The sequence below is a fragment of the Catharus ustulatus genome, chromosome 4, assembly GCF_009819885.2.
Source record: "Catharus ustulatus isolate bCatUst1 chromosome 4, bCatUst1.pri.v2, whole genome shotgun sequence".
Lineage (NCBI taxonomy): Eukaryota > Metazoa > Chordata > Aves > Passeriformes > Turdidae > Catharus > Catharus ustulatus.
In genome coordinates, this window is record NC_046224.1 from 57128685 (window position 1) to 57417042 (window position 288358).

The 288358-nt window shown below is 40.6% G+C and overlaps 2 protein-coding genes across 9 annotated transcripts; both read left to right on the forward strand.

Annotated features, from left to right (window-relative positions):
* The first annotated feature begins 21572 nt into the window (after positions 1-21572).
* On the forward strand, positions 21573-47278 carry RESF1 (retroelement silencing factor 1). Of its 3 annotated transcripts, XM_033057854.2 has the most exons (7): positions 21573-21659; positions 24266-24344; positions 28714-28887; positions 38230-38314; positions 38706-43983; positions 44736-44810; positions 45959-47278. In XM_033057854.2, the coding sequence occupies exons 5-7, from the start codon at positions 38745-38747 to the stop codon at positions 46099-46101; spliced, it is 5457 nt and encodes a 1818-aa protein (XP_032913745.1). In that variant the 5' UTR covers positions 21573-21659; positions 24266-24344; positions 28714-28887; positions 38230-38314; positions 38706-38744; the 3' UTR covers positions 46102-47278. The 3 variants fall into 3 exon arrangements, with proteins under 3 accessions (XP_032913745.1, XP_032913742.1, XP_032913744.1); XM_033057851.2 differs by lacking the exon at positions 28714-28887; XM_033057853.2 differs by lacking the exons at positions 21573-21659; positions 28714-28887 and adding an exon at positions 21931-22044.
* Positions 47279-70689: 23411 nt separating this feature from the next.
* Positions 70690-238087, forward strand: BICD1 (BICD cargo adaptor 1). 6 transcript variants are annotated; one of them, XM_033057361.1, is made up of 10 exons: positions 70690-70954; positions 152313-152525; positions 186035-186187; positions 189290-189727; positions 196818-197912; positions 203491-203642; positions 210231-210548; positions 211508-211698; positions 225058-225133; positions 232369-238087. In XM_033057361.1, the coding sequence occupies exons 1-10, from the start codon at positions 70742-70744 to the stop codon at positions 232454-232456; spliced, it is 2937 nt and encodes a 978-aa protein (XP_032913252.1). In that variant the 5' UTR covers positions 70690-70741; the 3' UTR covers positions 232457-238087. The 6 variants fall into 6 exon arrangements, with proteins under 6 accessions (XP_032913252.1, XP_032913253.1, XP_032913254.1 ...); XM_033057362.2 differs by having other exon boundaries at positions 225048-225133; positions 232369-232456; XM_033057363.1 differs by lacking the exon at positions 211508-211698 and having other exon boundaries at positions 210231-210438; positions 225048-225133.
* The last annotated feature ends 50271 nt before the right edge of the window (positions 238088-288358 follow it).

Sequence of the window (288358 nt, forward strand, 5' to 3'; positions counted from 1 at the left end):
GAGCAGCAAATGGCAGGCAAATCCAAATGTTCCTTCTCCTTTCCTGCCTTCTGAACATACTTACCTGCTCTTTACTTTTTAAGCTCATCAAGCAAAACTGTTAAAGCCAAGGAAAATTAAATCAGAGAATTAAATAGTCTAAAAAACCTGTTTGTCTGGACAGCCTTCCAAACCTACTCCACCCTGGTCATCCAGCCTTTTCTCTCCAAAATAATAAACAAGAATCAGCTTTGGTGATGAAAATTCTACAAACTTGTGTTGAAAAGTTTGGTTTTTCCTAACAAAAATCTGTGCATTGTTGCCTGCTGATGCATTTCTGTGGTGCACTGAAGCAACATACATTGCTTGTACTCAAAGCAGAGGAAAAGGAATGGGTGGCCTGAGGGAATGAGAAATGAGGGAAAAGGAATGGGAGCAGAAGTTTGATGGGAAGACTGATCAATGGCAGCTCCAGAGGTGAGTCAGCCCACACAATTTTTTTCAGTCAGTAACTTGAAAATAATTGAATGGGAACAATGGCATGATGTAGGCTCATATCATCCTACAGAAACAGGCTGACCATGTAATGGGAAAAGCCAGGCATAAGCCCGGGCAGAGGTGATTACTGAAGTTTATGAAGTGGTTTTTGGGTGAGTGATCACAGCTTTCCAGAGAATGCTTGTTTACCTGTTCGCCATGGGGGAAGGCTCCTCAGACTTTAGGCAGCAAAAACAGACTCAGCCCTTTTTATAGACAAGTCCCTTGACAACTGTAAGGATCTGAGGGACAGAAGTGTACTGGTGCTGTGTCCATTTGCTCCATTCCTGTACAGTGAATGCATCTGTCCTTGAAGGAGGGGTCTCCAAGGATCTTCATCCCACACACTTTGATCACTTTCTGGAAGGGACAATAATCCCCAGGAAGGCACATGATGCTGAGATAATGATTGTCTGTGAGGCTCTGCTACTACAGCTGTACCTCAGTGCAGAAGCTGGTGTCCCACTTGTCCCAAAACAGCTGCCAGGATCTGCTGCTTTCCTGTCCACACAGAGTGAAGCATTTGTAGTAGATTGTGCTAATGCAGCCCTCAGAATAACCTTTTTTATATTCCCAATCTAAGATGCAATAAGAAGCTGCACTTTTAGGGGATTTCCAGCAAGCCCTTTCTGAGCTGAGTCTTCTTACCAGAGAGTGGAGAGAACCCAGATTGGGGCCACAGTGGATAACAGGCTGGATGAGCCTGGCATGTGCCTTCCTGAGGATTATTGTCCCTTCAAGAAAGTGATCAAAGTGTGTGGGGGATGAAGATCCTTGCGTCTGTCATTTATGTAATCCAAGTGGAAGATCTTTAGGAACTATCAGAAAGTCAAACATCTAATAGAATTGAATGGCACTTTTCCTCCCTTTGAAATTATATATAAATAACTAGACTTGCTGGTACTAATTCTCTTAAGGCATGAACCTGTACAAATTCATGAAACATATCACAGATTTCCATGTTTTGAAAGTTCAGCCTTGAGAAAGGAAGTTCTGTTAATCTCCTTTTTATTCAGTACTTTTGTCAACGTGAGAACATACAATGCATTTTTGGGAAAGATTCTTCATTTGGCATAGAGAACATGACTGTACACTGCCAGTAATTTTGTTTATGAGTTAAATGAGGGAGCAAAGGACTGAGAATACTGGCTCTATACATATTTTCGTTGGGCTAGTCAATCTTTAAAGGTCTCTTCCAACCCACTCTGTGGTTCTGTGATTTTAGCATATGTGCCATGCATTCTGGCAATGTATGACATTTGATTTAACATGGTTAAAAAGCAAAAACTATCAGTACATGGATAGAGGAGAAAACACAGTTTACCATGGAATAATTAGCTACTTAATCTGTGTTTAAATTCTTGAGCTGCTTATCCTTTATACCTGATATGACTAAATGCTCTTAGCAGGACAAAAATGTTCTGCTACTGATCTGTATTATTTTGATAGAAGTGCCTCCCTAAATACATTCAGTGATAATATGTATCCAGGAAAACAATGGGATTTTGTCAGTTGACATCCATGAGATGCAAGTAAATCAGAGCTTCTCTGTGTGACCTTGCCTCCCCACCTTGTTTTTCATTTATCAAGGCAGAAGGGCTTACACTGTGCTTTGAGATAGCATTTAAGTATGAATTAGCTTAGTTGTCCTTTAATAAGCTGGTTATATCCTGGCAAAAGAACAGCTTTTCACTCATGAGAGATCACAGCCAGGACCACCACTGTCTTTAGCACTACAGAAAACATGAGCTCACAGTGGTCTCAGCAAATCCTCTAAAGTCCTGTCTTTCCCAGCAGATGATCTTGGACTGAGAGCCATGAGTACATTCAGAGAGTGAAAAAATAAATGTGGTTTGAGAAAATTTATTCAAATGGTACCTACATGCTTGGGATCTCCACAGTCATGGGTAGCAAGCTTGCAGATTTAATGTCCAAATTCCCAATGAGACACACAAACCATGATGGTCAAACTCAGTCTTAGTCAACAGAGTCAAATACAGGAACATGAATGTACAAGCATACACATTTTGCTGCATACATATTGCTGGTTGTCTGGGTTAAGAGTTGCTGCTCGGTGTACATGGAAAATTGCTGGGTTATGCCAGAAGGTCAAGATGACCTAAAAAATCAGTGAAGGATTCAAAAGCATACCTAGGAACAATTGCTTTGAAGGCCAGCCTATAGATCTTGACTTCAAGGCACATCATAAATCAAGAATGTGAACTACAATTATGTAGTCCTTTGACTCAAAACCAGTATCCTAAAAGGAGAAGTAATTCCAGCAGTGGGAGATGGCGATCACTGACTCACAGCACACCAACCCTGGCTCAAAAGGTGAGCAGTAATTATGTTGCCTGCAGGACTAGGTAGCAAACAGTGAACAGGTATTAGAATGGGAGAAAGAGGTAGATCCAAAGTGTATAATTATGCATATATTGTTCAGATGGTGTGCTAGATTTGTGGAATCACCTCCTAGCACCCAACTGTGTCTTCAGTCATGTAGCTGACTCTCCTGTTCCTGTTTGATAGGAACTGTTTTCAGCCACACAGCTGAGACCCCTGGGTCCCCCCTGATAAGGGTTTGATAAGCAAGCCGGTGCACTCAGGATGCTGATGTGGTTAACCTCACTTTCAGTTCCTCACTTCATAGCACTGGAGTCAAGGTCCATTGTGTGGGATTGGACAGACCTGCTCTGCTGCCTTCTGCTATTTATATTGATTCTTATGGTGCCTTTTTAGGTTTGCTTGCTTTAACAGAAAGGGTCTTACATTTGGAAGTAGTGTTTGGGGCAGCACCAGCAGAGAACACAGGTCCTGGGCTGAGTCAGGAATAGTAGATGGCTGCTTGTCCTGGGGAAAAAGGGAGAATCATTCCTTTGAAAGGCCGCTCAGGGCAGAGACATCAGCAGCTAACAGCTCTTTCAGCAAGCTAAAAGCTTTTTCTAGCTCCAGGCACTTGTGGTACCATGACTGGAAGAGGAGCTGCAGTGTCTGGAAAATTAGAATAATGATGATGTTCAAGGGAGAGTGAGCTCAGAATTTATGCCGCTGCTTAAAAAGTAATAGATTTGTGAGAATGGGAGTATTTTCTTGGAAGTGGTGGATTTGCTTTTGATTCATGAACAGGAGCGTTAAGATCCACCAGAATGATGTTAACATATTAATGATGTTAAGATCCCACTTCTGGAATAATGTTGGGTCTGATAATTAAAAGATGTCTCTGTCTGAATTAAGGTGCAAACAAGATCATATGCCAATGGTACAAATTTTACTGAACAATAAATGTGAGGCAGAGAGAGAGAGATAGAAATAGGAAGAGAAGCAGAGGAGAAAGAGAGAGGGACCAGAGAAAGATTATAGTCACCATCACATGGGTTCTCCCATGCAAACTTCTTTCATGGCAAGATATATAAAATTCCATGCCCTCACACAAACCTTCACTTGCTCATCTACTCAGAATTTTGTGCCTAAATCTGTTCACGTTATGAGGTTAAAACAGGTACAGTAATTTCATGATTATAAGCCGCACCATTTTGACTAAAATTTTGGTCCAAACCTGAAGTGCGGCTTATAATCAGGTGCGGCTTATATATGGACAAAGAACAAAAAGTTGTTGTTTTAGTTTGGAGGACAGGTGTCTGCTGAGAAAGGCAGGAGCTTCTCTTTGAAATGGAGAATGTAAACTCCCTCCCTCCAAATTATTATAATTTTGAAATCAAGGGGCTTTCAGGCAAAGATATGGGAATTAGGAATAACAGTTCTTTTCTAGGGAAATTAAAATAGAAATACAGTACTACAAAGAAACAAATTCCAAACCCTGACAAAGTCAGAGTACAACCTGACACCCTATCAGGCAGGGTGTTGGTAGCAGTCCCATTAAATGGTGGCTGCATCCTCCTGCAGTGACAGATGTGATTCAGTTGGAGCAGTGCTCCTGTACAAGGTGCAGTTTCCCTCTGGAGGTCCAGTGGTGATGTGGAGAAATCCGGTTTTCCTCTGGAGTCCAGTGGAGAAAGGGGCTACCTTAGTGTCCCAAAACCTCTGTTTTTATCTTGGTAAGAAATGTTGGGCTCTTCCCCCTGGCTGGAGCAACTTCCAATGGGATGCAGTAATTTTATCAGTCCCACAGTGGGACTCAATGGCCATTAGCAGAAAATGACTCGCTGGAGGAAGGATGGATTGTGAAAAGATAAAGAACAATGCCCTGCCTGGTTTCAATGGATGGCCCATTAGCAGAATATCTCCCATTGAGATAAGGATCACTGCCCCCACCCTCAACAGATGGTGACAGAACAGATACCTTTTATCACACTCTGTATTGTAATGTATGGACAAAGAACGAAAAGTTGCTGGCACTCGGAAGTGCGTCTTATAATCAGGTGCAGCTTATAATCGTGAAATTACTGTACTTTGTGGTTAAAGTTACCTGTGTCAAACACCATAAGATTAGTCAATATATATGAAAGACCTCATCATAAACGTTCTGTATGATGTGATATATGTACACATGGTTCTAAAACCCCACAGAAGTGCTGGAAATTTACAGAAGCAGAAAGCTGGTTGTACTGGTCATAGCAGATAGTTGTTAATCCAACAGTTCTGAAAATCCTCCAAACAAGCACTAAATACCTACAGTCAGGGGAAAATAGCCCAAAATAAACCAGTACTAAATACCTATGCTAAAGGAAAAAGAAAACAACAAACACAAAAACCTCCAATGCCCTAAGGCTTAATTAATCAGAAAAGCCACATTTTAATGAGCCAAAGGAGAAAAAAATTCAGTACCACAAAACCCAGGGTCTTCACCATGACTTTTGCATCACTCTTGACAGGGTTCCTGCAAACTACAGCAAGGAGAAATAACTATTTGCTTTCTTTGTTGATATCATTAACCAACTAGATTGAAAACTCTCCTAGAAAAGCAGAGCATGGCGGTTTATGCCCTTCCATACCTGACAGAATATATGGTTTCCAGAGGAGGCCTTTTCATAAAATCCACTCATACTTCAGGGAATTACTTAAACTGATTAGAAAAGAGGTTATAAAACACACTTTCATGGCACTAGAAAATCATCAAATTAATGGAGATGCAGAGAAATCAAACCATTAGAAAAACCTAAAAGGAAACAGTAACTGCAACATTTAAATTACCACAGATCCCAGAGGCTGATCCTGCACAAAAGCTTCAGCCAAACTTAGCCTGCCTCAATCAATGGCTAAATGGCAAAGGTATGCCTTCAGAGCTGGAGTACTCTAGGCAACCTAAGACTCTTCTCTCAAGAGATCAATTTGCAGGTAAATAGGGCTGCAAACTGACCCTTGAAAGGCAGCATTCTGTTTAGTATTTGGGTAGAAAAGGAAGTGTGTTTAAAGAGGGTTTGTAGACAGCAAAGGGACAAATCTTGGAATTACCTCTGAACCTAGCCTTGAACAGGCAAGGCATTACCAGTCCAGCTTTGGGATGAAATATTTCCATCAGACTATATCATCACTGGGACTCTTGTGAAAATCACAGAAACTCAGAAGAGGAGCTGAACAAATGGTGGCTGGTGTTGTAATAAACCCTATCTCTGCAAGATAACCATCAGAACCCAAAAATCAAGGCCCCACTGCAGAGAAGTGAGAACAAGATGACACCATAAATCTGCCAAACCAGGAGATAATACTGGAACAAACTGTTGATAAGGCAAAATAAAAATTTTGGTTGAACTTTAGCGCTAATGTTTAGTTATTTGCACAGTAAAATACACATCCATAAGTTGCAGTACCCCCTTACTCAAATAAGCCCCCTCCCCACAAATTATGCGTGGTAAAATAAATGGTGCTGTTGAAATACAGAAAATGAGAATTAAGAATCAAATATTAAGAAAGATTTTGATTGAAAAGGGGACTGACAAAACTACATTGTCAGCTATAATTTATGGTGCTTGCAAAACAGGAAGAGAAGCCAAGCTGCAGGATGAAGTTGGTGGATTAAAATGGAAGAACAAAGACGCCACAGGATGAGGGGGTCCCTGGGGTGGGGAAAACTGATACCAAAGTCCGGAAAATTACCACAGGACTAAAAAGAGAGCATGCGCAAGAACGCAAGGTGAAAAGTTCAAACTGAGAGGAAGACTACTGACTTCATCTGAAGATCCCCAGATGACCACCAGAGCAACCCAAAAAGGAATAATGCGCAGTTGAAAAGAGGTGTGAAACTAATTTCCACATGAAGCGGGGATAGGCAATGAATATGTATTAGGTGAATTGTATATTCCTAGTTTGTAGAGAATAAAAGGCCAAGCGCAGGTCACCAAAGTGTGCATGTTTTTGGAGGAGTTATCCCCCATGTACCCAGCGCTGAATAAATACCTACCTACTCTTATAACGTATTTCTGTGAGTTATAAAGTGCTTTTTCCGCACATCACTGTGCTTTTGTACGAAGGGAGGAAGATATACAGTAATTTCACGATTATAAGCCGCACTGAGTATAAGCCACACTTCCGGGTGCCAGCAACTTTTCATTCTTTGTCCATACATAAGCCGCACCTGATTATAAGCCGCAGGTTACAATATAGAGTGTGATAAAAGGTATCTGTTCTATCACCACCTGTTGAGGGTGGGGGCAGTGATCCTTATCTTAACGGCAGATATTCTGCTAATGGGCCATCCATTGAAACCAGGCAGGGCATTGTTCTTTATCTTTTCACAACCCATCCTTCCTCCAGCCAGTCATTTTCTGCTAATGGCCCTTGAGTCCCACTGTGAGAGTGATAAAATTACTGCATCCCATTGGGAGTTGCTCCAGCCAGGGGGAAGAGCCCAACATTTCTTACCAAGATAAAAACAGAGGTTTTGGGACACTAAGGGAGCCCCTTTCTCCACTGGACTCCAGAGGAAAACCGGATTTCTCCACATCACCACTGGACCTCCGGAGGGAAACTGCACCTTGTACAGGAGCACTGCTTCAACTGAATCACACCTGTCACTGCAGGAGGATGCAGCCACCATTTAATGGGACTGCTACCAACACCCTGCCTGACGGGGTGTCAGGTTGTACTCTGACTTTGTCAGGGTTTGGAGTTTGTTTCTTTGTAGTACTGTATTTCTATTTTGATTTCCCTAGTAAAGAACTGTTATTCCTAATTCCCATATTTTTGCCTGAGAGCCCCTTGATTTCAAAATTATAATAATTTGGAGGGAGGGAGTTTACATTCTCCATTTCAAAGAGAAGTTCCTGCCTTTCTCAGCAGACAGCTGTCCTCCAAACTAAAACAGCAACTTTTCGTTCTTTGTCCGCATATAAGCCGCACCTGATTATAAGCCGCACTTTGGGTTCAGACCAACATTTTAGTCAAAAAGGTTTGGCTTATAATCATGAAATTACTGTACTTTTAGGGCATTTGATAATCTTCTGTTCTTAAGACACTACACAATGCTGGATTGCTAGGTCCACAAATACCGAATATGCCTTAGCAACTTTTAAAACAGTCTATTAACCTACACTGGAAGCATCTTTACTAAAAAGATCAGAAGAACTGGAAAACATAATAGCCAATACATCTCAGAAGCAAAAAGCTTTCCTATGGTGAGTCCAGCTAGAACTCATTTGACAAGAGAATAGAAAAATACAACTAGTAATTTAACTTACATACATGATGTTAGTGATTGATGGCATTCAAATAGAAAGCAACTTGGAATCCTAATCTGCAAATGAACTCCAAACTTCATATGCAGACATTTGCATCATGGAAACTCAGGTTATTCTTGAAGTGAGAGTGAAAATGTGCTTGGGCAAGTGGAAACATGAGAAGAAACAGGAGAACAGGAACTAAAATAATGGCATATATTGTTATCTAAGGTCAGAAGTTCACCTGGATCACAGTGTAACCTGTGAATGGTTTCATTCAATGAGGAGAGAACAAGAAAATGAAACCATAAGATAAGATGACAGGAGGATAAAGGCACTGAGCAGGAGCCAGAATGGAACTAGGAAAGGAAAACAAAAGCAAAACAATGACCCAAAAGTATTGTCGGAGACTCACGTGCAGTGAAACTAAATACCAAGATCACAGTAACTGTTGACTGACCCTACCAGGAACTGCTGCTGCCTGGCCAAGGTGGGAGAGGAGAGTGGGAATAATCTGTCAACCCCTGACAGCCTGGAAACATCCCTTATCTGAACTGTAGCCTGAGTGGAGCAGTACTATCCTTGCTGGAATTTTGAAAATTTCGGTAATTGCCAGTCCTGGATTGTAGACAGAGAATTTGCTGGTGAGTGAAGCCAACCATCTCATGACCCTATAAACAGCATTCCTGAGTAAGATCCTTTGAGTTCTTCTGACCTGCAGTGGGCTGCACCAGCATCTCCCTCTGAGTAGGACCTCTCAGAGAGTGTGAACTCCCAAATTTGTGAAACTTGGAGGACCTTTGGCTGGTAATGGGACCTGGGCTAATATCCCAGCTACTCGAGGCTCAACCCCTGCCATGAGAAACACAAGAGACATTACATGTGAGTATTTCACTCATTCTTGAGGGAAATTTTTAATAGATGTGTCTTTGTACATATACACATCTTTGTGTGTGTATGTGTGTATTGACTTGAACATTCTATAGCAAGTATAGTATATGTGTTATTATCTTGAATCCATTGCTGTCATAATTGTAATTGTTTATTGGTTAACATTTAAGGGCTGCTAAATCCTTTAGATGTAAACCATTGACCAAGCCCAAGCCTAAGTTTGTATCTAGCTGCACCCAGGCTCCTCTCTGAGAAGGAGTTCAGAGATGGTCACCCTCACCCTTTTCTGCCTTACCCCATTACATCCTTGCCCTCCATATAAATAACTCTAAATTCTATTCTGCTTTTTGTTGGTATGTATTATGCATGTAATAAGTAGTAGGGTGGACCTTGCCATCAAACTTTGTTGTGCTTTTGCAAATTCATATTGAAATCTGTTTCCACCAAAACCTTTGATGGTGATTCCTTAACCAAGCAAAGCCACTCATTTTGTGACAGATCCAAGGCAGGAAGAGGCTGTAAGACAATTGAAATTGGCAACTTTTCAAGCTGCAAGGCTAAAAATGCCAGGTTCAACACATCCTTCTTATCCATCAGGCCAATCTCATTGCCAAAGGCTATAGTCTTGACACAAAAAGAAACATCAGAAAGGCAAACTGGTCCCAGCCAGAACCCCCAGAAAACCAACCAGCTGCAAATCAGGTGATACAGTTCATGTTTGGAAATGTTTAGATGAAACAAATATTCTGGGTATATACGAGCAGAGATCCTGAAATCCCCTTTAAGGCGTAGCTTATCAAACTGATTGGGAGGAAAAAGTTTCTTAAATTTGTATTGCCTGAACAAGCAAATACACCTGAAAATTCATCTCTTGGCCCAAATAGTTGCATTCATATTACAACAGGCTTCAAGGGGAAGTAATGAGAGACAAAACAAACCTCAGAGGTTTATTTGCCCTTGCTAAGGTAAAACTGAAATAGACAGCAAGATTATACAATGGTAGTGACTGATCTGCACACCTGATTCTGAAACAATGGTGCCTGTGCCATCTGTATTCATTATTATATGGGAGTTATAATTGTTACTCTGCTTGTGGTATGTGGGCTTTGTGGTTGCTGCAGCCTTAGGCATACATCTAAAAATGGTTCCTTTTCTGATACCAGTCAAACATATCCTCAAGAGATCCCACACGTGGTCATGCTACAGGTCCCCCGTGCAATGTTTGAATTACAGGGTTTTGGTTTTCTTTGACAATGGGCTGCACCATGTACCATTTTTGTGGACTAAAGTAGTATGTTCTACTAGTACAATTTATTGTTTGCATAACTAATGTCTTAACAGGAAAGCATTGATGTCAGTCTGGTGATAATGGTAGCAACATTAAGAGTTTAAATAATATAATTTCTACAGAAAAAGCCACATTAATTCACGGTTAAAACAGCTGTATGGAAACTTCCTAGTAGCTGTCCCTGTTCTCTGGTGTTAGAATCACCCTCCCAGAACCACTCTGGCCCCAAAGGTTGACCATGAAATAGGAGGTTTGTTGACGTACCTTGTTCTTCGATGGGAGAAATTTGATGCTGGAAACTTCCTCACTCTAGTGTCTGTGCTTGGATTTATTTATTTTGTAACACGCACCACATCTTCCTCTTTATTGCATCACAATTTCTTATTATAGAAAAATTCACTGTCTGTGTTTTGTTTATATTATGACACTTGCTCTTTGTTCTCTCTTTTTTTTTTCCTTCCCTGAAAACTGGTTTTATCTGGCTCCCAAGGCTACATTCCTTTAGTGACTGAGTACCGGTAATGTGTTTATGACCTTGGGGTCTCTGGTATCATCATGTGCCTGGCCTTTCAAGGCCTCTGCTATCATCCTTCACTCCTACTCTTCTAGGCAATTCTAGGTCACAGACACAGAATAATGACTTATTTGCAATAACCATAGTTGCATAAAAAAATTCTGTAAGAGTATAGTGTACAATTGCACAAAGTTAACTAATGTCAAAACCAGTTAGATAATACTATATGCAATCTGATTGTTAGGCAGCTGCTGGTACAGCTAAACAAACAAATGCAGAGTCCCTTTCAGGCCAAAACAAGTTCAGACAAAGCAACTGTAGGCAAAAATCAGTAAGTCCAAGTAAATTGGTGTTGTTTTTGCTGGTAGGAGGCTGCAGTTTAGTTCCGTAATGTTTCAAGGCTACACCATCAAAATACAATGTCCTGACTGCATTTCCATTTGTGACTCCATGGGTTTTACATCTATTGAGATACAATGTCCTGGCAGCATGGCTCATGTCATCTCTAATGTCACTGGGTGTACTTGAATATATTGTATCTTGATAGTTTTATCTGGCTGTAGAGTTCTAATAGTCTTAGCAAACTCAACCTTCAAAATTCACTTAATTTATTAATGGTAATACAATAAATGCATCCAACACCTTTTTTTTCAACTGTTTTTCCTTAATATCTGTCTCATTATGGCATATTGCTGGTATGAGTTTAAATTTGATTCTGTTCAGGTTATGATTTCATGTCCTCCCCTTTTTGGAAGGACCAAAACAAGACTGCACAACCATTGTAAAATAATATCATGTGGGTAGAAGGCTTTGGAGCATGAATTTATAATTTCAGCACAAGCAAAATGTGGCTGACTGTTGGAAGTTCAGTGTTAAGTGCATTGGATGTGCAGCTGTGAACATCCATGGGAATGAACTCCAAGGCAGACAATCCCAGAATGCAGGCCTGACAGTGATTTTAGAGGTCATGAGATGATAAAAGCATGAGTGGTTTGAGATTCAGATTACTGAGTGCAGGGATTATGATTCTGGATATTTTCTTGAACTAAAGTGCAGTTGAGAGATGGGAAATGGGAAGATTATTTCAATAAGGATCCCTGTAAAGAGATTGATAAATGGATGAATCAGTCTAGGAACCATTTGTGGATCAGACATGAAAGCTCATCAGAGAAACAGGATTAGGAAACTGATTGAACAAATAGTGAATACATCTGTTAGGGAGACTGCCAGCCTGAGGTGTGTGATTCAGTCAGTAAAACCAAACATCAGTGCCCAACAGAAACACGAGGATTAAGAAAACAGGAAACTGGAAACTGGAAATACACCCCATACGTGCGACTCTACAAGTTACTGACTCAGCTGGAGGCCTTTGATTCAAGGGTTTAGTGACCATGACCAGCCTCCAAGGTCTGAGGATGAAGCAACAGTTGCAAGCGTTGACCTTCAGCCATCCTGACTGCGTAAGTGGTAGATGAAAACTATTATAGAGCTGGTACAAAGACAGTAGACGAGTGAGAAGAGCTGAGATTACAGGTTATCCCAGATCCTGACAGTTTTAGGAAATTCAGGTTGATTGGCATTGGGGATTTAGTTCTTGGAGACCCTTTTGTGCAATGTAGCTGCTGCTCATAACACATTTAACTTCACTAGAAACCCTTTCAGAGTGAGATATTTTAACCAGGATAACTGAGTTGCATCAGGAATGGTCAGAGAGCCAAAATAAAATAGAAAAATGCAAGAGAAGAAATTATGGAAGCGTATGGGAATACACTGGGGAGCAGGATTGAAAGTACTGCTCAGCTCATTGCCTATGTGGACATATTAACCACGGCAGGCCATAAGCCTTGGCAGAAAGCAGAACCCTGAAGGAAGAATGTAAAAGATAATGGTGTGCCTGCATGCCTTATTTGAGAGAAATCACGCAACACCATAGGTGCCTGTGTGAGTCTGTGCAATGCTATGATTAAGCAATGTTACTTACTTACATAAATATTGTAATTCTTGCTATTTTTAACTACAGCTGGAAAGGTATATATACTGATGTATGGAATCAAAAAACTGGCTTCATGCATGCAAACCACAGAGACCCTGTCTCTTCAATCACTGACAAAAGTGAAGGTGCCCTTTTGAATATGCATATATGCAGCTTTGTGTTTGAAGTTTTTGACAGAACAATTTTCAGGATAAAGGTGAAGGTCCTGCTGTGACTATGAATAGGATGGGTCATCTGTAATACAAAATCAGTGAAATGCCATAATGAAAAATGAGCACTTGCACCACAGTTAAAACGGGCATACTACTAAAAATATTCTGCTGGTTTATATCCCTTTGATGGCCATGTTATTCACTGCAAGGGGAGAACTTGGAAATATTGGCGAGGAGTCAAGGACAGGGCTTGGTGTTCATGATCCAGTCTCAGTTCATAAAAGCAAACATCCTGTGCCTGCTGACAACCATCAGTTCACAGTGACCCCAGCTTCTAATTAATGCAACATTGAATTTTTTGACATGCAACTGTGTGGGTGTGATAATCTACTGTCAAAAAGCAAGGAGTGTTGTAACTGGGGGTGGGGACAACACTGAGTTGAACCTGAACTGGATGCCTTCCCAAGTGTCTGCTTTTGCCATGGCCAGTGGGGCAGGGCTGGCAGCTGGGTTGGACACAGCCTCAGGGTGTCTCAGCAAGGGCCAGGGGATGGACCCAGGCAGGGTGGAGATGTGGATCTAGGTAATAAAAAATGGATCCTGTTTGACAGCATCTCTGTAACAAGTGAAACACTGTTTCTTTCAGTGAAAACAGGTTTTCCACCTATTATTAGTGAAGATCACGGAAATAACAAGCGTGGGAGTATGTCTGGGAGCTTCATTATTCTGAGAATTCATGTGTGCCTTCATTATTCTGAGAATTATGGAAAGTCACTGCAATGGATCAGTAATGTTTTTTTGTGTTTCAAGATGCAGGGAACAATACTGTTACTGATGGTGGGTTTTGATTGGAATAAAATTAACTTTGTGTGGACTACAAATCATAGTGACCCGAGCAGTTTATTCAGACTGAATCTTGCCGAACATCAATGTAATGTGGAGCAATTACAAATGGAATCTAAGCAGGTAGATGAGCTGAAACACACGAACAAGACACGCCATGGACTGCATGTGAACCCAAGACAGAATGGATATTGAAACCAGAACATGTTTACGCCATAGTACCTCCATTTAAAAATGCCACCATTGATAATCACTCCCAGTTCTAGTGCCAAAAACCCTTTCTAGGTTTTTACCTCATATCTAATTATCCATTTGCTCTTTTCACTGTCCCTGCACACACCTGCTTGTCTCTGACCAGATTCCTCCCAAAAAACCCAACACTCCCCATAATAATTTTTTCTAATTTGCCTTAATTTTGCTAGTCCTGATGTTCCTTCTCAACCTGGTGTTTCCAACACAGTTACCTTGGCAATTTAGCCCAATGCAGTGTAATGCATATAATTGCTGGACTGCATCAACCTTCAAGTAGAGCATCCTGACACCACCTTCCAATAATTAATTAATGGTGGTTATGTGTCATGGACTCCCTTACTTTTTCAGAGTGCTCTCCTGTTCACAGTTCAGCCACATCAAGGCTCAGTACACCTGATTCCTGCAGAGTACAAGGTGTAGGTTTCAACAAATCAAGCACATGGAGGGACAAAACATTCTCTCTTTTACAAAGTAAAATTCACATGAACCCATCTAATGAATAGCCTCTGTCTAAGTAGTGCATACTAGGGGATGCGATCTTACACAACGCTTGAGTGATTTGAACTGATCTTATCAGTTAAAAAACCCCCACTTCTTCATCAAGCAACTTCTATTGTAAAAGTTATCTGACAACATCAGTTATGTTTACAAAAGGTGAGAAAATTCAGCCTGGAGGGCAAGGTGCTGGTCACACCTCATAGTAGGCAATTCCTGTTTGCACAGGGTATTATGCAAGTACACATACTTTACCAAGGGGAGGAAGGCACAGGGATGCCACATCAGAGGCACTAGGCTGGGAGACATGCTCTGACAGCTTGGAATCTGGAGAATTCAAAGGTCAGGGATGCCCAAAAGATTAGGCATTTGCTGGCAAGTAAACCATAAAACCTTGGGCAACAAGTAAACCAGTACACAATGGGGATCCCAAGTGCATCTGCTGCACAGACTCCTGCTGTGATGGGAAGTAGTAACGTGCCTGTGAGGGTGTGGAAGAGTAATTAGAAATGTAGCATGATATTGAATTTGTTTTAATTCAGAAACAAGTTTGAATTTCTCATTTGCACGGGCTCTTGAAACCCATTTGGCATGTTGAGGATATTCAACTCTGTAGCAACTGATTTTCAGATCACAGAATCATAGTATATCTCAAGTTAGAAGGAACTCATAAGGATCATCAAGTCCAACTCTGCTCAACACAGGACTTTCTAAAACCAAACCGTATGACAAAGAGTGTTGTTCAGATGCTCCTTGAATTCAGACAGACTTGTAGCCACAAGCAATTCCTTGGGAAGATTCTTCTTGACTGGCCATCCTCTCAGAGAAGAACCTTTTCCAAATGTCCAGTCTGGACTTGCCGTCACACAGCTTCATTCCATTTCCTATTACTGATCACCAGAGAGAGGAGATCAGCACCCCCTCCTCCACTGCTCCCTGTGGCACTGCATTCCTTCCCTCCTCAGGCTCTTCTGCAATCTCAGGAATTCTCTTCAGGACTAAGCCTTGAGGAATGACTTAGGTAATGAAGCTTCCCTCAGTCTTATCAGAAACTCATACATGACTAACGTGGGAAGGCACGGTCCTTAGCAGAAGCTTCTGTTGCCTAACAAAAGACAAGAAACAATCCGCCCTGCCCTGACAACCTCGGAACTTTACTTGCCTGAATCATCCTGGAGACTGACAGATGACTGAAGCCAAGCATTTTGCAATTAAGCAGCAGTCCTAAGTGAGACCCTCAGAGCTCTCCTGGAAGTCAGCAGGCTGTGTGTCCCAGCCTTGCACTCCTGCTGGGACACCTCTCAGAGCCTGCCAACTCTCACACTCTGATACTTGGAGGAGCATCACTGAAAGCTGTCAAGGGGGCCTGGGCTGATACACCACTCTTCAAGGCTCAGCCTGCTGAGAGACGCAAAGGCATTCCACATGAGTATTTCACTGACCTCGGTGTGGGGGGAATTTTTAATAGGTACCTTCGTAGATGTTGTCTTCTGTCTGTGTATATGAGTGTCTGAATGGCTATAGATACCCCAGTACAGTATGAATATTGCCAACTTAGATTATAAATTCAGTTCTTTCGTTTATAGTAAACTCTATTGAATCATTTTGTAAGTGTTCAATAATGATAAAATGCTTCTAAATCCTTTAGACGTAAAACCCTTGAGCAAGCCTGAGGCTAAGTTTGTCAAGGGAATCCATTCTGAATATTGTGACCCAACGGGAATGTCTCCCCTACCCTTTAGTACTCTCATTCTTTTGTAACCCAGAGTCTGTGAAAATTATTTTAGATATAATCTGATCCAGTTTTTCTTTATATGCTTTATTCTATGTGGTAGTAGAGTAAACTTTGCCACTGAACTCTGTTAGGCCACACTTTCACAAATATATATTAAAGCCTTCTTTACTAATGACTTTGATGATGATTCTTTAAGCAGCCAAAATACAAAATGACATCCGCCTCAAGGAAGTTGTGGGCTGCAATGGGGACACCCCTCAGTCTTCTCTTCTCCAAACTGAAGAAATCAAGTAGCCTCTGCCACTCTTTATAAAGGTTACAATTGAGGCCATTCACCATCTTGGTCACTCTCCAGCGATTTGATATCTTTATTGATATTGAGGTGCCTGAAACTCACACACGGCTCTCACCACAGAGGCAAGGTAGCAGCAGTACAGAGTAGAGCAGGACAGTCACCTCCCTCAAGCCAGCTCAAAGTGCTGTGATTGATATCCACCCCAGGCTGTGGTTGGCCCTCTTTGCTGCCCAGGAACGCTGTTGACTCATACCCAACTTGCCATCAATCCAAAGCCCCAGATCTCTCTTCATGGGCCTGTTCTTCAGCCTTGCATCCCTGTTACTAGTGAGAGGTGCCTCTGCCTGACTTAAGGTGCAAATGAGACCACATGCTGGAGTGAACTATACGGATTTTATTCAAAAACAAACATGAGGTAGAGAGATAGAAAAAGAACTAGAAAACAGAGAAGAGCGGGGGGAAAGAGAGACATATCGAGCAGATGCACCATCCATGGATCCAGGGGTGTCCCATTGGTCCTTCCTCACCCCAGGCTTCTCAGTAGTGGGGTGATACTCATTCTTTTGGTGGCACCAACTTTATACAGTCCTCGTTCTGAGTATTGATGGAGGCACGTTCCTAATTTACATGTGAACCGAGGTTGGGTGTGCCTTCACGGCATGCAAAAGTGAAGGTACACAAGGTCCTCTTTCTGACAACGCTTCCTCCAAAGATTTGAGGGGCTTTTGTTGGTTGCAGGTACTGTCTGTCCATAATACGGAGTGATCTATGTTTGACCAGTGATACGTGTATGAGCACTTGCTTCCTTTCACACAGCTTGCCACAGCAGAAATTTTTGTCTGGATCCATTAACCAGGATGTGCTAACCAGATAAAGCCTCCACCAGGCCTGGAATGAGAGCCTCCCTGTTGCAAATTCCTTCTTTCTGTGTTTATCCTATTGCAAATCCTTCTCTAGCCTTAACAGTATTTCAGATAGGCAACTGTGCTTTTTAACTCCTTACAGTCCCAAATTTGCACATATAACCATGATTACCCTATCCCAGGTGATGAATCCAGCACCTGCTCTTGATATATTCATACAGTTGAATGATTGACAAAATTCCCCAGTCAATCTAGATCTCTCTGCAGGACCTCTCTAGAGGTACTCCAACCCACTCTCTAGAAGTGGGTTGTGGGATTTTGGGGGTCTTTGGTGGTTTCAATCTTTTGGTCAACAGTTCATGCCTGTGTCTCAACCTCATCTCGGCGCTTGCACTATCTTCGTGTGTGTAGTCTCCATGGAGCAAAGCAGGGAAGTGGGCCCCAGAAGGGTGCTGCTCTTCCTGGATACAGACCCCCTCTCCTGCTTCAAACATCCTGTTCTAATTTGCCCACTTGCTCTATAGGGGCTACTGCTGTTTGAGACACAGCAGAACACTAACTCCTTGCTGCCCCAGCTTCCACACAGGCCTAGCCAGTATCAGGACATAACAGTGCCTTACCAGCCCAAAGAAAGGAACAGTGTATTTCAAAGAAGCAGGTAACAGAATATAAAAGTAGACACATAAGATGCTAAATGTAGCTGGAACCCATGGATAAACAGATAATGAGGAATATAGTGGCTTTTTTGGCCAAGCCATGTAACAAGAAGCAACAGCGCATGCCCTAAGAGAAGTTCAAGACATGGATATCCGTAACACTGTGGGCACTTGGTGGGTAGGACCACCAGAAACCCCTTTAGATAATTCTCTACAACCATAAGAGGACTTCCAGTAACAGGCAGATGCATGGAAATTAGTTCTAGGAAAAGTGATGTTTATCTGTTTGCCAGGAAGTACACTGTAATCCATATTGATGAGGATGGTGGAATAAATGCTTTGTTGTAAAGTGTCATGACACATCCAGTTAGAGGAAATACTCTTTCCAGGTGACCAGCGATGCAATAAAGAATGCCTGCTTTCTAATGCTTCAAAATAGTGATAAAAATTTATAAATAAAAAAAAAATTGGGACCATTATTAGAAAGTTATTGACTGCCAGTCATATGTTTCTAGGCCAGCTAGAAACATATGGGTGTCAGCCCACCTACTTTAGCTATCTTATCTGTAGTATTGAACCATAGTATTCTGTTAAAGCCTAGAGAATTAGATGTTTGGGAAACAAGTCATGGGATGTCTTACAGAGCTTAGAAGCTAGAGGTCAGGAACGTAACCAGTACAGGTAGATAGTTTAGTAGAAGGATTAGAAGTTGACAAAGATTGATTGTTTACATATGATAACATTCAGAGCCAGCTAACATACGGCCAATACACATATGGAAGCATTTATGCAAAATTGATATACATTAGAAAATACTCAGAGCCAGCCAGGCAAGACTTATACATCATAAATTTTGACACTGAAACTAATAAAGACCAGAATGGAGGGACTAACAGGTTAGGTAGTCATAGTAACAGGACAGAGGTAAAAAGTTTAGAGCTATGTAGATGGTCCTTACTTCCTCCCCTGATGCTCTCCAACTCATTTAAAAAAGCACTGACCCAATAAAGAGGGAGGACTACGCAACAGCAACAAGTACGCAACTAATTTCAATACTGAGCAGGGTGGGAATGGGTGGTGACAGGTAATAAATATGTACATGTGTCTTAGAATATGCATGACTTTTGTGAATAAATAGAGGGCTAAAAGCTGTGGAAGGGCATACACGCCTTTGGGAGTGATCCCATGCGCTAAAATAAACATAAAGTTTTGACTAAACTGGTTGATTTCGTCCTTGCCTTTCGTGCATCAGTATCACTTGTTGGTTGCTTTATAAGGAAATTTGTCTGCTGCATCCTCACCTGTGCCAGTTTCTAAGTCAGAAAACATTGTTCTTCATATCCTCAGGATGTTTGACTTCAGCACTGCTGAGTTGTCACCAAAAGGCAGGATTAAAATTCCTTAGCACCAATGTAGTTCTAAGAAACAGGCATTACTTTATGATGATGCAGGATGCATGGGGATAACTCCTGTGAATTTTTATTATTCTTCAGTTGTATGACCAAATGGCATGAAAGAAACTTATCCAACATCAATTTTGGATAATCAATTTTGATAGGAAAAACATATGCTAATATCTTCACAAATAACTTGATGGGTGGGGGGTCTTCACTAATGATAGGAGAAATAGGGTGTTACTGTCTTCAGGAATGACTGAAAGAACCAGTCAGGTTCTGGAAGAATGGCTGTAGGTATTTAGAGGAAATGGGTCTTCATGTCTCTACAAACATCAAGCAGAGAAAGCTACAGAACCCAGAGCTGGACCCAGACAGTTTGATTTTCTCAGCTTTAGAGTAGTAGGAGAAAGGGTCCACACAAAGTCTATTGCAGAGCTCAGAAAGCCTCAACTTGTGAACTTTAGGGAAAACGACCATGCATGTTCAAAAGGGAATATGTACTAGGCAGCTCAGGAAGTCTGTGCTTTCCTATTACCTCATCCAATGGGGAAAGGAACAAGGCAACATGAGGTCAGGGGTTCAGGATGAAAGTAGGCTGCACCCTCCAAAACCTTGAGAGACAATCCACAGGGGTATAGCCCAGTGCACTCTCTCCCTTTATTGGAATAAATTTGCAGGACTGCTCTGTCTCCTTCACAGACATTGGTTTTACGCAGTGTAGCTTGTAATGAATGGGTTAAAAACTTTGTTTATTAAATCGAATGTGGGCACAGGAACCACAAATATCAAAGGTGGGCACAGAAAGCTAAATGTGGGCATAGGGAGCTTAGGCTATAACCGCAAGTATCCAGTAAAATAAACCATTGCAGGATGTGTGCAAGACACATAGAGGTGGCACATGGACAGAAGATAGGGTCACAATGAGGACACTGGAGGAAGACATCGTGCCTTCATCTTCTTCACCGAGAGGCAGATTACGATCCCCTAGAAACAGGACGCGCAGACGCAGAAACCATGCAGAGTACACCGGAAAACCACAAATACAGGAAATAAGAACTGCATAAATAAAGGGTCGAAAAGTTGCCTAAGGTGCGACCCATTGGCGGAGTGCTGACTCCCCTGGTCGCCCAGTACTTTTTGTTCAGCTTTTGCTTGCTAATAAATTTTCTATGTTTGCTCTACACTGGCTCCTCCGATTTGTCACGAGTATCTTTAACATAGCTTTTCTTCAAAACGTGAATAAGCAGAGACTTCTTTATTTCAGTGCCAGGAACACAGGGAATTACTCCTCCAAGAACGTTCTGCTTAGTAAACAAAATCCATCAATTTGATACACTTTTTCTGCTGAGTCATCGTTACATAAGCTCTTTCACATTTTATGCATGATGTGCCTGCTCTTTAAATTTAACCTTAACCCGAACTGTTCTTGCTAGTTGAACAACTTCATCAATATTCCTACCCTAAGACAATTGGGCATCTCTACCGAGCTCTACTGATTGGAATCCTTGGTATTCTAATCAAGGTGGGAAGGGTAGGGATTTCCAAGCAGCGTAACTGGTCTGCATTATGGTCTGCAGAGTTTCTTGAACAAAATGTAAGATATCCAGTAGCTTCTTGGCGAGGTTTCTGCTGCATATTTTGAACACAGCACTCCTGACATTCCTCTACCTTATACATCACAATTTGCTCCTTGTAATCAAAACCACATCCTTTATATTTTTTAATCGATTACTTTATCAGAATATTTATAACATTCCTTCTAACTGAAGTCTCAATCGGTCCTCAGCTCGTGGGGGAATATGACACGAGCACTCTATTTTTCTTAAAAAACGTGACGCGCTTGAAGCAGGGAGCTGTGGGAGCTCTCTGGAGCGCGGAGAAGGCAGGAAGGGAGGCAGGGAAAGGGGCAGGGAGGCAGGGAAAGGGGCAGGAGGAGGGGCTCACCCTGAGGGATCCGCGGAGCGGGAGGCTCAGTCCATGGCCGCTGTGCGCGGCTGAGCCCGGGGCACCGCGCTGCCTCCCGCACAGCCCGCGCCGGGCCCGCCTCCGCCTCCGCCCCGCCCCGGAGCTCCCGCCCTCGGCCCGCAGCCGGGGTCTCCTTCCGTCTCCCGCTGCGGCCGACAGACGGAGATAGGACAAGTCGCCGGCCGGGTTCGGTGAGGACGGGAGAAGGAAGGAGGGAAGGGAGGGAGCGGGGCGGGAGGCGGCAGGCGCTGTCCTGCCCTGTGCTTGTTTCCCTTCTGCCTGCGGGGCCGGCAGGAGCCGCTCCCCCGGAGCTGCCGGCCCCTGCGGAGGGCTGGGCGGGCGGGCGGGGCCCTTTCGGTGGCCGGGCTGCGGAGCGGGGAGGCCGCAGGGCCGCGGGTCGCGGTGAGGCGGCCGGAGCGGGGCCGGGCGGAGCGCGGGGCCCTGCAGCCAGCCCGCTGCTCGTCTGGCAGAACAATTAACATCAATTAGTAAGTGTTCTGCGAGAGCCTGAACAAGGACAATGCGATACGCGGGCTCCGGAAACATCCCCGCCCCGATCGCCTAAAGGACGCAGAGGTTTGTTTGCTGTTTTTTCTCCGTAGGGTATGACAGTGCAGGGAGATGCGGTTGAAGCGTAATAAAAAAAAAAAAAAAAAAAAAAATCGAACAAAACAACAAACGAGGAAATCCCCGCCCTCCCCTTCTCCCAATACAAAACTGACAAGAGAAAGCAATCACTGTCAGGGTTGAAGACCGGGTATTTTGGGTGTCCTGTGTTTAAATTCTGCAATGAAAGTCCAGCGTTAGTGGTTTTTATTTTGCTTCAGCCTCTCAGATAGGCATTACAAGCTGTGCGGTAAGGAGCCGGCCCTCTGCTTTGTGTGAGAGGGACACCTGCAGTCCTATATTGTGGTTGAGCTGATGAAACTGTTTACTATTAAAGAAAAAAAAAAAACCCAACCCGATTTAAAGGGCTATAGGCTCACTATTTCTGCTTTGGGTTGTTTGAGTAGTGTAGCTGATAGAATTAACTCGCTTATTGCATCTGCAGAGGAGAGGCAGATGGAAATGCGAGAGAAAAGTGCAAATATCCCATCAATCGTAGCAACTTTCTTCCTGTGCTCTGGGAGATGTGCTTTGTATGTCTCTGGCATCAAAGAAAATCGGAGGTATCAGGTAGAACATGAGTAGGTTTTCTGCCGGAGCACTGGATGTATTTCAGAAGCCCATAGGAATGCTGGTGGTTGTTTTCCTAGAAGTTGTTGGGAGGCTGCCTCAACTCTTTCGATGAGCTCCGTGGCAACTTTGGGTATTTCCCTGCTCTTAACTAGCCTCCTGGGAGGACTTAAAAATAGAATGAAACAAACCCAGCTCGTCGTGACTCCTGGTAAATATTTTCTCCTGAGAAAATATTCATCTGAGAACGATGGGAGTAAAAATTGTTACAAACATAAAAAACTCCTAACTGGACTCTTATCACCCTGTTCTGTTGAACTAGCCAACTGATGTTCCAAAACATTCAGATAGACATTCCTGACAGAGAAAACAGACTTGTGATAATGATTACTTTTATATTACTGTCTGCAAAATTAAATGCTTTACTCTTGATTCCTGTGCCTGTGTAAAAGTTCCCCTGAGTCTCAAGGTGTAAAGTCTTGGAAAACTTGCTGTGGTAGTTCCCAAGATGTTTACCAGGAGCCATTAGTTCAGTGTTTGTCTGGCTCACTGCAGTGAGTTCAAGAATCCAGCCTTCTTTGTAGTTTAAGCTTAAACAATATTTCCCCCCCACAGGAAATAATATATTGTCTGACGTTTTGGCAGAAGAAAAAAAACCATTACAGAATGCTTTGTATCGAGTCTGTTACAGGGTGTTTTGGTTTCCTTCTACATAAAAGCTCAAGCTTTCTCCAGTTCATTGGTTCATTTTTGTTAGTTTTATTTTTGTTATTATGGTTCTGATTTCTGCTTAAAACACAGATGCTTTTTTGCTCTTCCCTTTCCTACCAGTCTTCAAAAAAAATAGTTGTAAATTAGTAAAATATTCCGATTTGCAGGAGGCTATCTCTCAAACATGGGCTCTTTAGAAGCCAACAATTGCTGACTTGGATTGTTTTCTGCAGACTGAGGTTTTTTTGTAGGAGAATATTTTATGTTTCTAAAATTTACACAAATCAGCCTTTCCCAACTTTTATTTACTTTTTTTTTTTTGTTTAGTTTAATTTGCTGCAGCCATGTCAGTGGATTGGAGATCTGGAGACTGTCATAGCATTTGTGGTTTTACTTGTAATAATTAACCTGTTAGTTTGATGTTGAGCCTTTCTTCTTTGTGTTGAAGACTTATAGTTGTCAGAGGGAGAGCACTACTCTCCACCCCATAATTTAAAAGGCATAGATGAAGACAGCAACAGGAATAAAAGAGGGAGCAGAAAGCCGAGAAGGTGCAATTCAATTCTCTTAATTCCTAGAGGAGCTCCTGCTTTGCTAAGCATAGCTGTGTGAAAAACAGTCTGCTGGTGACTCAAAAGGAAAGAAAAAAGAAAAGCAAGGAAAAATTATGAAAACACCCATTACAGTTTTTAGCATGAGGTAATGCTAATTTTTGCTTTTTTAAACTGTTAATGGGCACTAATGAAAGGAGACTGGTGCTTCACAGGAAATTGAAATTCAAACTCTACCAGGGGATCTTTTGATCTATTACTGGTATCAGGACATAGGAGACTCTGGTGGTTGTTGGTACAGGTCATTGCTCCTTTGGTTAAAGCAGCACTTCAAACTTATTGGCTGTTGTGCCTTCTAGGAGCCAGGACCAGTGAGGAGCTCCTGTTCCTCTGGTGAGTGCTCCACATCTGTCTGAAGAGACACACAAGATTGCTGAAGTAAGTGATCTTTTGTTTTTCTTTCTAAAGTGAAATTGTGGGTGCCATTTTATTGTCTAGTTTGGTTCATCCTGAAGAACCACAAGTGACAGCATCCATGCAACTGAAGAGGTAGAAATAGGAAAGAAAATAGGATTGGAGGTAACATAAACTTACCAGCCTGTCTTTGTTACTCAAAGCATTTCTAAGCTATATTAAATACTGTTGCATGCAGTTTTTCAAAGAACTGTGGTACATTCCCATTGCTGACAGGGAATCAATTTTTATTTTTGATTGCTAGCATGTTTCTGACTGTCGTTTCTCTTTCTGATAAATATAAGCCATTCAACTTCTCAGGATTTTCAAAGCTGCATAGCGCAGTGGAAATGTAGGACAAAAATGCTGTAGGAATCTATACTTGGAGGAATTTCATGGAAGCTAATTTAATGGAAGGATTGATATTGTAACTTATAGCAGGCAGGAAACTTCACCAATCAGAAGATTTTTAAAAGCATTTTTTAAAAACATTCCAATGATCTTTCAGGTAGTGCTATGCCTTCATGCTGGATATAAATGGTTTCCCTAAAATGCAGATATCCGTAAGAGTTCTAGTATGTGTTTGTAAAAGGTTCCTGTGACCAAAATTCAATTAACTTTTTAATTTGCACTTCAGTCAGTATCCTGTACATAGATTGCAAACTTGTCTCCAATGGGTGGTCATTAGGCGTTGGATGATTAGGGAACAATACTTCTAAAAGATGTCTACAATTACTGGGGATGTAAGACAGTTCTTTAAATGTGCGTTGAAACTTGAAAGGAATTTGGAAATTCCTCAGAGATTGAAGCATGTGTATGGTTTCTTTGCATTTCACTTGTTTCTGTGAAGCGTGTGAAATACTGAGGCCTGGACAATAAGTACTGAGGCCTGAACAGTAGGCACTGAGCCAAAGTTGACTCTAAATGAACCTTCCAACCAAACGTTGTATAATATTTGTATTGTACAACGTTTATTTATATTATTAGTGAAAGTTGCAGGATCATTAGTGAAGTATGTAGTTGTGGTAAGAGTGTATTTCTTCCTGTGTTTAAAGGCCAGTCAGGGCCATGAAATCAGGTACCTGTCCTTGTTTGGAGGTACATTGTCAAAGCCAAATCCCTTGGTTCCTCCTTGAGCCCTCGCCAGGCTTTGGGTGGAGCCTAGGAGGAGAATGAAACCAAATGTTCCTGCAGTATAAGGTATGGAAACTTGTTTATTCACCAACATAAAAGCTGGACCCTCTCACAACGAAGATGGAGACCTCACCTGCGGGTGGATGTACCTGAAGAATTTCCCAGTTACCAGGAGTGGCTCTCCAGTCCTTCGCTGTGTCTGGAGCTCCCCAGCTGAAGTGCAAATCTGGATGATAATAAAATATTAGGTGGTGTACCCTTCTTAGTTACTATAGGCAATCTTCTGTAGTAGTGACTAGGCACATTGCTTAGCTTATCCTTATATCATTCTTTGCTGTTTTAAACCTTAGTAAATTACACTTATTCCTTAAAGTTGGTGTTTGTGTCATTTGTGCTAACCATGTCCACTGGCAGAACAGTGTGATGGTAAATAGCAAGTTGCAGTTGAAGTGTATGGGTGTAGGTATTTTTCTAAAAAATGTCATTCCATCCAAAAAAAGAGCAGTTTTGGACTCCACTTCATCCTTAGCTGATCTTCTTCCATCGTAGTAATATTCACAACTAGAAAAACATGAGCTATAGTTACAGCTATGTGTTTCAGTTATATACCTCAACTTTTCTGCAGAGGCAAGGATATTCCTGTATAAAGGAGTCTGATGCTACCGTTAGAAAAGCTTTAATCTGTAGGATTCTGTGGAATATTTAGTGGTGTCAATTTGTCTGATGAATCCAGTCCCTGCTATTAATACCTTTTCCCTGCAAATCTTTTCTGTTCAAAATTACTTTCTCAGGCTTACAACTATTACTCAAAAGTGAACATTTCTTTTCCTCTGAGGAGTGTAAGCAATAAATGCTTGGTTGATACAATCAAACAGTCAAATGCAATCTTGAAGATTTAATTTTGTTCTGAACAATGACATCGCTTTTGCTAGTATTGGTGTGTTTCTTGGTACCATGGAGAACTAGAATATAAAAATTCCTTGTGAAACATGCCTGCTCCAAATGCTTGGTGTCCATAGTGCTTGCAGAAGAGTCACTTTTATCTTTCAGAATAACCTTTTGGAACTCAGTTGAGCTGCTGCTTATGATGACAAATTCAGATTTTTCTGTATCTAGTGCTTCTGGTTATTGGTGTGTTGGAATGGTGTTAATCTGCATTAGCTCATTCATGGGGAGAAGAATGACTTCTTTATTCTTGACCCGTTGACTGTGACCACAGTTCCCATGACACTTATGACAGTGTTGCTGGGTGCAAACCCAATATCTTATTGGCAATTATTAAGCTAGTTTTAAAAATACCAATTTAATAAACAGTGCACTATAATAGCAGCTATAGCCTTTTGTAGTGAGGAAAGTCATGGAGCAAATAATCTTGAATGACATCACGTGGCACCTGTAGGACAACCAGAGAATCAGGCTCAGCCAGCATGAGCTTATGAAAGGCAGGTCCTGCTTGACCATCCTTGGTTTAAGACAGTTTAAGGGGAACACTCTAAAATAAGTTATTTCCCCTTAGTTTAACTGATCCCTTTCCACCAATAAGGAGAAACAAGTAGTGGAGATATAAGTGGAAAAAATAACAGTTTATTAAAAAAATCCTGAAATAGCAACAGGCAAAAAATAAGAGTGCCAGTTTTTTTAGAAAGTTGCTGCAGTCTCCTGGACTCCCAGGGAACAAAGAGAAACTCAAAATGGTGGAGTGAGCGCTTCCCCAAGATGGTGCCTGCCACAGGAAAGACAAGGGGAAAATGGTGGCAGTGCCCCTCCCACCCCTGTATCTGTCCCGTGGCTGGTACTCAGTCAAGGGCTGGAACTTGTGGAGGGGCTTTGCCTTCCTGGCAGGAGACAGCAAGGCAAAGCCTCTGGGCTACTGTGTTTCAGTGCCTTCTTGCCTCAGCCAGTTGCTGCTGCGGTAACCCCACTTTTACCAAGAGAGGGGAGTTAAACCAGCCCCTGCCTCTGCCCAGGCCTTTTGCAGGAGACAGTAACTTAACTGCGATGGCCAACACCCCAAAACTCACTCTCATTCTGCAGATTCTTAAAAATGGCCAATTAGATCTATTTCAAAATGAGTGATTTATTGAATAGACAAAGGAAAGCAGACATAAGGCTTAAACCAGACTTCTTACCACACAGGGTAAACAAAGAGACACTACTAGTAGATAGACAGTACAGTGTGATTGAGGTACCTATATTACAACTAGTGAAGAAATACATTGAATCCTAATTTATATTATCCTCCAGTTGCTGATGGGGCATACATCAAATCTTTTCTCTCAATTTCCAGGAAATTTTCTACAAAGATGCGTCCAAGCTTTGCAAGAGAAGCAACCCTACACCTTTCTGGGGAGTGTGTAGGAGGCTTCTAGTATCTCCTAATAGATAATAATTTGTGTGCCTTTTTAGTTGTAAAGAGCAATGTCTTTTGGTCAATGATGCTTACTTTTTAAAATCTCTTCCCACACCTGCTCTCCAGACCAAGGTGTTGAGTCTTAGTTGGGGGTCTCAGCCCTTCTGGCACCAGAGGTGACCTTCAGTGGGTTCTCTTCCATGTCCACCAGCCATCTGTGGTAGAGAGGGACATCCTGCTCCACACATGCAACTGCTGTGCTTCTCTGAGCACCACACACTGGCTGCAGACAGGTGTTGCAAAATTCATTCTAAAATTGTTTTTGATTGGGAAATGCAGTAGAAATGCAGCTTCTTGAGTTGCTGCTGTTGCCAGTAGAGCCAAAAGGCATCCCAAAGACAAGAAAACTCTGCCTGAGTGCCTTTTAAAGACTTTGAGAATGAAGCATGTTCGCTTAATCTCCAAACAAAATACCCCACTAATAAACTAAGAAATACTGTTTATTCAGCATTGGATAACACAATAAAATTGAATTAAGGGTCCTGTTGTTTGGAGGAGACAATGCTAAAAAACAGAAAGGAAGGCTGGGAAGGAGAGGCTGATGCCGCATGAAGGATACAGGAGTAAAAGATAACCATCCTATGAACATTTTGCTGAAAAATTCATGTACTGACTTTCCTAGATCAACTAGGTGGGTTACCCTGTTGTAGAAGGAAATCAGATGTGACAGGCTGACTTTCCCCTCATGAAGCTGTGCTGGCTGTGGCTGATGACTGTTGTCCTCCCAGCAGTTTTCAGTACCTTCCAGAAAAATGTTACACGTTATTTTACCAGATGCTAAATTGACACTGACAGGCCTCTACTTTCCAGAGTCCTCCTTCTTGCCCTTCTTGAAAACTGGGGCAACATTTGCCAGCTTCCAGTCTGCTGGGACTTCTCTGGATTCCCAAGATCACTCAAAAACCATGAAGAGAGACTTCGCATTGTCAGCAGCAGATTATTAGAGATTATTGGATGAATCCTATTAGGATTTGTCAGAAACTGGTAGGTAAAAGGGCGAAATACACTCTTGGAAATGGTGGAATGGGAATCTGCAGAGAAGTGACTACTAGACTTCGTATGCTTAAGTTTACTGTAAATATTCTGTGTTTGATTTGCAATCCGAGATTAAGGGAATTTCTAACAAATTATCTCCTATTAACTGCTAAGAATTTTGAGGCAAAAAAACTCCTGTGTGCTGGTGGTCTTGTGACATCTAAAATACAGTTATAAAGAGAGGAAAATGAGAATTATGGATGTTTATGTACTCTTTTCATTGGGTACATTTAGTTGATTTAGACTGTTTTTCTATAACCATGTAAATCAGACGTGCTGAGTTAGGTTTAAATAATTTAGGTTAAATGAGATATATTGCTAGAAGTCCAAAAGCAGAAATAGGAGAGCAAAGTTTTTCTGGCCTGCAGCTGAACTTTTGTCCTTTCAATTCTTAGAATCTTCTGTTTGCTGAACTACATTCTGCAGAGGTACAAAATAGCTGTGATCATAGTGGCTGGCATTTAAATGTGTATGTTTATAGAGTTTGACTCTATTAAAGGGAGCTTTTGGCAATTAATAAGAATATTTTAGAGCTATTGTGACTTACAATAACAGTAATAATTCAAAAGTATTAATACATTATCTTAATGCCCTATCATACAAAGTTATGCATGATATCAATGACCAAAGATTTGCTGTTGGTAAATGGTCTTTCAGCCACAAGGAGTAGCTTAGAGGTGACCCAGATCAAGGAGAGGTTACAACCATGCAGCTGGGAGAGATCAAAAAAAGGCTCATCTGGGCTTTCATGTTTGTGGAATAAAGTGGTTGGCTCGTAGTCAAATGCCATAGAAAAGGTAGGCATTTGTTCCTTACTAATTAGTCCTGGAGGAACTACCTGCTATGAATGTCTTATTTGCTTGACTGGTGTTCCCAGCTCTTATGCATCAAAGCTCTTTGTGTCACCCTGTTCCTATGTGGGTTTTCAAAGAATAGGTTGAAACTAGAAAAGTCTTTGACCTGGTTATGGCCTAGGTCTTTACTTCCTTTTGATCCTGAGCCAAACTGTCAATAATTTGGTCAAGGCGTTGAACTCATCCCTATGACTACAATCAATCCACATTTTTGACTCCAAGAGTGGTAGTACAGTTAACTCTTCCTCTGTCGTCAATATGTGTTGTGTTGCATGTAAGTGGTGAGGGTACAGTTATTTGATGAGTTGCTTAGCTTAGTAATTATAATTAATGCTTATTATATGCCATTGCACAAATAGATACTGATATCATTGAATACTTTCAGGAGAAGGGTTGAAGTGTTTGTGGCTCCTATTTCAGTGCCAGGTGCAATGTGTGCACAGCAAGGAATAGAGAGAGTAGCCCAGATGACTAAAATCTGGGCTTTCCATGACAAAAGTTTGGAACCTAGGAGACTCAATATTTGCATTTGGAGGGGGGAGTAGATTGGATAAAGAAAACAGACTGCAAGACACTTTTAGAAATACCTTTGATACTGGCATGCAAAAAGATTCCTTTAAAAATAACCCCAACACTTTACATTCTGGGCAGGACCCTGGCATTTACCAGGAAGATAAAAAGTTACAGGTGTTGTTTGAGGGCTGAAATTCCCATCTATATGTGCTAGGAAATTCGGCAAGATACCGGTGATGAGAGATAACAGGAGTGGGAGATATTTCAGCTGATATTGCTCAAGCTACTTTAGCATCAATGGCAGGACTAAAGCCATAGCCTGGAGGAAAATGAGTGAAGGTATAATTAATGCCATTCCAAGTACAAGCAAAGTGAGCTTGGTAGGCCTAGTGGGTGAGACACTGGAGGAATGTCTTTAATGTCCAAACTGACTGTGCATAGATAAGAGAAAAGGTGAATGACATTGATTGTTTTGGCAGCTTTTGGAACTGCAGTATGAGGCAGAGAGTGGGCAAAATTTATGCCTAGGTAGCTGTCACAGGCAGAATGGATGCTTCACACAAGGTTTATCACGTGTACCCTCCTGTTGAGTCTCAGGGTGCAGAAAGGATCCAGTTGGTTTCTAAACTCATCTTCAGAGAGGAGTCTCGGTGTGGCTGGATCCAGTTCTAGCTCCAGACTTAGTCAAAGGTTTATGTGTAAAGAATTCAACAGATGTAGTTGAATCTTTATACAACTTCATCCCACAGAATAAAGGAAGGCAGACCAATATGAAAAAAATATTTATTTTTATGGTGTTAATACTGATGATAATATTGATTATAATACTAGTTAGACTAAAGGACCTTAATTAGAATTAATTACAACACTGTATAGATAGTTAACTATAATTACAGTGACTATAAAGCTGGCAAAATAGTCAAGTAGAAATTGATGTTGCTCACTCATACCAATGTGAGCATATCTCTTTAACTGAGCCTCAGGAAATCATTCTGGAGGTGTCCCCACTCAAAAGGAGGAATCTCCACACACACTTCTAGAAGGGGATACGTTAAGAGTGTTGGAAGCATAAAACAGTGACGAAAATAGCAAATGTCAATATGAGATGGGGCCCACACTTCAGAGCATCAGTGATCAGAGCAGACCTGATGGAGGTTTTTGTTGCCATGGCACCGGATAGGAATGTAAAGTGGGAAGGGAACAGAACAGGCTCAATACCAGGCAATGTTTTGTACAACTGCCACCAGGTATATTTCCTACCAAGAAATACTGCGTACGACAACCACTAAGGGCAGAAAATTTCACCACCCACAGCACTTAGCACAATAGTGGCTAATCAGGACCCTGATGTTGCATTTAGCTGGGGGATGAGAATTTGACATGAAAATTGTAGGGACACATTTTCCTCACCCTCTCCAGAGGGGGCATGTTTCTTTTGTCCTTGGCTATGCTGAGTGCTTTGACATGAGAAATTGGGCTTGTGTTTGCCATTGTGTTGTTAGGGCTGTATTTAGCTGCTCTGCAGTTTATGCAGGTACTGCTAGCACTCCAAAAGAGCTGTGTATGTTGCATTTGATAAACCAGAGTATTTGTGAACCCGGCTGGTTCTTTTAAATGCAGCTGGTTTTTTTTTTTTTTTAATAGTCTATTAACTAGTAGTCTATTGGAGCACCCAGTGCCAGGCCTTTAGTTATATATTTGTAACAAGTCCCTGCTGTTAAAAATTGGGACTGCGTTTTTACAGTGATCGACTGTCAGTCAGGTGTTTCTGGGCCAACTGTTTCAGCTCAGTAGCCTTTAGCTCAGCAGTGTCCGGTAAATTATCAGTACTGTTACTTGGCTGCTTTATCAGGAGCTTTGTTATGTCCTCACCTGTGCCAGTTTCTGCTAGGAAGCGTCGTTCCTCACATCCTCAGAATGTTCCAACTTTGGGATTATTGAATCAGGCTGGTCTCAGCATTGTTCTACACCAAGTGCAGCATAATCCCCCTTCTCCACCTATCACTGATAACTTTCACAATCAAGGTATTGTTCAAGCTGCTTTAGTCCCACGGAGACATTGTCCTGCTCCAGTAGCCCTGGTCAGATGCCAGGACCCAGTGGACCTGTGAGCTAACTGACTGTTAAAAGGGAAAGTGGGTGCAAGTGAACACCCACTTCAGTTCTCTGAGAAGAGACATAATGAATTTTGGGGCTTGCAGGATCATAGGGTGTTAACAGTATGGGTCACTGGAGGTAGGGGAGGTGCTTCTCAGGGTCCCCAAAGTAGGGGGAGTTTGATTCAGAAGTACAAGGAAATTGTACCTCCCCTGGAGCATCATGGAAGGTCTATTCTTGTAGCAAGAGGGCACTTTGGAGTCAAAGACGAAGCCTCTTAGAGGTATGGTCAGTGCTCAGTTTATTGGGCATCTGAGGGGTACATTTATAGTGCAAAGCAAGGGTTCATGCGCTTTGTGCTTACCTATGATTGGCTTGTGGCTATTGTCCATGCGTCTGTGCTAGCAGCAATTGGTTTGTGTTTACTGGTCATGCGAATACATGATAGCATAAGCTGGCGTGGGACTCTGGCCTATAGTCAAAGCCACTTCCCAGAGCCCTGGATGTTGATGTCCAAGCTGCCTATACTCCCTTCTTTTGATCTGTCTTCTTATCAATGGTCCAAGGACACTACCTCCCAGCTGGTTTCCTTAATCACAGCTACAATTACAGCTACATTCATCAGTGGCTGTGTCTCCGGTCACATATCCCATGTCCATGTCTTCATAGTCCGTTCCCACAACAGTGTTAGGCAGCCAGGTCCTGTATAGTATCTCGTGGCCTGTCCTTTCATATAATCCACCAAAGCCCCCACCATATCCCCCAGTATGTTCTGTTGGAATCAGTGATTCAGGGGTGTCTCTGAGAGAGAGATTTCTTTTCAGGGAGAAATCAGAGTGCAGGGATTGAATTAAAGCCTTGGGATGGATTGAAGTATATTAAGCCACTCACACATAAAGTAGAGGTGTAAGTTTAAGTTTTAGGATAACTAAGTTTTAGTATGAGATCTAGTGGTTTTAGTAAGTGAAAGGTTCAAATGGCAGAGTGTGTGTGAGTTCTAGTGAAGGTTGAAAAACATACTAGTGTTTTCAGTGGAGGCTCCAGGAACATAGTTTTAGACATCAAAGAGCTATAGTAAGAATATTGCTGACATTTTCCAGTTTATATGTAACCTGGTGAGTTAAGAAACTAGAATTCTATTAGGTTAAGGAGTGGTGGTCTGAGTTTGCGTCTTAGTCTGTTGAGAAAATTCTATATAAGAACATGCATTGGGGAGAGCTGGTGATTTTTGCCATTGCTTTGCTTTGCTTTGCTCATTGCCATCATCAACACCCAAGAAGAAGATTGGAGCTGCTGCAGCAACATGAGCTTCCTGGGACTTTGAAGGAGCAGCCTCTACTTCCGTCTGGGACTCTATACCAAAACTTAGCATGGATTTAATGTCTGTGACTTTGCTTTCAAAACTGATGTGCCTCTGTAATAAACAACTTTATAGCAACTATTAGCTGCTTGCTCATTTAAGAAAACAGCCCGACAAAGTTGGTGCCTATAGAGCACCGGAGGTCTCACCTCACATTGGTCTATGAATGATTCTGTCTGTGGTAGTAGAAAAGCTAATGCCTTGTAGGCCTTTTTAGGCCTTTCTGGTAGAAATATATGCAGCATTGTCTAATGGCCTCACTGAGTGGCAAAATTATTGGAAAGAAATACTTGTAAAAGGATGTACTTTCTGGAGCTTATCTGAAGTAATCTGTATGTTGCCGTTCTTTCTGGTAGTTTACTGCATCTTGCTTATCTGACATGTACCTGTAGCCCTGTGAAAAACAAGGCATGTAACACAGAGGTATATAAATATGAACTCTGTCTCTGTCCCGGCTGGGCAAGGTTCAACTCAGCAGAGGCTGTTACTTAGCTGCTCTTTGTGATGGATAGCTCTGCAGCTGCATGCAGTGATAAACTGCTGCTGTGCAGACCTGACTAGAATTGTGTAGGAGTTACTCCACAGTGGAGGCTAGAACCTCTCAAAAACAGATCCTCAGGCTGGCTGGCTCTTAGGGAAGTCCCACTTGACTGACCTTGGGAAGGGCTGAAGGGGCTCCTGGAACCTGTGGGCTATTGCAGAGGATGAAAGAAATGGTCCCCTCCATTGTTATCAAGTGAAGGCAGAATTTTGACTGTCCATAGAGACACACAGGTGATGATGGCATTGATGGTGATGTCTACCTCCAAATGGGAGGTCTCTGTAAGGTGCTGCCTCATGGCACCTGGGAGTGATCATCAGGTTCTGTGATGGGTGCTAACAGTATGTTCGATAAGTCTGGGTAACCAAGCCCTGCTGGGAAAAGATGCAGCATAGAGGCTTGTTGGCAAAAGCCGGTAAAACAAGTGTTGGGGCTCTTGTTGGGGCTCTGTGGGCTGCCTTGTTGGAATACCTGGGGCTAAACGGGCTTTCAAGATTCCTTGAGTCAGGACCCTTTAGCACAGGCTCAGGAGGATTTTTAACTACCTCAGCACAAGGGGATTGGTGGTAGCTGTGGCTGCATCCTGACAGAGGAGGCAGGATGACACAAGCATAGCAGAAAATAGTTGGTGTTGCATATAGATAAAACCTTATAGAAGAAAAGCCTTGTCAAACATGGATTTGGCCTTGCTATTCTGGCTAAGCTGGCCTGTTGAGTTCCTGTGAGAAAAGAGTCATAAGAATGTGAATCAGTTTGCATAACAATATATTTTTGTGAGAAAAGAGTTTGCACCTGCAAAAATAAGAAGTCTATCCCGTGAGAGTCCGTGAAGAAAAAATGTAAACATACCTAGAAAGAAACAAGTTTGATGGACATGTACAGTAGCCATTACCAGCCAATGGACTGAGTTTCAATGATTTGCTGATCCATTAGATTCAACCATGGTGCCTTGTGGTACCACATAAGAAGGAGCTGTGTACAATGAAGATTCGGCTATTATGCTCTAAGAAACAAGTGTCTCGTCTGTCTCATTCCTGTCTCTAACGCGAGGTCATAGTGACAAGTTGGGACTGTGTGGTGCTGGGCACTGTGCCCTGCTGATGTTAGTGGGCTCTGAGTGGGCCAGCACTCCTTGACTAGTGGGTGCTGCTGGGCCTCAGATGGAAGACAAAGTCATAGGACTTTTATCTGGCACATAATCCCAAATTAGTGGGACTGCCCCAGGAAATAGGCAGGGGACCTTGATCATCTCAAGTCCTTTATCTTTGAACATGTGTTAGTGATACCAGAAATATAATTGTGTTTTCCAATGGACTTTGTAGTTGGATTCCAGACCCTACAGAAGGGCCCAGGCTTCTGATTCTGAAATTCAGGGGGTATCCATTTGTCATGTAACGTATTTGCAATTCAGGTTAAATAGCACACAGTAACAGATTTGTGAGAGTGCTCACTTGATTTGGCTAGGGTTTTTGTCTATGGAAAAGCACTCAGGGACACAGTTATGATGCCTCCATTGACATCTTACTCAGTTTAATACGATAGTTGGTCTGATTCGTAGGCCCAGCCGGGCTTCAAGGAGGTAGGAATTTGACATGTGATTGTCTAGAATCAAATTGGGCCAAGTGTTTCTGTCCTGGTTGTCTTCTTTCAGAAACTCATTTTCAGGCAGCTTCCAGCTACCTGTCAAGCTTTTCCTGGTCAGATAGAGTTATCACAGAGACTCTGCAGCCCTCTGCTTTCTCCACTGTCACCTCAAGGCTTCTAACACACACAGCGGCAAGAGTCATAGAGTTGTGTCTATTCCAGCCTAAGTGTCCTGCTGGACTTCAGATAAGTCTTGTTTGTAGGGAAATAACTTGGAAATAACTCAGCTGCATTTAGATAGTGCTCAGCATTTCTAAGACCATGAGATAACACAAATAGGCAGGGTAGCTTTCCCTTCATGCTTTTATCTTTCTGACTTACTTATGATTTACTTATGATTACTTATGATTTACTAAAATATGAGTATTGGTCTAGTACCGATACTCAACTGTGACGGACAAAAGACTCTCTAACAATTTAAAGTTAGAAAGGGTATGTTTATTCAGCGCTGGGCAGCAGCGTGGGGTAGTCCCCTAATACGCACTGCGAAATTACAGGTGGTCACAGAGTCTATTTATTGACAAAAGGTTTAAATAAATACATATTCATAATACCAGCCCCTCCCATCCCCTGCTTCCTATGGTAATTAGCTTGAATGGCTATTAAGCATGCGTGGTTGGCTTCTTGAATTAAGTCTGGGGTCGTTTTTGTGGGGAGGGGTCCTAAAAGGAGGAAGTAAGGCGAGTCTTCCTCGCCCTGAACTTTCGACCCTTTTCTATTAATGACAATACAAATGATTTCTGGGGATATTCCAATTTTTCAAAGAATGGGTTTCTGGTTGCGATTGTTCGTGCTTCTTCAGGCCTGCTTACCAGTTTCGTCTTTTCCCATTGTAAGCACAGCTGAGCAAACATGAGATGACAGACGATCAATCAATTATTTAAGTTTAACTAAAATCTTAATTTTTCTAAGATTAGTGTTTCATTCCCCACTTCTCCTTTGAAATGAGTAAATTCTTTTACTCAATATGGGGATTCCTCTTCATCTATCCAAGGCGCATGGCGACGATCTCTTAAGACCAAGCCATATGCCTTCGATAGCGATGCCAAATTTGCCACTTGCTGTAGTATCTTCCAATTCTAAACAAGCATTGCAATAGACAAAATCAAACTTATGCTAACTAAAATCAGCAACACTGTGATAGGATGAATTAAGGTATTAAGCAGACTGGTTGCAGTTAATGATGAGTCAAGTGTTTTTCTACGATTTAGTCGTCTATGATTATGATGGGACACACTGTTCTGAGACAGACACAGCCTTGTCTTATATACACAAGTGAAGTTGTTTGGTTGGTTAGATGCATTTCAAAGTGGCAAATGCTTTGTTTTGTGTTCTGGCAAATATTTTGTCATATTCTAAAGTTCTTTCACATATATATCTTAATTGTTTCTTCATAGACCAGGCTTCTAGGTTAATAGTTTGCTATTTTCCCTTAATTTTTCATGCCTTGAACATTCTATGTTCAAAAGCGTACAATACAGTCCCTTCATGATTTACTCTTAAAACAGGGCTCTATTGGATGTATTAAGTTCACAGATGCATTGTGTATAGTTAAATTGAAGGCTGCTATCATATTTGTTACAAGGTCATAAGTAAAATTGACGGGAATAGAAGGGAACAGATAGTTCCCTCTGTGAGAACGTCTGGCACCCAGAGGTAAGGCAAGGCACCAAAACAGTCAGTTCAGGCACTTGCTGCAAGGCTCAGGCTAGTCATGATGCCATGTACTGCATCCCTCTGTTGACACTGGAGTGGAGGAACTAGGTACAGGGAGGTGAGTTAGATTTGGAATATAGTAACAAACACTAGACCAACAGCTTTAGGGATGAACAGTTTATCTCAAAACAACAGGTGATTCTTGGGGATAGTCCTGTGTGTTCCTTTTATAGTAATTTCTGTAACACATAACTCAATGGCTTACAAGAATTTCTAGGTATATCCATTACAACCTCCACCCCCGATCCTTTTGGACCAGGTTATATGGTTTAACATTACAATGAACCTCCTCCCCTTGTCTCCAGCCTGGCTTCAACAAGGGGTTCCTAATTTTTTTTTTGGTCTTGATGGTGACAATAATTGGATTTTACTCTTTTAGTGAAGTTGTGTTCTGCCTGTAGTCAAAGTTCCTCCTCTAGCAAGGATTTTACAGTTACTAGTGGTTGGCATCTTAGTTTTGTTTGCCTCTCTCACAGTTATGTTCCCAGAAAATGTAAATGTCTTAAGTTATCTCAGCATTTGTCTAATTCAAGGATGTAATTATTTTATCCCAAATCATTTTTCAGGAAATACCCAGTGTAACGTTAGCAGCCTGAAAGCTTTACCTTGGATGCATAAGCCTGTTTTCTCCACAAAGATTCTTGCATCAATGTAAGTATTGTCTGCACACTGAATGTTTTGACAAATTTCATATGCTACTTTGTTTTCCTGTCTTTTTTTTGTTATTGTTGTCTTACGAGAGCAGAGAAAGTTAAAGAGTGAAGAAAGATTGAACTGTCTTTGAATATTTTTTTTGTTAGTCATTAGATAGTCAATAGAGTTGTTAGCTGCTTCTCTTTTTATACTTTAACTGTGTTTTGGGAAACAATTTATGCAACTTGACATTAGCAGTGCTGATGTCCATGGGTTGTGTAATGGGGTTGCTCTCCTACCAAACAATTTAGGTTCAACAGTTCTGTTAATGATGCATTCTAAATCACTTCTTAGTAAGTGAAATAGGTCTTGATCAAAAGGTTGTAATTTTTGTAAATTTTTTTTTTAGCATTTTGGGTTTTCCTGAAGAAAAAGAATACAAGAAAAGATGGACTGGAATGTAAGGCCAGTCCAGAATGCTGATGCAAATACAAATCTGCAAAGTAAAGGAGCATGTTTCACTCAGTTACTTCCTAATGGGCACACCTTTCCTCAGACAAATGCCAACTCCTCTAAAAATGCATGCACTTATGCTGAAAATAACCAAATGATGTATGTGCCAGCTATCAATGTTACCTTCCCTGCTGAAGGATTCAAAACTTCAGATCAAACCTCTCCAGGAGCATCTGTAACTGGTAATAATTTTTTTATGTCAAAATACTCAGTTAAACGACATGAACAGATGTATGTACCAGCTCTAAAACCTCCCATTCAGAATTCACCTGTGAGGCCAGAGATGAGTCCGACTTCTTGGCCAGTCTCTAATCCCTACAGTTATCCCTGCAGAAATTTACCTCCCCAGCCCTCTCAAATGAACATGGGGAATAACGTAAGGAACGTGCTCGGGGAGCCTCAGTACGCCAATACCAACGCTTACACCGTGCAGCCAGAAATGCTGCAGCATAATTCTCTGAGACTTGCAACACTACAACAAGGTGGCATTCATCCCCAGAATAATTCTTTTCCTCTTAGTACTCCTGGGCAACATGTCCAACCCCAAATATTTAATTCCAGTGCTCAACAGGGTAAAGTTTCGTATTCGATAAATCAAAATACTGGGACAAATGTACAGCTACCACAATTTCAGCAGAGTCAGATGGCATCAGAAGCTTCTAGAGGATGTTCTGCACCATCTCTGTTGCCTACCAACTGTGTTCCAAGACCTGCAGCCCAATCTTCAATGGGTGTACCACAAGAAGTGCAAAATATACCTAATGGATATAACATTAGCCAGCAGAGGTGCCCACTGGATCAAAAAAATGCTCCGGGGTTTAACAGTATTCAGCAACACTGCCAGAAGCAGCAATCCGGAGAAGTCAGTCAATCAGTCAGGAATATCTGTAATCCAAGTGGCAGTGTAACAGCAAATCCGTCTTTTAATGAAAACTCTGTGCCATCCCCTGGCATTCCCAAAGCACTGCTTGATGTTGTGAAGGAAATAGAAGCTCTTTCTTCAAAGCCACTGAGTGATCCTGCTTCAGTTCCAGAGAGCCAGACTAATAGTTTGATGAATGGGCCTGTTGGTGCTCAGATTTCTTCAGCGACAGCAACACATGGAATGGGAATTACAAAGGAGAGACTAGCTTGGGAAGCTGAGAAGCTGAACTGTCTTAAAAAAAAGGTTGTCCTGCTTGAAACGGTTCATAATTATAAAAAAAAAATCTATCATCACAAAAGTACTCTCCCTCCTCCTCCTAGTTATCCATGTTCCCCTGCTAATTGTCTTCCGTGCATGCCCAAACAAAATGTGCCACCTTCCCCATCTGAAGCAGTGAGGACAGAGAGGCCCATGCTCAAGGTTTCACATGAAGAGAGAAAGGACAAAAATCTAGCCAGCGCTGATAACCGAAGATTGGAGGTGACTCAAAGTAACCCTCAGGTAGAACAGGGAAGCCTTTCTTCAAGCTTCACTTCTATTCCCCCTCAGAGCAAAGTCCCAGCTCAATTTAATAATCCTGAGAGCTCATTGGATCAAAGGGATGTGCATGCCTTGACCTCTTCTCAAGGAACTGTGACTTCTTCGAACAATGCTTCATGTTTTACTCAAGCAGGGAGCTCTGTCAAGATTGCATCAAAGAGTTTGCAAATTGGCCCCGAGAACTCATCATTTCTTCAGTTTGTATTGAGCAGCACAAATGCGCTGAAAGAGAAGACAGCTGGTGCTACTGCTGATAAAATACTGACGACTCTCTTGTGTAATGACAAACCACTGCTTGATACATCTGTCTTGGGTGGAAGCTTGCTAAAAGACACTGGTGAGAAGAATGTGAAAAGTCTGAAAGGTGAGCAGGCATCTGTCGCTCACACAAACTCTGCTGCATCAGAAACAACTGCATCTGGTGATGCTAAATTCCAGACTGAGGTAGCTCAGAAAAAAACGCCATTTACTGAGAGTGCATCCTGTAACCAGAGCAATTGCAGTTACTCTGTGGAAGAGCTGGCTGCATGCCTGCGCTTGTGGGAGAATTATCCATCAGAATCTGTAAGTGTGCAAAATAAACAGTCAAATGAAAGCACCACGGCAAATCAGGTTTCACCTTCCAACCAAAACACAACGAAGAGGGAGAACAAAAATGTTTTAGCTAGCCTGGATGAGGCCGTTTTGCCTGTAACAGCTACCTCTGTGGGACAAAAACTTGATACATTGACTTCCAGTTTGATAAAAAATTTTGAACCTCAAGTTGCAGTTGTCTCTCCTTTAGTACTTTGTGAACAAAAAACACTAAGTGAGCAGGGAGGCAATATCTTAACACCTGAAGGTAAAACCTGTCCAGCGATCAACTTGGGGAGCACATGTAGCTTGCAAGAAGAAGGGAAAAGTTGTGTAAGTGTGGTAAATACTGCCAAAGGAACAATAGAAAATGCTTGGTCATCACCCAGTGATTGTATTCTGGAACAAAAAGTGGACTCAGATTTGCAACAGATCAAATTAGGTGATGAAAACCAAAGGAAAGTTAGTCAATCTGCACAAGATGCAAGAGAAAATCTGGAGCTTGGATTACAAAACAAGGCTACTATTCCTGAATCAGGCACAAATTTTTGTAGTCAAACCTCTCAAGAAGGTATAAGAGACCATGAAGACAAGCAAACTGTGTTAGAGGCAGGAGATACATCCACAACTGTGCAGGAAAATGACATGTTTTGTATTTCTAGTGTATGCTCTCTTGTTGAAGGTGATAAATTTTACAATCCGCAAATAGCAGGCATGTTCAAGTCAGTCTATGAGACACACGTATCGGAAGGAAATGCATCTAGTGCAAACCAAAAGGAACAACAACCAGACGTGCAGAAAACTGAGCTGAGCAATAACACTTCCCAAAGAGAGAGCTTGCTGCTGAAGATGTTGGAAGAATCATCAACTCATTTGGAGAAGGAAAGCAGTGGCAATCCTCCTAAAGCACTTTCTACCTCTGAACAAAACGCATCATTCAAGGCACCTTTCAAGCATTCTGAAAATTACTTAGAAAGTCTTGCTAATATGACTCAGAAGTTAGGTCAAAATGCAATATATTCCTCTGTCAGCAGAACTGCTAAAGCAAATGCACCCGCTGTTCCAGAAGACCACAGTAAACAAAATTCCATGCCCAGTAAAAACAGCACAGAAAAGGAGGTGAAATATTTTGGAACAGAACCTAGTAGATACCTAAAAGACCAGCTGCTTGCTCTAGTGAAAGAGTTTCCATATGGCATCGAACGTGCTGATATGCTAACAAAAGAAGCAGCACAAAATCATTCTGTGGCTGAACGGACAGAGAATCAGTCTCAAAAAGAGATTAAAATTTGTGACAAGAATTCTCATTTGAAGGACCCAGTAAATCAGACTAAAATTGCAGTGTTAAGCTCTGATCAGGTTCAAGAATTGTCTCCTGGACTCAACCAGTGTCCCTCTAGTGACAGCAAGAGAGAAATGAGTCAACAGTCAGAAAAGACTTCAGCTGACAAGGAGAACCTTGAAGGCAGTGTCCAGCCTAGTCAGAATCTATGTGAGCAGGAAAAAGCCCCACAAGAAACATCTAAACCCAGTGAAAAAATTGAAGATTGCTCTTTAACAGGTGGTGTATCTGTAACTTGTAAAACACTGCATTGTCCCTCTCATTTAGAAGCATCTGGTTCAGAGAAAAATGTTTGTCAACTTTCTAAAACTGAAAACAATGATTCTGCAGAGACAGAAAAAAACTACAGTCAGTCTGATGCCTTGAAAAACTGTGCAATGGGAGACCTAACAATTTCTGGAAAAAACCCAGACAGTGTAAGTAAAAATAAAGATATTTCCAAATACACTTCTACAATGAACAAAAAACCTAGGCTGAAGGTAGATAATGAATACAAACTGCCTACAACACAGCAGGAAAAAATTGGACCAGTTGATTCCTTTGAAAACCAGGATGCTGATAAATACAAAAGCAGCAGTAGGAAGGAACATCTGCAAATTGACAAAGGAACACAAGTGTCAAGTAAAGAGCTTCATTATCATGAAAAAGAGCACCAGACAGCCTCCCAAGAGTTATCAGAGAAAACTGATCATACACATGCAGACGGCATGGCAAAGTTGTCCATAAAGAAGGAGAGAGTTTTCAAAACTGAGTCCCTTTCAAAAGATATAACCAAACCAGGTTTGACCATGAAATCCAAAACGGACATTCACCAATCTGTGAAGTCAGAAACTGTTGAAATTAAGCACTCTGAAGTCAGTCAAGGACAAAAAATTCAAACTTGTGAAGAGAACTCAGCTGAAGAACAAAATTGTAGGAAAGAAAAGGAGTTGCTTAGGCAAGATGTAGGAATTAGTGTCAAAGAGCAAGCAAAATCACCAGCAGAAATAAAACATAAAAAATCGATTAGTTGCCAAGCTGATGCTGTAAAATTCTCAGATAGTAGCATTGTAGACTTCAAATCAAGACACACAAAATATTCTCAGCATAAATCTGTGAAAGTTCACCCTTTTCAGGAGCAGCCATACAAACGGAAGATGAAGGAAAATATCGTTGGGAAGAGAGAATTTAAGAAAACAAAGCTAGAAGAGGAAGGACTGAAACAATCTGAAGCAAAGAGTTCTAAGCAGCTTGCACACAATTGCTTGCTAAATGCTGACAAAGCTAAAAAACTGAATGGAGAAAATGGTTGGAAACCAAGGAGTTCCTTAGATTGCTCTGTGCTTAAACTGCAGAGAAAAAGGGCTCGATCTTCTAGCATGTCTAAAAACTACTTTTCTAGCAAAGAAAGACATCTTGATGGTCAAAACAAAGACAAGTGCTCTGAGAAAGTGTTTCCTGATAAAAATCTTCTGTACCTAAACAGAAGAAATAGCAGACTAAAACTGCATCTTCAAAAGGAACCCAAAAAACACTACCTGAACAGAGTGGCATTTAAACGTACAGCGCAGGAGCGCATCTATCTGACAAAATTAGAGACATCACCTGTCAGACCCGTCTGGCATAAAACCACCAAAGTGTCTCAAAGCAGCAACTCAAAAAGAGACGTGTCTGTCTCGACAGTTGAGAAATCATGCAAACAGGAAGTCCTTGGGTTCAAGCTGTGTCCAGACATACTGTTAAGAAATCCAGCCCCTGGTGAAGAAAGCTTACCTGCAAAGAATTCTCCAGAAAGAGATAAAGTTGTTGTAGAAGGTATGATGCTCACTTGGTTATTCATTTGTAAGTAAAATCTATGTATTCCTGTTTAAATTCATGTTACACAAAGCTACAGACAGTGAAAACATGAGGCTGTAGAGGTTGAAGACCAAGATATGCCAACTTGCTCTCTACAGACCCCAGCTGTGTCTTTTGCTGTGTCCTGCAAAAGGACATGAGAGTTTTCCTTCAATTTTCTGTAAGTCTTAGATAGTGAAATTAGAATACTTTGGAACATGGCTGTTTCAAGTAACTTTGGGAGAAGGCTTTCTAAAGTACTTGAAGTTAGTATGGCTTGGTTGTAGAAAGTAGATTCCCTTGGTGTAGTTACCAAAGGTGATCTGTATTCACTGTTCACCTGGCTGTGCATCAGTCTAGCTGGACGAGGAAGGAGAGATCTTTTGTGACATTGAGGAATAGAGCAGGCATAGGCCAGACATATCCTGCCCATAGTCCCCATAACTTTGCCATCTTTGCTTTAAGCATCCCTTTTTCCTTCTCTTCTTCCTTACCCCATTTTTCACCATTTTACATGGTGTATTCTGAAGCATATTTATGTCAAATGTGGTATTTGATTTTTAAATGAACCCAAATCTTAAAGGTGTATGTATCAGCCCTTGGAGTAATTTTCATACCCAAAGGAAATTTCCTTTTGCATGTGCTAGTATGTGTTAAAATTTAATACTGAATAGAGGCCAAAACTTGTGATATAGGAACCTCAGAAACATTTTTTGAAAATTTCTTTTTAGGTGTTAAAAGTAAAAAAGAAGATTGGTTAAAATGTGAACCAGTGAAGCAAAAGAAACTGGAAGAGATCTCTACAGGTGAAGTGACTTCTGAATGTTCCATTTGAAATACAAGTTAAATCCTCTTTGCTTAGTTTTAAATGTTCCTTTACAAAAGTAAACCTTAATAAAGCATTTTAAATTATTATTTACTCATTCTGTTGATTAAAAAGATACCATAGAATAGACTTAAAAGTCTCAAAGATTTGTGTAGTGTTTTATTGCTTTGTGAATATGTTACTGGAAATGTTGAAATTTTCCTGTGCTGTTAATTTGGATATAGCACTGGTAACAGCATTTAAATACAATTTAAAATTGTTTATAAAGACTCTTTCACGCTTTAAAATATGGGAAGAGATGTAGTGGAATCTAGTGCAAAAACAGAAAGTTATTTTTAAAATAAATCTGGCTTTCACAGTACACTGCTACTGTCCACACATAACACCTGTGCTCGCAAGTTCCAGGACCTGTGTGTCCCAGTAGTCTGGACAAAATAATCTATATGACACCCAGAGGAAAAGTCAGGCTATTATTAACATCTTCCTCATTTCTCTTGAATGGCAAATTGCTTTTAGGATGGTCTTTTATACCCTCTAGGAGTCAACTGTCACAGCAGTGGCAATTTTCATCTCAGGATCTTGTTTCTTCCATCCTTTGCAAATCTTGGGTGAGGTTGCTTCCAGCTGTCCTTGTTTCTTTGCTTTAGGTACCTCTCTAGCTCTAGCCTTGTTTTCCTAGTGGTCTGACAGGAAACAATGCATTCTGTAACCTCGTTGTTATCTGTTTCTTTGCTTTAGAGCAGAGGGCTTGCATGCTGATACTTGCATTGTGGTGTTGCAAGTGATGTAGTTTGCAACTTTTGCATCTTTTATTGCTGTTGCCTGTGTCCTTGGGCTTTGGTGTCTGCCATCTTTTAGCCTTTCCTCTTGCTTCTTCTCTTCCTTTCACAAATGCACGTTTTCTGTCACACCTTTCTTAGGACTCTCCAGAAATCTCTCCTGTGAAGACACCCAAATAGCCATTTTGTGCTTAAAGATGCACTGGAGATTGTTTTAAATCTGAGGTGCCTGGTGCTTTAGGAAGAAAGTTTGTGGCATCGTTTTTGACACTGAAGGTCATAGGTACCACATGCATAAAGAGAAGAGTCCTTTGAGACTCTTGCTTTAACATGCTTGTCTGTCTTGCAGCTGAGGACAGTATTCCCCTTGATACAGCTATACAGCTTCTGGATGGAAATGGAGAGACTCTTCAGATTCCTGTCAAAGACTCAAAAGAGATGTTTCAGACCTACAGGAAAATGTATCTGGAAAAAAAGATGCAAAAGTCTTGATAGTACTTCTATATCAAAGGTCTTACTATCACTGAGAAAAAAATGCCAACACTAAGAATATTTTTTCTTGTTTACTTAATATTGCTGAATAATTGTAAATCCCCACAGTTTTCTGGTGGGTGTTGAAAGTTTCCTTCCCTATTTTCCTCGTATTTGTGAATAATCACCATCTTATTTTGTATTTATTGTCCAAATATGCTTTGGTGCTGTAAATGCTGTTTTAAATGTATTGTTTCTTTTGGCGTATTTGATTCTCTTTTTTAAGATAGAGTAGCTCATTGAATCTTGACCAAAAAAAAAAACAAACTCATTTAAACTGTCATAGCCTGTTTTCTTGCCTGATTCTCAAAAACTTCTACTTGTTATACTTTCCATTGCTGACAGTAGAAAAATATTTCAGCTGCAAAGGGATCGCAGTGGATTCCCAAGCATTACACTTCTCTTTCCCACTTACGTTAGTCTGATAGTTTTGCTTCTAAAAAGGCTTTCTGTTTTTGTAGAAAATTTTTTTTTCTAAACTGGGAATAGAAATATAAACCCCTCAATTAAAGCACACAGATCAGGGGCATTTATGAAGTATTTATGCTGCTACCGAGTTTTGTTACATTTCTTTTTGTGAAGCTGTTATGGATTGAACTCGGAGTTCTTAGTTTGAAGTCTTCCGTTTACTGAAGACTTCTCTTGCTTTTCGTTCTTTCTTTGCACTTGAAAGAAAAGTGCAGTTGTTGAAGCGCGGGGAGTTCGAATTCACTCTTGTCTGGATTAAATTGCTGAGTTCAGCTAGACTGTAATTAATGTCTTTGTTTATAAAGTGTTAGATTATGTTTGCTTACACGTTCACTGACGTAACAGTTGTGGTTGTCATTGGCTATCTTATGTTTAAGTGCCTTTTCACTGTTACTCAAAAGTTAAAATCAAATCGTATTTTTACAGAGATTTGGTACTTGATTCTTTCTATCTTATTAAACCTTTATGCTGAACGAAAAACCTGTAGATACTTTACTGAACAATTTTTATACTTGAAATAAACTTTTGAGGATTACACCTTGTCTTTTTGTTCTAAAAGTATGAAGCTGTGCTTTTTGCAGTCAGTTAAATAGGCATTGAAGATATTCCTGTAGATGAAATGCAGCTTTAAAATAAGTGATGGTTTTTCCTTGTTAAAAGAAAACAGTTGTAAGTTTGTTAGTTTGCTTTTCTCTCTGGGTGCAAAACTATTGGTCTGTGGGGAATGTTGCCACTGGAGGATTTTGTAATAATGTTGTCAACTCTGAGAAGGTTTTTCATTTTCTTGAGAGTTTAGTTACCTGTATTATACTGCCCACATGAAGGAAGATTTATTGCAGTCTTAAGTGTACCCAGTACAAAGAGTTCCTGTCAGGAATTTAGTCTGGGTTTTGTTCTGCACAATGATACATGAAGCCGACATACATGCTTGAGTCAATTCTTTTCAATAGGAAATTGTTCAATCCATTGACCCATGATGTTTATGTTCTAAATATTTGGAGAAATCTTCTCACTGACCTTGTGCATCCAATAAGCAAGAACGACAGTTTTGAGTCCCGATGAATACAACTGTGTCTTCTTCCTCCCTTACACCAAGAAGTGAATCTTGGCTCTGTGGTAATGTTTACATGGTGTCTTGTGCTTACACTGATTTGGTATGGCTGGGATCTTTGGGATAGACTGGCCATGTACCTTCTGCTTGGTTCTTGTGTTGGTTGGTTGTTGTACAGTCAAGAAAGTAATGGATGAAGTATTTTAACATAATGTGGGTTCAATGGGCTCATTGGGTTCAATGGTACCATTTTTCAGCTGGCTGCTGTTATTTTGAACTGCCCTGTGCAGTTACAGTCTCCAGTGTAGTCATATCATAGCAATTTTTGCTGATACTGGAATCTCTCTGGTAATTTGCTGTGGCTCGTAAGTTGGCCACTATCCATTCAAACAGCTGCTGGAAGGAAAATATCTGTAAGGAACAGTGTTAGGGCTGCAAGGAGTACCTACAGGGAAAAGCCTGTGACCATCTGCTCGACAGAATGAGCACTGTGGATATGTGCATCAATGTCACATGTAAACACCAAACATTATTGTGGTCATGCTGGCTTGACAGACAGATACAGAGCAGATGCAACTGTCTCTAGCACTGCCTGCGTCACCTGTGGGCATCTCCAGCAACTGCAAGATAAATGGGCAGTTACAGGAGCCAACAAGAAAAACTTTTATAGGGAAGCCTGATGCTGCTTCTCAGCATTTCTGCTCTGCATTTCATGCAGCTAACTGGTTGAATCTGTTCTGATGTGCAAGTACATCCAAAGCAAATTTCTCCCCTGATAAGACCTTAAACAGCTACAGACAAGACTTAAACATGCATGAGTCCCAAAACCTTACATTTTAAAACATTTTATGACAAAAAGATATTTTTAATAGAAAGAGTATGGGAAAGAGAGCAAAGGACAAAACTTACACGTTTAGTGTTTGGAGGCGACTATTCAATACAAACAGTAAGTTCTTGGGACTTAATGGCTCTGTAAACTTAACTGATTTTGTGGACTTGTACTCATTTAGTACTGTGATGATCAGTTTCCATACACAGTGTAAAGAAAGGCTCTCAGGAATTAGAAAGTGCAGTAAGATGAGAAGCCCCACTGCTGCCTAGGAGAGAGGCACTCTTCTGGGTTAGTGCAAGGGGCTTTCAGCTGTTCTGTACTCCTGGGAGGCTTTGTGGCAAAGGAGATAAACTGCAGAGAGTTGTGTTCTGCAGTGTTTTGATGAGAACCTCACTCACTCCATTGTTCTGTGCATTGGGAACGGGAGAAGGGCCAAATGCGTAGTTAATGAGAACTAGGCATGGCTGCTGTAGCTTCAAGTGCTGTTTTCTATATGGAGCTGGTCAGGGGTCTTCTTGAGATTCCAGCAGAAGAAATCCCTATTGTCTTTTTGTAGCCCTGCTTTGCCCATTGCCTTAATGAAAGAAGTGAGTGTATTGCAGCCTGCAGTGATTGCAGGAGGGGAAGGAGAGGTGCCTAGTGTGATGGAGTGAAACTGGGCCTGGAATGGGGGAGGAAAAGGGTTACCTGTGCAAAAATATTTGTTTCTTTTTTTTTTTTAAAGAAAAATCCAAATCACTATTCAAATGTTTTTATTAATTGGAGGTTAATTACCTTAAATTCCCTGAGGCAAGTCTCATCGGATAGCAGGATGCTCTGCCTGGAGTGAGGGTAAAGCAACTCAAACCTATTTGGAGAGCTCTGAGTGGTGAATGCAGAACAGGGTGTCATGCTGCTTCCCTCCAAGAACAACCTTAAGCACAAGTACCAAAGTAAGTATGTCTTCTTGCCTTACTTGGGAGGCTTGTGTATTTGTGATAAGATACAGAACGAGAATTCAATTCTGAAGTAACTGTTCTCCCATCCTGACTTCTGTTCCTCCAATGGCCCTTTCAACAGGGACAGGTTTCTGTTAAAAGCTTGGTGACAGGGTGCATCTCCAGGAGAGTGGCCACCTGTTAGCTGGGTCTAACACAGACTTGATAATGCAGCAGTTGTTGTTAGCTCCTAATTCTTTGTTCTTTTTGTGTCACATCCTTGTTCATTTGCTTATCATTATTTGAGTTGATCTAAAATCTTGAAAATTAATTGCTGAAGAAACCAACCCAGCTTTCTCTAGAGGAGGTTGACTGATTCCTGCAGTCCCAGCTTTTATTTAGGAGTCAACCATTAATGTGGCAATGGGTTTCTTTCCCTGATAGATTAATACTGTGGCCTGTGGAAGATACCTCTTTTTTGTTTTTTCCCCAATGGCTCATTAAAATTATTATTAAACTGAAATTTTTTATTAAAAATAACTTCTGTACTCATCCAAGAGGTTTTTGATAGAGCCTCTGGTATGAATGCAGAAGCACAGATGCAGAGAAGAAAAGCTGGTCTGGAGTGTGTTTTGTAATCTGTTAGACTAAATGTTTGAAGTTGTATTTCTGCTTTCTGCTGCATGTCAATGGCCTCATATCCTTTGTTTACAGCTTCTGACAAATCCTTTTCCCTTCTCAGTTTTTGTAAGAAACTGTGTGCAGTGGAGAGTCACAAGAAGGGGACTGTTGAGCTGGGCCAATGACAAAATTGCCAAAGCAGCACAAACATATTTAGCATTTCTTCTGATAGGACAGAGACTGGCCAAATCACAGACTTACTATAGCTGCAAAATAGTGAGAGAATTGCTGACCTGTAAGTAATATATTTAGCAAATTGCTGATTTAACATCTTGTAAGACCATAGGGTTGATATTGCAAAATCCCAGTGCTTGAACCAGCTGCAGAGCGAGAGAGAAGGGATCACTTGTCTCTGGGTTAGCCTGGGGAGCTGACTCCTCAGGAAGGCAGCTGTGGAATGCGGATGGAGTGATGGGCTGCCTCTGGGACAGACTCAGAGCTGACTCCCCAGGAATGAGGAGCAATCTGGCTCCATAAATGAGCAAGTACAGAAGGTCACAGGTTACTACAACTGAGAGGATGAAAGGGAAAACGGAAAATCTAATTCCAAGAGGTAGACTTAGCAAAACAGGATCAGCATTGAAAATCCCACTGTCTGGAAATCCACAGCTACACAAACACCTCCACTCCACCTTGACACATGAGGTGGGACACCCCTCATGAGCATGGGCCCAACAGCTGCATCTTACAGACCCTCTTGAACTGGAAGAACTCAGTATTTTGGGGTGCTTGTCATGCTCCACCTTACTAATATTTATCATACCTGCACACTGTTAGGTTTATTGTAGTTCCATACTTGTTAGGTTTAGGCAAACATAACTGGCATAACTGTTTTCCATGTGTTTATAGTGCTTGAATTTATCTGGCAATTTCTCAGAGCAGGAGCCTGCAAACTGTGGGGAGGGAGCCTGGAGAGGGAGAGGCACTGTGTAGCTGCAGACATCTGGCATGTTCAGCATGCAGAGCTGTCTTTGAAGCCTGGAGGGGCATCAGAGGGCACCTACATCACTCATAATAGATCTCATAGGGCACTTATTCTGCTCTGCACACACAAGAAACTTATTTATACCCTAATTTAAGGAAAAGATAGAGTCTTCTAAAAGGAAAATACATTCTGCAGTCACTGGCTAGTGGGGATTTGTAATTTGTAATTCTCAGCCTGCCTAGGAATTACAGTAACCCAAAGAAAAGGCATTGCTGTATTAAAGGTTTAAAATGAAGATAATAAAATTACTGTAAAAGAAGGATTCAGAAAGGAGAAATCCCAGGAGAACTGGGTGAGAAAAGGCAGAAAGTGTACAGAAAAAAAAATTAAGATGGAGTTATGTTCGGTTAAATTACAGTGTAGTATTAAACTGAGCTCTGGCTATCACCACTGAATCCACTAGATGACAGTGTGGAGACTGCATTTAGTGCTACAGCAACATCTGTCTGCTTCTAAGGGGCTGTTGCCATTGTCTCACTGCTAGAAACCCAAAGTTCACAATGTGCCTCTGCTCCTACCCAGAGGATTCACCCCTGTCAGTGGATAGAAGGTTGTCTTGGTCAGTACTAGCAATAAGGTAACACTGGCATGAAAGAATTGATCATCATTTCTCTGGCACTGGCTGTTTTTTCCAAAGCCTACAGGTCTGGTGATTTGGGGAGTGGTAATGGAAAGTGATCTGAAGGATGGGGGGACTCTGCTGTGCCTTGCAGCCAGGCATGTAGGGGGGCAGACTTTTTAGCACAGCCTATTGTGATAGGACAAGGGGCAATGGTTTTGAAATAGAGAGGGTAGATTCAGACAAGATAAAAGGAGAAGGGTGGTGAGACACCTGCATAGCTTGCCCAAAGAGGTGGTGAATGCCCCAGCCTTGGAAACAATTCAGGGTCAGGGTGGATGGGGCTCTGAGTCTCCTGGTCTTTGTGTGGTGGCCTACCCAGGACAGGAGTGTTTTGGGGGGCACACACTGGTCAGAGGGCACTAAACCATCCCATTGCTGGCAATGAGGCTTAGCTGATTTGCCCTTCCCTTCAGCTGGGTCTCTCCCCTATTAAAAAAGATACCTTAGTTTGACAGACATGAAATATTAATCTGTTGTGCCATGTATTCTAGTGCAGCTTACTATGCACTGGAATCCCAAAGTGCCCTGAATTTTGTCTTAACCTTTTACACATGCCTTGAAACTGGCATTTGGCAGTTGTCCTGGTGGTTTTGTAACACCCAGGGTTTTAGGATTTTTGATGCATATGTGCTGGATAAACTTGCCCTTATATGGGATAACATGAAATTCCACGGGTGAGAACAGATGGATTTCCTTTTGCTGTGCTTTTTCTTTCCAGCTAGGGGAAGATCTGTCAGTCTAATTTTCCTTACTGCCTTTTCTGTGGCTAGAAAGAGGAAAAGAAATGCCGTGAGTGATCTCACTAAATAACAACCAGTCTTTCATAGCCTTTGTATCAGGCAGCTCTGTGGAAAAGGATTTAAAAATCAGCATGTCTGGGAATCTTTCTTTTCTTCTAAATTAACCATATATTGCAATTTCATAAACAATTATTTCAGTCTCTTTACTTCTCAAACACAGTATTATTTATCATTAAAAGCTGCTTTGAACATAAAACTATTAGGATGCCCCTTATTAGAGTGGCTTACTGCAGCTCCCTTTCTAATGAATTTTTTGCTTTATGACTTGCTGGCTGAGTCTGGGCTCTTACTTTAAATCACACAATTGATTCAGTGTTCAAAGTCAGTTTATCAGACCGTATCTTCATGAAATTGCCTGCCAGCAGAGCAGCCGAGGCAATGAAAAATTAGGATGGAAAACAAAGTAACCTTGTTTTTATAAATTGTCAAACGTTTAGGCTTTGCTTCTGCAACCCTTAAACTCAGAAGGGCAGGGGCTTCTGACGCCAGCCCAACAAAGCCAAAACAATCCTCTGGAGTGGCACTGCTTCCTTCTGGAAGGGGCAATGGACAGCCTGGGACTGTGGTAGCTTCTCTAATGGGTTTTCACATGGCTGGCTCCCATTTCCTAATTTTCCAGCGAGATGTCTGCAAAAGTCTATGCTGTAAATTCAGTGGAGTGCACAGGGAAGTTGTCAGGCCCCAGGAAAGCCATTGCTGATGGCTAACAATTGATGCATGTGAGTCTCCTTGCCTGTCACATAAAACTGTGTAGTAGCAAAAGACTTTTTACTTTTACTGAAAAGACACTTTATGAGATATTGTAGTTGAAGCAGTGATGCAAGATATCATTGTAGAGGACGAGGTTATGGTGGATACTTCAGGAAAAATATTTCTCTTCTCTCAGCTAGCCTGGTCTTATCTTGGTGAAGCAGAAATCAAGGAACACTGTGAGGGAGACATTTAAAGTACACAGAGCTGGGAGTGGTTTGTACATGGGAGATCTGAAGTCACAGAATCATGGTATCATTTAGGTTGGAAAAGACCTTCAAGACAATGGACTCCAACCATTAACACAGCACTGCCAGTCCACCACAAAACCACGTCCCCAGGTGTCACATCTACACATCTTTTAAATATCTCCAGGGGTTGTGACCCAGCTGCTTTCTTGGGTAGCCTGTTCCTAGAGTCAAGGGCAAAAGCTCACGTGCCCAGGGATCAGACAAACATCTCATCACCTTGATAATCAGATTTATCTGCTTTTATTTTTCAGTGCATCAGTCACAGCAACTCAGCTGGGCCAAGCTTGGTATCACACATACCTCAGTGGTTTGTAGGCAGGAACAGAATCTGACCCTTTAATGGAAGAAAATGCCATGGTGTAAAATCTCTTGGTACTTATGGATTAAGAATTACCATGGTAAGTACTTCCTGAATGTGCAAGTCCTTAATTTGGGTACTTGGACAAAAAAAAAGCCTTGCACTGTGATGCAGTATAAACTTACAAATACTTGACTGCACGATGCTGCCAAAACCATTCGTAATTGGCCAGCAGAACAAAGAGTTAAATAAGTAACCAGGAAAAATCCAGATTTTGAAAGAAATATCTAATTTTTGCATCTTCTTATCAGACAAAATGATTCATATTAAATATACATCAGATCTTTATACAAGTTTTAGTCACTTTTTAAAATACAAATATGAAGTGCTTTCAAGGTTTTTTTTCTGAAAGCGCTAAAATTTTGTGTCAAAACAAAGCAGTTTGGCATTGAGCAAGGGAAACAGTTTGCTCTAACTTCTCATGAAACTACAGTAACACAGATGAAATTTTGATTTTAAATAAGGTAGTGCAACCCCACTTGGAGTCAATTTGTTGTGAGTGCTAACAGGACTTGATTCTATAACCAATGAACATTGCTGCACTTTACAATAATCACACAAACAACTTCATAGGACCAAGTCATATTATCTGAAAAATAGTTCTTAATTTCAAAAATACTTTAGAGTGATTTGTCACATGCAGTTTTTCCAACATGGTCCACGGCATCTTGGATGCTGCTTTTGAATAACCTGATGCTCACTATAAAGCAGAATTCTCTGGTCAGGTGCATTTTCCATAACGCTATGAAAGTCCTGTGGCTCCCACAATTAAACATTCATGTTTTTTAAATAAAGAATGCACTGAATTGTGTCAGGGAAACCAAGAATTAAGAAAAAAAGGAGATTGACACACTAATTTGTATCACACAAGGCAGTGTGACCAGCAGTTGCCGTTAATTGTAGAAGTGCTCAGCATGAAACATTTTGGGTAACTTGGAAGAATCTTGAACTTCAGTTTCAGTATATTCTGCATTGATACCATGATGATAATATTTCAGTTATTCTAATTGTAAACAGAAAGTTTTCTTAGCAGAAAATTTCGATTCTGCAAAAGCTGTTTTTATATTAGGAAAGGAGCCAACTGTTTAATGCCAAAAAGATTTTTAATCAACTGTTCAGTACAGGGTCCATATGGCAGAAAATAAGACCTGGAGTCTTTGATCTTATTTAGGTTTCATCAGAAAGAGGGAAACACATGATCAAGAGTACTCTGAACTGTAATTAAATGTTGTCCTCCTGTTGACCCAGTTATCAGAAGCTACTTCTTCATGTGACCTGGAAAAATTGAAGTACAGTTAGTATGACGAACTGAAGCATCTGGGTTTGGAAACCAGCATGTAGTAACTGTGCTTCTCCAATGGGCCAAAAAATAGTCAGAAGTGCATTAATTGCCACTTTGATGGTGCTTGATGAAAAATACATACCTGCAAAAGCAGAAAGGGTCGCAATGACTCACTTTTAACTGGAATCTTAGATCTTCGGGTGTTGCTTTGGTGTTTTCTGTGGAGCAAATAAACAAAGATATAGTTAAAGTAATCTGAATAACTTTGTTTCCTATCTGAGGAGCAGGTAACAAGCCTTGCCTTGCCTGGCAGGGCAGGGAAGTCCTTGAGGAAAGCATCTGATAGAAGAAGGCAGGGTTTTTTGATGACCAATTTCTGAACAGAATAGGAAGGTGGAGATCTGGCCTGGAACTGGGTGGAACAAAGCTGAAGCTGCCTGCTCAGAAGTTGAGGACTGGGAGGGATGGCATATTGCTGAGGAAAGGAATTGTTTGGAGGCCTTGCTGTTAGCAAGCCTTAGCTTTTTGTAATTTCCTGATCAGTTTTTAGAGTAAATCTGGTGTTTACATACTCATCTAAAGGCTCTGTGAGGAACTTTCTCCATCACATCCCCCATGAACAAGAAAACCAGACCCAGCCTGTGTTCACAGTCTGGGGCACCCTTGGGCTGTGCAGAAGCTGCAGGTAAGGTATGGATGAGCCAGGACTTGCTTTCTGGGTCAGGCAAATGAAATACATCAAATTGGTGGCTACAGAGCATTTATTTGGCTTAGGAACTGAGAGCCCTGCATCTGAAGGACACAGCACTCATGAACAGCCACCCCTATTAGCGCAACACACAAGAAAAGGGAAGTCTGGGCTCAGCCCTCTAACTTTTGCACACAAAGCTTACCCAGGGCTTTACCAATTGGATTAAAGTTTATTAATTCTGGTAAGAAATAGTGGGTTAGATGATAAATGGAGGAAGAGACAGGAGATGGCAAAGAACTATTAAAATCTGCAAATCATTATATGAGTGCCTGTTCTGGATTTAAATGTGTTAATATAAATTAATTATGAAATTGAAATCAAAGGGAAAAGTGGAGTATTTATGGATGGGGTACAAAGTAGCATAATCTAAAAATAAAGTAGTTTGGGCTGAATAAGAGAAAAAATGGGGCCAAAAAACTTCCAGTCATCTATCTCCAGCTTCCATGTGTCGATGATAATTTGTCTGAGTTTGTTCTTCAGTGCTACAGAATATTATGAGATCAAAAAGGCTGACCCATATGGAAATTTCTGTTGAAAAATAAAAGCTATTTCTGCTGCTCTTCTGACACAAGTGAGGTCTGATAACAATGCAAATCACAGGAGTATAGAAAAATACAGCTGAAAAAAATTATTTTAGAAGAACTTCTTCCTTTTCCAACGAGTCTTCCAAATGTACATAAACCCTTCAGGCTGGGCACCTTCCATCTGGTCTTTAGGGGGAAGAAAATCCCAGGAAAAACTACTGATGGAATTTATTAGGATTCCCTCTTAAAAGGAAAGGTATACATGACCCATCCCCCCAAGAAAAAAATCAGAAACATTCCAGTATAAATATGCTGCAAAAAACCCAAATAAAATATCTACCCCTATGCCTAATTTTTAGACTCTGAGAAGATTTAAAGATACACAGACATTAAGTGGAAGCAAAACTGTCCTTTGTATTGGGGCCAATTAACTAGATGTTGCACTGTATTGAGGCACTACTTGGATTTTCATAGCTGGTAATGTGATTTAAATTTCAGTAAGATGTATAATACCAAAAATTACAAATAATCACCACCTTTAAACAACAACATTCTTAAGTTGCAAGACTCAGTGGGGATATAAAAAATCTCTAGTATGTACCTGAATAATCTGCAATAATTTTTAGGTTGAAATAATTAATGTAGTTGTCCTGTGAATGGAGATGAACATTATCATCTTTCCTGGGCATGTGTAATTTGAAGAGTCTTTTCTGAAAATCTGTTAAAGTGGCACTGAGGTAACCAGTGCCTCTATGGCCAATAAAACCAGTTCATTATTGTAGCTGAAGAAACAAATTTCTCTTCCAGCAATACTAATTTCTTACAGTACCTATCTATCAAGATAGTTCTAGTAATTATAATCCCGTATCAAAATGGAAATCAGGTCTCTTGTTGATCAAATTCCTAATATATCTTTGGCACTGGCTGGGATGTGAGCTGGAAGGAAATTAAATGCTGATGCTTAAGGCAATGCTTTGATTTAAGCCTGTATTAAATTTCTTGGCATTACCTTTAGAAACAATGTGAAGAAAATGACTGGTTATACATGAGTGCTCCGTTCTTTATTCCTCTTCTTAGTTCTTCCTTAGTTTATATTATTTGACTACCAAATTCTGAGTTCAATCAGCTTTTGGAAAAAAAAAGTCTAATTTTTCCTCCTACCCCTGATGAAGGAGAAAAATGACAGATATTAAAATGTCATCATTTCGCCCTTTAGACTCCTTGTGAAATTTAATCCTGCACATGAAAACAATGCTGCAAACAATGGAAAAGCTCACAATTTCACTGGAGAGCAGATACCAACCTCACAGGAGGTCTAATTCATTGTGTTCTCTATTTCGCCCTCATTTGTATGAATTTCATTTGTTCTCATATCTCCACTCCTCCAACTTTAAAAGTTTGAACTTCTTTTATGGTTCAAGATACATAGATTTTCTTTAAGGGAAAAGTAGCATAATTTTTGCACGTTTGATGTTCTCATGGAAACAATTAGTATGAGTTACTCTTACATGATTTCCCATTTCTGAGTATCTAGTTTTTGTAAATAGTCATTCTGATGAAATGCAAGACAAACAGCTGCACTATATACACATACCCCATGTGATGTGTTGTCTTTCTACTACAGCCACTGGTAATAAAGAAGAAGTCATAACCAAATCTTGGGTTAATATTTTTCCAAGATACTTCTCCAATTTCCAGCAATTTTTAGTTTAGAAGCTTTCTCATCTAGAAATTGTATCTATGTAATGTTGTCTAACTGTCCTCGACAGACTTTTCCTCTAGGAGCCCATCTAGTAGCTTTCAGAATTTATACTTTGGGCATCCAAACAAATCAGGATGTTATAAAATAACAGGATGTTATGACCTGCAATGCAATTAGGTGCTACATGTGCAAGTGCTTTTTTTTTTTCATTTATCTATGACCTGCTGCTTGATGATTTCACTGAGTGCCCAGTAGTTCTAGTCTCATGAAAAATATGACTAATCATTCCCTCGCTACCTGCTCCATGTCAGTTATGTTTCTCTAGACCTCTATCATGTCCTCAGTTAATCTCTTTTTTTCAAAATGAGGAAACCAAATCTTTTTGCTTTCTTCTACAGCAGAGATGGGTCAGAAATAATCTAACAAATACAATCTGACAAAAACAAACTGACTCTCCTTATCAGTATCCTTTCTGTTGTAAAATCTGGTTTTTGCGGTGGCCTGAGCCTCTCAGAAGACTGGGTAAACCATAGCCTTAGGGAGTACCAAAATATAGTTTAAATTCCCTTCCTGGTCTTCTTGCTGGTCAGGGCTTAGAAAGCTTCATCTTGCAAAGTGCTGTTTGTAATTACGTAGGAGAATGCCTGGTGACAAAAGCTGACATGAGAACTCGTTGTTTGGAACAGAGAATTAAGGTCACTTCACCGTGTGCACTGCTCTGCATTCATCTGTGCTGCTTTTCTCTTGCTGCTTAGTTAGCTGGGCAGTCCTGGCAGATCTTTCTGTAACTCCTGGCTAGCAAGTTCAATGCTGTATCTCTGAAACACTAGTCCTTCTGGATAAAAAAAACCCAAACCCAGAAGTGATAGAGGTTTACATGCCACATCTCTTTGAAGGTTTTTCTTCCTCTCTTTCTGCTTGCTTCCAGTTGTTCAGCACCCTAGAGTGAAAGAAACAAAAATAAACATAAGAATTCTTTTTTTTTTTCCAACTTTGCCTTCCAAATTTTCAGGCAATTTCCTTCAGTTATAAATGGAAGGCTGAGACTGCAATCTGGTTCCCTGACCTACCTGGGGAGCCTCCAAGAGCAAAATTTTCAAGACCAGGCTATAAAGACAGCTGCAAGGAATGGCAGAGTAACTGCTGAGAGTGAGATCTGTCTGGGAACTCCTCTGATGCTGCAGCTAGAACAGCCTGAGACACAGGATCGATTTGTTCACAAGAACTGCTTGCTGGCCTTGGCACATTTCATTATACAGAGTGAACAATAATTGGTCTCATTGGTATATAGCTCTTTTATATGTGTTTTTAAGGATGGACATACATCACATGTGTATTTTATGAGTGCTCTGTTAGTACATGGCAGCTGAACCCAGCAGCAATGACAGTATTATTTAGATTAGAGTTTATATAAAGATATGCTGTGAATTTTCACTTTATTAATGGTTTTGTAGGACTTCTTGTCTTCTATGCAGTATAAATATGAAATTAAATCATGTAAAAAAGTGTAGCTTTTGTTCTACAATTTCATAGTATCACTGGTAGGGGGACAGGAGAAACATGAGGAAAGTAGAGAATATAAAGGGGAATGGAGAGAGGACAAAAAGAAGAGGAATGTGCAGAACAGAGTGCTACATGGTGTTAAAGGGGGATTTAAGAAAAGCAAAGCTACTCAAAGACCAAAAAAGATTTTTTTGACTCTCAGGGAACCAATTGAAGCTTCTTGGGAACTACTGACATTGAAACCTGTGAGGAAGAACAGAGAGCAGAAATGTAAAGCATCCATGTCTATGGCAAATAATTCTTGCAGTAGTCATGAGCTGGCCCTGCCTACTGCTCCCTGCTGTTCAGATATGTCTGCAAGTGATGCAGTGAGAAGTGCAGGAACACATCTGGAATGTACCACAGAAACCTGCCCTGGCCAATTTGAGAGACCAAACACCCTGGGCACTGCACAGCTCTGCTGTCCCTGCATGTCAGCATGGAGCTGTGTAAGTGGCGAAGATGATGAAATTGTCTGTGGAGCAGGTAAATGTGATTTTCAATGTCTGCAACATTCAGATCTTATTCTCAGCTGTGGAATAAACACCATTAATTCAGAGCCATTCACTGAAAATATCAGATCTGCGTGGTGTGCAGAAAATGAAACAAAAGACCTGCAGAGACCTGTATCTTTAAAGGCTTTTTAAAACTCGCACTGACAGCCACTACCTCACGCTCCAAAGATTGAAGCATTTATTCATGTAGAGGTTAGCTGCAGTCGGAGGAACCAGTTTAGGCATGCTCAAACTAATCCAGAATTAGGACAGGCTGTCAGTTTAGGTGGGAGGGTGTCTGAGGAGCTATGCCTTGGGCATTGCCTGATCCCAGCATCCCAGCATCTTCCTGGCTCCCTGAGCTAGCCTGGCAGCTCATGATGCTGTGCATTGAACAGGGACAGGGACATAATCCACCAGCAAATTTTGGGCACCTGTAATACATTTTGGTTTTCTCTTTAAGCAGATCACTGATTAGAAGGAAAATCAGGAGTCTCAGAGCAGCTAATGTAACCTCTACCCACATTTATTGTATCCAATCATTACAACCAGAGCTTATTAATAGCAATAATTGAAAAGAAACTTTGCTTAATAGTGAGGTTTCTTTTCCCCTTAGGCTGCCAACAGCTTTCCCGTATATAATCTCATTTTTCAACATCATTTCACCTATCAGGCTGGCTCTAATAAGTCTTTTACTTCATTTTTTAGTGCTTAGTCACCCAAGTAAGTTTTCTCCTGATATTTTTGTTCAAGCTTCTCTATCGAGACAGCAGAATCTGGAGCACACAGAGACCCAGACTGAAGAGAAAGCTGCGCAGGGGAGCAGGCAGCTGGCTTGTCATCCCTAGCAGCTCCTTTCCTGACACCCATTTCCCATGAGTATGGCAGCAGAAAGGGACTGTTGGCCATGTTTTCTGAAGGGACAGGAAGGGAGGACCTGTTTCGCTCTGCAGTCATATCCCCAAACATTAGTGACAAGGATCAGATGGCAGATTGCCATCTCTGAGCACAATTGCCTTACCCTCGGTTCTGTCTCTGATCTACCCTCAATTCTCAGCCAGCCACTGAAGTCTCCCACACTTCCCATACACATTCTGATTTTTGACATCCTTCCCTCCCTCTTCCTCTTTCCCCCCACTATTTTTCTAGTTCCCATCTATCACAGATGGGAGAAACACCAATGCGATACTGTCAAGCTCAACTTACTTTAGTTCCCCAAGACTGCATGGGGAAAAGCTGCACACACAGGGCTCACACATGAGAATTTACCTTGATCTTCACCATGCACAGTGAGCTGGCACAGCCAGTCCTGGAAGAACGTGAAATTGCTCTGCCCAATCTGTCTCTGTGTTGGGTGATGGGCAGCACCTCAGTGCCAGCATGTGATGGCTCCACCTGAAGAAATCTTCTTCCGTGAGGTGTTGGATGTTTCCAGAGCAATGCCTCCCCACAATCTCTGTTATTCTGTACTACTAAGGGACTTCTGGCTGGATGTCAACATAGGCCACCAGCAAATCTCTCTATGATACCACCTTCCCAGCAGTTTCGGATACTGTTCTCCAGTGGCATTTTGATCCACAGCCCATTCCAAGGCTCACCCCACTATATTTGTATTACCATATCAACCACAACTCATGATGCTCAGTAACTCAGCCTCCTATCAAGGCAATGTCATGATTCTCCTGTAATGTAATTTATAAACAAGTGTATAAATAAATGTATGTGGCTGTTTAAGCCTTGTTTTATATTTCCTTAACACCACATCTCAACTGCTTTTTGTAAAAGAGAATGAAAAAAATATTCTGCTTGCCCTTTCTTTGGAAAACCTTGCAGTGTATGTGTGTGCATGTCTGTTCCAGCCTTCCATGGATTGGTGTCCGAGGATGCCAGCAAGGGCCACAGAAGTCATTCAAGAGACTTGACTGCCCTGACCATTCCCGTGTTCAAAACAATTCCCTCATCCTGCTAATTCACTTTCAAAACATGTTTCTACTCTGACATGACTCTCTCTCTTGCAGAGAGAATCTGTGACAAGTTTGCAAATCAAGCTTCCCCTCTGCATCTCTCAGTAAATTGTCAAATCCCTTAAAACGTAACAGCTACCATTCTCTCACAATATTAAGGAGAGGGATTGCTCTTAAAGAAAAGTAAGGAGGAGAGGAGGATTAGTATTTGATTTTTTTCTTTTAGCCAGGCACCTGTGTTGTCCTCTCCGTAGTGGTAAGTCTTTTATGGAAGGTGTTTCCTATTTCTTCAGTTGCCTGTCAGTGACAGCTTTGAGTGATCTGCAGCTGACAGCACAGCAGCTGTCAGTCAGGAAGAAGCAGGAAGGCAATCAGGTGCCAGTGACACCTTTGAGTGATCTGCAGCTGACAGCACAGCAGCTGTCAGTCAGGAAGAAGCAGGAAGGCAATCAGGTGCCCACATTTATTTTTCTGTGGTTGTACTGCATACTATAGACTACCATCTTTCTTTCAGGGAAGTTGATGTCCCCAGTGTTTGCAGACATTGTTCCATTCATATCCCAAAGATAAATGTGGTGATAGCAGCTGCCTGTGTTCTCAGACAGCCTGAAAAGCAGAGAGATTCATGAACTTATTAATTTTAAAAAGAATAATAAATGGTAGTCGTCAGGGATCAATGTTACATAACACCAAGATATATTACCTCTGCTCATCAAAGCAGGCAAGAGTGAGAGGTGATCAGAGATGGTGTCAGTAGCAGAAGTGAGCTGTTCTGCAGGACTGTGCAGCCTGGTACCACAGCTATAGTATGAGCTTCGTGTGGACTTTCCTTGCAGCCAGTTTTACACCAGCTATTCTCACTTGTGTATGCAATGTGGGGCATCAGGGAGCAGCTGCCTTGCATGTTGTCCTACATAACTGAGTTGCTTTAACTTTTCACAAGTTTATTTTGGGACTTGCCAAGAGCTGAGCAGAAGGACAGCTCTGTTCTTGTAATGTCCTCTTCCACAAGCAGAGCTACTCTCTCTTCCATCTTCTCACGTGTGACCCACACTCACATTTGCCTCTCACAGCCTGGTTCTGAAGCTTTTCCACACATCATCTCCAGCAACTCATAAGGGGAGCAGTAGCAGATGGGTTCCTTGCATCAAAGGAATTGCCATCTGTTATTTCTCTTCCCAATTCCATGCACTGCTGGCAGGAATTTGACTGTTTCTCTGGTTCTCCCTTGATGTTCTGCTGCCCAGTTGGGCAAACAAAGGTAGGCAAATAGCAGCATCCGTCTTGCCTTTTCCCCTGCTTGTACCAGGAACTGCTGTGAGCAAGAGCAGCACTCAGCACCCAAAGGTGGCTCTATCCCCACTTCATATACTCCCTATACCAAGCTCCATCTGTTGTGCCTTCAGAAACTCCTGATCATTGAGAAGGAATAAAAAGAGCCTAGCAAGAAAACCTCACAGAAACTCTCAATTAGCTTTACCCCCATCTAAACCAATAGCACATATCAGGAAAGGGTCAGGCACTATAGGATTTGTTTGCTCTCATCTTACACTGCATTAATGTTTCCCATCTAGATACATTCAGATTCATGTTCCCCTCCAGGAGACCTCTAGGAATTCAGAATTCAGTCATGTTTTGGGGACTGTAAGGTCAGGATTGGAAACTGCTCCATGCTCATGATATTTTTCTAATTTGTAGGTTTAGTTAGAGTCCATCTCTCCTGGAGCTCAAAAGTTCATTCAATAATCTGTTGGAGGTTTCGTGATTTTATTTTTTTTTTTGGTCAGACTAAAGCTTTTGATTATAAAGAAATCTAGAGCCAAATATCAGCCAGTTTTGATGTGGCTCAGAAAGCATAAGGCAAATGAAAATAGCCCAAAATATTACAGTGAAACAAATCACAAAGGAAACACCCATAGAAAGTTTTATGGGTTTCAATTTTTTTTAAGGGTTAGATTTCACAATACAGAATTCACATGAAGTAATTTTATGCAGTACCTCTTTCAGCTATTGCAATCTGTGTCTATAGGTTGAATAATGCGATTATTATAAGAAGAAGAATTTATAGTATGAATGCAATTATTGCAAAAAAGATCTAGAGAGGATTTTAGAGCAGTTAAGTTTGTGGTACCCTGCTTTGTGATAGACCAATCATTTAATCCAAGATGTACCAAAAGTGATTGGGAAAATTCCCATGGAAGTCAGTCTCCAGTTTAAGATCTCTCTTACCTGAGGAAAATAACTGTAGCTTTGATCCAGATGCCTTCTTTGTAATCCATTGTTTTGGTGTTTTGAATACACACCACCCATTCTGTATTAGGTATTTTGAAGAAAACCTAACAAAATCCAAGTTTATAGGATAGTGTCATAAACCTGGCATCTTTCCCAAATGCCACACTCACTTAGTAGAAATGTGATTTTCTTTGTGTTGTGTGTTCTGCATTCATTGTAATGTGTGTTTAGAAACTGAGTGCTGAAATACTAACTTAGAGCTCTTGAAAAAAATCACTAAATCATATGCTTTTTTTAGTATCTGAATCAAATTTTCTTCACATTATCAATATGGTATTGCAGTTAGATTCCACATAAAACTTTCAGTTTGTCTCTCAGTGATCACTGTCTATAAATGTTTTTATTCATTGATAAGGAATGTGAGGCAAATGGTAGCTTTAGCAGACATAAGTGCTTTTTGAAGCTATATTTAATAGGTGCACTGCAGATTCTAGGCTTTCAATTTCAAGACAAGGCACATTGTTATATAGAAATTTGTTCTCCCACACTAATGACTTCTGAGGAGAAAAACTAGTCAAGATGGGATCATGATCTGCAGTCTGATTCTTATTTTATAGTCAGATCACATTTCAATTGCGAGATCTACCTATTATTCTGGTTTTGCCAGGTGCTTTTGTCCATGCTGTGGTTGTAGGAGGAAGCACAGGAACTGAGCAGCTCTGCACATCCACTCACTCCAAAGATGCTGGTGGTGACTTGACATAATTAAAGGAAGAAGGAGACTGGAGGAATAATGTATAACCTCATTTCACTTCCCAGAAACACACTAAAGATGACTGAGAAATTGATTTGTGAGAGTCTGGAAAAAACACAATGAACCAGAGGGTTTGAGAAGTGCCAGAACAGAACTGCCAAGAAAAGAGGGCATTGTCCTGTCCCTTCTGGCACTGAGGACAGCAGCTGGCTGGGGAGTGTAAGCAGCCATGAGAGGCTTCAGGCGCCTCTGCTGGAGCAAAAAGCCTCTGCTCTGTAGAGGGACCAGGTGTTTCAGACAGAAAACTCCCTTGGTCATCCCCACAGGTGCCTCACCCACCTCAGGAGGGTCACTGCTGACAGCTTGGCACAGTGTGACAGCTTCACCCAGGGTGCTGGGGAGCAGTGGCTGGGCAGCTGGCAGCCCCCAAGCACTCAGATCCCTGCTCTGGGGGATGTCAGTGGGGCAGAGCCCCCAGGCTGGAGCTGGGCTGTGAGAAGATGCAGTGGGAGGGAGTGGCCATTGCAGTGACTGTGGCCAGCAGGCAGGCCCCAAGGAGCACTCCAGTTTCCTGCAGTTTTTGGAGTATTTCTGCTCTATATCTGAGATGAGCCATGTTCTCCCTTCTCCTCCCAGGTTTACATCTGTTCAGTAAGGAACACAGTGACGCTGATTTATCTAGGCTAAACTGCTGACAAGTTGTTTGGGCAAAGCATTCTTAGTGGGCAGGTCTTCCTTGTGTCACAGGAAAATGAACAGCAGTTTGAATAGGCATAATAATCTTTTCTGTGCTCCTTTCAACCATTTTTTATTTGTGTTTTGAGTCTCTGCATAGAGTGGAGGAGCAGTGTCCTGGATCTCGAGCCTGGGGGCAATGCTGTCAATTAAAAGACTCAGCTTACATTTGTGGAGCTGAACCAAGAACCATGAGCAACACTTGCTGAAAGCAACACCCTTTCAGGCTGAAATATATTCAGTGTAACAGTTCTAATTTACATTTTTTACTGTAGTCTGTAATTTTTCTATATGCAAGTATCAGTTGGATGCTTAGTTATTGCTGACTGTATTTTCTAAATGTCCTTACGTTTAATTTTTTGTCGTTCTTTTGTAAAATTCTTTTTTGATTCTCTAGCCCCTGGTCACTACACACAAAACATCCTGCCAACTATTTTTGTGAAACCCTTTTCCATGATTTCTTTGTTGAATTGTTCTGTTTTACTCCATTTTCCTTTCAGGTTCCATATATTCTACACGAGTGGCTTTCAACCTCCAGCTTTTTGGACCCAAAAATTATTCTGGTGGAATTATGGTTTCCTGTATGTCACATTAAAGTCCACCTGATAACAGGCCTAAAAAAATTAAAATTTTTTACACTTGCAGATTTTTTTAAAGGCAGTTCACAGAGGACTCACATAAGGACACTGCTGTTTGAAAGCCTTTCTTCTGAATACTGACACTCACTAATCAGAGGAACATCATTACTTTTCATTATATGCATTATTGTTTATTAGCTCCTGTATTTGGTTTCTTCATAAACTAATTTTCTTAAAACCTATTGCCATTTCTATTCGACTAAGATCTTGAAATATCTTTTCAAATTTCATTTTCTTCCCAGTGTCTCCCTTTTATCTCCAGGCTGGCCATTCATTACAAAGGTGGTGTTTACATTCAGCACTTGAGAAAGATGAAGCTCTGGCAGTGTAACAGCCACTTGTTTATTTCCAAACCAGACCCAGCACAGTTCCCACAGAGCCTTCCCTCAGTGCTTTTCCCTTCTTTTCCCTTCCAGGAAATCAATGCCATTTTCATTAACAATGACAGATTGGTCCTCATACCTTTCTTTTTGTTGTTGTTTTTCTTCCCCTTTGGCCACTCTGGTGAGCCTGCCAAACACTGCTAATTAGCAGTTGCTTAGATTGGGCTCTGGTGCTCTGAGATGCTCCATACAAATGGACTCACAGGGATGTCTGTGCATGCTGTAGGTGCAGGTTCAGCCTTCTGCCATACAATACAGGCTGCTTTTATAGCTGCATTGTCACTAAGGCGTAGAACCAATAGTTCATTTCATATAGGTCATTAAATGCTTTTTAAATGATCTGAAATTTAAATAATCTCTTGTATAAGATTTGAATTGTATAATTTTCCCTGCCCTTGGATACCTGATTGTCTAAAAAAATGTGTAATTAGTACTGGAACCCATTATCCTTGGTTTAGGAATCTACCAGTATCACATGTCAGGAATTTAATGGAATTCACTTTCACACCCGTGAAATGCATGTCAGAATGCAGTCCCAAGGAAAGAACCTTTTATGAAGGTATTTGGAATGACATGTAGATGAAATTACTTTAGACTTGTTTGAAATATTCATGTGAAGGTTGTGGACAGGGCAAAATCAAGGAGAGATAATGCAGGGTGATATGCCAACCTTTAATAAGACCAGGGCAGGTTTTTTGCACTTGGGGAGGCAGAAAACACAAGAGCATTTCAGCAGGACTTAAACCAATGTGAGGCGATCACGCCAGGCCAGTGGAATTATTTAAAATGCCAGTGTCATTGTTTTAGAGCTATCTGCACTGATAAGTGAGCTCCTAAAGGTACCAGAACTGTGACTGAGACCAGAGCTTTACTGACACCACTGTACAGTAACTTGAACCCATAGTTTATCATAGGCACTGCAGAAAGCCAGAGATCTCCATCAAAGGGGATCCCACTGCCTCTGTTACAAGATAATCCCTAGGGAATGACCACCTCTGGGTCATGCTGCAGCACCTCCTTCTTTAATGAAGACTTTGGCTAAACCTTAGCTGGGATTTATATTGTAAGATCATCCACCTTTATCTCCACAGAGTCAGGAACGAGGTAAAATCAGAGCTCCTGATAACAGGGGAAAGAGCTTGAATATTTTTCAGATCCATCAGTGACTTTGGTAGTCCATTATAAATACAGATGGAGGATCTTGACAACAGAATGTAGGCGCTGGTTTTTAGGCCTAAGAAAAGATAGAGTAGTGAAAGGTGGGATTCACTCAATTAAATATGTATGTCTGAATGTATCCATGTGTGTGCTGCCCAGCCCAGGTGTAGTCAGTGCAGAGAAACTGCCAACTGACAACAAAAGTCCCCTAACAACTCTTGATTTTTCAGAGAATGTCACAGTACAAGCTGCACAGGGCACCAGACCTGCCCTTCGCGCTGTGCTTTCTTTTGAGGGGTTCCAGAAAAACTGCCACATTGTAAAATACCACATTTCCCCTCTGGGGTGCAGACTGGTGAGGATGCCCTTGGCTTGTGAGTGAGATTGTCAAGCAAGTGGTGTTAAGTGGAGTCACACCAAGGCTTGATTAGCTGTAGACATCCTGTTGCCTCAGCCAGTTTCTACACCATCCTTGACCCAACCACTCGTTTTTAGCACTGGTCTCAAAGATGTTTGCTTTCTGATCCATTCCCGTGCTCAATAAACATTTCCTTGCACAGTGGCCTGGGTGCAAAGTTGAGAAACACAACTAGATTAGAACTTGTAAAAGCACTTGATACAACATTTTGCTTCTCCTTTCAATTCTGTTTTTTTTTTTTTTTTTTTCTTCTGATTTGTGGAACCTCTCATTGTCTTTAAAGAAAAGGATGTTGAGGTTTAGCTGTATCATGGGAATATAGTTGGGATACTGGTGTTCTCCTGTCTTTTGACATTCAGACATTGATGAGAGCCATTCGCTCTTTTCACCTATTAATTTCACACTTGTTTCTTTCCTATTAATATTCACACTTGCTTTTACATTAGAATTTATTAAAAATGTGCCTTTTGGAAGTGTTTCTCAAGTTAAAAATTGACAGCATTTCCATTACTTTGCTTGCTTCTTCCATGTATGCCCTCTAGGCAATGAGAATTGTCTGTGCAGGCTGGATTACAGTGTATTAGTTATGTATGCATGCACATATATTTGTAAAATTGATATATCCCATTTACTGTATGCACTAGTGCTTCCATTCGCAGATCTCAAAGAACTTTGCTGAGCAGGCTAATAATTTTTACCTATTTCCTAGTCATGGGAAAGTCATGGTAGAAAGGGGATGTGGCTTGTTTAAAACCACATTATCAGGTCAGCAAGAAAGGGAATCTATGTCTTTGATTTCCAATGCAGTGCTGCACTGGTGGGCAGTGACATCCGTCTTCTCACAGGTAACTTCTGTTTAAAACAAACACCTCAATTTGGAAATTTTAACTCAGTTGTCAACCTTTAAGGGAGTAAATTTAAATATAAAAAAGTCTGTAAAATGTGAAAAACAGGTCCTGCTAGCACTTAGAGCAAAACTTGACCAATATCAATTCAAGTCTATTAAGTCTATTTGCAGGCCATAGTTTGAAGAAACAGTAAATTGAAGTTTAAGACTCTGAGTTCGGAGCAAAAAAAAAAAAAAAAAGGAAAAAAAAAAAAGGCTATGACATTGATCCATGATTAACTCACTCTTCCAGTTCAACTATGTAAAATGCGCCTAATCTGGTGTGTTAACTTTTTACTGGCAGGCTTTGTAAGAGATCAGTTACTGTCTGTCTGCACCACTCCAACTTTATGCTGGACAAGTAGCATCTGTCTTTCTGCAGCCAGCATAAAACTGACATAATCTATGCATCAGGTCCTCCGGTTAATTTGACAGAGAAACAATGGCGTGACCGCATCTGAGCTCAATCAGTTTTGTCCTGCTGTCTGATCGGTGGCACCGAGACCTTGTGCTAATGGTGATGAAGAGCAGCCCTAGCCCAATGCCCCAACCCGCCGCCGTTTCGCGTTCAGGTTGCCTTGACCATCCCCAAACGCACTCATTGCCCAGGGGGAGGGAAGAGGGCAGGTAACGCTGCTCTCCCAGCTTCCCGAAATAGCAGGGAATAGCGGCCGCCCCACCGCTCCCGCAGCTCGCTGGGCTGCATCTCCCTCCCTGCTCAGAGCCGCGCCGCCGCCGCTGCGGCCATGGCTGCAGCAGGCTGAGCAGAGCCGAGAGCAGAGCGCTGACACGGCGGCGGAGGGGCGGGAGGGGACCGCCAGGGAGGGGGCCCGGGCGGGAGCAGCCCCGCAGGCGCAGCGCCGACATCCCGGGGCCGGCTCCGCACCGCTCCGCCAGCTCTGCCGCTGCCGCTGCCGCTTCCCCTCCCGCCCGGCGGCAATGCCAGCCCCGGGGCCGCTGTCATCTTAAAGAGCGCAGGGGAGGGACCGTGTGCAAGGGAGGCGGCGGTGCCGGCGCCGCGGGAGGAGGCGGGCGCCAGCAGCAGCATCTCCGCGGGAGCCGCCGCACGAAGGCGCGCTCCCGGCCGCCCCGCTCGCCGCCCCGGCCTCCAGCGCGCCGCCGCCGCCCCGGGCAGCGGGGCTCGGCCGCCCGCTCGCCAGCCCAGGCGCCCTCGCCGCCGGGGCCGCCGCAGGGCCGGGGGAGGCGAGCGCGGCCTCGCCGCTTGCGGGCGGCCGGCGGGGGAGGAGGGGGCCGCGGCTGCGGCGGGGCGGACCGCGCTCGGCGGCGGCTGCCGCAGGCGGCCCCGACCGCATCCCCATCGCCGCGCTCGGCGCCGCCCGGGCCGGGCCGGTGCCGGTGCCACCCCTCGGCCGCGCCCGCCCCCTGGCCGCCTGCTCGGCGGCGAGGCAGTGCCGGCGGGGCTATGGCTGCGGAGGAGGTGCTGCAGGGCGCAGACCACTACAAGAGCGAGATCGAGCGGCTGACCCGGGAGCTCTCCGAGACGACCCACGAGAAGATCCAGGCGGCGGAGTATGGGCTGGTGGTGCTGGAGGAGAAGCTCACCCTCAAGCAGCAGTACGATGAGCTGGAGGCGGAGTATGACGGCCTGAAGCAGGAGCTGGAGCAGCTGAAGGAGGTGAGCCAGCCCGGGCTTTGTCCGGCCGGCGGCGGGGGTCGGGCAGTGCGGGGCGCCCCGCGCGTGTCCCCGCCCGACCCGCGCAGCCCCCGCAGGTGGCGAGCGGGGACGCGCCGTGCGGGCCCCGCAGCGGCTGCGGGCTCCGGGGAGGGTTCCCCGGGGCCGAGGATCAGCCCGGACCGTGGAGCTTAAGGGCGGATTACACTAGATCGCATCCCCCCTGCCCTGAGGAATTTCCGCGGGGCCGCGCTCCGGCTCCTGCCGGCGGCAGCCTCAACTTGTGGGAACGGGCGGTTGCGGCAGTGGAGGGTCCCCCGGTCCTGCCTGCACCGCATCGCCCAAGGCTCTTCTGGGAAGAGCAAAGGAAACAGGATGAGAGCTGGGCCAACGCTGTGCATGAGGAGTTGGGATCTCTGTAAACAGCTGTCTGCAGTGCGTGAGGAGAGAGACAATTCCTTTTGAAGTTATTTATAGACCCGCTTTATTCTGCCGGTGAGGGGAACCACTGCCATTGGGAGGAGGGGTATGCAACACTCTCGAGGTCACCCATCAGTGGAAATTAAACTTCTGCGTCATGCTGAAAGGGTGAAATATTTCACTGGAGGAGTGATTTGGGGTTATCTTTCAAATGTGTTTTTGTAACACTCGAAGTATGAAGTAGGTGGGTGTTACGCCTTGCCTTTCAGCTCTGGTAAACATGACTCCGAAAAATCATCACCCTCCCCATGTTCATCCTTAAGGGAAGTGCCTTGGGACTGGTAACAGTGCACGTATGTGGGAGCTGTGGAAGGGCTGTGTGTGCACACGTATGCAGCACTCACAGCTGTGCACTTCACGCTGTTTGTATACCATCTCAGAATCTAACTGACTAGGTTTTGTGTACAGAAGACAAAGTATCAAACAGATACTCTCCCAGATTTAGAATGTATCGTTTTGTTCTACAAAAAAACCCAGAACAAAACAAAAAATCCCCTGCTATGTAGAATGTGCAGGAATTCTGTTAGAATTAATGACGTTTCTATTAGAAATCATGAACATATTCCATATGGAGGAAATCCACTTAAAAACTTAGATTATTTATGTTTAGATTCTTAAGAATACTAACGGATGCCCCTTTAGAAGCATTTTTAATAAAATAAAGGTTTCATTTTACTTGCAGGTAAATGAATTATGCTACAGACTTGGTTCAGTGTCCAGAAGAGTTGAGAACATTATATTTTCAATATGAAGAATAAAGCTGTTTTTCAGAAAAACGTATTGATCTCCTTAAACTTGATCTCTGCCTTCCTGGCCCCCTGAGCCTGTGGAGTAGGCTCAGGACTTTTGAAACCAATAACCACAGAGTGAGGGATAGAGATACATAACTTGTCACTGGCATGAAGGCAGTGATGTTTGAAATGACCTGACAGTACCAGAGGAACAGAATTAAAAGGGGAAAGTGCAATGCAGTTTCTAGGGAAAAAAGAAGAGGATGAAGAAAGAGATAAGCAAAGCTGCAGCTCGCTGTTATCCCACCACAATCATGTGCAAAATTGGACTGATGAGAAGCCAGGATGACACATAGCCGCAGATTGAAGAGATAGTGCAAGGAATTGAGTTGAAATTATGAAACTAGAGGGATTAGTCAACACAATTAATTGGAATTAAAGATGGACACAAACTCTCTTCCTGTTTACCTCCTGTTGAAGTCAGTGGGACTGTATGCTCTGCAGCCCAGAATATCTCCTGTGGGGCCATGCCTTCATGCTGTGCCACCCACAGCATGGATACTGAGGGATATTTACAGAGGGAAGAGCAGGAGAAATCCTGTAGCTTGCCTGAAGCCAGGCAAAAGTGGAGCTTCTCTAGTTTCCAATCCAGACCCAGGGCTCTAAGTGCCCGAGGTCTCCCTAGCAGCAGGTAGAGCATTTCCATCCCCCACCTAGGCTGCAAGCATTTTTTTTCTTGCTTTTAACCTTTATAGCAGAAACCACACTGATTCTTACCGCACACGCACCCGGCACAGGAGAATTTTCTCTTAGCCCTTCCTGTTGCTGTAATCTGTTTTCTACTTCTGTATTAGCACCTCCATTATGACAATTCCCTCAACACAAGTCAGACCTGCAGCAGAAAGACACAGGCAAATAGTGCCTCTGACAACCACAGTGAGGCAGAATTTAGGTAGCTCAGGCAAATTGTCCTGTGCAGTGTAGATGTGGGACTGTAAGGTACTTTTTGAAAGCTTTTTAGGGGGCAGAGAAGTCCAAAGACACATTTTTGTTTCAGTAAAGCACCATCCAGAATGCATGGAGGAGGGTTTTTGGTGTCCTTACTCCAGCAGGCCTTTGCAAATACTTGCTGCCCAATGGTAGGATATCAAATGCCAGGCTTGATAGACTGACTGACTAACAGGAATCTGCTTTGCTCTTACTTCACTGCATTTGCATCCTCTTTAAGGCCATATTGGGGCATAGAAATTAGGCCTCAGGTTTGTGCTAGGATAAGTAATTTGTCCATTCCCAAGGAATAGTAGGTGAAAGAGGGTGGCCAGGATTATGTTAGAACAATTATCTCTCCTGCAGACCTTCTCTGAACAGATTCATGTACTGGGGTTGACTTTTTTTGAGGCAAGTCTTAATTTTTTAACAGTTTTAGTATTGATTTCTTGTATTCTGTTGTTAGGGCCTCATTGTATTTATTACTCAGCTGAAGAGCTGCCTGTCTTTAAGTGCTCAGCCATGGTTTGGCAGACTGGGATCTAAAATCTTCCCCCATCCTCCTTGGCAGTTCAAAACTCCAGTGGACTTCAGCAATCCTTTTCCATATAAATGGCAATACCTCAGCTATACAATAATTTCCATCATTGGAGAGTGAAACGGGAAACTAAGGCCATTATTGGATATTGAAGTAAAAGCAGATTACAATGTATTGCATTAAATATTAATACTTGTGTACAGGATATATGCTACCCGCCCTGCAATATGAATTGTTTCAGTAACCTCTGATGTTTCTTCTGCTGTGTTCAGACGTCTCTGCTTTAGCCCAAGATTTTGATGTTTTGGGCTATGAGATAAATTTATGTTGCAAAAACACTATTATTATTTAAAACTTTATTAATTTTCATAGGGTTTGGGTTGTTTTTTGGTTTTGTTTGCTTTTTTTTTTCTGTATGAAAATGATGTTTCTCCAGTCAATCACATCTCAGTCTAGCAGAATTTTGGATCTTTGGTGAACCATTATAGTTTTAGGGCCCCTGTTCAGATTGTTTTGCTGATGTGCCTTTTAATCTGCAGTCCATAAAAATTCAGAGAGTAAAACTTGTTGCTATTAGCCATGGGTTGAAGGTAGCTTGTTTTCATTGTCTTGCTTAGTTGGGAGTTTATTTACCGTCATATTTTATGCAAAACATCTTCCAGTGGTTTTGTTATATCTGGTCTTACATGTTCACATTGCATTTGCTGTAAGAATAGTGTGTGTTGTTAGTTCTATTTCTTTTAATGGAAGTGTAAAATGGTTTCACATTGATCTTCTTGCCTCTTTGCTGTAGCTGTTCCTGCTTTAGCATGGGGGGTCTCTTCCAACCTCAGCCATTCCGTGATTCTCTGATCAGCTACTGGGCACTGGTGGTCCATAAAGTTTTTGAAGTGGGAACACATCTGTTCATGACTAAATGGGGATGGAAGGCTTTGCTGTCCTACTCTGCAAGAGTTAGGCCTGGGACTTCCTAGCAGAGATTTCTCTTTGGGAATCAAATCATGAACATGGCAGCTGTTCCTTTCTTTGACTCCCTCTCTGGCTGACTAATTTAGGCAGTATCTCACTTGGCTCCTTGGCTTTTATGCATTTCATTCTGTGGAGACAAACTCTTCTGCTGTGTTGCATATGGCACTGGCCATCTGATTTCCAGGAAGTTTGGTGCTTGCTTTATTAAAAGCAAGTTGTCCATGATAAATGATTGGAAACCAGGCTAGTGGTGAGTAGCCCTGTCCTTGGCAGGTGTTTGTTTCCTTTACCTCACATGAAATGTTATATCAATGATTATGGAGCGCTTACTCGGTTTACTAATAGGGCTTCCAGAAGTGATTCTTGGTCTCTGTCTGAAAGTGTTTTTTGAGGAGTAGAGCTGAAATGTCTCTCTGGCAGCTTTTTTCTGTTCTACTCTTTCTTGCACTGTTTCAGCACAGGTGACTCAATCTCCATCTCTCCTCTCTTCTGAAGTGATGCTGCCCCTTCAGCTCTCCCACTGTTCTCCAAAATCTCTCGCCCTCCTGCTGCTTGAATCTCTTCTGCCTCTTCCATCTTTGAAGTGTACATTTGGTGGGGCTTCTCTGGATGCAAAAAGACTGGAGGAGGGGGGACTCCTCCAAAAAAGTATCCCAAATACAACCCTCTTTAATCTGGATTCTTATACACACCTCTCTAATCACAGGATGCTTAGGAAAGTGTGAAGCGGCTCATAAATCCCACTAAGATGTTCTAAATTCTCCCCAGAGCTGAATGTGTTCCAAATAGGGAGCCTGGGAGCTGTGAACTGATGCCATCTCAGTATATCTTTACACCTCCTTCCAGTGACAGCATCTGTGGGCTTGTGTGGATGAGGCGAATCATTTTCGGCATCTCATCCTGATCTCACCACTTTGTACTTGAGGCTTGCTCATGTTGTGTCACTCAGGAGGGCAGTGCTGCCCAGCACCCAGCTCAGAGATGAGGACATTGACTTATTACAGGCTGGGGAATGATTGACTGACTGGGGGTCAGGTCTGTGGCAAAGGATTTGGGAGTCTCGAGGACAGCAAGCTAAATGTTGGACAGAGGTGTGTCCCAACCAGAATTCTAACATTCCATTCTAATTCTAATTCCTGGACCTTTAGTAGCAGAAGCAGAGCTGGTAAATTGAGAGAAGTGATTATCGCTTTCAAACTGGCAGTTGTTAAACCACATCTGGAAAACAGCATCCAGTTTGGGCTCCCTTAATATGAGAAAGGCATGGATAAACTGGACTGCATTCAGCAAAGGGCCACCAAGATGGTCAAGGGCTGAAGCACTTGCTATGTGAGGAGAGGCTGAGGGGGCTGCACTTGTTCAACCTGGAAAAGAAGGAGCTGTGAGGGACCCAGTATCAGCCTGTCCAGACACACAAAATGTATTGAGAAGTGCCCTCTACCTGTCACTAGTGGTGTCCCCCAAGGGATAGTACTGGGTCCAGTATTGTTTTAACTTATTCATCAGTGGCTTGGATGCCTCCTCAGCAAATTCACTGCTGGCACAAAGCTGGGAGGAGTGGCTGTTACCCCAGAGGGCTGTGAGTCCTTCAGAAGGACCTCGACAGAGATGGGAAAGATGGGCACAGAAGAACCTTCTGAAATTCAGAAAAGGCAGTGAAGGACCATGTACCTGGGGAGGGATTACCCTGTGCATCTGGCTGGGTGCTGACCTGCTGGGAAGCAGCTCTGTAGAGAAGGACCTGGGGGTCCTGCTGGACAACAAACTGCCCATGAGCCAGAAAAGTGTCCTTGTGGCAAAGATGGACAGTGGTGTTCTGGGGTGAATTTGGAAGAGCACTGCCAGCAGGTCAAGAGAGGGGATCCTGCCCTTCTACTCAGCCCTGGTGAGGCACATCTGGGATGCTGTGTCTGGTTCTGGGCTCCTAGGACAAGAAAGACATGGAGCTCCTGGAGCAGGTCCAGCAGAGGGTGGCAAAGATGATGATGGGACTGGAACATCTCTCTTACAAGGACAGGCTGAGGGAACTGGGTCTGTTCAGCCTTGAGAAGATACAATGAGAGGGGACCTTATCAATGCCAATAGTCTCTGAAGGGAGCGTGTCTAGAGGATGGACCAGGCTCTTCCTGGTGGTGCTGAGCAATAGGACTAGAAGCTTTGGGAAGAAATTGTTGCACACAAGTTCCACCTTAACATGAGGGAGAACTTCTTTACTGAGGATTGGGAGATGTTGCCCAGAATGGTTGCGGAATCTCCTTCCCTAGAGGAAGGGAGGTTGGACCAGCTGACCTCCAGCAGTCTCTTCTGGCTGCAGCCATTCTGTGATTCTGTGAAGGGTGGGAAGATAAGAGAGATAAGTGACATAAATTGAAACTACAGAGGTTCAGACTGAAATTAAGGTAGATCTGTTTCCCCATGAGCATGGGTAATCCCAAAGGTTGCCCAGAGGGGTCATGCAGTCCCTTTCCATGGAACTTTGCAAGCCCCAACTGGATGCAGCCCTCAGGAACCTGGTCTGAGTGCAGAGCTGGTCCTGCTGTGAGAGGAGGTTGCACTAGGGGAGAAAGGGGGTAGACAGCAAAGGGCCTTGAGCAGTGCAAAGTGCCCACTGTGCATAGTTAAATTTGAGTGGTGGGTTGCTGTGAGTTACCCTATACACAGTAATGTCCTGCCTGGAAACAGTGACTGTCAGGGGGCCCACAGCCTCACTTCGTGCTTGAATTTCATTTTCTGTTTCTTGTTATTAAGTCTGCAGTGACCTGGAGTTACTAAAGGGAGTGTTTGATGTGCTCATTTCTCAGCAAGACAATCCTAAATCTCCTTTGCCATTCCTGACCCTGTTCTAGCTCTCAGCTGTGCAACTGTTCATACTGTCACAGCAGGGTAGGAAACTAACCTCAGTTAAAAATAACCGAGGAGGGGTTGTTGCTGCCTGTAACACAATTGGTTTCATCATCTGATTCACAATACCTCCCAGTGAACTGTTTCACCTTTGCCTAAAAGTCAGCACGAGGAGAGGAATCAATGCAGAGGGAAGAGGGGGATAGGATGAGCTGCTAAAGCAAGTACTGATATCAAGAGAGATGCTCATCAAATTACATCAGGATTGCTTCCTCCAAGAGGAAATGAATCCTGTACATTAGCCTATAGAAAACATAAGCAGCTGGAATCATGTTAGGGGGAATTAGGAGTCTTGTTGGAGCTTTGGCAGCATGCAAAGAAAAATGTAGATGAGCCTTTTGGGTTTTTTCCCAAGGACCTGTATTCCCAGTTGCTCTCAGTAATTGTGTTGTATCCTTAGCAGTCAGTATAGATGAACATGCAATATTAGTCTTCCTATAATAGCCAGCCCTTTAGGAGGGATGGTCAGCCTTCAACACTGGGGCTCACATATTCACAAAATAAATCTAAACAGGCTTCAGTTTGTTTTCTCCCAATAGTTAAATTATTTTCTTCATTTTACACTTTCACCAAATAAATCTCTTTCTAACCTGAATGATTCTGATTGAATCAGTCATCTGCGTTGAATTCCTCAGAGATAAATAGAAGTTACAACTGGATTTTATGTAATGGAAAAGTAGATTTTCCATAGATTTTCTAGGAAATACTGGATTAGTACCAAAGTTAGAATGACTGAGGTGTTAATGGGTGAGTCAGACATTATTATTATTATTCACTACTTCCTGTGTAAGGTTTATGAATGTAAAATTGGGGGTCACGGGAGAGATTTTAATCTGAAGGTCCACATCTGTTTGGAATTAGGCCTTTTTATAGTGGATTAGAAAAGAAATAATTTGCTACCATCTTTTCACCATCCTTTAGGTGAAATACTTTTCCTTTGGTGTTGCCTAGTGAATTTTCTTTCTCAGAGTGTGTTTGTGCAGTCTGCGTGCACACCAGCATTCAGGGTGAACACCTGGCTTTATTGAAAGTGCAAGAGGGGCAGAACAATGGTGGAGAAAAAAGGATTTGGCATAAAACAGTAATTTGTGAGCATTCATCATGGTAAAATGAGGAGCTTTCCCAAAGTCAGATAGAGCGAAGAGTTGCACCTGGGCAACTTTTACATACCTTATGTAATTGGCAGTTGGAGGAAAATACATGCAAGATTGTGTTTTTCTGGCTGTATTGAGGGCTTCTAGGAGAAGAGCTTTCTTCTTGAGATTGAATGTGTTTTTCCTTCAGTATCTCATCCTCTCATGTTTTTGCGTGAGTGTTTTCTCCATATGGACAATGAGAGTAAAATCTGAATCCTCTTCCCTCATGTCTCTGCTACATTGTGGGGCTTTGCCTCTGTTATAGATTTCCCTTCCCTCTTTGTCTGATACCTGAGGGGGTAATATGTAATTCAGTGCAATTATCTACTGTACTTTTTTTTTGGGGGGAGGAATGATTTAAATTATAATGGCAGAGACTGAAAAGCATACATTTATTTCTGCTGAACTGTCTTACATTTGTTCGATGACTTCAATAACCCTCTTTTTTCCTCATTTCCTTGAGAAATCAAAAACACTCATTTTTATGTGGGAGGAGAGAGAGTATTTTCCTAATTTAGGGTTATTGATATAGTGTGTAGAGACATGAATATGCCCTTTGTCTCTTTATCACTTGCATCACTCACAGCAGATAATTATGAGGGGAAACCAGCAATTTTTTTTTGTACTGTACTGTGAATGCAGTCTGTGAGTACAGACCAGCTACAGATGGAAGTAGCTGCAACTAGTCAGAAGGTGAAAAATGTGTCTGAACAAGGGCAGATGTCTAAAGCTGAAGTAAGCAGGTAGAAATTAAGCTAGGTTGCAGATCAGTGTTTTATTGGGGTCTCTACTTCTCCACAGAAGGTAGTATTAAAAATGATTTTGAGATTATAATATTTATGTTTCTAAACTTCTTTCAGTATCAAAATTTAATTAACTTGGTAGTTAAAAGAAGGAGCAGACCACTGTCCTAAATCTATGGTTTTGGGACAGACCTATGAGACATCAAAAGGCTTTCACTAAGACTGAAATGCGTCCAATTCCATTTTCTTCATCTCTCTTGGGGTTCCTCCCTCTCTGTCTGCAGCCTCATTCTCATTCTTGTACAGTGTTTGTCTCCTGTTCATGATGGTTTATATATACTTTTACTTTTTTTTTTTTTTCCCCCAGTCTTTGCCCTGTATCTTAGTGTTCATTTGCTGCTCTCTAAGATTTGGAACTGAATTTTTTGTATTAAAGAGCCTTTTTGTCATGTGAATATGAGAAATCTGCCATTTTCTGGGCCTTCCATATTATGCTTAGTTACTGTAAGAATATGAGGGGTTCCTAGAAATACTTCAAAATGCTGTTTTAGCATGGATTGAAAATGAAACAACCAAGGATTTGTCCCCTCAGCTTTGTACCAGCCTCACCATTAAAATCATCCTTGGACATACCACTTTAGGGCAGCTTTAAAATCAGATTGGCTGTGTGGATGCATGGGAAGAAGACACCTTTCCATAAGGCTTTAGGAAACTCAACCCCCCTTTTTAAAAAAAAAAAACCATATAATATGATTTCTGGAATTATTTGTTTAAGCCCAGACGAGACAAATGATGCCCAGTGAGATTAACTAATGCACTCAGACCTTTTGATGGGCACTGGGAATGGGGCCCATTATCCACATGGTGCTGCCTGTCACCTTGTCTGTCACCACCCTTGCACCCCTGAACCACATCTAAGTTACCTCTGCATGGTCTTCAGCCCATCTACACAGCGAGTAGTTCTCTGGCAGTGGTAGAGACAATGCTGCTGAGCCAAGAAGCATGAAAGGCATCCTCAGTTAGCAGAGTTAGTCACCTTTCACTCCATCAATCACCTCTGGGGACACTCCAGTTAAATTATAAAAACTTCATCTTCACTTCCTAGTGGTTTGGGTGTTTTTGGTCTGTGTGTGTTTGTTTTCAGTTCTGCGGTCTCTCGTACCTCACAGGTGACACACAGGTAGCAGGGGCAGTGCGTGCATTTGATTTGTACTCTGGGAAGTCTGAAAGCACCAAACAGGCTTTCCTTGGATGCCTTAGTCACTCTGGATGGATTTAAATGCCAGTGTACTGAGAATGAACTGCAAAGTGCTGTTTGTCATCACTGGCTAATAACTAATTCCCAAGGAGGGAAGCTGCAAGTTGCTAACAGCTGCAGTTTTAACTTCTGTTTTGGATGCTTAGAGGGAGAAACCCAGCTCCCAGATGTTATAAAGCTCAGCTAGAAAGACAAAAGCAAGCTTTTAAGGATAAAGATTGGAATTTAGGTCGGCATAGGGAACAGGTGGCGTGGTGAAATAATTAATTTATAAAAGCTTGGCTGTTGGCCAAACATGAACACAGTATGATTTTGTCTTCTCAGGACTGGAGCATTGTCTACTCACACCCACAAGGCAAGGTGCAGGATGTCAAACTGCACTGAATCCTGGCCCTGCCCAGAAAGGTAGAACTCTCAACCTTTTGGCATTTGAGTGTTAAGAGAACAAAAGCCTTTGGTCTGGAGCCAGAATTGGGTTGAAGTGTCTGTGCAGTCATTGCCTCTGGTTCTCAATTTGATGGCTAAGCCAAGATACTTAACAACTGTATTGTCCAACTTGAATCTGTGATTCTTTTTATTAAATATGTACTCTCAGTAACTTGTAGTTCCTATAATAGTATTAATGCAGACAAGCTTGTGGGGCTTTTTTTTTTTAGGTGAGTAGGAAGAGTTTTGCCCATACCCTAAATACCTAATAGAGCTTTTACAAAGCATGAAAAGTTTGCACAGCTCTGGATAATTCCAGGTGACTGCATGGCAATGGCAAACATGCTGGGCTCACCTGAGTTTAGTTGAAGGGAACATTTGCATTGTCCTTTCTTTCATTCTTTGATAAGTGCTTGTAATTCCCACCTGCAAACAGTTAAGAAAGGTTGGATTTAAGCATCCCATGTGAAGAATGCTATCTCTAACAATATGCCTCTGTTCAGGGTTGTGCCTTAGTGTCATCTACAGCAGGTATGACTCAAAGATCAAAGCTCAAGTCCTGCCTCCATGGGTAAGTCAAAGATAAAAAGGGGCAATGATTTATTGTTAAATCTCTGCCTACCACCTGCTGGCAAACAACACTGTCATCAAGATGTAAGTGGTAAAATGTGTTACAAACTGAGAATTCAGATTTTTTTTCCCACCAAAGTAGGAAGAACTGGCATAATTATAATTATTGTGTCTCAAGCATGTGCTTTTGTTCTTGCAGTTTGATCTGTAGTCATAATTTTGCTGAGCTTCTGTGACTGCTCATATGCATGCACTTGACCAGCCAAAATGTGTAGGAGCAAGGTGAAAAAACCCTCACAACCAAACACAGAACACAGCAGAAATCTGAAGGAAAGAGTTTTCAGCTGACATGGATCTTCCATCTGCAGTAAGCTAAAAATGTACACTAGATCAATTGCTAATCCATAAAATCTCGGTCATAAATCTGGGTCCTTGGTGACAAATTTTAAAGTAAATTGTAAGGATAAGGTACCAAGGACTCCTCTGTGAAATAAAGTATGATATACAACATTAGAGAAGAGAAACAGAATTTAGATGGAATATAATTGTCTGTGTATACCAATAAGGGAGATGGAATCTCGTGGCTTTGTTAGGAGTACATTACTTTGGGCATTAGGTAATTCCATTTCTTGGGCATTAGGAAAGCTTTTCATTTCTCTGCCAGATAAGGGCTGATGGTTGCCATCTGATAATAACAAAACTTTCACTTGAGATGCCTTAAGCTCAACTGTGTAAAAATAGTAGCAAATCTGGAACAACACAGTTGAGGGATAACATTTTTTCCAAATGTGCTGAATTTAATGTTACAGTGATGCTGTAGATTCTTAGATACTTTCTATATGCAAAATAAAATCCATGTTAACAGAACTGAATTATCAAATTTAGATCAGATTTGGAAATTTGTCCCCAAAGTCTGTATTTCATTTGTATTAGAAAACATAGAGTTTGCTTTATTAAGCAGGCTGAGCAACTCTTCATTGAAACCTATGTGATTTCTTTTTACCCACATATTTTGAAATTACAGATCACATACCCAAGAGATTGTTGTGATACACACATAGGCTCCTGGCTTTAAATATTTTTGCTTTAGTTATTTAAGACTGCATCATGATTTGTAATTTAAAGTATTTTCTGTCTACTTGCTTGTGGAGAGGTATTTATTCAAGAAAATGCAGTGATACCTTGGTTACAGTTTTAGCACTTGTGTTTCAAAAGTACTTTACTCACTGTTCCCTGGGCTGATGTTAGAGACATTCAGATTCAACCTTTTAATGGTTGTTGAATTTGCTTTTGTAGCAGATTAGACTGATGGGAAGACACTTAAACCTAAAATGAGCCTTGTTGGTGTATAAATAACCCTCTCCCTGGGTATCACAGGAACAGTTGTAGGTGGAAACCATGCTGTGCTCACTTTTTATTCTATAAAGGTCTCTCAGTTGCAAGATGTTTCTTGAAATGTGGCCCCTGGTTCGTTAACCAGTGAGAGCTTGAGTTAGGCACCCTGAGCTCATGCTGGGCTGGGTACTGAGAGCTGGTTTTGCTGTCATTACTCAAGGATGTGCTTGTTAAATATTCCAGTCTGAAGAAGGGTTTGGGAAAGGGGAGCTTGAATTCTGCCCCAAAACCCTGTAGCAGAGATTCTTCTCCTGCCATCAGTTATTTTTGTAGCAGAAAGTAATCCACCCCTTGTAAAGGCATACAAAATCTGATAAGCAACTCTTTTAGGAGCCTGCAGTCCAATGGTTTGTGCTGTCTTGGAGAAAGGAATTGCAGCTTTGAGAGTGACAGTGTAATGAATAGTCAAGCACTTACCAGAGCACTGGCACTGGATGGATGCAGGGAAAAGCCAGAGGGAATGAGTCAGCATGACCTTGGCTGCTGCCAGAGGGATGAGTATCACATCCAGCCCTCCAGGGGCACTGACATTGCTTGGGGTCTTTAGTGGAAAGAGGCTCTGGTGAAATAAAATCTGCTGGAATAATTAACCACTACTCGTGTGTGTCTGAAAGGTGCCACTTGCACACAGAGTAGTGAAAACATCACCTGAAGCCAGTTGTAGTTATTCAGAGGTAGTTTTGTTAGTAAGCAGGTCTAGTTCTTTGTTATCCTGTGACAGCACTGGGAAAGCGGAAACAGCCTGAAAATTCAGAATGCTGCTCATTCTGTGAGCTGCAGTTTGGCACACTGAGTCCCAGCAGGGTGGGATAAATTGTTATTTATTGCATGACAGTAACACCTGGGGATTCTGCGATGCCTGGCACAATGAGTTGCAGGAGTATAAATAGAAGATTAGAGATTTTACTGTGGAAATAGGACTTTGTCAGGGATTTTGTATTAAGGAATAATAAGGGGAATTTACAGATAAGTAATAGAGGTCCAGAAGCTGTGGTGGGATAAGTTGTTCAGCCATAATTTCAGAGGAAATCTGTGACTAAATTACAAGGAAAACACAGATTTTTCTCAGATTTAGTCCAATCCTTTATCTTCCAAATCCTTCCATCTAAAAAAGCTGGTCAACCAGAAAACCAAAGCAATCAACTGCCCTGTGCTCACTGACCAGGGTGTGCACTGGCAGTGTATCCCACTGGTGCCAGGGTGACCAGTAAGGCCATTTAGGAATGGTGGTGTGGTAGTTTTGCTACTTTATCACAATCAAAATGAAAGGATAAAAGATGAAAAACTCAGATGAAACTCTTTGGTTTCTCAGTTCATTATCTGGCAGTGTTTCAGTGGCGAAAACCCTCATCCTTAGAGATCATCAGAACCTCATCAGAGCGCCCTGTCCCCTGTGGGCTGTACCGTCCCTTTGTGGTCCCCCTCCACACACCCTGCTGATCCAGAGCACGTGTAATTTCACGATTATAAGCCGCACCATTTTGACTAAAATTTTGGTCCGAACCCAAAGTGCGGCTTATAATCAGGTGCGGCTTATATACGGACAAAGAACGAAAAGTTGCTGTTTTAGTTTGGAGGACAGGTGTCTGCTGAGAAAGGCAGGAACTTCTCTTTGAAATGGAGAATGTAAACCCCCTCCCTCCAAATTATCATAATTTTGAAATCAAGGGGCTTTCAGGCAAAATTATGGGACTTAGGAATAACAGTTCTTTTCTAGGGAAATTAAAAGAGAAATACAGTACTACAAAGAAACAAACTCCAAACCCTGACAAAGTCAGAGTACAACCTGACACCCTGTCAGGCAGGGTGTTGGTAGCAGTCCCATTAAATGGTGGTTGCATCCTCCTGCAGTGACAGATGTGATTCAGTTGGAGCAGTGCTCCTGTACAAGGTGCAGTTTCCCTCCCGAGGTCCAGTGGTGATGTGGAGAAATCTGGTTTTCCTCTGGAGTCCAGTGGAGAAAGGGGCTCCCTTAGTGTCTCAAAACCTCTGTTTTATTTTGTTAAGAAATGTTGGGCTCTTCCCCCTGGCTGGAGCAACTTCCAATGGGATGCAGTAATTTTATCAGTCCCACAGTGGGACTCAATGGCCATTAGCAGAAAATGACTGGCTGGAGGAAGGATGGGTTGTGAAAAGATAAAGAACAATGCCCTGCCTGGTTTCAATGGATGGCCCATTAGTAGAATATCTGCCGTTGAGATAAGGATCACTGCCCCCCACCCTCAACAGATGGTGATAGAATAGATACCTTTTACCACGCTCTGTATTGTAATGTGCGGCTTATAATGAGGTGCGGCTTATGTATGGACAAAGAATGAAATGTTGCTGGCACCCAGAAGTGCGGCTTATAGTCGTGAAATTATTGTACTTGGGATCCTGGAATACATCCCCATCTCTTACCCAAAGCTGCCCTTTCTGCTTTGCTCCTTCCCCCTTTGGAAATTTGTTACAATCTTCCTACTCCTTCCCACTTCGCTCTTCCTGAACCACAACTCTTCTCTGCTGGGACTGAAGTTTTCACATCAGCATTTACTAATCCCTGCAGCTGGTTGAAACGCTTAATTTTTCCTTTGATATTTTCATACACCTAGTTGTTCGTTGCTGGTGGGAGAAACCAAATTCCAGCCACCTCTCCCTGCAAAGAACTGCATCTCACCTCTCCTTGCCTGCTGTCTGTGGTAGCCTCAGCCCCAAAGGACCCCTTGTTCCTACTGCTGCATGCGGAAGAGTTAAGTGACAGGCTTTACTGCAGTGAGATCCAGCATGTGGGATGACCTTTACAGTGGGAAATCTTCATTTAAATCTGTGAGGTGTGACTTCTGCAGTTCTTTGGGAACTCAGGCCGGCTGAAATCTCATGGGGTATGTTGAGCACTAGATGAGGCTTCTTGCAGAGCTGGCAGTGGTTAGCATGGAGCTTGGGCCAGGAGTTTGTAGAGGGTGAGGTCCTTGGGGCAAGGCCTGCCCTTGCCCTCCTGTTTGCACTGCATGAACACAGTGAGTCTCTATTCTTGGCTGGGACAATTAGGTTCTATGGCAATATGAGTAATTAATAATAAAATGGGGCCTCTTCTGTGGATAGGCTGTTAGAAATAATTTCCTTCTGCCAGTTGCTTCTCTAGAATGTGGTTTTGAACTTTGAGATCCTGAAAGAGATAATCAAAACACAAGCAGCTGTCACAAACCTTTAGCTCTGTTTGTGTAGGCAGTGGTGGAAAATCACAAAACTAAATTGTTGGATGGTTCACTGGTTTGTGCATCTTTTGTTGTAACATCAAGCTCTTATGCAATGGACCCCTGTTTGATTAAAGACTCTTCTCACTAAAAGTGGGTTTCAACAGTCCAGATTTTTAATAAGGTGAAAAGAAGCAAAGCAAACTACTGATCTCCTGGTTGCTCTTTGCCCAATTAATGTATGGCACACACAGAATCAGCTCTTCTGTGCTGGATCAGGGTGATCCAGCTGCTGCAGCTGCAAGAGGTAGGCTGTTGTTTCCAGATGTGATGGATCTGAACCCTGCTTTCATCCATGTGTCATCTGGGGCTGAAAGGTGGGACAAAACATTTGGTTGTTTTGTCACATCACAGTCCTTCAGCAACTGTTCCTCATCCCCTTGGCAGCAGGGCTGGCATCTGGCCATGGAGATGAGCTTCTGAGTGGTGGGAACACAGTGCAAGGAGCAGTGTGATATGGATCCTCCTGTCCATATGCCTCATCGAGGTCTGAAGGCTCCTCCTGCCCATCTTCTTTTCTAGATGTCAAGGAAGCTGAATGGTAGAGGCCTTCAGAGACTTCTGTCACAACTTTCTCTTTATCCTTTGCCAGACCGCTGCCAAAAAAGATGGCAATGACTCTGAAGTTTAAATTTAGGCATCCAAGGGTATGTTATTCCTCCAGATTTTTTACTGTTACTAAAAAGAACCTTCTTCCTTCAGTGAGCACAAACCTGACATTTTCAGGGAGTTGACAGCTGGTGCCATGGTGGTGAAGACGACTGACTGAGAATCTCACAGTGCCAGTGGTCTCCAACTAAGCAATGCAAGAATGCAAGTATCCTTGGTAGGTTGTACCTAATGAGGTAGATATTGGTCCCTGAGTTTTCTTTTTTAAATTTAATGTTCTATTTCTACTCTGGTAACCATAGTAATTGCACTAGAGTTTTGTGTTTTAACATATTCATGCCCAAAATCTCTTCTGGTGGTCAGTTTATTTTTATAAAGATCATGTCATGGCCTGCAGCCAAAAGCTAATTGCTAATACAGAATGTGATTTTTATCTGTTCTCACAAGGTATGCAGAGCCATTAACAGTGAATATTTTTTCAGGTTTTTTTTTATTCAATAAAAATATTGGACTCCATGACAGCACTGTGAATTATGATCTGAATTCTCTTCTGCAGCACCTCTCCTGAAATCAACAGAATTATGCTGGCAAAGAACTTGGTTCCTCATAGTGTCAAGTCACACAACTCTGACAGTGACTTCATTATGGCATTCCCAGAACTATAAAGTGTTTTGATGGGCATACTTGGCAGCAGACTGGAAGCACTGGTGACTCAGTGCACAGTGCTCTGCCTTCTGAGTCAAAAACGACCTGGTGTCCCAGCAGTGTGGTTTGTAGCTTGATTTTCTTGTTGTCATTATGAGATGTAAACCCCTCTGTTTTAATGAAATTATTGCATATTACTTTTTGAAAAGGAAAATTAATATTCTCGCTTTTTTTTTTTAATTTAATGTCAAGCTAGCTACCGCTAGCTGCATGTTTTTACAGAGTTGGTAGCAGAGATTAATCAGCTTTGTAATCTACATCCTTCAGTCAAATTTGGTCATGATTTGCCATCAAGATGTTTCAAGTTACTCTGTAGGAAACAGGGTAAGTGTTGCTCCTTGTTTGCCCTGGATAGTTAGGCCTAAATTTGTGTTTCTGAACTTGGCTCACCTTCCATGCTGGAATGCAGAGGACCTCCAGAAGTCCTTTCCTCTTCAGCTGTGGTGTGAGTCTGAGTCTAAGTAAAGGAGTTCTCAAAAGTGGCTTCAAAACTCACTGTTTACATGTGAAATCCATGGAGGATCTTAGCTTCTCTGTTTGAATTCCCTCATCACAGCCGAAAGGGTGAAATAAAGGAATGTAGAACAAGAGGTCAGATTTTATAAAAGGAGCATCTTACCAGACAAGGCTGCACACTGGATTGTCCCCAGCAGAATTAGCTTTTAACACCTGTGGAAGATCTCCTAACTAGCTGGAACTGGGATACTGGTGTTAGATGAATGCAGTAGATTAATCATTTTTGGTTTTATGAACTCATTGCTGAAGGTTTATCTTTGATGGAGGGTGTCGGGTGTGTTATTATTCCTCATTGTGCAGTAATATGTGTAATGTAAATATGAAACTTGGACATATGCAGGCCTTTTATCCTACAGGAGCAAATAGCATCAAGAGGGCAGATAGATACTCCTGGACCAACAGGGTCCCTAAAATGTGCATCCTCCTTCCCCCTGAGCTACACAGGGCTGGATCTGTCGTGGCTGTAATTTGGGCTGTTCTGGTAGGGTTGTGAGCCACATCTACCCAGAGAGAAAATGGACCATGTTGGTTCTCCTTCCCTCAACAAACAACAGTAAATAACAGCAACTCCCCTATCCTCTCTGTCTCTATCCACACTGATTTATGGAAGTATATAAATGTCAGCAGGAACTGCTGATGGCATCTCAAACAAATGTAAGAATCTTAGTTTGCAGCAAACACTGTTGTATTTGTGGTCACAATAACTTTGGCTTGCATCTGTAACTGACTGAAATGAAACAGTTTCTAATTTAGGCTTAAAGCAATGTAAAATAAATTGTGTTATTGCCTTTCAATTCCAATGGAAGCCTTTTTTATTTCCCAGGCCATATCAATTTTGTGTACTTGCCTATGTCATTCAGAGTCGCTGGGTTTCTACCTTCTTTGTAATAGCAGTACAAAGCAGTCTGAAAAACTGGGGGGTTGGGGAAAAGGTTACAGTAGATATTAATTTCAAATTAAAATATTATTTCTATCTTCTGCAACAGTTTTTATTTATTTGTTTCAGCCATAATAATGTAACACATTTCCAAAATATTTCTCCTGTCTTTAAATACTTTTAGAGAGTTGTGAATGAATTGCATTGCAAGACTATTTTCTAGGATTGTCTTCAGAAGATGTGCAGGCAATCCTGGATGGATCCAAAATGGATGCAACAGAGGACAAGAAAGCAGCAGAAAAATAGCTGTAATTTACAGCTGGTAAATTGTGCTGCCTCTGTCAGCATCAAAAAAGCTAGTTTGTTTCATATCTGCTGAATAATCTAATATATCAGATTATTATTATATGACATATGATATATCCAGAATAATCTAATCAGTTGCAGGCTTTATAATATTGACATTTTAGTGAGCATTGCCCTGTAAACATTGCATTTCTGCATAGTGCTGCATACCTGTAATAATTACCATGGCTTAAAGAAGTCTAGTTCATAATTTATGAATTGCACAGATGTTCCCACAAGTCCCAAGTGATAACATCTTTGATTGGAGCTATACTCAGGCACCAAGGAGCTCATTTTGAATTCACAGGGATCCAGTACTGAGTTAGGTGACAGTTTTAGTGCCAAACATGCCATGAAAGGGGAGAATTTGTGTACAAGGGTACATGAAATCTGCTGGTGGCTTCTGCTGCATTGCTGGGTGCCTTATGGAGGTGAAGCCATTTGTGCTGTTAGGGCTGGGTCCATCTTCTGCATGCAGAAACAACTAAAGAGATGTTGAATTTTGACAGCAGTTTTTGCTCAGGATGAGAGGCTGGTTTGGAATGTTTGAAGAAGACCAGGTTGACCCAGTTTTTCTGCACATTTGGCATTTACAGGAATGAATTTACAGTAATTCAAGGAGTCCAGGTAGTCTCACTCTCCCTGAAGTCCCACCACGAGAACACAGGAATAATTAAGCCTTCAGTCATACACATTACTCCTGCTGTTGTTTTACCAAAGTAAGGGATTACTGCCTTTACTTACTTACCCTTACCTATGGAGGTCTTCCACATTGCCCACTGCTGATTGTCCTTTAATGCAATTCTGGAAAAATCATGTGAAAAGGAAATTCTCGTCATTAACTAAAAATTTTCAAATTTTGAGTGATATTGTGTGGAAATGAGCTATGTAGGAGATTTTTTTTTCATGGCTTAGCAACAGGATTAGCTGCAAAATAAAATAGGCTCTAAAAGAGAAGGGAAAGGAGGTAGGTCTCAAGGGGCAGAGAAGTCCTGGGGATTCTGATTAAAAAGCTGCAGACTGATCCTGAGTAACACTCAAGGAACTATTTCCCTGCCTTAGTTTTCACACCAGAGTTGGTAACTACTGCTTTGATCTGTATGTTTTCAGTGCCGTGCAAAGTACAGAGCAGCTGGGTTTGAAAGCTTCAGGCAGTCTGTCTGCTTCAGCTGTCTGTCCCTGAAGGCTGGGCCAGCTGACAGCACAGGAGCTGTGATTAAGCCTTGGCTCAGGGGCTGCTATGCTTATTCTGAAGGTTTTTGATGCTTCAGGGAGGTTGAAACAAATAAATAAACAACCCTGCCGTGTTTACAGTAAAGAATTGAACTAGACCATCTCCCCAGCTGCCTGCCCTGCTCCTTGCTTGGCTTCCACCTCCGGTGCTGAAGTGATGCTGCCATGGCAGGGAGCAGCACTCCTGGGCTCTGTCTCTTACTGCAGGTGAAGATGGGCTCACACTAATGAAGGGGCTGTGAATTTTGCTTAGGGCTGCCAGCTTTTTAGTGCTGGGCTCTTGAGGAGGGTGTTTTGGGTAGCTGTGCCTGTTCTGTAAAGGATTCTTTCCCCATCAGAGAAGGAGGGGGAGCACTCAAGGAGAGAGGTTGGTCCTTTGCTGGTTGAGTGAGTGCCAGAGCAGTGGGGTTTAGCTGTGTTGGGATAGCTGAGGAGTCTCTTACCTTGGGAGAAGTGTTGTGTTTTTATTGGTGTTTATTTACCTGGCTTTGTGGTGTTTCTGTGGGAGTTGTCTAGTCATGCATAGCCTTTCTCTTTGCTGTGCTGTGTGTCTGTCTTGGCTGTGTACAATGTGCTGGCACCTCCTGAAAGACAGCAGAATATTCACAGTCCTGGTTGGGTAAGTAAGGTCTTGAATAATTCTATTTCTTCTGTGTAGCTCAGCAGTGGAACTGTGACTTGGGGGTGGTAACTGAGCTTCTGGAATCCTTTTTTTCTAAGGCTGTGTGGGAAGGGGTGAACTCTGTGACTCTCTTATCTGTTGGGAATGGTATTTAGAGGAATCTTATTTTTTTTCTTGTTGGCCCTCCCATAAAATTCTAAGCATAGAATCCTAAAATGTCAAAAGTTTCATCTTATTTTCTGAAGGAAAGAAAGACAGTAGTGGAAGAGAAGGCCTGGTACTTTCAACACAAAACTATGCTTTTATTTTGGTTGCACTCTGAGTTGATCCCCAGGGCTGACCAAGGGTTAGATATGTGATAGAACTGAAATAGAGATTGGCTTTCCTGCTTGTTAAGTAACAATTTAGTGATGTTTCTGTGTCAGGCAATGCATGAATGTGAACATTTGTAACCTGCTCTACAAGAGTGAGTGCATCCAACTAAATATTTTGATGGTGTTTCCTTTCCCTCCTGCATTCTCCTGTCTTAATTTGATAAATGAGGCTTCTGTATTCTCTATATGGTGCAGGATGGGGTGGTTGAAGGACTTGAGTTCAGCATTAAGGGTTTTGTGTTGGGTGCCTCCCTTTGCCTGAAAAAGTTGCTGGATGCAGCTCTCAGTTCATCATGGATGGTTTTCAAAGAGATTTTAACCATAGTTTAGGGTGCAAAATTTGTTACAGACATGAAGTAGCCCGATTTTTAGGCCTCAGCCTTTTATATTGTTTGTTTCTGCATACATATTAGTATTAAATATGTAAGATTTGCCTTAAAGATAGCATAGACTGTTAAGTTTATGATGATTTCTATGAAACAAAACAACATTGAATACTTACAAATATTTAGGGCTATTGCCCAGCAGCCAATCTCTGTGCTAGTGGCTCTGATTAATTGGAAATTGTGCTGAAAAGAATTATTTTCTGCAGTCACATTAACACATATTTTTTGTTAAAAAAATCTTGATAAGACATGGCACTCCTAGTAGAAATTATGCTGACAGGTTATTGTTTTGTTTTCCATTAATTAGATCTGTTTTTTAGAAGAGTCTAAAGGGAAGCTTGAAATTCTAGTCTTGTCCTTACTACTTGCCTGGATGGATCAAACTGCTAATAGAAACCTAAAATGTAGTTGTTATTCCAAATTGTTGTTTAGGTTTAAATGTCAGAGGGCACTATGGAGGTGTTTAATACTGGAACTATGAATTAAATGTTAATTCATACTGGTTTCATTTCCGTTGTAGCAGAAATTTTCTAGACACTAGCTAGCAGGCAATTTTTCTAATCTATGGCTTGACAGTATTCCAGTGTTGTTTACTGCATTGTCTGAATCTTTTGCTGCCTTTCAAAAGATGATAGGAGAGTTTGTGTGCTTGGTGTCAGCTTATTGTCTTTTCATTCTTTTCAAGCTACAAATGTGTTTTCAAGGGCTCTAAGAAATGTGTGTTTTTTTGTGGGTGTGAGATTGTCTGATTTATTTTTTTCCCCCCTCTTCCCCCCCCCCCCCCCCCCCCCTTCCTTAATTGTAGCTATGTCCCAAAGCTCAGGGACTGGAATTGAAGAGCCTTCCCTGCACGGATGCAGAAATGTACTCTCAAAACCAGGGGACTGTTACCAGACCTGGGGTTAATGGATAACTGTAAATTTCATGTTCCGAGCCTTGTTTTGTTTAACTTTCTCCGACTGAAGAGGGACCTCTAGCATGCTCTTTTCCAAACTTGTAATACCCTGTCTCTGTCCTTTGAAATTATCTCTAAGGACCATATAAAATGTACTTTATGTGTGGTTTTAAATCACAAATGATTGCTGATTCATGTATGTTATCTGTCCTTTCTTCCTCCTGTGCCATTTTGGTGTCTCTAATTTCTTGTTTAGTGGCTTTATCCTCTTTTTCCAGTTACAAGGATTTTCTCTCTCAAGTGCCTGGAGTAAATCTCTGGAAAACTGCATCATGAATGGCTGTTTAGATTTTCCAAAATATTTCCTTGGCTGGTATTCAGAGACTATTTTAGTGGCAAATAAATTAATAGGATTGTTTTAGAGGAGGAAATGTTTCTTCACTAGCTATTTTTACACATGTAAATGGGTATTTAAGTTTTTGTTTGTCTTCACGAGCTCTTACTGAAATGAGTAACCCATTCATGCTTTTGTCTTTAATAGTGTTTCACCCTGTCATGAAAGCTTCTATTCCTCTTGCTCAACTTCTTCCACTCAAATGTTAAGTGAGTAGCCTTTGGGGTTGCTCACTTGGCTAGTGGAGGTGGAGGGAGGGAGAGGTAGTTGGACTGTAAGAGGTCACTTCTGGAAGTGCTTCTGCTGTGAGGAGCTCCTGGCTTGTTTAGGGTGGGCAGCAAACTTTTAGATGACTTCATGCTGGGGAAGTTAAATCCCATCTGAAGTGCTCACAGCTGCACCATTCAGATTTGCTCTTGGCTGGATAACCAAATCCATGGAGTGCAAGAGTAAAGTGCTTAGGGCTTGTCTGAGCTGGGGAGTAAGAGCTGGAGTTTAACTCTCCTTTAGCTCTGTGCTGAGCATGAAGGTTTGCATTTGTCTTGTGGGCATCTTGTGAAAGGGCATCCAGGCTGCATATGAAGAAATTAAAAGGCAGACTTGACTGTTTCCTTGGCAATTAATTTTAGTTGATAACTCCCTCCAATTAAAAATGGTGTATCAAACCTCAGATTTCAATGTGTTTGGTTTTAAATTTAAACTATAGCTGAAAATGTCCTTTTTATATGCTTTTCTTTGCTTGAATAAAAAGCCTCAAGGACATTTAAATTTCTCCTAGAGGTGGTTTTCTTTCCTTTTTCTTTCTATTAGATATTGTAGTCATGTCACCCAGCTATCGACTTTCATCTCTGAAACAGTGAGCCCCTGACTCTCAGTGCTGAGTTTTCATATAACCTTGAAACAGAATTGTAATTCTCTGCATCATCTCCTGGTTTTTGGTGTCTTTTTAAAGTGAGTTATTGGAACTCTTGGTTAATCCTACATCTGTGCAGCTAATGCCTTACTTGGGGAGAAAAATTGCATTACTAGTTTCTAATTCCTTTCTATACATCCAAGGATTATGTTTGCTCTTTTCTGACAAAGTATCATATAGAGACTTGTGCTGACTTGCTCATCCTCTGCTGTGTCTCATTTCTCTGTAGAGCTTTTGTAGCTGCTGACATTATTCATAAAAATATTGAATACCACCAGACTTCTGCTTTGTTAATTAGAAACAGTCTCTGCAGCCTCTAGCCTCCAATAGGAAATGGTGGTGAAAGTTTAATGAAAAAGCATGTTTGACCCTGTGTTTCATCTCTTCTGTGTCATCTGCCTGCAGTTATGCAATTTGTCCTGGATAGTACTGTAAAATTGATAAAAAATGAAGATTTTTTTGGATAGCTAATTTCCAAGATTTTTATATTATTCTTCAAAATAAAGAATTATGAAGAAAGTAACTGCCTTTCATCTTTGAGATATAATGGTATGAATCTCATAATAAAATCTCTCGAAGAACAGCATGAAAGAATACTGATTCATGCTTTCTTTCTTCCTCATTCTATGGCTGCAGATAATGATTTTTAGATTTTTTTATAGTATTGTAAGAAGGTTGTATTCTGTAGAGAATTCCAAGGTTGCAGAGCTTATTTTGTGAAGGTACACAATAAATTTACGAATAAAGCAAAAAGCAACCCTATAACCTCCTCCCAAACAGTTATGTATTTATCTACAACATTATATCACTGACAGTGTATCACACTAAGTTAATTAACTAAGCTATGAGGGCAAACAGCTTTTTGGGTACTAATGTACTTCTTAACCAAATCCCCTTTAAATATGGGGGTGGTGGTGTGTATTTAAACCTGTATGTTCATATAATGTGTTCGAATGTCCATCTAAAATAATGAACATTATCTGGGGCTGTTTGGACAGAGGAATTCATTTTGGGAATGCTGAAGCTTGAATCAGAACAAGTCTGAGCTTTCTGAGCAGTTAAGTTTATTTAGCAGGGAGAGAAAATGTCAAATGAGCCAATGCCACATGGTTTCAGGTGGTCTGAAAGATCTGGAATCCTGTACTTCAAAATTAAGCAAAATACCAGTGCTAGCCTCTTTTGTTTTCTCTTTTTTGTTTGTTTGTTGTTTTGTATTGTTTTTGTGGGGTTTTTTAGGTGGGACTCACCTTTTACTGAGGAGGAGAAGAGATGGGCTGTGGGTTGAAAGAAGTTCTGGCAGCTCTTTAATGAGCAACTTTGTGAATAGCGGATGTCTCAGCGCTCTTGAGCTCCAAAAGGAATTTTCATTGGCGCTGTATCTGTTTCAAATCAAACCTGCCAAGTTAAAAATCATGGTAATTGAATCACGCTTTCTTAAGCAGCCATTATCTGTTCTTCTGAAATCCACAGGAGCATGACTTGCATTGTATTTGCACTGAACTCATTCAGCGCAGTATAGCTTTTCAGTTTCCTCTAATTTTACCCCCAGCCAGCTTGGGTGCTTCAAATTAGTGGTTATGGTAACTCAGGTGATTGTCAGGGTGCTACCAGAGTGTGAATAGCGCCTCAGTGATCTAAGCCCTGTGCAGGAACAGTGCTAGGAGATCACTCATGTCTTTGGAATCATTGAATGTTTTGGGTTGGGACTTACAAGATCACCAGTTCAGGTTCCCACTGGATCAGGTTGTTTAAAGCCCTTTACAACCTGACCTTGTATGCTTCCAGGAATGGGGCATTCACAGCTTCTCTGGGCAGCCTGTGCCAGGCCCTCACCACCCTCACAGTGAGGAATTTCTTCCTAATGTTATAAGTGAATGACATATTATTGGCTTTTCACAACTATTAGGATAAATGCTATATGTATAATGCTAAAATAGCTTTTCTGTATAAATACAGGGGTTTTTTCTGCTAATAGCAAAAATAAGATGTAAGTTTTTTGGAGATAGTGTACTTGAACTACCCACCTAGTTGAGATAACAACCCTTGAACGTGTGATGGGGGCCCTGCAGGTGACACAACAATTATCAACACTCACTGGCTTGCAAAAGACCAGGACCACCACCCTAATTAAAAAATAATAAAGAAAATTAAAACCACAAACCAAAAAACACACATACTCTAACAAGGCGGACACAAGGAGTGGCCATTCTAAACAGTTTCCAAAAATTTTTACTATGCAAGAAGGACTATGAATATGCATGTTGGATAAACTGGAAGCTGAGAGGAGTCTCACTTGAAGAGATAAATGTATTTTCATGTGGAAACAAATTCAAGTATACATTTGACTAGCAACAGCATAAATGTGTTTTTGCAGGCAAGCACACAGGTGTTAGGGTTGGAATTCTGTTCAAGAACTTTTTTCAAACAGGTACTTTAGTTGCAATGTCACTCCTTACCCCTTACCAGCATAATTTTCCCTAGTCATATTTTCTCCCAAGAAGTGAATGGAGGGTTGTGGAGAATCACCTGCCCTTGCAGGTCATCAGAAAGTAGCTATCACAGGAATTTCATCCAGGCATCTGTCCTATTTCACAAAAATTTGTCTGGAGAGGGGATGTGTAAGTTTGTGCTATCTACTTTGATACTTAGAAAACTTACAAATAAAAAAATGTACTGTGCAATTTGATGCAGGAGGAAGAAAGAGAGGAAGAATCTTCTCTAAGTCTAGAAGACAGTTTTCTAGGGAAAAAGGCTGATGTGACTGTCATCAGTCAAGGTGTAAGTGTACTTGGAGAAGGGGACAAGGAGCTCAGTCTTTGTGGAATTCCCATTTGGATATAATGAAAGCATAACTCTGTTGTGCTTTCTGTCAAGGGACTGCACACCTGGAAAGGAATGATAGGAATAATTTGGCTCAGATTCCAGGGGAATTTCCCTGTAAGGGGCTTGGGATGTAAAAATTAATTGGAAAGTGCCAAGAGCCTTTTGGGAGGATCTTTTCTAAGTGACTGTTTGCACAGGAGCAATTGCTCCCTTGCCTGAATTACAGAAGTGGGTAGAAGCAGAAATAATTCTATGGAGTTTATCAACTCCTGATTATTTACCCCTATGAGTACTGGTAGTTCTGTACTGGGATAGCTCAGGTTTGACCGTGCAACCCATTAAATTTATATGCAGGTGCAATTTAGCCTGTGAGTCTAAAAATAACTGCCTGATTTCTGAACAGTGTGGAAACCCTGGTATGATTTGAGCTCTGTAGCTAATGAGCTTTGCAATCAGACCATAATTTAAATAATGTAAATACGTTGTCCTGTGGGTATTTTTGTGGATTTTTTTTGTTTGTTTGTTTGATGTTTTTTTTTTTTTTAAACCTAGCAGTCAAGTCTTTCATTACTTTAAGCATAGAACATTAACTAGAACATTACTCTGTATAGCCTGTAAATCATTAGTTGCTAAAACAAGATAAAATATTGCAATTGTTTTGCTTCAGTAAGGATGTAAGCAGTCTAATTGGACTAACAGTCTAATTAGTTACTAGTTTTGGGTGTGATGTGTTGCTAATCAGTTAGAAATCCCAGTGCTGCAAATTCTGTGTTTTTGTTGGTCACTGATGTCCTGGAGGTTAAATGCAGGTGACCCAGGGTACACCTTTTTGCACCAGTAGTTCTTCATGTGTCCATTGTTCCTAAAATACAGGTGAGTGCTGCATGCATACATTAATAGAAAAAAATAAACGTTGAGTGGAAAATACTCTTCTTGTGTGTGGGTTTTGGCCATGCAAACAGGAGACACTGATATGTTTGTAACTCCTTTGTTGTGACAAACTAGAGGTGCATTAGCTTCTTATATTGAGATTATCTCAAATTGAAGTAGCACATGTACTATTTTTGTTTGGTTCAACTGCAGCAAAAGGGGGTTTCACCTTGGCTGGTTTAAAACTTCAGCATATTTTAATTAGGTTTTGATTTTGGGGGATGGAATGGTTTGCCAGTACTAATAAGCAGCTTTCTGTAGTACTCTTAAAGTGGTTATTTTAATGACTAATAGCATTGCACAGTCAATTAGAGTGATAACACTGGGCCACATGATTATAGTTTATATTTTTCTTATGAGTTTCAATGTTTTTGTTTATAATAATTTTCTTTTATGGAGTCATATGCTGCTTATCCACTATGTAGTTAAGTACAGAACTTGATTATTTGCCAGATTTGCAAGGCTGATGTTACAAATAATTGTTAGGCAAAACTACTGTGAGCTACCATGCTTTGACAAAATGAATTTGGTAGCATTGCCAAAACCTCTACAGCAAACTCTTGTGGGAGGTTCTGTTGGGACTGTTTATGTAGATAAGGTAGGGTTTTCTTGAAATCTGTGATTAATGTAGTTGAGGCAGAATATAAATTGTTATGAAAATAAAGTATTAAAGCAACTGCATTCCTGATTATATACTGTAAGTCAATAAAAAGTCTGCAGAGCACATGGAGACTGGTATTGTGAAAGGAGAGAATCACAAAAGGGATCATGCATAGGTGTGGTGGTTGGTGGCAGCATCTAAATAGCAAGTACATAACTCCAGACTTTCCTTCTTCAGGCTTTGACAAAACTCAAGGCTTTTTAGCCCATGAAGCCCATGCCATCATCATTTAGGTGAGAGTCTTTGTCAGCACCAGAAAAGAATCAGGTCTGTGAATGTCAGGGTCTCTATTTTGAAGGGTGGTGTGAATGAAGTAGAGTAGAAGATAATAGGATTGAAAGTTAAATGCTTTAACAAGTTCATAGCTTTTTTTTTTTTATCAAGACAGATTATAAAGATGCTATTTTTTGTGTTTGTGTGGTATTGTATCACTTCTATACTGGAAGTCCTCATGTAGCCAGGCAGAGGAAATGGGCTGTAATGAGTGTCTCCAGTCAGACACTGGCTTAATGGATCATAATGGGAATCGAGTGCTTCAGATTTCTAATGGAAAAGGCAGAATCTGTACCAGTTGCTGTTTGAAATATAATTTTTCCTTCCAGCAAGATATGAAAGAGTGTGAAAAAGAGGAAGGAAAAGTGTGTGGAATCAATCCCTGCCAGTTGAATCTCATCTCTTATTATAGTTTATTCTGCGCTGAATGCCTTTGAATAGATGGTTTATTTCTCTAGCATAGCTGCACTCTTCCATTTCTTCCCCATGACTGTTGCTCTGTCCCATCTCCTCTGTGGAAGCACCCCCCTTTCTATCTCTAGCCATGCAAATGATACTGGAGGGATAAGTCAGGAAGGCATGAATTCCTGGAAGATGGAGAACAAATCTGCTTACAACTCCATTAATCAAGCAGCAGACGGTTGTGTGATGCTGGAGCCAGTGGTTCTGTGTATCTGCATGAGGCTACAGAAGTGGAGGAAGGTAAAGCAGTTATAGCAGCCTTCCCCATCTCTAGGTTTTCTATTTCTGTGTTTCTTACACAATTAACTAGCTCTGCTTGGATCTCTGTGCTCTTCATCCAAACAGCTGATTTCCTGAAAATGCTTCCAGTTTGATTGCAGCCACCTCCAGCTCTCTTGCTTACATGTTTCTGGAGAGGAGCTCTACCCTAATCAAGCATTTCAGAATTAACCAGAGTGGTGGTGGTGGCTTCCTGCTGCACTGGAATCCTCAGTCATGATTCCTTGCTTCCTGGGCTTTGCCAGACAAAGGGATGGCTCCATAACACTGCAAACCAGATCCAAGTTTTAGTCTGGAACAGTGTTGTTAGGGTGTCCTGTGAGCCAGTTGAGCCAGTCACAGGATTATGTGAAAGAAAAAAATCAGCTTCTCATGGCAGCAGCTTGTCCCATGGAGCCTGTGCCTTCTGCTTTTTCACAGACTGGCTTGTGGAAAGGAGAATTCAGCAATAACTGCCTTGCTTCAGTTTAGCAAAACATATTTGTGTATCCAGTTATTTAAGCCATTTAGACTCAATCTGGTGAACGAGTTGCTTAAAGGAAGATGATTAATGTATGTAAACTACATTGTCCAGCTGAAACTTGTTTACCACACTAAAATGTCAACATTATCTGCTACTATCTTGAAGTGTTAGTATTTCTGTTTTCAGACAATGCAGCATTGCTGGAATACCAATGAGGCAGATTCAGTGAGGAGTCAGAGGACTTCTGAAGCTCTTAAGTGCTTATGTAAATCCATGTGTAAGGTTCACCTCATACCTGTCATTTTGGGAAATAATGAGATTTTGGTGCACGTTTATCAAAATACAGGATTTTCTCTTCACTATTTCAAGTGTCTTTATCTGTCTTAAGTGATGATGCTGTCTGCAAAAATCTGATTTTTTTTTTTTTTGTGGTGTGGAACAAGCCAATAGTTAGACACTGGAGAGAAACATGGATTATTTATTTCAGAGTTGTACAATCCAAGGTGCTTGGTGGAATTCTACAAATCAAACACATCAGCTATCAAAATGTATGTTTTACTACTTATATAATTTAGCAGGGAAAGAATTATTAGCAGAACTGTGTAACCTATAGCCAGTGAACATTAATTCTTATCTTCTATTGCTTAATGATTCTCTTGCTTCTCATGCTGATTAATCCACGTGCTCAGACTTTCAGTCCTCTTGGGTTTATGTCCTGATCTCCCCCTGCTGGAATTACCTTTTACCCAGTTGGACCTGATTTCAGCACAGTTGCTCTGTGGGTTTTATCAGTTTCATCTTTATCTTGAGTATTCTACCTGAGGACTTTGTGGCCCATAAATTGTGTTATTGATGCCCACTGTCAGTGGGTATCCTTCTTCCTAAGGTTTGTTAACCTACCCCTAGGTCTGAGATCACTGTAGCATATCAAACCCTAAACTTTAACAAGGCAATTCTTCCAACAAATTATCTAACACATGGACATCACTTAGAGCTTGCTTGTTAGCTGTTGTTTCACGGTTTAGATCTCCATTCCTGTTGATTAGGCTTCTAAGTATACAAAGATCAAACATCAAAGAGCATCCTTTCTCAAGAAAATTTTACGTATTCCGCATTTTGCAACACTGAAGCTTTTTTCATGTATTATTTTGCCCTGGTTTTAGTGACAAAACAACTTCTTAAGCCCGAGCTGTGAAGATACAACCAGGATATCAGCTGGCCCAGTACTTGTTTGCAGCAATGGAGTTGGGCAATTGTAAATATCATAAGGGTTCAGTTATTTGAAGGTAAGCCCCTGTTTGACCTGTCAATGCTTCAAAACTCTGCCAGTAGTAATGCCGTGAATGTTTGGTCACAAAGGATGATGGTAAAATCCCAGTATGCATCAAAGCAGTGTCTGCAGCTGTAACCAACTTGTCAGTCCTTATGGAGGCAGAGCGAGATGCGATGGAGTGTTTGTTGGAATTTGTTGATCTCCAGATCCCAGGAGGGAGCAATGGGGTCTGGGGACAGAGCCCCCATGAGCCTGGAGGAGGGTGGCTAGGAGCACAGACTGCATGTTGCTTCCTAACCTGGCTCCCTGCTCTAAATCCTCCTGAAGAGGTAGAGGTATTTGCTGTCTGGTTTTTACCTCGGTATAAAAGAGGAATGCTTGTGGCAGGGTGGGTGATGTGTGCACTGGCTGCTCACTACCAAATAAGAGGCCAAGGAACAAATGTGCCAAGACCTAATGTAACAGATGCACAGGGAGTCAGAAGAATGAGCACCTTGAACTGATGGGCAATAGGATTTCTGGGGATCAATACAAATGGGAATTACAGGGTAGAGAGGAAGCATCTTACTTAATTAGCTAGGGTTTTCTGTAGCTTGTTGTTCAGAGTTTTGGCTCTTCCACACTGCTGGATAACTTTCCAACATCAGCCATTACAATAAGGAATTCTTTACTGTGTGATATTTTAGAATTTTAAGCAATAGGAGAAATTATTGGCTCATCCTCACTTCTATTTTTTATCCTTCACAGAAGCTTGTTGTACTAGATAGAGGGCGACTAGAAGTCAAACCAAGATGTTTTATTGTGTATCTGATTTGGGGGATAGATAATGGTTTGCACTAACAGTTGTTACTTAGATCTTCCAGGCTGATCTGGAGGTGAAAATCAAAGTTGTTTGGAAGTAACACCTGATTGCTGCGGAAGTTTTCTTACAGGGGTTTTGGAAAAAGGAAACCAGATCTTAGTATCTGAAGGCTGAGCTGAGAATTTGAGCCCAATCTTATCCACTGTTTATTTTTAAATTATCTTGGAGTTGTTTACAAGAATTGTAACTGTAAATTTACAAGCTCTAGTGCAAAAAGTTGTGTGAGATTTGGTCCTCTGCCTCAAAATCCTGTTCCAGGGCTGCAGGGTGAATCCTCTACCTGCTAATGATACCTGTAAAGGGACAGAACAGTTAGAGAACCTCAGAATCCCACAGACAGTGCAGCACTTGTGTTCTCTGGAAAATTCCAGATACTTCCATTGTGATCTCATCCTGAGCTTGGGGTCTCCTTGTGTGTGTGGACATGAGGTGAGCCTGGTGCTGCAGAGGAGGTACTGGAGTGTAGTTTGAGCTGCACAGCTGCTCCTGTACCACTCTTCAGTCTGCCCTCTAGCAATCTCAGGTATGCCAAAATAAACCCTGTTGAACCACTTTCAGCTGAACTTAGCATTTTTAAAAGCTCTGAGGGTCTCTTCTAATGCTTGTTAGCTCTAGAGAGGAGTCTTGATTGCTTGGTGCTTTTACTGCCTTTGTGCTCTTAGCCTGCAAATCTCATTGAGAGGACAGATACAGCTCAGTCAGTGAATTGATTTAGAAAATGCATCTTTGAGAATGCTGGCTGTCAGGGAAACCTGTCTTTTGGAAATACATCTTAGAAATATCTAGGAATTGCCACTTCAAGATGCTTCCAACATTTCCTCTCTCTGTTCTGTCCATAGTTAAACCTCAGCTCTCGCAGGGCAGGCTTGCTCTTAGGTGCTTTCATGGTCACTTTAGGCAAGAATCAGCATGTCTGAAATTTGGTATTGTTCTGTGTGGTAAGGAGAATTGTGGGTTTCAGTGGCCAGAAAACATTGTTTGGTTTAAACATAAAGATTTAATGATCCTTCTTGGATGTAATATTCTTGCTTTATTCTCCCTGTCAGCCTATATCTTTTGATAATTCATAATGAAATATGGGATGTGTTGTAGCTTAGTATTTTTAAAGGGTATCTAGCATAGATCACTGTTGCAGTGATCCAGCTAGTAACAATTAATAAAACTTGCTGAGTTTTTTCCCAGCTCCCTCTTCCAAATGCCCTGAGACACGGAGCCTTTTAAAAACCCATTTAAGGCTCCTTCTTCCATTATTCTTAATATAATGTCTTTGCAATGAGTAAATTGTTGTTGTGGCTATAAAATAAACTGATGAAACAATTCTTCAACTGGCTGTTTTGTTTGATCTGCTCTTGGCTCTTCTTGCATAAGTGAGTTTACTTTTCCCAACTGGAATATGTAATACCAGTAATGCCTCAGAGAAAAGACAAGAACCTTAGGGATGGTGGCACACTGAGATTTGGTTTACTGTCTAAATAGGAATATCTGTATTATTGGGAGTTTGACATATATTGGCATTTTAAACTAAAAGACAGAAAACATGAGAACTAAGAGGGAGAATCTAATTAATGCGAAATCTGCAGCATATTGGTGTGACTAATCCATCCAAGTTGTGCATGTTTGGGTTATTGTAAAGTGACCTTCACAGCGTTTGAAGGGCGGTAAGTATGTGGAAACAATAACTAAAGCTTTATATTGTGATTTGGCATACCTAATATACTCTTAGTTTTACACTGACTTTCCCAAATGAGCTACCTTCTGTGTTATCAGCAAAAAAACCCAAAACCCTTCCATGTCAAAATTTTCTCTGCTTCTTATTCCCTGGGTTTTTTTTGAAAGTGGTTGGTTTTATCCCAGTTGGGATGGAATTGGGTGATTTTGTGTCAGTGATGAAGTGCTTGGTCCAAACTGCCTGAGGTTTGATGGTTGCATTCAATGCAGCTGTGTGGGGTAACCCCAAATACTTTTTTGGGGGATGGATGTGTTGGAGGTGGAATGGAACCTTCAGAATTTCATCAGGGAGAGCCTCCCACTGAGCCATGAGGTGCAGAAGGAGCCTCTTGCTCTCTCAGCACCTCACAGAGGAGTCTAAGGGCAGCTGGATGCAATCCTAGCCCCAGACTGAGTCAATGTTTATATCTGCAGAGTTATAGAGTATAATTGAGCCTTTCTACAATTTTGTCTGCAGGATTAAGGATGGCAAATCAAATACATTTATATAAATTATTTTGATTGACTATGGTAATGATTAGACTAAAATATATTAATCAGAATTGCAGAGCATCCTGTCGCAGTGTTGATTCACAGCAGGTGATGTAATCTGTTTATACATGTGTTCAATTATTTATTTAAGAATTGTAATAAGCTGAATGCAACTTCATAGAATTCCTCTGATTTTCAGGAAGTGTAGCAAAGAAATTGCTCCTATGAACCCAAACTTTATAAGTAGTCTTAAAAAAATAAGTAATTCCACAGCGAGTGATGCTTATGCTTCTGACATTAGCCATGTGTGCACTCTATATCCTGACCACAGCTGCATTATTGCATTTGGAAGCTGCAGAACAGAGCTTAGAACCTTCAGGAGGTTTTCAAAGTAGTAGTTAGCAAGGCTGTAAGAAGTGAGGCAAGGAAGGAAATGTGATAATTCTCATAAGTATAGAAGAACAAGTGGTGAAAAGTAAAGGAACTTTTTAGGGCAAGGAAGATGCTTGTGTCATCTGGCAATAACTTATTTTTTTTCCCCTCTGGCAAAATCAGGAGCTGTGCTGTACTCTTTATTGTAGAATGCCTTTATGTGGTGTTGAATTTAATGTTAGCTGAAATCCATGTAATATTCTTTTTAAGAATGCGAATTTATTAAATTGCATTCATTTAATAAAAAATACCTAATATGCCTAGCAAGTTTTCAGAGCATATTTATCCTTTTTATGATGTCCATAGATGAACTGGAATTATGTTATGCTTAGATGTATAGTTAATTGGGGAACCCCATGATTAGCCTGAATAGGGACTTCTTAAAATGGGCTTCTAGGATGTAGGAGAAAACATTTTTGCTTACAAGTATGTAATGAAGTATGGGCGGAGAGCAAAGTGTAGTTAATTTTCTGTTTGTTTGGTGGTTTGGTTTTAAAATTATTATTTAAAATTTATTTAAAATTATTATTAAATTTATTATTTAAAATTATTTTTTTTTTAGAGATAACAAGAAGAAACTTCTTAAAATTCCAGTAGTTTACATTTCTGCCCCAAATGCATATAATCTGTGAAATTCCAAATTTGTCACTAAGTCTGTTCCTAGGCTTTCCAAGGGTATTGCAGCCACCTGCAAAAAAGCCACATAGCTCAGAAAAAAATGGCTTTATGTCAACACTGGAAGCACATTTCCAGGAGACTTTAACCCCATTATGTTTTTTTTAAAAATAATTTCTGGTACTGTGCATGAAACCTCCGTGTGGAGCAGCAATAGGTGCAACTGTAGTATGGCTGTCATACAGGTGCAACTCATGCTTAGCCTTTTCTTGAGCAGAAACCCCTTGGAAAATGAGGTTCAATCATATTATAGCCTTTGTTTAACACATCATGTTAAATGTATTTGTCCCTGTCCTTTTGGCAGTGATAAATGGCTTATTGGATCAGAGGTCTGGGATAAATCAATAAGGAAACTTCTCCTTCAGTATGCATGTGTCTGCTGGTACTTGGAGGCATGTTACTGCGTATCAGAGATGAACTAAGGAACTCTAACAACTGTCAATCTGCTGTTTTCATCAGATAAGCAACAGGAATCTTAGAAGTTAAAAGAATAAGCAATTTAGATATAGAGTAGATAAGTAACCACTTCATGTGCTGTCTATCCGAGGGTAAGACCTCTTGCATGTATCTAAAAGCAGATGTTCAGCATGGCTAGTGGAGACTGGAAAACTTCTCATCCAAGCCATCACCTGTGTCAGCACCTCTTCATGCACTCAGCAGCATGAATAATTTAGTTCTTTGTTAATTGCCAGTAAGAACTGTTTTCAAAGCTTCCTTTATGTTAACTTTCTACTTGTGATACCTTGGCTTCCCTCCTGCACCCCAAAATTCCTTGCAGAGGTGATACCTTCCTTTCATGATGTCGTTGTAGTGACAGTGAAGTGAAGTCCACTCCCATCCCTATTCATCCAAATCCTGACGGCAGTGGAGAACTGTGGCTTCTCACAGCACCTTGACCTGTCTGCTGTGAATGATGTGTGGAGGATGTATTGCTGTACATTTGCAGAGTGTTTTTATGTTGTTCACAACAATAGAATGCCACTGTAGTTTTTATGAACGGTTCAGTGTAGGGTGTCATTGGGGATGTCTGCTGCCAGGCAGAAGCAGGGATGTTTAATTTCTTTCATGTTTGTGTTGTTCAGTTTCCTGCTCTGACTTTCCAATACATGGTTTATCTTTTTCTCAGAACAGCTTGGGGCTCTTGCAGCCAAAGCTCTCCCAAGCTAAGGGTGGCTGAAGGAAAGCTGGGGAATGGAGGGGCTCACTGACACTGCTGTTCCTGGGAGGCAGCTGCTCTTGGGGTGGCAGTGCTGGTGTTGCTGAGGGAAGGAGGCAGGAGCTCCTTTAGGAACATGTCAGGGCTCAGTGATGGCCATCTGATCTCTAAAGTAGCTGAGAGTGGTGAGGCAATGGACTGTGATCATGAGTTCTCCTTTTAACATGTGCCATTGCACTGAAAATATGTTCCCAGGCTTTTTGAAATAGGAGGAAATATTAAATTAAGAGGAAAATATTCAAGCCAGCTTGTGTTCCTCAAGTAAGGACTGCCTGGTGAGCTGCTTGTTAGGCACTGGAGTGTGGTTGGTATGATAAGGTGTTTGGACAGGTTTCCTAGGAAGGGAAGAGGAGCGCTCAATGGAAAACGCATCTTGCCCAGCATGCAGCGAATCCAGAGATTCAGGAAACACAATTTAGTGAGTAACTCCTCAGCCCTGCTCTGTGTTGTCCCTTATCAGTAACTAGGTAGCAAACAGAAGGGAAGGGTGGAACCCAATGAAGTGCTACTTTAACGTGTACAGAGGAAACAAAATCAAAATATTTTGATACGTTTTATTTGTTGCATTGATCCCAGAAAACAAAGTACTAAAATGCAGAACTAAATGCTTGTCTTTAAAAGAGGATACTGATGTAACATGCGCCTTAAATGTGGCAGGAGGGTGACAAATGCTGGGATAATGCAGTGTCAAAGTACAGAGCTGGAGTAGGCTGAGCTGGCAGGGAAGCTGTGCTGCTTTTTAAAGTCAAGTCAGATCAGCAGCCTGCTATCAGAACAGAAAAATCCTAGTGAGCTCAGGCATAGAAAAGAAAAACCATGGTAATAGGATTGTGTTATTGCCATCAGTGCTGTGGAGGAAAATGGGCGTGTCTGTAAAGGGATGGGGTGCAACAGCTGTGTCATATTGGGATGGGATGCTGCAAATAAGCTTTAAATGCTGTCAGTGGCTTTTGCATAGATACTAGAGCTGGGGAGGGGATTTGTAAGGGGAGGGGCAGCACCTGGTTCCTGGGCATGCAGAGCAATTTCAAAATGTCACAGCAAAGCTGCTCTGTGGTAGTAGCTACAGTGGGCATAAGTTCAGCATCTCTGCAGGAGCCACAGAAGTGAGAAGACTCTCTCCCAGAAGTTGAAGAGAGCTCAGAGGAGAAAAGGATGATGTTTGCTGTGGGGATTAGTTTTAGTTGGTGATGTTTATCTTTTGGTTGGTTGTTTTGGGTTTTTTTTAAACAAATACTGAAGGGAGTAGTTAAAGGTCAAATCTTTGTGGCGGTTTAAAGACAGTGCAGGACAGCCCATGGAAAGAATTTATCTAACAGACCCTGTTCTGTGATGTACTTATCTGTTCTTTTTTTGAAAACATTCAAAAAGTAAGTTGCAATAGTAAAATCAAATTACTTTACCACTTTTGCCATCCCAGTGGACCATATGGGAGTTTTAAATGCCCCAAAATCTCCCCTATGAGGGAGGCAGGTACCAAAGGATTTGTCTTAGTGTTTGTAGAAGAGGTGACTGGAGGAATAATGTAACTAAAATAGATTATGACATGTCATTGCTGTAGTGGTATGGTGTGCCTTGAAGGACAGAAATTACTTGTGATATGTAACTGCTCACTGTAATATGATTCACTTAATATGATTTTGCACTTTCAGAAGGCTGAAAGATGCTAAAGGGCAAGAGGGAAGCAGAGTTTCCAGGGAAGCCCAAAAAGCCCATTGCTCTTATCTGGGAGATTGAGTTTACTTTTAATAATAGATTTCACCTTTGGGTGAACAAGATAGATAACAGAATGGTCAGTATGGCTTTTGCAACAACAAGGCTTGCCCTATTTAATTATTGGAGGTTTTATGAAGCACATGGTGGATGTGGGAGCAAAGATGATTGTCAGGTGAGGTGATATGCCGGGATTTTCCACAGGTATTTGACATCATCAACCACACTTCATTAAAAAAAATGATTGAATCCCCCCCTCAAGACTGCAGTGGGCCAGCAAGGTAAATCTTCAAACAAATTAATAATGGATGAAAAATTGCAGAATGCAGGTATCAGTAAAATGGGGGAATTGCATGGTGGAAATCAAGCCACCAGAAAAGGATTGCAGAGGTCTCTGCTGGAGCCTGTGCAGCTCGATATATTGATGGGTAGCTTGGAAAAGACAGGGAACAGTGAAGTGAACGACCTGCTGATGATACTTAAGCATTCAGGGTAGTCAGACTGGGACCTAGCTGAGAAACTGCAGACAGGCTTTATGAGGTTGAGCAACTGAGCGGCAGAAGGCCATGGAAAAATCAATGTATTGATCTGAGCTGCCAGTTTACCTCCAGAAGTAAGGCCTTAATATTGTAAGAGACATTCTTATGAGAACAGCCTCTTAGTAGTGGTCAAAAGCCCCACCCCAAACCTGAAATCAAGAGATGTGGTCATCTCTAAAATGACAGTCTAACTGGAGGAGATGTGGGCAAGAGCAACAGGCATGATTAAAGCAAAGAATGATTTCTGAACTGCAGTACAACTCTTCAAGCTGTAAAGGAGCTGCAGTGACAGAGATATGGTGGAGGTCTGTGACTCTCAGGCAGGGGATGCCTGGGGAATGAGAAATGAGTGATGCTGTGTTCTCCAGCAGAAGAGATGGCAGCATCCAGTGTAACTGGTTGGCTGCAGGTTCAAAGCCCAGGAGAGAAATGCTTTTCTGCCCAGTGTGGTTAGGCTGTGTGGCTGTCACATGGCCCTCTGCATTGGTTCACAGAGTGACAGAACAGCTTTCAGGAACCTCTGCTTAAGGCTGTAAAATAGGAAAAGGGGCATTTCTGGCTCAAAGCCCCAGCTTTGCAAACTAGAGTGTGTTCTGAGGACACGGTGGTGCATGCTTTGCATCTTTGAGCAGATTCTAGCTGTTGGAGAACTGAAGTGGGCTCTTGCAGAGTTTCACCAACTTGTGTGAACCTGTTGGCTGCTGGGTTAGCTTACATTAGTCAATAATATCTGTAAAATATTACTAGCAAAAAAATTGTCAAGAGGTTTTGCAGCAGTTTCACAATAGGAGTTTTAAAGAAGTAATTTTTAGGTTAGGTTGCAGATACTTTGTGTCTGTATTGCCACAGAGCTCAAAAGCTTCTTTAGAAGTCTTTCATGTTCTTTTATTGAGAATGTGACCTAGCAACTGTTTAAAGAGCTAGACTCTTTAAATAATTTCTATTTTGGGTATTTGCAGAGCAGAACAGAGGAATAAGGCTGGTACCAGGAAATACAGGATGAGACAGACCCTTTACATCATACAAAATAGGCCAATGTTCCCCACTGCCCCAGGGTACTTGAGGTGCCCCAGAATATCAGCTGCAGAGGGGATGGGGGTGTGAAATGTGCATCTCCCTCTTGGCCCAGGGAGTGAAGGGGCTGGGAAGCAGAGAAACTCCTCTGAGGATGAGTGGTGGGCAATGGAAATTCAGTCATGAGCTTAAAGAACAGTTGCATGATGTGCTGAACCTCATAGTGAAGGAGCTTTAAATGATGCAAATATTGCCAGCAGCTGATTAGGAACGGTGATGGATGAAGTAATGTTTTTTATAGCAAAGAGTTTTGCACTCTGCATTGAAAAGCATGTTGTCATCCCTCACACATGTGGCAATAATCTGTTCCTGTTCATATGGCCCTTGGGAATTTAGGGTGCTGGGAACTCACCTGTTACAGGGAACATAGGTGCAAAATGGACAAGTTAAAAATCCTATTTTTGAACTAGCTTATTGATAATTGTGAGAGTGATTGAGACTACTGACTCATGGTCAGAATCCAGATTTTACTGTGAGCTACATATGCTTATATACCATTTTTAGGAAGGCTAGTAATTTTTTACTACATTCATTGGGTTAAAAATCGCACAGAAAAACTTTACATTTTTACTTAATTCAATGTTCTTTCCTGTTGCCAGTCTTGACCCAATCTTCTTGTAATCTTCAAAGTTCTGTTTGCTCTTGCCAAGGCTTCTTATCAAACTGCATATGCTGATTGAATCCACAGTACTGTCTTAGCTCCCACACTAACCTAATCACCATAATTTTCTTTAAAAGAAAACAATTCAAAATAATATATATCTCTTCAAAAGCAGAACTTGCAAAGTGATGTATAAATGATGATATCATTTACTTAAAGGTAGTACATAATAGAGACCTACAGAAGAAAATATTAATTGTCCAGATTTAAAATAATCATTGTAGTAATTCATTACATTAATGTTCTTAGTAGCTAATGCTTAACATATAATCAGCTTTGTAGTGGTTTTTCACTAATTCTCCTGGCCTAATTTTGTGCATATTTAATTGAGCTAGCATGGCTAATTCAATTTCTTTTATCAACTCTACCCATGGCAAAAGTCTGAAGCTCTTTACATTGTTGAGCTGGAATGTGAGGGAGACCCTTCCCTCTCCATAAGCTCAGGGGTTCCTTTACTACTGCAAGGTGCTCTGAAACCCATTACTTGTGCTGCAAAGTGCATCTTGATTGAATTACACTGCTTACACTTCTGCCTATCCAAGCTCTCTTGCTCCTTTTTTTGTTGTGCTGTGAAACTGCTAGAAGTGTTTTCAGTCTTAGATTTTGCTTCCCTGTGAAATTGTGATTTATAAAAAAAAATATTGATAATCTGGTTGAATGTAAAATGGGGAAAAAATTCTAAGTACTGTGTGGCAGGAGCTACCTGATCCCTCGAAAAGCTGGAAACAATGGAAGCTCTGAGGAATTAAATAGCATGAGTGAAGGCTGATACTGCAGTAGATTGAGTATTTTTTTTTAATTAAGTTAGACTTAAACTTGCTTTACTATAGCAACACTGTGACTCAGCTTCATAAATCATGAAGGATTGAATTTGTTTATAGAATCTTCTTGAATAAAGGTTCTTGTTCTATGAGTAACTTCATTTTCCTCTAGGTGTGCTGACTCTGTCATGACCCAGACGATCCTTTGTACAAAATATTCCAATTATTTTTCTGTGCTTACTTCAGTGAAAAGAAATGGACTCTTTGAAACACTTGAGTTTCAAAGGAGGGCCAAATCTGACTGGCCTAACTAAAATGGAGAGGTAGAGGGCATCTGAGGACTCGCTGGTGGGATCGCCTGCACAGCTCTGACAAAACCCAGCCCAAATCAAAGCACTAAACCGTTTTCAGGTCACCACAGATCCTGGAAGCAGAGGTGGTACTTTGTGAATATTAGGATGATTTTGCAATTTAATTTTTTTTCCTGAGGGGGAAAAAAGAGTAAAATAGTTCAATGAAATTGCTTTTTCTGAACATCGCAGAAGGTCTGTGGTTGTCATATGTAGGACTGCAGGTCTTATGCTTGCTGCATAAACTTTTTTCAAGTGCATCTTCTCTCCAGCATCTTCAGCTCAGTGTTAACGTAAATATTTGGATAGCATTTGAATGGCAAAGCAGCTGTTTTTTGAAGTGTTTCCTAAAGTGTACCATACCAACATGAATACTTCTGCAGCAGGAGCTCCTGGGAGCAGTGAAGCTTTGATATGTCCATGAGGCTTTCTTTGCTTAAGAGCATTTGCCACCTTTAAAAACAAGCAAAAACCCCCCAAAACTTCCCTGTGGTTAGCAAAAAATCCATGTCCTATGTGAGAACATGTTAAAACTTGACTGCACCTTATCATTATTCTTTAAAATTATTTTTCTACATGCATTTATGAAGAAAACAGGACAGCTCATGAATGCCATGTTTTTTTTAAGTACTCAGAAGCAGTAGTAGTAGAAGAACCTTAGCACAGTTAACTTTCCTCAGAGGTGAAATGTATTTTCAAGTGCAGAAGTCCTTGTACTAATGACTAATAATTACAGTAATTTCACGATTATAAGCCGCACCATTTTGACTAAAATTTTGGTCCGAACCCAAAGTGCGGCTTATAATCAGGTGCAGCTTATATATGGACAAAGAACAAAAAGTTGCTGTTTTAGTTTGGAGGACAGATGTCTGCTGAGAAAGGCAGGAGCTTCTCTTTGAAATGGAGAATGTAAACCCCCTCCCTCCAAATTATTATAATTTTGAAATCAAGGGGCTCTCAGGCAAAAATATGGGAATCAGGAATAACAGTTCTTTTCTAGGGAAATTAAAATAGAAATACAGTACTACAAAGAAACAAACTCCAAACCCTGACAAAGTCAGAGTACAACCTGACACCCCGTCAGGCAGGGTGTTGGCAGCAGTCCCATTAAATGGTGGCTGCATCCTCCTGCAGTGACAGATGTGGCTCAGTTGGAGCAGTGCTCCTGTACAAGGTGCAGTTTCCCTCCCGAGGTCCAGTGGTGATGTGGAGAAATCCGGTTTTCCTCTGGAGTCCAGTGGAGAAAGGGGCTCCCTTAGTGTCCCAAAACCTCTGTTTTATCTTGGTAAGAAATGCTGGGCTCTTCCCCCTGGCTGGAGCAACTTCCAACGGGATGCAGTAATTTTATCAGTCCCACAGTGAGACTCAATGGCCATTAGCAGAAAATGACTCCCTGGAGGAAGGATGGGTTGTGAAAAGATAAAGAACAATGCCCTGCCTGGTTTCAATGGATGGCCCATTAGCAGAATATCTGCTGTTGAGATAAGGATCACTGTCCCCACCCTCAACAGATGGTGATAGAATAGATACCTTTTATCACACTCTGTATTGGAACGTGCGGCTTATAATCAGGTGCGGCTTATGTATGGACAAAGAACAAAAAGTTGCTGACACCCGGAAGTGCGGCTTATACTCAGTGCGGCTTACAATCGTGAAATTACTGTACTCCCCAACCCCCTGGCTTTTTTCTATTTGCAGAAAAAGGTGAAGCAGAAAGAAAGCAAAGTAATCCTAATTTGTGGTGAGGCATCATCCAAAAATAGTGTTCTGAGCTGTAGAAGAAGGCAGGTTACAATTATAGACAAGATTTGGCAGGAAAGGAAAGCTGAAACCAAGTTGTATGATTTCTAAGTGAAGTTTCCTGGCTTCTTGAATCTGACAGATGGGGGTATCATTTTTCAGCATTGAGTCATCTTATATATTCTGACTATAGCTATAACACTTTTCCGAGAGGTTTTTCATAATTTATTCACTGATAGGAGTTATCACAGCTGTCTGCCAGATGAAGATTTTTCTCAGCACTTAAAGAAATAGTTGCCCCACTTTAAGTGAGATCCTGCCCTGGGGCCAGCTCTGGATTTCAAAAGAAAGAGGCAGGTGGAGCCTGTGCTGTTACAGCTCCAGGCCTGTTGTGGTCTCTGCTGTTTGCCGAGAAGGTCAGTGAGATGGGTAGCAGGTATCAAATGTGGGGGAGGAATCAGGGAACAGCCTCAAATACATCATAATGAGATGTGTGAGATTAGGCAGAAAACACAGTGAATAATGAATTCATTTCCCTGCAGTTACAGCATAGAAACCAAAGATGATGAATAACCACAAATGCTGCTGTCTTTAAGACGTAGAAAAAAGAGAGTTCTTTAGATACCTCATAGGGTTGCATTAAAAACAAGTTTAACCTCTTTTCCTTATTAGAAATATAATTGTGTTAAACAGTGATGATACAAGATGGCTGGGAGCTGTTTGTGGCTTGAAGGAGGGAGAGGAGTTGTACTGAAGTTTGTTTTTGACTTACAGGGGATTGGGAAGAAAAGTTTGGGTTTTGGTGAAGTAATTTAGTAGCAAAACCTTTTACCACCAGAATTTGCTGGATCTCTGCAATTTTTTCTGAGCTTCCTATGTCTGCAGTGTGGTGACAGAATAACACACCTCTCCCCAGATCGGTGGGAAATGGTGAGTGTTCAGCATACTTAAATTGGGCAGTCTTAATGTAAGATTAGCCATTTGATGGAAAAAATAGTATTTAATGTGCATAGTGAGAAGAGATTGGAAAAAAAACCCAAATATTTTGACCACAAGGGCCCTTGAAGCGAGAACTGACATGTTGATTTGGTGTTGCAGCACCTTGTTCTGTAACTCCTGCAGCTCTGCCAGTCTTCCTTGCCCCCCTTCTTAGGACATGCCTGCCACGTGGAAGTGTCTTTTCCTTTGATGGAAGACCAAATGACTGGAATTAGACATGACCAGCTTTGCTCTTAGTGCCAACAATATTAGTGACTGCCTTTGAATGCAGCATTTTAAATCTTTGCTCCTTCAAAAAAGGCAACAACAAAATTAAAAAAAACCCCAGCAACAAAACAAAACTTTTCTCATAATCATATTGGCTATTGTCCTGCATGACCCTGAGTGTAGTTTACTGTATAACAAAGAAGTATTTTGCTTCCAGATGGAGGAACATTAGTGAAATCAATATCACATTAAAGATTCAAGCTGCATTAGGTTGGTATGACAGATTATTTTCTCTGAGTGCTGACATCACGCTTCATTATGTCCATTCCTGGATCTCTGTGAGGTAGTGCTGGAGCTGACTCAGCCCTCCTGAGAAGTTCAGTGTCCCAGGAGATGCTCCTCCCACGGTTCTGTACCCACCTGTGCTGTTCTGGTTGTCTCTGGGGAGGCTGCAGCCGTGGGGATGTCCTGGCACTGCTCTCTGCCCTGGCCATGGTGCTGCCTGGGATGCTCCTTGCCAGGTGGCTGAGCTATCCAAAAAGGGGAAGGTAGGTGGGGAGAACTCTGTAGAGAGCCAGAAGAGGAAGGGTGATGCTGGGAGGCCAACAGGATGGGGGGTTTCTATTGTTGCTCTGTGATCTGCAGGATAAGGTGTGGTGCAATAGCAGGGCACTGGAGCAGGGCTGCAGAGCCTCAGCTTTGCTCCTCAGTTACATCTGTCTCTCTGTGGCCTTGAGCCATTTGCACTCAACTTTCCCCATAGATAAAATCAAGAAAATAATGTTTATTTATCCTTTTATGCTACTTTGAGATGCTCAACAGAAAGGTGGTGAGTATTGTTATTCATAGGCTCTCCTCTTTGTCCAACTTCTTGTATTTTTGCTACTTAGAAGTAAATATTTTTATCTCCTCATCTAGGAAGATTAATTTCCTACTTAGAAATGATGTTTCATGCTTACCACATTATTGCTTTAATGATAATTATTCCAATATGCATCAAAGGAAAATGCCAAAATGGTTTGGGATTCAAAGGCACAATTTTTTTATATTGTGTACAGTGCCTGGTAGGAAGGGGCTTCCCTGAGTATCTAGCTGTTTATAGGAAGCTGTTGGTCTCAATCAACACAGTGCCTTAAAAGTCCAGGAGTGAAAACTTGCAGTGTTGTTCATACAATTAAGTGTTCATAATTACATTAGCACATCTTGAAAAACTTGGTCAAGTAGAGGAGGTAAGGTGAGAGTTTGTAAAGCAGCTGTGTAGCTCTTTTGTCTTCTGATCAGATCAATGATACAAGTTTGACTTTAGATTATTTATACTCTTAGTATTTAATTTTGGATATGCCATTGTAGAACTTGACTACAAAATGTGATTTTTAAAATGCCTAACCAGCTATCTGTCCTTGAATTTGGTTCTCCATCAATGCAGAATTACATCTTCCCCTCACTAATGAAGTAAATAAATCAATACAAATGACGTGCAGTCATAAAGTCTGAGTTATAAACTTATGCAGCACCAAGGCTATAAATGCAGCATTTTAGTGCCTCATCTTTGGTTTATAAAGCAACAACTTGGAAAGGAAGCTAAAAAGGCTGGTGGGAAAGTTATTAAGGCAAAGCTTCTGTTCTGGAACAGTCCATTCTGGACTCTTTCCTGCTGTTGTGTTTGGAATGTTCTCTATGGGCTCCCAGTCCCTGCTGGCATCCTCCACAGGGAGTGTGTAGGCTGAGGCTCCCAGCTCAGTGCTGGTATCCACAGAGACTTCCCAGCCCTTGGTGCTCTGGGCCTCTGCTCCTGCTGCTGCTGCCCTCCTGCTGCCGAGTGTGGCTGTTTGTCTTCTCAGCTTTCGGACTTTCCTGTCACTTTCTGCTTTTGACACCACCCTCAGTGTTTTTTCCTTTGGAAAAAAGGAGTTGCTTCTCTACAGAGAAATGGATTTAACAGTCTGGAGGAAGCAGGTGACCAGTCACCATTATATACACTAGAATATATAGGAAGCATGTAAATTTTATATGTTGTAATATGCAATATTTATAAAATTGTAAATTATATTTGTCAAATATGTATGGGTGTATACATACAAGTATCTATTTGGACACGTGTATAGTTATGCAAATATGTATGTACATATGCTGTATATAAATAAATAGAAGGTTTTAATCCTGTGCAGAAGAGGTTTAAAAAACTGCAATGGAAACTTGTTCTGATGCTAAGTTATAATTTTATTATTAATAATGCTTTTTTTTTTGTTGGATCCTGGAATCTCTGTGCAAGATTATGGTGCTGTATAAAATAGATAGTAATCTCTTCAAGACAGAAACGGAATAAACAAGGTGAATTGAAGGCAGACAAGTAAATGTGGAAGACCTGGACTCTGCTGTTCTTTGCTTACAGCTCCTTATTTGTGTAGGTAAAAGCGTTAGCTTTCCTAAATCAGTTTAACATAATGATGTGTTGATGTGAGGTAACAATTGTTTACTCACATCTTTCTGTTGTAGTAAAATGGATGCTTGTTTTAAAAATGGCATGCCAGTAAAGAAAAAACCTGATGCTGGGGTTTTGGAGAGCAGTATGTGTCACTCTGCTACTTCTGGCTTTAAATATTAAATCAATGGGAATTATGCTGTGCTCTGGAGATCTGATAGCCGGTACTAGAGAGCTGAAGCCTGCGCAGGCAGTTTGACACCTGCATAAGGAGGTGGTGCAGTGCTGGAGGTGGAACCCAGCAGTGAGGCTGTGGCAGTGCACACTTGCTGTGCTAATTGGTCATGGTCTGATGGATTTCAATTTATGCATAGATCAGATCAGAGGCAGAGCTGGGCAGGGGATGGAATTTTGAGTCTCATTCACTTAGGAAACTTCAGCTTGATGCGGGTAAGAAATGGCTGGAAGCTCAGTTTGACTCACATTCTGATTGAAACAAGTGTTTGCTAGCCTTGTCTGATGGTAAATCCTCACTGCATTCAGTGTGATGTGTGCCCAGCAGAGCTTGTGCTGTGACTGAACTGCAGCAGCAGCCCTGCTCACTGTCTGCAGATGAGCTGCTGGCTCCTCTAATTTAAATTACAGATTTTGCTTCCTAAAATGGATGTTCCCTGGCTTCCTAGGGCACGGTTCTAGGAGCTGAGGGATGCTCCTGTTTGGCTGCCCTTTGAGTTTCTTCCATTCCATGGCACAATACAGTTCTGTGGCCTCCTGTATGCTACCACAAGAATGAAACCAGAGAACAAATTGAAAAGGAATGCTGATTTACTGAATGCTGATTAGGAAGAGAAAAATAAACCTCAGATGGAAAGGAAATCACTCAATTACCTCCCACTATCTGACTGATAAGCAATAGCTACCTGAGGCTAGTTCTGTCCCAGTTTAATCCCAGTTTGGAGTTCTGTGGTCTGGATTACTCTTTTGGGCAACAGGGGTCAGCTGTCCCAGCTGTATTCCCTCCCAAACTCTTGCCCACCCCACTCACCGAGGGGGAAAGTGGGGGGAAAAAAGGTAACCTTGATGCTCTACAAGCACTGCTCAGCAGTTGCCAAAACACTGCTGAATTGCCAACACTGTTCTAGCCACAGATATAAAACCCAGCAGCATCTGGGCTGCTGTGAAGGAAGTTAACTCCATCCCAGTATGCCTCGGTATGGTTAATTTGAAGATAGATTTTGTATCAGCATCTCTGAGCTGATAGTTAATCAAGGGCACTTTTTAATGTTAACAACGTTCCATTTCACTTAGTGTAACTGTGCGTAGCAGGGAAAAAGAAGATACTTGGTTTCCTTTTTACTGCTCTCTGAGGTGCAGAATTGGAGCAGATGAAATGTAAGTAATGGCTCCTTTTAATACATGCAAGCTTCATACTTTTCTTTTGCCAAACCTGCAATTTTCTTTGCTAGAATATTTTTTTACTTTTTTTTTCTTAGGTATGGATGATGTTCAGATGGGTTTGTAAATGAATTTTGTTGGAAAGGTTCAGATGCAGGCTCTAACACCTTTAACGCCATATTAATTCACTAGGATGGAAGTTTTATATAATATAAAATGAACTCTCTTGATGAACACTCAGTTCATGGTAGCACCCAATATATTGTGCTTCAGTGACAATTTTAGTGGTAGTCTGTTTCCACTCTTCAGTTCTCACATGATTGTGGGGATTAGAGCTCCCTGCATGTACTAGCTAAGAACCCAGGATGCTGCAGTCTTGCTCTGCTTCCTTGGTTAGACATGGAATAAAAGTTAAATTGGAGTTCATTGGTGCAGAGGATATAATGTTGTTTAGCAGCTGGACAGACTTTGGAATACTGAAAATAATGTTTCTGGAAGATACCAGCATGTCTTTCTCCTTTTTATTGTCTTTACTTCTGCTGTATTAAAAAAAAGCAATCTATTTAAGACTTCAAAGTATCAGTGATAGCTCAGAATTTGTGTGAGTTAGGAGGGTTAAGTTAAGGGCTTTTGCAGAATTTTTTCCTTGCTCTTTGATCTGTCTTTCTAAAGATGATCTTAAATGCAGCAAGTGCCGTGTCAAAGCAAACTTAAGCTGTTGTCTGCTCCTCTTGTTTGTGTTCTTTTGATTCTCTTTGCCCACACCTTCTTAGGGCTCACTGATGTGAATGGGTGATTTGAAGCAGAGAAATGTGTGTATTTTAAGGTCTGTAAAAGAAAGCTTCATGAGAAAACAAGAGGAGGCTGTAGAAAGGGTGAAGGTGTATTTAACCTTCCCCCTGCCAAGTGAGGGGTACAGGGAAGGCTGGTACTTTGTGTGTTCGAGAACCTGCTTCCTTGCACTGTTGTTCATTGTGTTATTTCCCTTATGTGAATTGCTCTCCAGGCTTTGTGGTAGTTCATCTCTTCTTGGGAAGACTCAGGAGGATATCTTGTGTGTGATGGCCACTGTAGGCTGCAGGAACAGCTCCATGGGGATGGTTTTTGATTTAAATTTGGGGATAACACTGTCTTAATGGCCAGTCCTGCAGATTGACTGAGGCAAGATATTGGTAGTAGAGTATTTCCTTTTTGGCTGATTAGCACTCCCTCTGAAATAGTATAGAAGGGAAATTACACAGGAAATGCAATGTTGATCTAATAATTCTATTATTGATCTTCTAACAGCAAAAAAGTAACATGCTGCAAGATGAGGAAAAATCGAGGCAGAGCTGCTGGATATCTGGGTTTAGCATTCTAATAGGTCTGGAGAACATAGGCTTTGAATGTTTGTATGCTTCTAGATGGTTCTGCGAATCACTTAAGAAAAATTGATCAGATTATTTTCACTACTATGTGTGTAATTAGTTCACTGTAATGATGCAAGAGCTTCCTGGAAATATGGGCTGATTCTGCATCCACCTAAAGCAAGTGGAGAATGACTCTTGTAAGTAGAAAACTTCTGTATTTCCACCTTCTTGACTTTTCACATCTTCTTGGCTTTTACTGATAATTGATTTTGGCAAGCATATTCAAGAAGCAAGTTGTGAAGTACTTAATGTCAGGATCTGTTTGATACATTTTTTGAAATTGTACTTGGAGTGGAAAGATGGGGAGGTAGAGCAATACAATAAATGGGAGAGGTAGAATGAGAAATTTAGCCTATTTAAGGATCTATGTAAGTGTTGCTGGGGAGGTGTAGCTTCCTGGTTCTCTGCCATCTGAGATAATCACTGTGCTTTACCATGTGGTTGGAGGAGGTCTGGTTGTTATTTCAACTTCATGAGAATGCTCTGCTACTTTAAACCTTGTATCCTCAGTTAAACATGAGAATTTCTTCTTGCAGTTATAAGGTTTAAAGTGTTAATCTTCTGTGTTTTCCTCTTCTTTCCTCTGTAGTCAAGTTCATTAGCATAATTCTTGGCAATTAACTGCTTTATTAGTAAGTCTAATGCATGCCCTTAATTCCCTTTTAAGCAGAAACAGAATGTCCTGGTTTGGGTTGGGACAGGTTTTCTTCAGTGTAGCAGGTTTGGGGTTGTTTGGATTTGTGATCAAAACAATGGTGATAACTCAAGGATGTTTTTGTTGTTGCTGAGCAGAGCTGACACACAGTCAAAGCCTTTTTTGCCCCTTGCCCAACCTCACCAGTGAGTGGGCTGGGCTGCACAAGGGGCTGGGAATGGACACAGCTGGAACACCTGATCCCAGCTGACCCAAGGGGTATTCCAGACCATATGGCATCGTGCTCAGTGTATAAACTAAGGGGGAGAAGCAGCAATGTGAGGGAGAGGATGTTCTGAATGATGACATTTGTCTTCCCAAGCTGGTTATAAGTGGTGGAGCCCTGCTGTCCTGAGGATGGCTGCACACCTGCCACCAATGGAAAGTGGTGAATGAATTCCTAGTTCTGCTTTGCTTGTGTGCATAGGTGTTGCTTTAGTTGTCAAATCATCTTTTATCTCAACCCTTAAGGTTTTTTTCCTTTTTTCCCTTCAAATTCTCTCCCCCCATTCCACTGGAGGGGAGAGAGAAAGCAGCATTTTGGGCTTTTGTTGCTGTCTGGAGTTAAACCATGCCAGTCCTGGATTTAAAACTGGCAAATAATACAGTTAATGGGAATTCATTCCTTTTGTCAAGGGTGGAATGATTTACCTTTTGTGATAGTTAATAGCAATGCTATCCCATGCCTTCAAGTAAGTTTGAGATGGCCAAGTAGGGATACAAAAGTCCTGCCTCCCTTCCTCTTGATTTGTGCGGGTGCTTCATCCACCCACCACTCTCATTGGCTCTACCTTTGAGGACAGCTTCAGGTGATGTGACTGAGGGAAAGGCTGCCCCTCTGTATTTAGTGTTTTGACAGCTGTTTTGAGCTAAAAATGCAAATTTGACTTTTTGTGTGACAATGTTCTCATGCTGAAAAGATGCAATCAAGCCAGTCTGATCTCAGACCTTGTTAAAGCAGGTGGAACTTATTCTTTCAGGGGAAACTGGGAGTTACAGGAGACTAACTGTAGGTGAATATACATTTTGCATGTGTATGTTTTTTTAAACATAATCAATTCTAATTTTTTGGTGTGTTCTGAATAGTTTGGGGGTTTTTTGTCTGTCTTCTGATACCCAGATCTTTATTTCATGCTCACCTGCTGGCCAGAGCCAGCAAATGAGGATATTATTTGCAAGGACAGCACTGAGGCCTCAGTTAAGATCCTCCAAAGTAAATCAAGGGGTTCCTGCTGTCATCCACAATCTCTTCATCAGGGTATGTTCAAGTGGTGGTGATATATGATGTGCTCCAGATTTAGGTGAAATCAATGGTTTCAGTGGCATTTTGGAGTGCATCTTATTCTGTATGGCTGAAATTTGGGGTTTTTTTGTGTTTGTGTCCATGTCCTCATAAACTCATTGCATGTCTCAATACTGTTTAAACTGAAGAATATGGGTTTAAAATGCTTTTAAATTGAACAGACAAGTTCCATAGCTCAACCCCTATTTTAAATTTTAGTAATGTTTTTCAAATGGTTAAAAGAACAAGCATTTTCATTATCATGGTCTGAAAAGGGGAAAAGTAATCTCTTGATCGGAAGGCAGGCAAACAGATTATCATCAAAATCCAATAATGGGCTGAAACACAAATGAGGAAGTAAAAAGAACTGATTTTAATCTCTCCTGCCTTTTTTAATCTTTTTTTTCCTGAGTTCAGTCACAGACACTGTTACACAATGAAGGACAAAAGGGTCAGGCTGAGGACAAAGGACTTGAGAGTGTCATGGGGAGCAGTCCCTGAAGCAACAGAAATACTTGAAGTGCACTTGTGATTAGAGAAGTCTTGAGGATTGGTAAACTTGCAGGGCAGGGTTCAGACTTGGGCACAAGCTAAATACAGATTTGCAAACAAAGCAAGCAAGAAATATTGGCAGCTCCAGGAAGGGTAAAGGCAAGGGAAGATGGGAGCAGTGTATGACTGGAAGGACCCAAGGGATGCTCCTGCCCTTCTGTCTGGGGATGCTTGGAGCAGTAGAGATAACATTACCCAGGGCTGCCAGCTCAGATGTGAGGTCCTGAGATCATGTCATGCCTGGATTACCTTGTCACAAGCCATCGCTGCAGAGCCTCAGGAGCTGAAATTGGATTGGCATTTTGTCTTTAGTAGTATTGCAGGGTTGCAGTCCTTATGAATGTGAAGATAGCTGGGACTTGGGATGTGGAGGATGGTGCAGGTAAAATTGAAAATACTTTCTGAAGAGCCAAATGGCTGGATTTTAGGCTGGACTTCAAGATGGTGTTCCGTGATGATGTTTGTAACTAACGTTTTCAACTGAAGGATCAGTGAAGAGCCAGGTGGAACCCTGCCCATGTCATTGAACAGTCCATGGCAGGGCATTTTTTTGTTCCTTAGTCTGATTTCTATATGCTGTAGAGGAAAAGATTGTCAGTAGAATAAGAGGGGAGTTAAAAAAAACGCCCTCTGAGTGCCAAATTTATCATCTGCTTTATTAGTATGTCATTTGCTGTGTTTACTGAAAACTCCAGTCATGCTGGGAGTTATCCATCCGATATGATCCATGTGCTGTGGCTCTTTCTCTGAATAAATGGCCTTTATCAGCTCTCTTTGCAAGATGGAAAAATCAAGCAACTTCTGCTGAAGCTTTTCCTTTGGGTGACTCAGCCAAGGTATTGGAAATACCAGTTGAGAGGAATTTGAGGATGAAAAGGAAATAAAAAATTTGTCTCTTGGGTGAGAGACAAACAGAGCTATCAGAGCTGCAACTAGTATAGTTTATGCATTTTTTTCAGAAAAATTAACTAAATTTAGACATAAAGGGACAATAGCAAGGGAGAGGGGTCCATCTTCAAACAGACTAAAAGCATGTTCATACTGGAATGGAAAGAATTGGTTTAAGAAAACAGTACGCTTTGAGTAAGTTCAGAAGTATTGCATTTCATGACCCCCTGAAGCATGTAGAAGAGGGAAGACTGAAATATCCAGCTCCTTATCCATAAACCAACTGAAATTAGAGTAACTTGGGGGGTTTTTGTGGAAGAAAGTTGTATGTTGTTTTATTTTTTTGTCTACAATACTCCAAGCTTAAGTATTCAAGGACTGTCTTGCAACTTCAAGACAGATTGGGCTGCAGCCCACTTAAGGCAGGAGCTGATGCAAAGCAGCATGTGTGAGATGAGCCCGTCAGTGCTGTCATTATAGATGTGACTCCCAATTACAGAACGGAATATTGATCAGCCATTCCACCAGCCGTGGCAGATCTGTCCCCTGGACAAAGGCTGCAAGGATTCTTCCTTGCATGTTCAGTTTTGTGCTAGCTCAGGCTCACCCAAGGATCTTCACCTGTGCTGTAAAACCCTTACTGCACTGCTCCCCTCCTGTTTGGTATCTGAGGGTTTGGACACTTAAGTTTGTTAAATACCTGACTAGGCAATAACTTTGGTGATCTTGCTGTCCAAACCACCGTAGCAGAAAAGCTCATTATTCAGGCTATTATGTCCTTTTTCTTCCAGACAGAAGCACTGCCTTGGAATTTCTTGTTTCATGTCTGTGTACTTATCATTATGACTTCTTAAATCTTCCACTTCTGCCAATTAAATCAAGGTTTATGCTTACAGCTGGTACAGGGCTCTGGGTGCTTAATCAAATCCTTTTTCTCCATGAAAATGCATTATATTTTCATCCTTATTTTTGTCTAGTGCTTGGACTTGCCACAGAAAAAAGCTGACAGGCAGAGGGCACTTTGCTGCTGTGTTTTTCTGGCTGTAATTGAATGATGTGCTTATGAAGTAACTGCTGGAGAAGAATCTGTCCCTTATCATCAGTAGGTGTCATTCTGAGTGTGTCTCATAGATACTATATCCACAGACTGTTAGGCACTGTTTTATGGTGCTTTTATAATAATCTCTTGTTACTGGCATCTTCCTCCAAAGATTACCTGTGTATGATTTTCTTTTGCTTTTAAACTGGCTATTAGTACAGAGTGTATCACTTTGAAGTACGGAAGACTTCAGTTCTGTACAAATGTGTAACATGTTTAAGTTTATAAAAAACTTGTCTTCATGACTTTCAAGTTAATTCCAGCCCCCTTAAACTCCCCAAGCTTCTATTCTCTTTACTAGCAAATAGTAGGATCTCAGTTACTCACATGTCTCAAGAATGTCGTCCTACAGCTGTTGGCTGTGGCCACTCTTGGGTCCAACTCTGTGCCTTTGCAGGAGCAGGTTGTAACCTTAGCTCAGAATTAAAAAATGGGTTTAAAATAGCAGTATAGACTTGTATTCCTGTCCATGAACCATAGCATCAATACAATAAATATTAGTTATGTTAACAAAGGCATGAAATTTTTGCAAGTCAGATTAACCAGGTTCTTGTGAATTGGAATGGTGAAGTATACGAGAGTATTTGAAATGTAAGAGATGCTTTTGGAGAATGTGTGACTTATGAATGAGAGAAATGGGTGCATAGGCAGCAACTGTAACTCTCCTGTTACTTGCTCTACACTTCTGAATTAAAGATGCAAATTAATTTGCATATGCCTCCTTGGAAATATTGGGGATGGTGATTCATTAAGTGTTTTCTGAGGGGAAAGCTCTTCAGATTAGGCAACTGTCAAACATATTACCTCTCTCCTGAAGGAAGTTGGAAAAAAATTAGCTTTCACTCATGTATTTTGTTGCATTTTTAATCAAGGAGGGAGAAGGGGAATTGTAGACATGTGCCAAAAGTATGCCAGTTTAGTGAAACGTTCTGCTAGCTGACCAGAGGCTTTTTCTGATCCTGCTGGATGTGTATTAGTAAAATCAATGCAAATATTTCTCATGCAATTTTCTCTTGGAGCCTCAGGTTCTGTAATTTAGCTGACTGTAACACCAGAAAAATGACAAAAGAATGCATTGCCCCTGGAGAAATCCCTCATCACAGGTAGGTGTTAGATAAATAAGAGGTGCAGCAGGAAGAATCCTTGGACCACAATCTCTAGGCAATGGCTGTCCTTTATACTCACCCTTAATGGTTCATAGGGCTATTAAATTTTCCACATTAAATCTGCTGTAGTTTGGCCTGTAGGAGGAGTAAATAGATAATTGTACTAAAATAACAAACTTGATGTGTTTCATTCTTTATCTTATTACAGGAGAAGTGATTTCAGGTTATGCATGGTAAACAGCAAGTTTCACCAAGATACACAAGCTTGGATTATATTAGAAATGTAAAGTGTTTATTGGCTATATTGATGTGGATTTATTCTAGGGATTTATTCTGGATGCCCTCAGTAAACACATAATATTCACATTAAGAGCTTTTCTTGTTAAAGATAATATTTGGAATTGTTTCTGTTACATACAGTTCTTCAAAATACTTTCTGTTTACTGTTTTCACTAGAAGAAGCTGTAGAGGAGCTCTTATGCTGCTCTCTCCTCTATTGAGAGCCACGTATGGAGCTTAAAATGACCTTTTGTGCATTTGAAGAGAAGTTGGTTTAGATTAAATCTAACAGCAGAAAGCTGTCAGATGAACATTCCTAATAACAATTTTGAGTCAAGATTGGGAACCTAGTGGGAATTTATTTGCTGTGTTCAAAGAAACAATTTTTTCAGACATTTATATACACTGTGACATCCAAGATTTTTTTATAGACACTCCCAAAAGTCCACCCAGTTTGTTGCACTGTGGTATAGGTGTTTCTTTTAGTTACTACCAGAATATCTCATCTTTGTATAATAGATAACCCAAGTTTTATGGAGCTAAACAGTTCTTTATTAAATCTACTGTCCTGGTTGATTAAGTTTTCTGGGGTGTGCAAGCCTATGAAGTTGGCTCCCTTGCTGTACCTGCAGTGTATTAATCAGGTTTTCTGGGATGTAGGGGCCTTTTGACTCTGTAAATCTCTCCAGGTATCTTTCTTGTTCTATGATATCTAATTCATCTCTGGTTACATGACAACAGCTGAAGAACAAAATTCAATAAAGAATTGTTTAATGGTGAAGTTCTCTAAGGGATGTGGGTCCATGGAGTTCCTTTCTGTAGGTGCAGCGAGACAATTTCTCAGGTTTTCTACTGACACTCAGCCAACACAGATCTAAACCAAAACCAGCTAAAATAAAAGTAAAATGTACCTTAACTAATTAAACGTAGTTGATTATAATTTTTTTTTAAATGTCTGTTTCATTTTTATTTCCATCTAGCATATCTGTTCTTGGATAATTTTTTTAGGAGACAACTGCAGAAAGGAAATTATTTGGAGCTGGTAGGCAAAGTGAGGACCCTGAAAGAGTGCTTGGCTTTGGCTCTGATGTCACAGTAGGACAGACTGGGTAGAAATTTGTGTGTATTTTTTGCTCAGGATTATACGTTTCCTAAATTTATTGCTGTTGCTGCAGAAAAGCAAATTAATTTGTTTTGCATTTTTATGTTTATGTGGCTTCAGCTTTTTCTTTCATTGGAGCTGTGCTAAATTATGCTGTTGATACTGCTGCAGATGGCAAATGAAACTCAATTAGTCTAAAAAGATACTGTAGTCTTTTGAGATGGTTCCCTAATTTGCTAATGGTGTTGAATTTTGTTACAAAGCAGGCATGCATTTGTCTCTCTGTATTAATCTGAACACTGAGACTAAGAACCCATTTCATCTGTGAGATATTAACTGTTTTAAAAGCAGTTAACCACGATCTGTTTCTTCCAAAATACTGCTTAGGGTAGACTAAATGTAATAGCAGTACCCAGAATTGTTATATTACCTTTTAAAAAATGCCTTAAAAAAGCACTTGTTTATAGATGATACTCTATTACTGGTGTATTTAGAGGTGATGTGAGTTTCCCTGAAAACTCAGTTATTCCCTGTAATAACTCAAAATTTTCAGTTCTAGTATTGTGAAAAACACCCAGGATGATATACTGGTTTTTATATCTGACTGACCTTTATTTCAGGTAATAGTGAAACTGTCTGTGAATAACCCAGACCTTGTTCAACCTGAAATAATTACTTGAGTAGCTGCAAGGAGAAAATAGGGAATTCTGTCCTAATCCAATGAAACATCCTTGTTATTAGTGCCATGGAAACCTGGAGGCTTATTTACATGCTAAGGTTAACATGTGCTTATGTGCTTTCCTGGATTGAGAATTCTTTTTGCTTCTTTGTTTTTTAAGGTGTTCTTCAATAACTGGATTAATCTCATTGTAATTTTGGCTCCTAAAACAGGTTTTGCAGTGCTGCTGCTGCTTTTGTTCTACTAATGCCGAATCTTTTTTGCACTGCTTTTATTGTTCTTTGTGATTTGAAGTGAACCTGATTGCTTTTTTTCCAACCCTTCTAGGGTGAAATGCTTTGTTTATACTTAAAGAACAGCGATCTTGCTGATAATGTCAGCACAGGGAACTTTTTTGATATTTATATTCATCTTACATGCTGAATAAAATCATTACCATTTCACATGGCCTTTAAACTTGTGTATTTTACCAGGTAGGAGAGGAAATGTACGTCTTAAAACATCAGCTGAGATATCTTGAGCTTCCACTTGAATTTGATAGGGCTGAAATTTCTAAAATTTACTTCAGTCCTGAGATGCTTCAGGATAGCTGACATTTTTTAGGTCCTGGTTAAGACAAAAACCATGTGTAATAGAAACATTAGTTGTATTTGGGTGAGAGGACAAAGGGGACAGATGAAAAAAATGAATGTTTTTCTAATGTGCTCCTTCAGGACAACATTTTACAAGATTAATGTGTATATACTCTTTCTTACATCTTGAGCTGCTAGGGAGTTGAGCAGCTGTTTCACTATGCAAATTCAAATATAAGTAGCATTACTAGTCAGGATTTCTGAGGGGTGTATGTGACCTCAGTTGTGATTAATGCTGGGTCTAAGGCCGTGGGATGAATCCAGGTCCCTCTAAAGACTTTGATCAATGTGCTTATTTAAGCAAGTATAGCAATTGCTGCATCTGGTTTGCTTTAGGAATGAGGTTTTTGTATCACAAAAAAATGTATTTGTAAATAATATCTACAGAATAGGAGGTGTTAGTTGTTTCTGTAACAGAGAAGGAGCACCTTTAATGGCAAATTGTATGATAGGAAGGTGTATTTGTTTGTGGCTGGGGATTTTTTGGAAGGGGGGAGGTAAAGGTGATGTTTCCCTGCTGGGAAATGCTGTGTCTGGAACAGAATTTATCATTCTTCAAGTTGTGTTACCTAACCTTAGCCATTATTCACAGTCAAACTTTATTTAATGACCGAAAGGAAAACATAGCAAGATAAAATCTGTGGATCCTAGTAGCTCTTAAAGTTTTGTGTAATAATGTTTCACATAATCCAACTACTTTAATGAGAACTTGGGAGTGGCTCTGAGTGCATGATATAGGGATACCTTACAGCTCCAAAATTACTTCTCTTAAGGGGTGAGTGAGTAACTGACCTAAATATAGTCTTGATGTCAATTGACTCAAATTCATTCTGTAGCAGAGTTCTCACAGGTACCTGGAAGAAGAGAAATGCAGAGTTGCTCCTCTAAATCGATTGTCTGGAATCTCAGAACCCTATGGGTAAATCTCTGTTCCAAGATAGCAAGGTATGACAGATAGTAGAAATAGTCTTGAGCAATGAAGATGTAATATGGTCTAGTTATTTGTGTTTCTTATGTTGGATAAAGTTCATATGACTATGCAATCCATTATTATAATATTTTCTTATGTAGGAACAGCAGTTGCCTAACTTGATTCTCACCTCCTGTCTTTGCTTCCTGGAATGAGTTGGAAAAGATTTCTTAGAGATCTCGCTAGAAATTATCTTGTTCTTCCCTTGCTGTACAGCTGCTCTGTAGCATCCATGACTTCAGCTGGGCAGATGCATTTCCTTTTCTAAGGTTAGGCATCTCAAAGTCCACATATTTCCTACCCTAAGTCGTGTAAATGCAGGTTGTAGGTATGAAAAACTGTATTGTTTATAAGTTACTTGAAAATTACTTTATCCAAGAATCTGGAAACATCTGAGACTCTGGGGGAGAACAGTATACAAAGCAAAGCTGATGCTCATTTTGGTGCCTGAGCTAGCTCATTCCCAGCTAACTGGGTGCATCTGTATGATACTGGGCAGTATTTTATATCTCACTTTGCTGTGTGCTCAGAGATAGCCTCATGGACCCCATCCTGTTGGTGGAGGCTGATACAAGGACAGCATGTCTCTGAGCTGTATGAAAAGCTTTTGTGTCACTCTCCAAGTAGCTTTTATCTTTTTATCTCTTGGTTAATGTTAAAAAAATAGAAGATGGCAGAACCTACAGCAAACAAAACCCAAAGATGAAAAGGGCTTCTTTGCCCAGCCTGTGTGGTTCCATACACGCTTCTTGTTGGAGATCTGAGCTGTTGAATCAGCAACCCCTCCTCTGTGTGCTCCTTTGTGCACCCATGGCCAAGGCTGGGAAGCAGAGGGCTGACCAATACCACAGGCTGGCCTTTCTCCCCTGGCAGAGGTCAGGCTGTGCCCTCTCTTCCTTGAGCACAAAGATATGTACTGTAGTTACTTGTATTTTGCATTCAGAGCAATTGGTTTGGTTTCCTAAGTCGTACAGAGCTCATTTTAATTAAACTTCCTAACTCACTGAAGTATCAGGTTGTTTTTCTCATCTTATTTCTTTAGCATTTATCAGTAAAGAAAATAACTTTTTGTCTTATCGTCTTTTCTGCAATTTATCAGGAAGGTCATTCAGGTTTGGTGTTGATGGCAACCACAATTCACAGCTGCATTTTGGTTTTTTTTCATCCTTGTACTTGTGTCCCTGGAGCTGGTCTGTAGCTGAACAGAAAGCTGATAATTCCCCACTGGATTTCCAGGACTGCTGAATGAATAAATTGTGCAGGAGGAGAGTGAGTGGGAGGGAAAACATTTCTTTGTGGCTTTTTTATTTCTTAATGAAAACTGTATTCTTTAAAATAGCGAAGCAAATAACTATGGAAGTGAGCAGCACCAACTAGAAAATGAGCTTGACATGTGCAGGATATAATAACCAAGTATGGTTGTTCTATAGATAAGCCATATGATTTTTTTCCTTTTCCAGAAGTAGTTAAAAGCAATCAGTGCTTAACATATGCATGGAAAATAATCTTTAGTATTTCATTCAGCTACTTTGTATTACAGGCTGTCAACTTGGACAAAATCCAAGCAGGGAGGGGAGTTCTTAAATGCATCCATTCCCTCTTCTCTCTCCCTCACCTCAATTAAGTACAAGATCCAACTACTTTAAATGTGTTTGCATGCTCAGATATCCCTATTTCTGATTGCTATATGTGCATACATGTCCATGCATAACGTTATCTATGAATATTGAAAAATATGCTTTACCATTGTCATAAAGGTTGCTTTATGGCATTTCAGCTTTTTTTTTTCTAGGATACTGCTGATGTATATAAGGAAAACAAAAAATGGCCCCCAAACCTTGAAGAATCTGATGCTGTCAATTTGATGGTCAGAAAATGCAGGCTGTGCAGGAATGAAATCTCCATGGAAAAATAAGAAAGACGCTTTGAAATAACAGAAAAGGATGGGTGGTTCAAACCAGCTTGTTTAGTCAGGGAAGATAAATTATAGAATGGACCATTATAGAATATATTGTGAATAAACCCAGAGGGTACCTGCAGAAGGAAATGTGGTGTCTTCTGGCTGACAGAGTAAGCAGAGTAATTAGTCGTGAAAGTACACTTACCACAGAGTGGCTTGAAATTGTAATTGATGGGTCTTTAATTGGCTCCTAGCAAGGAAAGAAGGGACAGTGATTGGGAAGCAAAATACCTGATTTTTTTTTTTGTCAGATGTTTTGATTTTTTTAGTGTTAAAATGATAGATTGTAGGCTCCTATCCCTGCCATGCTGAGACTGTGGGCATATGTTGTATGTCATCATTTTCCAGCTGACCCAGATATCAGATGCAGTTTTAATGTAGGGGAATTATCATCTTTGTAGGAGCTTTTCATTTTACCTAGTGTGCTGTGAGATTCCAGACTGAAGTTTCAGCTTCATATGAAGTCCTTGGCATGCAGGAATTGAGTGGCATTTCATCAGTAGGAGCAGAAAATTGGTCTCCAAATCTGCAATGGTTAAAAATATGCTTAGAATTAATGAGTAATTTTCTCCTTTTGTTTTTTTTTTGGTATATGTTTTCAGAAATGTGGTTCTTCAGTGCTTTCCAATAGGCTAAAATGAAAGTTGAAACCTAAGCAGCCTTGAAACTGAATTTCCTTTAGCCGTCTGTGTCAGCAGCTTGGGTGTTTATAAGAAGGTGCCTAGCTCCCCATCTCTGAGGAGTTGAGGACACTTTTGTGGATGAAGAAATGAGACTTTACAAATTTGAACTTTATTCCTTATTTTGCCTCAATCATGAGTAACCTATGCTAAAGAGGGATCTGGTGCAAAGAAGCAGTTCAGGATATTTCCTTCAGATGCAGTTTTAGAAGGGGCAGCAGCTTTGTTCAATAAAATTGATCAGGGTGTTAGGATGCACAAATATGCTGCTGTCTCTGCTGTCAGATTAATTGCTATTGCCATGGAGTAGTCTGTGCATCCTGGACAAGCAGCTTGCTCTTCTCACAAAATGGGTGTTAGATGTGCCATTAGTGAGAAAATGGAGAAGGCAAATAGCTGGCCTCTGTAAATTCAGTGAACCTTTCTTTTGAAGCCAAAGCTCATTTGGGGTTCTTACAGCACAGTGTGCCTTGTGTACTCCAAAATTAGGATTAGTCTTGCTCAGAGCACTTGTCACAGGAATGGGAAAGCTAAGGATCTGAAATGATCTGCCTTGTGGTACTGAGGTTCACTTCTTTTCTTTCCTCCCATCTCCCATAGCATTTCCTGCTGATTTGAGTGTTACGCTTCCTGCTGCATTACAGCTGATACAGATAATTTTCCATGGAATCAGGAGATCAGGGTTCTCTTGCCACGCTTACATACACTGGGAGAAAATTTGGGCCAGTGTTATTGATCCTTGTCTATGAAGAGATAGAAACTAACAGTCAAAATGTATATATGCAGCCAAGTAGCCTATTTTTAAAAATAAATAAATAATTTGCAATCTTAGTGAAGAAAGTGAGGCACATCTACAGCTGACACCCCTGGAACTCTGCCCTGTTAATGGGTTCAGGCTTTTGGCATTAACATTTTTTTACCTTCTATAAATATACTTTCATGGGGGCATGTGTATGTAAATACAATGTTGTAGTAGCATTACCTAGTATTTAAACTAATAATAGTTGTTTAGGCTCTAATTTTGTGACTACTGAAGATATAGCAAAGACTTGTGATAAAACATGTAAGTACAAAATATAACTTATTTTTTACCCATTCTGCTTTCCTCATGACTATTACCTATTGCTTTCTTGGCAAACCACTTGAAATGAAAATAATCCAATGCAAGAGAAATTTAGTGAAAAAGCGGCTGTGGTATTTTATAGAATAATGTCCAAAGGTCAGTGATGGAAGCTGTGATCTATCTATTTCTACCTAATTTTTGGAAAGCTTTGTAATTTTGGTGCTGTCCTTCACAATGAACTGAGTGAATGTCACCTGTATTTGCTTTTAACACACACAGTCATCTGCTGATCTGTCAGAGACCTCTATAAAGCACCTTGAGATTGCTGTAATGGGACCTCCTTATTACAGGTAGTGTCCTCTCTTAAAGCACTTCTAGTAATGTACTGTTATTAACATAAGGGTTTCTTTCTGGTTCAGCAGAAATAATAGGGCAAACAGCCTGGCCATCACTCACTCAGTGTTTTAACAGCTTAAAATATAATTAGCTTATCTCAGAACTGCTCTCTGTAGTAGTGGTTTGCCAATTTAAGTTCTCTGTACAGAAATGCACTGGCCCTTATGGTTTGAGTAATAGTTACAGTTGACATGCACAGTACTTTGGGGGAAATCAAATATTTTCTGTGAATTGTGAGGCTATTTCAGCGGCATTAAAACGTGCTGTATAATTTTACTGGTTTGTGGTTTTGTTTTGCCTACTGAGACCACAGCTGCTTCAACAGAGAATCACCATAGCATTTCTGTCTTGGTATGTGATTTACACTCAAAGATTTGTGGATTTTTCTGAAACATTTTGAAAAGTCAGTAAAAAGACAATTGCAGCGTTAACTGATGGTGTACACATACAAACTACTTAATTAATGTTTTGTTGTAATTTGGGTTGTAAAATGGGTTTTGCTACCTCACTTAAAAAGAGCATGTAACTATTCCTTTAGTGTGTAAACATTTGTAATATGCTGTCACTGCTGTTAAAAATGTTTACAGCATGTGTCTAGTTAAAAACAGGCAAGAAACTTCTATTTTGGGGCTGCCCTTAACAGACATTCCATAGCAAATTACGCAGTCAGGTTGAACAACAAAATCCAAGTATAATAATGGTATCACCTCTTTTGAGAACTATGGCAATGTTTACACAGCCACAGATTGTCAAAATGAGTGTGGGGAATGGATTTGGATTTTTTCCCTTTATCAGATCCTAGATTCTTCAAACTGAAAGGTTTGTATGTTTTGGGGCTTTTTTTGTATTTAAAGTATGAAGTGTCCCAGATAGAGAAGGATTTTTGCTCTATTTTTTGAGGGGAAATATTAACCTTTCCAGGAAAGCATCCAAAATAACAGCAATGAATTACTTATGAGTGCCCAGTTTGAAACTAGATTGCAGGGGACTTGATATTTAGAAAGCACTGACTGCCTGGTTTTTAAAATTCAAAGGCCTTTAAGGCACAAACTAGATACTTGCTGCTCTTTGAAAAATGAGCAATATTGCTGAAAAATACTGCCTTCAGTATTGAAAACCATTATCAAAATGATGTGGTGATGTATAAAAAGCCATGGCTGTTGTGGCACCTACTTAGTGTATAAATTGGGCACTGGTCTATCTCCAGCATCCTCCTGACCTCATGAACACCATATTCCTGTCAATATGTTATAATTTATTCATACTGAAGTGGTATCTCTGAGTTTCAGCTATCTGAGGAGGAAGAATAATTTTTGTTAGTTAATGAATAATTAACTTAGTCGAGTAGTGGAGAGGACTGATGCACGCAGAGAGGTGATACAGAATGAGTGTGGTTATGGAGGAAGTTTTCCTGCATTTGCAATATAGTTTCTTATTTCTTTTTTGGTTAACTTGTAAATTGTGTCTAACTTTTAACTTGCTCCTGTGAAACTAATGGATGAGTGATTTCTACATGGGAAACATTCTATGCTGTTGAATTATCTTAATATCTCAGCTGAAAGATAGGCTTTTGAAGATAGAAACAATGTGAGAATAATAATGATATTAAACTGCTGCTTTCAGTTAACTGGAATCAACTCAGTAGTTACTCTAGTGGAGGTTCTTTAGTGGTAAATTTATGGGAGGAAAAAGGATAATGAGCTTTATTCAGATGTTTTTAAAAGGTCAGGACTGCTCAGAGATGAAGCAAACCTGTAGGCTGGAAGAGATTGTATCAATTTTCTCAATTTGCTATTAAATGCAGGCAATAAAATTTCGTAGTAATTTTTTTTTCTGTTGAATTTAGAAACTTATGTCTGACTAATGTGGTTAGCTGCAAGTGAAACTGCAGTGGAAAGGTTTAGGCCTTGTCTATTGGATTTGGGACTATTCTGTGTGTTTAAGATTCCACCTCCTGCCTGCTGCAGCACTGACCAGACTGCAGAGCTGTATATAATGCAGAACTGCTACCTGAGCTGCTTTCTGTAATAAACTGCAGTCCCTCCAGCTCTGTTAGATATCTCTAGTGGCACTGTGGGCCTTGACCATTGATAAGTACATTCACTTTGACTCTCCTACCTTTCTGTTTCTTTTGGGTTGGGCACTATTACTGCCCAATTTCAGTAAGTCACAGAATCTATTGTAATAGATCATCACTTGATCAGGTTGCTCTTCATCTTTTTGAAAAAAGCATGCAAAAGTTAATCTCAATCTTCTTGTAAAATATTTAAATCTTTCAAAAGTTATCTACTGGGGTAATGGTCACCTTTAAAAGGTGTCTTCATCCTTCTTACACTTTAGTTTGAAGCTAACATTTTAATTATGTTCCCTCTTGTTCTTGAGCACAAACGCAGCTGCAGTTCCCAGCAGTCCCTTTTTTTGTGGAGAGCAGTAAGAAAATGTGGGATCTGAGGGATGTACAGTATTAGGGCAATCTTGATATTATAGAAAAACCTTTAAAGCACTGCAGGATTCATCAAGAGCTCCTTATTAGGTCATTTTGAGTTATAAGATTAGCTTTTCTGCATTTCTGAATTGAGCCTGGCCCTGTCATTGATTATTCTGGTTCCTTGAGCAATTTGATTTTCATCTTTGTTTTACCCTTCCATTGCAAATCACTCATGCCCCCCTGTTTAAATGCTTAATGAAATTTGGTACAGTTAGAAATTTTTCTAGCTTGATTGGCATCTAATTTTATTTCAGTAATAATCTGCTCATTTCTGATTTGCTCATGATCCCTGGCTGTCTGTATTTTAATATGGTCTGTCACGAAGTTTTTGCATTTGCGTTATTTGTTCTAGAGTTGTGTGGAGAGAGCATCTGTAAAGTCCTGCAAGATGTGATACACATTACATGTTGCTGTTCTAGCTCTTTGAATTTCCTTCAACTTCTGTGTCTGTGCTTCTGAGAATTTGTTTAGCCCTTTTTCTGAGACAACAAGAGAAAGGATGGAGACCTTTCAATCTGTGTTTTCAGGGTATTCCTGCTCAGGTTACCATCCCCTGTGTGATTTCATAGCACTCAGTCATGTAGATTACTTGAATGTTTCCAACTACCTTGCAGCGAAATAGTGAAAGACAGACTTTATAACTAGTTACTTCTCTCAAAGCAGAAATGAAAAATATGCTTTTCTTTATTTGGTGCTTTTTGGTTTTTTTCTCCATCCTATCTTTCATGCAGTGTTAATCACAATGCAGTTGAAGAGTTTGGGTTCCTTTCAGAGGTGTGATGGACAAGGAGGTGGCCAGGCACAGGACCTGAGTGACAACTTGAGTCCATCTAAGGGACTTGGCCAGGCCCCCGCTGAAACAGGCTGGTAATTCATGTGCAGTGCTGCTGTTTTTTAGAGAGATCAAGTGAGTGATGTGTTGCCAGGTATTTAGCTCACCTTTTTCCACAGCGAGGAATTAGTGTTGCTAGCCAGGCTTTTGGGTCATTGGTGACCCCTCTAAAAGAAAGCTAATAAATTACTTGTTCATTAGAAATGCACTTCTCTGTGCCACCATTTGAAATCTTTTACGTAGGAAATGCTTTCAGCAACATAGGTTACAACTGAGAATCATTCAGTCTTTAAAAATTGTTACAGAAGTTTGGTCTGATGTTCTGCTTAGCATGAGACACATGAAACCTTGCTGTATGTTGAGCGCACAATCTCAGTCTGACTAGAAGCAAATTTTGTGCTGGTGTCACAAGATGAAATCTTGCCACTTTTTCTGTGATTTTTGGTGGGTTTTTTATGAGACTCCCAGCCCAACAGTATTCAGTAAATGATGTTACAGTGTTTCTACACCGAATGTTTTCTTCTTACTCTGACCTTGACAAAACTCCTGACCTCCTTCTCTTACATTTCACTGAAGTTAAAAGCTCAAATCCCTGTTTTGTTTTGCTTTGTTTTTGTCCCCGAATACACCTACCTATTCTTTGTCAGTGAGGGTTGCTGCATCCCGTCATTCTAATATTTGTTCTGTGCTGCATTGCCAGGGTCAGCAATGAAACATGGTTATCTTGGGATCTGATGAAATAGTTTCCTGCCTTCTGTAATTCTCACAGTGGCTCAGACATTTAACCTTTTCACCCATTGGGACTAGCCTCATAATAAATATACTGCTACGACAGCAGAGCTGTCTCAATTGTTTGCTGTATTTCCAAGAAGTTGGATATTTTAAACACTTGAGCATTTTGCTCCTCTTTTAATCCCCACATATGATGGGTTTTTTTTTTTTTTGAGCACAGCCTAATAAACCTAGTATGTGTTCAGTTTGATTCTTAGTATCTGCATGAGTTTTAGAGTTTTAAATTGCAGCATGCCAGGTATTATCTGGAATTTTGACAGGAATTCAAATATCTCCTGCTATACTACATGATTGTTTCTTTTTTTGGCCCATTTTCAATTATCTTTGTCATCTCTGTCTCATTAGAGTATGTGGGAGGCTTTACTCCAGACGTGGCTGTGATGAGGCTCTGGATCCCTGATTTCTCTCTCCTTTGCTGCTGTTCCTGTGATGTCTCTGGGCATGGTTTCATCATGTGCCTGTGTTTGTCAGCTGTGTGATGACAGTGCTGGCCCAGCTGAGCTCTAGCATATCCCTAGCAAATAGACCTCTGTGAATTTACTTGGAACATGTTAGTAAAAATAGATTGAGTAACCCTAAAAAAACCCCCTATGAGTTGCTGTTTTCAAAGCAGTTTTAGAGTTTTGGACAGTCTTCTAAATAAAAAATAGCTACCAAAAGTTTGTGAAAAGAACCAACATAGCATTAAAAAGTAGGAATTCTTTATCCACTCATGGCTTTATGAGGGGATATTTCCTCTGTAATACTAGGCATGGTGAGGACAGAAAAGGCTCCTGTTCCTGTACTTTTTCTTTACATTCATATTCGGAGATATACCCGGAAGAAACATTCCTGCAATAACCACTTCCCCAGAGTCATTGGCATGTATTTCCTCCCATTGGCATGTGTTCTTTTTCCCAGGGATCCCTCCAGTGATTCCTGGTGGCTGGCAACCCTGATTCTTACTCTGACAGCCCCATGAGCTCAGTGCTGCTGGTGTGGTTCATTAACTTGTGGGTCCTTAGATCAATGAAGAATATTTTTACTCCTTTCCTTGGTCGATGTTTACCATAGTTTTGATTGTATGGTTGCATAGGCTAATGACTTTGCAAAATGATTGCTGTAGTAACCCAACAGGTGCAAACAATTCTTCATCTGGCAATGAATCAATCTCCATCTGAGTGTTCTGAAATCACCAGCACTGGTGTGCCAGTAGGTGTATGTGCATGTAAATACACAGCAACGTCTTTGTGCTATTTCTGTCTAAGCAGCAGAGTAATGATGTGTGAAGTTCATTTTTTTCCACTTTGAATTACGTCCTAATTGGTTTCGTCTTTGAGATCTAGCACTGTGAGTCTGAGTTCTCCATACTTGACAGCCTTTAACATTTGCATTAGGGCAGAAATGTATGATAACCTTATACTAGAAATTTATGAAAAGTAGTTCACTTGGTTTTTCTTTCCCTGGTTTTCCTTCTAAGCTATGCTGAGTGAGGTTTGACTGAAATGTCATCTGCCCAGATTTTATATGAAGTTACTACTGTTTTTAGAAGTCTGGCTTACAGATTCCCATTGGTAGGGTTGTTGAAACTATATTTTGACTCAAGGGAATATCTATGAATCCATTTCAAAAGAAATATGTTGTTTGATGACCCTGTATTTTCACTTGGTGCATCTTTTTTTATGATGTGTGTTCCCTACAAATTAGCTGATAGACTGTAGTTCGGAGGTTTAAGACAAACAGAAAAGAAACCATCAAATCTCTGAGGAGTTGTGCCAAAGTGGGAGTAAATGGGAAGCTCTTTATCCCCTCAGATGTAAAATACTTCAATTAACCAACATATCTTGTCGGTGTGGATTTGTCTGACACTCTCAAAAGGCTCTTTGTAAAGCAGTGAATTTAAAATGAGCATCCCTATAGCAAAGCTGCATCCCTCAGGTGTGTCATCTAAAGAATCATCAAATATGATACAGTATAAATTGAAAACGTGGACTAGAAATGCTATTTCTGCAATGGAGGTGTTTCATAACAGTGTGAGAGGCTAACAATAAGTAGAAATTGCTTACAGCTTGTTTTGCACTGAGGTGATCTTGGTTCTTTTGGGATCCAGGTAAGAGCTATAAACAGCCATTGGGTATCTAAGTTATCCAATGGAAGATGGGAATTATAGTGAGTGATAGCAATCTTGTATCTGTGAAAAATGAGGTTTGACTTTCCTGTTAAAATTTAAAAGGTTTTATAAAAGACAATAAGAGAACCAATATAGCAAAGGGTTATAATGGCTGGGTGCTTGTTCTTCTGCCAAGAGCACACACTAACTCAGAAAACACTTCTTTAAATGCATCAACGTGCTGCATATTTACAGACCTTCATACATTATTCAAAATCATTCCCCCCACAACTGTAAATCAATGATGTTTTAATTTCTCCTTGTGACACCATCCTGTCAGTACTCCCTGATAACAGAAGATCAACAAATTCCTTCCCTGAGTTCTGGTGTCCCGTCACTGTTATCTACATCTAGATAATCCAAGAATGTGAAGAATTTCCTGATTATTTTTTACCTTTCTCTGAGTTAGTTACATGAACAAAAGTTTTTTACGTCAACATGTTTATCACACTACTATTTCTAAGTTTTGTTAATAGCAGAACTAAAAGAAACCATGTTCATACAGCAAGGTTTTCTAACATTTTACATATAGCATTCATTTTAATATTTGCAAAAAGCCAATGATATAATATGTACTTATAAGACATCCCTCTTGAGGCTGGGACCCTGCCTGCTGTGCTGTTGGGTGAGCCCAGGATGGCACAGAGCATCCTGTGTCCCTGCCATCTATGCTGGGTGTCACCAGCCTTTCTGTTCACCTGGAATTCTTAGAGGGTCTCAATCATAGAATGTGTTCATCAGTCACTGAGAGTGGTCAAGTTTGGAAGATGGGCTTTGCTTTGAAAAGTGCCTTGGATGATTTGCTCCACTATCTGTTATCAATAACAAATGATAGCTCTTGTACAGGTGCATATAATATTTCAAGGACATGACAGTGTGTTTATATAGGTTTACAGCTGAGTATATATTGTACATATACACTGATTTTTGCCTGCTCTAACTATAATAGTGTGTAGAGGAGCTACACAGTGTCTGAGGCATGCACAGGAGCAGTAGTGGTTGGTCTGCTGTGACAGATTCATGTGATGTGCTACAGGGGCCACACACTCATGAAAAGAAAAAGTTGTGTCACTGATTCCAGACCACAGTTTTCCAGCTTCACCACTCACTACAGCATTGGAAAATGAATTGTGACTTGTGAATTGTGGGGTGTGCTTTTGACAAAGTACTTACTGTGTTACCTGCCCAGGGAGCCAGTGTAGCTCTGGTAATATGAATAGGTCTTATAGTGAATCTTTATGATTAGAGAGATAGGTTTTATTTAAAATATGAAAAATGTCATATCTCAAGTGAGGCACAAATTGTTTGTGCTTCTGGAGACCTTATGGAGTGTGTAGGTGATGCTGATTTTGCAGAATGAATCAGATGTCTGACTCTACCTACCTGCACTCCTTTATTTCCAGATTTCATTCTTTCATGCTCTTATACATCCTTACTCTCAAGAACTAAGACAGGTATGTGTGCACAGGTGGTCACCTCAGGAGCGTTTGTGTGATATGGGACAGGAGACATAGGGTCCTTAGCATGTGTCTTACTGACTGGTTATGACAAACTAGTTTTCTGGATTGGGAGTGGATGGTTGGGTTTGATATTGTGCATCATATTTCATTTCATTACTCCAGAAGAGGGAATTTCAGAGTTGTCTCTGTCTGGATATTTTTATATCTTACATGAAATAGCATCTATGATACTGTAGCAAATAACTGCTGACTTTCCTTTTAACCCCCGTTCTACTGTTTCCTGTGGTGTGCATGAGAGCGTATGTGCAGACATGTATGGACGGTTTTTTGTACTTCATTGGCACTTATGTTAATTGTTCCCCTTTAGAAAAGCAGAAAATCATCCACCTTTTATTTGTATATTTGCATCCTACTCTTCCAATTGTGCAAATGGCCATCAACCTGTGATGCATGTGTTCTGTGACTGTTTGCTAAGTACCAAGTTCAGAGACGTGTGAAAGCTTCCTTTCTGGAAAAGAAAGGGACAGCTCCCGTGTCTGGCGCCGGGACAGATTTAGCCAACCAGCTAAGCACTCCCTCCCTGCTGCTGACTGGGGTGTTCTGTCTGTGCTGCTGATCCTCTGCTCTGCGGGCCACCAACTGCACTCCCATGGATGGGTGTCATGGGAGGAAAGAAGACTTCCCATTTTGTGAAAACTGCTGCTGTCAAAAGTAAGATCCTAGAGGGGAAATCCTGGTGATGTTGCTGAAGTGGTTTGGAAGCCTCTGAGGAAAAAAAGGTGGTAACTGAGAGCTAAGACAGGTTTTGCTGATTTTCAAAAGTTTGTAGTTTAAACAGTTTGTAAGTCGCTGGCAAGTTCCATATGAGCAAATATAGTGAATCAGGACCTGGAATACAGTATATAATCCAGAAACAAATACCCTAGGGTAAAATCTGGGCTTCACTGAAGCCAGTGAAATCTCTGGTTCCTCTTTCAGTTAAACCAGGTAAGTCATGGATGCTCAGTTTCCATAGGCTTCTGTGGTTATCTTACAACTGGGAAGAAAGGTCACCCTGAGACAAAGCTGCTGAAAAGCAAAAGCTTATTATTCTCTTAAACCTGGTATTCTTTGCAAATTGCTTACATTGTCTCCCAGTATTTCGCAAACAGGAGTTTTCACCATCAGGCAGCATTATGTATTTGATGCTGTCAGGGAGCAAGACTGGGAACTACCTAAGATTTTGATTGAACTGAGACAGGTCCACCTTACAAACATGCCTGCAACCCTGGATGTTGCCTCTGCTTCCTGGTCTCATTGTTTTGTGTGTTATTTCTCAAATCCCATCCTCTCTGCAACTGGCCTCCTTTGTTCATGAAAGAAAGGGCATGTCGTGGAGGGAGAGCTGAGCCCTTGTGCAGAAACGCTGGGGAAGGAAGCTGTGGCTGGACACTTGGCTTGGGTTGCAGATTTCTTGCTTGTAAAGGCAAATCTTTGTTGGACTACTACCTTTTGCTTTCTTGGGGTGACAAATGGGCTCAGCCTGGAGCCCTGCTGCAGTTGGACATGTAGGTATACAAATGCACAGCATGGGGCATGGTGTGCCTTCTTCCATTTATCTTTGGGCTGGCTTGAGACAGACAGGTGTGGATGCAGCAGTGCTTGGAGCAGTGCCAGGCCAGCTGCCTTCTCACACAGCTTCCACATGTCCCTCTCTCCTCCTGAATATTCTTTTGGCCAGCAGTCTACACCGAGTTCCTTTCATTCTTATCTCTGCTTTGTTTGGATAAATGGGCAGGGCTTTTTTAAATTTGTTATTTTGTATGTGTTTGGTGTTTTTTCTTCTTCGCCTATGCAAAATGAATTAAAGCTCTCTGAGGATCACAGTGGGACAATTTATGGCAATCCTGTTCAAGTCTCGTGTTTTTGGGGGCGATGAACAGGCAAACTCTTGTTGCTGTAGCATGATTATCAGTAGCACCATACACCTTAAAACATACCTCTACAGCTCCCTTGCTCTGGAGACATGAGATTATCCAGCATTTGCAGTGAACACCCAGCTGCAGGAACATTCTGTGAAACAGCTGTGTGCACTGTGTTGATCAATGCCAATGGAAGCATAAGGTTTACCATGGTCAGTCTGTGGCTGACAGCTCTCTAATGAAACTTTCCTTTGAAAATAAATGTGAGGGTTGTCATTTTGGCCTCTTGCTCTGAGGGTATGCTTTTATTTAGAGAGTTTTCCAACTTAACTTTTTCAGAGTTTCTATAAATGCCTGTAGTGGCAGAAATGTCTGGATAATCTTTCTCCTTTCAAATGTTTGGTTAAAAAAATTATTGTTCTAGAAGTTAGTGTGCCTTCTGCCAGCTCATATTCTATCTCCAGGAGTGGGAATGTGGAGCTCTTTCTCTTCATTCATTTGTCTGAGAAACTTGCTAAGCACAACTCTGGTTCCACATGCTGACATTAAGCAAGTCGTGTGTAATCCCAAGGAGAGTTTATTCTTATTAGTCACCTATGGAGTGATCAGAACTGCTGTGCTGGCAATTCACATAAAGAACTGCAGAGAATAGGGGTATAAGTGTAGCCGGGAAAGTAAGTGTAAACAAAGCAAATTAAGGCTTTAAATTTATTGAGCATGATTACTTTAGTAAGATATACAGGAAACACACATTCTGTAAGTGTAGTTGTTAATGAAACTGTTATTTTGGTAGACCTTTTTCTGCCCTGCTATAGGCCCAAGACTCATCTTGCCTTGTTACTATGAATTTGGCTTAGACTGAACCTTGCTCTCAGGCTCAGATTTGTACAACTGCTGCAATAAAACTGATTGATTGTGCAAGTGGCACAAATAGGTAAAACTGCAGTTTGTGCTCTTGGCATTAAAATTTCATGTGTCTGTATGCTCAATTTAAATTATCAGATTTATTTGTTACAGTTAAACCACATTTGGTCTTGGTTTTGGTCATCTTCTATTTTAGGATGGTGTTGAAAATACGCACGAAAAAGACCAATCATGAGTCGTGGCTCTTTCAGCTGCGTGGTCCATGAAAAGTGTACCAGTCCTTCCAGCACAGAGAGTTGCTCCCCGAATCATAATGGAATTTGGTTTGCAAGAGGCTGCTGAAGGTGACCTTGTCCATCACCTGACTGAAGTTCAAAGTTCAGCATTTTTTAGGGTCTTGTTCTATTTGAAACTCTCCAAGGATGGAAGGTACACAGCCATTCCAGGCGCTTATTTTGCTGCCATGTCGCTCTCAGGGTGAATTTTCCTTTGTTTTGTTTGAATTTTCTTGGTTTCAGATTGTGACCTTGTATCTTGCCCTTTTCCTGTGCACTGCTGGGAAGGGTCTGACTCTCTATCCCCCTTCAGTCAAGAGAAGAATGCAAGTAGGTTCCCCTTTTCTTAACCTATTCTACTTGTGCTGAACAAAAAGCCCAGTTCCTTTTTCTCTTCTCTAGTGAACCTTTCAGACACCCTTGGAATTCACTTTGCTTTCCTGACTTTTCCTCTTCCAGGGCTACTTATTTCACTGGGCTGTTAAGACAATGAGCCCTTGATAGTACCCCCTCTTTATTCTCCAATTTAATTTACAACAATTATAGAAATCAGCCTCTTTAGATGTTCATGATTGTATTTAGTTCTTTTCCCATCTACTTGCAACTCACTGAGATAGGCAAGCTGGTAAAGCTTGTTTTGAAAAAGATTGGGAAATGCAAAGAGGAGCAGAGGAAGTCCTTGTGCATGTCTCTGAATGTCACTTCAAGGGTAGTATAGTGCTGTTTTTATTAAAGACATTTCCTGTGGATTTCAAAAATTCCTTTAAGGAGATAGGGCTTTTTTCCTCCTCTGTGGAAATGTGGAGAGTGGAAATACCCATTGTAGCTTCTGGGTGATGCTTTTTGATTTTTGTTTTGGTTTTTTAAAATTTTTTAAATTTTTTTTATTTTTTATAATAGCAAACAATAAGCTTCTGACTGAGAGTGACATTTTACAGTACTTGAAGACAAGATGGTAACTATGTTACTTCTTTTCTTATTCAATTAGAAAAGCTTCCTGTTCTTTAAGAAACAAATCCTTAATTTTGCTGCTTAGCAAAAATACCACCACTTTCCCTGTACTCAGAATGTAGTTTCGATATCTGGGGTGTTTTAAAATAGACTTATAAAAACTTGGGTTTGGAAGGGACCTTATTTTCTTTTTAATTGACAGATAACAGTAGAAATTCTAAAAGAAAAGTATCTAAATCAAGTTTTGTGGCTTCCAGGATATGTGTAAATAGGGCTAAGTGTTTTGCAGTAGAAAATACGTTTCTTTCCAAATATAAGACCAAATCTCAGAAGCCCTCATAAAGTGAGGCCCAGCTAATTTAAAGCTTTCAGGTGATTCAGTAAGTGACTGGGTTGTTTTCATTATTCACTACCTGTGTGATTTTGCTTAGACCACTCCTAAAATTCTCTGTAAATGTGCTCTGACTATGGAATGTGAGTTTTCACGTTAGCTCCCCATATGTAATAACTAGTATGTCCCAGCAGGCTGGCAACTCTTAAAGAACTGGATTTTGGCATTAATTCTTTGCTGCTTTATTCAAGCAAGCACAGGAGATAGAATTGCAATCATTTCAGCCATTTCATAGTTAGAAAAAGAGAAGAAAGTCAGTTAGAAAATAAAAAAAAACCCTAAACTTTTGTAAAAATGGGGTTTTGGTGCTCAGTGCAAATGTAATAGGACCTCTATGGAAGGCTGGTTTATCTCTGCCTTCAGGTACATTTTGTTAAAAAAAAAAAATAGAAGTCTCTGACAGTCCTACATGCTTGTTCTAGTAATGTTGGTATTGGTTTTAATTGAAATTTTGTAATAACTAGATGTTGGTCTGATAGTAATTTGTGCAAAAATTGTAAGCCAGCTTATGTTTAATTAACAAGATATGAATTATTTTGTATATAGAAATAATTTAATTATTTGCCATAGGAATTTTGAACAGAGCTGCTTTAAAATTACCAGAATGAAACTAATTTGTCGTGTTGTAGATAAGTGGTGCTCTTTGTTACCAGCTTCCCCCTCCTTGTGTTTTCTGTGCCTGGAGGGAATGCTCAGGGCTGGGGAATTGCAATTCCCATCTAGAGTGCAGTTAAAGGCAATTAAATAGAAATCCTTATTCACTTCCCCTTTTGCTGGATTGCAGATGAACAATGGATGTTGGCATTGAATGTTCATTTTCATGGTAGTGCTTTCTTCTTGTCTATAAATATTTCCTAACCATCACATTTAGGAGTGGTTTTGTTCCTTGCTTATAAAAAGGCAGAGTGGTTGCCTGAGGCCTCACACATTGATGGAAATCAGCACACTGTGTACTGGGACTGCAGAGGCATGGCTGTGTCTGTAGCTGAGCTGAATATAATTTTCTGTGTTTTCTGAAGTCTTTGTTGATTAGCATCTGAGATGTGAATTTCAAGAGGACTGTAGATACTGAAGGGATCCACTGAGAACAAACAGAAGTGTCTGCTTTGTTCACTCTTTTACCCAAATCATCCTTGGGGAAAAGCCTATGAATTGTTGACATTTGTCCTACTGTTCTACATCAGTAAATAGACTCAGGATTAGTGATGTTTTCCATGTTTCTGATCTCCTTAGCATTTCTGGCATAGGTAAAACCTCCATCACCTTGGCTTGCAAGCGAAATCTCTTATGCAGATATTGACTTAAGTGACTTTATCATTGCAACAGCATTTGCATTTTTATTGAAGAGGGCCAAATTAAGCAAGCTGGTATTTGGAGAGAAAGATGAATGCTTTTTGCCTTTAGGTGGTAGCTTCTTCACGTATCCTTTATAGATTTCTCAGTTGACTGTACCATGCTCATAGAGTTATTAAGGTTGGAGAAGATCTCTAAAGTAAAATCCAAACTTTGTCCAAACACCACCGTGTCAACTAAACCATAACACTGAGTGTCATGTCCAGTCATTTCTTAAACCCTTCCAGGGGTGGTGATTCCACAGCCTCCCTGGGCAGCCTGTTCCAATGACTGACCACTCTTTTTTAGTGAAGAAATTCTTCATGTTCAATCTGAACCTCCCTTGGCACAGCCTGGGGCAATTTCCTCTTCTGTCATAACTATAGTAACTTTTATTTCAGTTAATGACTGCAAAACATTTAACTTTTTTTTTTCTTCTGCAAGATGGAGCATATGAAGTAAAAGGTGTGTTGTTACATTAAGATGTAAATTTTGGACATAAAAAATCCTATTCATCCTGAGTTCCATAGGGCATAAAACTGATCATCATGAGTCTGGAAATTTTGAAACTACCAGTGCTTAGTGAGGTGCTTGGGTGTAATGGAATTTTGATCAATTATCTCATTGTTTTGAGTGGGGAATAGGTTAAGTCTAGGAACCTTGTTTGGTGTTGGGAGCTGAAAGCTAAATTAATGATGAGATAGATGCTCAATCTTCTGCCTCTGTAGAAGAATTCAGTATCTTGCTTTGCTGAACACAGGAGGAATCAGCTAATTTGCTGTTTTCAGCTAGCCTGTCAACCCAGAAGTTTATGATCTAGTTTTCTTGCCTATAAGCTCATGCTGCTTCAGGCTGTGTTCTCACTGTTTTTGAGTTTTCAATCTGCTTCCCTGCATATGCTGTCCATCACTATCCACACAATGCCTATTAATTTTTGTCTTCTGTCATCATTAAGCATGCATCTGCCTGTGTTTTGATTGCAGTATGCCAAGTATTTGCATTTGAAGGATTTAATAATTTCAGTATTGGCTTCCAAAAGAAAGTATTGATCTGTCTCAGCCATCTTAAATGAACATAGAAGGTCATGCCAGCTGCATCAAGATTTAGTCTACATTATGACAAAATTTAGAGACTTAAGACTTGGCAAAGTTTTAAGAAAGCAGATATAATATGACTAGAACCCATCAGTCACCTCTGCTGTTGCAGTGCTGAGACACATGTTGGATTTAGAGTTGGTGCCACATCAGAAGTTATGGAGGAAGCAGTTTTGTATCAACTGAGTTTGAGGGAAGGAAAAGATCCTGCTCAGGTGCTGCTCCTTTGCTCAGATATCCTAGAGCATCCTGGAGGAATATCCTAGAGGGGATTTTTCTTCCAGACCTCTGTCTACCACTGATTGCTCTTTAGCAGAAAAATTTCCAAGAACCCAAGCTTTTGTCAATGAATTTTGGAAAAAATAAAAAACCCCCAAGAAAAAAAGCCCATGTATAGTACACTTAAAAAAATAGTCTCATCTGAGAGACATAGAATTGCAAGAGGCTAAAGGAATGTTTGGTGATAAATGGGTATTCAAATTGTACTACAAAATAAAGCCTGTTTGTGGCATTAACCTGTAGCATTCTGAGCAGATTTCCATCTGTGATGCCATGCTGATGTTTGCCTAGGAAATGTGCTACCCTCTTGGATAACCCAGCCTTTTTTTTCCCTCCTTTTGTGCTATGAATGTGGAGATGACTAACACACAATGTATTCTGCTTTGCAGCAAGTTAACAGCTCAAATAGGTAATCATTTGAACAAGTTCAGCACTGTTGCATTATGTATCAGAAAAAACTACATTCAGTGTCAAAGCCATAAAAGCAGGCTGTCTGCTTGTCCTGATAGCAGTCAGGTCATGTTTACTGCTTACTAATCATTCCAGAGTAGAAGGATGAATTTCTGTGAAGCATTTCAGAATTCCAGCCCCAGGAGGTCATTAGTAAAAATAAAAATTAATTTCAGAAATAGCAACCTTCATTATCTGCCTATGTAGGTATGTTTTAAATGAATTTTTTAAATGGATCTTTGTTCTAAACAGATCTTTTGCATGTGTGCTGCCTTCTACACCTAAACTAGAAATCTAACTTCTCTTTTTATTTCTTGAAATGCTAAATATAATTTTAGACATCATTTTATGTCACTGTACACTAGCTTTGTGCTGCTCTTTATATTTATCATAGATATGACATGTCTGGAGCAGTCATTTTTCTATTGTTCCTTTGCACATCTGTGTCCCTTTTGCTCACAGTGTTATTTCTGTCATGCTTGTTTGCTTCTGACACTGTAATTTCCATCTAGGGTTACATAGAGTTCAACAGTAAATGATGTTTTTCCTCCAAAGTTATACCTTTCTGCATGATTCTCTTCGTTGTGTGCACTCACTTTTACTACCCTTTATCATGACCTCAAATAGTGATCACTACTTTATTGTTCTCAATATTCAAATTTTAAGGTGCCTTTGAAAAATCATGGTAGTGTTACACAATTCTGAGGTTTTAGGAGATGCATATACATATATATACATAATTTAATGGTGTCTTGTTACTCAACTTTTATGACCAATTTATAGAAAAAAAAACTATCTTCCAACTCAAGAACACCTATTCAAACAAAATCTTGAGAGAAGTACTGGGACCAGTGTAAGGTGAAAATCTGACTGCTCTCTGTTAGGACAGTCTTTGTTGAAGCAGTAAACTTGCCTCAGTCTTTGCAGCTGTTTTAAGCAGTTGTGCCTACTCTGGGAAGGGGTTTCTCAAGGAAACAGGAGCCCTGAAGGGCTGCACAGTCCCTTCTTAGTCCAAACTTGAATGTGGAAGAGCTCAGGAAAGCCCCACACTGTGATTACTGAAACAAAGAGCCAACAAGGGACCAATAGTGATTTCTAAGTGGTTTTAATGAGGAGTCCCACCAAGCAGGAGCATGCTGAAAAGAACAGTGGTAATTAACTGGTACATCTGCACAGTGTAGTATAGCACCTATTCAGAATACTTGAGACCATTTTTTCTCCCCTCAGGCTTCCATGGCAGGCTGGTATTCCCTCATATACCATAAGATCTATTCAGCAAACCAGTTTGTATCCAACTCATGACCCAAATGCAAGAGAACTTCCTTTAACTTGCAGTCCAAGTCATCACCTTCTCAGGTGAACACAGTTACTTGAAATATTTCACATCATAGCAAGGTTATCAGGTTTTATAGGTAAGTAAATATATTAAGCAAATTATTAAAGCATAAAATCAAAATAGAACAAATATTTGGCTACCAGCTGAAAAGTATTGATATTTGACTTAATGTAAAAGTGATCAATGTCATGAAAGACTTTAGGTGAACATATCTGGAAAATTTAAACTTTTTGGTGTTCTGTGCATGCTATGAAATACAGAAGCAGAACTTTTTGCTTGCTTATAATTAAAAGGTATTTCATGTTCGTCTCCTTGTTTCACTGATCTGTATAATTACCATTAATATCAAAAGTGAAGTATGCTTGCTTGCTTTCCTTCCCCTGATTTTTAACATCATGATAGCAGTTGAAGGAAGAAATTTAATATTGTGATATGGATGAGTTAAGACAGACTTGGCCATCAAAGAAATGGGGAATAAATTCTACTATACAGGTGATTTAGCACTGGGACAGTGCTAGATGTGCCTTCAAATCATGTTAAGGAAAACCTGGTATGCATCTGGAAGGCTGTCATCACTGTGTACTGGTGTTTGTTCTCCAGTAGGTAACATCCCTACAAGTCCTGCCTGCTCTTCTGCTGTGTTTTGATTTTACCCCTGGATAAGTGGCCTTTACATTTACCTTGTAGGTTCTTTATTTGACTGGTGCTTTTAGCTCAGTCTCAAACTAGGAATAGTGAGCCGTTGAACGTAAGTATGTAGAGGAAGATAATTTATTAGCAGTGTTCTTGGAACAGTTGTCTTTTACTCACAGATATCAGTGCTTAAGTTTCATTAAATTGGATTTCTTGCTATTTGGGAAATCTTATTTGGCAAGCTGCTGATGCTTGCTATTTCAGCTCTTTGAGAAGACAGCTGAGTTAATACATTATTGAATATTTTTAGAATCCTTTAACGCTGAGTTCACAGGATTCTCCAAGTGAAGTAGACTTAAAAGCTGAGAAGTTTTTGAAGGGAGTTTTACTTTGAAGTTTTGAAGGGGCTGCTTCAATTCTAGTGCCAGTAAAGCTTAGAACGTGTTCTGAAAGGCTTTAAATAGCAGCAGTAAAACAATGGATTTAATCTGGCAAGTCTTGTTGATGGGAAGGCAAAGGAGGCCACAGCTTACAGTGGGTACAAATGTGTGCTGTGGGTTTATAGAACTGCCTAGAAATGAGGCTTTCAGGGATATTTTTTCCCTGAAATAGCACATTACCATGACTCAAATATTTCTCTCATGTATTAGGAGAAGAAAATAAAAATTGTGGTCTTTTAGATGCACTCACTTTGATTTAAGATACATGAGAGAACTTCTGCCTGTGTTAGGTTAAATATTCTTCACATTAGAAGCCCTCTTTTGTCTTTCTTCAGAATCAGGTCACGTCACTATCAACTAAGTGCCTTTTCTTAAAAGGAAATACATTCAAATCAGGTTTTCCTTTTATTTTACTTTGTATTTTATTGCTTTTTTGGTGTCTATTATTTTGACATTTTTTATGTTATACTATTGCTGGGTTTCCCCCTGTTTTTCATAGTTAAATGATATCTCCATCATGTCTACTATCATGGCTTGTATTTTGCCTTCTTTGAGATTGCTCCAGAGCTGACAAAAATAACATTGAAAATTGTCACTGAGAAATACTCTCTTATTAAATAGATCAGTGTAAGCTAGTAGCAAGAAGACAAGAAATTATCTCTATATTCAAACAATTAAATTTCCAACAGAAGCAAGAAACACTGAGTATAAATGGAATGAAGGGCGGCTGGCACTGTGTTTGGCATCTCAGAGCTGTAGATTCTCATCTCATTTATTCCTCTTCTAGGTTATAGGAACATTTTTCCATGTCAGATGAGCCCCTATAGGAAAAGGTTGTTGGAAATGGGAAGCAATTAAGTGAAATTTGTCAGCTATTTATGCTCTTTAAACCAAAACAAACCACGTGTTTATCTTGCAGAACCAGAGAAGGAAGGAGTTGATGAATTGTGGGTTGACCTTGAGCAGGAGGATTAAACACTGGCACTATTTAATGTGCAGTTAGCAGAGCACCTAGATCCCAGTGGAGGTTGACTGGATGGGGGCCATAAATCCCCAGATGGGATTGAGCAGCCTCAGGATGCTTCATTTCAGCTCAGTGGGATGGTGGCCATCAGCTGCTGGGACAGTGTTTCATAGGTCAGAGTCTGGGATTTGCAGATCTATCCCATTCCTGCTACCTGTGCAGCTGCTGGGAACTGTTGATAACTGTGTTGTAGGGCTTCAGTAGGTTTTTACTGTGCTCTGTTTTACCTTGCAGGCTTTTGGACAGTCCTTCTCTGTTCACCGCAAAGTGGCCGAAGATGGGGAGACGCGGGAGGAGACTCTTCTCCAGGAGTCTGCATCCAAGGAAGCCTACTACCTTGGCAAGATTTTGGAGATGCAGAATGAGCTCAAGCAGAGCAGGGCTGTGGTCACCAACGTTCAGGCAGAGAATGAGAGGCTCACTGCTATTGTCCAAGACTTGAAAGAGGTAAATGGGGCTGAATTTCCTTAGGGCATCACGGATAACATGGCTCTGAGTAAATGAAATATTACAGGAAATGAAAATGCTCACCTCCCAGTCTGAGATCTTCCCAGAAACCACGTGGCCTGAGAAGGCTGCAATTTGGAAAGGAGAAAAAAACTTTTGTTGTTTTTAAACACTGCCACCACCTTACAAATATCATAAATTCCAATTCAAGAAGTGTGGAGGCCCAGTATACTGCAAAGAAACTGTAATTTCCTAAGCACCATTAGCATTTTGCATTGTATTTTGTGGTACGGAATTTTTATAAAACACATTTTCTGCACACTTCTGGTGTTCATGCAGCCCTTCTTTCTCAACATTTACATAATTTCTCAGGTATTCTGGACTGTCTAGAAGTAAGTGGAGCTTTTGTTGGTTTTCTTCTCCTGCAAAGCAAAATTAAAATGCGTGCTTATGTTTAGAAAATGGGTAACAGTAAGGAAGTCGGGTGTAGTTATTGACCATACGAGACATTGAATAATTTTGATGGAGAATTAAGTAATATTTAATAACTTACCTTTTTTCTACTTGGAATCTGGAAGTTGTGGAATGTAGCAGAACAACTACATGCACTGGAAGGTAGCACTTGGAAATGAGCCTACATCTTCCCTGGGAATGCTTAGACATAGGGATTCTCCCTGCTGTCCAGCTGCTGAAGGAGGTATTTCCTATGTGACTCTGGACATTGATTACTTAATGCATTAATTTGTTAATATTAACAGTTAGCATGTTTTCTGTAACTGAATGGAATGGTATCCTTATAGCCTTGCAGAAAACCCTGGACATGAGGCCTTTGCTCCCATTGAACCTTCTTATTTAATGGTTGTACTGCACTTGCCCATAATACAGATCAGGTTCCAGGAAGAAGGACACACATGCCAGTTGTTCACATATTCCAATTAAAATATGTGTTTGTAATTGCTGTTGCACTTACACAAAAGGAAACAAAAGAAACAAAAGTGGTTTACAAAAGAAAATAGAATTGATTTTTAATTATTTTTGATCTACTTTTCCTAAAATACTATCCTAAAATCTTCTTGGTGGCAGACAACCAGATGCTGACAGGCCTACCAGTTTGGTTTAGCTCACAGGTTCTGGTGACTTGGAGTTCAGATACAAATGAACAACCAGGTTAGAGAAAATACACATTTGTCTTTGTACTCCATTCTTTTCCCCTGGGATTCCTTCAGATGCAAATCTCCCTTCGTTTTCTATCATGGTTATTGATCTGCAATTTGTTCAGGAGGCAGTACCTGTCCTTCCTGGAATATTGATTGCCCTCATTTCCTTGGAGATAATAGTAACCCCTAGTGTGAAGCCATCTGCAATTATTTCCTGCTCTAATGCTAAACAGAAACAAGCCATAGTAGTTAATTAAAGTGCAATAAAGGAATTCACTTGAATAAAAATAAGGCTGATAAACAGATTGTTATTATGAAGATGATGTTGTGCCCCAAATATCAAGGCCTTGACTATGTGGTACTTTGATTTTATGCAACTACAATCAAAGTACATAAGCATAACTGGGATTAGTGCAGTCAGTTCATTACGCCACACACTGTTATAATTAATTACTTGAATAATACCAAGAGATACAGGGTGACTGGCACCTACTTCAGGCTCTTTGTGATCTTTTCACACTGAATTACACCCGTGTTTCACCTTGTGCTCAAAGGAGTCTCACTCTTGTGCCCAGCCCGGTATCCCTTGGTCCTACAGCTGTGATGTCCAAGTGCCTGCTGAAAGGAGATGATCTTCTGTAAGTGTTTATGAATTTTGTCTCTTTGATTCTGCCTCCTGCAGGTAGGGAAAAGCAGACTAAATTTACTCCAAATCCTGAGAGCTACAAAGGTGAGGGATAAAAGCGTGAAGTGTCTGGTATGTTTTGGGGTAAAATCTGAATTAGATGCTGCCGTGGGTGGATTGCTACAATGAGGAAGCAACTTGTCTCTTTAGGCAGTAAATCTGGAAATCTAATTAGAGAAAAAAAAATGAAAGAAAAAAGATCATGTGGGCCTCTGTACTGAGAGATGCAAAGACAGATATGTAGATTCTGGACATAAGTTTTACCTGATTGTATCCTGTCTTTTCCCCTCCCTGCCCACTGCCTTTTCCCCTCAAGAAAAACATGCTTTATAGCTGTTTTTTAGGCCTTAATAAGACATCTTATAAACTAACTAGCAACAACAAAATCATTCCTTTCTACCTTCAGCCTTGATATAAAGGTCTGAGTAACTGCAGTGTGTTTCTGGGAATCATGTTTTTGCATGGATGACTCAAATGTGTGGTAGTTTCTCCACACATTCACTTAGGATACTGAAGACTGAGAGGTTGGTTTTCAATAAATGACCCCTGTTATTGGTATCACACTCCTAAATAATACACTCAGTGCTTCTCCACTCTCCAGCCTGTTCTGGGAGTTAAATGAACTCTGAATTCATTCTGCTCTCTGAATTTGCACAGAAATCCATAGTCTTATAAATGTGTATGAGCATTTTGTGAGCCATCAGAAAACACTCACATGAATGCTGATGACTTCTAGCAATCCTGGGAATTCCATAGCTGTGGAATTTAAAAATTCATACATTTTTAGCAAGTATCTGCCTTGCAGTCACAGCTGCTGTCTGCAGGGCAGCTTGACCTGGATGTCCCTTGCTGTGAAAGGGAATGTATCAGCTTAGGTCTCTGGAGAATTATGTACCTCAGACTGCAAAACAAGCAAACAGATTTCAGTACTCATATCTTGAAAAAAATGTTTTTTAAGAACTTGATCATGTGCGTCACCCTGATGGTGAACAATGAACCAGAAATCTCTGTACATAGGTAGCTTTCTACTTCATGTTAAAATGCTTGAAGGAGTAAAACACCACCAGCTTTATTTTTCATGTAATAAAAGTCCCTAGCGTTTTGGATAGGAACCTTATTAACTATAACCCAACTAAATACAATATACATTTTGGAAAACTGGTAGATTTTTTTTCTCCTACCAAGACCTCAGATAGGGAATGTAGGTTGTTTAATTTGAACCAAAACTCTACAGATTTTAAAACTGAGGCCAGAGAGGTAATATTTTAGCAGTCAGATTAGATTTACAAAATCTGCATGTTAGACATCACACAATTTATGGTGGTGATCCCTCTGCATGGAGAGATCATTATGGTTATTAGATCATGTAACCTCTAGCAGTGTATAAATTGCCCTCATTTATTATAAATGTTTAAAAAATACTTTCTCTTTTAAAAAGATGTTTTATCCTTTTCTAATTTTCTGGAGTCTGTTTTTTTCCTATTTAAAAGCACTGTTCACTTATTATTGGGAGATGAGTAATTTTTTTCCATTTGTACCAGTAAAAAAAAAATCTCTTCTCATAATAACCATAAGTATTTTATTGGTGTATAGAGGTGAAATCACTACCTTGAGAAGCTGGTTATGAAACCCAGATGACCCAGCTCAGGAGCTGGAGAAAGTTCTCCATGCCTATAGACAGGAAGTCTCCATAGAGAGGTAATGTCTGTTCATACTCCTCCATCATGGGAAGGCTGAATACCTTGGAGCTGGGCATCTGACTCAAAACTGGTGGCAGCTGGAGGGGAAAGAAAATGAGGCAAAGATGATGCAGGTGAGACTGTAGAAAATGGAGATGAAGAGTGATGGTCCAGTTCAAGACTTTTAGGTGTTATGTGACTAGGCTGATGAGTTGTTTGGGATGGGCAGGTGAAGGGGCTGGCAAGTATGGATCAGCTGTTTTTTCCCATTAAGACTAGTGAAAAGGAGCAAGCCAAGAAGCAAAGGGTTAAAACTCATAGGCTCTGCCACTGCAGCAGCTGCAGGGATTGCAGAAAGAAATTGGCACCTGGCTACCTGCAGCCCATGAGATAACAGATGAACAGGGAGGTTTATGTGATGACAATATTAATGGGCCATGGAGACAGCACACACCTGGGTTTCTGGAGGGCAAAAACAAGAATGAGGGCAGTGGAAGAATGGGTGGAGAGAAAAACAGAAATTTTTGTTCTTTGATTTGCTGAAAACAGGTGAAAAAAGCTACAAGGTGAAGTTGTGCTGCCCTGCTGCCCTTGAAATCAATAGCTAAGTATTTATTTACTTCAGCAGCACGAAAATTTTGTACTTCATGCTCATCAGAAAATGTATAGGCATGGTAGCCTGGATATTTTTTGAGGGGAACTAATGTTTGAAAACAAAAAATTTACAATAATTTTCTTCAAGCTGGCTTTCATCTAAAAATATATATATTAAGATTAAGAAATGGATTTTCTGTATTCCATGGGGTGTAAAAATTTGCTGTTTCTTATTTAGAAATTGCATTTTTTTCGGTCTGAAAAATTAGGTGTTCTTCTCTTTTTTATAATTTTGAGTAACACCTAAAACCTTTAAATGTGAGCACATTTAGTCAATACCCTTTCATGGTATAACCAGGGCAAAGACACCAATTTCAGATTCTTGCTTTGCTGCTCTGGGTTATGATTTGGGTACGTAGTGCATCCTTATCTAATGTAGGCTGTCCTTAGATCCTTTGTACATTCAATTGTCATCTACTACTGGAAGCTTCTTTAGATGTTACATGCTTCAATTTCTACCTTTTGTAAAATTTTGTGTCAGTCTAAAGGTATGACTTGGCCTGAAGTCTGCTACTACCCTGTTGGTGCATGTTGAGCACTGCTGTAGGAGTAACCGGGATCTTCCAAGGAGAGGTTTCCCGCTCTCTGGTTCCATGATTTTGGTGAGGTTTGAGGCTCCAGTTTGTACTCTGTCCTAGGATTTGTGACTCTACTTCTTTGAAGAAAGTGCCCTAGGAGTTGGTTGGCAGACTCTTTGTTCCTTCAGCTAAAGCTGTTTCACATTGTTGGGAGATAGCATTTTGTGGGAATGAGCAAGCTGATGAGAATGACTGTAGCCTAAAGGCTAAAACACTCAGATGGGAATAGGGAACAAGTTCTAGTCCCTATTTCAATTAATGTTGGATAAGAAATACTTAGTTATTAATTGGGTCAGAGAGCAGGACCCCAGCCTTTCCTCTGTGAGGTGGCAGCCCCCTCAGCCAAGGCTGTCTCCATCTCTCAGAGTATGTTCTGCAGCCTGGCTCTCCCACGGCTGCTGGCCTAACTGCTGAGCTCTTGGCAGGAGGTAACTCTAGGTGACAGAGTGAGATGACTTTTACTTACTCCACATTGAAAAAAGAAAAGCTAAGTCTGGGAGAGGAATCACTGCTGGGATTTATGTACTGCAGGAAGCACCTTTTAGCTCCTTGGCTGTAGTGACAAAGCTAGTGAACTCTCTTCACTTTTGTTAGCTTGCTTTTCTAGTAAATATCTAATTTCCTTCATGCATAAATAGGGAGCCTGTGATTGTGCTCTAGTGTTTATGCCAGACAGTGATTTAAGTGACTGCAGTGTTGACTCTGACCATGGAGCCTCCTTACGTGATCTCATCTGCTCCCTTGTGTTGTCCTGTGCTCTCCAGTGTCTGCATCCACAGCTTTATCCCATTCAATCTACTCCAGAATGGAAGTTTGCTTTGGCATCTAGTTAAAGAAAGCTTGCATTACAAATATTTATCTACTTGCTAATATTAAGGTGGCACTTGCAGCAATGGTTTTGTATCATAACCTGGATAAGGGGATTGAGTGCATCCTCAGCCAGTTTGCAGACAACACCAAGCTGGGCAGAAATGTTGATCTGTTGGAGGGCAGGGAGGCTCTGCAGAGGGATCTGGACCTGCTGGATTGATGGGCTGAGGACAATGGGCTGGCAATGATTGATGGGATGAGGCTCAACAAGGTGAAGTCCTGCACTTGGACTGCAACAACCCCACGCATCACTACAGACTTGGGAGACTGTGGCTGGGAAGGTGCCTGGTGGAAAAGGACCTGGGGGTGATGGTTTGATAGTAACTGAGCACGAACCAGCTGTGTCCAGGTGGGCAGGAAGGCCAATGGCACCCTGGCCTGAATCAGCAGCAGTGTGGCCAGCAGGAGCAGGGCAGGGATTGTCCCCCTGTACTCGGCACTGGTGAGGCCACACCTCAGTGCCTGTGTCCAGTTCTGTGACATGAATGACATGACAGGAAGGACATTGAGGTGCTGGAGCAAGTGCAGAGAAGGGCAGTGGATCTGATGAAAATTCTGGAGCACAAATCCTGCGAGAAGCAGCTGAGGGTGTTTAGTGTGGAGAAGAGGAGGCTCAGAGGAGCCTTTATCACTGTTTGCAACTTCCTGAAAGGAAGTAGTAGTGAGATTGGGATTGGTCTCTTCTCCTAAGTAACAAGCAGTAAGACAAGAGGAAAAGGCCTCAAGTTGTTGCCAGGGGAGTTTAGATTGAATATTAAGAAAAAAATTTCTCCACCAAAAGAGTGGTCAAGCATTGAAACAGGCTGCCCATGGAGGTGGTGGAGTCACCAACCCTGGTGACATTTAAAAGACACATGGGTATGTTATTTGTGGATGTGATTTAATGGTGCACTGGCCGTGCTGGGTTAATGGTTGGACTTGATGATCTTAGAGGTATTTTCTAACCTGAATGGTTCTATGACTTTTAGAGGGAGAGTAATTGAGAAAATATGCTGAAGTATTTGACATGGACATTGCTAATGGTGTTTTGATCCTAATGGACCTTAATGCAAGCACTGCTTTTTGAAAAGAAGTTGTGGGAATGAGATGCTAGAGCAGCCCATGGACATGACTGTGGATGTCAGAGGTGTCTGAGAAACAAAGTGGAGCTGGCTGTGATAGAGGCTGTTCCTCCTGTCAGGAGAGTGCTTGCATCTCAATTTAGGGCATTTGTAGCATAATCAGAGTTGACAATATTTGCATTCTTTATTTTGGAAGTTACTGTCAACTGGTTAGAACCAGCTCTAAATTAGGCTTATGATATAAATGTGTTCTATTGCCCAGTGAGAGAGAGGTGTTTTTATTTTGTCTCTCTCCTGTGTTTAAAAAAGCATGCCATAAGGGGATTCTGCCAAGTCACTCTCATAAATGTTTCTCTCTCCTTTGCTGGTAGTGTTAATGGGTGATCTTTTTTGCCTTAAGAGGCTGCAAAATTTGCTAGAAATACATTGTTTCTATCTGCTTTCAGGAAAAATTTCAAATGGAGCTTAGTCTGAAAGCTTGTTAAATGGTTTCCTTTGCTCTGTACATGTACTTTCCCTGTTCACAGGACTTCTGAAAAGAAACAAAATTATTTTCTTTGTTTTGGAGATAGAAAAATACAGCAAGCTGTGACTTGTAATCCTACCAAATCTCTCTTCATGCTGTGAAATTAATGGGTATGCTAATAGACTGATGCTGTCTCTCTGTGAAAGAGTTTTGATAGGCAGCAAGACCACTGTCAACTGCTTCTGAATGTTCCTGTTAACAAAGATTTAATTCCACCAACTCCATCTTCTGACTTAGTTACCACCAAATGATTTCTTTGGGTTCTTGCTTCACAATTTGGCTGACAAGCCACTCAGGTGAAACCAAAGGCGACTATGGTAAGATTCATCTTTTTGTTTCCTGAAATGTGGTTCATAATCCTAAATTGCTATAATCACTCATAAGATGGTTATGTTTGCAAGTTCATGCTCCTCATAAGCACCGACTGTAATAGAATAGGAAGGTCAGGAGTACAGAATAAATGCATTTTGTTGTGGCACTGTTTTCCTAGGGTAACCAGCTTGTTGTTTTGCTCTTTGTACCCTCAAATATACTTGCAAGCCACCAAAAGCAGCTTTGAGCAGTTGTGTTTCCTGTTAATGAGACTAAATGAGGATTTGGGATACAAATTTGGTATTTGACACATTCATGAGGCTGTTTTCTTTGGCAAGGTTCAGGCATTTAACTCTGCTGGGAATAGCAAACAATGGACACTAGAGAGGTCAAAAAAGGGCCAAGTGGGATAATGGAGCATAACCAAGGGACTGTTGCAGAAACACAGAATGCCTTATTAAAAATACTCAAATTCCCAACTCCTCCTTTCAGAAAAGGGGCCTCGAATAGAAAATGAAAGAGGGTGCCCTTGGAAATCTTTGGGCAGTAATTAATCACATCGGGATCTGGCAGTGCTGGGTCTTACATAAGTTCTTTGAAAGAATGACCCCTTATTTGTGCCAAGGTGGTGTTTCCAAGCCCTTTGTGTCTCTCTTTGTGCAGGGTATTGAGTGAGCACGTGCTGAGAGAGCAGCTCTGGACGACAGAGGTGTTACCTGGGTTTGAAGAAGACTGAGGCAGATTTCATGGAGGATTGGACCATCAGTACTGCTGATACCTGAAGGTCCAATCCCAGTGCCCAGGGCTGGTAGGGGATGCCAGGGAAAGCATCTTCATATAATATCCATGTTTCTCAGGTATCACACACCAGTGGCAGCTTGGATATTGGGCTAGCAGCTCTCAGAACTTGTCAAAACATTGTTTTGTTTCTCCTTGTGGCCTCTACATTTTTAAAATGCATAACTTTCCTGCCTTGCTTTTGTTTCTAGATGAGGAAGCCCTCTTAAGAACTTCTTGTGCTGACTCATTCTTTTCAGTATTAATTTGCTGGCTGAAAATAACTTGGGCTTTTGTCTATTCAAGTGGTGTGGAGTAAGATGTTTTTTGGCATTGCTGGGATTAGCTGCATTGCCAGTTTTTACAGAATCCTTGCAATGTGATCTGGACTCTAAGGAGCAAGAGCCCAGGAGCTGTATTGACTTGTACCCTGTGACTTCATTCATTTGCCTGGGATTAATGGGAAAGGAAGAATACCCTGGGTGCCAGACTTTCTAAAACTTGAGTCCAAAAGTAAAAGATAAAGTAAAGGCATAAGGAAAAGGAGAAATTTTTGCTGGAAGTCCTCACTGCCTGAGTGCATAAGCAAATAGGGCATAAATTGCAGTGACATGTATCACTGATAAAGACTATTAAGCAACCAATGTACGAAAGTAGTTTGTTGCTGCTGTTCCAATTAATTTCCTTTGGTTTTTTTTCTTTCATTTTAATATCCTGAGCAGTTTTCAGTCAAAAAAAAAAAAAAAGATAGTTGTGTTAGAATGTGCCTGGCAATTGTTGAATGTTTTATGCCTTCAGTACTCATTGGGATCTTACTGGGATTACAGAACAGGAGTCTGGATGTATTCCCAGTCATCAGTACACAAGTGGTTTGGTCACATTTCTGCTCTCCTGGGAATCCACATGTGCACTGTAGCCCTGCATATGGATGCATCACTGTCTGTTTTCCTTCCTCCTAAACTTTTTTGTTCATCATTAAGCAGTACAGAATGAATGGCACTGACTGGTCATTGGTTCAGAGATGAGATCCAAACAAAACTGAAAAACCCAATGATTAGTTGTTTGCTATGATTAGTTGTTCGGACCTTAGGGAAACTCGTGGATGCTAATCACACATGGACAATAATTATCAGCAAGGTGCTTGAGCTTCAACATCTGCTCTTATTTGTTCAAAAACCACATTTATTTTCAGCCTATTTTTTTCCTGTCTTTTGATCAATACTCACTTATTTGTAAGGGCTTCTCCTTGAATTTAGTAGTTAATTCTGGGAAATGGGATTTATCTTTTCCTGGGGATGTGTCTTGGCTGCCAGGACATGGAGCATTGCCTGTGACCTGAGCCCAGATGTGCATGATTTGCAAGGTGCAATCAGAGGGAGATGGAGAAAATGCATCTTAATTATGCCTTTAGATTGTAAGTAACTACCAAAGAGATTTTTGGCAAAAATCCCCCACCAAACAAAAAGAAATTGTGTAGAATCAAAAACTTGTAAAAATGAGGAAAGTCAGCATCTTTTATATTTTTATATTTTTGTGCTCTTTATGCTGTTATTTTCTCATTTGGGTTAATTCAGACTGCATCTTGCAAAACTGAAGTCTGTTCTGTGTGGGACCTGAGGCTATCCTTTAATACAGTCCTCTGTGGGGCAGGTTCTCCTCTTCAGTTCCCCATTTCTACCTCAAAACCTCTGACTCATTACCAGTTTGTCATTGGTAGGAAATCATTAATAAGTTCTTGGCTCCCATCATCTGTACTAATTGTGCTTTCTACAACAAGCTCTGTTCTCAAGGGGAAAATTTATAAGAGGAAGGTGACAGAAGGGTGAACAGCAAGAGCCTCAAATATGCCCCCTCTTTTTCTCCCTTTGCACTTATTACAATATATGACACAAGCTGGTTATTTTTAGTTATTCTCAACAGTCAGTGCCATCCAGGAGGTGGGCAGCAAGTCAGGCAGAGGTCAGACAGTGTTATCACCCTTTCATTGTGATGGTCAAATCCACTCTTAAGCTTCAGGATTGAGAGAAATGCACTTCCGCTGGTAAATGTTTTGGATGTGTACGTGCAGATGTTCATACATAACCAGAGCTTGTCTGCTTCTGTGATGTTATTGTTTAAAAACCCCATCAAATAGGTAGGACTAGATATGAATGCAATTTTTGCGTTCACTGCTCATTCATTCTGCCTATGTAGCCTTTCCTCTCCTCCTGAAGCACAGTGTGCTGGCTCTTTCAGCTAAATGTGCCTTGAAGGCATCATCGTAGAGCTGTGATTTTTCACTTCAGTGAAATGATGGGGCTGTCTGCTCTGATACTCACTGTGACCTTTGCCTGAGGAGTGGCTGTGGCAGTAGTGTCAGCTCGGAGTGAGGTGGGGTAAAAATGGGTCATTTTCCACAGCCCTGCACACCTAGTCACGGAAAGGGGATGCAGGGGTAGTGTTCCTCACTAATGCAACACTGTGAGGTTTGGCTCAGGATATGAGGTTCTTTGCATTTGTTTCTTGGGGTCCCATGCGTCTTGTTTTCCCAAGGGAAATGCCAACACAGCAGCAGTGAGAAGATATGGGATTCTGGTTCTTGGCTTAGCAGCTGTGTGGTTAAAGTGGCAAGGGCAAAAATCTGTGTCAGTGTGGAGGAAGGAAAGTGTTTTCTTTGACAAACAGCTTCTCTCACATGCCATGGCTATCTGCCCTTCCCAGATGAGGCACGTAGAGACACATGAAAAAAGCAGGGAAGGAAAAGTAAAAAATTCCAGAAAATAGGTATGGATGGGGGTTGGTTGTCAAATAAATGGGAGTATATTAAAGGGAAAACTCAGTATTTTGGTTTGTATCAAGTCAGCAACAAAGTTTCCTAAAGTCACTGTGCCTTGGTGTACTCCACAAATCTAAGAGGAAAATTATGTCCTTGGTTTGTTATCCAAGACATAAATGAGGAAGGACTGAATCTGCAGATCCCTTTGCAAGATGTTCATAGGTACTTTGTAGAGCTGTAGCTCACTGTATTTTGGCAGCAATTCCCACTGCCATTTTACTGCACAGGAAGTTGCTAAGCAGGTAAGATATAGCTAGAGATGTAGATTTATATGATTGGTGTGTTCTTGATATTTGGACATCTTTGAGTCATCATCAGAATATTTTAGTTTTGGAGGCTAGGATGTACAGCTGTTTTTCATGCAACTTGGTTTGCCAGTGCTCTATAAATATCAGTGATGATTTGAAGTCAGCCCTCTGACAGCTTTCATATATTCTTTTTGCATTTTTATGTTTTTATCCATCATAAATACTTCTAAAAAGCCAGTTATGAGTTTTGCATTGCTACTTTTCTTGCCCTCTAGAATTTGACTTACGCTTTCTTCCTCTTAACCTACCTAATTTCTTCCAACCAAATCTGTTGTGAGATGGAACTTTATGCCACAGTCATAACTCTGTTTTGAAGGAAATCGCTTTATTGGCTATAAGTGAAATTGAACTTTAAATTACTAATAGAATTTAAACACACTTCTGTATTGTCAGCCCACTTGAAAATATATTAACATCTTCAAGGGAAAAAAAGTAATGACAGTGCATGTTTTGAAGTTTAAAAAGTGAAAAATTTTAGAATATTAGAAAGAAAAAATAAAACTATGTGGATCTTTAAACTTAAAATGAGAAATGCCAACCTTGGTGGTTTTTTTGTTTAAGAAAACCTCCACCTGTTGGCATGTTATCAAGAGTAATGAACTCTTATTTTATGGCTAGCTCTAACACAGGGCAGCTGTACCACCTGCCTTGTGCTGAGTTCAGGCTGTGGGTTGCCTGGGTGACCTAAGGACCAATTTTCAGGAATTCAATGCATGCTATTACCTAGCATCTCACTGCAGCTATCAGGCAGTCAACCACCAGCTCATCTTCAGCAATATTTGTGTAAATTAATTATGCTTTTACCATATACTTTGGGGAATTATTTTTCCTTTTCATACCCACTAATTGCATGTTGCAAAATGAAATGCCATGAGTTCCCCTACCACAGTCTACATTTTTCTTAGCTGTATTCAGAAATATCAAAGATACTGTGAGAAACAAGGCTTGCTCTTTAAAATTTAAAAAATTTTAAAAAGGGATAAAAGGGTCAGTAAACAGGGCTGGGTGCTTGGCAGACTGCCAGAGGCATGCCAGTTAGTTTAAAACAATCTTTTTATTTACTTTTTCATTACATTGGTTAAATGCATATTCATGACGATTATGCATATTCAAACATTCCTTGCAGTTTACTTGTTCCAGGAATTTCTTTGCTTGATTTGACCCTTGACCTGTCTTCTTAAAGTACATGTCATACTGTAGATGAAATTTATATATTTTATGTCCTCACAAGGCCCTCTGTTCTGTGTTTTAACAGTTCTTGATAACAGGAGGGTCAATAATAAATTCCTCATTGCATTTTTTCTTTCAGTGTTTGTTCTCCATGTTTGTTTTAGTGTTATCATACAGATAAGGTACTCCACAGGTACATTAAATCAACAGTATCTGAGTTATTCTCAGGATTGTCAGTTAGTTACACAAATAAGGACATTAGCAACAGTTAATGTTGTAATACATAGCACATAGTCTCTATTTTGATATTTTGTGAGAGTCTAAACTATAATATATTTATCATGCTATATAATCTACACAGGAAAAGAAAGGCTGTCAAATTATACCATATCAAAAGCAGTTAGAGTGACTACAAACTGTATTATATCAAAATAATTTGTAAAAGCCAATATAATAGCGAAAACCAGTGACTGCATAGTTATTTATAACAATACTGGTTCTTTGCAGTCAGAATAACCACAGCTACAGCCTCTCTAACTCTGTGCCTTGAGGTAGAAAGAACCATGATCACCCATTAAAAGACAAAAGAGTTAGCAAAAAAAGTTAGGTTTTAACTGCAACTGGAAAGTTCCTTGCTTTCCAGTTGCAAGGTTGTAAATATGTTGGAGATTGTCCCTGTTGTCATTTCATTAAAAATCCTGGCAATAACTTAGAGTGAACTGGAGAGATAATCTTTCTTTCCATCAGGAAGCAAATGCAAAGACTGGTTTATCATTTTGTTTTTTATATCATATTGCACTGACCTCTTGCTCAGGATTTGTAAGCAAGTCCAAGGCATCAAAAGAAAAATAGGTTTCTTCTTTATTACATGCCTCTGCTTAAGGAGATTTAGCCAGGACTATTTCTTTTCTGTCCAACACTGGAACAAAATATATGAACTGCATCTGTTATAAGCTACACCATCTTGCAATACTTGTTTTATTACTGAAACCTAAAACCACAGTCAGTTTTTGTTACATGTGTTTAAGTATTTTTCTTTAACAGGTTTTTTTTTAATGCTGAGTTTTATAAGGAAATGGCTTCTTTTAGTTGTGCCTTGTAATAGTGGAGGCAGCTCTAAGCATCATTCCCATCTGAGGTCTGGAAAGTCACGTTATTTTTAAACCTAGTGCTGCAGCTGAAAAACAGTTCAGGCCCTATAAAGGTTTAATTCAATGGGATGGTAAAATGGGTTGTAAAAACAACAGTAAAGTAAAATACACACATGTCACTTCCTCCACTGAAGCACGTAATTCAGGGTCTGTTGGGGTGAGGAGCTTTGTGCCTTCTCCTCTTCTGCCTTTCTCTTTCCATGTCCTGTCTGTAATCCATTAGAGACTTTCATTATTTCAGCATGATTGGGGTTAACTTCTAAACATGATTTATTGCTGCATTGTCTCATGGATATAGAGATGGAACCTTCTTTTTCAGCTAGGATATTCTCCAGTTAGATTGAGATTTTTTTTTTTTCCTTGCTGTAATTTTCAATTTATCATGTGGGGTTTTATTGTACAGCCTTAACAACCTATTGTTGTTCAGTCAAGGGCAAGAAAAATTAATTTGGTATGAGAGAGATTGTGTATTAAGTAGAAGTTTTGGTTTTAGGAAACACTTTCTTCTTCTCCGGAAGATAGACTTAAATAAATAAATATTTAGCATTTTCATAGTGTTCACTACTTTTCATTTAGAAAATACCAATAAGCACTGAAGCAGTAATTTGACCCTTGAGCAAAGTGCACCTGTAACATCTCTCACCTTCACCTTTCCTCCTGTGCTGCAGCTCCTGCTGGTGTGTGTGGTGTTCATGCAGTTGGCCAGCTGAACAGCAAGCTCATTGCAGTACCAGTATCCAGAATTTTTACATACCTTGGAGTGAGAAGCTTTGCTGGAAGATAAAATGTCATTTATTTCAAGAACTTCTGTGGCTAGATAAAGAATAAGCAAATTCTTTTAATAGCTGAGATAGTTTTCCCAAGGTGAACACTTTTCTATGCTTACCTACTTAATTTTTCTTCAGAAGAGGCCTCAAACTGCCTTTAAAGCAAATTGTTTATCACATATTTTCACACAGTCCTAGTCCAAGCCACATCTCATCCCTTCTCTTAAATCCAGCCAGATTTAAGATGTAGCTGTCGTGGGAGGTTTGCCTGTGGTTATGGAGATGTGTCTGAGTGTGCTGAGCTCCCTTGTGCACAGCTGGGCTTTCAGAGAGCACTGACAACAAGAAATGTGGTGCTAGCAGAGGTTTCCTGTGCTGTTTAGTGGCTGGCTGGCAACACTTGGGGCTTATTCCAAAAGGATTTTTCTCCCAGAGGAGATGGATGAATTTCCTGGTGCTCCAGAGTGGCATTTCTGGGAGTGGATTGATTTACCAAAATATGAGTATTGGTCTAATACTGATACTCAACTGTGAGGGACAAAAGACTCTCTAACAATTTAAAGTTAGAAAGTGAATGTTTATTTAGTGCTGGACAGCAGTGTGAGGTAATCCTCTAATGCACACTGCAAAATTACAGGTGGTCACAGTCTATTTATCGACAAAAGGTTCAAACAAATACATGTTCATAATAACAGCCCCTCCCATCCCCTGCTTCCTATGGTAATTAGCTCGAATGGCTATTAAGCATGTGTGGTTGGCTTCATTAATTAAGTCTGGGGTCGTTTTTTTGCAGAGGAGTCTTAAAAGGAGGAAGTAAGGTGAGTCTTCCTCACCCTGAACTCTCAATCTTTTCTATCAATGGCAATGCAAATGGCTTTTGGGGCAACTCTAAGTTTCTGAATAATAAATTTCTGGTTGCATTGTGTTTCTTTGGACTATTTACTAATTTCATCTTTTCCTATTGTAAGCACAACTAAGTAAACAAAAAATAACAGGCAATTAATTAAGTTTCAGATAACAATGTTCAAGCCCAGTTTCTTCTAACTTTTAACTAGAATCCTAATTTTTCTAAGATTAGTGTTTCAGGATAAGCAGAACAGCAGTTGAGTTATGAGGGGCCATGGATATGAAAGAAAACCAAGAGCACTAATAGAACATCTTTCCTGATTAAGATAATGAACATGAAGAGGTTCTATCTGGGCCTTGGCTCTGGATTGATTGGATGCTAGGCTTTTGTTTGTTTGTCCAGATCGCTGCTGTGTAAGGTAAGTAGGATGGGAATGGGTGTTTTAAGACGAGCTAATGGAGGAAAAAAAAATCAAAGCTGGTTCCACGTATTTTTTCAGCCAGGAAATGGTTTTTGCAGATGTCACTAACTATTGTTTCTGAGTAAAGGGAGGAGCTACAGATATGTGTTCTTTTGTGGACTCAAACATCTTTTCTGTGCATCCTCTCCCAGGAGGATTTTCTTCCTTTCTTCACCTGTACATTATTGACTTTCAATGTATTTTACAGCCTTATACGTCTAATAATTTCATGCCTTACTCAGGCCAGATACTGTTTTAGGTGTAAAAATAGCCTGAAGGCAAACTCGGGCATCTTCAGCTGCATCCTCAACTTTGTTGAGAATTTCCTTATTCAGGGAATGCAGTTATGCCCTCCAGCACTGTGCCATTATAGAAAAATCACCATCCCTCAACTTTGTGCACTTCCCCTGATTGAAGGGCATTAAACCTCGGAGTTATTGTCAAAAAATGAATGCAAGATTTGCACTGATCCAAAGTTCTACAGCACAGAAAACATTTTCAACCTTCTTACATTGCAAGACTTACTCCAGAAGGTTGTTTTTTTTCCCCTTTAAGGTGCAGCCAGCTGGCTACAAGAAGCATCTTGGTGCCAGACCAGACTTGAGAAGCTCTGCCCCAGTCCATGGTCTTATTTGACCTCTTTTCTAGTGTTTATATGAGGAATAAACTTTTGAGACCTTAAGTGCTTGTGCTTTTTTTTCCCCCTTCTCTTTGACATCAACTGAACCATATCTAGCATATATTTGCCTCATTGTTTACAAATTGCTACTAAAAATTGCTGCATGTTGCTGTTTAATGATTTGCACAATGGCATGCTAAGTCAAAGGAAAAAAACAACCGCACAAACCCTCAGTGCTTCTCTTTTCCATTCTGTAAACTGAATGCATTTTCTTGTCCTTTGTGTGCAACTTCACTCAGAGCTCACAAATGGAGTTTTTAGCTATTAATGATAATAGTGATAAAAATTCTTTTTTTCTGAAAAGGATCTGCTGTGCTCTTTAGGCAGGGAGGTGCTTCAGTAACTGCTGTAATTAAAACCTTTTTCTTTTGGAACATATGGCAGGATGGGATAAACAGGCAGGAAGAAGGAAGCTTTGTATGAAACACACAGTGAAAAAGTGCTCTGGTTGGAGAGAGAAGCAATTCTATAAATTCAAAAAGTGCATAAACCAGCCATGGTTTGCCTTCTGTGACTAAGAGATTTGCTCCCTATAAATGCTGTGGCTGGGCACACTAAGCATGCTCTAAACTTGTCCTTTTTTTCTGGGTAAGATGAAGGTGTGTGTGCAGTTCAAGATAACCTTCTCCAAAAGAACACCCTACCTACAAAGAAACAAAAGCCAAGGTAGTTACCAACAGACAAATTAGCAGGAATGAGCTATCTCTGTATGGGATTTCCTTTTAGAACCACTAACATTATCATGGTGGGCAGTCCATAATCTTTGATTCCATGGGAAACAAGAAAAATATTTCTGCCTCACCCTCAGAATGTTGTTTTTCACAGGAGAGTAATTTTCTAATTGTATGGAAGTGATAAAGATCATCTCTATAAGCAAGGTTGAGTGATGCCTGGTGCTGCCATCTGTTTAGCTCCCTGCCTGCTTGGTGAGATAATTTTACCAGTCTGTTCCTACAGCACACACTTATCTTCTTCATATAAGGGAAAAAATACAGTGGAAATACATTCTGTTTGCAATAATACTATTTTTTGTATCCAAGACTTGTTTTGCCAATTTCCTACCTCTCTATATTAAATGTGTGCATTGTTTTGACTGCTAATAGAAAAGCTGCATTGTTTTAAGTGTGCTCTAATTTAAGGTGTATAATTTTCGCAATTTGTTACAATGAGATTATTTTTTTCCTGAAATGGGATGTTGAGGCACCGAGGCTCAGATCTTGATTTTTAGTAACTGGCTACCCTCTTGCATTTTTTGGTTTGTTTGACACTTGGTGGTCTATGTGATTAGGGAGGAAGTTTGTGTTGCATCCTAAAGCTCACAAATTCCTGGGGTACTTTTATACCCCTAACACTAACTGAAGTGTACTGCTTTCCCTACCCAAAGTTCAAAAATTGTCATCTTCTTTCCAAGTGTTCCTAATATTGAAAAGCTTTTGACAAAGCTAGTATGACTCTTCCTTCTTTTCATGTATTGCAAAAGAAGACCCAGACTGTTGTGTAGAAACTGTTTTGAGAATTTAGCCTCCCATCCTTTTTGGTTTGTTATTAAATTACAGGATATTGCAGCTGTCTTTCTCTGTAAAGAAAGGTTTTTGTCACTTTAAGAAATCCCTTTGACTTAAGCTCTTGTGTTCCATTTACTTCCAAACCTGTGTACCAATGCTAAAATCAAGTTTTTAATTGAGATTCTAGGCAGGAGAAGTTGCATCATTGGCTTTTGTTCTCCTGTGAAAGCCCATACTAATGGAAACTGCCTTATATAAAACAGTCCTCTTTCACCTTGGGAAACAAAGAAGAGTTCCAGTCCAAAACAAGTTCTGTGGCATCTCAGTGTTTTCAAAAAGCTGTACTGAGCTTTGTCCAGAGCCTTGACTGTCCTTACCAGCACGATTCACACTCAGCACCGGTGTTGGGGAGATGAAATACATGGTACTGCCATTTACCAGGGCTGGGAGAAGCAGAGCCTGGCAGAGAGTTTGTGCTTGACCTCAGGGCCAGTGCAAGAAAACAGCGGTGCCACAGGCTGGTGTACCTGTGGTGTACCTGCTGCCCTCTTACCCGTTCCCTTCCTTCCACTCTTGCACTTAGCAGAAATACAGGATCCTATTCAAAGCTCACCAAACTGACAGTGTGTCAAAATTTCCTGTTTGAATTCTTCCCCTGCTGGTGCTGGATTTGGGTCAGACTGAGGATTTCTGTGTAGAAGAAAGGGGATGATGCTGGAGCTTGTGACATGGAATATCTCTTAGGTCTGTTACACCCGAGTGAAATGTGTGATGGGAGTTCTAAAATAAGGGAAATATAGAATTTGTTTGTGATTAGTCAAGTTCTGACTAGTTTTGATTTATTACCCTTCATCTCAAGCAAACATTCAGGGCCTTGTGAAAAAACAAGCCCCTATTATAATATATATAACAGGCTATGACTATCATATGTCATATATATGTGATTGACTTTTTATGATGCTTTTAATGTGGGTTGATTAACACACAGTAGCTGGTATATGGTTTAAAATATGCATTCTCGCCCATGATCTTAAAATAAAGGGAGAACCTGGGAGAAAATTTTAGTTGGGAAAAAAAAAAGGCGTGTGATTGCTACAAGATATCCTGAGGATTATTAGAGACTTGTTTGTCTCTGACCATGAGACAGACAACAGTGACAGAGACTACTGCTATTGGTCTACTTCTGGTTTTTGTTATTGGGGCATGATATTTTCTTCTGTTTTAGCAAATAAATAAACAGTTTAAAACATTAGTCAAGACTGAGATATGAATGCATTTCATTGATCAGCAAAGGATCAACCTACCACATTAGTAGTCTTTATTATTTTGCTAATCTAGCAGGCTTAATAGCTAAATTCAATCTCTATTTCCTTGCAACTTTTCCTTTCCACTTCTTATTTAGCTATTAAACATTATTTGTATGTTCTTTCATTAACTCCTGTTTAACCCAAATGTCAGATATTGGGGAGAAATTAGTGTTTGATTAAAGTTCAGCACACTGAACTTTTCAGCCTCTGCTGAAAAAGTTGTGAATAAGAAGTAAAGGTTGAAGGGGCAAAATAACAAAACATTTTGACAGTGTTTAGTGGGAAGAAAAAGGACCAGAAATGGTAGTAAGAGCAAAAGTTGAATTAGTGGTGATGTTAGGCAGGGTGGTATGTTTTTATTGCTGAGTTTAGAACAAATCAGGGCAGGAAAAATTTTCAGTACAATGTTTAGATTTAGGAGAAGATTTACTGGAATTTCTCTGGGTTGCCCCAACACTTCCCTGAGAGAAGGAGTAAAAAGAAAATGAAAGTAAAGTGAGAACAGCTCTACAGGAGGTCTGAGCCCATAATGGGATGGGCTGAGGAAAATATTTAGGCTTTATGCTGCATTTATTTACAAAAATCTTCCTGCTAGAAGGGGTTGTGATACCATAGCATGCTAGACCAATTAACAAAGCACATCTACATTCTGTCTAGATGCTCCTGAACCTCAGCAGATCTCTGAGGGACTCAAGAGCATGAGGGGAAATAATTTAGGATTCAGAGGCTCATGTCTTGTCCTTTTGTTGCTATGTGAGAGCTGTCTTCAAAAGCTTCCCATTTAGTGATGACAACTGAAAAGGTCCACAGGGAAAGTGATGGTTCTCACTCTCTGAGGACTAAGGCCAGAAATGGATTTTAGCTTAAACTTGAAACTTTGAACTGCATATAGAAAGAATTCCTGGCTATATGAAAATGCAGGGATTTTAACTTGATACCTCTCACGGTACACAATCAATGTCTCTGATTTGTAATGGGGATTTTTCTTTTCCTAGAGCAGCTCAGCTCTCTTGCCTGCGCTTGCTGCAGCTACAGCACTTCTGCAGCAGGAACCAAACTGCTGCAAAGCAATGGCCACCCTGCTCTGGAACACTAAAATAGGTAGCACTTTATTTTCATATCCTGGGGCAGTTTGGCCACTTGATCTTAAGCAACCTCCATTAACTGAGGGAGGATGAGGGCAAAGAGCAGACAGATGTGGCTTCAGAGTTAATGTTTTCTCCTTGCTGTTTCTGTCTTTCACAAGAGGCACTGTACAGGCTGAAGAAAAATTATGTATGTTATGGAAATTCTAATATGATCAAAAGACATAGACTATTAAACAAGTGGTAATGCACTGCCAAAACCTGGGATTACACTAGAAGTTCTGTTTGGGGGAATTTTCCCATTCTGCCCTTGTATTTGGCAATTTCCTACATTACCCTGCACAGAGAGCATGGTGCAGGTGTGCTGTGTATCCCATGATCCATACATATATTTGTAGGGAGGCACACAGGATCAGGAAGATGCCAAGTCGGTTCTCTGATTGATATGCTGGGTAAACTCATCCTCAGTGTAATAATTAAGAGCCCAAGGAATTGTTGCAGCCTGGATGGTTTTCCCTATAGACACTGGTAGCAGTATTTCAGTGATGAAAAACCAAAAAATAGTCCACAACTGTGTAGGTATGACATAGACTATATTGATCAGTTAATGAAGGGGAGTTCATAAATTTCATCTTATTCCTGTTGCTTGTCTGAATTCTGACCTGGTTCAAGTGGGATGTTGTTTTTTCCTCCTGAGGTTGGCTGTCATTTTATTGGATTGATTATTCTGCTGCAGTTTTTTGCAGTGTATAACTGAGTTCAGTTGTGCTGTATCAGGCCATTGGGCATACAGCAGAATCAGAACTAAATAACTTGCATTTAAATAGTTGTTTGCTGAAAGATACTGAGTTTCATTAGTAATGATGACACGTTGAGGTCATGATTGAATGCCTTAAGAACTCAGACAATTTAACAACACTAATGAATTTGGAGCCATCCTCTAATGTTTTGTTGTGTTTTCTATTAAAAATAAGTTAGCTTAAGCTCCCTTTGGTTTTTTTTCTATCAATCAGCAGTGGTCTAGTGGGAGGGTAGGAAGTGGAGGGAGCAGTTAAGACTTTGGGCTACCATTCTTCACTGCCAAGGAAGTTTCTTAGCAGTACCTGGAGATTTACAGTCTAGCACTCCTCTGTTATCCATGGGTGCCCTTGCACCTCAGGGGCATGGCTGAGGGCTGGATGGGGAAGCTGTCACACTGCCCTGATCTCCCCAGGCCACTGAACCTGCCAGGGCCACCAGTGGGGCCAGTCTGGCACCCCCACTTCACCCAGCTGTCACTGGCAGGCTCAACAGCTTGAGAGAAGGCTCAGATTTGGAAACGCTGATCGTGACATAGATTAGGTTTGGGTGAACATGTCTCTGAAATTCAACGTTTTCTTCTCTACTTTTCACATGGATGTTTTTTTCCAGATTTCCATAAATCTGGAAAGGAAGTGCAGTAATTTCAAGACTATAAGGCGCACCAGATTATAAGGCACACTTCTGGATTTCAATCAAAATTTTAGTCAAAAGGGTGTGCCTTATAGTCATGAAATTACTGTGCTTCTTCCTTTATCAAGGTCCTTGAACACAGCTTCGGCAAGGACAAGAAAACTCCTTCCTTTTCTTGCTGCAGCTGAGCCCCCAGAGTTGAGTCCCTTTGCTCACATGTGCTGTAATGATCACAAGGACTACTTGATATTTGCCACTGACCTCCTCATGCCACATGTTGTTTATAGAAAATTATCAAGGCCTTAGGTGAATTTTTAAGATTTCTGAAGCGCTGTTTGCAGAGGTTTTTGTGGGTATTCCCAGTTAGTTGTTTTATCTGTATCTTATTAATGTATCAATAATCTGTTTTAGCAGAAGGCTTCTGCTATCAGGCTAACACCCATTGTGAGCTGGGTGAAAGTCCAGTAGAAACAAATGCTGAAAGGAAAATGGCAGTAATTTTAAGGCGGGGAACACAAGAGAGTAGAAAAAATAGATTTAAACATAATTTTTATACCCATAGCTAAACAATCCCATGACTTGCTTGATATTTTACTGCCTGAGCAAATGCCGAATTTTATACCATCTTTTTTCCATTTTGATGCATTGCAGGCAGTTAATGATAGTCAGTATTATTCATTTCCCAGAGGAATAATTTAATTCTAAGACTGTGCAACCATAGGCAACATGCTTCGATAATCTGTGTGAGAACTGCAGCATTAATGGTCAGTCCTTGCACTGTGTTCTTATGGCATGTATTACATCTGTATTTGTCCTGCATGCTGAGCAGCAAGAATCTTGTTTGTACAGACTTTAAAGGAAAAGATAGAAAACTGTCAGCGTGAAAACTGTTACTGTTGACTGTAATATGTATATAAATATACATATATATAAAGTAAGTATGTGAAATTTACAATCACTAATAGAATTTTAAAATGGGCAGATTGTAAAACCCAAGATCAGGTTTCAAACCAATTTATATTGAACAGTGAAGAGTACTACATTGTTACAGCCACACTTCCTGAGTGCAGGTATTTTCGCTGTCCATGTCAATAAAGTCAACTAACCTTCAGTGCAATTTACTTTATTAAATCTTTTATGTGGGTATTTGTACTCATGAGTCACCACGTGTGCTGTAATGAGTAAAAATTAGGTGTAAAATTTGGTCCTAGAGGTTGTGGTTTACAGATAGACTTTGACTATATTTGCCACCTAGGTCACTCAAATATATGCTGTAAAATAAAAACCCTAAGTCTTTGATGAAAAAAGTCATTAGTCATCAAGCCATGTTCATCTTGTTAATATTAATCAGCTGCTGTTTCCGACTTGATGTTTCTGCTCATGCCGCAGAAGAATTAGTGGGGGTGGGTGAGTGCCCTGCACACAAGGTCAAATAAGCTACTGAATACTGTGCTGCTTTTTGCAGCAGATGGGTAATGTTACATGGATTATAATTACTGCAATTGCTCCTGACTTTGAGGAAGTACTCTCCCTTGATAATGGCAGATTTGGCCACATAATTAGATTTAAATTTTGTGGCTCAGATGTGTTTGTTTAAAGATGCCATGCCTCTGCCCATCTGGAGAAAAGAATTATTACTCAAGTTTAACTTTCTTTTTGTTCCTCTTTTCATAGCAACCCTTTATACTGCATTGCTGTTTTTCAAGGGAAACTTGAAAGAGTCTGTTGTCATTGGGTGGGTGATGGGTGTTGATTCACAGAGCTTTTAAAACACCTCTGCAGCTGACAATCTGCAGGAATCATTTTGTTGAGGGATGCTCTGCTACGGGCTTACGGAGCTCCTTTGATGTTGAACTGTCACAGCTCCTCTCCAGCACAATAGAGAATGTGCCAGCAGATGACCCATTGGAATAGATTTGTATCTGTGATGGGGTTGTTTAATCTCCTTTAGCCACTTTTTCACTCCACTTTCTAGAAAGTGTTAAAAGTTTCTTCTTTGTTTCAAAGTATTTCTCCTCCAGTGGTGAGGAGCAGTGAAAGAATACTGTGTTATTTGGGATGTCCTATTCTTTTCCCCAATATCTACTTCTTGTTGTAGTTTATTGCCCATGTCATGCAAGGGCATCTAAAGAGTTTGCTCTGTGGTGGGGAACTGTCTGGAATCCTCATTTCTTACCTGCTCTTCTGGTTGTAGAAATCAGAGAGATGGCTGAAGATGGATAGAGTAGGCAAATGGAACTGTCCTGCAGAGAGGAACAGAGGCATTTATTTCTTGCCTTCTGTGGGTGGGAGAAGAAATACTGTTTTATTACATCTACTGTTTAGATGGATATCAGGAATGACATAGATGTAGTTAGTCTTATTCTGGGAAAGATAAATGAAGTACTGAATGCTGCCCAGGGGCCTCTTTGAGATCCATTTTTTATTACTTTCATGATCTTTGGTAAGCTGAGGATCAGGATTAGTTACATGGCTGATTAATTTGAACTCAGCCCTCTACTAATTTAACTGCACTGTCCCAGGGACCAGATTTACAGGTACTGCTGGCCAACCCTGGTGTCAACTCTGACATCTTTGTGCTCTCACCCAGTCCTGCAGCACAGCCTGCCCACAGCAGGGGAGAGCAGAGGCATTTGCTCACATACATGGATGTTTCAATGTCTGGCTGGTGTGTGAATTGGAAAAAGCAGAGCTTGGGTAGAGACCATCCTGACAAGCAAAAGTTAGGGAAAGACAGAAGAAGGAATGTGAAAGCAAGGAGCCAATAAAGAGGGACATATTTTCCCATATCAACCAAGCATATTTGAGCCTAAAATAGTAAAGTTCACTGCACTTATTTGGGTGCTTTGATGTTTTTTCTCTTCCCTCCTTTCCACCTTCAGGCATTCACTTTCCTGCTCCTGGCTCCTCAATGTTTCAGTGCCTACAGTGCAATCTTAGTCCTGCTGAAGACTGTGTTAACTTTACAATTTGTATCAATGGGGCTGGGTTTCCACCTCTGGAACTTGGAACAGATCATACAGTTGTTGCTGAGCAGCAAGCATACCCAAATTAGAAATGACATGTTTTCCTGTTCTCTACCTCCTGCTAGCACCAGTGCTTGTGTGTCCAGCCTGTCAGCAAAGGCAGGGAGTATAAACACCATTAAAACTATCTTTGTTTTCTGGAGAGGCTTGCTGCCCTTGATCTGGTGATGTGGAAGGTAGCACTGGCCCCAGGGAGGGTCAGGACCTGGGAACAGCAGCTGTGGGACTCACTACTGATCACAACCACACACCCTTGTTAGCACAACTTTTCTTTTGTTGGTTAGCCAGTGCCCCTTTTGGGTCTGGAAGGAAATTTGGCATTTTGGACCTGACAGATGGCCTCTCAAAGAGATACATGTAACCGGCAGATGCTTCTTCTAAGTGATCAGTTAGGGTTTAAAACCAGCTCTTGGCCTCTTGATGAGCTTGAAAAGGCCTGTGCAGCTTCTCCTTCAAAAAGCCTGCCTTGAGGCATTGTCATGTAGAATAACTGCTGTTGGCTTCTTAAATTTGATATAGAAAGTGACATGTAATAGGAAAGGTTGTAACTGGGCAAAAGAAAAAAATCCATTCAGTCCAAAATGACCCAGATCCACTTTTTTTTTTTTTTTCCCTTTGAACTAATCTGTCAAGAACAATTTGGGTTTGGTGTCTTTATACTACTAGTCATCCTGCTGTAAGGTAATTGGGTGATGTGTAATGGGCAACAGGCCCTGCTTCAGAGAGTGCAGACCCGAAGAAAAGGAGGCTCAGGAGAGCCCTTTTTGCTCTTCAGAACTACCTGAAAGGGGGTTGTAGCTAGGTAGGGGTCAGGCTCATCTCCCAGGTAAAGATTGATAGGATAAGAAGAAATGGCCTCAAGTTGCACCAGTTTAGATTTGATATTAGGAAAAAATTTCTTCACCCAAAGGGCTGTCAAGCACTGGAACGTGCTGCTTAGGGAAGTGGTTTGAGTGGCAGATGCTGGAGGTAATGAAAAGACCTGTGAATGTTGCACTTATGGATGTGGTTCAGCAGTGGCCTTGGCAATGTTTGATGTGATGGTGATGGAACATGATCTTGTCAGATCTTTGGTCTTCATGTGCATCTTCCCTCTACCAGCACCCTATTTCCCTTGCCATCCGTGGCAAGCCATGTGGTTTATCCTAAGACAGGTACACCAGGTGGGAATTAATTGCAGGAGGACTGTCTGGATGCTCACATAGTATCCACAATGTTCTCCTCATACGAAATTTGTTCCAGCTAATTGATATTTTGCTATTCACAATGATCATATGTTCATGTATGAAGCCATTCCACAGATATGTAGAAGAATCATATTGACTGAACAGTGCTGGAGACTGAATTTTCTCTCACACTGTTTTAATAGAGCTTAATTTGGTGAGGTTTCTTGTTCTTTGGCGGAATTAGGAATATTACAGCAGTGTTTGTTAGTGCTGATATTAATTATAAATTAGTATAATACATTGAAAGATAATTTATGTATGATTAATTCACTAATAGTAATGCATTAATTGCTATAAATGCAGTCAAATCAAACCATTCTTTTTCAGACAATATGCATGATTAGAGATTTGTGGTTCACACCCTCTTATAAAGAAGTCATCATAATATTATGTGGCCATGATACTCAGCAGGAGATTTTAATACCTGAACTACCAGAAAAATTTCTTCGTTTTATCTTTTTATATATAATTATACATGAAAGACACTAAAATAGCTACTTTGTAGGGCTTTATGTGTAGCAGGATTTACAACACTAAATAGTATGGGTTTCAAACTCTGTGATAAGTACAAAAATGGGTTATTTAATTGCCCTTGATACACATTCACCCTACTTCTTTAGATTTAGCTATTCCAATTAAATGCACTAAGCATTTCAGATTATTAAAGTATTAGATGTATTGTAAATGCTTTGAGATCTGTTGATGGTGAAGGAGCTTGAAGCATACATTATCCTGATCTGGCTTCTAATCTGTATGCTATAGCCAACAAATAGATGGCTTTTTTCATCCTTTCCTTTGATAGTTCTGTCATTCTGTAAGTACATCCACAGAAGGAAAAGATTGGAAGTATTTATGCTATGATACAGACGTATTTTCAAAAATATCTTGTATACAATAGCATAATTTTTTTCCTGATTTTTTAGACAATGAGTGAGATATAGATATATATATAAAGCTAAGGAATATTGGAATTGTACATAATTTCAAAGGTTAGTGATTTCTGGCTATGGACAACAGGAGCTGTAGTTGTGTTCTCAAAGTAGGATGCCAACACAGCTGCTTAGAGCAGATACAATATAATGAAGTCTGGCAAAGCCACCTGAATGAAGCTTTTTGAAGGATGAGATCAGAAAAATTCAGGTTAAAAAGGAGGATGCAAACTTCTGACAGCAATGAAAAAGAATCTTTGAAACAGTTTACTTTGGGGTGTAGGCGTATCTGTATTGAAATAGCAAAAACAGTTCTGTAAGAGGTGCTGTAACCCTCCTTGGCTGGGCATCTGCACATATGAATCAGAAGGACTGCAGTGCAAATTCTTCAAAAGGGTCAGATCAGGTCATTTTCAGTCATTGACAAAATCCCTTAATGTTTTAAAATATACCTGGCATATGGAAAATGCCATTTTTCAGGTCAATTTGAGTATTCCTGTATATGAGGGAGGGAAAACTTTAAGGCTAGTGTACAGGACTCTGGGGACTTAAAGCACTTGATGACAAAAAAAGAAACTGGATTTTGCTATTCTATTGCTACATTCATTCTCTGTTCTCTCAACCCCTCTTAAATTGAATTTTCTATCGCTATTACTGTTCTCATAAAAATACATCTTTTATTTCCCTCTGCAGAATAAAGTAAACATGGCATACAAATTTACAGTGAGACTTGTCAACAAACACACAAGATCATGGATATTAGGCTGAGCATAAACTTTCTCTTTTATTCAATTTGCTACTACTGTAATAAAACTGTCCATCAGATCGAATGAGGTTTTATCCTGCATCAGCTCTAAAACAATAAATTCCATTAAACTGGAAGTGTACAATTTTGGTGTATGCAATATGCCATTGTTCTCTTGCTGTCTTGTGAGTTATGTAAATGAAAAAGTCATAGCATCATGCTATAGCTTTCACGTCCCAACATATAAGTAGGGATTTAGTCTGGGTAGGTTCAGGGCATACAATTAATTGATGATACATAAGGCTGTTTTTTAGTATGAAAAATAGTATGTTTTACTGCAGCAAGGATCTGAAATCTCTTAATTGAACACTTATCTGAACAGAGTGGACGGAAAAAGCCCAAACAGTAGTTCCACAATTTTTTGAGGCGGATAAAAAGCAGTAGACAAAGTACAAAAATAAAAAGTCCTTTATGTACAGTAATTTCACAATTACAAGCCACACCATTTTGACTAAAATTTTGGTCCGAACCCAAAGTGCGGCTTATAATCAGATGCAGCTTATACATGGACAAAGAACAAAAAGTTGCTGTTTTTGTTTGGAGGACAGGTGTCTGAGAAAGGCAGGAGCTTCTCTTTGAAATGGAGAATGTAAACCCCCTCCCTCCAAATTACTATAATTTTGAAATCAAGGGGCTTTCAGGCAAAAATATGGGAATTAGGAATAACAGTTCTTTTCTAGGGAAATTAAAATACAAATACAGTACTACAAAGAAACAAACCCCAAGCCCTGACAAAGTCAGAGTACAACCTGACACCCTGTCAGGCAGGGTGTTGGTAGCAGTCCCATTAAATGGTGGCTGCATCCTCCTGCAGTGACAGATGTGGCTCAGTTGGAGCAGTGCTCCTGTACAAGGTGCAGTTTCCCTCCGGAGGTCCAGTGGTGATGTGGAGAAATCCGGTTTTCTTCTGGAGTCCAGTGGAGAAAGGGGCTCCCTTAGTGTCCCAAAACCTCTGCTTTTATCTTGGTAAGAAATGTTGGGCTCTTCCCCCTGGCTGGAGCAATTTCCAATGGGATGCAGTAATTTTATCAGTCCCACAGTGGGACTCAATGGCCATTAGCAGAAAATGACTCCCTGGAGGAAGGATGGGTTGTGAAAAGATAAAGAACAATGCCCTGCCTGGTTTCAATGGATGGCCCATTAGCAGAATATCTCCCGTGGAGATAAGGATCACTGCCCCCACCCTGAACAGATGGTGATAGAACAGATACCTTTTATCACACTCTGTATTGTAATGTGCAGCTTATAATCAGGTGCGGCTTATGTATGGACAAAGAATGAAAAGTTGCTGGCACCTGAAAGTGCCGCTTATACTCAGTGCGGCTTATAATCGTGAAATTATTGTTAGCATAGGGGGGAACAAAAAAAGAAGGCTGACAGTTTTCCAAGAAATTCAGTCTGTGTTTTCACAGTTCAGGAAACCAGAAACCATTGGAATTATTGGAATTCACTTCTCACCTTGGAGATGAGAGTACTCAGCTTTAGGTTCCTCTTCCTTGCCCAGTTTGTTTTCTTTTGGTGAATTGATAGGCCACAGGAGCATAACAAATGGCTTCCTAGGGCAGCACATGAGTGTTCTGACATGAAAATTGTGTGTTTTTTCATAGTCTTCTACATTAGCCATTTCCATCTCTTAATTTTAAAGCACCTTCTCACTTGCTGTTATTTGATATTACACAATACATTGCAATGCATCCACACACACTTAATTCAATGTGCTCTGCATGTAGCATATGCAATACAGCATTTTAAAAGTCTATCCTGAATAAAAAAATGAATAATATAATAATATATTGTACATCTAATTTGCTAAGAAGTACAAACTTCATTATTTAATATTCCACTGATGCTCAGAGAGCTGTCAGGATTGATGGCTGGTAATATACAGATGTGGTCCTTGCCTCTGCAAAACCTAGAGATGTCTTTCACTTTTCATATATTGCAATTCTGAAAATATATCTAAGTGCCAGTAAATAGGTGACCTGAGCAGCCTTTGTCTGGACTGAGCCTCCTGGTTTTTGTTTGCCATGGTCTGCTCCGTGATGTGTACGTTCATTAGAGGTGCTGCAGGGCTGGCATCTTTCACAATTAGCGCCACGTATAATGAGATACAATGCTGACAAGGACTCCCTTGTTTTCTATAGTTTCACTGAGAGGCCTTTTCCTTCTTCTTTGGCACCAATCCTTTAAAGCCTTTGCACCATGTTCAGCTGGTGGCTGGGATTGAAAATAATTTTCAGCCATTAAAACTTTGCTCGTGTGTCATCAGCTCCACCTCTTGGATAATTTGGCTTTGCAGACCCAGTACACAGTTCATAGGAGAATTCTCTCTGGGAATGTAAAAAGTCCTGAGGCAGTGCCCTAGTAAAAGCATCTGGCTCAATTTGTGTTGTCCTGCAACTTCAGTGCTTGATGAGTGGCAAAGTTTAATTATGAATTACTTTGCTAATAATTTGGGTTACATTGTCCTCTAGTGGCTCGTGTAGATAACTGCCCTGCTGGCAAAATCTTTTTTTCTTGTGTTTTTAGTTCCTCTCGTGGTATTTTCATACAAGTCCACCAGATAAAAAATTTGCTTCTTGCTGCCATTGTATCAGTACAGCAAGATCTCTCCTCTAAAATTGCAAATGTTTTGCTTAATAAATGTATATTTTAATTTGTTAAAAATAATAGGATTGTGAGAAGTTAACATATTTAATCAAAGCATTGATGAAAACAAATATACCCTTCATACCAACAGTAAAAGAGAATAAGCTCAACATGTTGGGGTTTTTTTTAAAGGTTCAGGACTAGTTCACTTCCAGAAAATACACAGAGCTGTTATATAAAGGAAATCAGAATAACCCTCCCATGTCCTGTGGCTATTCACTTGTAAACCTCTGAAACACTGGGTTTTGGGTCTGTGGAATCACTGCCTTTCCTGGCGAGTGTGGAGAGCACTGGAATGCTTTGCAGCTGGGTGTTTGCTAGCATAATGCAGATGTTTGCAAGCATGGAGAATAACTCCAGGGTATTTGCAGTGATAAAACACACATTTTATATTGCTTTGAAAAGGGGATGCCTTATTTTGTAATGTGCTGAGTTGGTTTTGCCCCTGTGTCAGAGCAGAAGGATTGTTTCCAGTAGGTGCCTTGGCCCTGGCCATGGGACGTGTGGCAGGCAGTGCTTGGGCAAACATGGCACATGGGATCCTCCAGCTGGCCAGTCTTGCTTGTTCCTGCTGTTCCTTCCTTGATGAAATGCCAGAGTAATGACAAATAGAGGCTGCACTAATGAAAGAGCTTCTCTATGTATAAGAAGAGACGAATGATAGATGATTCTATTTCTATCTCCAAGATTATGTAAGAAGCAGCAGTTTACAAATGGTGAAGAAATGTGGTGTCTCTTTTAAAGAAATGGTGGTGCACTCCAGCAAGGTGACAGCTCCTGTCTTCTGTTGCAGTTTGCAATGACAGGAGAGACAAAGCAGTACTCGTGTCTTGCAGACAAGTACAGTAATTTCACGACTATATGGCACACCGGATTATAAGGTGCACTTCTGGGTTTCGATCAAAATTTTAGTCAAAAGAGTGCACCTTATAGTCATGAAATTACTGTAATTTTCAAGGTTTTTCAAGCTGCCCTGCCTTGTAGTCTATCTACAAGGGAACTACTGTTCATGTCCTCCATTTCTGGCCACCTTTTTCAGTCCTCCCTTTTAGAATCTCAGAATTGGAAAATGGATTGTGCTAAAAATGACCTTACAGATTGCATAGTTCCAACCCCCCTGCCATGAACAGGGACACTTTCTGATAGCCTGCTAGCCCAGGGTGCTCAAGGTCCCATTCAGCCTGGCCTTTTTGGGGGTGGGGCTCCTTTCCCTCAGCAGTGTTGGTGGCAGAGACAGTTTGGATCATGAGCAGATGTGTCCTGGCTGCTGCTGCTGCTGGTTTCACCCCAGTGATGTGCAGGCAGTGCTGCTGGGAATGGCTTGCTGATCTCTTCTGGGATCCTGTCAGGATGCTCCCTCTCCCAGGGCCTCTGGCAGTGTTGAATGGATGTCAGCCAGCTCATTCCCTGGGCTGATCATCCTCAACTAGAGTTGCAGAGCAGCTTAATTTGGAGTTGTGCGTTTGGTGTTGTCCCTGTTACTCCCTCTTACTGGCACACACCCCCACACCTGCCATAGCTGGGAAACAAAAGGGAGCCTGGGGGTATAAAATGCCTTCACCTTTGGAAATCATCTGTGGTGTTGTTCTTAAAATTTGCTCAGAGGTTTATTAGGCAGTGATGGATGCAGGAATATTTACTTTTATCTAGTACTCTGTGACTCTTCTGCTGGGAACCTTTTCAGATGTTTTTAGTCAAGGAATCAGGTAGTTTCTTTACTTCTTAATTAGTTGCTAGGAGGAGGGTGATGGTTTTTACTTTTCTCTAACAAAAAGGTTTCATTTTAAAAAACATTTTTGTCAAGTCTTGCATAAAAATACTTTTTTTTCATGCTTTGTGAGGTTCTTTTCCAGGGGTTTGTAATTATTTAACCAAGATGCTAAGTGGAAGTTCTGCTTATTCTTAATTCAGAATGTGGGATTTTATCATTCATATGCCAGAGAGTGAGTGGAACAGATTGATTGATTTAGAGCTCCCTGACTACCATTTCTGCTTAAACATTTGGCTTTTTTTGGGGTATCTATCATCCCTCTCCATACCAGAATCTTTACAGAAACTCGTTACTGCTTCCCAGATGTGCTCTCTCTGACATCCCAGCAGTGAGGGGGCTCTGCCCCATCAGTAAGGTCTTTCACCAGCTGCTGTGGCAATACTCAGGATCCTCCTGCAGGAAAGGAGATGTGATTGACCATGCCCATTTCTCTTAATCAGACAAATGCAGGCTTTACTTCAAGCAGGGCAGGAAGTTGTTCCTCCCAACCAGCTGTATTGGTCACTGTTCTCTTCCAGCTGTGTGTTAACTCCATCTTCCTGTAGTGTCTTTTACATCGCGGTTATGCCAGCAGAGTCTTTCCAGAATAACTTGACCCTTGATGTCAAGCTCAGTCAGAGCTGGCATCTGATGGAATCGATTTTTGGTGAAACTGATCCCTCATGTTCTCTCTCATAAGGCTGTCTGGGCACTGTATGCAGTAATGGGAAAGACAAAATGGTGACCTTGTGTGTTCCCAGAGTGCTGGGTGTGATCCTGCTCAGCTCAGCCAGGCGGTTGTCAGGCTTTTGACAAGTGCTTTCCACCCTGTGCCAGCCTGTGAGCCTCTCTAGTGCCTGCAGATCCAAATGTGAGTGCACCTTGCTCCCTGGCAGATGTCTTTGGAGAGCAGCTGTCAGTACTCACTGCTTTTCTGCATGAATGTCAAACGCATCCTTCAGTGGAAAACAGGTGGTAATTCTATTTACATCTTGCTATATTGTAGAGCAATGAAACTAATGAGATATGCTACAGCCTTTCCAGGGTTTCCATTTTAATAAGCATCTAAGCTTGAAACTGTTTTAATCAGGCTTCTCTATCAGACATTCTCATTTCTGCATTGCCAGCACCCACCTGAAATTGTTGCTTGGCCTCAAATTAATAGGTGATGGAGTTTGATGTGCACTGTTAAATCATTTCTATTTCAGGATTAATTTTTATTTGGACTTTTCTCGAGGCAGTGTTCAGCATTAAAGTGACTGTGCGTGAACGGTAATGTACTTGTGTTTTCTCTTGTCAGAATAACGAAATGGTGGAACTGCAGAGGATACGAATGAAAGACGAGATTCGAGAGTACAAGTTTCGAGAGGCGAGACTGCTGCAGGACTACACTGAGCTGGAAGAAGAAAACATCACTTTACAGAAATTGGTGTCCACACTGAAACAGAATCAAGTAAGCATAGAAAGATTCAAGGCAGTGTACTGTAAATTGTTGCTATTTTCTCTAATTTCCATAATGTGATCCAGCAGAGCACTTTGATAGAGGTTTCTTGGTATGTTGGGTTTTTTTTTTCCTGGTGGGTTTTTGCTGATCACTTATTGTAAAATGGTGTTACTGGCCATTTTTTAAAATATGGCGGGGCTCTTACCTCAGTTTTGAAAAATTGTGATGGAATATTTCATTGCAGAACTATGGAATCAAAAAGGAATTGTTAAAAGAGATAGAGTTGCCTATTTTTGCTTCATGCTTTTCCCATTCCTCAGGAGCTCAGTGCCCAGTGGCCAGTTGTCCTTTCAAGTAGCAAAAGAGATTTGGTCTGTCAGAATAGTTACGTTGTGGTGATGAAAATGTAAATATCCAGGTTGGATGGTATGACACTTCCTGCCTTTTAGATGCTTTCTAGACCATCATAACTTCATAACACCCTCTCCTCACCTGCTCTCTGAGGGTCACAGCTCTGCACTGCAGCCCCTGGTTGTGTCCTGACCTATTGCCTGGTGCTCCTGGGGCTTCTGTGGAAAAACCAGCCCTGTCACAGTTTTTGATGGCAGCCTGGGAACAAAGCTGCCTTACTCCTACAGGAATAAGCGGTGCTATTTCAGTTCTCTTTTACTGCTCCAGCACAAATGCGATTGAAACACTTAAAACAACAGCTGTGCTGCAGGGAATACACAGGCAATGGAAATGGATGCATAATTTCCTTGCTTAGGAAGATACCTAGTCTTTCACACTCCTGAAATGGAATTCACAGCAGATCATTTTATTGCCAGAGTTATTTACCCAGACAGGAAATTCCTCCTTTGAGGCATGGATTTTTTTTCTCATCAACCTCATAAGAGACATTTTCACGTTTTCAGGAAGTAAATGACCCCTTTATGGACTGTCCTAGCTTCTTCCTAAAATGAAATCTGTTTGCTAGTGTTTACATGTGTCATAATATTTCATTCTAACTGAAACCAGTGCCAACAATCTGTGGAGAGAAAAATCATTGCCACATTTTGAAGGGATTTACAAATCATCACAGATCCATGCACTTGTGATTCCTAAAATTATATTAATCTACAAGATAAAATTTTAAGAGCATTTTATACTTTAATGGTTGAATTTACAAAACCATATGTTATAAATTTTGTTGCTAAAATGTAATTATCTACATGGTGGGATTTTTTGTAGCTTTTTAAAGGAAGGGTCTATGAGAAGGTAACCATAGAGATATCGGCCCCTAGCTTTTATATGTATTTGAAACTGAAAATGTGTTGGTTGTTTTGTTTTGTTTAGCTTTTTTTCGTGTCCTTAAGTTAAACATAGCTACTTGATTGCATTTCATAATTTTTCCAGATGAGCCTGTTTCTCAGTAAGGAAAGATATTAAATTGCCAAATGTAGATTTGAAACTCTCATGGATTTTCCTTTTCTGTTTAAGAATGCCCAATATGACTTTGGGACTTTCTTTGTTGTTTGATATGTTTCCAGTTTCTGGATTTGAAGATTAGTGCTTTGGCTTTCAAGTTTGCCTTTCTAAAGGTTTATGAATCAAAGACTTTTGACAGGTTGATAAATATTCTGCTTCAATAGGAATGGCGGGTATTTTTATTTTTGCTAGAATCTTATTTTAGTTTGATTAAAAATCCATATATGTCAAATAGTTAAAAATTCAGTACAATGCATTAAGATTGCAGATAGTAATGCATTTGAATTATAAAAGCATCAACTACAAAAAATTGGGACTTTTAATGGAAACATGAAAATTCAGTATTTTTTCCCCTCTTTCACCAAGCTATTAAATTTTATTTCACCTGATAATGAGATTTTTTTTATTCATTTCAAAATTAAGATGCAGATGACTAACATGATTAGAATTAAATTTACAAAATCAACCTGTCACCATTTTTACCAGGAGTGCTGGTCAAGTGTGGACATGGACCTTGACAAACAAAGCTCTTCCTTTTCATTGCTGTGGAGTTTTCAGACAGTGAAAAGGAAGACGAAGAAGAACAGCAAAGGGGGAACATTCTGCACTGGGGATTTCCTGCACTGTCTAGGTATTGCTGATCAACCAGTTTTGAGCTAGGCTGGGTTTTTCCAGGCTTTGTTTCTTGTGAGGTGAAATGGAGAGCACTGGACAAGGGAGCTGCCTTTAAAAGACAGAGAAGAAGCTGCTTTTTAGCTCAGTTCACAATGCCCATAAATACCTTGATAAAACACCACACCTTGGTCTTGGGCAGGGAGCTGCCCTCTGAGAAGGACAGAACAGTGAGCCCCTCCAGTGCTGCCAAGGGGTGTCACTGGGACACATTCTAGGCACAGTGGTTGGAGCAGCAGGTTCCTGTGTGCTCCAGAGGGACATCCCTACATGCAGTCTAGGGACCGTGAGGGGCTGAACGAACTGTTTGCTTCATTCTTCTGGTGGTTTCTAGCAATTTTGGGGCATCTTAGAGTTTAAACTGACTGTATAAATAGATTCCTGTTTAATTTTTAGAATTAAATGCCTCTGGAATAATGGAGAGCCTTGTAAAGTACAGAGAAGAGAGCTGAGACTCTTCTACTTTTTTTGTATCTTCCATTCATATTTTTGAAAACTACCAAGATACTTGAGAGCATCTGTGCCCGAGCAACTTTACGTCTAGTAGGAACTGAGATACAAGATCATCTTCAGAATATCTGCAAATCATAAATCCAGCTATATTAAGCCAAGATCTATGAATACCATGATACACCAACATTACTTATGGCAATTTATAATAAATCTGTTGTTACCAGGACATCTGCTAATAAACAGCCTTCTTCCCATAAAATTTCATTGCTTATCATAAATTATGCAGAAAGAGGTTTTTGATTTCTGGAGTCTCACAAGCTGAAAAAGTGAGCACTGGAATATTTAACACAGTGAGCCCCACTTGCACTTTTTGTTCAGTCAGTTCTTTGCAGCAGCAGGCAACGTCTGGTATTCCAAACCATGGTTTCTCTAACACCTATCTCAATAGGGCTGATAAATGGCAGGTTTTCACAACTCAAGTTTTAGTATTATGAATGTTCTTTGTCTTGTCTAATTCAGGTTGAATACGAAGGCTTAAAGCATGAAATTAAACGATTTGAGGAGGAGACAGTGTTGCTTAATAGCCAGCTAGAAGATGCCATCCGGCTGAAGGAGATTGCTGAGCATCAGCTGGAGGAAGCTCTGGAAACGTTAAAAAATGAAAGAGAGCAAAAGAACAATCTGAGAAAGGAACTGTCCCAGTATATCAACCTCAATGATAGTATGTATAATAACCATATTAATATATCAGTAGATGGGTTGAAGTTTTCAGAGGATGGGGGTGAACCCAACAATGATGACAAAATGAACGGACACATCCATGGGCCTCTCGTGAAACTCAACGGTGACTACAGAACTCCCACGAGTAGGAAAGGAGAATCTCTGCACCCTGTCTCTGACCTCTTCAGTGAGCTCAACATATCAGAGATACAGAAACTGAAGCAGCAACTCATGCAGGTAAGGGCTGAATTTAACATCCTGGAGTGTTTAGATAAATTTTAGGAACTCTAGTGCTAGCTTTGCAGCGATCATTCCTGGTGATGTTCTTGACCACATATGTCCATTTTCCAGACTTTTTGCTTTGTTTTTTCATATCCAGGTTTTGCCAGAAATATCCGTAGTAAACAGAGTACATGCCTGCACAAAAGTCAGTGTGACCTGAGCACACATTTAGTGCAAAGAGGAGAAAGGGATGTAGATGCTGAGGTTACAGAAGGTTAGAATTCTCTTTTTCCTGCTTTCATTATGGTAAATGTCCCTGAAATTGCAAATGAAATAAGGTAATCTTCAATATGACTAAAACCATCTGGAAAAAAACACATTAAAGTACAGACTTGTTTATGTTCCCTTGCATGTCAGAGGGAGCTTTTGCCGTTAAATTCAGCTCGAGCAAGGCTTGGCACACGGTCAGGAGAGAACAAAGCGAGGGGAGTACTCCTCTCAGCAGCCGTGCACTTGGGCGCATGTGGCGTGTGGGCTGTCACAGAGCGCCCTTGTCCTACTGGCAGTCCCGGCGGATGCTCGGGCTGCAGGGGGTGCTTTGGACAGCACAGCCAGCGTTTGTTCCCTGTGCATCCATACCCAGCCAGAATAGGAGCCTGGGATGCAAGCCAGATGAAAACTCAAGCTGCCAGCCCCAGCGTTGACATCATCTCAGAAGGGGTGCAGTGCCACGCAGAGAAAGGGTCCTGCTGCCCAAGCTGTCCTGCATCTCATCTGCCACAGCAGCTTGAAAGGTTTTGGCACCGTCAAGAAAACACACAGCCTTTTCTAGCTTCAGGCTTCTGAAAAGCATCTCTTCTAAAGAGAGGAAATGTAAGCCCTTTACTGCTTTAGAACGTAGAAGGTGGTTAGGAAGTGAAGTAGAGCAAAACCAGTTTTCACTGCTTGCTAGAGAACAACAGATGCTTATGTGGTCTGTCCTATTTGCTGGAGAGTTAATTGTTTTATTTATCTCATTGCCAAATTCACTGTGGGAAGTTTTGATCTGAGATGTGACGTGGTGAACATGAATGACATCTAGTGCTTTGCACCGATAACTTTGACACAAAGAATACATCATTCAAATGTGAAAGCTTGAAATGTAGGATTTTATTTATGTGACAAATTCTGCTAAATTTTCCAACTTTCAAGTACACACAGAGTGTACATTGTGTATCTATATGCATATGTACAAATATGCACCTAGAAGAACATATACATATATGTATAATATGTTGATATTTACATTATATGCAGCTTCTAATTTGATTCAGAAATACAATGTTAAAATTTTAAAAACACAGTTTCAAAAGAAATGCTTTGAAATGTTCACATTTCAAAATGCACTTCTGTTTGAAACCATAATTTACAATGAAATATATGTAATATAAATTTTGAGTGAAGGTTGCTTAGAAATGAAAAGAAAAAGGTTGCTTTGAGTATGCTTTTTCTTGATTTTATTAAATACTGAGCATGATGATATAGCAAACTTCTACCTAAAAGATAATGTAATTATCTTCTCTGAGTTAAAAACATCTCTCTTAAACAAAAATGCAGACTTCTCACAGTCACTAGGAACAAATTTAGGATCCTAAAAGAGAAATTATAACTATAGTTAGAACTATCTGTGGTCATTTTTTGGTGCTGGGCCCCAGCACATATGTGCCAATGGTGGCCAGCATTGTTTGGCATTTACATCCTGTTACAAGGTTAATGGTTTAAAAAGACAGACTGGATCTCAGTGAAAGCCTGATTTCTTTAGATACTGTAAAGACTCACTGCAAAATGCTGAAGTGATCTCTGTTGAGTTACATCAATTCACATCACACAAATTAAATTTAGATCATACAAATTAAATAAATTCTGCAAAAAAGTTTTCTGTGTGGTAGATGGGAGACTTAATCAGCTTTTAAAAGGTGACAAAAGGCAAATAATCAGCAAAATTGGATTTTTTTTTTTCCCTCTACAGTGTCTTTGCCATATGGTGTTCATTTAGCTGTATCACAATATTTGGTATTAATTCCTCCTATTTTCTGTGAAGAGGCTGCACTAGAACAGAGTTTTTGAAGGAACTGACCATTTATTGGGAGCTATTTTTATGACTATAGAACATCAGGTTCTTTTTTAGAATACAGGTAAACTTCAGATTTACCATTTTGTAAGTGTGTCTGGCAAATTGTTTTTGCTCCTCAATCTCATAGAGAAGACTTCATTGAAACAGTGTGACAAATAGAATTCCTTGTACAGCTTTTGGATGCTGCTGCTTCATGGGCTGTGCTGGTCCCTAGGAGAGATTTAATTGTACCTATTACCTTTCCATATAGATATCTGCTGTGTAACAAATGTCTTGCTGAAAATTTTCATATTCTAAGATTTTCCTAGAAAAGCTCAGGGCTTTGCACCCTTTCTTCCTGTTTGGTGTCCAGTGGAAAGAAATCTCTATATCATCTTTGAAGTCTAGGACTCCTTTTCTTCCTATGGTCATGCTTTCCATTTTGTCTGAGGCCAATATTGCATTTGAAAAATTTAGATTAAGTTCTCTTAAAAAAGGCAGAAAAACAAAAAGTCCCTGCAGCTCAGATTCTGACACTCTTCTTCAGCTGCTTTGTACTCTTGTGGCGAATATGCAAAAGCTGAGATTCAGGGTTCTTGAGATGAGTTCTCCTGTTAATTTGTTCCAGTCTCTCCCAGGAATTGTTCACTGAAATTCTGAAGTTGTTTAAGGAAAAAAACAAAGAAAAAGGTGAGGACATAAATGGCTATGGTTAAATTGCTTTCCATAATTGCAAACTATAGATGCAAATTGGGAAGGAAATCTCCTCAAGCTGAAATCTGAAGGGAAGGATGCATCACAAAATAGGTACAGCTACATTTGAATTGTTTTTATTTTCATTTTAAGAAGATAAAAATCCTTACCACAGCTACCAATTTCAGTGTCAAAAAAAAATGCACCAACTGGGCTGAAAAATACCTGGAATTGCTGTAACTTTGTTGTGGAAATAAGCATACAGTATTGTCTAGAACAGGAAATATTACTACCATGTTTGGGAACAGCAGAGTCATTAATATGCAAAAGGTGTGCTCAGGACTGAGCTGGAGCTTTGGGGTTTTTCCCTTGGCAGTAGGAGCATGTGCTTATGGTTTTAAACAGAAAGGGATTAGCTTAATCCATTATTGCTGGTTCAGAATGAATAAAATTGAGTTGGTCTGTGTATTTCCTTTTGACTGCTGTGCAAGTTGATATATGGATTTTTAAAGTTTAAAATGTTTTCTCTGGAAAGAATCCTTTCTGTTTGAAATGAGTGTTTCCAGAACACATTTATGGTCAGAAAAGAAATTATCATCAAGATCCAGATTAGCTCTGCTACAGTTTTTCTTCATGATAAGGTATAATGGCTCAGATCAGTAGTCCTGCAGGATCAGTTTTGTCTGATTAATTTAAGCAGGCACTGAAGCACTGTGCTGCTTTAACACACAGGTGTTTTTTCAGAGGAAAGGTGTAATGTGGACCGGTGCCGGGTCTGAGACAGTCGCTCTGTGATCCATGCAACAAAAAGCACTTTATTGTTCTCCACTGCACCTTAAATACCTCCTTAATGTTCCTCGGCAAGCACTTGTGATTGGTTCAAAGTTCAGGCTACCCAGCTCTCTGACCAACAGCCTTTGCAGCCAGGCAGGAACCCATTGGGTCAAATCCCTGTCTGCTTCCAAATCTTGTCTTCCCCTGTTCCCTGGAGGCCTGTCTATCAGGCCAGGCTGCTTTTCCCATATGTGGCTGAATCAGTTACCCAGTAACAAGACAGCTTGTACTGTGACAGAAAGGCTTTGTTATAAATAAATATTATTTTAAAATAAATATTTATTTTTACATGGGTGCAATCTACAGTGAATTGGCTTCGTTGGTGTGAACATGCCCACAGTGGACCCACACACTTTAATAAGCCAACTGCATATGCAGAGCTTACCAGCCTGAAGGAATAAATATCTTCTTTTGACGAGGGCAGTGTAGCAAACACTGAAGCCTGCTACAGCATCTGGTAACAACTGGAGTTCAGCTGAAGGTTTCTAGGGAGAGCAGACCTGGGTAGGCAGCTTGATGAAAGAAAAGAGGAAAGCTGGTGAAGAGACTCCTGCTGGGCTGGTCTTTGAGGGTCCCCAGGACAGGCCTGACCAGGAGATCTGTAGAAGGTGATCACTTTTAAGATGCACTTGGCAAAAGAGAAGTTTACCGTATTTTGGATTTTCTCAACAAGATTGGGTTGACATGGGGGCTGAACAACAATTAAGGTGGCAGACATACTGAGATAGCAACAGGGGAACGAAAAATGGAGAAGGATACCAAATTACTTGTGGTTTTTTGGCTGTCCTCTTCTGCAGTGATGATGTAATGCTGAAAGTGGAACACTTCCTATCTAAAGAGATAGACTCTTCCTGGATCATAAAATAATGATGAGGGTTGCCTTTTTTTTTTTTTTTTTAATTCTTAAGGCATCAGTCCCCTGTAGAGAAGAAAAGTAGGCTGATTTTTTTAGCTGTTTTTATTACAGCTTCTATTCTTATTTGTACATTTTCTACCTGCAATTGATTACAGATCCTAGTGGAGCCTGTCTGTGAAACCAAGGGATCACAGTGTGCTCAAATGTCTTAGTACTTCTCAGTAGTAGCTGTGGCTCAAAAGCCTGGTTAAGAGGAAACAAGAGTTTGAAGCATTGCTCAGAACATTTTGTGAGATGGTATTAGTACCTTCTCAGTTTCTCAAAGGCTTTTCCTTTACTAATATTTGTGGTGGCTAATTTGATTCTCTTCTGCATACTACAGCTAGGGAAGGTAAGTTCGTGTTTGCTTCTTTTTTTTATTATTTTTTAAGGTTTCTTCATCACTGAAAGCTTTAACTTTTCAGGATTAGTAATCCACCACTCATTAAGGGAAGTGCCATTTTCACTGCATGTGCTGAGATTCTGAAAGAGGGAGAGAAGAGCAGTAAACCTGGCAGGCTCAGGGACTTATTGTAAAATTCATGAAAGGAAGAAGGATCTTATTTCTGTAAGCATTCCTCTGCTTCCCAATTCACACCTCAGAACCAGGACAAAGGCACAGGAAAAGGTTGGAGAATTAAAGTTAAAACTTGGAAGTCTTTCATGGGTGTTATAACGAGTACCAAAAACCTGAGCAGATCAAACTTGTCTTCTTCCCTTGCTTTGAAATTGCGGTGCGCTAAAATTTCTAGAGGTGTCCTTCACAAAAGTGGTGCTTTATAAAGATTTCCCGAAATTTTTACCTGCCGAGACGGGGCATCCTCCTTTGAACCTGACAAAGACCAATCAGTGTCTGGTTTTTAATACTGACACATTGTTACACCAATGAGAAGGTTTATGCCTCTTTGTGAAGCACACACGTACGGACGAAAACCCGCGGGAAACTCTTTTTCCCTGCCGGCCGGGCACAGGTGAGAGCCGGGCCTGGCCCCTTGGTGCAGCCCGGTGCTGGGGCCGTCCCGCAGGGCTGGATTGCCAGGGCAGGAGGCCATCGGCACTGAGATCCTGGCTGCTCCCGTTCCCCGGCAGGAATGCTGTGCTGCTCACACCGCCGGAGCAGCTCCGGGCAGGGCCGTCCTGCCGCTCCCCTCGGGCCCGACCGGGCTGGGCCCGGCCTGCCCGCCGTGACCCTGGGGCCGGGGGGCGATGGGGCTGAGCCGGGTTTCTCCCCCGAACGGAATGCAGCCGAGCAACACCCCACGTTAAGCTCCAATTAATGTGGTCTTGCGATTTAGGGCAAATTTGGGAGGAAACTTCCCAGCGGGGTTACTCTAGGAAACAGATTCAAGGGGTCCCTTCTTCAACTGCTTTGGGAAAAGATTTCCTCGGAGGGAAGTGGAAAAAAAGTGTTTATTTAACGGGCAAAGCACTTCTCAGTGCAAAAATGAACAATACTAAACCAAAACCTCTGGCTGCTCCGAGGAGATGATAAATTCAGAAGAGTCCCTTCCGTGGGTGCATCCTGGCTCACTCAGGCTGTTCTCAGTCCTGGGAAGTGCCATGGCCACAGGTGTGAGCTCCGGGTGCTCCCCACGGGTTTTCAGTCCAGGGCAGGTTGGGACAATTCCAAGAAAAAGGAAAAAAAACCACAGTCCAGGGAACTTCTCTGCCTCAGCTAGCCAGAAACTAAGGAGACCTCTTTCCTGTTGTCTACTGCAGACAGCACAGTCTGTGTGAAGGATGCGGGGGAGCGAGTGCAGTGTCTGATAACAAACTCTGCGCCTCTTCTCTCCCCCTTCACTCCTGGAACTCTTAGAGCTGCAGAGCTCAATATTCAACGCCCACGGAACAGATGATTGGGGATACAAGCACCATAAAGTTACCCCAGGACAATGATTTCTTCTGTTGTTTAGCATCCCCATTTCTCTGTGGATATTTGGAAAGAAGCTTACTAGGCCATAACCAGCGGGTTGCTAGTTACACCACAAGTCCTGCTTTTCCTGGCTTGAATTTAAACAGATGGATTTTGCTTACAGATAAGTGCTGGGGATGGGCACTCCTGGTAGTTGCATGTGCTCAGTCCTGCACAGTGTTAAATTTCCACGCAGTAGGTTATTTAATCAGTCGAAATGTATATAGCTGGTTTTTTACTGTATTTTCCTCCACGAAAGTGTGCAGCAGTTCAAAGATACAAATGAATATTGTGAAAGATTGGTAGTACTGTTAAAGTGAAATGTACATTCAAACTCTATTGAGAAATTACTTACAGTTGACAGCAATGCAGTTTCTGTGTTCAGGGAATATATGTTCTAACAAATCCTGTATTATCACTCTAGCTGATGAGACAGTTCTGGGGCACTTGGTGATTCTTCAGTGGACAGCACAGAAAATTGTGACCTAGTGATACTGGAAGTTGTAACAGAGGCTGGGACTTCCTAAGCCTCTGAGAGTTATACAGTATTCTAGAAATTAATTTTATGATTTAGGTATATATGGGTAGAATGAGGAAGCCCTTAAGCTGGAGTCAGTGGTGGGGTGGAAGAGATGAAGATGACTGTGATCCTGGGTTTCTCACTCTGACTCTGTTGCAGGTGGAGCGAGAGAAGGCCATTCTCCTGGCCAACCTCCAGGAGTCTCAGACACAGCTGGAGCACACCAAGGGAGCCCTGACAGAGCAGCACGAGCGCGTGCACAGGCTCACCGAGCACGTCAACGCCATGAGGGGCCTGCAGAGCAACAAGGAGCTGAAAGTTGAGCTTGATTGTGAGAAGGGCCGAGATTCCAGCGAGGAAGCGCATGACTATGAAGTGGACATTAATGGCTTGGAGATCCTGGAATGTAAATACAAAGTAGCTGTTACTGAGGTGATAGACCTTAAAGCAGAAATCAAAGCCTTAAAGGAGAAATATAATAAGTATGTGGAAAACTACACGGAAGAGAAGGCCAAGTATGAGAGCAGAATCCAGACATATGATGAGCAGGTGACAAGCTTGGAGAAATCAACCAAGGAAAGCCAGGAAAAAATGGTCCACATGGAAAAGGAGTTACAAAGGATGACAAGCATAGCAAACGAAAATCACAATACCCTTAACACTGCCCAGGATGAGCTGGTGACTTTTAGCGAGGAGCTGGCTCAGCTGTACCACCACGTCTGCCTGTGCAACAACGAGACGCCAAACAGGGTCATGTTGGACTATTACAGGCAGAGCAGAGTCACTCGCAGTGGGAGCCTCAAGGGGCCGGATGACCCTCGAGGTCTCCTTTCCCCACGACTCGCCAGGCGGGGGGTGGCATCGCCCGTAGAGGCCCGGACCCCGACCGAGCAGGTGACGAAAGAGGCCACAGAGCCCAGCAAGGAACAGAGTCCAACAAAAACACCTTCCATTTCTCCTGTCATCACAGCCCCTCCTTCCTCCCCTGTGTCTGACACCAGTGACATCCGCAAAGAGCCTATGAACATCTACAACCTCAATGCCATAATAAGGGACCAAATCAAGCACTTGCAGAAGGCTGTGGATCGGTCGCTGCAGCTGTCGCGCCAGCGGGCTGCAGCCCGCGAGCTGGCACCCATGATCGACAAGGACAAGGAGGCCTTAATGGAGGAGATCCTGAAGCTGAAGTCGCTGCTGAGTACAAAGCGAGAGCAGATCGCGACCTTGAGAGCAGTGCTGAAAGCCAACAAGCAGGTAAGGTGCTCGTAAACACTCAGAAATGTCTGTTATTTTTACAGGTCACTTACAGGCTTTCCCAGGGGTATTTTGGAGGAGAAGTTTTACTCACAGATTATTTAGCCTCTCAGTTAATCACAGCAAGGACACACCTTTTTTCCCTCCCCTTCCAGCCTCCTCTTTAAGCACTTCAATTCTGCTTTTCTCAGCACCCACCATTCACTCAGCAAAGGTGTAGGCAGGGACCAGCTACTGTTCAGCTATGTTGCTGGTGTTATCACAAACTGTTTTAAGATTACCAGAGTTGGGAAACAAAATAGAACTTACCTGGAGAGGCTCTCAGTGGTGTGCCCTCCTATTTAGGAGAATAAAAACCTTCAAGGTATTACTTTGAATTTTTTTCAAATCTTAAAAGAAATTCACCCAACCACTTTATTTTTGATGTTCCACCAATGAAAAGAAGCCAAAAATTATAGTACCTGATATCAAATGCCCAAAGAAATCCATCTCTTGCAATGTTCTTCAAGAGTACTGTTAATTTTTGTTGCATAGTATATCTATCAAGCCCTTGGTATCCATTAGATTCTAGGTCTGAAAAAACTGTAAAAAAAATCTAAATTTAAACATGCAAATAGTTTTATTTACTTTGATGCATCTCTTTTTGCCCGGAATTAAGTATGAATGCAAAGGGCTGCAGTGGCAGTGATTTCGTTCTAGATTGGCTGGCACTTTCCTTATCTGAAAATAATGCAATGATCACCACATGGGGGCTTGAATCCTGGTTAACAGCTTGGCACACTATTAGCTGTTGACAGTGATGGGATTTCAGTGTTAAAATTCCCAATATTAAACTACTCTGAAGTTACAATTTCACGTTTATTTGACTGTTGTATCTGTAACTGCATAGGGTACTGGGGATTTTTTAATTGCAGCAGTATTTCAATATATTGAGTCTTTTATAGCATCCCCCCTAATACAACACATGTTAAATATTAACTCAATTAATTAAATACCATCTCTAGCTAAGTAATAATAGCTCTGAGCAATTATATGTGGATTTTCCATGTAATTAAAATGTAATTTGGATGGAATTGATGTATGTGAGTATACATTCTGTGATTCCAAATTAATGTTTTTTCCCATTAGCATGGAGCTATAATTTATTTTTTGCTACTACCAGAAGATATATCTCAGTCTCACTCTTTTATTGCTGTCAGAAATAATGCATTATGCTAAGGCATGCTCACTGAAATGGAAAAGATAGATTTGCTGACTAAGGTGCTGCTATTAACTAATTTTTTATTTATTGGCTAGCAGCATAGATATTGGTAACTGTACAACTGGATACAGAAACTCAAAATAGTTGTTCACACAAATCTGATATCAGCTTCCGCAGACTTTCAAACTAAAAGACATAACAATGTCCAGGGAAGGAGAAATTTAATGTTGGAGAGGGGAAGAGTGATTTATTATGTGCTAGCCTCAAGTGGTAGATGTATCCCAGAACCAAAATTCATGTTTTGACTCATGCTCAGAAAAAAAAGGCATTGATTGTCTTGAGGTGTTCCCCTTCAAAAGAGTAAGTTTCTAAGAAGCAAAAGTCTGGAGATGTTCTACCCTTGTGGGACCCTTCCTTTGGTCTGGTATTTTAGGCTGTACTTTAGTGAAAAAACACCCTTAATTAGGAAGACACAGCTGGTATATAGTGTTGGTCAGTAGTATTTGCAAATAAGCATTTTAGATTTCAGAAAACTCTAGCAGGAAAAAGAGAGCAAGATTTGGTGTAAGAAGATGCAAACCTAAATCCATGAAAATGAAATATTAAATTGATTGCCCGAGAAAGCAAGGCATATAGATCTTGCTGGCTTGCTAGCTTACCTTGTCTTGATTTATGCATCCATTTATGCATAGCCCAAATTACTGCGTCTTCACCAGACTAGTGGAATAAACATTAACAGGTAGCATAAGTGATAACATAAAATCAAATTAATGATGTAGTAACTTTTAGGACCGGTTAAATAATGGGTTTGATATCGATTTCTAAGAGCAATCAGAAAGCAAAGCTGCCTGTGAGGAGAATTTAATATCCCAAAGTTCTGATGGAAAGCTGATCAGTTGTTTTCATAGGTAAATAGTTCAATAAGACAGAATTGAGTCAGCAAGACCTTTGTGTCTGCATTTGCTGCAACTATGGTGTCTCCAGCTCCCATAACTGCAATATCCATAAAAGTCCTTCAGAAAAAATATCTTGATTATCCCAGACATACAGAATTTATCAATAAACAAATGCTCTGGTATGTGGACAGAACACAGTTGAATTTCTGCTGTGAAAGAGAGGTTGATGAAAAGACCTAAAAATACAGGCTAGTTTCCTGCTTTTCTGTGTGAAATAAAAATCCTACCAGTGTAGGATTTAATATTTATTAACAATTATTTTAGCTGGTTTGCTCTTCACACTACTGATATAAAGTAAATGAGATACAAAGCTGCCTTAGAAAATGAGATTCATTCACAGATTTCAGGATGAAGATGGCAACCTTTAGGCTCAGTTTAGGCAAACATCTCTTCTGTAAGATACAGAGGAGGATGGAAAGGGCTTTGTTAGTTCTGGCAGTGCTTGATGTGCTGGGCGGCGGTTGTGTGCTCATGTCAGCCTATTCACCTCCAGGGCTGAGCTGTGGGGATGGGGAAGGAGCTGAGCTCTGTGTGTTCCCCAGCTCTCTTTTCCTCGCTGGTACTTCACACCCCGCTGGAGTCCATCGTTGGAGCTCTCTGCTCCCTCCTGGCGTTGCTGTCATTTCCAGATGATTTCTTCTACGCGGTAAATGCTGCACGAGCCATCAATCCCATGTCTGCAGGCGGCTGGCTGAGAGCCTGGGTAGTTCAGTAGCCCAGTTCCTCGGCATGACTGGTCTGAAAAGAGTGTCATGAGCACTTCTGCTGTCTTACTGGATTATTTAATTCTCTGAAGAATATTCATGTTTTCTCCCTACCCCTGTGTTTTCATCTTTTTTCTTCTACTCCCCATCTACTTGTGTGTTGAGAGATTGCATTTTTATGTGGAAAAAAGTTCTCTGATTTTTCTGATAATTTTTTTTGCAGCTTTAAAACAAGTGCTTCAGAAAGAGCTGTTGAAACCAGATCCTGGGCATCTGCTTCCTTGTGGCACTCACTACTCAGAGATGAAGGCTTTTATTTGCCCCTTCCTTCCTTTCAGAAAACACTTTGTATACACTGTCCTAGATTACCTAAATCTAGATTATCCTACAGAAGTGGTTTCAGGCATAGTCAGGCATGTATGGCTTAATGGGTACAATTTTGGAGCTTGGCAGAGATGGGGAGCAAACAGAAATTATTTCAACAAGAGCTGGCATTGGAGGAGGAGAAGTAACATGAAACTGTGTCTTCATTTTGTCCCTGTTAGTTTGGCAGTGTGACAGTACAGCTGAGGTGACCAGACATTCTTAAGTGTCTCTGATAGATGGAGGCTGAGTTCCTCTTCTATCCTCCATCCCACTCTCCATTACACATTCAGGCTTCAGGGTGTTCTCAGGATTCAGGCAAGTTTCCTGTCTCTTCAGGCTCCCCAAATTTCCAAGAGGAACTTTCTCAGCTTGTGCTCCCCTTTTTTCTTTTGTTGCTAAACCCACTTTTTTTGTTAGTTTTATTTGCTTCTCTAGCAGAGCACTTGTGCCCATTTCTTAAAGAAGACTTTCAGGAGGGACGTCCTTAGCAGCTTGGTTGGCGCATGGAGAGACATGAAGTATTTCCCACAGGATTTGAAACTTATGCTTTGTTCTAACTGTTGTTTTATAGGAAACTCTAATAGGAAAAAAAAAAGTTTGAAGATTTGACACAGTCCTTCCTCTGTTACTTTTATTCATGAAGTAAACTATATTTTCATCCTGTAGTATTGCATGTCCATTAACTTACCCTGATATCCAAACTAAAACATGGGCATCACAATCTGTGGGACCATTGTGCATAATTCCAGTGATGTGTAAATTACTCTTGAGTTATGAGTGCAAATTTTTGGTCATGGCTGAAAACAGACAAAAAGCTGATGATTTCTGCTTTATCCTTCCAAGATACACATACATAGGCTGGTGTCCACCATCTCACACTGCAGCAAAATCAGTATCAGCAGGGTTGAAAAAAGCAGAATTGATTTTAAATAGATCCCTAAGTGATTGATAATTTTAACATGTATTGCTGGCGATTTCAAATCTGGATTGGAAAAGTGCATCTGTTTAAAATGATACGTGGTTACTTGTACTGCCCTTTAAAAATCTGTTCTCCTAATGTAAATTGGTGTAAAAGTAATAACATTATTGGTGAGTATACAATTTAAAAATTTATTATATTAGTACTGTTACTTAACAAAACACAAATAAATTAAGTTGTAATTTAGTACGATATTCTAACGCATCCTTTTGTTAGGAGACATTATTAGTGGGAAATGTATTGAGTTTTGGAAAACTGAGTTTGAAATAGGTTTCCAACTGTTTGGCCATTACCATCTTTTGTCCTGTTCCCTTGCTGGTTGCTTTAACCTAATGTTCTTCTAAGCTTCTCTCCCCTGGTGGTGGCTCAAGAGCCCATAAGATCAACAGGGGAAAATGATTGCCTGTGTGAATTGCTGCAACTTATTATGCACTAAATGAAGTGCAGAAAACAACCATAACACCCTCTGAATAAATGTAAAAAGAAGCAAATTTGTCTTCATTTAATTCAAAGGCAATATTTTTAAATGTCTCAGGCAGCAGTGCGTATAAAGCCTCTATAAAACTGTGTATTTTGAATAACTTCAAAGTGACACTAAATTAATGGGTAAAATAGAATATTCAAGTCTTGCAAAGATAAGACAAATGCAACTATTAAAAGCAGTACAATAGTGAATTAAAGAAATTTAATGGATGAAATTTAAAACAGAATGAAGGGAGCAGCAAAAATTTGGGAATGGCACAAATACAAAGCCTTGCATTCTTGTTAAATGGAAACTGTCATTTACACTTTTTTTTTTTTTTTGGTGATGGTTAAAACTGCTGAAATAATGCTGGTTTGCACAGCAGTGAACACTGCCAGTTCTCAGGCATAAAACAAGCTGTCAGGTCCTGGCCATCCCTGTGCCCAGGGAAAGCCTCAGCCAGCAGGAGGCTTGAGGCCAAACATGGTGATTCACAACTTGGCTCCAGAGGCTGAACCTCGTGTGCTGTGTCCTGTTAGCAAAGTGGCTAGGAGACGCACTTGGTTGTTTATTGCAGCTCAAACAGTGTGGTAGCAGCTCCTGTAGTAAGTTTACTCAGTTGCCTGAGCCCTTCCCATACAGCTGCAGAGTTTTGCAGAGATACTTTAGGTGTTGAGTTGCTGTCAGTTGCAAGCCACTGAAATGGACTTTGTCCTTTAAGCTGCTTTCTCCTTTTCCTGGTTTCATGGAGTACAACTTAAAAGAAGTTAAAGTGTGCAGTACAATGAAGATCAGGTTTCATTTCTTATACTCTGTGAATGAAGGACACCAAAACCAAAATCAGGCATGGGATTTTAGCTGTTCTCAGACCTCTGTCTCATAAACACATATCCTTGTTTGTGTTTTTAGACAGCTGAAGTGGCACTGGCCAATTTGAAGAACAAATATGAAAATGAAAAAGCAATGGTGACTGAGACCATGACCAAACTACGGAATGAACTAAAGGCTCTGAAGGAAGATGCAGCAACCTTCTCATCCTTGAGAGCAATGTTTGCAACCAGGTAAGGGAAGTGGTGGTGTTGTCTGGATCTGCACTGTAAACGTGTGTGCTAAGTGAGAACACACTTAGCTGTCTATGTTGGGTGCTTAGGAGGATAGAGAAATTATTTTCTGCATGGTCAGGGTTTTGCTGGATGAAGGTGAATGAGTCCTAGAATGCACATGGTGAAAAACTTGCAAGCTTTCAAGTGCTGCTGAGACATGTGTCTTGGAAAATAAAGCTGAAGAATAGCAATGTCAATACAACCTTGAGTAAAGTGTTATAAATGACAATATAGGCCTCCAGCATATTTGCATTTATAGGGTTTTTTAAAGTGAAAATCAAATAGTGGATTTATGTGGCTGATTTTTCCATTCAGAAGTACACAGTGATTCTGTAATGTAAAGCTATTGTATGGTTAATGATGATCTTCAGAACCCCAGATTTTCATTACAGTGAGATTTATTACTTACCAGTAGTAAAATCTATTTAATCAACCAGCCTATGCTGTAATCCAGTGCTAATTATTGTAAGGCCACTCCAGCATAAATTCTTATTTTCTCCCACTGTGATGTTCAATTTATTATCTTCTCCTTCACAGGATAAAAGCTTCACTTATCTTCTGTAACATAGTTCCTCCTGGCAGGACGGTAATTAATCAACTTTCATCTTTCTTTCTCCTACATCTTCTTCAGAAGAGCTTTTGGTTTTTTATGGAATCACAGAATCAACTAGGTTTGAAATACTTCTGGGGCTGAGTCCAGCCTATAACCCAACACTGCCTTGTGATCTGGACCATGACACTGAGTCATGTCCAGGCTTTCTTTAAACACCCCCAGGGATGCTGACTCCACCACCTACCTGGGGAGTTCACTCCAATGTCTGATAGCCCTTTCTGTGAAGGAATTCTTCCTAATGACCACCTAGACCTCCCTGGCACAGCTTAAGGCTGTGTCATCTCATCTTAGCTGCTTTTTAAAAGGTTACCTAAAAGTAAAATTTTTAAAAGATCCAATATTTTCATCAATAAATTCTTATTTTGGAAATACTCAAAGACTCTTTTTTCCCCTCTTATTGTCAAACACAGTACACCTTTCTTGTTTGTGTTTTAGTCTATAAATGATAAGACATCTTTGTGCCTTCTACCAACATCTCTTCTGTGCTGTTGGCACTGCCGTCTTGCCACTTCCAGCCTTCTAAGATGATTTTTTGCTTAGTGACAGTGGCAGCAGCAGCTGGGAGAAGTGGGAAGGAAGGAGAAAAGGGGCATTTATTGTCATGACATTGGTGCTGTGTACAAATTCATCATAGGTCCATCGCCAGAAGAGTGCATGTAGCGACGTAATGGGAATGAAGAACCAGCTCAGCAGGTGGTGTGAACCAAGGTAGCCTGATTGATTTCATTGGCATCTAAACATTTTCTTCCAGAAAGGAGAGTTCTGTGTGTGTGCTGGAAATACTTGTGTTGACCTTTCCTTGCAACCTCCTTACTCTAGGAGACACAGGAATGTTCTAACTCTGTTAGAGCTCGTGGAAGGTGGGTAACTCTGGAGCAGAGGAGTGGCATCGTGAGCGTAAAGCAAACAAGGGTCTTGCATGGGCCATAAATCTTCAACATATGAGGTAAAAGTAGTTTGCAAAGCTTTAGAAGTTAATTGAAGGGAATGTTAGATTGTTGGTGTACTGAATTCTCCTTATCCAATTTGGGCATCCTGAACCCCTCTGTTGGGTTAAAGGCATATCCTAGAGCTGATGGGAGGCAGCAGCATCCCCTTTGTGAGAATTAGGCTTCACTGATGCCACTCATCCAGGTATCTTTTATAGGTATCTTGTGTGTAGAATGGAAAGAAACCTCTGTTCCTCTTCTGCGAACAATAAAGGGAGTCTGTGTGACTTGCCGAGTTGCAAATTGTTAGGTTAAAAATTTCTAATGTTACTAGAGATAAACTCCACCCAAGGAATTGACTGCTGTTGGTGAAGTCCATGTAGTAGTGATTAAACACTTAATGTATGGCCTATGGGATATATTCCTGCCCTTGACATCCTAAGTTTTGCCCTGTATTCTAGGAGCACAGTTATGAAATATTATTCACTACAAGGTCTTCCACATAATTATACTCCTATAGATTTTTCTGTTATAAAATAGTAATTTTTCTTCCCTAGCATGGAGTTTAATGGCCTTTATAATTAAATAAGTCTTCCTAAATGGTCAAATCATTGACTCATTCCCAGAAATCCATTTTGTAGAGCATTTGTTTAAATGACAGAGAGTTGATATACTCTACAAGTCTTTTGAGGAAGAGAAATCTATTTGAAAATAAAAGCCTGTAAGATTTTTGTGTAGTAACATTAGATGCAGTAGCAACCTTCAGCATAAAAAAGGAATTGTTTAGTCTTTAGTTGAATAAAACATTGGTTTCCATGGTTATAGTGCATCACATGATACTCCTGAATTTGTACCATAGGAAGATCATCCTTATGATAGTGAAATTGTAGTATGGATCTGAAAATGGTTGCTTATTCTGTTTGATAGAACAATATTCTTTCTCTTTCCATAAACCATTTTTGTCTCCAAGTGGATGCTCATCTGGTGTTGAACTGTATGGCTCCTTCCTCAAATACACTGGATAAAGGTCATAGCACACATTATAAAGAGAGCGCAGCACATCTGTTCCTGGTCAAAATAGCAAAGTTGACACTTTCCTCCAAAGCTCCCCTCCCCTGTGTAGAAAGCAGGAGCTTGTTTTCTTCTGTGTTTTTTCTGACACTTGTTCATCCTTCACTCCTTAAGTTCTTTTTTCAGTTCTTTTGTGTCAAAAGTCTTTCTGTCCTGCTTGTCCCTCTACTTTTGCCCTTTTTCTTTCTGGAGCAGCTTATTTGACCCAAAAATCTGTGAGATTCTGATTTCTACATCTTCCTCCTTCCCTTTTCATTAGCCTTGTGATCCCTTTCTGGGATTTATGTGCTTTGGACCTGTCTAGGGTATTTCCCAGAACACCTCTTTTGGAAGAACAGAGCACATAAAATCTCTTTCATGGGGTTCAAGGGGTTGTCAAAGCAGAGCTGAAGTTTCTATTAGATGCCAGGGCCGTGTGCCACCTTTAATTTGCTTATTTTGTCACGGGCTGCTTCTGGTATTCCCAGAGAATCCTTTCCTGCCTCTTCTGTTGTTTCCCCTCACTCTAATCCTGAGTTGCTGACCCAGGGTGAGAGCTGTGAGTTTGTGAAGCAGCGAGCAGCACTCATTCAGATGAGCAATAAATAATTATTTAAAACATGAGTTTTCCAGTCTAGACTGGGTGTTGTCCTGTGGGAGGAAGTAGTGTGCTGAAGGAGAGAAGGAACCACTTTTAAACAGAATCCTAAAGTGATTCAGGAAGCAAACTTCACTGAGTCCTTACACTGCTTGCTTTCCCAGCCTAAATAGAGATGTGTAACAGGAGAGAGCAGAAAATATTGCTTGTGGTATTGCCACAGTCCTGACACTGCATGCATGAATTTTATTCTTTATCAAAATATCTTCTTGCAGTAATTTTGAAAGAAAAATGTGTGCTGAAGAGACTGAGTAGGAAGATTGGACACATCTTGGAGCTGAGAAAACATTGTGAACAGAAGAGAATTATGATTATATGGTTAGAGCAGGGACCTGTCACTGTCAGTGTCACCAGGTTTTAGCTCAAGCTCTGCTATGATTTATGTTACCTAAATTACTCCTAAGCCTGATTTGATATTTGGTTTATGTTCCTAGACAAGAAGGATGGATGGAACCAGAAATCCCTTAAAATCCTATATAAGCTTCTTGGATCAGTTCATAAAAAAGAAGTGGGCTTATGTGTCTGTCTGCCTCCTTTCTGAGATGAGAGAAATGAAAAATAGGTGAAACCTTGACTTTTACTCTAAGTACACCAGCAGACAGCAAGAAAACAGTGCTGTTTATGTAACAGTCACTTGCAGCTTACAACCTGTCCTGGGACAAGAGGGAAATTTGGGGAAGAGTTCTGACTCAGGAGGACATAACCTAACTTTTGATATCACTATTTAAACCATCCTGAAAGACCCATTCAGAGCCACGGAGTCTCTTGGAGCCCTGCTCTGCTGTGCCAGAGCTCTTTACCTTTTTCTTTTTGGAGGTCCTTAACCTTTTTCTTCCTTCTGTTAAACTTGATGAGTGTTTATCCAGTGTGTGGGTGAAAGGCAATATAGATGTGTGCAATGCTTTTTTCTTTTTTAATTGGAAATGCTTCTCCTTCTATCCCACACTTGCACATAGCTGAGAATATTTCAGTAAAGGGAAATGGTATGGCTGCAGGCAGTAGTTTACCTCCCACTACATGGAATAACCTTCTCTGCTGAAAAATTCCAGGAGATTAGATGCTGTTAATTCAGCAGTTTCTAAAGTTAATTGAGGCCTTTACTTGGGTGATTTAGGTTTAACCTTTCTGAACACTTTCTCAAAAAAAAAAGTGGGCTTGCTCTTATTGGGACACTTATAGGAAGGACATGAGGACATGTAATTAATCAGAGCAGTTGGAAAATGCATTAATGAGATTGGTTTTGTCTCAAGTATGAGACCAGCTACTAGCATGGATGTAAAGTAATAGGATATCCAGATTTCTCAAGACAGCTTGATATAGTTCATAGCAGGTTCATCTAGGACTGCTTTAGTAATGTCCACCTTTATGGCGCTTGTTTCTTAACTGTTCAGTTGGGTTGTTTTACAAATCAGATGCACAAATACCAAGAAAACCTTCTAAGACCTGAGAAAAATCAATATTTTTCCAAAACCAAAATTGATTTATTGGCATAGTAAAGGAGGGCAATTCATTCCTCTAGTGGCAGTGTGCCACAGGTGTTGCTGCAGGTGTTACATCTGAAAATTTTCAACAGGAAACGTATTTGGAAACAAAAGAGGTCTCCTGGACAAAGAGGAAAGCTGGAGAGAATAAAGGGCATGGATACAAGACCCACCTGGTTACAAGAAGGAGGCTTTAGAACTCTGACAATAACACAGACATTAAAGTAAATTAATTTGAAATAGGAATTACTATAATATTCAGATTGATGATTTCATGTCTCTGTCAAGGAAACTGACTTAGGCATCAACAGGCATCTCACAGCTTCGACCAGAAATAGATATGCAAGTTGGCTTTAAGCCAATTGGCATTTCATAAGTATCTCTTTTCCTCAAGGCTTGGGTAGCAACAATCATGCTTATTAAGGTCCTGTAGAAGAAAGATAATACTGAAACTGTAGATGAAGCTGTATCTGACTTAGTAACTTTGTCTGCAGTGCCTGAATTGTTCAAAAGGGGAGTGCAATATGTATATAAGTATTTGTGTGTGAAGAATAACTAGCTACACATTTTCAAGTATACTTTGTTTCTGTTTCCCAAGGGGAGGATTAAAATTTCAGAGAAATTAGTTTCATCCCTCAGTTTGCAATAATTCAAAGGTTTATTGCATTACACATTTTGATAAGGAAGATGAAATAATTTTCTATGCTTGCTTTCTAAGTGATACCGATAAAGTTACGTCCTCATCCATTACACAATTGCAATTACACAGCAAAGCTACTTAGATTCACCCATATCTTGTGGGAAGGAGATCTGGTGAAAGCTGCATAATTCAACATGAAAAATTCTTGGGTGTTTCCACAAATATCTGATGGTCAGGCAGTACTGCTGTCTGTGAAGACTCTCACTGCTGGGATACATTTATTTTTATTGCTCTTGGTTCTTACTGATTAGATGTTTTTTTCCTATCGAACTGAAGCTATTTCACTTCAAAAAGTGTTTTAAAACAATTTTGAAATGCCTACTTTTCCTGTTAACTTTGGAAAGTATTGGTAAAAGAAGAAATAAATTGAATTTGGTCTTAAATCTAACAAAATTAAAAGAAAGGTGGGTTTAGTTCTCAGAGATCTAAAGCAATTGAAAAGATAATTTTTCACATGGGTAAAAAAGGCTGAGGATTAAAAGGAATAGGTGACCATAGCAATGAACACACCTCCAAGAGATTCACCAGTAAATGTGAAATAACTTCCAAGGGTGGGGTTTTCTGAAGAGCATCCTTTTAATTAATGGCAACTAATGGTAATCATGGTAATAAATGATTAATAGGGGTTAATAACTGAAGGTTTCTCATTTCACAAAATCTGATGTGTCAAGTGTTCAAACAACTCGCAGTCTTTTGTAATACTTTCTTGAAGTGGGTATTACTGTGTGTGGAAAATGGTATTTTCTAATTGGTAGATAGTATAATCCATGGTGACTTACTAGAAGAAGCGGCACACAAAACTATTATTTGTGGTTTAAACTGGTCCATACCTCCCCTCTAATTCCTTTTTATCTGCATCAGAAACATGCTACATTGTCATAGACTTTGTTAATATAGTCACAGGTGCTCTTGACAAATGGGAGTTTTTGACATTCAGATCGAAGTCCAAATTTATTCAAAGTGGGTGCAGAAGAATTCAGTCTGCCTGCTGCCAGGATTAGTGGTCAGCCAAAGCTGGGATCTGAGCCTGGCTCTAACTGAAGCCTGGGAATGTGCTCACTGCTAGAGTGGGTTCTTGGGCCATCTCTCCAGATTTCTGCCCTGTTTTTCTGCAGGTGTGATGAGTATGTCACACAGCTGGATGAGATGCAGAGGCAGCTGGCGGCTGCAGAGGATGAGAAGAAGACCCTGAACTCTCTGCTGCGCATGGCTATCCAGCAAAAACTTGCCCTGACCCAGCGACTGGAGGATTTAGAGTTCGACCACGAGCAATCCCGACGCAGCAAAGGCAAGCTGGGAAAGAGCAAGATCGGCAGCCCTAAAGTAAGTGAGGAGGCATCAGCCACCGTGCCAAGCATAGACACTTTCCTCCTGCATAGTCAGGGCCCACAGCAACCAAACTTACTGGTCAGCAGTGGCACTCAGAGGAAAAGGTATGCATGCAGTGATCTTTACAGTACAGTGCAGTAGCCAGACTTGCATTAAAATAGTTCACTGAATTATAAACATAATGGTTCTTTTTTATTTTTTGTTTCCATACTTTGACTGGGGAGAAGGAGGCGGGGAGGACATGAGTATGAAATTCAAAGCCTGGCAACATATGGTTCTGATCCACCTACTCACTGTTATTTCCTCCTTCTGAATGCAGTGTTTTGAACTATATTCTGTCAGTGTCTCAGTGCATCTTGTATGTCTTTAATATCAAGTGTGAATGTATTTTCTTTAACAAGTTTTCTTTAAGTTTTCCCTATGGTTTTCTATAATGAGCATCTGAAATAAAAGGATTGTGCTCTGTGAGCATTTTAGTGCTTAACATGAAAGAAACTACATTTCTTTGTTAAGCCCCGGTTGCTCACTTGTTCTTTGTCAGTGTGAAAAGAATATGGATATGTTCACTCAGATCAATTTATCTATATGGAAGCAAGTAACCTTTTGAAGGGGATGGCTGCCATTCATAACCTAATGCAAATATTTTGCTGTTCAAGCAGAGAGCTCATGTCTTGTGCCTGCCCCTGCCAAAACTCTGTAGGTTTGAGCATCTCCATGGATTTGAAGATGAAGAGGACTGTTAAAGAAGTCCTAGATAATCATTCCCTTTTCTTGTATGTTGTAATCACAATGCAAAACCAAGAGAACAGTCAGGGAGCCTTCTACAAGCTGACTTTGAGGATGCTGAGATATAACCCAACCTCATTTCCTCCTTCCCTAAGGTGAATGAGGATTTCCAATGCAGGCAAGGTGTGCTGCTCTGGAAATGACATGGGGTGTCAACGATAGTTGATTTTTACCTGTTAAGCAAGTTAAGATGATATTGTCATTCGTGAGGCTTTGAAAGGTAATTAAAGTAAAACTCTTTTGTTTCCATATGTATTTTTCTTGGATCTCCTGCAAGACTATTCTCACCTTCCCTTTGTGATCAGAGCCATCCCAGGACTTCAGGGACCTACCTCCAGAAATTATTAAGAGCCCCCCCTCATCCCGCCTCCACAGAATCATATCTTCTGAGGGGCCCCCCTTCCATGAGTGAATTCATCCATGGGCACCGTCTCAGCAAGGAAAAAAGGTTAACCGTGGCCATACCAGGTAAACATTTTTTCCTTGGGTGCATGTGGTGCTGAGTGGTTAGCAGAGCAAGGGACCTTCCCAGCACTGCAGATGCAATTTAATTTGGGCACCTTCTTGAAAAGCAAAATGTCTCCTCCTGTGTCACAGGGGGCAGGAGATGACATTCTGCTGACAGTGGCCCAAACTGGTTTCAGATGCAGTGGGGAAAGTCCTGTTGTGGTATGTGGTGCAGTCCCACTGGCACCCACAGAGGCTGCACCCTTGTGCCTGGGTGGAGCTCAGCCTGGTGGTGGCATTGGTAGCCCCCTGGAAGACACAAATCCCATGGGATAGAGGAGTCAGATGTGTGAGGACCAGCGAGGGAGTGGCTGGCAGTGTGCAGGAGCCTCCCCAGCTTTTCACCCTGGAGCATTCAGTCAGGTTTTTACAAAGGGTGATGTTCAACTCACAGAAGGCTTTGTTTATACGAATTGAGTTATGAAGTTTATCTGTGCAGGAAGGTTTTGCTCTTAATTTCCTGCCAAAATGTCGTGTCTGCCTCAAATGAGGCGTAGAAAGGAAATGCAAACTGGGATGACATTTCAAAGGTGTCACAGCTTTTTTCTCCTGAGAGAACCACTGCTAATTTCTTATCTTCTGCACCTGAGTGGGAACTGTAACCTTTAACCAGGCACAGTCTTGTCTGGTGGTAATTTCGTCCATTCTTTGTTTTGAAATATGTTATACACAAAAAGCAGAAGTAGAAAAAATGAAAGCTGAAAACCATAAAAGTAGTTCTTGCTGGAATAAATGCTTATTCTGGGAAGCTGAGCAGTACCTGTAGTAGGTGACATTTCTCACCTAGTGCCGTCAGTGTCAAAGCTGCCTTTGAGTAGTGCCATGCAAGTAACACCCACTCAGAGGACAAGTGTAAAACTGCAGAGTCTAAACAACACATTTTCCTGGGGTGTGTTGCAGTAAATAAATCAGAGAGCAGTCTTCTGAGGAGAAAAACGTGGGAGTTGGGGGAAAGAAGCATCTGATATCTCATGGAATGTCACGAATGCATGGACCACAGATTGAGAAACACTGACACAGTCTTTTTGTCCAGTAACAGAGACCACAGGATGAGGCATCCTGAAAGACAGAATTGTCCAGAAAATTGTTTGTCTGGAGTCCTACCTGTCACTTTAGGTACATCTCTACATATTTAGACTATAAGGGTCTTGAGACAGGGTCACTGATTTGTGTTACAGTTGTCCTTATGAATCTCGGCTTTCTGAATGCATTTGTCAAAATGTTACAGCATCACATGGCTTTAGTCTCAGCCTGTGAGACTGACAGGTCCAAACCTGAGATTTTTCTGAGCATTCAGATTCCAGTGTTGGCAGGATCAGGTTAGAACCAAGTTGAGGATTAATCAGGGAATTATTCATCATTGTTTTTACCAGTTTCTGGAAGATTTCTTACTGTTGTTAACAGATGAAAGGAGGGATGCACCAAGTAGGATTTTTTTGCCATCTGTCTAATTATCTGTTTCCTGAAAGTAAGGAACAGTGAATAATGTTATTCTGCTACTTTTATTGAGAATGTTTAAAAGTCTTGTCTCACAAAGAGCTTCTGTTCTCAGATGATTTGTGCAGTCAAGCAAGACAGCAAAAAGTGTAGCAACCCACACCTGCTTCTTCATCAGGGTGTGGAAATAAGTAGCATCCAAACTCAAACACTGGGGAGCAAAGTGTAGCTTGGCTTGAGGCTGAGTCCCCAGAAGTGGTGTAAGAATGAATCAAACCTACATCAAATGGAAATATGTTTTGGTTTTGATCTTTCAAATTTGTGAACTATCTCCTGCACAAGAATTTTTCACCGGTGTGATGTGAGAGCTTCCCTGTCCTTTCACGAGCTCCCAGGGATGTGGGGACTGGGAGGCTGTTACTGGGAATGTGTTTGGTTGGAGATGGAGGCAAAGAGCCAAAATAGCTGAAGTTGGCAGGAGAAACAGGACAGGTTCCTCTGCCCCATGTGCCCCATGCAGCAGCAAGCTGTGCCTGTGTTTCTTTTGCTCCTTATTCTGGATTTGGTGCTTGGCAGAAGAGGCTGCCTTTGCTTTGAGTGCTGGATACCTGGAGAGGGAAGGCTCGACTGCCTTTGGCAGCCTCTTTCAGAGGAAGACCAGCTGAACTGAAGACCTCTTAAGCAAGAGATTGTCATGTCCTGCTTGATTTCTATTTGAATGCCCTCACTCAGCTTTATTTCAGCATGCAGGTACCTCTGACACAAAGCTGCAACAGCACAACTTGATCTGAGCTTTCTAATTGAACTAATAGCTCTTAACTGCCCACAGGAGCTAAAAATACCACTGGTACTTTTCCAAAGTATCATGTTCCATTTTTCCTAGGTAATGGCATGCATTTAGCTTTGTTATTTGTTTCTTCTTTGCTTCTGTCCTGCTGACGTGCATTTTTACACTTTCAAGTCTTTATTCTTCTGGTAACAGTCAGTATGTGCCCAGCACAATTCCAGCCCACCTTTGGATGTGTTTGTGTTTGTTTTTCTAACTACATGGAAAAGCCAGGGCATATAGAAAGCCTAGTGCTGGGTTTGACAGTGGGTAATGCTGCAAAATGACCTTTCCTTTGCAGCTGAGTTCAAACTCCTTGAATATTAAGTCACTAGGTGCCTCTTAATATACCACAGTCCCAAATACGAAATATGGTTCTCTCAACCTCTTCAAGGAAAAAACAAGGCAAAAAATGTCTCCCTTAGTATCTGCTTTGACAGCACTCTTTTCTCTGTCAGGTACTTTAGCATGGCAATTCTAAAAGTTGAATATAAAGTTCTGCTATTTTAGCATAAAATTTAATCAAGATCCTTGTGTAGAAGATGTACCTGAAGTAGAAGGTTATGAGAAGGACAGTAACCAATGGCTGCAGTTCTCATTCAGAGTCAACAACAGACTACCTGAGAATCTCCTTTGGTTGAGCACTCTCCAAATAAAATGTCGTGGATGCTTCTTTCCCCTATTGTTTATGCTTAGTATTTAAAATCACACGCAGGAAAACAATGTAAAATGTTGCATATTTTGAAGGAATGCAGATCAGAAGACCATAATGAGCAATCATTTTAGAGAAATCTGTATGGTCTTATCTGTTTTATTTTATCAAAATAGAAAAAAGGTAGGTAGCAGCCTTAAATGTAACACATTTCCCTCAAATTCCAAGCCCAGCTGAGGCCAGATATTTGGTTGATCCAAGCCGGGATAGACCCACAGATTTAAAGAGAATTATGCTAGTTTGCTGTGATCCAAAGTTTGTATTTTTGCAGTGTTTAAATTAATTGTTTTGCATTGTTACAAACCATTTCATAAAATGGCTCTTCTAAAAATCTGAAAGAAAAAAAAAGAAGAAAAACAAACCTGCAAAATTAGGTGGTTTTGTAGGGTTGCTCATTTCTGAAAGCATGTTAAACCTGCAAGCACGCTTGCTTTTCAGCTGTCTTTATAGAGTGATTTACAGCCTAGCATTTAATTCCCAGGAGAAGAGACTAATGTGGAAGATAAAGACAGCAAAATAATACCACATAATACTATAGCAACTGCTCAGGCACTAAGCTCACCACCTACCATATGTAATTAAGAGTATATAATAGTTACTGAAAAAATAGTCCAAGATTAGTTTCTGATGTAGCTCTTTATGTACAGCAAACCAAATGTGAATCACAATATGATACAAATGAATAGCTCTTGTTTGTTGGTTTGCATTCTTACCATAAAATTTAACTTCGTTTGTAGAAACCCTCCCAAAGGCAATTCCTTGCGTGTCACTAAGGACTAACAGTGTCTGTAGATGGAAGATATTTTTTTAAAGCTAACAAGGAAAATGAAAATAAAAAAATCTTGAGGACCCAAAGGTTGAGGTCCTAGGAAGTCTTGTAATTAAATCTATAAGTTAGAACTCAAGGGAAATTGTCTTTGCTACTTGCCTTTACACTGAGAGTGGTTTAAAATAGAAGAATAGGTAAGAAACCTGGGAATGCATTGATCTGTTTGATGTAGCACAAACACAATTTAACGCAGGGAGCAGAGGGTCTTCTGAGTAGGGTGGTTCTTGGTGTTATAGGGAGTTAAGGGCTTTTGATAGGCCATGTGAGAAGTTGACTATCCTCTCTTTGCTCAAGGGATAAGGAATACACTCCCATGCTGTTTTAAAATATTTATTCTTTCTGGATTTTGAGCTTTTTAAAAGTGTTTTAGATGTGATTTTCCAGAAAAGGTTATTCACTGTGTAATCAAAAGCTCATCTTCCTTCTGTATTTTTCCTTAAATAACCTTGAAGTGGAACTTGGCATGTGGGGCAAGATTGTTGGTTTTACTCCTCCTTCTTGCTTCTTCATCCTGTTTAGGTAGTGTGAAGACAGGGAAATCCTCTTCAAAAGGTATGTTGTGAGTAGAAGCTGCCTTACCTTCCCCTTTTGGAGCCAGGGGTTAGGAAAACGAGCAGAGGTTTTCAGGCTGACACTTCTCTGCACAGAGGAGGCTTTCTGGAGAGGTGTGCCTCTGTAAAGGTCAGGGAAATACATTTTTGATAGCAAGTTTGTGTCTGTTTTCCTTGTGTGATGAAAGGGGTTTACATTCAAGGTCTTTAGCTGTGCACATTTTTTGTTTGTTTTGGAATATTTTGCCAAAAATAGTTTCAGCTTTGCTTTTGAGCTGAAGTACCGATGTCAGAAAGTGCCTCCCAAATTTCCAAGCATTGCTGCTGTAGGTATGACTTCAGTATCTCAACTTTGCTTTTTTATGCACTTCTCAATTTTGAAACAGCAGGACTGTCAGAAATCTGAACACAGAAAGCACAGCTTCTTTTAAAAATGGTTGTGGAGGAAGTCCTTTGAGGAGCACTGAGCTCAGAAATGGATTTTGCCAGGAGGGTGCTTTGTAGATCTTCATGATTGCTCAGGTTGCACAGTGAAGAGTTTTAAATATTTCTTACTTCTCCTTTGTGAATGAATTTTATAGATTGATGAAGAGGAACATCAACATGATTAGGATCTAGATACCTCTTTCTGTGCTGATTTTAAGTTAGATAATTTTATACTGAGTTCTTAACAAGGTGGATTTTTCTGTGCCTTAAGTGAAAGAATTGGTTAACCAACCACTATTATATAAGATATGCAGCCATATATAATGTTTAACTAGTCAGGCTGGTCTGTTCTGAATTGTTCAAGAAAGTTTGATTTGCTTCATCCAAGCAATCCAAAGTGTGGAAGTTCTTCAGAGCAATTATTAAAAAAAAAAAAAGTCCTCACAACTTTATTCTGGTAACACAAATTTAGTCTGAGTACAAATTGCCCTTTGCTTCATTAGAGATCCATGGATGATTATTCTAAGAAAGCATATTGTATTTTTATCTACTGGGAATGCACTTGTGTTGATGATGATCCTGTACCTGCAAGGTGTCTCTGAGCTTGTGCAGACACTGGCTGTTGTGAGACTCATGCAAGAGTGGTTTAATCTGTCTCTGCTCCTCATGAAAAATGGATTCTATATGTTTTAGTAGGCTTTTTTAAAAAAATCATGTGTAAGGGTTTTTTTAAAACCTGAATATGATGCTCTCCACAAAAGGGATAATTCAGTCATTGTTTACTTACTACCTGCGTTCTCTTTTTTGGTTCTGCATTGTCCTATTTTCTGTGGGTTCTGTAAACATGCCATATTTGTGTCTATGTTTGTTCATTGTTTGATGAGCGGTATCAGTACATATATACAGATAAATGTATATATCTTCCTGCTCTTCAGGGCCATGTCCTGCATCTGATATGCTCATTTAGCTCAGCTTAATGAGCATTGCATATTTATGCCATTTCAAGCATGGTGTGTTGTCCCTGTGGAGGCCGTTTTGAATTTGAGGAACAGTGTCCTTGCCAAGGACATTGGTTGGCTGTAACTGATGAAGAATTCAGCTGGCTAAATGTACTTTTACCTCTTGGTGCCACTGTGACAGGACCTTTTCACTCTGTGCTTTTTCTCTCTTTCATTTAGCTTTCCAGTTGCCACTGATGAGACCAAACCCATACATTTCATGCTGATCAATATGATTTAGCTATTATGGCATGAATTCGCTGCAGTTCTGCAAGTTTAGTTTAGTTTTTATTTATGTTTTTTCACTATATAAAGAAAGCAATCCTGAAATAAAATCTGTTTTTCATAAAAGTCCTAATTTGTTTGATAAGACATTGAAAAATAATAATAATAGAAGGACTGCAGTGAAATCCATGCCTTATTGCTGTATATTTTCATTAGAAGGTTATTGACATTTTTCTCTATCTAAGCTATGACATCATTGCTAATGGAATGGTTTACATTATCATCATTTGTTGAAGTTATCCAGTAAAGTCTTATTTAGACTTCTGTTTTGTTTCTAGCTAAACAGGTATACAGGTGACACATCAAATCTTTAAGGCATTTTACCAGATATTTGTTGCTTTCTCTGAAAATTTTGGGCTTTGGAATCCAGTCATATCAATTAACTAAAACAAAGATTGAAATATCCTTACAGCGCTGGTGACAAAAGTCATCTATCTCTATCTTCTTTTATGACAAGGTTTAATGTGATTTCATGACTTGCTAATTTTTGCCATCAAATACACAGGAATATTCAATGTTGTGCTTTTTGCCTCATAAATTAGGCAAAACAGAAGTGAGACATTGTGCTGACATTTTAGCTCTCTAATAGAGCAGTTCCTTGGGATGTTGTGGTGTTTGGAGGAAGCTCACAGCAATTCTTTAAACAAGACTAGTGTCCTTGATTTTAAGTGTCTCCCTGCCTGCATTTTTTAGGGGCATAGAACCTTATAATTGTAACTTACGTGGTTTCCTCCAAAGCCTACTTAAGTTACTGTTCCCACTGACTTCAAACTTAATAGTGCAAGTATTTTTGCTCTGGATGATTTTGTGATCTGAAATGTATCCATGTATCCACATTTCCATGGTAAACAACAAGATTGATATGTGATGATTTGTGCAGTTTTAAGACCTTTCTTTTGCTCTTTTGAAATGTGTAAAATGTGTATGTCTTTTAATGTTTCATGAATCATCAGACCTTTCTAAATGTGCTTTTTATGAACTGTATATAAAAGAAAGGAACTGAAGATATATTTTTCAGCTTATGCCATTTCCATTTCTGCTGTTTTACTAACCCATTATTTAGCTTCTCAGTAGATTTAATGAGGAATTATTTAAAGCATTCACAGAAACCATTTGAGAAATAATATAAGCACGTCGTGATACAAAAAGTGTGAAAAGGGCTTCAGAGCTGACAAGAAACCTTTTAATATTCTGAGCCTGTAACTGGAGAAAAATGCATTTCACTAATTTTGTTAATGACAAGGTATTATTTCTTTTTTAAAAGCTATTCTTAATGTGAACTACTGGAAAAGGCAAGCCTGGGGTATGGCTTTATCACTATACTTTTGAGCTAGCAGGCACATTTCCACTGAAACGTGGATTGATGGGGGAACAGCTCCTTAGATGTGGGATAATTCAGGTCTAAAAAGAAAATACAGGTGAAGTCATGCAGAATGAGGAAATTAAAGGCAAAAGCACTCCATACAGTGTAGCTGCTGTAGAGATGAAAGAACTCAGTAGGATATGGCCAAGAAACCTGACGTGTTCTGGAAAGCCCCTGAATCAGTGACCCACTAAGCCAGACATGGCTGTCTGTGCTGTGTGCCAGGCAGTGAGTGAAGTGGTTAGTGATGCTCCATGAGACTGTTTGTGGAAATTACCAAGATAGACAACGTTTCCCTAAAAGCCATAAGAAAATAGCAGTTCAACTCCCTATTCCCTGCTCTTACTCTTGAGAAGCATTTAACAGCAAGCCCTCTGTTAGGTTAAGTCTGCCTGACCTTGTCCTAAAGTGCTCAGAGGAGATGGAGCAGAAGGAGGGCCTGTGTCAGGCTTATGTGGTTTTAGAAACAGTGGGACATTCCTGAGCCTGCTTTGCAAGAAAAATAACATGGTTATGGGGAGATGACAGGAGATAAGGATTTTAGGTGCATCCTACTGCTGGCCTACTGCATCTTAGGGCAATGTATAGATATTGGTAGTTAATGGGAGTTCAGCAGCATGCTCACATCTCTTCAAATACTTTTAAAGAAGACTAATAAATAAGTAGGGGAAGAATTAAATGTTGTTATAGCTTCTCTGATCAAAAGTAATCTATTCAGTTTCCTGAATAGCAGGCTTAAGATGTGAGTACTTGCACTCTCAACACAGGAATTTCATAGTAGATTACCTTTACCGTGAAGAAAGCTGAAAATGATAATTAGTTGACACATTTCTCCATCTCCAATCAATGATCCATTATTCAGTTTAATGGAACTGAGGTAAAATTCAGACAGTGAGAAATCGCAGATAATGTAGGTGCTGGAAAATGTGCAGGAGCTAAGCAGCACCTGGTGAGCTTTATTTGGCTGCCAGTGTGGAGCTATGCCAGGATGGGGCTGGCTCGAATGGAGTGGTAGAATGGGGTGGTAGTCCTCCTACACTGGTCCTTTTGCTCACAGGCCAGGACAAGCCGAGTCAATCCTGCTCTGAGCAAGCTGGAGTTAATTAAGCCACCCAGGCTCCAGGTGGAACCCCAGAGGCTGCTCCACCATAGACCTCTCCTTCCAGGGCAGCCTGCAGAAACATGGAGCTGTGTCCAGTTTTCAGCTGACACACCCATTTACTGGGGCTGTGTGTAGGGCAGAGGTAGCTGTGTTATTTACAGACTCAGCCTGACCCTGGAAGTAGGAGAAGGGAGAGACTCTTCTAATCTTTGACCTGTGCCATTGTTTGAGGCTTTTTCTGAAGATAAGTCACAGCTGTTTTCTCACCAGCTGCTCTTTGTGATATCTATTACCTCTTCAAGTTCCTCTTGGCCTTCAGGAAGGTCAAAGTTTTCTTGGCATTCATTAGAAAAATGAAGATAAATTAGAAGTGAAATGAGCTGTCAAATAGTTGTATAAACTTATGTCCTTGTCACCCCTGTATATAACAGTCTGGAGATTTTTCTCATGCTGTCAGATTGCAACTTGAAAGCATCTCTGCAAATCTTAGCAAGCATCTTAGTACCCTCTGCCCCATTCTTCTTGACATCTCACATTTGTCTTTTGGTTTGGAAATTTTCCTCGTTCCTCACCTTTGAGCAGAGGGATTGATTTATTGTCTTTGTAGGTCTTGTTCTTTGATGTAACACATTTTTACATCTGCACAACTAGAAGGCTACTGATCTGTTCTTTGCTCAGTGCTTTCAGCTCATGCTATTAACCCGTCATTCTTTGCCATGAAATTGCCATGTCAGGGATGAAAATGTTTCATGACCATATTAATGGAGACAGCTTCTCTTTTCAAGTAAATTGTCAATAACAGCTTCATAGACAGGTTATCAAATTCCTCAGACTTGGTGGAGCAGGTTCAGTTGATAGTGGGTAGTGTAACACAAAGTCAGATAGCCTGAAAATTTTTATCTAGGAAAGAAGGAGCTTCTGTTGGCCTGAAGTGATCAATGGAATGCTAGAAAGATTTTTTAAACAGACTGAAAAAGCCTCAATCTCACATTTGGTCACAAACATTTATTGACAGATTTTCATTTATCAAGAACAGATTTTTCCCAATGTTTTCATATCAGAAATGCAAAATATGTAACAATACCTGCTCATTGGTCTGCTGTTTGGCTCTCAATTTTACCCTTTCAGATAAAAGGGGAGAAAAATTTCATTGATTAACTGAACTAAATGCAATTAAAATCTATTATGCTTATCTTGTGATTCTGAGTATTCTTGGTGTTTGAGAGTACTGTGTAGAGATTAGGACTTTACTGAGAGTCAAAATGTGCTTTAATATTCATTGCAGTGAGCTGGGTCCTGGGCAGGTGGGACTGGAAATGCTTGCGTGCAGATTTTTCACTGAGGACATTGCTGATGTCAACAGAAGGCGAACCCATCTCAGACACAAATAACCCAGTAAAGCAGACCTGTGCTGGTTAGAGTCACCTAGTTCACATACTGGAGGGCAGAGCACATCTTGTGACACCACATAAATGTGTTGTTTTTGTGGCTGAGCCAAAGGGAAGCAGAGGAAAACAATCTCTTTTTGGTGAGATTTGCCCTCAGCAGATAATTTATAGCAGCACTCAGTGCTCATGTGAGCAGATGTAGTTTCTCTGAGCCTGGGGTTTTTTAAATGCTCTTACATCAGGAGCTGATTAGCCCAGTTAGGACTAGGCATTAGGTTCCAAAGGAAAATCAGCCATGGCTAATCTGTGAGAGAGGAAATCTCTGAGCCCTTTACATCATCATTGTGCAAGTGGCTATAAAATGTCAGGAACTGAAAAATCAAAACAGGACTAACATATAGCACAAATCAAAGCTCAAATTTCTGATAGAGCCAGTGATAGGTGTTGGATAGTGTCACAAGACTCTGCAGGCACAAGTCCTGCTGAATTTGGTGAAAACTGGCATGTGAATTTCTGTGTACAATAGCTCATCTTTGCCATCTGTGGTTGAAATGAGCACTAAAATTAATTTCTTTGTTATAGGTTCATGGGATTGTGAAAGGACTTGATATCAGCCAGCTCATCCCCTGCCCCAAAGTGGTTTATTTCCTAATAGCACATGATGATGCTGGAGAAATAAGATAGTCTGTATTTAAGAATTTTATTAATGATTTTTCTTGGTGGTGGTGTCAGAAGACACACCAAGAAGTGTAATCTGTGTCTGTACCCTAAATAACTTCTATATAAATGACAGACTGTCCTTTCTCTCTGTAGCTTGACTGACAGAACCTGATACTTGAAAAGTACAGGTATCAGGCTTAATTCAATGTGATTTTAAAATTTATTTTCACTTTTTTAAAAAAGTAAAAGCATGTCTTTCTTACCTTGTCTGTTTGACCTGCAACATTAGAATTAGTAAAGACTTTTTTGAGACTTTTAACTTCAGCAGAGTATTTCAGAAAGAAACAAACATTTACTTAATACAGGCAGATGTTCCTTAGTAGAAAGAAGTCATTTTATGATTGTCATGACTTTAGAGAAGGGTGTTATAAATCCTGCAAAATACTTAAAAGGATTAAATGTAGAAGGAATATAGTTAGCTCTCGCACAGCTACTTGGACATAAGTAGATAAGAAGCTCCTTTGAATTTGAAATGTGTCTATGTAAGTCATATGCATTCTACTTAGTTCTTTCCTAGCGTAATCCTCAGAAACTTCACTCCTGGAGGATGTAGGAGGACGATTCCGTCATCTTAAAACATGTGGATCACTAGATCTTGTCCTGATGTGAATGTGAACCAGATTGCATGAGCTTTGCTGATGCCAACTAGAACAGTGTTTCACACAAAGTCAAGTGAACTCACACCAAGATAGTTATTACCCAGTTTGCATAATCCTCCCAGACCTGGCTCACTATTCAAGCATCCTGCCAAACGTAGCAGATCAAGATGCATCATAAAATATTTGCACCATGTTTGAGATACTTGAACAGGATCATAAATCAGACATTTGTGTTGTTCTGGAAAAATCTGTCAGAACAATTTCTTCTTTATTACTGAAACCTGTCTGCACCTTTTCATCACACAGCATTCTGTTCTGTATTTCTTTCCTCACTGAAAACCTTGTATAATCTGTCGAAGATGACTTTGCTTTGGACTTCTGCAAATTATTTTGTTTAGAATAAAGCATTATTTTTTTGTGTTGTTTTTTTTTTTTTTGCTATCATTTTCTGTCTGCAGTTAGCCTGATCTGTTTATTCCTCAGACACCTCTTACTTTGGTTGAGCTTTGTGCTGAAATGACAAACCCTTCTATTCATGACTCAAATACATTGCCAACTCTTGCACTCCTCTACTAAAAGGTTTGCTGAGGACTGTAGTGTCAATCCTGGTAAATGAGAGTGGCAGAGTATTCTTTCTTATTCCATTTCTGCTTCTGGACACAATGGTACCAGCACAAACTCTGCACATATTTTTCTAACCCATGGTTAAAATAGGTCCAAACCCTTCTCTTTGCTGAAGCAGGAAGAAACCAGTGATTTGGGTACACTTGTTTCTTACCCACTGGAGGTCAGCACAGATCTTCACAGGAAGCAGGGAGAAACCTTTGGGCTGGTATGGAAGGGAAATGTTATAATAGTGGATATGATGCTCAGTGTGCTATGAAGATGTGTTGCTCTGCAGTACCTGATATCATCTCAACACTCCTGGCAGCAAATTACTTGCATGCTTTTCCATTGATTAAGACAAAGAACAGAAGGGGGCTATGAAACTCATCTACATTGTAAAGAGAAGTTATTACTAGTGTTGAGCTTTAAGTAGCAACCAATTAAAAAAAAAAAAGTGGAATTCTCTTGTCTCATTCTTAAGATTTAGGGGAAAATAACCCTCTTCCATCAAACAGGTTGAGAATCAGTCAGGAAGGATGATAGGTCTGCAAATCCTACTGGAGACAAAAAGTAATCTTCCGTCGTATTTGTAGGGTTAGAATTTCACCCATAGATTCTAATGTTTGAAAAGATCCCAGTGGTTCTGTTGTGTGACAATCTGAATCACAGAATGAAAGGCCAGAGTGCTGCAGGGAAAATGAGCAAATCTTGAGATCTGTAAAATACCAGTAAACACTATTGACTTAGAAAGTGGGGTTGTCTTGTTGAACTACTTTCATGAAGCCTCACAAGTATTATCCAGTCTAAAGCTGTCTTCATATTTTGAATGTCACAAGAAGACATAGTAATGAAGGATTATTTGGCTTTACTGTTATTTAATAAATTAAGAACCATAATGCAGCTTTGCAAGTGATTAATGTGAAAACTTCTTAGCCAGGTAATTGATGAAATAATTAAGACAAAACAATGAAACTGACTGTATCAAATTCTCCCTTTTTCCTACAAAAAACCCCAATCTCACAAGCATATTGTTTAGAAATTGAGCACTTTCTTGTTTGTTGTAATGAGATGACATAATTGTTTTTATATGGATATAAGTTCTTTGGATAAATTTTGAGTAGCTTTATTGACACTTGTCATATTAGATGTGAGCAAAACAACTTCATGATGAGCAGAAGAATGAGAAGTGCAAGGTTTAAACCCAGATCCTGAATGCAGCCTGTTACTGCTGTCTGTTAAAATGAAAATTTATCAGTGCTAAGGGAAAACAAAAATGTTTCCAGTGCTTCTTCTGAAAAGGAGAAAAAACCAACAGCCAGTGTCACTGCTATCAGAAAAAAGGTGTTTCTGTCAGATAAGGCACCAAGAGCACATTCCTCACTAAATCTCTCCCTGAGATGCATAGCTGCGTACTGTGTTACTAACCCCTTGCTCTGTAATCTCTCTGTATATATGTCTAATTTATCAGTTTCTTGTAGATTGTCAGCAGCCTGCTGCCTCCATACCGCCACACGGCTCACAACTAGCCAGGGGGCCAGATTGCCAGACTGTCAGGTAAACTCCACTAACTCTCCTCTCTTTGCACATAGCTGCATGCACGCCTGCCACCCCCTCCTCCTCCTCCTCAGACAAAAGCTCTTCACTTTTTCTCTCACAGCAAACTTTTAACAGCTTTGAGGATGAGTGGTAATTTCTGCAGTGACAGCACCAACATGAGTCACAGCATTCATGCACTTGCTTCCCTGTAAAAATATGGAATAAATGCAAAGCTGGATCTTGCAGCCCTCCTTTGATATTTTTATGCAGTTTCTATAGTTTATGCAGTTTCTATAGTTTGGTTTTATTTTTTATGCGGTTTCATAGTTTACTATGCCAAAATCGTAAGGAATGAATTTTGTTGCTAGAAAGATTTACTGAAATGGGGGACTTTTAATTTCAGGGGTAGGTGTAGGTGTCCCTTTTGTAAGGTGGCATTTTAAAGGCATTTGTGAGATTTTAGACGCTTTAAGTTCTCCCTGACTTGGAAACTCACACACAAGGCAATCCATTTTTAATCTTGTTTCTGAAAGTGTCCTTGCTCATAGGTGGTGCAAAAGCCATATCATGCTTCTGGGATGGCTGAGTTAATCAAGGCACAACTCCAAACCTAAGCAAAGCAAAAGGACATCACAATAATTTTATCTGTTCATGGTACATTTGGTGCAAATATTCACTTATGTCTATGCTCTAATTTGAAATATATTACATTACTTTTAGGCCTATGCTTGAGCTGTAGTGACCAAGTTAGTGCCTCTCTTTTATTGCCTACAAAGTGGAAGCACTGTTATCTTCTTTACTCTGTAAGAGCAATATGGAAATTTTACTGAAAAGTTGGTATAAACTCCTTATAACTGAATAATATAATTTACTGATTTGCAGTTTGGAGTTCTACAGATCACTGAAAAAAAATTACAAGTTACATTTAAAATTCTTAATATGCCAGTAAAGTAATGCTACTATATTTTAGATGTTGGAGCAATTTGAGATTAGCAATAGGTGCGTTGGAAACATGGAAAGTTAATGTCAACAAGTATTATTTCAACACTATTTAACTAAATTAAAGGCTATTCTTTTCTCTCCAGAGCTACTCTTCCAGTGGAGAATATGCTCAACTACCATGCCTCTCTAAATGCTAACCAACAATTGCTTCTGTAATTTTAAAACATCTCAGAAAGTGGAAAACTTACCTGATTTGCTACTGATGTACATTTATCTGCAAACATTACCTTCTTCTGATAATTTAAATTATGGTTAATATTTTAAAGACTTCAGGTCAGTCATCTTACAAACAGCACACACACACTTAGCTGAAAAATTGACTTTCAGGTGGCTATTGTTTTTTCACCACTAGATTTGTATTTGTCTGGTGAAGTCAAAGCAACACTGATTTTGATGTATTCACGCTGCTGCCTTGCTTGCCTCAGCCACATTACCTGCCCAGCACTGTAAAGCAGTGAAGCATAACAATAGAATTAATGCAAGTCAGCATGATGACATAAGTTGTTGAGCTGTTTAAATAAAGTAATTGGAATCTGGAGTAAAACTTGGGGGCATTTAAGGACCAATTAGACTTACTGAAGTTTGGATTTTCTAAATGCAGCAGAAAAGGAAGCCAGGAGCTTGTCCTGCCCTTCCTTGTGCTCTTACAGTCCCTATTGGGATGGCACATATGATATGATATATTTATGATACCCTACATATGATTTGCATCACAAGGTGATGCCAAATGAGGCAAATGAAAGCTCTGCCCAGCCCTGAAGTCACACATTTTAAGAGAGAGCTGTGCTTGTTTTTTTAAAATCTCCGATACAATTCCTGCAGTAATGTGACCTCTCAGTGCCATTTCACTCAGGACTAAACAAGAGCTGGTTAAGGCTTATGCTTCACACAGATGTTTTCCACATCCTACAATGTCTCATCATGTTCAAACCAGTTAATTTGCCTGACCAGAGCACAGGTAGATTCACAGAGAGCTTTCCTTGTTCATTATCTATACTATGGTTTTTCAGTGGGACTAGTATAATAACTCTGGCATTTTTAGTAATTGTGCTTCCAGGGCATAGGCTTTGGTAAATCTCACTAGATAAGCAATGCAGTTTCAAGCCAAATGAGACTCCAGGGCAGATGTAGTCAATTTATTTTAGCTTTGCATTGGTCTTTTTGCTTGAATCTGCGATTTCTGTTTCAACTGAAACTTGATTGGAGGATCTGTGAGAAATTCCCTTAAGAGATTTTTGAGAAGTAAACTGATGCAACAGTGCTCAAAAGTCTCACTCTGCCTTCCATCCATCACCTCAGTTTCTAAGTCTAGAGATCTGGGGCAAGCAACCAAATCCAGGTCTACCCTGAAAATTACTGAATGCTGTTCCCCATTCCCAGCACCTGTTCTGACCTGTCTGATGGAGTATATTGGACAAGGGTAAAATACTGCCATTATCCAATATTAAAAGTGTGTCCATGTTTGGATTGTATTCAGGTTTCTGTTGAATACAGTGAAAACCTCATTTTCATTATCAGGCCAAAATTATAGGCCCAAGTTATTTATTAATGGAAAAACCAACCACACTCCCTAGAACCTCAAATTAAATTAATATTGCCTTTTAATAGGAAATAATACTTTTATTTATGTAAAGTAGGAAATAATTTTTTAAAAAGATAAAATATGCACCTTAGCCCATGCAAAATTTTTGCATTTTGAAAATATCATTGTTCTGTTTGTATTTTCCTTTGCTGATTTATTATAGTTACAATAAATGCCAGACAATGTTGCATGTGAATGACATCTCTGAGCCAGAACAGAATACTGAAGGGCCTCGCACACTATTTTGCAGTTAATTTTAGAAGTTAACTAAAAATGCTAAAATGATTAGCATTTTGAGTACCAGGGAAAAAATAACAGCTGCATAAAGCTAGACAATAATGCTAACACAAAAAAAATTGCACAGACTTTATTCATCAGTTGAATGAATACATCCCCAAATGATACTGGCATTTAAAGAGATGTTCCTAAAGTCTGTAAAAATCAAGTGTTTTAAAAACTACACCTATCCCATTGGGTGAATGTAACAATGTTCTTCCTTAGTCTCTGTTTATGGTCAAAAACTCAAGTTCTTCCATGTCTCTCTCCTGCTTTGTGTTATTAATCTGCCCTGCTGTCCTCTGTCTGTGACTGCCAATTTGTCTGATAGCTCAGCTCCAGGACCTGCTGCCATCAGCACCTCTACTCACATAAAAAGCACATTGAATGCCACATGTCACTTGCTGATTCTGATGTATTTTTAGTTTATGTACTGCTACAGTAATCTGCATTAATGAACTGAATGAATTGTGTTTCTGAAGAGAGGAAGGTATAACAGCAGAGTTTTAGAAAAGTATTTAAATCCATTGGAGCTGCAGGTGATGTGGTTATATATGCTGCCATAAAGGTGCCTGATAGCCTTGAATTTTTTTTTTTTCTTCCTAATGCCCCTAATATTTATTACTGGTTGAAAAGGAAATAGTGAGACAAATTTTTCTATTTCTTCTGTGCACAAAGTGTGCTTGTATTTGAAACTAAGAAACAATGCAGAATTACCAGGAAAAAAATTTAATGTAATTCTAAGTACAGTGCTTGGAATTGCTAATCTGAGCATAGCCTGGGATAGTCTGTAGTACAGTTTTTACATGGCTGGCTCTGTACTGAAGGTCATGCTGTAAAGTTATTATGGTTGTTTATATTTGTGTAGAGGAGTATCTTAGTGTCTCAGAGGTTCTTTCAGGCCACTGATGCTGTACATAACTACAGCCATTTCCTCACCAGTCCTCTCCCTCAGAGCATGAGTATCTTTTGTTGCTTATTTTTAAAGATAGGAAGGAAGCCTCGAAAGACAAATGCATCTCTGCTAACGAGTAAGGAATGTGGGCATTGAGTTGCTCTTCCCCTCTGGCAATTATAGCAGTCCTGTTTAAAAAGAAAAAAGACAGCAAGGGAGAAGAGTAAACCAGTCTTTGTAGGGTTGTGTAATCACCTCCTTGTTTGTCTTCCCCAAATGTGATGTTAAGATTCTAATTCCATTTTCTATCTCTGAAGGAATTAAGACTAGTGCTTCTCTTAAACCTATCTTGAAAACTTAGGAGGTGCTGAAACCAGGAGCTGGTTCTTGATGAATGGATAAGTTAGAGAGTAAATAAAAACCTTTTGGGTCAATCTGCAGTCACTCCTGACACAGTCATTAGCATGGAGCAGGTAAAGATCTCAGTGGGATCTCTCTGTGGGATCTCTCTGTGGATGCTGTGTCTGCATGTGGCAGAATATGACAGAAGGAAAGGACGGATATAGCCGTGGAGAGAATTACTTCTTCTCAGGGGTCATAGTCCATAACACTACACACTTTGAGACTGAATTATTAGGCAGCTGAGCATAAAACAAAGCTTGTGGGATCCTGAGCTTCTATAACCCCCTCTCACCACCCATTTTACAATCAGGAAACTCATCTTTAGGAGCCTTAATGGGAAACTGGATCTAACTGAAGATACTCAATTCTATGATCTTCAAACACGCCCAGGGGTGCAAGGACTGTAGCTCCTGCTAAATTGTAATACCTGTGTATTTGTGTCAAAGCCTCCCAGATTTCTCTGGTTTGAAAGTGTGGACATGGGCATCAAGTGACTTAATGGTGGTGGTGCACGCTACTTTCTTTCTTCAGTCAAACACAATGTACAGTAATTTCACGACCATAAGGCGCACCGGACTATAAGGCGCACCCCCCGGGAGCCGGCACATTTTGCAACTTTGTAGATCAGATAAGGCGCACCGGTCTATAAGGCGCACCGGGTTTTTTTTTTGCAGCGAGGCTCCGCCCCCAGCTCCTCCCGCACGCTTGCTGGCCGAGGCCCCGCCTCAATCCGGCAGCCATTGGCTCCCGGGCCTGCCTGTACCCGGCAGGGCCGGGCTATGCCCACCGCCGCTCCGTGCAGCATCCCCAGGGCCCCGCTGTTCCGGGAGTTCCCTGGCGCTCCGGGTGACCCAATGCCGGCAGGCTTGCCCCGTGCCGCCGCTGCCCCGATTCCAGCTGCTTGCCCCCTCCCCGCGTGGCAGCCGCTCCGATTCTGGCGGTTTTCCCCCTCTCCGCATGGCGGCCGCCGTGCTTCCGGCGGTTTTCGCCCCCCCCCCCCGCGCGGCGGCCGCGGTGATTCTGGGGGCTTTCGCCCACCCCGCGCGGCGGCCGCCGTGTTTCCGGGGGCTTTCGCCCCCCCCGCGCAGCGGCCGCCGTGCTTCTGGGGGTTTTCGCCCCGCCCACACGGCGGCCGCCGTGATTCCGGGGGCTTTCGCCCCACCCGCGCGGTGGCCGTCGTGCTTCCGGGGGCTTTCGCCCCGCCCGCGCGGCGACCGCCGTGATTCTGAGGGCTTTCGCCCCCCCCGCGCGGCGGCCGCCGTGATTCCGGGGGCTTTCGCCCCGCCCGCGCAGCAGCCGATCCGATCCCTGCGGCTTTCGCCCCCCCCGCGCAGCAGCCGATCCGATCCCTGCGGCTTTCGCCCCCCCCCGCGCAGCAGCCGATCCGATCCCTGCGGCTTTCGCCCCCCCCGCGCAGCAGCCGATCCGATCCCTGCGGCTTTAACACCCCCCACAAGGGAGCCGTCCCAATGTCGGTGGGCCGGCCCCGCGCGGGGGTGGCCCCGAAGCCGGCGGGACGGCCCTGCGCGGGGGAGGCCCCGATGCCGGTGGGTCCGCCCCGCGCGGGGGCGGCCCTGAAGCCGGCGGGACGGCCCCGCGCGGGGGCGGCCCCGATGCCGGTGGGTCCGCCCCACACGGGGGCGGCCCCGATGCCGGCGGGGAGGCCCCGAAGCCGGCGCGTCCGCCCCGCGCGGGGGAGGCCCCGATGCCGACGGGCTCTCACTTCCGGGGTGGCAAATGTCGCAACTTTGTAGATCAGATAAGGCGCACCGGACTATAAGGCGCACTTCCGGTTTTGGGGGGAGATTTTAGTCAAAAGGGTGCGCCTTATAGTCGTGAAATTACTGTAATCTCTTTGCTTCGTTAAGTAAATACTGCATGTGGAAACTAAATACATTTTCAGTACCACTGGCATTTCCAGAAGCAGTTTTCCAAACACCTCTGGCATTTCAAATTGATTCATTTCCAGCTACAGGCTAATTGCATTCCTTCAGCCAGCGCTCCTATAGTCTGTGCTGCAGAGATAATATGTAAAAGCACAATTTCTAAAGAAGGAAAACAGAAAAGGCAAATTCTCTTGAAGACAGAGACATAAATGATGGTGCTTTATCATACATCACACACTGCTGAGCCTGGAATAACCTCAACATTATAGAACATTTGAAGCATTAGGGGAAAAAAACTCTTTCTAGACACATTAAAGAACGGGATTTTGTGGTATTTTTCTCCCCCCTTCTCTTTATAAACGACATTTTCCTGCATTTTGTTTTGGTATCTTGTTTTTCTACAGCTCTGCACCAAGAAGTGGGGTGTGTTTGTGTTAGCTACCCCTTTTCTTTGCTGCTACTCCAGCCCCTCTAAGCTGGTTCAGACCTCTCTGCACTATGTGCCAGTGAATGCTATAAATGCAGTCTAGAGTCTTAACATGTGAAGCTGTTATCAGACAAATTGTACAGGAGAAACAGTCAAATGGCAGAAATATACGACAAAATGAAAAGGATTCAAACAGCACAAAACCCCAAAGAAAACAAAACATAAGAAATCCCCACACTTTGGGAGTGTAAATTACAAAATATGTAATGATTAAGGTGCTGATGAAGAAGGCTACACTGTATTTGTACAAATGAACTAGTAAATACGTGAAATTCAGCAAGATATCACATTTTCACAAAGCTATGAAACCTGATTTCCAGCCTGGCACTGTTCTTCATTTCAAACAGTGAATCAGCTGCATATAGAAAATCTTTAATATTCACATAAAGATGGCACCTGCATCTTGTCCTTCAAATTTGCTCCCCCATTTCACAGATGCATTTTTTCTCCACACAGTCTTTGTCATCCCAGCATGCAAAAATCAACTGTGTACAGGAACTGTGAAGTGGGACATCTGGGCCACCTCACAAATGCATCCAGGTGTTACTGACTTGCTGTGCACTGAGAGTTTTCTGTATATGTACTGTGTGTCTTCGGATATGGATTTAGAGATGAGGCTGCACCCCCTTTTAAAGTTCATTTCCAGCCCTGTACTATTTACATGCTTGTGAAAAGTTTGCCTTGTATTTTAAGCACTTTTTCTCTTTTCTTTTTAATTTTCAGTCCTAATGCTCTTCCAGAAGAGCAGCCACATTCCAGCTCTCAGTGTGCCCCTCTCAACTGTCTCTCTAAGCCTCCTCCTTACCCCTAATCTTCATATGCAACGTAAGAGAAAATGCAAACAGAGTGGAGCTCATGCAACAAAGGTTGGGGTTGTTCCCAGCAAGCGGGTAGACAATCCTGCCTTGTTGCTTCATTGGCAAGTCTGGATTCATAATCCCTGCTCTGGCATCTGAGGGAAGGTTGAGAAGAAGAACACAAAGCACAGAGCCCAACCTATCAAGAAGACTTTTTATGGTTCCTCTGATTGTACTCAAACTGTGCTATCACAACTGAAGTGTAGTGAAATTTAACATCTCAACAAAAATGTTCCTCCCAGCTGCTTGGCTTTACCTCTGAAATGATGACACACTTAAACCAATGTTTAAAAAAATGTTACAAAAATCGTACCCTCACATCCTCTAAGTTCAGCTGTAGGAACCAGTTCAAATTTCCTTTTGTCTTCAAGGCTGTGAGATATTTATTTCTTACTTTATTTGCACCAGAATTTTGTGTTTATAAAATACAGGCTTTTTTTTTTGTGAGAGTTGTATTTAACTAATTTTATTTTTTAAATCCAAGCAGAAATAGCTTCAGTGAAGAATGACTGTGTTAATATTAAAAGGAGGCTTGTTGCATTGGCCAGCATATGGCCAATTTTTATTGCACAAAAATGTTGGAAATGGATTGAATTGGAATGTTAACAATGACTGTATGTTTTGCTGCTGCACTGATATTGTTTATGCACTTGTTTTTTTTAATTCTTATTACACTAGCTTTTGGTTTTGTTCTAGCTCTTCACTGAAAGATAATTATTAAGCCTAAGAAGGAGATGAAACCAATTTGTTTTCAGTTATTTGCTTGCATTGTAATTATACTTCTCGCATCATGAATTGGTGCTGTTTTTTGAGATTACTTTCTATTTGGTATCTGAGAAAGAAAATCTAAAGTAAGTAAAATGCTGTGTGCTAATTAAAAACATTCTTTCCTCCCGCTCCCATATTCAGGATCCTAGCTTGAGGCCTTACCAGGAAAGGCTAGTTTGAGTGTGGAAGTCGTGCACATTTTGTGTGAAGTATTCTGTGGTGAAAGAACTCATACAGGTAGGGTTGATGGTGTAGATCAAAGTCAGCAGGACTTTACTGTAGTGCATTTTTTCCTTGCCAAAAATCAACAGACACAGAACCTTAGCTCATGTCAGTTTATGACAAATACTCAGGTGATCAACACTACGCAGACTCTATCGCAACAGTGCACAGTGTTCCTAGTTAAAGATTCTTTCCTGTAAAAGCTGAGTAAGCCTGTTTTTTTCTTAAAAGCAGTGAGTTTCAGAACAAAATCAAGGATAGAGGAATTTATTTTGCGCGGTACCTGCCAGCAAGACGAGTAGCTAAGCTGAGGGTTGTGTGGTTCAGCATCTGTGGGTTTTCCGTCTGGTTGTCTGCCAGAGAGGCAAGTCTGCAGTGCTGCCTACTTGTTGGAAACTAGCAGGCTCCTTGTTTTGTTAGGTGGCCTTAATTTATTTGCAGAAGAAAGGCTTAGATATTTCCACATGTCTTTATTCCTTCTCTGCAATGTATGTGTGACCGACAAGTGGGAAACACAGTAAGGTACAGGGCAGCTGGGAAAAAAGAAATTGCTGCAGGTGTGGCTGGAACAATTCTTTAAAATTCTGCCTGAATCTGAGAAAACAAAGTCAGTTTTCAGTAACAGTGCTTACCAAATGTTACAATACAGAAAACATCAGCAGAGGAAAGAATCGGTGACCACTCAGTGTGCCTAACAAATCATTATTACCATAGTACCAAGAACAAAGGTGCTGTAAATAGAAATATTTTATGTCATCAACAACGTCTGTCGTGTAACCTTGGCAAAGCAGCTGAGCTATTGTAACGAAACACTCAGAGATAGAGAAAATAGGAACAAACTGATACCCAGTCCTGATCAGATCAAACAGATAATACTTGGCAGTGCTTTGACTTTGGTTTCCATGGAGTTCACGTGATTCTTCTCATATACCTTTACATCACTCTTCAGTATCTCAATTAAACTGCCTGTAGTCTTGTCATGGAAAGGTCAAATGAAGCCTTGTTCAGCTCCATCATGATGTCTGACACTGAGTTTAGCTGCTGTTTTGATTTTTAAAAAAACCCCACAGTATTTTGTCTGAGGCAAATTCAGCTTTCAAAAAGCATCTCCAGATTCCTGATGTTGTCTGGCTGGTGTATGAATATCTGCATCCAACAAAGACAGCTACTGTATATTGTTAATAAGAGAAGATATTTGCATAGCACTTTGAATACAGTTACTACTGACTGCACTTGGAATAGGTTTTCCTATTTTCATATCCAAATCGATGGCATTTTCCTAAGCTTTAGTTAAGCAGTAGTTCAATTAAATATACAGATACAAATTTATTGGGGGGAAGAAATGGTATCAATACTGTTTAGAAACATATGCATGTCCACATGGATCAAGAGTTATGAAAGTACATTCAGTGGTATAGAAGTTGTGGCCCTGTTTTATAGAAATAATTTTTTTATTCTCTTAAGTTTTAAATTTTTAATTTTTAAGTTTTCAATTTGCATTTTTTTATATGTAATAAAATGTAATTGTTGGAAATGTGAGAGAACTAGAAACAAACCAACTTTGATGTACAAATGGTTGTAGTTATTGCATTGTAAGTTATGAAACTGTGTAGGTCCCTGAGACAACTTTTGTCAGTTAACCAGTATAAAATAAAATACATACCTTGAAATTAAGATGAAAACCTCTTCTTTGTTATATATTGATTGATAACAAAAAACTGTGAGATATTTTGTAGGAAATATTTACATGCAGACAAAACCAGAAACAAAGCCTGGGTTTTTTTAAGGGTTGCAAAAATATTACATTTTGTCCATTTAAAATTATTTTATGTTATGTTGATGTCTATTCTGATTTTTAAGGATTAAGGAAAAATGATACATATATTTGTAATGGTTGAGTATACTTAGAAACACTACTAAGAGTTCTACTCAGTAGGGAAGCAATTCAAATCCTGCTCTGACTTTTGTGTCTGAAACACAGCTTTTTTTCTCTATGATGGCCTTGAAATTTCTCTGGATTTGAAATAGCCTACTCAAAATAGGATCATTTAGGTCAAAACAGGGGCATTTTGGTTTGGGTTTTATTTTCTGATATAGTGAAAAATTATTCCTCGTTCAGTGAAATGATCTGCTTGTGGAAATCCAGTTTATAGGAAATGTGTGAGGAAAAGAAGAAAAGCAAAGATAGAAAAAAAAATATAAAGGGAGAAAAAGATGAAAAATAAATTGTAAAATGTAATAGTATGGAAAAATATATTTTCTATCAGTCAGAACTTATATGGAGGTTTTACAGAAAGAGGACATAACTTTTTCATGCTAATTGTATAGAATTTTCTGCCTTCTAAATATAGGCAATAGTGATATTCTTTCTGATTGATCTGATTGACAGGTTGGTATCTCTGTGCTTTCTCTATCCACATTTTTCACAGTAAATTAATGTAAACGTAGCTATACAGCAGGGTTTGTAGAATGAAACGGTAATTAAGGCTGCGAGTTTTAATGCCAAGTGGATTTTCAGTTTGTTTTTTATTTTAAAATCAATGCTGAAATTGTTTAAGCCATTTACCATATTAATGTGTGCACATAAAGGAGATTACATTATGAAATATAACCTCACTTATGAAATATGACCTCACCTATGAAGGCTGCTCACCATAATTATGTTGGAAATACTTCAGTAAGCTGTTGGTAAAATCTGACCCAGTCCTTATCCAACTGGGAACGACACCCAGAGTCCGGGCCCTAATTTTGGTACCAACCTTATTGTTCATCCTTCAATGCCAAAGTCAGTACCTGTGCTGCCAGCTGCCATCATCATCATCATCATAAGGTATAGATTACATCAGCCTTTCTGAGGTCTGTTCCTTTCTTTGGCAGAAGATGCATATCCACCAAGGTTACAGTAAATTTCTTTCTTTAGCGCCTTGGAAATCTTCGTTTGAGAATGGCAGGGACTGATGTTTTACCTTTGAAGTATGATAATTGCTATAGTTACCTCTTTAAAAATTCCAGTCATCACTTTCTCTTCAGCTTTCCTTTGCTGTGCGTGCAGTGAGTCTAAAAGGGATAGATACTATTCAGATTTTTTTAACCATTAAGGGTTTTTTTTTTTTGGGTGTGTAATTAAGCATCCTGTGGAAAAGAAAGAAAAAAGTAATTGCCTTTCGCCTTGAGGCACAAATACATCAAAATATGCAATGGAAAATGTGTGCATGACATTGTTAACATCGTGTAGCTTCTCCATATCCATAACTAAGCTAGAAAATTCTTATTTCTTGTGTGATATGCATATTCCTCTTGCTAGAAGGGCAAGAGAACTATCACAGAGAGTCTGTATCTTTCCTTTGGAGGTGCACAGCTTAAATCCTTATTGGTTTTTAATCTGTTTCCTGTGGAGTTCTTGAAAATCCTGTTTGTGAAATGTAATGGCAACCAAGTGACAGACTGACAAAAGGTAATAAGGAAAAATCCAATATTTCATTACTGAAGTTAATGTGTGGGCAGACTCTGGGTGATAGAGCCTTGTATTTCAAAAATGTCTTTCTACAAAGCTTTCTATTTATTTTGATTATCATGATCTGCTGTAAGAGAATGGCTAAGACTATGTTTTTTCTCAGTAAGACTGTATGTTTTTTCTTAGTGTTAGTAATCTAAGTTTTTATTGAATATGTGGTTACTTGATTTCAAAAATATTTTGGAAAATCAATAAACGGAAACATTTGATAAAAGTTTCAAGTAGACTGGCTTGCTAGCTAGTTTTAACAGCAATGAACAAGAAATAAGAGTAATCTAGCTTATTTTTATTTCTCCTGTTCACAGATACAGCTATGTGTCCTATGCCAGTTGTTAAATTAAGTCCATTTTATTACTTTTTGCTGTATTGATTTTTAGCCCTGTGGTTTGACTGTTAAAGGGTTAATTAACTTGATCCTTCATAAAAAATTAAAAAGAAAACTGATGTTTTGTGACTTTTGTAATCTACTGAATGTTTCCATTTGCATGATGTTCTGTGTTTTATGAACCATACAGATTGCTGTGTTCCTTTTAAAAGAGTTTTAGCATTGGTGGAGTTTGTGACAAACACAAATTTGTATACTGTATGTTTACTGCTGTAATAACTCAGCTACTCCTATGTTGAATTGACATTATGTTGTCCTGCCTTCTTGGGGTTAAATGATAAAGTGTTTCTAGGTGGTGAAGAATATAAAAGTATATATGTTCATTTGCTAAAGACTGAGTATTGGAAACTCTTCTTGTTGCTACTTTATGCTAAAAGCAAAAAAAGTTAAATAATTCTTGTTTCCAAAAATGCATCATTTATTTTTAAAATTGAAGTAATTCTCATGTTAACTTTTCCTTGTCCTTGTAGACAATCCTAGATTAATACCTTGTGAGGGATTCATAAAGTCTGTGCTTGTACATGTGTAATATGATCATGCAGTCAAATGGTTGGGAAAAATACTCTAGTGCTGAAGAAAATAATTAAAAGAAGCCCATATAACTGATTCTTACATCTTTATGTTCCAATTAAAATTACAGTGTAATGCATAACTGTTCCAGTGAATAAACTGGCCATTTTTGTTCATTTAACACAATTCTGTCTGGTCTACTTCACTTTACAGCAGTTTGCAGTGCTTCGACTTGGCTTAGACTTCCACGATTATTTAGTTCTTAGAGATCAGTGACTGTAAGTTTAAAATGTATCAAAGAAGAAATTAAGGGAAAAGGGAATCAGAATTAAAGCCAAGATGCTTCCTCTGTTTTCGGAGTTTGAGGCAGATACAAAAATATGGTTTCCCCATACAGTGTTTCCAGCAGATTTGAGTGATTTCTGAAATGCTGCAACATCTGCATCGACTTTCAGAACAAGAGTGCTCTGTAAGATGCAAATCTCCATCGTCAGGGGATGTGGAAGCAAAAGAGCTGAAGTCAGCCTAAATTTGGCTTGGGAATGCTGTACCATGCCTGCTTTTTTACAGTAAGAAACAACCTTTTCCCTTGCAGAAGAGCCATGCCTTGAAAGCAGAGGTGAAAATTACCCTGCACTGATCCAGGAGCTCAGCCCTGGCAGGAAGGTGGCTGCTGCAGCTCCTCCAGTGGACCTTGCTATTCACTAGGTCCCTGAGGGGTAGAAAATGTCCAGCTTTTAGAAGTGGGTCAGGAAGATTGTGGTGGAATTGATGCATTTCCAAGCCTGCTGTGATGTTTGACTCAACTATTGGACAGCTGGGTTGGTTTTTTGCTGGGTGGGAATGTGCTCTGGATAGTAACACAAATTGTGCATAGTGACAGAAATGGAGTCTGGGAGCTGTTACTTGTCTAGGTTCTCCCCAGTTGTCTCTTTTCTTCCTTTTTCTCACCTAGCAGGGGTTGTTCTCCCCTATCTTTGCTCATTGTGGAAATTCCTTGGACAGCAGTGTTCCACCATAATTTAGCAGAAGTTTCACTGCTAGAATTTTTCACACTGGGTACTCCTCTTTTCCTACGTTGAATTAAGAGTTTCTGTGAGCTGAAAAAAAAGAAGTGGAAAGCAGACTTCTCTTCAGTATATTTTGAAAGCAGTTTCACAGAGGACTACCCCTTGTGGGAATGCTCTGATTTCAAAGATGGTTTGAGAAACTTCTAACCCATGTTGCTACTTCCCCTTCCACTGGGTCATTCAATCAGTTGGTCCTGTGCAGGGCTCTGAGAGGCAGTGGTATGGATAAGATCACCGAAATAAACTGGGGGAAAAAAACCAACAAATTGAACAAATGTAACTTTTGTTTCCCAAGTAAGTGTCTATTTCTGCCTTGGGAAGAACCATTACTCCGTATTCTGGGTCAGGAGGTAACTTCTGACCATTGAACTGTTGGTTTTCTGCTATATATACACCAGCTTTTAGTGGAAAAAATCCTGAAGCTAAAGTTTACTGTGACCGTCACAGCAAGTCTTGGTTTCTGGATGCCTCCCTTAATAAATCCTGCAGTTATGCATAAAGAAATGCAGAGCACTTCCAGTTGTTCATAGAGGCAGCAGGAGCTGTGGTTTGACTCTCTTAACATTATAAAATACTAACAGGGCACTGGCAAGTGAGGTATGCAGGATAAAAAAATACTGCATAATTTTGGACTGTGTTGAAGCCTAGGTTTCATTTGACCAATAATAAGAACAGTGATACTAATTATGAAGAAGGCCTGACAGCCACATCTGGCAGCCTATGAATGACATAGAAGATTTTATATATGGAACAAGATAGAGGGGAAAGATGGAGCTGAAATAGACAGTCATAATTATGTGCATCCCGTGAAAAATTATTTGGAATAAAGCCAGTTCTCATCTCTTTGTTTACAGTAAGGGCACAGGCACAACTGCTTTATTCTCAGAAGAAGGTTTGAGTGATTGCCTGGATGGAAGAAGAAAGTCTTAACTTTGCACAAAAATAAGGCTCAGTGCTATAAATGACAACTCAGCAGAAACTTAATAACCCAGTAAAAAATATTGACCTTTGCAAAAATGATTATTTCTTGACTAGAGTGGTATATTAGAAAACACATATTTCCTTCATTATTATTTATAAATTCTCTTATATCATATTGGATGTATCCAACTTCAGGAATATGATTTCTTGGCTGGTTTTAGAGGGGAAAATAAGTTTAATTTATTGTAATAGCAATTTATGATTGAGAAAATATTATTTGTGATAACAATTTATGATTGAGAAAATATTATTTGTGAGAAAGCTCCATATGATGAGTGGGGAAAGAAGGACTTTCATATCCCTTAAGTGAGTTATCAGGATACTTTGCAAATAAATAATGAGAGAGTTGTATCCATTTAAATTAATTAATAGAATTTCCTACCTGTGGAGGGTTTTCATATTTTTAGGCATTGATTCTGTCTCTCAAGAAAATTGATTTTTGCTGTTCAATGCTGTCATATTGGTTGAGGTATCAAAACTGAAACTCTTTACTCAGATTGGGAATGTGATATGGAAAGCAGCATTGAGTGCAGAGTTTCCTTGAAGAGCAAATTCTGAATGTAGAGGATTTGGGCCCAATATTTGGTGACCAGTTTGTGATTCAATGTCAGCCTTGCAAACCATAATATTAGAACTTTTATAAGCACACTCAATACAAATACCAACAATCTCAAAGTCCTACACTACTTAAGAAGAAAATGCCTTCATGAAGCCACTGTGGCTTTCAAAGGATTTTGTTGTCTTAGGCAAATGCAGACTAACTCTTTTTATCTTCAGAGCAGTCTATGCATATTAATTATTTCCCAAAATATCTTTGCAAATTGGGTGCTGTTATCTCTCACCTACAGACAGGGAAATTAAGAGTGTGTGATAGGAAAACATCAACACGCAAAGTGATTATATGCAATCCTTCACCTTTCCACATACCTCACCATGCACACACTGAAATACCAAAGTGGTTTTAGATGTGGCTGGGAAGGTAAGTTATTTACTCCATGTGGTACATACTGCCTCAGAACCTGCATTGCTCAAGTGCTGGAGTTGGTTCAGAGCTTGTTTCCTGTTTCTGCAGTGCTTAGTATTAATAGAGCCTCACTATAAATAGCTGGAGTTTAACATCTTGCTGGTTTTAATTTCTGTAGACCTATGCCCTCCTCCTGACTGTCTGCCAGGCTTGTAAACCAAAATGGCAATTTGACTCACCAGACCCAAGACAAAAATAATGCCTGAACATGGGAAAACTTTTCTTTCCCCAACAATGTTAGTGCAGTAAAGTACAGATGCTCTTATTCTAGTAAAGAACATAAATTTCCTTTTAAGTGACTACAACCACTAAAAGGGTGTTGAAAACCATGAATATAAATCTGTGACAAAGGACAAATGAAGATTCTGGAGGTTCTGAAGTTTTAGACCCCTCATCTGTGCAATTATGCTTACTTTCTCTCTGCTGGAATATAAACCCATGGCTCATTTCTGTATAGAAAGGTACAGTCATTTGCAGTGCATAAAACCTTGCATAGATATACACTAGAAAGACTGTTTGAAGTACTAAGTTCCAAAATTAGACAATGCTAGATCTCTGGGGGTAAAAATAAGTTTTAAAAATTATAAGTATGAATAGAATGTTATTTTTTTAGATTCAGGATAAAACAGCAAGTTTAAGTGGAATAGAAGCAGCATTTATATCCTTTTCACAGTCATATAATAATTTTTCATCCCAGAAACATCCAAGGGACTCTGTGGAATGCAGAACAGAATGGAGGAAAACAAGGAAGGAAAACCTAAGAGGAGTCTGCAAATGCAGCAACAGCTTTGAAGTCTTTCTGTTTTAAGCCACTATAAATTATTAAGAAGCATGCTGAAACTCCTGTGCATGGACCATATGCCTTTTTAGAAGTAATATGAAGTACCTGACAGCTTGGGTTTTACAACAAGGAAACAAACAAAGTTAAGACAGTATTGCAATATTGAGACTGGTATATTTTCTTCCAGAGCTGGAAGTTATAATTAGGCCTTTATTTTCACAACATGTTTTATCAGCCATATGCTCTACCTGTGTTGATTTGTTAAGCAGAGAACCAAAAGATTTTGCTTTACTGTTTAGGTAAGCATTCACAGAGGGACAGTGGTAATATTTAATGTATCCTGCATCTTAGCAGTACATGACTCTTCAAACAGAGCACCTTTCCTGTGAAGACATAGGGATTTGGGGTTGTTCAGCCTGGAGGAGAGAAGGCTCCAAGGAAATCCTAGAGCATCTTCCCACTAAACCCCACTACTGTGTCTCAAATTACCACGCCTTTTTAATTTTATTTTTTTTTACCTGGCTGTTGATTGTCACTACAGAATAAAAGATGAAATAGAAAAGTAGAACATTTTCTCAAGCACAGCTTGCTTTCTCTCTCCTTTCTGCTAATACGACCTTATGGACATTTGTTTTCACCTGTAGTTAATACAAATCAAAGCTAATGGTATCTAAATGACTGACATCAATTGGATAGCGAGACACATTTCACTAATCTGTGGTGATGATAATGAAGAGTATTCCAACTTCTAAAAGCAATTGGTCTCTGTTAAATGAGTACTGTTCTGCAAGACTTACCTAACAAAACTGATTAGAAGGAGCAACAATCCTTCAGTAAAACTAAGGGATGTGTTTGTTACCTTTATCTCAATATATTTTCGGTAAATTCCAAGAAGTTGCTTGCAATAGACCAAATGCTTCTGTGCCACAAGAAAGAGGGGTGAGGTTAGATTACCAACAAGGCAATGCATAGCAGGGATGTATCTTCCTTCAGTTATCCTACTGCTGTTCTTGCAAGATACATGTTAGCACCCATCTGTGTGATAGAGGGAGAAACCCTGGCTCTAGGGGGATACAAATAGGATTCTTTATTATAGTAGCTGGAAGTGGACAAAACCTGCTGCTGGATAGTCCCCATCATTATCTTCAATGGGGCCCAAAATGATAACAGGGAGAAAGAAGTTAAACACAGTATTGTTTCCTCTTACACAATCAAGCAAGGCAGAACAGAGATTTGTATTATATTGTATTAGAAGCATTGTTTGGATGAAAGAAACTTGCCATGGATTTTCTTCTGAGAGCTATCTGCCCATCCAGTTTTGTTCCAGCAGTTAATACTTGGGATTTGTCTGACCCCTCTTGGATTGCTTGTTGTGGGTTATTTCTGATGTTTGACTGCAATTCCCGCTGTTGACCCTGCAGCTCCTTCCTAAGATACGGCAGTAAATAACAAAATAACCCACGTGCATTTTTGGGTGGAAACCAGAATAATGCCACACATTGAGGCTGCCCCCAGCCCCCATTCTCACTCACACACACACACACACACACACTGCAGGGAACAAGCACCAGGCCTGAGCCCCTCTCCTCTTTGTGAGCCACTCCCCAGGCTAACAAGCAGAGCCTGCAGCCTCAGGCTGAAAATCACATTATGGCTCTGGGTACTGGGTCCTGTGTTTGCCTGCATCACGATTTTGAGTATGTGCCTCAAATTCACTTGCCTAGTCTGTGTATCAGTTTCACACACTGCAGTGGCTTTGTGCATTGTGGCTGCTGCTGCTATTGAAAGAGACTTTTCATCTGGAATGTGCATGAGAGTCTGAGATGAGTGAAATTCTTCTCTAATTAGTATCCTTTTGCTCTACCGGTTCTTGTCCTTCATTATGCTTCCCTGCTGGCAGAACTGGTTTGTGATTTAAATGCAGTTCACAGAAAATTCAAACTGTTTGATGAGTTATACAATAACTTAGGCCGGACTTGGCTTGGTTACTGTGTATTTAATATGGATTTTCTATATTACAGCTTACATTTTAATTCAGTTTTTATTTGGAGTTTCATACCTAAAAAAGGCAGCTGCCTCAGACAAATCTGTTCCAAATAAACTATAAAGAAGTTGATGTTTTTAATGTTTAGAAAGTTTAATAGATGTTCTTGTGTTAGGTGCTGAGTTAATGCATCTTCTTTCCTGTGGATTAATGCTCTAAAAATATATTAGTACACGTTTTTCTGTGAGGTACAGCACAAGATAATACTCAGAGAAATCAAAGCTAGATGCCTTGAACTCAGTATGGAACAGATTTGTAGTGCAACTATAGAGAAGGTAAAGTTAAATTTCAGCAGAAATATTCTTGACCAATGGCACCAACAGAAATGGTCTCACTCAAGGAGCTGGTAAAAATCAAGTCTTCTGAAGGTTGCTTCCATTAGTAAAAGGTCAATCCAAAGAGGTTTACTGGAGGAACAGTGGTTTACATGCAAAGTGATGCATTTGTTTTCTCACAAAGTGAACAAAGATTGCCTATAAAGTCCTGTTTCTCTTAATGCTTTGCATCTCCAGCAGCACGAGATGAATGCTTCCAAGACTTTCACACACTCTTGAGGCTGTCTTGCCAGCTGACCTGTCTCTCTTTCCCACCTCTCTGTTCCTCCACAAGGCTCCTGTTCTTCCTCCCACATGCAAATAAGGTACAGTTAAATCTAGTCTCCACCACTGCATTTCCCACCACTCCCACAAAAGCATTGCAGCTGGATGGCCCAGCTATTGCCCGAGCTGGGTTGGCCGTGGCTTGCTGGTGACCAGGCACCAGAGGGGTGTGTAACTCTTGCTGCACTTTTCCTGGGGTGGGAGGTGTGCTGCAAGGCTCTTAGCCAAGCAGTGCCATTTTCCAACCTTGATATAGTTTAAGTAGCATTGGCCGTGCTGTCTACATGTAAACTTATTTTTCTCCTCTCAGATCTCTTCTCCAGTTATTACACTAATCTTTTAATTGTTTAGGGTGATGTTTTCCAAGATAATATCTATCTCTGATTGACCTTTTACACTTAAAATGTTTTTCCTTTTCCTGATGTTGCCAAAGAACTCTCTGTCTGTGCCCAGAGATGGAGAATAAGAGGGAGTGAGAGTGTACAGAAAAGGAGGAAGGTTGTGCCAAAAGGGGAGGAAGTTTTTTACCCTGCCAAAGCAAGTGGAACAGAGCAGTTGCTGGTGTACAGCAGCTCAGAGCCAGCTTGAACCAGCTGCTCCAGGTCTGTGTGTAATTGGAGAGAAGAGAGACAGTAAGCTACTCTGGGAACCCTTCACCACACTGCAGCATACAAATGTTCTGCAATTACTGTGAATTTACTGTCTGCCTGGATCACAGGCTCTCACCTCACCCCTTTAAATATGTCACTGTGCTTCAGGGGGATTTTCTCAAGAAAAGGAGCTTTTGTGACCAATTTTCCCATTTCATGGAGTTGGCATGAGTGTCTTTTTTCAGGTGACCTTTATTTTCCAGAGTGACGCTGTAATAAGTTACCACTCACTGATAACATCGCAGAGAACAAAATTAGCACAGCTCCTACCATTTGGTTAAGATTTGTAGGGTGTTTCCTTAGCTGCTTTCGTTCCAGGAGCAAAGCTCTGTGTTTAAAGAGGTCAGTACAAAGTTCAGGAATAAGTGTCATATGCATGTCCACGTGCCCAGCCCTAGTCAGGTGACAGAAGTCAGGACATAAGCCAGTATTCATTTGAGTCACTGCTTTTTGTTGTATCTTTACAAAAGTCAAAGCTAATGTTTGCAATTGCAAGCAGACAAAAAGGATCCAGGAAATGATCTGGCTGCTTCATATTTATTGGGTACTGAAGGGATTGGCTGTAAGATATCAAGCCTCTTCTGGCAGAGAATGATTACAGAGACCAAAAGAGTGAGATCATTGGTACGTGGTGGCAGATGTCTCAACTGCACCATTTCTTCCCCCCTGCTCACTGCTGACACTGAAATCCACTCATTTGGCTTCTGCCTCATGATCCTTCACTACTGCATGTGTGGTATGGGAAGAACCACCACATCTTCTCTCTCATGCTGTGCCTCCCAGGGGTCAGGCATTGCTGGTGCTTCACACAGGTGGTCCACTGACATCAGCAGGTGGTATGTTACTGTCCTGCATGCCAAGAAAGCCTCCTGGAAAAGACTCAGCAGGATCCTCACCGTGTAGCACAGGACTTTGGAGGAAGCTGCTGCCCCGTCTTGTGCCCTGCAGATGCGGCTGTGCTGTACACATGGTTCTGTGGGTGCTGACAAAAGGCATCCGTGACCCTTGGGAGTCAAGGAAATTGTGAAGTCAGCAGCTTGCCTGAGCAGTCTGTAAAATCTCATTTTGGAGTATGTACAAGCCTAAGAGTGGCTGTGTATGCCAGCTGAAAGGTCTTGCTTGCCCACTTCCTATCTCTGACAGTGGTCAAAAAGAGATGTAAGAGCAGGGTAAGTACAGAGGGCTACTTCCCCAAAATATTCTCCCAAGCCCCATCAATTCATATTTCCTGGCAACTAAAGGTTGTGTTGGACTTCTGCTGAAGGGATACCATCCCTGGAGTGTAGCTGACTGCACTCCTCTTCTGTGAAGGATTCCTCTAACTAGCTGATGGCAAATGAGGCAGCAGGTTCCAAAACAGGAAGCCACCATTAGGGAAGCCCTAAAACCTTGGTTTTCCAAAGGTGAGGAAATCCCTGTGCAGTGAGAGCACTGCTTGTCAACTGGTTTGCCCCAAACTGCACCACATCACACTCCCTGACAGACTTCAAAGCTCTTAACAGAGTGCTATCACAATGGCACAGGTGCAGGCATTCTTCCTCTGAACATTGTGTTTGGTTAACCAGGTAAACAGATGCTCACAGACACTTGCTGTAAGAGTGACTGTAACCTCAAAGCAGCATAGCCTGCTGATTGCCTTTCTCAGCGATGAAAATTTAGACAATTTGGCAAAGAGGAATTATTATTGATGAAAGTATTGCAGCTCCATCCCTGGCATCAAAACTCACTTTTAAGTGCCAGGACTCAGAGATACCTTTTGAGAATGTTCTCGTCGGGGACTGCGTTTCGGCCAGCTCGTTTGATGTACCCTGGCGGGTCTGACAGGAGCTGGGGCTCCCCTAGCAGGGCAGGCACTGCGGAGTGAGCGGGGGAGAGAGCGCCGGCCCGGACGGGAACAGGAACGGGGCCGGGGTCTCCGGGCCAGGCTCCGGGAGGAAGCGGAGCGGGTGCGGTGCCCGCGGGGGAACTTGGCCCGGCTGGGAGAAAATCTCCGCGCACCGACGGGACGGGCGTGACTCGCCATGCAGGCGGGGAGCCTGGCCCGGGGCCGGCGGCCGCTGGGCAGGTACCGGGCAGGGCTGCGGGGGCGGTGCCCGGCCAGGTGCCGGCTCGGGAAGGGAAGGGCAGGGCAGGGCGGGGAGCGCGGCAGGTGAGGGCCGAGCGATGCAGGCGAGCGGCGAGCGAGGCGCTGCCCTCGGGGCGGTGCGGGGCGCCCTGCGGACCCCCCGGCCTCTCCCCCCATCCGCCTTTCTCCGTTTCTCCGCCGCGCCAAGGATGAGCGGAGCGGACGGCGCGGACTTCAGGAGGACGGCGTTCCGCAGGAAAACCAGCGGCGCTCCCGGGGCCGGCGGAGCCCCGGCCCGCAGCACGGCCGCAGGTACCGGCGGGGGAGCGGGGGAGGAAGCACCGGGCTGGCTGAGGGATGGGTGCGGGATGGGTGCCGGGGGCTTCCTGCGCCCGGCCAGGACAAACAGAAGGTGCTGCTCACTGCCACAGCCGGGACGGGTTCCCGCATCTCCTTGTGCCGAGCGGGGCCGCTGCTCGCAGGGCTGGGCTCGGGGGCTCATGGGGTGAGCCTTCGGAGCTCGTGTCTTCACGTACTCAAATTGTACTTTTTATTCATATCCCTGTTTGTTATGCTGTTACCTATTAGAATATTACAATATGTGGTTTTACATTTGTGACTTTAGTTCTTAGGATGGCAGGAAAGCGATGTTCGCCCCCTCACAGACCGTGTCTGGCACCTGCTCCTCCCCAGTGCCTCTCTCTTTTTTCCCCTTGAGCCTCAACCTGTGCTAGACTTGTTTGACTCGTTACACTTCAGCAGGCAGCTGTATAATGAGGAAAGGGACAATCCCACTCAGACTGGTTACCTGCATTCCCCTGGTCACTCTGAGAAAGTACTGTCATGAAATCTGAACTTCAGAAAGCTGTGCTTTATCAGCAGGTATTTCATGCATGAATTTCTAGGTCTGAACTCTGTGATGTGACAGCAAGTGCAATGTGCTGTCCTCGTGCCTGTGGTGTCATGGCAGTCTTGGTTTTATGGGTGTGTAAGGGCAAAGTGTGTGAAAAAAAGCTTGAAATTTCTGCTGTGTGGTTGTTATGGGAATTATGACATGTCAAATACTGGGGTGGGGTATTTTGGGGGACAGTCTTTCCATGACTTCCTGGGTAAGAGGCCTGCTTAATTTAACAGTGAGTATGCACAGAGAAGAGCAGGTGACCACAATGCTGTTCACAGCATCTTTTATTTTAGCTTTAATGTGTAGTGCACTTTGGATTTGTGCATGAAACCGCATTTTTTTATTGGTGGTGGGATTTCCCTCCCCCCCACCCCAAGGCTTTATGTGTTTGTTTACATTGGGAAAGAGGAATTGGTAATTGTGTTTGCAGCACGTAGACTTGGATTTTTAATCTCCTCAAATAGAGTTATGCTTACAACCTGGACTCTGTGTTTTCTGTTAGTTTGTAATTTGGTTTCTTTAGTCTTCTGCAGTTGTTGTCTGTTACCTTAGACTCCTGGGTAGTGTATTTATACTCATCTACAATCTATTTATTGCTACTCTTTTCATCCGTGCTCACACCAACTCCCCCAGGTGACTTATTTACTAAACGTCTGTGCAAGATGTAGCCTTTCAGTGTGACAGTTCTTGTCAGCTTTTGGGTTGCAGGAAGGTTGTGAGGGCCATAACAAGGAACAATATCCTGCTAATCAAATGTCCCTGCACTGCAATAACCAAATTTACAGTGGTTTCTTGTATTGCGACTTCTAAGTATGAAAACCTCACAAATTAAGATAAGGAACGAATCCCAAATATGTGGGAAATAAAAGGGAGATTCGGTGATGATTTCTCCATGTAAGTGCCTAAAGCCTCTCTTTTTTCCCCCCATTCATAATCCATTTCTCCCAGAAAATGAGATAAAGAAATCTTCTCAACACGACTTCTATTCTCAGATGGAACTTTGGTTCCCTGTCTGCTCTTCCTGTTGCTGAAGCTGCTGGAGCAAGCACTTCACCATCCTATCTATAAACCCAGGACAGCTTTGTAGCTTCCCTCTCTGTAGTCAGAATGTGACTGCACTTGCTTTCTGTGCTAACAAAAGCTCACCAGACTGCCTTGATTCTGCAATAAAATTAATTCACAGTTGTGACGTGAAGTTAGATGTGTTCTTTGTTCTATTAAAAAAAAAAAAAAAAAAAGAAAGGCATGTGTTTACGCTTTACTGGCTTATAAAATACTAACTGGATCTCTAAAGGGTTTTCTAATGCAGCACTATGCCTTTGACCTGCTTGAAAATCTTACAGGGAAAGGAGTTAATGTAGCCCATCTCCAATCCTTGTCTCTGTCAAATGTTGTGCAATATGAGAGTTACTGACATTACTGTCTGAGGGACAGTACTGGGGCAATTGTCTCAGATCTGTATCTGGAAAGGAACTTGAGAAAGTAAATCTGTTTTATGAGCTGTAAGTGCATTTGAAACAATTCTGGATGATGCATATGGCAAGCATATCAGGGGAACTCTTCTCAAACTAGTAAATTGTGTGTTAATTGGTGCAAAAACATGATAAAGACTATTGTAACTACTGTGCACTCAATAGTTGCCTCACAACTTTTGACATTGGACTGATGAAGGAGGGAATGTCGCAGCTTTTGTGTCCTGGGAGGCAGAAGATCAAGGAGTGTTTCTGTTCTTGGTGTTGCTTGAAAACATTTCTGATGCTGAAATGAGTATCAGCCTTCTGTTGTGCACTGCAATCAAAGTGTCTGACATATAATAGAAAAATCTTTCTGCTCTTCCACATACTATAACCCGAATTCACTTTCACTGCCATGTGCCAAGTGACAATTGTAATTTATTAACCTGTGAGTTTGAAAAAGCTTGGTGTGTTTTTGCTTACAGGACAAAGCAAAATGTATTTCTTATTAGAAGTTGCCATTAATTTAAAAGTTTAGATGAAAGTGTACTTGAATCTTCAGAGATACTTTGAAATGGATGGAAAATGTCAAACCTGGTATCTGGAGACAGTTTAGAGAAAGGCGTTGTGTGGAATGATATGATTAACAACTTGTTTTTGAAGGGGATAACTCTTGTGGATTTGGTGTCTCTTTTTTTTTCCTGATAAATTAGAATTCAGACTTTGTGCGACTTGAGTGAATCTTTACTTCAACTGTGTGTGTGCATGTTAACTCAAAATTAGCCTCCTGCCAAGAAACAGGTGTAGGGCACAGCTTGCTGGTTCAGCACTTGGATAAGCCAAGAGCTCTGCAAGGGGCGAGTGCGGCACCCCTAGGATGCTGCAGAGGATCCAGCTGTCCTAGGAGGTTCTGTCTGTGCTTAGCCAACTTAATTAAGGTGTGAAGCCATCACTTAGAATACAGGGACACAGTAACTCACTTTCATAGCAAGAAATAGCTCATTCCTGTCATCACAGCAGTCACCTCTGGCCTTGCTGCGCATAAACCAGATTAATTTTTGTGCCATCCAAATCTTGCGCTGCTTCCCTGGCTTTGCGTGCTGAAGTGCAACTTTTCACGCTTTCTGGAGAGTTTTCCTCTGACCACCGACTTCTGAATGTGCATCTGCTGGCTCTGTGCTGTCTGTTGGCAGCCTCAGACATTGCAGAGTGCCTCGTGGGGAGCTGAGGTAATTTGCATTCAGGACAGCATTCACTGCAGCAAGGTGTCTTCTAACACTGACAGGAGAAAAAAATAGTTCCCCACTGATGCTGTTGTATCTCTGCCTGTAAATGGGTATGAAATGATGGGATTATGTTAAAGAAACCTCAGTAATCTTTTGGGTTTTCCACCTTGCAGTAGGAGATAACTGAGACTCTATTAGCATGCTGCTCTAGCCTTTGAAAAAAAGTCTTTGTTGTTTATATTTTTAAATGCTAAAAGGATAACTGTGCCCTGCCTGACAGTTTCTCATTGTTGTTGCTTTACCTTTGAAAATACAGTAATGAACATTGGATTTTGATTCTTCTTGTTCCTGGCTTTGTATTTTGTTCACCATTTGTTCACCAAAATCACTGCATTTTGTTGACTGTCTACAGTGGTCGAAAATTTGCTATACAGTGTGTTCAGGGAAGACCTGTGCAATCATTAGGGCTAATCTTAGCAGTGGTTTGCGTCTCTAGGTGCATCAGAGACCACTGTCAAAGAAAAATAGCTGCTTTACAAGTCTTCCTGGGGATTGGAGGATTTTTTGACATTTTTCTAAAGATGAACTTTATCAAGGAGTGTTGATACTTTAAAATATTGAGAGAGGAAGGTCAATATGAGAAAATTGCTTGCAAACATTCCTCTCCCCTCAAAAATGAGGGAAAGTAAAGCATAAGAAATTGCTTCATGTAGAACTTGCATGAAAATACCTTTTCCTTTTAGAGAGCTTCCTGTTTCTGTGGGCCAAATTATTCACCTCTGCCTCTGATTGAAGCAAATGTGAGGAAGTGCCAAGAAGTGGAACTTTGCTGTTACCATTTCTTCTCCCACTTCTCCTCCAAACATTTAGGATCAAAATAATCCCCTTAAAGCCAGTAAGAGTGTACTGTTTAGTTCATACACTATCCAGTTATGTCTATATGTATTTTGGATTGGCTTGGTGTTTCTATTTAAGTCTTGTCTGACAATGTCTACTTTCCCCAATAATTCTTATTGGCCTTATAATATTGACTTCCTGGTGATCTGGATGTTGATTTCCTGAAATAAATTAAAATTTGTATTCACTGATTAACTTTCAAGTGACAATACACAAAAGATTTCAGAGAGTTGCAATTTGGCATGGGTTTGTTGAAAATTGTCTTCTTGCTCTAAAGGCTTCTTTTCAGTATAGCCTGAGAGGCCAAAATTGCTGAGGTTCTGGTAAGTACCACTGCCAAAATGCTTCTGGGCATTGCTGAAACTGGGAAAGTAGTAATGTGCACACCCAGTACAAATTAGTTTGCTGTACAGAATCATGAAGCTGGTTTCTTTTGCAAATAAATTAATAAATGTGGTTGGGAGATTTGCAGATTGGAAAAGGAGAACTTGTTCAAGAAATGTGTTACTTTTGGGTAATAAGTAAAATCAAATAAAGGAAACTGTTAAAAAAAATAAAAATTTTTATTTGCCCTTGGTTATAATTTTGTTCAACACCCATGCTGCTTAAAACTGGAGTTATCAGACTTTTCCTCCACTTCTTAAGTCCCAGTGAGGGACTATCTCATCTCTCAGCATTCCAGTCAAAATCCTGTTCATAACTGGGCAGTGTTTGGCACTGTTTGTTGGTATGTCTTGAGTGCTGTGAGATCTGTGATAAAGCTTTCCAACTGCTGTGTTTTGCACTGTTGTGTCTTAAAGTATTGTTATGCATTTGCTGTAGAAGATAAGTTGTCTTCCCAGGAAGAAGGATTTGTCAGAGACAAAGGTGAAATATGAAGCAAGGAAATTTTAAAATGAGACACCTGTCAGCTTCTTCCTCTAGTTCTCTCAATATTGGGTAGATTTTCTTCAAAACATTTCTAAATATAATGTATTTCTAATAAGTTTCAGGGCAATTTGACACCTCTGATTGCACTGAAACTCGGTAAAATGGAGCATGAAATGAGAGGCAAAAGACACTGAGTGGAAGGTAGGACAGAGCAAAGAAGTAACATTCATTGTAAGTATTAATGCTGGGTATGTCAGATGTTAATGTGAAACAAGTTAAATAGCCTGGACAGAAGAAAAAATGTGGTGGAAATGTAGTGACGTGAGAGTCTATGATCTATTAATTCTGAACAAACATCTTGCAGCACAGGCGATAATGCAGCTTAGAGGTGTAGCCTTCCCCTTACGGGTAACTGCAGGCACTTCCCCTCCCTCTCACATGGATGCTGGTGTGGCCAGAATTAGATGAGACTAGGACAGAGATAATGGTGGACAATGATTTAAAATCACTGAATGGTTCAGTGGCTGAGTTTCTGGCCCTTTTAAGGGTTTGGCTTTTTATTAGCTGAGCATGTAATGTTTCCGTGCCTCTCTCTTGGCTCTGCTGGTCACCGCTGGGGACTTTGTGGGGCTTGAGAAGCAGAAGTCGACAGGGAAGTTTCTAACTGCACCTCTGTGAAGCATGAGAGGCCTCAGCCTGTAAAACTTGAGAGCAGATCCCCCTGCCCATTCCTGGTGGCTTCTCCAGGCAGAAAATCCAGGGGTAGAGTGCAGAGCTCCCTCTGCTTCTAGCTGAGCATCCTTCCCTGACCAGTTGCTGTTCCTTGTGGGGAATGTCCCCTCTTTAAGCTCCGGCTAGAAAGCCGGGGTAGGGCGACTTTTTATTAATTTACTTAAGGCTTCATCTTCCTACTAGGCTGAGACATTTGGTTGCTTAAGCTCAGGAGATTTTCATATGCTACATAACTTCCTTGAATGCTGTAGTATTGCCAGCTCACAGTACAGCAGACTCCTAGTTTTTCTACCATCAAACAGATATTCTAAATCAAAAATCCAAGTTAGTGTCCACAGCAGACTTACAAAACTCGAAACTCCATAAATTCCCTGAATTGTAAAAATTTTAAAGCAAATAATGTTTGAAGGCAGGTTGATTTTTTAAGTATTTTGTTTTGTATCACAAGGGCTCGATGACAACTTGTTGCAGTGAATTATTAAAGTGTTTTTCCTCTTTACATCCCTTGCCACCATTTAATATCTTGTGATACTTTACTTCCTTTATTGAACGCTAGTATATATGCATTATTTATATTAACATCAGTAGCTGAGTTAGGAAATTAAACTTACTGGCTAATTAGGTCTCTCTTCAGAACTGGTGAATTAAGAATCAAAGCAAAGTCACTGATACAGAAAAAGTAAATAGTTTTTGATAGAATTGAAATTTTTCTCAATTTTGTGCAATTATACTGCTATCAACCTTTTCTTCAACAAGTTCTTGCCAAAATGTCCTTGTCTTAATACAAACATACTGTACATTCCTTTTTATTCAGTCTAACACTAACTCTTGTAATTAAGTGGTTGCATTTCATCTGTGAGAATGGAATCCTTTTGTTCTTCAGTTATTCTCCTATGGGTTAGCAGTACTATAGCATTCAAGAAAATTGTGTGAGATGAGACACCTGGGATGGCTTTCAAAAGCCTGAAAATTCTTAATTCTTAAAACTTTGAAAGAGGCCTTTTATGTCTTTAAAGAAAAAGCTTGGAAATTCTTGTGTAAAATGTGGTACTAGTGAAGGCTTTGCAAAACATCTGACTTTTGTGGCATGCCCAATAAAATCAGAATTGCTATCAGTGCGTACAGCTATTCAGTGTTTGTGTTTTGGCTTATTTTAATTCTAAATATAGAGCAATGTGAATTTTATTAAGATGTACTTTAAACTTGAGAACAAGTTACATCAATTTGCTACTAAAAATCATTGTCCATTTTAAAAGCAGAGTGGTTGTAGTGCAGCACCTTAGGTTGACCGTGCTCTGGTAATCTGAGCCGACTGCTGCTCTGTAATTACCTCTGTGTGCTCTGAGTTATGCATGATAATGCAGTAAACAGTGTTGTTCGTGGCTCATTAATCTGTAACTGATCCAGGGGCAAACAGGCTCTCCTGAGCTGAAGGTGAAGGGCAGGCAGGTGCCCGAGCTGACTGTTGAGGTGCTCTTTAGGCACGCCAAGGTAGGTGAGGCAGCAGGAGGTGATTGCCATGGCTTTTGTGTTTGTGGAGGGGCTAAAACACAACAAACTGAAAGGTGGGTTGGGCACATGCTTCTAAACTCTCCTACATCCTTTCCCTGTCCTGGATCAAGCACAGAGCGTGTCTTTAGAACAACATTCCTGACATGCAGTCAAGGGTGAGAGAAATATCCTAGTGCTGCGGACAGCCTGCAGGAGACCTGGCCCTTCGTCTTCAGCTTCATCACAGAGAATTGACCCTTTAGCTTTCATTTTATTTATTTTCTGCACAAGGGCTGCTTGTGCATGGATTGTATGAAAAGCTTTTTGTTCATAGAAATGAGAACAATATTGGCATTGTGTGTGTTAATAAGGAATTTAAAGGAACTTCAAAACCCAAGTGAGTTACCTCTTCAAAGGATTTTCATGGACCTTAAACAAACAAGTGTCTGTTCATCATAACTGTGGAGAATTATTACTTCCTGGTTTTAACAACTGTTACCTTTAATCACTATTATGATTGTTTCCCCTGGGTCGCCAATGCCAACTGTAAAGTTCACTAGTTTTTTATGGGATTTTTTGGGACTGTTGTCACCAAATGCAGTTGAGCTGCTGGAGAAAAGTAGGCTTATAATTTTAAAACCTGAGTAATGTCAGGGTGCTGTAATGTGGTATATATCATGTACCTTATCACTGTGAATATGATGCCCTCTTTTCTAGGTCCTAAGTGCCATTTAGGTCTTATAAGGATTCTGATTAAAATGAATTTTAATTGAGTTTTGTGCCTCTTGTAGTTTGAAGAAAATCTTGACACAGCACAGTGTTAGGTTCTAAAAGAAAAAAGGATTCAAGTAGTTTCACTGTGTGCATCTTATGATTTGTTGATTTAAATATTTACATCGTATAGAAAATAGGAGTGTTTTAGGTGTGTTGTGTGCATCTCAAACTGTCACATTACTTTTTACCCCCACAGTGTTGATTAAAGGCATCTGCTGAGCCCTTTATTGATTGCCTGTGTTCTGCTGGAGTCAAGGCATCTGTGACCAGCATTTATCTGAAATAGCATGCGGTATATGACAATGGTGAGCAGGACCAGGATTCTGGTATAGGAGACATCAGAAAATCTTCAGTCTTCTAAAACTACTTTGATCCAGATATTTCAGACTCTTATTCTTTAAAAACACATTATTTTCCCTATGGTTTTCTGAGAAAATATTAATGTAGTCCTTTCAAATAATGAAGAGGTTTTAAATGTGGCGCAGAGAAGATGACTGGTGTCTAGAAACCTGGCTTGGTAATGCTGCTGAAGTACCTGCAATGGGGAATAGCTATGGGACACAACAGTTCATAATTCTCTTCCAGTTTATTTGTTTAGGTGTGATATTAGAAATACTCAAATATGGTGAAGTTACAGAATCCAAATTCTCACTTGCAGACTCTAGAGCAGTGCAAGCGAAAACTCCAGTTACAGGCCTCAGACCCAAAAAAGCGCCACAAGCGTACCTTTGCAGCACCTGCCTTTCCACTTGTTTCCTTTTGCCTAGAGGTGGAGGTAGTCAATAGATCAGGGAAAAAAAAAATTACAGAATTCTGTGTTAGAGTGCTTTTTTTGAGAGACAGTTTTCTGCAGGAAAACGCATTCTGTTCCATCTGCTGCCCTGTGGTGTACAGTGTATTGCTCACACCATTGCTGGCTTAATAGAAAAAAAAAAAAACAAAACCACCTTTTGCTCTTTCCTTCCTCTCACTGCAGGGAAGGAGATTAGAGACCTGAGCAGAAGTGGATGAATTTTTCTCCGTGGACACCATGAGAGTGCATATATTTAGTAATCATCATTTTCCACAGTGCTCCACTGAGATCTGTTTGCTTGTACAAAAGCACTGTAATTTCATGATTATAAGCCACACCTGATTATAAGCCGCAGCTCCAGATGTCGGCAACGTTTAGGTCCTTGTCCATATATAAACTGCACCAGATTATAAGCCGCACTTTCATTCGCAGCGAGGATCTAGGTGCAACTTTCACAAAGTTGCAAATTAGTAACAGAACCGCGGGATCGTGGGGTTTACTGGCTTGGCTTGAGGCCTGGTGGGCTCCGGCGCGGCCCGCGCTGCCCCAGTGCTGCTAGGCAGGGGCGACCACTGGGCTCACCGCCTGCACCGCCGCCACTGGGCTCACCCCAGCCTGGCACTGCCCCGCGGTGCCAGCAGGAGCCCGCTCCCCCCGCCACCCAACAGAGTAACCAATTTGTAACAATCGCACGATCGCGGGTTTTACTGGCAGGTGCTCAATTCGCGAACTCGACTCGGCCCGCGGCTTGCACTTCCAGGTTGGGAAATTTCCGAACTTTGTCCATACATAAGCCGCTCCTGAGTGTAAGCCGCACTTCTGGGTTGGGACCAAAACTTTAGTCAAAATGTTGTGGCTTATAATCGTGAAATTACTGTACTTTTGGAAGAAAAGAGGCACTCCTGCCTCTCTCTGCTTCCCATATGTTTCATTCTCAGGTAGTTCTTTGTGCCCCTGCATCACCCTCTTGGAATGGAAATGGTGAAATTTCTCCAAGTACTTTTCCTCCTTCAGGAAGTCAAACAAAGTAGCTGCTTGCTGTCAAATGTTAGCTTCAGTTTCAGGAAGGAAAAATGCTTTTTAAATATGAGAAGTGAGAATATATTATCCTTCCTGAATCTGACAAGAACTACATGCTACATGCTTATTATAGTCAGTGAGCTGACAGACAACACTAAATGTGGGTAAGGCTAGCAGAGCTGGAAACTGAAGTACACAGAATTGGGGAATTTTAAGTCCTGCAGTTGGATTTTTTTTTTTTTTAATATTTTGTTTAATATTTTTTGTTTGTTTTGTTGTTCTGCTGTGTGTGGAAGAGCAGGTTGTTTAAAGTCAAAATACAGTATTTGATGTAGCAGAGGGTATAGAAGCAGGATCAGCTTTCCGATAAGGAGTTTTTTTCAGGTATAGTCCACAAGGAATTAAAAAAGCAGGAGCTATTCAGTAACTATGGAGCGAACTGCATAGTGCTGAAAGGATCCTTTTCCTAAGGATTTTTTTTCTTTATTTTTGTTTTCCTTGATGCATGGGCACACATTGAAAGAAAGAAGGAGAATTCTGATAATTAGTAAGCATGTTAATCTCTAAATGAAAACTTCTGAACTGCATTACAGTTAGCAGATGCTAACAAGCCACATAAAACTAGACAATAAAATTCTAATCGTGAAGAAGAACCTCTGTTTTTACCATAAGCTCTTGAATGACATATGTTCAACTACAGAACCAAATTTTGTGTGGAATGTATGCTTCTCCCTCTGTTTTTTTTCCTGTATGTGGATGTTATAACATGGACCAATCTACAGTTTAAATTATGATTGTGTAATTAATTATTTGGTGAGTGCAGAAAATCACCTCTTCTACTCTTTTCTGCTTACTAAGTTGGCGGGTGTGGGATTGTGGGTTTGTGGGGTGGATTTTCTTGTATGTTATTTTTAAATACTATTCTATTCTCTAATTTGGACTTAGCAGATACATTTAGGAATATACAGGCAAAATAACTTTCTGAAAAGATGCATAATGTTTACTTCTTGATTAGTGGATTGTGGGGAATGACTGCATGTCTTCTCTGATTCTTTTATTTGATATTAAAAAGGAAGCATATGTGAATTCTTTCTATTAATTCTAATTCAGGTGTTTGAATTAAAAAATATGATAAAAACACACCTGCATTTTGCAGCTCCTCAGAGATTAAAAGGAAGGTAACTTTAACAACATTGTATCTATTACAAGAACCTGAGTTTTGAAATCTAAAGCAAAATATATTCAACTTCTGTTAAGGTAATTTTAATATAAAGTAATAAAGTAATTTATATTTAATAACTGTATTCTTCTTCAGTGTATTTCAAAACATTGCCCATGTTTATTTACACAGAATTGTACCCTCTGTTGAAAATGTGAAAATTGAGTGCCAGTATGTGATACCTATGTAAACTTAAGATATGAGCAGCTGCATATTGCTCTTTATTGACAAATATCAATAAAACAACATGTAGGCAAATCTTGACAGATGAATATTTAACTCCAAGTTTGCACACAGACTTTAATAGGGATCTTGCCCTTACTAGGCTCAAAACAGGCAGACGAAGTAAATGCAGTAATTTTTTTTTTTTAACATTGTAATTGAATTTAAAATCTTATTTCCCTCATGGCATCTCACTGAATTCTCCACCAACCTTTATTAAGAAAAGCATAATAAATTGTTTCTGTGCTGGAACCAGGAAGGGAAGGCTGCAGTGTGTTCACCACAGCAGCTGTGAACATGCAGCAGTGGGGATGGCAGGATTTAGAGGCTGGACTACCAAAGTTCTCCATCCTGCTGCCATCCCTTGGGCTAGAGCTGGGGCTGTGGCACTGCTGTGGTCTGGCAGCAGGGACTACTGCTGAATCTGCAGCTGGCTGTGGCTCAGCAAAGCTGCTCTGGTTTTCCTTCCTGGACTGGCAATTATGGACTTGGCTACAGGCAGTGTTTAACTGTGTTTGGGGGTATAATATTAGACTCCTTAGAGATTCGGAGCTGTTCATATTCAGGGAAAAAAAAAAGGCGAACTGATAACAGCATCAGTTACATATGCTTTCCTCTATCTTCTTTTATGTGTGTTTTCAGATGGAGCCCTTCACTCCAGCATAGTTTTTAATGAAACAGCAAACTGACTTAAATGGAAAAGAACTTAACACACAAACTGATAGTGATAGGATAAGGGGAGCAGTTTTGAACTGAAAGAGGGAGAGATTTAGATTAGATGTTAGGAACTTATTTTTTTACTCATAGGATGGTGAGCACTGGCACAGGTTGCCTAGAGAAGTTGTGTTCAAGGCCAGTTTGGTTTGGGCTCTCAGCAACCTGTTCTGCTGGAAGTTGTACCTGCCCCAGGTGGGGGTCTCAGAATTAGGATCTTTAAGGTCCCTTCCCACCCAAACCATTCTATGATTTTATGGATGTTCGTGCTCTGAATTTTTTTTTTAACTCTTTGGAAGTCTTGAGTACTGACCTACAGCAAGTAAATCAGGTTTATTTTCTCTAAGGTTTAGATTAACTGTGAATTGTTTGCAAGTATGCTGTTCTTCATAATGCTGTAATTCAATAGAAATGGTTGTGCTGAGTAAATTTGCCATGTCATGTGAAAGGTGAGGGGATTTCTGACATCTCTGCTGCATACTTACATAAAATCTGACTTGGTCTTTTTATGATCAGGTGGAAGAAATACTACCATGTAGAACATAGGTTTGTTTCCCACAGACTTCATCCAAAAGGTTTCTCTTTCACAGATTAATCTGTGGTTAATTGTAAAATGGTTACAATTAGCAGTAGCTCAACATGGTGGTTTTCTATCTGTATTTCAAAGCCTAGCATGAAAACAGAGCAACTTACCTGCATATTTCCTTCTTTGAGAGGGATTAATTGTGAGCTGGCATCAATGATGGAAATTGGTAATTGAGGATAAATTACCCGTGGAAATGGATAGAAGGTAGAATATCCTTAACATTTTAGTGGTTTTGCTGTAATTCCTGCACTATGCTTTTCATATCTGCAGTGTGGTTTTTATGCTGGGTAGTGAAACCTTTCTGAAACTCAGTTTTGCTTTATGCTTCCGTGGCAATAGATGGTCTTAAAAAAAACAACAAAAGAACCAAAAAACCCCAAGTGAGGGCTGATGCACTTCTCGTTTTACCAGTGTCTGTGCAATTTAACACTTCACCTTCAGAGACTGCTTCAAGAGCTTGTTGAATGCCTCTGAATCCCTTAGTAACTCTGTAAGCCAAAACACTGGATCCTGTTCTATTTAGTGTCCCAAATTTAGTAAATTTTTGTACGTTTTTATTTTCAAGCAGCCCTATATAGCAAGTAATACAGTTTTGAATGGATTGAGGCTCTTTACAACCTGTTTCTTCAAAACCATAATGTTTTCATTTGTAATGTTCTCATGTGTATATGTACTTTTCATCTCAGGAGCCAAGGTTTTGAAAGGGTTTCCTTTGATAAAATATTTTTGACCTATTTATCTTAGTCTGTGTGATAGGTATAATTTTACCTTCAGAATTGCCTTCCCTGCAAAATAGATTTGAAAGGATCAGAGCTCCATTTCCCTTTCAAAAAGAGGAGGCAGCTACTATGTTTTATTTGATTGATATCTCTCTTGTTGGACAAATAATTTTTGAAACTTTGTATTGCTTTATAAACCGCTTGAAAGGACTATGGAGCACAAGATTGCAAGTGATGTTTCTATATTTTTAGGGTGTTTTTACACCACAGACTATTAAATTAGAGGTACAGGAACTACTTATCAGATTATTGCTTTTGGTCTGCTCTGCTGATACTGGGATTGCTTTGAGGGCAGTATTGTGAAGAGACATCCTTCAAAACACTGAGTCAGTGTGAAATGAATACAGAATGTTTCAATTGCACAACTATTTCAAGACTGTTTTATGTGAGCTCATTACTATACTTGCAAAACTGACTAACAATTGCTATAAGATGAGGGTTTTTTGTGTCTTGGGTCTCCAAAAATGTTTACATCTCCCTTCTACCAAATAGCTGAAATTAGATGAAGTGTGTCTGTGACCATCTTGTAAGTATTTTCAATGCAGATGCTCTGTTTTGCAGATAAACTGGCAAGGGCTGGGAATGGGTGACAAAAATCCCACTTACTATTGATGTCAGCACTCTCTTTCCTGTGGAAAGTATAGGGAATGCTCAGCAGGCAATGATAGTGCTCTGCAGGGAATGATGAGTGCAGTCTAACAATATATTCCTCTGGTAGCCACTGTACTGTGCTTTCCATTTGTCTGGGTAGAGTTTTACTATTCACTGAAGTATCTGCTTTGTGGAGGAGGTTGTGCATGCAGAGTAAACAGTAAGCATGAAGTGGAGGTGTTCTGAGCTTGCCATCGTTCTCTGCATCCACAGGTAAGAGCAAAAAGTAAGAATAAAGCTCTCACTTTAAAAACATTTTCGCATATTCATAAAATAACTGAGGAGTGCAATGTTCTGGTGGAAAAAAAAAATGCCCTCCCTCTAGTTTTGGCCTTGAAAACCACAAAAGGAAGTGAAAGGTGCAGCAAGCCCTTCAGTGTCTGGGTTGTGCTGTCACCTTGAGTGGTGGCTCTGAGGATATAGGACGAAGTCAGCCTGGTGTAGAAAGAATCTCTTTTGACCTAAGGAGAAAATGTGAATCCCTAATTTCTTACCAAATGCTTGTAGAGATCTTCACTGGTAAGTAAATAAATTCCTGTATGTAGACAAGAATCCTTCAGAAAAATAGGGTAGGCTGTGGATGTCATCATTTTTCATAGAGTTTCTTTGCTTAAGGCAAATATTTAATGCAGCAGGTATTTAAGTGAAAAAGTAATCAGGGTTTTGTTTACTGAGAAACACTGAAGAGGGGGAGGGGGTGGAATAGAAAAGCAGTATTCTATTCTGCCAACAATGTGATTCAGAATTAAATTCCTGCCTGCAGTTAATTGGGATTGATTATCTGCTCTAAATTATGCATAGGAAAAGCAAAGGTATTACTCAGTGGGGTTAATCAGAGAATTGTGAGAGCAAGTTTGAAGTTTTCCATTCTGCAGCCAGGATTTCACGTACATATGTAACAGCTAAATATCCTGTTTTTCTGAGGTATTGGGATTGAGCTCTTCTGAAAACTGTTTCATTGATTTACAAATCTGAATATTGGATTTTTATTTCTAATTTTAGACATGTAAACCAACAGAATTCAGGTATCTATTTTGGTGGAATACTATCACTGATTACATTTATAGGTATTTTAACTATTTTTGGAAACCCAGAAGTGCCTATATATTTTAAAAAATGGTTTCTGCCCCTTTTCAGTGTGTGAAATTGTCAGAAAAGCTAAATTTAAGTGGAGCAAATGGCTTCTGTGGACAGCTGAGGTTTGTGCTGCAGTGAAAAGGCGAGGTCTAGAATGCAGTAATTAGAAAGGGTAGTCAATACTTGTTAATGAAGGCAGTGCTTGTGATCTGTGTTTGAAGGGGGAGCAGAGCAGAGCTGCCCTTCCTGCAGTGCCTTATTGACCTACTGCAGCAGCCACTCTGCTCATCCATGGAATATTGGACGTGCTTTCTTTAAGAATAAATAACCTATTTTCCAAAAGTGCTGGAAATAGTTCAGGAAAAATGAAAGGTGCTTGGGGCTGCAAGGTGTATGGGTACCTAATGTGTGTGTGCAATTACAAGGGGTTTTGGCGGGATTTACAAGCTCCAATAGAGGCCTTTTAAGAACAATTTCCCTATTTTTTAGAATGTGACTTTCATTATTGTTAAATAGGTCAGTCTAAAGGGTTTATGCATAGCCCAAATGAGGCAAATTTAGTCTGTGAACAACTTGCTGCTGTGAAAGGATAATAAATGCTATATGAGGTGTTTGGCAGACAAGCTTCAGAAATGTTTTAGTGATTTACTTCTCTGGGAAAGACTGCTGCCACGTAATTCTGTTAACTGTATGACATGGCTATGCAGTAGCCAGGCGTGTCACTGCCCTTGAATTTCCATTTTGTGCACTCCTTTGTTTGTGCTGTTCCCATGAACTGGTTTCCTGCATCTTTCCTGGGGTGCCAGCTTCTCGGAGGTGATCAGAATAGCTGGCTTGTGGTGGTGACCTCTTCTATAATGTAGCTGTCAGAGCAAGTTTGTGAGGATCAAAGATGGAGAAAGGGGGCTCTATTAGAAAATGAGTCTTTGCATGGCATTTCTCTCAAGGCTATTCGAAATCTGGCTTAAGATGAAGAATGTGTCACTGAGGTCTCTGCTATGCTATTTAGTTCCACAATTATGGAAGAAAGTACCAAAGATGGAGAGCTGCTCATTTTCCCATGAAAAGGGAAAACTACCACTTATTTCCTTTCAGAGCAAGGTGAATCAAAGGGAGAACTTTTGGGAATTTTCCTGTGAAATGTTAGTACATTGTTTTAACCAATTTTGTTCAGTGTAGGTATATCGCCATGCGCAAGAAAAACAAGCACAACCCCCTCCAAATTCTGCTTCTTCAATTTATCATGCTTTTTATGCTTGTTAACGTGATTTGGTAGTGATCAAGGCTGTTCTCAGAAGCTCTTACAACACTCTATAAACATGCTGGGTAAGGTCCTGATGTTTCACAGTACTCAGAGCTGCTTTGCATAAAGTAAAACATTCCTTCCTTCCGCTGACTCCTGGGCTCACAATGTTCATGATTCCCAAATCTGTCATTTGGAAACCTGCACTGACCTGTATGGATTGACTTATTTTCTTCTTTAAAAATGCTTCAGTTGCTGAAAATGTTTTATTTCTCAATTAATTTTGGGAACAATGAACACCTAATGTCCTATTACCATTGTAATGGAAAAGGCTTTTTGGAAGTGACTTCTGTCAGGACTGCTCCAACTTAGGAGTTGCAGGATGGTCAGTGAGAGACCACTGGTACTCGTGGTGGGCTTTAGATTGCCATCCTCATCCAATGGACATTTAAAACTTCTTTGCCATGGTGTTTGCAAGATGGCCAAATAAACCTGGGTGGGTTTCTACCTGGTGGTATCTTGAAACCACTTGTTGAACTCTATTTATTGATGGTTTTCTTTATAGATGATTTACATACTGGTGTTCACGGTCCTTTATATTTTCTGCACTAACTCAGTGTGATGGGATCTGAATGTGGAGGCCTCTTCAAGTATCACTTCTGTGCTCAAAGTTAGAGTGTTAGGATTTTCAGACCAGAGCCATAAGAAGAGCAGTGTCTTTTACACTGGTACATCTAGGGAGAGTAAAGAGGGTAGGAAGTCAAACTTTTGATTGCACTGAACATCACCAAATTGAATGCTGCTGTTCAGACTTATTTTTCCAAGTGTCCTCTTAGGTAAACCTGCTCACTCTACTTGAAGTGTAGATGGGGTCTTATTTGGGAAAGTGTAACCTCAAAGCACAAATCTTACATGACTAAAGAATGAGCTACATTAGTCTATCTGTACATTTTGACGAATGAAAAGCCTTATTTAGTTATTTCCTCTCTGCTGTCTTGCTGGAACCATGAAGTCCTTCTCTTTTGATAGAGTTGGGTGGTTTGAAGTAAGGAGGGAAAAAAATGATGCTTTAAACAAGGTATTTGTGTCATTGTAGGAGTTCTGGGAACACAGCTGATGTCTTGTGTGTGAAATACCATTTTCAATGGGAAACGTTTGCTTAGAAGAAAGTATATTAAAGTAATGTTGCTCATTTCAGTTCTGTAAATTTTACAGAAGCCAGGCTGGGATAGGAGAGTCCAGTTTTGGTTTTGTAAATCCAAAAAAACAAAGCACAGATGACTGCTGCACTTACTGTTCTGAGCTGAAGTGCTGTCTGTGACACATTTGAAAGAAAACAACCTTCCCATCTTCCTAAGCTGCTTCTTGTATGTCTAAAGTAACCAAGCCAAACCAAGCCAACTACAGTCAGAGAACTGTAATTTACACATGGTGAGGATATGACGAGTTTGTCAGGGTTTTAGACTCACTATTTTTCAGTTTCCATGCTCAGCCTCGGGTGCTGCTGAGCCCTTCCTCAGCAGGGGCGGCTGATGTAGGTGGTGTGAGGGCAGCCAGCTGCTCCTGTGCAGCTGACGTCTCTCAGGTTATCTCACAGACACCTTTTCTGCAAAGTTCAGTCTGCTAAGGTTGTTCTGTCATGAGCTTTTTTAATTTCTTCCCCCTTCTGATTTCCTCAATGATCTGAGCTGGCCATGTGTAGCTTTTTTCAAGGCACTTTCTGGCTCAAATTTTCTGTTCTCTCCTAGTCTCCTGGGATTCTTGGAAGTCATTTTATTTGAGATAACTATCAGAGTTCAAGAAGTCCTATCCCTGTGCTCTTTTCTCTACTGCCTTGATATACGATCTTCTTGCAAATTTTTGTTTTTGGGACCCTGACATTGCCTAGAAAGAGCTCATGATAATTCTATTTTACTTATTTTTTAACCAGACTGCACTGTGACTGTAAGATTTGTGATATACAGCACTTTAACTGCAGTGAGAATCAAATTTAATGAAATGAAGTCCTTATGTAGTGAAGGTTCCCAGTGATCACCCAGATATATCAGAGAATAGCTTGGGTTTTTTTGTGAAACTTGTGTCCATTTTTAAACAAAGAATTAAAGAAACATAAAAAAGGTAAGCATTCCTCATTAGTACTTTGTCTTTAAAATGGTCAAAATGAAACTGGCAAGCCAGTGGCAGTGTCTGCAATTAGGCTTATTTTTAAAACTTCTGTCTTCCTCTTGAATGTATTCCAGATACGTAGTCTTATTTTTACACCTCTGGAAGATACAGTGAGTATCTGATGGATGATTGCAAACTTGATAAACTTTCTTTGCCCTTTTACACATCTTGACGTTTGAACTTTTAAATATTATTGTTGTATATGTATTAGTACAGCAGAAAGGATGGTCTAAGAAACACATATTTTGTTAAGAAGGCACTTTTAAACTGACTTTTGCAGAGTGAATGTTAACTTTTTTTATTATTTCTCTTAAATGTAGTCAAGCTTACGGAAAACTTCTTTGGTGTCCTATTCTGTCTTTAGTTTTTCTTTCTCCTTCTGTGTCCCTTGATAAGACTTTTGAGGCTGAAATAGGATATTGAGGTTCCTGTTCCATGGACTAGTTTGTTCTGTAAATAAGACAGTAAATGGTTGCCTGGCTACTTTTTCATCAGGAGGTTTATTCTGCCTTAGAGATTTGTCTGTCACTGAAAGTAACATCCATGCTGATTGCTCTGAATCAGCAGTGAAATACAATAACCATGATTGAACTGCTGCTGTTGGGATAATGGTGGAGGGGAGTACTACAAAATAATAAACTGCCCGGTTCCAGCAGAATTCTGCACTTTGTTTAGTATAATGGTTGTGATTTCCAGTGGCTTCTACTTTTTGTCATGCTTGCTACATAGGTATTTAAGATTTTATAACAATACCTGATGATAACCATCTAATCTTTTGGCAAATTATCACTTTCAGTGCAGAGTAGCTCCCCACACACGTTGGGTACTATTCAGCCTTGTTACTACAGAGGGAAAAAAATGCATCTGCCTCTTCCCTCAAAAGTGATAAATTTTAGGAATTTGGTTGCTTCTGATTCAAAAGAAAGGGTAGTAGAATTTCTGGCTAAAAGTTTTTAATCTGGAATAAATGTTTTCTGGTTGTCTTGAGTGGTTAAAATACATGTCAGCTGTGGGGGTGTTAAATGATGTGACACTGCACTTATGGATCTGGGTTTCTTCCTGCACCTGTCTTTTCTATGCTTTTTCCAGCTGATACTCTATGCAATATATTTGAAACCTCTGTGCAGATGTTATATAATGAATCACTTTTTTTGTTGGTTTCTGCACCTTTACGTCACTTCTTCCTTCATCACCTGTTTGAGGGGATTTCTGTTAAACTCTCAGAAATATCACAAAGGTGGTTTGACCATCCTTCATGTCTCTTGATATCAATGCTGTGCCATACAGACAGATTTTTCTCTTAAAAATACTTAATTTGAACAAAGTAGTTTAGTTTCAAGCATATTGTTATATGGGGAAAACCTTGCTGCTTTTTTCTTGGTTTTTTTTGTTGGTTGGGTCTTTTTAATAGATTTAGTCCTTTTAAGTACTAAAATACTTGTGAGCTTTTCAGCAGTGCCTCTCTAAAATATCAACAAATAGTATGGCTGAGAGCCTTGTACATGAATAATCTTAAAATACCGAGAGAAATGTTATAGCTGCTGTCTTCCCAGAAGCCCCGTGCATCACCCAGTAAAAATAGATTTGTGATGATATAGTACACTCTCAGTCTAGAAGTTGTTCCCTTTGGAGTGGGATGAACTAAATCCAGACAGGCACATGGGAGACTGGAAACTCTGTGGGTAGGGATGTGAGCGGGGGAAAAAAGCAACATTGGTAGCATTTTTGGAATAGCTCTTTTGATGCTGAACCTGGGAAATCATGAGATGCCTTTTAACAAAATTCCCGGGATCCTGGAAATTTGCTGTCTCCTCAGTGGAATTTTTCCATACAAGGTCAGTATTTAAACTCCCTAGTGGCATTTTTCAAATATACTTTTAGAACAGCTAACTCTTTAGACTTGGCAGAGACAAGCAGCTGCAGCCCTAAAATGATCCTTGGTGGATGATTACTGCTTTCCCAAGCTGGCAAGTTGTCCTGTTGTTTTCCTCTTCCCTTTTGTGTCAGGCAGTTGGTGATATTTATTTGTCCTCTAATGGGAAAGCAGTATCCTCTATCCCGTATTAGAAGCAATTCTGATTTTTATTTTGATTCCTAAGTCCCTTTTTTCCCCTCTCCCATATGACTGCCTAAAAACACTATGGGTGCCATCAAGAACTGCGTGTTCATTTTTCTTGCCTTACAAATATCTGCACAGCCTCAAGTAATTAATGATGGTTTCCTCCTCCTGTGCTCATAGTCAGTGGGATTATTAATGCTGGGGTTATGCACACAGAAGTCTGTGCAGAGAATTAAGGAATATATTGAGGGAAAAATTAATTGTAGAGACAAAGATTTTGAACTTAAGATTTCTTGAAGCAATTCAGTAGCTTACCATAGGATTTTTTTTATGTTTTAAGTTCTCCATGCAGGATATCATTGTAATTCCATCATTTTTTCCTGTTTGAATTACTATATTTGCCAGGTATCTTCATTAATAGTTTTCTGTTTGTTTGTTTCTGACTTTGTTTAATTTTCTTTCAAAGCATCTCTGTGACAAATGCAGATATCTCTAAATTGATTTTGCACTTGAATGTGAGAAGGACAGAGTGGTGAGAGTGAATTTTCTTCTTTGAGAAGGAGTAATGTGTCCTAGTTTTTAATAGAGCTCATTTATCTCATAGAAAGTGAAGCCACCTTCTGATTGGAAAGGTTTATTAAACTATGTTTACATGTTTTCTATGGTGTCTTCTTGATAATCTATGTTCTCTTGTCTAAACTTAATCCCTCATCTAAACTTAATCTCTCTATTGCCCCAGAGTACTCCTGTAAGCTATTTCTCCCCACCCTAAATAAACTGTGTAAGATTTAATAGTCAGCCAAAAGTAAAAATTCTAGATGAGTGAAAAAGAGTCCAAGTTACGTTTTTTCCATAGCATGAACTGCATTTTTTGAAGGGGTGATTTAGCAGCTGTGCTTATTGTTAGTTTCTAAATTCCCTGGGGCACCCTATGTGTCACCAGTTTGCATATGACTTTAGCTAAGGTCGAAGGTGGTGCTACACTTCATCTATAGAAATTCTCTGCAAACCTTTTCTCTATGAATAATGATAAATTGGTATTGCTACTCTGTTTTCCTGATTTTTCCTAATCCCTGCCACTCTCTGAATAAAAGCCAAACAACCCAAACTTAACATATTACTCTGACATTTATTATATCCATTTATTTTTATACAAATAGTTTTGCCATGCCTTCATACACCAAAAATATAAACATTCTTTCCATTGTATGAAGTTACTGAACTCAAAAGATCTTCAAAGGACCCTGGGGAAAGAAACCCACCAGAACATCTTTGCCAAGTTCTTCTGGTCTCTTTCTTTGTTTATGTTTTCTTTCTGCCATGTACACAAACAGTTCAGGACAGGGAAGAACATAAAACACTTGAAATGTAGCAGATGGAGACAGATAATGAATAACTGGTGAGACTCTTGTACTTTAAATTATGTTCTAAGTAGTTTGCCCAGATATTTAAGCTTAGAGGAGGAGCCACCTTATGCTGTTGTACTTATATTTACAGAATGTTGCACTTTGGCTACAGACAACATGGTCAGATGGTGGTTCTGGGGGTGGCTTTGGGTCCCAAAATACATTTGGTAGTCCTTTGGAAGACACTGGTCAATTGATAGGCCTGCCAAACGGCAGAGAAAGAAAAGATATTGCTTTTTCCTGGGTTAACCCTGACATTGATACTGTTCCATTCTGATGTGAGCTACCTGGACAATGGAAAGCAGAACATCTTCAGCAAGTTTGGGGATGATATTACATGGAGAGGGAGCAGCTGATATAGGTAGGGTAGGGATGCTTTTCAGAAGGACTTGATCAGACTGAAAAATGGATGGAGAGTAACTCCAAGCAGTTCATTATGGCCAAAATAGTTTCACTGTCCCTTTGGAAAAAATCTCTGTGCAGTAGCAGAAGCTGGTGCTTGGAGAGCAATGCAGATAGGGGGAGCTTAAGAAACAATAATGTGCCTTTGTGCACCAACTGTTTTGGGTCATGGAAAGTGGACCTGTTAGTGATCAGACTACATCTGGAGCATTGCCTTCAGTTTAGGTGGATATTAAGAGGAAATTCTTTTCTGGGAATGTGGAGAGACACTGGAGAAGATTGCACAGAGAAGATGTGGATGCCCCATCCCTGGAAGCAACCAAGGCTCTAACCAATCTGGTGTAGAGGAAGGTGTCCCTGCCCATGGCAGGGGGCTGGAACTGGGTGGTTTTTAAGGTTACTTCCAACTCAAACCTTTCTATGATTCCTTCAAAACTAAACTACTGCATGAGTTGAGGCAGCGGGTAGTGCAGCTTGACCCAGAGAAGGAGGTCTGACAACACTTGTTAAATTGCCTGCTGTGAACTGCAAATGTTCCTGTGAGAGTTTAGATGTCTGGCTGTTTGACTGGAAGCATAAATGGCCCAAAGCATGGGCCTGCTGAAATAATCTTTGTTGTTGGTTGATGTTCTTTGTAAGGCAGGTAAAGTAGTTGTTTTGCCTCCTAAAGGAGAAGAATATGTACAAACTGCTTTGTTTTGGATAGCAAAATAAGTCATGTTTTGGTCATGAGTCCTGTTTCCTCTAGTTCAGCTCCATAGCTGCAATAACTTAAGTCATATTCTCATTGAATATATCATATAATATGTGATATCATATCTTGAGACATCTTCCTCATTTTTTAAGTTACTGTGAACTTCTGTCCTGAAGGAACTATAGACTTAAGATAGAATTTATTCTTGAATAGTAATTTTTCATTTGCCCTTCTAAGAGTTCAGGTACATAATAAAAACAACACATAAGTTGATAATGAGCTCTAGGATCCAAATGCAAAAATGTATTCCTCAAGGTGCAGCAGCAAATACATGCCTGTTGTAGCTGGGTATTTATTTCCTTGATTTTGAATTGATTTCCCAGGTTCATGCATCTGCTTTGAAAGTCTTATGAGAATATCATCATTCATATAAACAGTTTCAGTTCAGGAAGAGGTAAAAAGTCATCATTTCCACCCCCACCTCCTCTCCCTCCCCACAGTCTCATGGCAGTCATGGTAGCTGACAGAAAGGCTTAACAAAATATTCTGATGTATGCCTTGGACATGTTGCAAGACAATGAAGATGTTCAGGTTCTGTTCAGAAGACGACAAAGAAATCCTTGGAAAACTGAACTGTTCTTTGGTTGGTGGGGTGGTTTGTTTTATTTTTTTGGTGGTGCCTTTTTTTTTTTGCGGTTTGTAAACACTTCTATTATTTTTAGTTTTTAAAGGTACAAGTGTTCTGGCTTCAGTATGTGCAACTCATTTCAGAGTCATAATGAGGATGCCTTAAACCATAAAAGGATTAGGGACCAAATAATGAATAAGTAGCAGTATTTGCAGGATAAATGGTGAGTCAGAGTCATAGGTGCATGTGGCCACAGATAACAAAATGCTGGGCAGTTATTCAGGATCTGCAGTAAAGGGAGAGGGTCCCAAATTAAAGTGTGTATCTTTTTTGTGTGTGTAGGTGTGTGGTTTTTTTGTTTGTTTTGGGGTTTTTTGGTTGTTTTTTGAGTTGTTTTGTTTTGGGTTTTTTTGTGGCATTGCTCATCTAAGCACTTCTTTATTTAAAAGAAAATTTAGTAAAAATAATTCCAGTGTGCACTGGCTGAATAATAATATGGATAGCACGAAATTTTGGCACAAAACAAACTTAAAGAGCTTTTGTTCATGTTTAGCTCTGTGAGTAATTTCTACTTTATTTGACTCTTGCTGCATGAAAATACCTTGTGTGCTGCCACTGCTGATTAATATTTTACCATTTTAATTCAGAGCGACATGTACAGAATGTACAAGAGGAAGGGCAATCAGACATTGACAACCTGATGTGATTTGATCATGATTAATAATAGCTCTGCAGGGCCTGGTTTGTTTATAGACGTCAAACCAGCCAGCCAAACAGCACCAGCACCCACCCCCAATATTCTCACCTTCTCTGATATTAAAAAAAACTTCTGTTCTTATGTGCAGCTCCTCTAGCAGCTCTTCTTCTGTTTTCTTTCTTGCAAATCTGAGCCAGATTATGGATTGGACTGTAGGAGTTTCGGTTTTGTTACCAAATTTTCCTGTTTCAAGGAGTTAGCACTGTTTTTCCCTATTGGCTGCTCTACTGAAACTGGATATTGAGCAGATGAGGATAAAATTCTGCTAAGCTGCTGTTTCCAGAATGTCTGAAGCATTGTCCCTTTATGTGATGTAGTGTATGACCAACAAAGTCTAACCCCAAAATACTCATTAATTTTGGTTGTTCTTTTAAAAATAAACATTTTTTAATGTAATCACACATAGCCATTGTTCTGTTATATTCCTGGAAATGGGAAATACCATAGTGTGAACATGGGAACGTTCTTCTGAACACACATAACAATTTTACTTCTTTTGGGTTAGAGGTTGGTAGCCTTCCTAAATCAGCATTCAGTGGAGATCCTTGCTATCAAAGAGGAGAGAGTAAAAAGGAAATGTTTACCATCATACACTGCACTTAATACGTAGGCTTCCTGTACGTCCCAAAAGAACTTCTCAGATCTTTTTGCTTCCAAATCTAGGCATCATAATCCCTCAGATCTCCAGAGAGATGACTGAGGAAGACTGTAAGACTTCTTGTGATTCACAGCGTCCTCATCGTCTAAATAACTGTGACTAGAATCTCTTTCAGCTATATCTTTAGTGTTTCTCAAGCTCTTTGTGAAAGCAAAGTGGATGGCTTTTGCCTTTTATAGTGAAATATTGAACAGTCTATTGAATAGGAGCATAGGTGTTTCTGGCAGCCAGCTGTTGCTTCAGAAGGAGATTGCAGAAGTACAGGATGCATCTTGTATTCAGAGGGATGTACTCAAAGTCAGTTTGGCAATCATCCACTGCTGCTGTGCTGTGTTGAGTCAGCTGGAGTATTTATATCCATTTTAACATCACTTCTGATAAATCACAAATATAGATGTCTTTGCTGTGACAAATACATGCCTTAAATTTGAATTCTGATTTCTTCTGAGTTGGGGAGCGGATGCACGTTGGAGATTGATTGCTTTGGATCATGTAGAACTGAACTGAAAATCTCTCCTGGGGTGCTTTGTCTTCATTTTGTAGCTTCCAGGTAGGAATGTCAAAACTCACTGAAGATTTTACTTGTTATGGACTAGAGGGACTGATTAACAGCTGAATCTGAAATAGTGTGGGATTGCCTTAAAATCAGATATTAAGTTACAATTTACTGAAGCAATGGAAATACACTATTTCAAGAGCTTAAAAAAAAATTAACAGTATTACAATGAAACCTTAATTATTTGTCATAAAAAGCTAATGGAATCTTAAATACAATAAAGTAAGTTTAAATAAATGGCAATGTAATATATGTTATAATGCTACTGAATTCTAAATGACTGTGGTCCAGGTGAGTAAGTGTTCTTTGCAGACTGTCGGATGCAGCTGTTTTCCTGTTGATCACTCCTAATGGTTATAGTGCTGAAGTCGAAGGTAACTCTGAAACCCACAGTTTTTCTTTCATTAATTTCTGTTCAGCTATTACTTCCTCCTATAGCCTGAAATTTTGAGAAGAAAGTGTGTGAAAATTTGATGCTTCTGCTGTTACAGTTGCAGGAGGTTGCTAGAAGTAATATGACCAAAAAGATCATTATAATTCATACTGAGCTTTCAAATTACAGATTCAGAGCTTGAATGAAAGGGATAGAAGGGTTTCTGGGTGAAATAGGGGACACTATTAAGAGATGATGTTTAAATTCCATTTTTTCATGGTAATCCTGAGGATCTTTTCCCTGCTGATAGTTAGGAGAAAATGAGAGTGGTTGATTTACACTGGTAGCATCAGACATCTTTCTACTGAAAAACCATTAAAGTACTGTATCTTTCTTCTGTTAAGCTGAGAGAGGTATAGTGCATACTTCTGATGATGTAGTTTTCTCCTATTTTTCTCCCCAGAATGGATTAGACATACCAACTATGCTTCAGGGCTGGGTGTTGGACCATGTGGTCTCCTGTTATGTCTTCTGTTTGTGTATTTAGAGAACTCTTATTGGTCATTAGATACCATTTTTCTGACGTATAAGTTCTCACACTTCATGAAGCAATAGTACAGTCAACACATACTCCCCTTTTAGTTAGAACTCTTACTTCCTCCTGTTTAAAAAAATCAAATTGAGAAGTGGACTTCTAAAAAAGCTGCATGGATTGGGTGCTGTGACAGGTGAGTGTCCAGCTGTCTAGAAGGCTGATGGCATCGTCCATTCATTCATACCCAATGCTATGAGATTTTATCTTAAAAAGTTTTGTTGTTTTTTGGTGATTTTTTTGTTTGTTTGTTTTTTGGGTTTTTTTTATTTTCTAAAATTGAGGCATATTGCAAATTGTCAAGACTTTTTATTTTGCCTGAAAATTCTCTCATACCATTTCAATAATATAACAGTCAATGCAGGAAGGTGTCAGGAGCTTTTGGCAGTCAGCGCTTGCTTGTTTCTGTGCTGAATTTTCATGGTGCAAATGTGTAGCAGAAAGGTTAGAGGCCTCCTGCTGAAGTTGGATATAAAGACCATAAGGATGAGAAGCAAAAATGGAGGAGCAAATTACAAAACTTGTCTTATTTACAAGTTTCCTGCTACATGAAAATAATAACTTACTACTAGACAGTTTATTATCGCAAAAAGAATAGTGAGGCTACAAGTAAAAGTAACTTATAGAAATCCTTTCTCTGAATTTATTCACATGTTTCTTAGCAAACTGCAATACAGGACTGCTCTTCTACAGAGTGACAGACATTCTGCATTGCCAGAGCTGCTCATTATTTTCTGAAGAAGTGAGGGTTCACAAAAAGCCTTGAAGATGAGATTAGAATATAGCTTCCATAATGTGGAAAAGAAAATAACTGTTCTTGATGGCACTGAGACAAACAAATCCTGACATGTAAGGATTGTTTTTCTTTCTAAAGAAAAATTTTAAAGACATATTTCCTTTGACATAGATGCCCACTCACACAATTTGTTGTTAGTATGTGTTGAAATACTTCTCGTTGCTTATTTCCTGAGCTATGTCACTAAGTTATGAAATTCAGAACTTCCTTTTTCATAGAATGAGTTTATAATGCTCATTCTATCTCCACTTTAAGGATTGCCTCTCAAATAAGTGGGTTTACTTACATAAAATCACTGGAATGTAAGGATTTCTGCTTGTGGCATTCCTATATAAGGCATGGGTAGCTGTAAGTAGTTGTCTTTTGGTTTTGGGTTTGGTTTTTTTTCATAGTGTACTGCTTTTGAAGTAGATATATGTCCTCTGGGACAGTCTCAGAAATACTTGAAAATCAAGATATACACAGTTTTTATCATCCTGGCCTGTTGCTGATATGTGTACAGATCTCTCTTGAAGAGTTAAAAATCAACAGAGGCCAGTAACTTCTCTTGCAGGTGTTACCAGACTTTCCTGTGCTGGAGTGAATCTGTGGTCTAGATCTAGTTTTCCTGCTGATATCAGAAAGAAAGCTTGTTTCTTGCTGTTGTTGAGGACCAAGTCATCTGCCAACGTCCAAAGGCAGTTGCACTAAACCGAATTCTCATGGCTTGGGTGAGCAGAAGCAGAACAAAAATGTGTTGATCTAAGGCAGCTACCCCTACAAAGAGAAATAGAGGCTTGTGACCTTCCTCATTGCACACCATGGACTAGTCTTCAAATTTGAACTTGGTTTCTGACATTTTCCTGACTTTTCCTTCCTATTTTTCTGTCACATGAAGTCTGAGAATAGTGATGATCTTTGAAATTATGGATGGGAGACAAGGGGTGAGTGTCACTATGGTGCCTCACATCATTACTTTGCAGTGCATTGCCAAAGGTTTTATTTTCCTGAAAGTGAAGTGTAGGTAATATATTTACTAGAGTGCTATTTAAATATATTAACATGTATTGTGACATATGTATAAATATATCTATAAATACAAGATATATCCTAGCTGTTTAAAATGTAAGTACAAGCAGACTGGATGGAAAATATTTCATTGTAGTGCATCTATACCCTATGTATACACATTTGCACTACATTGTATTACTTGAGCATCACTGTAAAGCAGTTTATTATTCATCCCTGCTGGTACTGCATTGTTTTGATTCATTTTTCTCACCAGTGCAAAGACAATCCAAACTTTAAAAGTGTCTCCAAAATTTTTTTTTAGTGAGCAAAATCAGTTTATTAGTTCTGTTCTGTGCACGTGTGTCACTCATTTCTCAGAATGTGGAGTCTTTCTTTGTACGTGTGTCTTGATTTATGGTGTTTCTTTTTGTCCCTTTATTCTTTAGTGTAGTAAGCACAATTAAAGGCAAACTATGAAAATTCTAGACCTTTCAAGGTACTGCAGTGACTCATGTGCTAATATTCTTTTGTGTTTCCTTGTAGCAAAATAATAAAATCCTTGCACGATCCCTCTTTGTAGCATTATATGTTAGCAGCAATAATAATACAAGCCTTCATGAGGTGCTTGCTGCCAGCAATACCAAAGAGCAAAAGACTGTACCAGGCTGATTATTTTTACAGAAAATAATCTGAAATAGAGATAACCTGCTGTATGCCTCTAGTGCCATATAATTGTCAGGAGTCCACCTGGAAGCCTGTGACCAAGATGCCCCAGTATTCATCCATTTTCTAAATAATTCCTGGCAAAACCATTTTTCTTCCCCCCCTGCTGTGAAACTGGTTGCTTATTCTTGTGGGAGGTGGTACACTGCAAAGAAATCTCTGAGCCATTGAAATATAAAGAAAAATAAAACCCAGGCGTATTATGGGTGGCTCCAGTGGAACACATAGCAGCAGTTGGCCTAAGTGGCCTTGTAAATTTGGGCTGTAAAAAAGCTAATTCACTTGTGTGAGCTAGCATGGGAGATGAGTGGAATTTTTAGGTTTCATTGGTGTTGTCTCATCAGCTGTCAGTAAACCTTGTGATGCTGCTTTTGCTTCCTCTTGTCAGTGGAGCTGTCAGCTATGGGCATGGAAGGAGCATACTCCAGGCTTACCTTACCAAACACCCTCCAAAATGAGGTTTCTTTAGATGACTTTGTGCTCAGTAGACCTGTGGAAGGAGCTTCTGGGTAGAGAAAGGCAAAGTGTATAGTGAAATGAGTATGGTGGTGAAAACTGTTACAGACTGCCCAGGAAAGTCTGGGTTGTTTGGATTGGATGTGGCACTGGTGTCTCTAGACCTTAGAAACCTCTGGCAAAGTGGTGCCTGATGAGTTCTGAGAGGAATTTAAATCAAATCAATGTGTATTATGTGAGTGGATCTGCTAAATCCATTTTACGAATTTTTCTGCATTCTTTGTCACTAATAAGTTATCCACATGCAGTGGGCTAAAGCATGTTGTAATATTTAGTACTGCTCAAGTACCTCATGCTGTTCCTGCTGTACCTCAGATTACCTCTGCAAAGCCTAACTTCAAGTTCTGGAGTTAAAGCAACTTTTTTTTTTTGCAAGTTTGATTGATGAAGTATGAGAACTTCCTGTTCTCATGGAGGAGACAAGCTCACTGAATACCCGTAATGTTTGTGAGTTACTTCATTGTGGTAGCATTGATTTCTCTGCATTTCCTTACTCTCCTACTGGTTTTGGTTGCTAGTGTAGGATAATTTATAGAGGAGGAAATGCACATGCTATTATTCCAGCATTTCTCTCTTTGTTTTGCCAGTTCTTGTCCAAGAGCAGTCCTTCAGTTCCTGTACTGACTTTTCAGAAACTCTTTAGTGAAGCCTAAGGAGAAAGGAAAGCCCCGTGGCCACAGTTCCCACCCATGTGCTGCTCTGGGGTCTGTTCTGCTTTCATTAACAGGTAATAAAAAATACAGAGCAGAACCCCTGGGGTTGGGCTCTTCCCCAGAGCTGGATTTACTCTTGCATTGCTCAGAACCATGTCCAAAGAGCTGCCTGTGATCTCTCTTGGAGCCTTGTGAGTCTGAGCTTTGGCTGGCTCAGCTGTCAGACGCTGAATGTCAAAACTAGGAGGCTGCTGCTTTTCCATGGAAACACTCTGTGAGACTGCAGAAATAATCAGGCACATCTGCTGGTTGCTGTGACCTATTGTTGGGTGCTTCCAGACAGTGAACTGAATCGTCCTGCCTTGACAAACTGAGTTTTTAGCTGAAATCTGATCTACTTGTGTCACTTTTGTCCTACCTTTTTTTTTTTTTTTTTTTTTTTTGGTATTGAATGCATGAGTGTGACAGCTTATTCTGCTGTTGTGAGGCAAGCCTCTTGATGCTGGCTTTCTGTTTCTCTCTGTTCGTGCACAAGTTGCAAAACCAGATCCAGCCCTCCTGCTCCTGGATAGGTACGACCAGTATGAGCTGTTTCATGCCTCAGATATGCAAGGTCTGGGCTGCAGTGTGCTCTTGAGGGAACCAGTGCAATCATAAATTCTCCTTAACAGTTCTTCTGTGCGCTACATTTTGCTGTTGACATAAAAATGATTCAGCATTTACAATGTAAAATTCTGTTAATTAGTTGTGTCTTTATGTCAGCAGCTAGCAAGAGGATTTTCTTTGCTAGAGGAAGGGGCTGTAATCTAGAGCCTTTCGATGGCTGGATTTTCTTGAAATAAGATTTCACATAATTTGCTTTCCATAATATTTGAAAATTGTATTTATCAACATGCCTATATAAATCTAGATATGCTTTAGTATTGGCTTTAGGAAGAAACAGTATCTTTGCTACAGGCATTACTAACTTGAAGGCACTATTGATACAGCTCAGTGGGAGAGGTGCCATAAACTGCTTGGAAATGAAAGCAAGTCTGGTTTACAGAGCATGTTTCAGTGTATCTGGCTGGTGCTGTGCCTGATCTGAAAAGAAGACATAACAGTAAAAGTCTTGTTTCTTCTTCTATTTCTGTAACTTGAAAGTTATTCTGGAGAACTGCCTAAGGAGGAAGGATAACTTCCAGGCTTGTGGACTAAAAGTAATCACTAAGATGGCCTGGTACAACTTCTGTCTGTGTTTCTTTGTTGTCCTGTAGTGATAGCTGCCAAAAATAAACGTCTACAGAAGAACAGCTGTTGTGGCATTGGAAGGAGGACTGCTGCAGGGAATGGAGACAGTGTCATTGAGGTGGAGAGAAGGAGATAACTCGTCTCTCTGCTGCAAATCCCCCTTCTGCAAACAGCAGCACTTTGGAAGGAAAGGTTTATTACCCAAAACACTGGCACCATGTGAATCAAATGCTATCACAAAAATGCTAAATCTTGGCATTTCAAAAAAGTAAGAGGAAATGTTGCAAATTTCACCCTTATCCTTGCTTACAAGAATAGATACATTTTTTTATACTCCTAAGAGTGTGGACATCCTGTTTCCCTTGAGGTGCGCTTCTTCCAGTACTCAAAGGTTTGGAGCTAGAAGGAATACGTGACAATTTTGTGCCCCTGTGCTTGGCTCTGGTGGGGCTGCACCTCAAATCCTGCATCCAATTCTGGGCCTCTCACTATGAGAAAGACATTGAGCTGCTGGAGTGCGTCCAGAGAAGGCACTGGAGCTGAGGAAGAGTCTGGAGCATCAGTCCTATGAGGAGCAGCTGGGGGTGATTGGCCTGGAGAAAATGAGGCTTAGTGGAGACCTCATCACTCTCTACAACTCGCTGAAGGGAGGTTATAGCAAGGTGGGAATCAGGTTCTTCTCCCAGGTAATAAGTGACTATTCCTTCAGTTTGCACCAGAGGTGGTTTAGACTGGATTTTAGGAAAAATTTCTTCACTGACAGGGTTATCAAGCATTAGAATAGGCTGCTCATTCAAGTGCTGAAATCACCATCCCTAGAAGTGTTAAAAAATGCGTGGATGTGACACTTTGGGACATGGTTTAGTGGTGAATACAATGATGCTGAGTTAACAGCTGAACTCCAGGATCTTGAAGGTCTGTTCCAACCTAAACTGTTCTATGAGTCTATATTTACATTGAAGTTGATTTCTCTGTAGAAACAAAGGCAATACTATAATAGAACAGATCAATGTTCTATTGTTTTACTTTGTCTGGCAGTAAATGTTGCAACTGTCAGGAATTACAAGCCTGTTTCAGTAGAACTCTAAAATATTGCATAACAAATGGGCAAGAACTTGAAACCATGTGTCTGTGAGGCCTGACAAATCCCTTAGATGCTGTCGTTGGTTTTGGTTTAAGCTTTCAAATGTTATGCAGACAATGGTGATTAACTGCTATCTGTATGCCTCATTCTAAACTCACATAACTTCTTTTGGGTGAATAGATTTTTAAGACCCACCCCCTTTTCCAATTTAAAAAAAATGCATTTCTAAAGCTTAGTTTCAGACCTCATCAACCTGCCAAAATCTTGGTCTGTCAGATAGCAGCTGGGACTGGAAAAGTGAAGCACATGGTGCCATTGTTGTGAAAGACAATCCATTCAATGGAATCAATTCAGGACAGCGGATGTCAATATGTTCTTTATTTTCCATTCATGTCTTCCAGCTAAAACCAGTTTATTCCTACACTTCTGTCTTTGAGCCAAACAAGAAGGGGAGAGAACTAAATTTTCTTTTCTTTATCCTCCCCTCCTCAGAATAATTTTGGATGCACTGTTTTCATCTGTCCCTTTCAAGTAGCTTGAATAAAACTTTTGTCAGAGGATTTGAACAGAAGATACATTTTTTAGTGTTGCCTCATATATGTTACCTATTGCTTCTGTCAAAGTCTGTAGCGCGTCCCATTGTCCCTTCCTTTGTGTGGTGGCTGCTTCATGTAGTTTATTTTTCTTCCACTGTATCTATGTAATAATTAAAGAAATTCCAAATAAGAAGCTGAGATGGATTCTGACTGCTGTTGCCCTTCATTCTGCTAGCAATCCTCCTGTAATGAGTACAGCTAGTTCTTGTTCAAGAACAGATGGTCTAAGGGTTTTTATGGTGTATGGAACAGGTTTTCCAATACCAAGATGGCTTATAATGTTTCAGTAAACAACTCAATTTTTAAATACAAAGTTAGAATTAACATAAATCTAGAAAATTGTTTTGTAGGAGGTGTCCCTTTCATGATGGAAAAAAGACTGAAACTGAGCTTGAATCCCTATAATTTTGAAGTCAATTTGCTAAGAATTGTAATTGCTCCATTTTTAACCCCAGAAATGCATAAATGCATAAGAACCTATAAGTACATCAAAAATAATTTCTGAGTTACTGTCTTTATTTTTAAGAGGCAGAAAGGAAATGGTGTTGCTACCTTTCATGATTCTTTAATGCTGAAGAGTTTTTATTATTACCAATTGACAAGTTGAACAGGTTATTGATTTTCTTCCTTACTTTATTTTATTGTTGTTGCTGATGGATAATTAGGTTTGGTGTCCATATAAGCTTAAGATTTTTTTTTTTATGATGTAAAAATTGCTTATTTAGAGGAAAGAAATGGATTAATGAGTCAGGATGGTCTACTAGTCCTGGGGGGCGCGTTGGCAGACTGGAGTTTTGTCCCACACCTTTCACCCATATTTGCAAGAACCTTGTGTATTCTGTGAGTTCCTTCTGAAATCTGGGTCCTCTTCAGCTTTCTGTGGTGGGGACTTTGGTGTGGATTATGGATACTCTTGTGCTGTCAACTGAGATCTGAAAGGCTTCCAGTGGTAATGTACCAGCAATTTAATAGTAGTGTCTCTTACCTATGTAAACTTCATTGGACTTGCTGTGAAATAAAATAAACATCCCTGTGCAGTGAGGATGAGAAAAACTGAAAATTTGGGTGGGAGGAGAGAGAAAATCATAGAGCTCTATGCCTGAAACAACTTGCAGAAGAATACATGTTTTTGTGATGATGGGGTCCAACTCAGGTTTTTCAGTCCTTTAGAGGAACAAAAGCTGTTCTGCAGGACCAACCAGAAGATTAAAGGAGAAAGGAAACCATTTTCCCTTCCTCAAAAGAATTGCTTGCTAGACCTAAGTTAGCACACAGGAACCTGAGGTCCAAATTTGCTACAGCTTTAAGTAAAATTACCCTGTTCTTTTGATATGCCATTAGTCATAAACGCTGAGTGGTTTTCAGAGTGAGGCAGAGAAAGTTTGTGTGAGTCAAGGCTATTGTACATTCAGTGTTTCAAACCTTAAATATTTTGAGACTGTGCAACTCATCAGTATTTAACCGTAATACATTCTTTCAAATCCCTTTTATTTGCACAGGAGATCATTATCGTTTGGATGTGAAAAGCCACTTCTCTTTTCCCCGCAGACATCATCAGTGGGAATTCTCAGAGCTGTTGCACACACCTTCCCTGTGGGTGTGGAGCTGTGCAGGGTCTGGCCCGGTGGGAGCAGAGGTTTCAGGTGCACCTTTGATATGGAAAAAAAAGGTTTTTCCAGACACGCCTCTCCTGGCAGTGCAGCAGAGAGACAGGGCAGTTTTGCGTGCTGCTGAATCAGCATTGATCTGGCAGATGCAGAGCAGATAAGCCTGACAGAAGCCCTGAGACCGAAACAGAGGGTCTGTGCAGTTCTTGCTGAGCCATAGATTATGGCATCTTGAGGGGAGCAGTTTCAAAGTCCAGGAGATAGAATCAGGCAGCACACCCCTCCAGTCGTGCTGAAACCAAACCCACTCCGGGGCAACAAGCCTTCCTTCTGAAATGCGTTTTGTCAAGGGAAAACCAGACCCCAGCTAATTTCCCCGAGCGCTCAGTGTTAACAGCAAACAGAACTGTGGCTGAGCTTCACCTCCATCCTGCACCCAGGCAGTGGCGAGGCTGATCCCGGTGCCCAGCTTTGCTGAGGTGCGGAGGCTGCCCGCGGAGGCAGGGCACCTGGCAGGCATGCCCAGTCCGCGCTAGAGCCGGCTCTGCCTGCGCCCGGGCTCGGCGAGGCTGCGGCACAAAGGGCGCTTGTTGCCCCGCTCCCCGGGAGTCTCCCAGCGCTAGCACGAGCCGGGGAGGACTGGTTACCATGGAGGCTGCCATCTGTTCGCTCCCTGCTGGAATGTGATTATCCTCGCTGGGTTGGGAACCAGCAAAAGCAGGGGAGCGTGTGCTGTCGGCAATTATCTGCAATGGAGTGCGTTAATGGAAGGCTGGAATTAGCTAGCTGGAGGAGCACATGAAAGGATTTTACCAAAACTGTTAATGGTTTCTAGCCAAGAGGAGCAAGATTCTTGCAAGGTCGGTACTAAATTAATTTTGTGTTAAGGAAATTTTAAATTGAGGCAGTGGCTTTAAGATTTGAGGATGGCAGCACCACAGAAATAATGCTTATTGTTACGAGGGTGTGGAGGGATTGTGTTTTAAGGATCTTCGTTTGTGTGTTGCAGTTCAAGCAGTTTAATCTGAGGTAAAGTAGTAAGTCAGAACAATAACTGACCGAACTGACACAGATGGAGCAATCCATATCTCTTGTCTTTATGAAATGCTGTTTGCTGCCAGATCTGTTTGATTTGAAGTCTTTGCACGCTGGTTGCTTTTTGTCTGAGTGATTTCTTTTTGGATGTGATACGTGTTTGGTTTTCGAACTGGCATGAAGGGTGAGACAAGGGGGGAAATGTTGGGACTGAGCTGGTGATACAATGGATGTTTAGGGTGTTTTATGCAGTTTGCCCAGAGGAAGCAACGTAAGGGAGGCAGAATGCAGGAGCAGGTTTTCCACTCCTTGCTCCCACCCTCTGTCCCTCTTTCTAACTCAACAACTGACCAAACATTTTGGACTATTTCTCTTATAGACCTTAGTTGTATAAAGACTTGACATGAGTTTTCAGGTTTCCGGGCAAATATTGTAACTGCTTTGATGGCAGGATTTAATATAAAGTGGAAAATAAAATTAGAAGTCTATCCTTGTAAGGTTTTCTTGTCCTATAAAATACTTTTTTTTTTTTGCTGTGTTCCAGGAGCTAGTAGTATTAATTTTTTTCATGATATATGCATTGTGAACATTTTAGTGCAACTCAAATTGCTGACTTAAGCAAGAGACATTAAAATTTTGCACCCCAAAAATGCAAAATGTTACTTCAGCAGATGTTTTTAGTTATATATGGGCTTTCCCTTTTCAAATAAAGGTCTTATGCTGCATCCGTCTTGCCAGAACTGCCATTTTTATTTGGTGCAGGGGAGGACACTACTAGAGGCTTTTAGTTAAAAATGTGTCAGTGCTAATTCAACCACTCTGTCCTCTGCTTTTATGCACTGAAAATGTCATTGGAGTCTGGATGGAAAGTTACTGATAAGAGTTAATAAGTCACTATTGCTACATATTTGACTAAGATAAATTTTTAACCTACAAGATGCTTTTCAAGTCTTGGTGCCTGACAAAAGTGGTGGGAGAGGCTGAGAGGGTTTTTATTTCTTTGAGTACTTTAACTGTTTGTGGTGAATGAGCTTTTCTTGTGCATGTGGGAGGCTGGTATATGTGTCTGAAGTCCTTTCACACACCATGTAATGCTCTCATGTCGGTGGAACTGGGTGAGCACCCTTAAGGAAAGCTGTATCAACTTGTAATTAAAAAAAAGCAAAACAACCCTTTTAAAAATTCCCTTCCTTCCCCAGAACTTAAATGTTGCATTGCCTTTGAAGTTGGTGATTTATGCAAAACTTGCTCTTAATGGGCTGCAGTGGACTTGTTCACACGTGCAAGTCCCAAGTCTGTAATTGCATCGTCGGGAGGAAAGGAGCAGATTGGCTTTTGTGCTTGGAAAGAGATTAGACTTTCACCCTTCAGGTGTTATCCTGGACCTGCCTGGAATGAAGGGCAACCCTCCCAAGGTTATGCTGCGGTGGGATGTGTTTCTCTCCTGTTCTCTGTTCTGAGCCAGGCAGCTGCTGCCCACGGGATTCACTGTCACTGCGTGTGAATTACTGTCTGGCTGGCAAGTCTTCACAGACATCAACAATCCTAAGGGCAGGAAGGTAATGGCTTGTGTACCCTTTCCAGAGGTGATTTCTCCTGATTGCTAACTGGGGCTGTGCTGAGGAACCTGTTTTCCTACTGCCTCTGCTAAACCTGTGTCAAGGATAAATAGGGGAGGACTGCACATTCTGCACTCTCCAGCTCATATATTCTCTGATGGGCACCATGTAAATGTCCAGTCTTAGGCAAATAATTTATTTTTTATTTCTGTCCTGATTGGCCTATATGTGTCTGTTGGATACTTTTTTATTATTAAATTTTACTTTAGGTCACTAGGTCAGTGTTGATTTGTGGATGCAGGATTTAAAAGGCTAGACACTGTTTAATCCATTTGAGCATCTGGCCTTTCATAGTAGACATCCCATTTCCGTGTAAGAGAGGAACTGTTAAATGTCTGGTGAAAACTAATGATTTATTTTTTTTAAAAGGTTTTTTCTTGTTTTTAATCTTTAGTAGATTATTACAAGTGACTCTGATGTTTATGCTTAATGCAAATAAATGATTGTCAATGTAATCTGCTACATGATCTCTTGAAGGAGATTTAGTCTAAAATACAGGCTTTGGGGCCCAGCAGAGATGATGGGTCATACTAAGTAGTGATTTGGCTTGGGTTATTTTAAGAGAGTAAACTAAACTTAGGTACATCATGTCTCAACAAAAGGGCATTTTGAATGAACTCTCAGCTAAATAGCATCTAGAAATGCAACCTAGTATATAATGGGCTCATAATAATCTTGTTTATAGTGTCTGTACTCACTGAGCTTTCAGGAAACTTGTCATTAAATGGTAAAATCCTGAGTCAATATATAGGAAAGTGGCTTGTGCATAAACGATCACAATTGTTTTCTTCAAACAGACGAGTCTTTCTGCTTTTGACTTGACACATGACTGTGGAATGCTGTTAGACATGACTTGGGTTTATTTATACATTGCATTCGGGCTGCTGCTTGGTGGAGGTTTTAAACATGCTTCATTTTCAATACACTTTGTTTTTGCTGTTTACTCATGTATAGTGAACACAAAAACCAGAAAAGCTGAGGCTCCTCACTGTCTGCTTACAGCAGTGTGGCTGTTTCAAGGTTAAAGCCTGCAGCTCCCTCTGAAGGGCCAGCTGTTTTGGAAAGTGCTGGTGCCTGTTTACAAACTGTTCTCTTTGCAAGTCCCATGGAATAATGGAGTTCTCCAGACGCTGGATGTGGGAGGACAAACCTGCTGACACAGGCACTGCTGCTGTTGGTCTGTTTGCTGGGGCTTAGTCACGTAAAATTGCTGGTGCCTCTTATGCTTTCTATGGGTGGGGTCAAAATTCAGGCATTGACACTTTTGTTTTTCCCACGATGCTGGAAAGCCCTGTACCAGATTTTAGAAAACATCAAATTGGTTGAATTTGTTCTAAAGCTGATCACCATCCTAAACCTCTGCAGTGAGTTGGTGAGACACTGGCAGATGAACTGTGTTTGTGAATTGTGGTAGGTTTTTTTAGCCTTTTCCAGAGGGTCTTGCATTTAGTACAGAAGTACTTTTGTCCTTCCTTGTGGTTCCACCTTCTTAAGGGGTCTAATTGAAGAACCTGAAGACTCAGAGGTGTTCTGCAAATGATTTCAGAAAATATTCCTCCCAATTGTTATTCAAAGCTGGAAGAAGAACAGAATGGGAAGAAATGACTGCATGCCAGCAACAGAGTATCTTGAAGTGGAATTATTTTTTTTTATGAGTTCATCCAATTGCTCTTACTATATAATTAGCTGTTCATTTTAAGTATAAAAATACTACTTGGTCTTATAAGAGCCATGGGAATTGTTTACTTTTTGATGAATATCTCAGCAAAGTCCTTGAGTGCATTTGGGAATGTGGAACGTTCCCCATCAGGAATGGAAGGAGCCATTTGGTCACTGAGGGGTTTTTCTGTGGGATTTCCCCACTACCACTCTGTCACAGGTAGTCTTATAACTTACCTGTGATCAGCAGGCTTTTCTTCTGGCATACTGCAAATCACAGAGTGTCATGGCTGTGGGAAGCAAACTTTAAAGAGAACTTTAAACTCTGCTAAATGATGAAAAGTCAGTGTTACACTGTGCTTCAGAAACTGAACAAGAAAATTGAACTCATTGTCAGTGTCACGAGATCCCCGTCAGTACAAAACTCAAGCAGGCACTTTGAGACATGATTTCTGCTATCAGGGTGATGCTTTCTGTGCTCAAGCCAGTCTCCAGTGCTTCAGAAGAATGGTAACCCAGAGGAGACAGATTTTGAATTGAGGGAAGAATACCCTCCTAGTCCTGACAGATGGCTAGCAGAGGTGCTTTTTCAAGTAGAAATACTTTTCCAGCTGCTGGTCTTTGGAGGAAGCTTCATGGCAGTTTTTGTGTACTACTTCTTGCCTATGTGGACATTTTCTGGCTTGTGCCTTCTTCAGATTGTCCTTTTTTGCTATGGTTTTCCCACTACCACAGACACAATTTAACTTCATGGAGAGGGTGTAGGTGCAGCTAACCCTGATATTAAACAGTGTTGTAACTTGTCTATTCCACTTCTACTTGTAGTAACACTTACCAAAAACTAAAACAAAATCCATGTTCACTTGTTCAATGAGGTGTTGGTGTGGTTTATATTCTGTGTATCTGTTTTAAATTTGTTTGCTAAGACTAAAACAAAGATTTATGCAAACCTTTTCAGCAAAGGCATGTGAACTGGGGATTGAGGCTACAGAAGACCTGAGTTACAGACTTTTCTACAACCAAGGGTTTTGTTTTGAAGGCATTAAGTAGTGCCATGGGTGGTGTGGTGTATTCCCTGGAGAGGTGTCAAACATTGCTGCTGTTTGAGCAGTAGAGGGAAAATTAACTCAAGAGATTGTAATAATATTTTAAACCACTTGATTCTGTAATGAGTCATTCCTGCAGGGCAGGACCTGAACTTCTCACCTAGAATTTTTCTTCATCATATCTCCTCCTCAGTATCAGTATCTTTTATATTCTCCTACACTGCTGTCCTATTTTCTACATGAGGTGATATTTATTTTATTGTTTTATTCTCCTCCCTTTCTTAAGGAGGTCACTGATGCTCAGGAAGATCAGTGGAAGCATGAAGTGACATTTTTGTGTGGTTGAGTATTGTTCAGCTCTCTAAAATATCAAAAGGCTTCATGGGTTAGTTATACAAGATTACCTGTTGCCTTTCTTTAAAGATCCTGTGCCACTTTTCTCTATAGCTGAAATAGTTCTCTGGCACCTCTATGTGTCAAGGCAGTTTCCAAGACTAATTTTGATGTCTGTTCTCTTCAGTAGTTCTTGTTCACACCACTGCTTGGAGCCTTATGTTGCTGTTATGACTTGGCCACCCACTATAATGTAACTGGCAAGTGTTTCAGTGCCTTGGCTTGTCAAGATTTCTGTGTGTAAGGCAGTTTCAACTGTGGAAGCTGCTACAAACATTCTTAAAGATAGTTGCTATAAGCCAAAATAAATTCAAAGGCTCAGTGGTGGAATTAGAGCTTTGCCTGAGAACTGAAAC

Coding starts and splice junctions, on each gene's coding strand:
- RESF1 (XM_033057854.2), top strand. CDS start 38,745: ATGGACTGGAATGTAAGGCCAGTCCAGAATGCTGATGCAAATACAAAT. Junction 43,984..44,735: donor AGATAAAGTTGTTGTAGAAG/GTATGATGCTCA, acceptor ATTTCTTTTTAG/GTGTTAAAAGTAAAAAAGAA. Junction 44,811..45,958: donor ACTGGAAGAGATCTCTACAG/GTGAAGTGACTT, acceptor TCTGTCTTGCAG/CTGAGGACAGTATTCCCCTT.
- BICD1 (XM_033057361.1), top strand. CDS start 70,742: ATGGCTGCGGAGGAGGTGCTGCAGGGCGCAGACCACTACAAGAGCGAG. Junction 152,526..186,034: donor TTGTCCAAGACTTGAAAGAG/GTAAATGGGGCT, acceptor TTCTCTTGTCAG/AATAACGAAATGGTGGAACT. Junction 197,913..203,490: donor TGCTGAAAGCCAACAAGCAG/GTAAGGTGCTCG, acceptor TTGTGTTTTTAG/ACAGCTGAAGTGGCACTGGC.